Consider the following 288,358-nt stretch of genomic DNA (forward strand, 5'->3'; position numbering starts at 1 on the left):
CAATGGGGACACGATTTGCACCCTCATATGCAAACTTATATATGGGGGCCTTTGAGGAAGCCCTCATACTCAGTGAGCATGCTTTTAGAAATAGAATCTTGTTTTATAGACGTTTTATTGATGACCTGTTTTTTATATGGAAGGGCGACGCTGTTACTGCCAGTGATTTTATAGAGGTTTTAAATAATAACACTTTTGGCCTCTCTTTCACTCATAACTTTTCAGACACAAACATTGATTTTCTAGATCTAACGATTGGAAAGAAAAACGGCCTTTTTACAACTAAGACTCACTTCAAAATGGTCGACGTGAATAGCTATCTCGATTTTAAAAGCGCTCACTATCCCCCATGGCTTAGAAATATTCAGTTCGGACAATACCGAAGAATTAGGAAGAATTGCTCAGATGATTTAGCCTTTGACCATGAATGTGGGATTTTAAACCAGAGATTTCAAGAAAAAGGTTTTCCAAAAAGTCTTATCAAAGGTGCAGAGTCAAAAGCCAGAAGTCTGACACAAAAAGAATGTATCCAAGTGAAACCTATAAACACCAAGATGAAATCAAGCGTTGAGAGGGTTAAAACCAATTTTATAACTTCATTTAATAAAGGGAGTAATACTATAGCCACCATTTTCAAAAAACACTGGCACATTTTGACAAATGACCCTTTCTTAAAACCCTTGATACCAGCCAAACCTAATATCACATACAGACGGGCGAAAACAATAAAGAATTTAATAGCCCCTAGCAAACTGCGCAATATCAAAACAACAAACCATAGCCTACTTTCAGATTTGAAAGGTTCCTTTACATGCGGCCAAAACAGGTGCCTATGCTGTAACAATATTTCAAACAAATGCAGGGAATATCACTCCATAAAAACAGGAGAAAAATTTATGATAAAAGATTTTTTAAACTGCGGGAGCTCCTATGTTATTTATTTACTCCAGTGCACTTGTAACCTCCAATATGTGGGTCGGACCACACAAACTCTAAGGAACCGAATCAATAACCACAGGTTTAATGTCATGAAGGGATTTTTAAAACAAAGTGTGTCCCGCCATTATATGTATAAACATAATTGTAATTTTTCTGACATTAAGGTTACCCCAATCGAACAGATACCAGCGGATTTACCCGATAGATTCATTAGGCTTAAGCAGAGGGAGAATTTTTGGATTTTTAAATTGGAAACCCTACATCCAAATGGTCTGAATGACCTTACGGAGTCATCTTTAGAATAAAAGTAAAAACAGTAAAATAGAAAATAAAATTACAAATATAAGTGCATCCTCAGCTTTTTACCCCCTGACGTTCTTGATGGTAATATTAATCAGGATATCCTCATTCATTAACATTAATGGGCTGTAACCCCCGTTCCCTCTCTCATATATAAGGTTCCCTCTATAACATAAAGTCTTGTATCTATATTCACATTTTCGGTCCTTTTATAAATGTATGTATTATTGATATATATAATCCAACTCTTACTGATATAAATCCAGGCTTTTTATAACTTTTATGATGTCAGTTCCTTTTAAGCGGTTTTAAAAGGCCATCTATCTATTGTGATATGTATTTTTTAGACCTGTTTTTATTTAAATCCTCATTTAGAATGAGGTCTCTATTAATTTGTAATAACCAAATGTTCCTATATCACGTTTTTCTGCCACTCACCCGTTCTGGTGCCGTGGTCCCCTTCCGACTTTTCACCGCTGAGATCCGCGTCCCCATGCGGTTCAACATGCGGTCCATTGCAAGTTTTTTGGTCCCCCACGGCTTCCGTAACTTTTTCTTCTTGACTTTCGGTAACCAAGGACGCTTTGACTCAGCAGTTCGTTGGCCATTATTGATCTTTCGTTAACACTAGTCAAAAACACAAAAAAACCTATACATAACTAATTACATGACTGTTTATTTATCTACAGTCATACACACATATAAAAGTTAACACTTTGTTCATAAAAAATCTCTTGTGAAACCCCGTATTGACCTGTCATTTTAACACAAGCAGTATATATCTCTAATACGTAAAATATCTTTTAAACATTTTGCCAATTCTGTTCTTTTATATTGAATCACCATGCGCGTATGTGTTTTTTAAATTCACAATAATGTTTCTTTATTTTGTTCTTTATGTGACCTTTGACCCGTTTTGTCTGGCGGTCTTTTTCCTTGCTCTGATGTATAAATAAGGCAGGAACCGCACAGTCTGTATCGGCCCGAGGAAGACGTCAGTTCGACGTCGAAGCGCGTAGCCTGTTAAACAATAAAACCCTATACACCTTACCTACCACGATCTCTGATCAAGCAGCGCCGTTGGTCCCGATTTTCCTACTTTTAATCGTACTACAGCACTATATACAAGGGAGGGTGGTTGTGTGGCACTATATACAAGGGAGGGGGCTTTGTGGCACCATCTACAAGCGGGGCTGTGTGGCACCATCTCCAAGAGGGACTGTGTGTGACACTATCTACAAGGGTGCTGTGTGTGACGCTATTTAGAAGAAGGCCGTGTGGCGCTATTTACAAGGGGGCTTTGTGTGTTGTTATCTACAAGAGGAGTGCTGTGTGACACTATATACAAGGGAGGGGTGCTGTGTGGCACTATATACAAGGGAGGGGGCTGCGTGGCACATATACAAGGGGTGGCTGTGTGGCACTATATACAGGGGAGGAGGGCTGTGTTGCACTATATACAAGGGAGGATGGCTGTGGGGCACTATATACAAGGGAGGGGGCTGTGTGGCACCATCTACAAGGGGGGGCTGTGTGGCACCATCTCCAAGAGGGACTGTGTGTGGTGCTATTTACAAGGAGGCTGTGTGTGGCTCTATCTACAATGGGGCTTTGTGTGTCGTTATCTACAAGAGTGGGGCTGTGTGGCGTTATCTTCAAGATGGGGGCTGTCTTCCATTATCTACAAAAGGGGGGCTGTGTGTGGCACTATCTACAAGGGGGTTGTGTGTGGCCTCTTTAATTTATTTTATTTTCAATTATTGTTATGTTAACTACTTTATGTAATTATATTGCCTGTAAAATGTACAAATAGTTTTATGCTCGAGTTACATTAAAAAAAGTGACAAAAAAATGACACCTCATTGATTGGTAGAGAAAGAAAACTGAAGGTAGAGGCTGAAGGAAATGTCGGGAAAGAAGTTGAGGGGGCGCCAAATTGAATCTTTGCCCAGCTGCAGGAGAACCGAGCCACACCTCTGATGGCCCTCTCAACTCCAACCTTTGTTTTTTGGCCTCATTATGAAATCAATCCACTAGTAGCATCAGAAGGGTAGCCTGGTGGTATAGATCAAAGTCGGGCAGACCTGCACTCCTCTCATTCAAGTCTGGTCAAGGTTTCATGATTGAGTAGTGGCTTTAATGTACCTCAAATGAATTTCTGAATTTCACTATTTTTGCTTTTGAAGAATGGAGACTGTTTGGAAGAGGTATAAAAATTTTCAGCAAGAAGTCCATCTTGACTACGTTCATGCGGTCAAGTCAGTACAGTTGGGGGCAGTTATACGATTTTAGGACTAAAAGAGAGTGTTGAAGAAGTGGCAAAATTGGAGAGGATATTGGTTAGATAGGTCTGACGGAATATAAACACTTTTGGTTGCCATTTAAAGGAGAAGTCTTCCTTCAATTGCTCCAGCAAAGGAGGCAAAGTAATATTTAATACCTTGATTTTGAAGTGGTAAACTTTAAAATTGCTGACTTTTCCAAAGCGCTCAAATATAAATATATAACAGCAAGTCAGCTGCATAAAGTGTCAATCTATGCTGTTTCTGGCCTGTATCTTGGAGATATCGGGGGGATTTACGTATGGCGACTGCAAGATGTTCCTTCGCGATGATATATATAAGGGGTGATTTTTCCATTTGCTATTGACATGGATGAAGAGAGCATTCTGTTAACCAAATCTGGGCGGTAGGACCATAATAAAGAGAAAGTATTTTTCCCAGCATGAAGGGTTCGACACCCAGTTATGTCAAGACGGACCTCAGGAAGGGCTTTTGCAGTGTTGACTGAGACCAGACAAGCTGGGATTGCTTTTTTACACATATGAGAGATGAGCAGCATAGTTTCATTGGTGTTATCACATGCCTTCTTATTTAATACAGACCCCCACTTGCTCAGTGTCAGTTGTCTTGGAGAATAGGGGTGTAATGCAAATAACTATCATTTTAATGAACAGGTTACTGGGGACAAAGCAAAACGTATCATACCCGAGTCAGATAAAGTCAAGGCTACATTGTGGGTCATAGCAGACTCCTGTGTGGTACCGAAAAGGACTTATTAGTGAGTGTAAGTAACGAAGGCCTGTCAAGTCCACATGGGCTAGCAGTGTTTAAAGTAGCAGGATGATGGAAATAGAGCCATTTCTTCCTCCTCTGCGGATTGATCTCTGTGGAAGTCAAGGCAGGATAGGCCAATCCATGATGGAGACCAGGGGTAGATCCAGAGGAGCTGTAAACTCTGGGAGGTCAGCTGGGGACCTCAAAATAAATGTGATAGAGCCACGTTGGACCTGTAGTTAAAAGGAAAACCTCTCCTCATGAATATGGCAAGTCTCTTTCCCTCAGAGTCTGAAGAGAGGATCGCAGAGCTCTCCTCTTGACTAAGATGTCTTTGTTGCGGGCGACTGTGTTTGTCCGTCATGTCTGACCATGGGGCTGGAGAGATGCAGATAAGGGAAATCAACAAATGCCACTTCTGGTAAGGCTCAAAGTGGCACTCGATGGTTCTGGGGTCTGTGTCTTAGGTTTTTCCAAATGGGAGAAAGGTATGCAGCAATTAGATGCTATTAACTGGGCAAAAAGCCGACTGGGGTGAAAGAGCTCTTACAAGGATCGGTGCCATAGCCAGGCCACACCCCCTACTTTTTCAGTTGGTTAATCTGTTTTATATGTACTCCTCCCAAATTTGTATCCTAAAACGAAACAGAAATTTTTGTTTTTTTTATTGCGTGAGGCAGTAGACATGTGTGGTATATGTGAAAATCTCACGCCTTTAATTTTAATTTTTGAAAGATCGTGTGGATAAAGGATCTTCTTGGGTCAGCTTTTTAGACACTTGAACTTTTGGGCAATTTTTGTTAAATAAATCCCTGTGAGTCACAAAGTTTTCTTTATTTTTTCATATTCAAAATTTTTATTGATTTTGATACAAACAATTACACACACAATCGGAAAAAATGTGTCCCCCTAGTAAAAAGAACATGACAATAAGCAGAGCCGTAGCTAGGTTCTCCTGCACCCGGGGCAAAGATTCAGATTGGCGCCCCCCCCCCCAACTTATTTCCCGACATCTCCTTCCCCCTCGCCGTGTTTTCTTTCCCTACCAATCAATGAGATGTAATTTTTTGTTCACAATTTTTTTAATGTAACTCGAGTATAAAAGCATTTCTACATTTTACAAGTGATGTAGTTCTATAATGTAATTAACATAAAAATAAATTAAAAGAAAATAAATTAAAGAGGCCACACACAGCCCCCTGTAAATAGTGCCACACACAGCCCCCTGTAAATAGCGCCACACACAGCCCCCTGTAGATAGCGCCACACACAGCCCCCCTTGTAAATAGTGCCACACAGCCCGCTGCCCCTTTGTAAATAGCGCCACACTCCCCCCCTTTTAAATAGCTACACACTCCCACCCCTTGTACTTAGCGCCACACTCCCACCCCTTGTACTTAGCGCCACACTGTGAACAGACCGGTGAGCAGTAGCCTACCGCTACCACTCTCCGCTCTGCCTGGTGTGACTTACCGGAGGAGCCGAGGAGGTCATTCAGCGCAGGCAGCGGTGGAGTTCCTTCTGACTAGGGTCGGTGACAGCCAGGGCCGGCCTTAGCTTAGATGGTGCCCTGTGCGGGACTCTCTATTGCCGCCCCCTACATAAACCAAAAATGAACCACATATATGGACACGCTGGAACATATATTCTTTACATACATAAAGACAGATATTTAGACATACAGGCAAATATACATACACACATTCTGGAATACATACATACAGGTGTATATATATATATATATATATATATATATATATATATATATCCAAAAAAGAGAACGTGAAGCAGCACTCAAATAAAGTGAATTTATTCATCCAACATGGAACCACAACGTTTCACCTCCTCTATGAAGGCATTTTCAAGTCATAGAGGAGGTGAAACGTTGTGGTTCCATGTTGGATGAATAAATTCACTTTATTTGAGTGCTGCTTCACATTCTCTTTTTTGGATATCTAACACATAAGGAGAGGTCACTCCTTTATTTTTGTAGCTTTGCACCAGCCTAGTCAGGCATTTGTTCACAGTGCTGCTCCAATCCTCTGCTTTTTTAGATATATATATATATATATATATATATATACACATATATATATATATATATATATATATATATATATATATAGACGTACAGACACATATACGCACACACACCGGCATATAAATACACAGACAGGAACACATACAAATACATAAAAGACACATATATACAAGCACAAAGATACATTCACACACAGACCCATATATACGCACACAGGCACATATGTACACAGCACAGATAATGTAGATGTTACCTGCAGTCCTATGTAACACCACAGATAACACAGTGATAACTCTCTAAATAGAGATAGTAGTGTTACCTGCAGTCCTATGTAACACCACAGATAACACAGTGATAACTCTCTGAGTACAGATAATGTAGTAGCTGTTGCCTGCAGTCCTATGTAACACCACAGATAACACATTGTAGCAGAGCTGAGATTGTAGTTCAGCACAATGTGTTATCTGTGGTGTTACATAGGACTGCAGGCAACAGCTACTACATTATCTGTAATCAGAGTTATCACTGTGTTATCTGTGGTGTTACATAGGACTGCAGGTAACACTACTATCTGTATTTAGAGAGTTATCACTGTGTTATCTGTGGTGTTACATAGGACTGCAGGTAACATCTACAACATTATCTGCCCGTGACAATAAGGGCACAGCCCAAACAGGAGAGTAAACATCACAAGCCATAACAAGCGCAAAATACAATCACAGCAATTCTGAGGAAGCTGAAAGGAAATGAGCATTGTAACAAAAAGAAAAGAAAATACACCAATCCAGCCCCCCAGATCTCATAAAATGCAATGGTAATAGCATGTATGCGCAATCACAGGAAGCAATGACCACTCACAATAGACACAATGAGGGAAGGAAAAGATAAAATGGGCAACAAACACGGGCAAAGGAAAAGAAAGGGAGGTTGTGGCGAACCTGGACTCCAGCACCTGAACATCCTAGATAAAATGAGAAGAAGCAGCCATGTGCCTGTCAGAGATGTGGTTAGAGCAAACAAACCTTAAAACACCAGCCTGTAGTCCCTATGTCTCATGGGAAAGGATGATTTTCTTAGGTCACTGTAGTGCGATAGGTGCAAGAAGAGAGAAACATAAACCAGTGAGACCAGGTATCCTTGTACCGTATAGAAGTGGCCGGGGAATGAGCCAGAAGGTGTTCCATTCGCTGTATCAAAGCAACCTCCTGGAACCACTCATCCAGCAGAGGAGGGATTGCCGTTTTCCACTTACGATGGATAACCGATTTGGCGGCTTGGAGGAGATGTCTAATTAAAGAACATTTGTAAATAGGTAGCGGCATAGAGAACATGAATAAAAGGACCGCCTCAGGGGAATTAGGGACCGAAACCCTAGTAACTTCCACTATAATTTTAAGAACCCCCTCCCAAAAACTCTGTAAATTAGGGCAACTCCACCAAATGTGAGACATGGAAGCCCCCGACACCCCACACCGCCAACACTTGCAGGTACAGACGGGTACCATTTGTGCAGGGTAGCAGGAACTCAATACCACCTAGAAATAATTTTGTAGCTAGTTTCCTGGGCTCGGATGGCTATTAAGGCCTTCTGGGAAAGGTAGAAACACTGTCTCCATTCAGCGTCAGAGAATGTTGCATCCAATTCTGTCTCCCAGGCCCTGCAAACGGATGGGAGATGAGGGGATAGGAGTAGTTTATAGAGTGTGGAGATGGCGTGCGCAGGGGACTGGGCAGAAACACATAACCTCTCCAAGTCAGTAAGCGGCCGGTGAAGATGAGCCCGACACTTAGTGACACTATAAATATGTATATATATATGTTTTAACTGGGAGTATGCAAATATGTGAAGTGGCGACGGTGTATCAGCAGGACAGATCGTGGCCAGTGGGAGCAGAGATACATCAGAGAGAACCTGAGTGAAATACAAGGGGTTGGTGGAAGACCTACCCAGGAGGGAGAGATGCGCCTCCCCGGCCAGAAAGGTGGGGTTGTCAGTGACGAGGGGCAAAGGATCCAATGGGTCAACTAGTGAGTCAATCCTCCCAGAGGACCGCAGTGCCAAGAGGGTATGGAAAACGACAAAGGAGGCGGAAGTCGGTCTATTCCCAGGCAGGGTCCAAGGCAAAGTAGAAAGGGTACGAGTACACAGCTGTTGGGCTAAACGGACCCAGAGTTTAGAGTCATGATTGTGGAAAAAGTCTAGGACACGAGCATGAGTTGACGCCATATAGTAAAGGCGACAATCCGGCAGACCAACCCCATCTGCACCCCTGGAACGAGTAAGAATGATCCTACTCAAACGGGGACGACCCACTGAAGGAACCAAAGCATTGTTGGATACGTAGCCAATAAGAGGATGGGATGGAGATAGGGATAGTCTGCAGGAGGTAGAGCAGTCTGGGGAGAAGTTACATCTTAATAATATTAATACGGCCAAACCAAGAGAATTACTTTTTATTCCAAGAGGCGAGGTCTGTGCGAAATTTGGCTAATAAGGGGATAAAGTTATTGGGGAACAGTTGGGAGAGATCAGAGCTTATACGTGTACCCAAATATGTTATACCCCTAGTAGGCCAGGAGAAGGGAAAATTATTTTTGAGGAGCGATAGTGTCGAGGATGGAAGGGATAAATTCAACGCCTCAGACTTGGAGAAATTAATCTTAAAATTTGACCACACTCCAAAGCGAGACAGCTCGGACATGAACGAGGGAAGCGATACATGCGGGTCCGTGAGATAAACCAATAGGTCATCAGCAAAGGCAGAACACATATATTCAGTCCCACCTATGACAACGCCCTTAATATCCGAGCTGTTCCAAATGGAGGCCATAAGATGTTCCATAACGAGGACATACAACAATGAGGATAGAGGGAAACCCTGTCTGGTACCATTATGAATAGCAAATGGAGCAGAAAGGGAGCCGTTTACTTTTAGTTGGGCGGATGGAGAATGATAGAGGGCCATTATTTTACTCATAAGGGAAGGTCCCTTATGTCCCAGTCCTATATGTTGAAGAGTTTGGTGAAGGGCAAGCAGGATATCCTGTCAAAGGCCTTTTCGGCATCTAGGGACAGCATCATGAGGGGGATGTGGTGAGTCTGGGCATGGTGGACAATATCAAAAGTTTTAAGAGTATTATGTCACGCCTCCCAACCCAGCACAAACCCCACCTGGGAGGTCCTTTATAACAGCAAGGACCTCCGATGAGCTAAAGTCAGCCTCCAAGTCCTCCGACCCTTCCCTGGACAAAGGCGTGAAAGGAGAGGGGAAAGAGGCCCGACCCGGGGGTGAGGAGTCAGTGGAGGGCCGAAGGTTATAAAGGTCAGAATAAAATGCATGAAAACAGTCCGCAATCTCAGGGGTCGTATGAACCACATGGCCAGAGGAAGATTTAATAAAGGGTATGTGGGATTGGGCCAATCGAGCCTTTAAAGCTCTGGCTAACATGCGTACGCTTTTGTCACCAAATTCATAAAACTTGCTCCGGCACACCTGGAGGGCCCGCTTTTGAGCCGAGTCCAACAGACGACGGGCATCTTGTCGGGCACTTTGTAACTCCCGTAAGAGCGGAAGAGAAAGCGCACGCTTGTCAGCCAGTTCCAGGGAACTAATTTTTTGGAGAGCAAGTTTCAAGGAATGGGTTCTTTCTCTTTTGAGGCGCGCTTCATGTTTTATAAGGACACCTCGGAGTACACATTTAAGGGCCTCCCACTGCATCATCGGAGATGTGGTATCATGAGCGTGATCGGATGTGAAGTGCTCCACCATTTGCAACAGTTCGGCACTGCAAACCCCATCAAGGAGCAGGGACTCATTAAGCTTCCAGGACCAGGGACCTTTAGTAAGGAAAGGAAGGTGTATGGTACAGTACACTGGGGCATGATCAGACCATAATATGTTGCCAACGGACGTGGAATCGGCCCATCGGAGGGAATGGTGTTGAAGTAGGATGTAGTCCAGGCAACTGTAGGGGCCATGCGGATGAGAGTAAAAACTATAATCTCTATCAGAAGGGTGTTGTAGACACTAGGCATCACAGAGTTGAAGCTGCGCAAGAGCGCGTTTCACCCGTTTGAGAGCACTGTACGCAATACTGGAACGACCAGTAGAATTGTCCAGTGTCGGATCTAAAGAGTCTCCGCATAACATCACAGTACCCCGCACAACCGGAAGGGCAATGTCTATGAGATGAAGGAGGAAAGGGACCTGACCGATGTTAGGGGCATAGGCATTAATCACTGTGAACTCACGCCCACCAATATTTAGTACTAATATTATATATCGAGCATCCGGGTCAGTGACAACATTGACAACCTGATGAGTGAGGGATTTATGAAGAGCTATGGCCACTCCACAGGATCTGGAAAGGGAATTATTACTAAAATACCAGTGTGTGTAGTAATTTATGTCTAATAGTAGGGGAGTGACTTTCCTTAAAGTGTGTTTACTGGAAGCATGCAATATGTACCTTGCGCTTATGCAGGTGGTGCAGGATTTCCGCTCTCTTTTCAGGCATATTCAACACCGTATTGAAGGAGGCTACTGTGAGGTCAGCCATAGACGCAGGCAATACCGCTCTCTGAGACGTTCTGGAAGGAACAGGAAAAGCAGGAGTCCAAAATCACCACAAGGAAGAGAAAAGGAATGGACAGTCTAGGGAGAGAAATCACAGCATTAAAGAAAAACAAAAGCATCAACAAAAAAGGCAGCAAAATGGAGACTGCCGCACAGACTAAACAAAAAATTGTGAAGGACCCGAAGGCGTCAATTGCACTCCCCATTGGCACAGTACCTACAGGGGGAAGACGACAGCTACGCAGAAAAGCAACCCGTGCTCCCCAGCGTATAATAACTGAAATATAACAATAAACGGCGATTATTATAAACATGTGTAAAATAGAGGGAAAGGCATGTTAATTTATCAGGAAAAACAAAACCCAAAGCATAGAACAATTTAGACATCTTACAGTAAATCGGAAACAAGAGAAGACTTCCAGAACCTAGCAAATCACTGGCAGGTAGCAAGAGAAGTCCCAGAATATATAAGCAGGACCGCATACAACCCAAACTATCAGGCTGAATAGGCAGGATCTCTAGGTGGTGTAGGCTCTCTGTCGCGGCCACGACCAGACCGTCTTCTGGGGCCCCTCGGAGGGCGACCCCCATCAGGTGGCGGGTGCGAAGAAGGAGGGCATCCTGTGTAAGAACCTCTGCCAGCAGAAGATAACAGCGAGGGCCATTCATAGATAGCAATGTGAGGAAGGCCTAGATCCCTCAGGAAGTCAGGTAAGTCGGAGCTCTCAACGTGTATATATGTCCTTCTTGTCTAACCATGAGGGCAAAGGGGTAGCCCCATCTATAGATGATGCCTCGGTACCGAAGTACCTCCAGAAGAGGTTTGAGAGCCGATCATTGCGCCAAGGTGTGTCTGGACAGATCCGGTAAGATACGTATCTGCGTACCTTGATGGAAGAAGACAGATTGTTGTCTGTTTTTTTGCAGAATCAATTCTTTAATGGCGTAGAAATGAAACCGACAAAAGACATCTCTGGGCCGCTGGTCATCCAGATTCAGTGGGCGCAGGGCTCTATGAGAACGATCAATCTCAATATGTGTATTTGGCGGACTACCCAGTAAGTTATTGAAGATGGTAGAGAGAGTAGAGAACAGGTCCGCTGCAGGGATAGATTCAGGCAGGCCGAACACGAAGATTGTTCCTCCAATTACGATTCTCAATATCATCCAAATGTTGTTGCAGAGTAAACAGATGAGCCGAATGTTGTTGCAGGGTGGATTGCATAGACGCCAACGTGGCAGAGTCAGTAACACGATCATGAGCAAGAGTCTCTACTCTCGTAGATAGTGAGAAAGTTCAGCACGGAACTGTGTGAACTCCGCTTTACATTCATCCACAATCTGCCTGGCAAAGGCAGACATATCAGCCCTGGTGGGTAACGTTTGAACCATCTGACGGATATCCGAGAGAGTGGCCGGGCGATTTTCATATGCAGGTACCAATGAGGTGTCTGGATGACTTAATCTGAAAACCGCCGGAATGTCGTCCAGATTGTGAGCAGAGTCCAGAACAGGAAGACTGGAGGAAAAAAGATCTTGACTTGGCCCATGGGAGGAGGACGGAGGCCGCTGGCGTGGGGGGGACCTCTAGGGCAGCACGGGCGGGGTGGTTGTCTGGATATGCGGGGGGCCACCCCAAGGAGAGCCTGAGGGCCACGAGGGGGAAACTCCTAGGGGCATGGGGCTCTGGTGAGTCTGCGGGAAGACCTGGGCCTGGAACCCTGAGGTCACAACAGTGGGCCCAGTGCTGTGAGGTCTATGACCTCCGTACTCACAGTTCATGTGGAGATGAGACGAGGCCTCTTGGGATGGAGCAGCTGCATTACCAGGCAGGTCCTGATGGACTGGATCCCTGATCCCCCAAAATAGAGGAGTCCAGGCCAGGTGCAGGCAGCAGGCAGGTTGATGCTGCCAGTGAAGAAACCGCAGAGAGGGCCCAGCACACATTTCCGGGCGCTGCGGCCCTGTTGAAGAGGGCTGACGGACATCTTGGAATGCTCACACGAGGCTGGAAGAGGAGGTTCCCGAGTCAGGCCCGGCGACTGCAGGGCTGTTCAGTAGGGTCCCCGCACTCCGGTCTACCCCAGGAGGGAAGGACAGCCGGAGTACTGCAGCAGGCCCGTGGTAGGCCACGACGAGATCTGGGCGGCCATCTTGGGAGTCAGCTGGCCGGGATGCCCGGGGCCCAGCTTCATCTGTGGCCCCAGAATGGAGCGTGCAGCTCGCCGTCCCCTGTATCTGCTCCCGACAGGGGCAGCCTAGGTGGAGATGGCGGTCGGCCATCTTGCCCACGTGCGTCCGACCGGAGCACAGCCCGGGGATGCATCAGAAAAACATCCTGATGTCACCCTGTGGGGATGCGGGACGTGAAGAAGAGGCCGCCTTGGGTTTTTTGGATGCCTTCCCCATTGAAGAATCCGGATGGTAGCCGATTCAGGTGAGCTGGTGGAGTAGCGCAGAGAAACACGTCCTCACTCACCCATTGCTGGCCACGCCCTGTCACAAAGTTTTATGATGGCGATCATATCTAGAAACTTCAAGGTAGGACTTTTACATTGCTTAGGTTGTCTGCTTTCATATAATACTGTACATATGGTTTTGAACAAAAATGACATGACTTCTTGAATTAGCACTTGCCAAGAGGAAATTTGCATTTACACAGCTGCAAAATTACACTAATATTCAAATTGCCACTGCACTGTGCCTGCTTTAAGGAGAAAAAACATCAGAAATGCTGTTCTCACACTGCAGTGAAAATACACTTTTTTTTTTTAATTCACAAACTGCGATGTGCCTGAGTGGAAAAGGTTTATTACCTCATTTTATTATAGTCATGTGGCTAGCTAGACATAGATATGTATATTTTCTAGCCCCCTTACTCGCTCTCATAGGGTTGATGTTTTTCTACATGTAATTATAAGATCTAAAGACCACCTTGCAAATAAACACTACATACATTGGTGTAACTACCGCTGTAGCAGCCGTAGTGGCTGCTACGGGATCTGCAGCATGAGAGGGCCCATGACGCCCGCCGACACGGCCCCCCCAATGCCCGGTGGCGCCACTAGCAGCCGTTATGAATGCTACAGCGGTTGCGACGCCATTATGGAGCCCGCTCCGACCGACCCCTAACATTTATAGGGCAGGCGGCACGGGCCTCCTCGTGCCAGGTGGCATCGCTAGTACCGGAAGGGGCCCTGGTGCTAGCGACACCCATATTCACTTGTATCTGCGTCCTCTGGACGTAGATACAAATTAATATTATAGGCTGCACAGTGCCGCACTGTCCAGCCTGCTGCCTCTCTAAGGGGGCGGCGGCGCCACTGAAACCAGCCGCCGCCACCCCCTCCTGCACTAATTGTACCTGCGTCTATAGCACGCAGATACATTACATGCATTAGCGCTGAATGGCTGGGCACATTCCGTGCCCGATCATTCAGTACCTTATAATGACTCTGATTACTTGCCCCGCCAATCAGCGCCTTTTAATGACGCTAGTGGCATGATGACGTCATTGCGCCGCTTCCGTAGTTGAAAGACGCTGATTGACGGGGCAAGTCATTCAGGTACCCTTGTGCGGGACATTGTATTTCTGGGGTGTCCTGTTGTTTGGCCAGCTGCCTCCCCGCTGCGGCGGTACGGCCTAGTGGGTCCACTAACCCGCTTCGTGACAGTACGCTCAGGCCATGGACCCCGCTGGTCAACCTGAGACGTTGACTACACAAGCCATGCTGGCTGAGATGGAGGATCTCCAGTCACGACAAGATCAGCTCCTCCTGTCGGTGAACGCCATAGCCCATCGGCTGCTTGCTCCGTCCACAGTCATCACCGCACCCGTTCCTGCGGTTCCGCCTGCTACACTTCCTGTCTGTACCGGTACCAACCCCCTATGTTACTTGCCGCTACCTCCACGCTATGACGGAGATCCGAGGTCCTGCAGGGGATTTTTGAATCAGTGCCTGATCCATTTCAGACTACATGCCAGGTCCTTCTGCTCGGATGACGTCCGGATCGCCTTTATCATCTCTCTCCTTACCGGCAAAGCCCTGGCATGGGCCAATCCTCTGTGGGAACATCAGGGACCAGAGACCCAGGACTTGCAGTGCTTCTTACGGACCTTCCGCTCGATCTTTGAGGAACCTGGGAGAGTTTCTTCGGCTGCTGCATCCTTGCTGACCCTACACCAGGGAGACCTCTCAGTGGGGGAGTATGCCATTCAGTTAGTATCCTGGCTGCTGAATTGACCTGGAACAACGAGGCTTTGGTGGCTACATTCTGGCAGGGACTGTCTTCAGGGATCAAGGACGAGCTGGCTGCTCGTGATCTGCCATCTACCCTGGACGATCTTATCCTACTCGCCCCCCGTGTCGACATGAGGATCCGGGAACGTTCCCAAGAGGTTCTCCGGGGGAGAGAACTTCCCAGGCTGGAGTCTGCTGTCCCGCAATCCTCCTCAGTCGTCCCACCAGAGTACCCAATGCAGAGTAATTATGTTAAATTGTCTACCCAGGAGAAACAACGCAGACGCACTTCTGGACTTTGTTTGTATGGAGGCCATATTGTGCGTCTGTGCCCCCAGAGGCCGGAGAGACTCCATTGCCTAGGATTGGTTGGAGAGACAACACTAGGTGGAACAGAATCTAACAGAGGATTCGCTTCCAAACTGACTATTCCTGTGACCCTGGTATCCGGCGACAGGACGCATCAAGTCTCTGCCTATCTTGACTGTGGCTCTGCTGCAAATTTCATCCAGAAAGAGCTTGTGGATCATCTTCAGCTGCCCACAGTTCCCCTGGAGACATCTTTGGCTGTTGCCTCAGTTAATGGACTGCCTCTGCCTGATCCCATTATCTCTAAAACCAAGCCGTTGAAGCTCCAGGTTGGAGTACTTCACTCTGAATTTATTTTGTTCCTTGTTTTGCCCAAGGCCATCAATCCTGTTCTGCTGGGCCTGCCTTGGCTTCGACTTCATGCCCCAGTCCTGGACTGGAATTCTGGAGAGGTTCTCCAATGGGGCTCCAAGTGCCATGGTCGTTGTCTGTTGCAGATCCATCCTGTCAAGCCTTCTCTGCCTCAGTCGCTGTCGGGACTGCCTCCCCATTTTGCTCAGTATGCAGATGTTTTCAGCAAAAAGGAGGCTGAGACGCTGCCTCCACATCGCACCTATGACTGCCCCATTGAACTGGTTCCTAATGCCTCTCTTCCCCGTGGACGGGTATATCCTCTCTCCTTGCCTGAGTCTCTATCCATGTCGGCCTATATAAAGGAGAATCTGGAGAGGGGTTTTATACGAAGATCTTCCTCCCCGGCCGGGGCTGGATTCTTCTTCGTTAAAAAGAAGGATGGATCCCTTCATCACCCTGCATTGACTACAGGGGCCTCAACCTGATCACAGTCAAGAACAAATACCCGTTGCCACTCATCTCTGAGCTATTTGATCGCATACGAGGGGCCAAAATTTTTTCTAAGCTAGACCTGCGTGGGGCTTACAATCTAGTCCGGATTCGCCGGGGTGACGAATGGAAGACGGCATTTAACACCCGGGACGGGCACTATGAATACCTGGTGATGCCCTTCGGACTGTGTAACGCTCCAGCAGTGTTTCAGGAGTTCGTTAACGACATCTTCCGAGATCTACTCTATGTCTGTGTTGTTGTTTATCTCGATGATATTTTGATTTTCTCCCCAGATCAGACGACTCATCGGAGGCATGTCCATCAGGTTCTACTACGATTGAGGGAGAATCATTTATACGCCAAGCTGGAGAAGTGCATCTTTGAGAAGAGTTCTCTGCCCTTCCTGGGCTACATCATCTCGGATCAAGGCCTCAAGATGGATCCTGAGAAAGTGAAGGCTGTCCTGGAGTGGCCACGTCCCCAAGGCTTAAGGGCCATACAGCGGTTCCTTGGACCATTCGAGGTCCTGCAGCAGATCAACCCTGTCGCCTACAAGCTTCGGCTGCCTCCTACCCTCAGGATTCCCAACTCCTTCCACGTCTCCCTCCTGAAGCCTGTGATCCTAAACCGCTATTCCAAGACTCCCAGCCCTGCGGTTGCTCTCAGCGGCTCCTCGGACATCTTTGAGGTAAAGGAGATCTTGGACACCAAGAGAGTGAGAGGAAAGACCTTGTATTTGGTGGATTGGAGGGGGTTTGGTCCCGAAGAGAGGTCCTGGGAGCCAGAGGAGAACCTCAATGCCCCTACTCTTCTAAAGAAGTTTCTCTCTCGCTCCGGTCCCAAGAAGAGGGGGCGTAAGAGGGGGGATACTGTAATGTCCGTGGCTGTGGGCTGTCAGCTCCAGCCTCCCGCTGACAGCCGCAGCCACGAGTCGGCAAGCGCTGGCCCCAGCCTCCTCCTCAGGAGACGCCAGCGCTTGCATCCACTCACCTCCGCCGGAGCCCGCAGGGTGCACGTGCACGCTCGTCCCAGCTCTTAAAGGGGCAGCGCACGCACCGGACATCTTGAACGACCTTTGACCCGTGAGTACCCTGGGCTATAAGAGGGGTCCAGCCCCCTAGTTCGATGCCTGAGCGTTGTTAGTTTTCCCAGTCTGTCTTGCAAATGGTCCCTTAGTGTTTCCCGTTCCTGTTGTTACCCGTACCTTGTTCCCCGTTCCTGTTTCCCGTGCTTTGCCCTAGTATCAAGTGGTGCCACGTCCTGTGTCATCTGCCACGTCCAGAGGAATCTGCCACGTCCTGTGTCATCTGCCACGTCCGGAGGAATCCGCCACTTTCTGTGTCATCTGCCGCGTCCTGTGTCATCTGCCACGTCCGGAGGAATCCGCCACGTCCTGTGTCATCTGCCACGTCCAGAGGAATCCGCCACGTCCGGAGGAATCCACCACGTCCTGTGCTATCTGCCACATCCGGAGGAATCCGCCACGTCTGGCGCAACTTGCGGCTCCTGTGTCATCCGCCACGTTTGGCGCCATCTGCTACACCCATCTCATCTGTGCCAGAGCTGCAGCCACCATCTGGACTATTCAGGTACCCTTGTGCGGGACATTGTATTTCTGGGGTGTCCTGTTGTTTGGCCAGCTGCCTCCCCGCTGCGGCGGTACGGCCTAGTGGGTCCACTAACCCGCTTCGTGACAGTACTGTAGTCACTGTATGATCTGCAGCCAGATGATGGGTGGTTTGATTTTTTTTTTGTGAAACAGCATCTCCCAGCATATCCTTACCATTGTTCGGGCCATGCTGGGAGCTGTTGATATGTACTGAGCTCTGTTCTGGTGTTGTATATATGTACTGAGCTTGGTTCTGGTGCTGTATATATGTACTGAGCTTTGTTCTGGTGCTGTATGTACTGAGCTTGGTTCTAGTACTGTATATATGTACTAAGCTTTGTTCTGGCGCTGTATATATGTAGTGAGCTTGGTGCTGTATTTTTGTACTGAGCCTGGATCTGGTGCTGTATTTATGTACTGAGCCTGGATCTGGTGCTGTATTGGTGTACTGAGCTCGGTTCTGGGGCTGTATTTATGTACTGAGCTTGGTTCTGGTGTTGTATATATGTAATGAGCTTGGTTCTGGAGCCGTATATGCCAGAGCTTGGTTCTGATGCTGTAATTATATAAGATATATTTATAATAACAAAATTGCAGGGCAGGAGTTGTTTTCAATTCATTGTATATTTAATGGGAACCTGTCTGGTAGTTTTAACCCCTTGAACTGCCACTATACATGACCTGACAATATTTCCAAATGTATGTTTTCTTCAGATGTAGCAAAATCTATAAAATCACATTTTAAAAGGGCGCACGCTATATGATAATTACTCATTAAAGTATCATGGGGCGGTGCCGCTATCCTGGAAAGTCACATAGTCCTGCCTCCAAACCGACCTTTACATGTTTGATTGACATTCCCATGGCTGATACAACTTTCTTGGATGCGCCATTGCCTTGTACTACTTGGGCACACACCCTGCAGCAAGGTAAAATCTCTGCCCGGCTTTATTGCTGCACTGCGCATGCCAGGGGTGTACAAGGCAACGGCGCATCCACAAGAGCTTGAGGAGGCTGGTAGTGATGTAGAACAGCCAGGGGGATGTCAATTAAAATCTGGGGAGCGTAATTTCAATTTTTGCCTCAGGCAGCAGAAAAGCTAGAATCGTCCCTGAGGCTGCAGGCCACTTTAGGCCTGCAGCCTATAAGGCGCTGGGAAGACTCCCTGCGTAGGCCGGTGTGATGAAGTCACTGCATCACGCTGGTCTGCGCATGTGTCCCGACCGGAGCCTGTGCAGCGCTCCGTCCGTCGCGGGAACGGGGCAAGGTAAGTACAATATTTTTTTTTTGAGGGGGGCAGTGTGGCACTATATATAAGGGGGCCGCCGGGTAGCACTATACACAAGGGGGCAGGGTGGCACTATATACAAGGGGGGAGCAGGGTAGCACTATATACAAGGGGGGAGCAGGGTGGCACTATATACAAGGGGGGAACAGGGGAGCACTATATACAAGGGGGGAGCAGGGTGGCAATGTATGCAAGGGGGAGAGCAGGGTGGCACATATATGTTGTTTAACCATAAAATGACACAATGTTTTTAATAAGCACCCTGCTCTAAGTTCATATACACAGAATCATTTCTGTGAAAATAGAAAAACACTAATGCTGTTTTTATACAGTAGCTAGATTACACTAGCTTTTTCATTTGCATTCTGTACCATGACTATGTGTAAAACGAAAAACAGGAATGCTTTGTTTACACATTACAAAGTTACACCATTTTTTTTAGTGAGCCCACTGCGCTGTGCTCGCGTTAAAGATGAAAAAACAGAAATGCTTTAGCAATAACGTCTTTGGAAGAGTTAAAGCGAACTTAACTTTTCAGATGACTTTTTAGAATAAGCTGTCATATGTGTGTACAAGGGGAATTTTTCATGGCATTCTCTGGGCCCACTCATCCATGTGGAAGGCACTCTGAGCCGATTTGGGTATGAATCCATCGTTGCAGATCAGGTCCACCCATACATGTGGTTTGTCTTCCCTGGGGCAGATGGAATATTCCAGCAAGACAATGCGACATGTCACACGGCTAGTAATGTCCGACAGTGTTTGGAAGAGCACGACCAAGACTTCCAAGTATTTCCCTGTCCCCCTAATTCGCAAAGACTTGAACCCAATTGAGCATCTGTGGGACCACGGCGATCATCTTATTTGCTCTATGGATCCTCCCCCACGCATCCTCCTACAAATGTGGGATGCCCTGCAGTCAGCATGGCTCCAGATACCTGAGACAACCTACCAGCACCTTATTGAGTCACTCCCAGCCTGTCTAGCTGATGTCCATGCTGCACAGGGCAGTTACTCTGGGTGTTAGCTGGTGGTCATAATAATGTGACTCGACTGTGTATATAGAAACAGAAACATGGAGGAGATTATACAGCAGTAATAAACAGTGTAGCCGAAAATCCAGCACTGGGGTGAAACAGTCACACTTACCAGGAAGTTGCAGAAGGTCTGTGTATTTCTTTCTCACTCTGCTCCCCCTCCCCTCTCCATTGACTTATGTAGGGAGAATGTCTGTGTCTGACACTCTGGACTTGCTTCCTCCTCCTTTTCCCCTACCTTCTCCGTAGACTTCTATAGGCAGGTTGTGAAGAGGCACCCCCCACTTTCTGCAGTCCATCAATTCTGCTTTGTAACTAGGGACGCATTTTGTTTGACAACAGGGGGTGGACACAGATTACAGGAAGGGGGACACCTAGTTGTAGTAACTTCACACAGATTTTGCATGGCTAAAAGAAACAAAATAAATTAACAGTAGGTAAATAACGAAGTTGATATATATTAGGTATACAATTAGCATAGCATAAGTTGTTTGAAAAGTTAGTGTCAATCTAAATAATAATATTGAGACACAACTACCAAAAAAATATGTATTTTCGAGAGGGACTAGTGGGGGAACAGTGAATGGAATAGTGCTGAGTGGGATTGTTGCTGCGATTTGTGCCGCCTATTGCCTTGATCTTCTGCAGACATAGAGAGGGGGGAAAATTCAAACCAAAAAGCAAGGTAAAATGGAGAAAGTCTAAGTAAATATGCCTAACTTTGGTACACTAGCTAAGCTGTTTATAGGTCCCTATCTACAGTGTTAAATGGCACCAGAATGATTCTTATGACTGATGAAGTGGGGTTGTGTGAAATAATTAAAGGAACACTCCTGACTGAGAAGTTCTATATATGTTAAAACTCACACACCTGGGCTTTGTTATGAGCCTGAAACCAGGCACATATTTTCACCCATATGTAGATGGCATTGGAAATTGTGGAGTCGGGAAAAAAAACTGTGGCAAGGTTAGTAGAGATTATTCATGAGCTGCTTACTGATATCTGTTCCACAACTGTTGGCTCATTAGTCTGCTACTTCATAGAAAACCTGCACATTTGTATTATGTTCGGAGATTTTAAGACAAGCAGATGATTGCTAAGCCTCTTAATTTATTACACAGATCAACCCTAACATTAAAGGAACAGTGTTACCACAAATTTTTTTTTAATATGTTAAAGATGTTAGTGCTTTATTAAAAACGTTTGGATTAATTTGTGTGTTTGTGTGTTACTTTTTCTTATTTTTACACTTTTTCTTCCCTATGGGGGCTGCCATTTTTTTTTCCATTTCTGTATGTGTCGATTAACGACACATACAGACATGGAATACGGCAGCTCCAGTCCCATAGGGACTGCGAACGGGGCCCGTTCCATCCACTTCAATGTACGCCGTCTGTGTGGGAACGGCGCATGCGCCGCTCCCACACAGTCCAATTTGAAATGCGCGCCGTCCGGCGCCATTTTCTTGTGGACCGGAAGTCGCGGCCGGACAGTAAGATTACTACTTCCGGTCGCGGCTTCCGGACTTGTGCACTTGGACCAGCGGCAGCAGACGGAGCGGACGGGCCGGAGGGAGCCGCGGCGGCAGGAGCAGATAAGAGATTTCTATGTATGTTCGTGTTTGTGTGTGTTTACTACTGTATGTAAACCTACTACACTGTGTGTTAGCTCAAAAAATGGCGACACACAGTGTAGGAGATTAGACTGTTCAATCCCCTCGTTTATCCCGGCACTAGCCAGGATAACGGAGGGGGGGATGCTGAGAGCTCACTAGAGCGAGGGCTTTTTACCCAATTGTGCAGCATAAAGCAATGTGGTTGCTTTACCACATGCAATGCTGCAATTTTGGGAATGGCTCCATCTAGTGACCAGAAATGGTAAATATTATAAATTAGAATCCATTTGAATCCAATTTAGAATATTTCCTGACTCGTGAAAAAAAATAAAAAAATTTGAACAATGTTTAATCACCCACACACTAATTGTTTAAATAAAAAAAGAAAACATTTTTTTTGCTAACAACACATTCCCTTTAAACCACGGACAGGTGAAGAGAATAACATTTATTATCTCGTTACAATGGCGCCTGTCAAAGTGGGGTATTTATATATTAGGCAGCAAGAGAACAGTCAGTTCTTGATGATGATGTGTTGGAAGCAGGTCAAATGGTCAAGTGTAAGAATCTGAGCAACTTTGACAAGGTCCTAATTGTGATGGCTAGACAACTGGGTCAGATTATCTCCAAAACAGCAGGTCTTGTGGGGGGGTTCCTGGTATGCAGTGGTTAGTACCTGCCAAAAGTGGTCAAACAGGGTCGTTGTAAATCGGCAACAGGGTCATGGGAAGGCTAGCTCATCTGGTCAGCTTGCTGCATTTTGGTCTGCATCAGCCCAACCAGAGTGCCCATGCATATCATGGGGATTGCCGGGTGCGTGTGCATCGCTTACCTTGGGGAGGAGATAGCACCAAAAAACTATAGGATGAAGGAAAGCCACTGGATAAAGGATAAACAGAGTTAAAAGGAGTATTATGATTATTTACAAATTTTTAAAAAGGGAAGAAATGTAATCTATTTAACATATATCTCTAGAGCTTCTTTTGGATATATTGTTAGATTAAGGTTGGAAAAATATTAAGGCTATGTTCACACAGAGTTTTTTTACGAGTTTTTTTTACGTGGAAACCGCGCCACAAAACTTGTCAAAAACGGCCCTAAAATACCTCCCATTTATTTCAATGGGAGGCGAAAGAAGGGACATGCCCTATCTTCGGACGTTTACACCTCTGACCTCCCATTAACATCAATGGGAGGCAGAGAAAGCGTATTTCGCTGTGTTTTATGCCCGCGGCGCTCAATGGCCACGGGCGGAAAACGCAGCGAAAAACGCCACGAAAGTCGGCGTGCAGGGAGAGGAAAATCTGCCTCAAACTTCCAGATGGAATTTTGATGCCGAAATTCCGCCTGCAAAAAAACTCTGTGTGAACATAGCCTTATACTCTCTGTTAACAATAAAGTATTGTATCTGTAACTATATGCAAAGATTTCTGATAGCCTATAACAATTAGTATCCACAGCACAATCTTTTACAAACAAACACACACAAAAAAAGCTAAATTCCTCACACAGATAGTGTGTAACAACAATAAAATCCACCAAAACGAGAAGAATGGACTATGCACATGGGGGTGAACCTAGCCCCTCTGCTGCCTGAGGCGAACTCTAAAGAGGCGCGCCCCCCCCCCCCCCCCCCCCAAATCTATCAGAGTTTTCTCATTACGAGCTTTACACATCAAACACGCAATATGTACATTTTGTAAACAGGAAAACATTTCATGTTTATTTGTTAAAGTGATGTTTGAAGTATAGAAAAGATTTAAAGAATTCTTCTTACTACCAATCAGTGCAGTGCAAATAGTACAGTCTGCACTGCACTGCCCCATATCTCTCCTCGGCCAGTCTAATTTGTGGCGTCACTCTCTGCAATTACATTCAGGCCAGTCCAGGACGGATCGCGCTTAGCGCTGTTTTGAAGCGGCACGTCCTGGGCTGGTTTATTTTCTCTACCTTCTGTATTGTTGTGGTCTGCTTGTGCTGGCTCGATGCCAGTGGTGGATTAATATGATCTTAGGCCCTGGGCTGTACACAAGTTATGGGCCCACATCCCACATGTAAGTATCACCTACATGTCAAAGTACATCACATGCCACTCTGCAGACTGTCTCTTAGCCTGATCTTCTGCTGCCACACTCACTCTTCCCCACAGCCCCCACCACAGTAATTTACATAGATTGTAAGACCAACATTACCAATAATACCCCATACTGTTACTGAATAATACCCCCACACCATAACCACATAGTGGCTTAATAATACTTCCACACCATGACTGCATATTACCACCACATAGTGTCTGAATAATACCACCATAGTGTTACTGAATAATACCTCCACTCCATGAGAACATATTACTACCACATACTGACAGAATAATACTCCCATACTGTTACTGAATAATACTGCCACACCATAACCACATGGTGACAATAATACCCCCATATTGTTACTGAATAATACCACCACACCATAACCACATAGTGACTGAATAATACCCCCATACTGATACCGGAAAAAAACAAGATCACATATTACTACAGCACAGTGTCAGAAAAATCACGATAGTGAATAAAACACACTATATATAGACCAATATTACCACCATACAGTGACCATATAAATGTAGATGCCAGTTATACACAGGAAATCTGCAGACCATATAAGTGATTACAGTATAGTTATATTGAGCGACTCACAGGTGACGTCTTCTCAGACTGAAGTCGCTCACTTTCACCTTTTCTTCTTCATCCAGCCAAGACCGGAATGACAACTTCTCCTGGACACAATTTCCTAAGCCCTGCAGAATATGACACAGATATATTTTGCGCCTTGCTTTTCTAGCGCACTCCCTAACTATTCCCTACCTCTACACAAACTCCATACACATACTATACTAGGTGCCCCACACAGTAATAGTACACACACCCGTTTGTTTCCCCAAAGGCCCCACACAGTAAGTGCTACTTTTGTTCCCCTACACAGTGTTCGTGTACCCTTTATACCTTACTCAGTGATAGAGACACTTTTAGGGCCCTCACCCTGTAATAGAATTCCCACTCAGTACTAATATCCCCTTTATGTCCCCCAGAAATAATGTCTCCACTCAGTCTGCGGCCTTTTATGTCCCCATTCAGTACTAATGCCACTTTTTCTGCCACACTCAAATGCCTGCTTTATGCCCCCGCAATAAGGATGCCCCCTTTTGTATGCCACTTTTTTATGCCCCCTTTTTATTACCTAATAGACTTATGAATTTGAACTGAGTTCAGTGGCACGGCATGGATGGCATGATGCAGTGACGTCATTGTGCCGGGCAGTTGACGTCATCAGCGTGCTCCCGATCTCTTGTAGGCCTCAGGTCTAAACCAGGCTGTGGCCTACAAGAGCAAACGGCGGAGCAGGGAGCCAATTGCCAGGGGTTGGCTGGCAAATTTTAGTCTGCGGGGCAAACACACAGCACTGGCCCAAGAGTAGCGGCAAATTCTGGGGGCACTGGGCAATTGGCGAGTTTGCCCCCCTAACAAGGCTGCGGAAAAACTCTGCTACCTGTCAACGGAAAGATCATCCGCCAGGAGGAAAAATGTTTCTTGATGGCGGAGTGCAAGAAAGCCTGACCTGGGAATTAGACTTTTTTGTACTCCGCCATGGGGAAATATTTTTCCCTCTGGCGGATGACTTTTCAGTTTACAGGAAGCAGAGTTACATGAAGGGGAATTATTTTTCCTTGACCTCTAGTTTCTATTGTGGCAAATTTAAGTTTTTTAAATTTTTATACTGCTAACTTTTTCTTGGTAGGTTCCATTGGACCGTTTGGACTACGTCGTAGATTCATTGGATTACTTCAATGATCTACTTTTTTTTTTTTTATTAAATGGTGAAAGAGGGTTGCATGGGGGAGTTTAGTCTGTTTTTTTTAATACTTTATTATGTCCTTAGTAATGGCTGCTGTCTGATTGAGAGCGTCCATTACTAAGAAGGGGCTTAGTGTTAGCCAGTAAAACGGCTATCACTAACCCCTATTATTACCCCGGTTCTCACTGCCGCAAGGGGAGTACGATCCAGTACCCGACCATCTGAAGTGACGGTAAGGCAGCAGGGCGGCCACAGGCTGGTTTTACTGGGAAGGGACAAAACCCGTGGCCTTTTCCACCCTGGTAATGCTAGGCTGCAGCTGCTTTATTGTATCTGGCTGGTTATGAAAAATAGCGGGAACCCCATGTAATTAAAAAAAAAAAAAATAATAGAAAAAAAATTATGTGAGATCCCCTCCATTTTTCATAACCAGCCAGATACAAGCAGCAGCAGCCTAGCATTACCAGGGTGGGAAGGGCCACGGTTTTTGCCCATTCCGAGCCTGGTTTTACCAGCCTGCGGCCACCCCAGTGCCCGCCCTTCACTACAGACTGTTAGGTGCTGGATCGTACCCAGCTCTTCCCGGTACTCCCGGTGGCGGTTGATACCGGTGTAATAATTGGGGTTAGTGCTAGCCTTATTACTGGCAAGCACTAATCCCTTTCTTAGTAATGGACGCTCTCAATCAGACAGCTGCCATTACTAAGGCGGTAATGAAGTATTAAAAAACAGAGACATAGTCATAGTCCAAATGGTCCAGCGGATACTGCAAAACAAAAATTAGCAGTATGAAAAATAAAAATAATGATGGCTGCCCCCACAAAAGTACAACCATATGAATAAATAGTTACCATAGGGAACATATTAAAATAATTAGAAATTTATTTTAAAGAGAACCTTTCACCTCCCCATACAGGTGCAGCATGTAACGGGGAGGGCTGCACAAACTCTGGGGCACTTTACATTTTTTTCCTAGCCTCCTTCGTTATTTAGATATCGGTGCTGTAATATTTGGTGCCCGATATTTAAATAACCCCATGAACTGTCAATGGGGAGGTAATTGGCAAGGGGACGTGTAACATCGCTGAGACACTGTCCAATCAGCTACGGACAGCGTCACAGCAAGAGCTGGAGAGAGAGCGCGCGAGCACGCAGCTCCGCCACCACTATGGTACAGAGGAGGAGAAGAAGAATGTGAATTCTTCTTCTGTTTCATGGCATCGGAGCTGTGTGCGCATGCACGCTCTCACTCTTTAGCTCTCGGCAGACAAGGACGACAAGACTGATCTCTTGCGAGAGATCACACAGTCTTGTACTTGCCGAGAGCTGAAGAGTGAGAGCGTGCGCGCGCACATGATCTCCTCTCTCCAGCTCTTGCTGTTGACATTGTCCGTAGCGGATTGGACAGTGTCACAGCGATGTTACACGCCCCCTTGCCAATTACCGCCCCATTGGCAGTTCATGGTGTTATTTAAATATCGGGCGCCAAATATTACGACACTGATATCTAAGTAAGGAAAGAGGGTAGGAAAATAATGTAAAGTGCCCCAGGGTTTGTGCAGCCCTGACCATTACATGCTGCACTCATATGCAAATCTATGGGCAGGTGAAAGGTTCTCTCTAAAGTGTAACAACTTTTCTAAACTTTTCTCAAAACTTTTGACATGTCAGACGTTTTGATCAGTCCGAACACTGAGACCCCACTGTTTGCTAAAACGAAGCAGCAGAAATGCTCGGGTGAGCGGTGTGCCGCTTCAATTCTGTTTGGCTTTCCTTGGAGCAGTGTACTGGCTCAATAGAAAGTCTATGAGTCCGCACACTGCTCACTCGGCTCAAAGTCGATCATAAATGAAGCGGCACATCGCTCACCCGAGCACTTCTGCTGCTTCGTTTTAGCGATCGGTGGGGGTCTCAGTGCTCGGTCCCCCATTGATGAAAACTTCGGACATGTCACTATGACATGATAAAAGCTTAGTTACAGTTTAAAGGCTATGTACACCTTTAAAAACGTATTCGATTTATATATATATATACATATATATATATATATATATATATATTAAGATATCTATCAATGTGATTGGTGCAAGTTTTAATTACTTTTTATTGAAAATTATTGTTACTTTTTGAGATACAGCAGCTTTGTATTTTGTATATGAGACCTGAATCCATTAGGTCGCCTATTATTGATCACATCTAAGTTACTGTAAAGGATCTGCCAGACACAGCTTCTGTGTCAACGCCCATAGGTAATCAGTCTGCACCTGCTTCTATGTCTGTGAGACTGACTCCATCTTCCACCACTCAGGATGGCAGGCTTAAGAGTGGGAGAGCCTATCACAGCCTGGCCAGACGGAGCTAGCTCCCGCCCTCTGTCTATTTATACCTGCCTTTCCTGTTCCTCCTTTGCTTGTGATTCTTCTCTGCTGGTTTCCTGGCCCTGCTGCAGCTTCTTGAACTACTGACCCTCTGCTTGTTATTGACCTTGGCTTTACTGACCACCTTTCTGCTCTGCGTTTTGTCATCTCCTGGTTTTACTCGGCTCGTTCACCTCGCTTGTTGCTCACGGTGTTCCCGTGGGCAACTTCCCATTTCCCCAGCTTCTTTGTACCATTGTCTCTTTGTCTGTCGTACACCTATTGAGTGTAGGGACCGTCGCCCAGTTGTACCCCGTCGCCTAGGGGGGGTCGTTGCAAGTAGGCAGGGACTGAGTGGCGGGTAGATTAGGGCTCACCTGTCTGTCTCCCTACCCCATCATTACAGTTACGAACTTAGATGTGATCGGTAACAGCTCGATCCTGCATGACCTGCTGACAATGAATCAGTCAGTCCCACTGACCTGATGGATACAGGATTCAGCGCTATATACATTATATATATACATATATATATATATTTGAATTAGCAGGGGGCAGGTTTATGGGGAAGGATTAGGGCCTGTTCACATCAGCGTTGGCTTTACGTTCCGGGGTTCCGTCGGAGGTTTCAGTCGGATGAAACCCGCAATGGAAAGACAAACTGAAACCACAGCTTCCGTTTCCGTCATCATTGATATCAATGGTGACGGAAATATTGCTAATGGTTTCCGTTCGTCACCATTCTGGCAGGTTTCCATTTTTCCGACGGAATCAATAGCGCAGTCGACTGCGCTAATGGTGACGGAAACGGAAGCTGTGGTTTCAGTTTGACTTTCCGTTGCGAGGTTCACCCGACGGAAACCTCCGACGGAACCCCAGAACGGAAAGCCAACGCTGATGTGAACAGGCCCTTATACTGCACTCAGCTTCCTGCCCCTGCTAACTTAAAAGGGGTCGGCCAATGCTGGGGGGTCGGGAGTATACTGCAAGGGGGGGTCTGGGCGTTTTACTGACTGCAGAGGGCTCTATAGGGGGGAATTAACCCCCTCATAGAGCCCTGACTAATTACTATACTGCAAGGTTAGGGGGGTCTGAGCATCTGACTGACTGCTCTAAAGGGGGGGGCATTTCCCCCCCCCCTATAGAGCCCTCTGCAGTAAGTCAGACGCCCCTATCCTTCCATTATAGTGATGTGAGAGCTCAATGTGGTGGATTATTCCAGCCCCATGGAGCCCTTTGCTGTCGGTAAAATGCCCAGTACCCCTTGCAGTATACTCCTGGGTCCCGGTCCCAGCAGCTTCGGCCGACCGAGTTAAGGCAGGAACGTACCTCGTGCGTCTCGTCACTTCTCGTCGCTCGACCGCTCCTCCTGCAGTCCTGCTACTCGGCTGTCGGCTCACCTCGCCTTATGGCAGGTGCGGCACTGTATGCTCAGATACCCCATGCATCTGGGTAAATACCTAAAATGGCATAAATGGCACAAAACACAAAAATCTAACAATAAGGGTGGGATTATGGGGGAATTTTTCCTTGTGTTGTTCTCCTTGCATGATGACTTTCATTGTAATTTGGAAACAGTCTGTATTTAGGCAATGAAATACCTTACTGGTTTTTCCATTGTTTGAAAATCAATAACTAAAATGAAAGAAAAAACACAAAAATCATACTTTTCTAGTAACTTTCTCGGGTAGGCTCACTTGACTAGAGCCTTATAGATTTGCAAAATTTGCAATCATGTTTAGCCATGAGGTGAGTGTATAGTGTAGGTGTGAGGATAGACAGGTAGAGAGGTTGAATAGGACTAGAGAAGTAAAACGGGCAATAGTGTATTCATGGACAGTAGTGAGGGGGTCTCAGTGAGTTGCTAATAGATTTGATTTTTAGGATACAGATGATCTGTTCCTCACCTGGGGTATGGACTTAACCATGCTCAAGTAGGAATCATGAAAGACCAAAAAAGAAACAGGGCCATGTAACCGAACACACCGTTAAAACTGAGTTAAATAACTTTACCTCTTTATTTGAAATATGCACAAACCGCAAGACAAAAAAATAAAAACAGTTAGTAACACAAAATAATTCCCAAGGCTAACCCTAATAAGAATGCCCTGCCCCACTGTCAACCCAAAAATATAAGGAGATAGATATCTAAAAAGTCACAATACTAAATATTCCCATAACAATACATATAAAGAAGGGAAACACTATGCTGGCACTTTATTTATGTGGGACCCTGTTCGTAGTATTGATGTTTGGAATATTCTGCTGGCACTGTTTATTAGGGGCACTTTGATAGCACTATTGCTTATAAAATAGTCATTTATTGGGGGCAGGCTGCTTGTGAATGCTGGACATGATGCTTGTATTAGTTCTTGTGCAAATGCAAAGTTACCAAACAGTAAATATCTTGCTAATTGCGCACATTTTTTAGGAACCAGCAGTATTTACATGCAATATATACATGATCAAAAATATATATGTAGCCATAAAATAGTGATTTACAAATTGCTAATAAATATCAGATCCCAATGAGCTCCCATGCTTTATACATAACTTCAGCAAAAAGACAAAGGACTGGTCTACTGACCCACAGCGTATGTACACTGGAATGTGTAAGGGATTAAGATTTTGGACTATTTATATAGCTGCTGCCCTGGGGGGAAAGACAAGACTAGTGCACGTGCAGACTCCCATGTATCTTGATGAGGATTGCAGAGTCAGTAACTCTTCCATTCAAAGTTTAGGAATTAATTCATGCTTGAGACCTCTTATTGTTATTTATTAATATAGCACCAGTGGCGTAACTACCGCCGTAGCAGCAGTAGCGGCTGCTACGGGGCCCGCGGCATGAGGGGGCCCGTGTCGCCCGCCGGCACGGGCCCCCACCATGGCCGGAGGCTCCGCTAGCAGCCGCTATGGCTGCTACAGCGGGACGCCACTGAACACTACGGCAGAGCAGGGAGGTATCTCCCCGCTCTGCCATTAACTGGTTCCTGACCGCTGGCTGTATTTTTACGGCCAGCGGTCAGGGTCCTTAAAACCAGAGCCATAGACTTTCTACGGCTCGGGTTTTAACTTGCTGCCCGCGCGATCGGGCAGCTGAATGTCGGGTCTCCGGCTGTCATTGACTGCCGAGGACCCTGAGGAGAGGATAGAAGCAGCTTTCGCTGCTTCTGTCTTCTCTGATGACTTGTACACAGCGCTGAATGCGCGCTGTGTACAGGAATAGAGACAGCAGCAGCGGCGCTGTCTCTATTCCTCCCGGTGATCATGTGATTGGTCACATGATCGCCGGTTGCCGTTAGTGACAGACTGCTGCTGGGTCTTACTAGACCCAGCACAGCCCTATTAGTGACAATCGTCACTATGAGAGGGCTGATTTCCCCTGTAACTGGGGCTGCTGTGCAGCTCCAGTTACAGTGGAAAAACATGGTGTAAAAGAAAGAAAAAAAATATATAAAGTTCCCCAAAGGTCTTCTTTGACCTTTGGGGGACAGACCATAGTAATAAAAAAATAATAAAGTAAAGTGCAAAAAAAATGTAAATAATAAATACACATAAAATACCCACCCCAAAAAAAAAACGTTCCCCCCGCCAATCATTATTGTAACGCTAGCGCTGACCCAATTACCCTAATATAGACATGTAATATATTAAAATTTACGGTAGACAATGATGATCACAAATAAAAGGTCAATTTTAGGGTAAAACTATGTTATTACCAACAAAAAAAATAGCTGAAATGTAAAAAAGCTTATTTTTTTACTATTATTTTCAAACTTTATGAATAAAAATTCTAAAATAGCAAAAAAGGTGTGTATAAAAACGAAAACCTGCATTGTCTACGGAAAAAACGTCGCAAAAATCACGTCGTTAGCTCAACAAATAAAAAAGTTATAGCCATTTAACTAACACGTGCTAAAAATGGCTAAACGGTGTCTGGTCCTAAAGGCGCAAAATAGAGCAAAAGACATGTATCCCCTCTCCACAGGACATGTATCCCCTCTCCACAGGATCTCCACAGGACATGTATCCCCTCTCCACAGGATCTCCACAGGACAGGGGATACATGTGGGATCTCTGGCAGGGATAGGGAGAACGGGGGACTGAAAGTCCCCTGAAGTTCTCCATCACAAACCTCGGACTTCCGGGGTCTGTCGGCAGCTCCGTAGAAATGAATGGAGCGCCGGTCGTGCTTGTGCGCATGCGTGACCAGCGCTCCTTTCATTTTTATTGAGCTGCGCAGACGCCGGAAGTCAGAGGTTTGTCATGGAGAAGTTCAGGGGACTTTCAGTCCCCCGTTCTCCCTATCGCTGCCAGCGATCACTCATGTATTCCCTATCCTGTGGAGATCCTGTGGAGAGGGGATACATGTATTTTGTAGGACACACTGTAGGTCGCATTTTTTTGGGAGGGGGGACGCTGTATGGCGTTCCCTACAGGGGGGGGTGGCTGTATGGCGTTCCCTACAGGGGGGGAGCTGTATGGCGTTCTCTACAGGGGAGGGGCTGTATGGCGTTCCCTACAGGGGGGGCTGTATGGCGTTCTCTACAGGGGGGGCTGTATGGCGTCCTCTGCAGGGGGGCTGTATGGCGTTATTTACAGGGGGGCTGTGTGGCGTTATCTACAGGGGGCTGTATGGCGTTATCTACAGGGGGGCTGTATGGCGTTCTCTACAGAGAGGGGGCTGTATGGCGTTATCTACAGGGGGGCTGTAAAAAAGGCACTATCTACAAGGGGGGGGTTGTGTAACACCCAGGGGAGGGGGGGCCCCAGTCAAAAGTTTGCTATGGGGCCCAGTCTTTCCTAGTTACGCCCCTGTATAGCACCAACATATTCTGCAGCACTTTGCAATAAGGGAATACAAAGTATATACAAGTGAGCGTCAAATGAGTGCCTGAAACCATTCTAGAACAGGGGTGGACAACCTTTCCAGTCTTAGGACCACATTTTCAGATTGTACAACTTCCAAGTTCTGCAATAAAACATATAGGGGTATTCCCATTTAAAACATTTATGGCATATTGACAGTATATGACATAAATCTCTGATAGGTAGGGGTTCCACTTCTGGGAATCCCACCTATCAGGAAAATGGGTGTCCCCTGCTCGCCATGCCAGAGGAGAGGAGACAAGGTGGCCGCACATGGACGCTGCTGTCTCCATTGTATTTATGGGAGTCATGCAAATAGTTTTTCTAAAAGTTTCATAACTCAAATAAACTACAATGGAAAAAACTGCATGCACGCTCGGCTATCTTTCCACCATATACTGAATCTATGGATATGCTCTAAATGTCTTAGATGTGCATATTCCTTTAAAGGAGTAATCTGGATAAAACAGATGGACTGTTTTATGCCTAGTGCAGGGCCTGAGGTGGCGTTAGTACTGCACTGATATCTATGATCAGTGCAGGGAAGCTGCCGTCTATTAATGGCACTCCATGATCTGAATCAGAAGGAGGTCGCTGTCTTTTCACAGTCATGTCTTTCTGAACCATCAGGGCACAGACGTGCTTGCCTGATGGTTGGGGGCCACACAGAATGGCATTGTGGGCCACATGCGGGCAGTGGCAGATCCCCACAGATATGTTATGAGCAGTATCCCGGGCCCAAGGCCACCCAAAGACCACATCACCGTTTTGTCACGTTTTTGACGCAGATACAATTAACATCGCTGGCAAGGCAAGGGAACCATTGGTTCCCCTTCCCCGCCATTCGGCCTTTTTTTGTGATGCAGGCGGTGCAATGACATCATCGCGTCGCTTGCGTCACTCCGCTGGATGCCGCCTGTTCAGAAGAGACCAGGCCGGCATAGTCAGGGAAGAGGACGGCGCTGGAACGGGGACAGGTAACTGTGGCACTTACTACAGGGGGTGGCACATTCTACAGGGGGGCTGTGTGGCGCTTTCTACAGGGGGCTGTGTGGCGCTATCTACAAGGGGGTGTTATCTACAGGGGGGGGTGCTATTTACAGGTGGTGTGTGGCACTATCTACAGGGGGTGGCGCTATGTACAGGGGATGTGTGGCACTATCTACCGGGGTGCTTTGTGGCACTATCTACAGGGGGCTGATTGGCACTATCTACAAGTAGGTGGTGCTATCTACAGGGGGGGCGTGTGGCACTATTTACAGGGGGGCTGTGTGGCACTATTTACAGGGGGGCTGTATGGTGATATCTATAGGGGTTGTGTGGCAATATTTACAAGAGTGGTGAGTGGCGCTATCTCTAGGGGGTGTGGTACTATCTCCAGGGGGTCTGTGTGGCGCTATCTACAGGGGGCTGTGCAGTTCTATCTATAGGGGGCTGTGTGTGATGCTATCTACAAGGCTTTGTGTGATGCTATCTACAAGGGGATCTGTGGGGCACTATTTACAGGAGGGGAATGTGGCACTTTCTACAGGGAACTGTGTGTGGCGCTATCTACAGGGGGTGTGTGATGCTATATACAGGGGCTGTGTGCGGCGCTATCTACAGGGTTGTGTGTGCGGCGCTATCTACAGGGGGCTGTGTGTGGCGCTATCTACAGGGGGCACGGTGAATGTGATTCTTTACAATGTTTGACACAATTACATTCAGGGGCACAATGTTTGGTACTATTTTATTCAGGGGCACAGTGTATGATTGTTATTATTATATTTAGAGGCACAGTGTGTGGCACCATGAGAATTTTATCTTCGTTTATAGGTGTGGAAATGTTGGAAAAGTGAGGGGCCAAAGACATCTGAGTGCCAAATTCTTCAGAACTGGGTCATGGCCGGGAAAATTCATCATGAAGTCTATACCGTATGGAGAAGAAAAGAGGAACGAAAAGTACTAGAATCTGAGAAGATGTCACCTTTGAGTCAATGGATTTATAGAGAATCTGTCACCACTCCTGACATGTTTATTATAGGAAATCATTGTATTTCACAAAAAGTCTTTGTGCAGTCCTGGACTGATAGACAAATGGGTGTTACCATGCCCCTTGTCAGGACGATGTGTCCCTGCACAGTGTTATACTGTCAGCGATGGTTGGAGACTGTCAGTATGTAGAGACACAGCCCTTTGACAAGGGGAATCGTAACACCTATTTGTTAATGCTTGCACAAAAAGGTAGTATTCACAATTGTTACGGCACGGCAGGGTGAAGGTGGAGAAAGGGGGCCCAAATGTGGGTAAAAACCTAGGGCCTATGGTCTACTTAATCCGCATGCGGGCCCCAGGGCCACAGGTGGTGCAACACTGTTATAGAAAACAGCAGGAGTATGCAGTAAAGTAGTAGTTAGGCTTAGTAATGAAATTGAGGTGTGAAAAGAAAAGTTGGCACTCTATATTTTTTAATAACATAAGTACGTTTAACAAGATGTTTTCATGACACATTAAAAAGTATGAATGTTAGTGTTTAGTCTGGCCAAGGAGGAGAATTCCAGAATACATGTGCATCAGTGAAAGGTGATGTATTAGCAGGATAGAAGACTCTCAAAGGATGGATGATAGAAAAGATGTAGAAGACTGCAAAAAGTTTTGGGAGATCCATTTAAAAATCTATGTGCATACACAATATATGGCAGAAATATATCCCTAGTCTGGACATCTGGGGGAAAAATAATGCCGTCTGGATACATGATCACACAGGTGTTGAGGATGTCCCTGAAAAATGTATTTACAAATTCCTGGAAGAAGCAGGAGAATTGCACAGTCCGAGTGGCATGACGAAATACTCAAACTAGCCTCCCCTAATATTAAAGAGGCTCTGTCACCAGATTTTGCAACCCCTATCTGCTATTGCAGCAGATCGGCGCTGCAATGGAGATAAGAGTAACGTTTTTTTTTTTTTTTAAAACGAGCATTTTTGGCCAAGTTATGGCCATTTTTATATTTATGTAAATGAGGCTTTCTAAAGTACAACTGGGCGTGTTTACAGTAAAAGTACAACTGGGCGTGTATTATGTGTGTTACATCTGGGCGTGTTTACTTCTTTTACTAGCTGGGCGTTCTGACGAGAAGTATCATCCACTTCTCTTCAGAACGCCCAGCTTCTGGCAGTGCACAGACACACAGCGTGTTCTCGAGAGATCACGCTGTGACGTCACTCACTTCCTGCCCCAGGTCCTGCATCGTGTCGGCCACATCGGCACCAGAGGCTACAGTTGATTCTGCAGCAGCATCAGCGTTTGCAGGTAAGTAGCTACATCGACTTACCTGCAAACGCCGATGCTGCTGCAGAATCAACTGTAGCCTCTGGTGCCGATGTGTCCTCGCTCATCCGACACGATGCAGGACCTGGGGCAGGAAGTTAGTGACGACACAGCGTGATCTCTCGAGAACACGCTGTGTCTCTGCACTGCCAGAAGCTGGGCGTTAACGAACAGAAGTGGATGATGCTGATTCGTCAGCATCATACACTCCCATTCCCAACGCCCAGCTAGTAAAAGAATTAAAAACGCCCCGATGTACGCAGATAATACACGCCCAGTTGGACTTTTACTTTAAACACGCCCAGTTGGACTTTACTAAGCCTCATTTGCATAAATACAAAAATGATCATAACTTGGCCAAAAATGCTCGTTTTTAAAAAATAAAAACGTTACTCTTATCTACATTGCAGCGCCGATCTGCTGCAATAGCAGATAGGGGTTGCAAAATCTGGTGACAGAGCCTCTTTAAATGCCGTCTTTCATGGTAATCAATACAAGGATGCAGGAAACTGTCTTTTGAACAAAGAAATATCCCACACCAGCAGGAGAGGATGATTTTTGGATAAATACTCTATTAAGGATTTCCTTGATGTACACGGACAAGTCCTCTGTTTTAGGCAAAGACAAGGGATACATGCAACCACGAGGAGGAGGACCCAGGCAGGTGGTCAACAGCACTGTCATATGAACGATGTGGAAATCCCTCCATCTGTAGTTTGTAGAAGACATTCGCCTAGTCTATATAGTTTTCCAGAAGACCAAGCAGAGGCTCAGAGTAGGGCCCTGCAGCAAGAGGTTTGACAGAGCGTAGACATTTCTGGAAGCATGTAGAACCCCAACACAAAATATCTGTGGACATTCAGTCATTAGCAGGTGAATGTAGATTAAAGAGGCTCTGTCACCAGATTATAAATTCCCTATATTGTACATGATGTGATCGGCGCTGTAATGTAGATTACAGCAGCGTTTTTTATTTAGAAAAACGATTATTTTTGACTGAGTTATGACCTATATTAGATTTACGCTAATGAGTTTCTCAATGGACAACTGGGCGTGTTTTACTATTTGACCAAGTGGGCGTTGTACAGAGGAGTGTATGACGCTGACCAATCAGTGACCAATCAGTACCTGTACATAGCGCCACACACAGCCCCCCTGTAGATAGCTCCACACACAGCCGCCTGTACATAGCATCAGATACAGCCCCCCTGTACATAGCGCCACATACAGCCCTCCTGTAGATAGCTCCAGACACAGCCCCCCTGTAGATAGCACCACACACAGCCCCCTTTAGATAGCTCCAGACACAGCCCCCTGTACATAGTGCCAGATACAGCCCCCCTGTACATAGTGCCAGATACAGCCCCCCTGTACATAGCGCCACACACAGCCCCCCTGTAGATAGCTCCACACACAGCCCCCCTGTAGGTAGCGTCACACACAGCCCCCTGTAGATAGCTCTACACACAGCCCCATGTAGATAGGGCTAGACACAGCCCCCCTGTAGATAGCTCCACACACAGCCCACCTGTAGATAGCTCCAGACACAGCCCCACTGTAGATAGGGCCAGACACAGCCCCCCTGTAGATAGCGCCACACACAGCCCCCCTGTAGATAGCGCCACACACAGCCCCCCTGTATATAGCTCCACACACAGCTCCCCTGTACATAGCACCAGATACAGCCCCCCTGTACATAGTGCCACACACAGCCCCCTGTAGATAGCTCCAGACACAGCCCCACTGTAGATAGCTCCACACACAGTCCCCCTGTAGATAGCTCTATATACAGCCCCCCTGTAGATAGCGCCACACACATCCCCCCTTGTAGATAGCTCCAGATACAGCCCCCCTGTAGATAGCTCCAGACACAGCACCACTGTACATAGCGCCAGATACAGCCCCCTGTAGATAGCGCCACACACAGCCCCCCAGTACATAGCGCCAGATACAGCCTCCCTATACATAGTGCCACACACAGCACCCCTGTAGATAGCTCCAGACACAGCCCCCCTGTAGATGGCTCCAGACACAGCCCCCCTGTAGATAGAGCCAGACACAGCCCCCCTGTAGATAGCTCCACACATAGCCCTCCTGTACATAGCACCAGATACAGCCCCCCTGTACATAGCGCCACACACAGCCCCCTGTAGATAGCTCCAGACACAGCCCCACTGTAGATAGCTCCACACACAGCCCCCCTGTACATAGCGCCAGATACAGCCTCCCTATACATAGTGCCACACACAGCCCCCCTGTAGATAGCTCCAGACACAGCCCCCCTGTAGATAGCTCCAGACACAGCCCCCCTGTAGATAGAGCCAGACACAGCCCCCCTGTAGATAGCTCCACACATAGCCCTCCTGTACATAGCACCAGATACAGCCCCCCTGTACATAGCGCCACACACAGCCCCCTGTAGATAGCTCCAGACACAGCCCCACTGTAGATAGCTCCACACACAGCCCCCCCCTGTAGATAGCTCCAGATACAGCCCCCCTGTAGATAGCGCCACACACAGCCCCCTTGTAGATAGCTCCAGATACAGCCCCCCTGTAGATAGCGAAAGATACAGCCCCCTGTAGATAGCGCCACACACAGTCCCCTGTAGATAGCGCCACACACAGCCCCCTGTAAATAGCGCCACACACAGCCCCCCAGTACATAGCGCCAGATACAGCCTCCCTATACATAGTGCCACACACAGCCCCCCTGTAGATAGCTCCAGACACAGCCATCCCTGTAGATAGCTCCAGACACAGACCCCCTGTAGATAGAGCCAGACACAGCCCCCTGTAGATAGTTCCACACACAGCCCCCCTATACATAGCGCCACACACAGCCCCCCTGTAGATAGCACCACACACAGCCCCCTGTAGGTAGCTCCAGACACAGCCTCCCTGCACATAGTGCCAGATACAGCCCCCTGTACATAGCGCCAGATACAGCCATCCTGTACATAGCGCCAGATACAGCCCCCCTGTACATAGCGCCACACACAGCCCCCCTGTAGATAGCTCCACACACAGCTCCCCTGTAGATAGCTCCACACACAGCCCCTAGTAGATAGCGCCAGACAGCCCCCTTGTAGATAGCGCCAGACACAGCCTCCCTGTAGATAGCTCCAGACACAGCCCCCCTGTACATAGCGCTAGATACAGCCCCCCTGTACATAGCGCCACACACAGTCCCCTGTAGATAGCTCCACACACAGTCCCCTGTAGATAGCTCCAGACACAGCCCCCATGTACATAGCACTAGATACAGCCCCCCTGTACATAGCGCCACACACAGTCCCCTGTAGATAGCTCCACACACAGTCCCCTGTAGATAGCTCCACACACAGTCCCCCTGTATGTGCCACATTGCCGCCAGAGTGTAGAGCGGTAGAGGTAGCCTACTGCTACCACTCTCCGCTCTGCTTTGACGTCACTCACCGTCAGAAGAAGGCAGGAGTTGCAGCGGCGTTCTCACTGGTGTCGATGCCGGCCCGGGAGTGGACCAGTCCAGTCACCTGACCGGTGAGGTCAGATGACAGGTCAGGTGACAGGTCAGGTGACTGGACTGGTCCCCTCCCGGGGCGGCATCGATCCCAGTGAGAACACCGCCGCAAGACTCCTGCCATCTTCTGATCGCTACTGCAGTCAGCAGCGATCAGCTGTTTTGATGCAGCGCCCAGCGGGACATTTTGCAGACCACCCGGGACTGTGAGAAACTGGGACTGTCCCGCCGGATCCGGGATGGTTGGGAGGTATGCATGCCAGAGGCATGTCCTAGCAGATGCCTGTCTCTTTTACACAGAAAGGCAGGTAATACATTGCAATACAAAAGTATTGCAGTGTATTATAAAAGCGATTGGACGACCGCAAAGTGAAGTCCCCTAGTGGGAGTAGTAAAAAAGTTAAAAAAAAAAGTTTAAGAAAGTTAATAAAAAAAAGCAAAAAAAAATGTGAAACACTTACACTTACACTTTCCACTTACAAAATGCTTTATTATTAAAAAAAACTTAAAAAAGTTACACATTTTTGGCATCGCCAAGTCCATAACGACCCCGACTATAAAGCTATTACATTATTTAATCCGCACGGTGAACGCCGTAAAAAATAAAATAGAAAACAATGCAAAAATTGATGTTTTCTTTGAATCCTGCCTTAAAAAAACTCATAAAAAGTGATCAAAAAGTCGCATCTACTCCAAAATGATACCAATAAAAACTACAAGTCGTCCTGCAAAGAAAAAGCCCTCATACAGCTGCATCAACAGAAAAATAGTTAGGGTTCGTAATAACCTTCTGATTAAAGTTATTGTCTTATTTATACCACACGGTAAACGGCGTAAATTTAGGACGCAAAAAAGTGTGCTGAAATTGCTGCTTTTTTTCTATTTTCCTCTCAAAAAAGTAAATAAAAGTTAAATGATAAATTATATGTACCCCAAAATGGTGCTATTAAAAAATACAACTTGTGCCGCAAAAAACAAGACCTTATACAGATATGTCGACGCAAAAATAAAAAAGTTACCATAAACATATATCTCCCAGAGCAAGTAACACTTTGGCATGGTGATTCCAAACACTCTACCTCACCTCCAAAAATATTGAGTAGTAACAAATAGAAACTCCAGAGCATTATTTGTAAACATAATGCACTATTTAGTATAAATATGAAAAATGACAAATATTTTATTAATGAACAAAACATAATGGATATAATCACAGAGAGGATCCCATAGAAATACAGCTATATATGGGCTACAGCTAGATGTTGTATACAGTACAAAACAATGGTAAATTCCATGCCAGCAATAAAATGCACAATGTGTATAGAGTGGCATCATTATTAAGCCTGGATATATATCCACATAGGAAAGGGGCAACAAAAAAGTTAATACAATAAAGTATTCTTCCATGACTGCTATTGCTGGATGCCCTATCAAAAAATAAGTAAGAATGTACAGTGAAGGAAATAAGTATTTGATCCCTTGCTGATTTTGTAAGTTTGCCCACTGTCAAAGACATGAACAGTCTAGAATTTTTAGGCTAGGTTAATTTTACCAGTGAGAGATAGATTATATGAAAAAAAAATAAAAAAAAATTACATTGTCAAAATTATATTTATTTATTTGCATTGTGCACAGAGAAATAAGTATTTGATCCCTTTGACAAACAAGACTTAATACTTGGTGGCAAAACCCTTGTTGGCAAGCACAGCAGTCAGACATTTTTAGTAGTTGATGATGAGGTTTGCACACATGTTAGATGGAATTTTGGCCCACTCCTCTTTGCAGATCATCTGTAAATCATTAAGATTTCGAGGCTGTCGCTTGGCAACTCGGATCTTCAGCTCCGTCCATAAGTTTTCGATGGGATTAAGGTCTGGAGACTGGCTAGGCCACTCCATGACCTAAATGTGCTTCTTTTTGAGCCACTCCTTTGTTGCCTTGGCTGTATGTTTCGGGTAATTGTCGTGCTGGAAGACCCAGCCACGAGCCATTATTAATGTCCTGGTGGAGGGAAGGAGGTTGTCACTCAGGATTTGAAGATACATGGCTCCATCCATTCTCCCATTGATGGGGTGAAGTAGTCCTGTGCCCTTAGCAGAGAAACACCCCCAAAACATAATGTTTCCACCTCCATGCTTGACAGTGGGGACGGTGTTCTTTGGGTCATAGGCAGCATTTCTCTTCCTCCAAACACGGCGAGTTGAGTTAATGCCAAAGAGCTCAATTTTAGTCTCATCTGACCACAGCACCTTCTCCCAATCACTCTCAGAATCATCCAGATGTTCATTTGCAAACTTCAGATGGGCCTGTACATGTGCCTTCTTGAGCAGGGGGACCTTGCGGGCACTGCAGGATTTTAATCCATTACGGCATACTGTGTTACCAATGGTTTTCTTGGTGACTGTGGTCCCAGCTGCCTTGAGATCATTAACAAGTTCCCCCCGTGTAGTTTTCGGCTGAGCTCTCACCTTCCTCAGGATCAAGGATACCCCACGAGGTGAGATTTTGCATGGAGCCCCAGATCGATGTCGATTGACAGTCATTTTGTATGTCTTCCATTTTCTTACTATTGCACCAACAGTTGTCTCCTTCTCACCCAGCATCTTACTTATGGTTTTGCAGCCCATTCCAGCCTTGTGCAGGTCTATGATCTTGTCCCTGACATCCTTAGAAAGCTCTTTGGTCTTGCCCATGTTGTAGAGGTTAGAGTCAGACTGATTAATTGAGTCTGTGTGACAGGAGTCTTTTATACAGGTGACCATGTAAGACCGCTGTCTTTAATGCAGGCACCAAGTTGATTTGGAGCGTGTAACTGGTCTGGAGGAGGCTGAACTCTTAATGGTTGGTAGGGGATCAAATACTTATTTCTCTGTGCACAATGCAAATAAATATATATAATTTTGACTATGGATTTTCTTTTTTTTTTTTTTTATATATATAATCTATCTCTCACTGGTAAAATTAACCTAGCCTAAAAATTCTAGACTGTTCATGACTTTGACAGTGGGCAAACTTACAAAATCAGCAAGGGATCAAATATTTATTTCCTCCACTGTAAGTATTTTATAGATAAATAGATAGATGACAGACAGACAGACAGACAGACAGACAGACAGACAGACAGACAGACAGACAGACAGATAGATAGATAGATAGATAGATAGATAGATAGATAGATAGATAGATAGATAGATAGATAGATAGATATGCCTTCAATGTGAATATATGGATATGCCTTTTCCTTCAAAACAGCATCAATTCTTCTAGTTACACTTGCACAAGGTTTTTGAAGGAATGGCAGGGAGGTTGTTCCAAACATCTTTAAGGACTAACCACAGATCTTCTGTGGGTGTAGCCTTCCTGAAATCCCTCTGTCTCTTCATGTAATCCCATAGAGACTCAATGATGTTGAGATCAGGGCTCTGGGGTGGCTATATCATCACTTCAAGGGCTTCTTGTTCTTCTTTATGCTGAAGATAGTTCTTAATGGAATTGGCTGTATGTTTAGGGTCGTTGCTGCTGCCGCTGAATAAATTTGGAACCAATCAGACGCCTCCCTGATGGTATTACAAGATGGATACGTATTTGCCTGTATTTTTCCCCATTGAGGACATTATTAATCCTGACCAAATCCCTAACTCAATTTGCTGAAATGGATCCTCAAATTTGCAATGAACCTCCACCATGCTTCACTGTGGCCTGCACAAACTGACTTCTGTTAAAACCAAATATTTAAAATTTTGACTCATCAGTCCAGAGCATCTGCTGCCATTTTTCTGCACCCCAATTCTTTTTCTTTCGTGCATAGTTGAGTTGCTTGGCCTTGTTTCCACGTCAAATGTATGGCTTTTTGGCCACAATTCTTCCATGAAGACCACTTCTGGCCAGACTTCTCCGAACAGTAGATGGGTGTATCTGGGTCCCACTGGTTTCTGCCAGTTCTGAGCTGACGGCAATGCTGGATGACTTCCAATTTCAAAGGGAAGTAAGCATGATGTGTATTTGATCTGCAGCACTAGGTTTCCTTGGCCGACCACTGTGTCCTCAACATTGCCCGTTTCTTTGTGCTTTTTGAAAAGAGCTTGAACAGCACATCTTGAAACTCCAGTCTGCTTTGAAATATTTGCCTGGGAGAGACCTTGCTGATGGAGGATAACTACCTTGTGTCTTGTTGCTGTGCTCAGTCTTGCCATGGTGGACCTGTGACATGAAACTGTCTTTCACAACCTCAGCTTTGTAACAGAGTTTGGCTGTCCTTCATCCAGTTTTAAGCCTCCTACACAGCTATTTCTGTTACAGTTAATGACTGTGTTTAAACCTACATATGATAATGATTATCATTATCAACTGTCTGGTATGATTGGTTAATCATACACCTAACTATAATCCTGCAAAATCCATGACTTTGTGCAAGTGTGCCTAGAAGAATTGTTGCTGTTTTAAAGGCAGAGGGTGGTCACACCTAATATTGATTTTATTTAACTACTCTTCTATTCATTCACTTTTTATGTTGTTAATTGATAAAATAAAAATATTATCACTTCTATTTTTGAAAGCATTCTTACTTTGCAGCCTTTTTCCACAACTACCTAAAACATTTGCACCGCATTGTATATATTGTAGCAGCGCAGCTACTGGACAGTGCAGAAACTTTCAGGTTTTAAGCAACCAGGGAACATGTACAGCAGAGAGGGTTTTCTCTGCTGTTGCTTGGGTGTAAAGCCCGGAATAGGGCCTGGTTTGCTAGAGTGTGAAGGAGAAGGGCGGCTTCCACTCCATACAGACAGTCCGTGTCTTGGGCTCTCTGATGAGCCTAGTTAGTCTTCACCTGAGACGGCTCTTTAAAGGAAGGGTGTCGCGAAAAAATTTTTTTTAGATCAATTTGCTTTTAGTGTTTTATTAAAAAATGTTTTATTTATTTGTGTGTTTGTGTTTTACTTTTTTTTATTTTCTAACTTTTGCTTGGCTATGGGGGCTGCCATTTTTTTTTTCATCTCTGTATGTGTCGATTAACGACACATACAGACATGGAATACGGCACATAAAGCCCCATAGTGAATGCGAACGGGACCCGTTCCATTCACTATGCTGTACGCCGTCTGTGTGGGAACGGCGCATGCGCCGCTCCCACACAGTCCAAATGGAAGGTCTTCGGCCGAGCAACGTCCGGCGCCATTTTCTTGTGGACCGGAAGCCGCGGCCGGACAGTAAGATTACTACTTCCGGTCACGGCTTCCGGACTTGTGTTCTAATGCAAGCACTTGGAGCGGAGGGAGCAGACGGAGCGGACGGACCGGAGGGAGCAGCGGCGGCAGGAGCAGGTAAGTGATTTCTATGTATGTACGTGTTTTAGTGTGTGATTACTACTGTATGTAAACCTACTACACTGTGTGTTCGCTCAAAAAATGGCGGCACACAGTGTAGGAGGTTTGAACGTTCAATCCCCTCCTTTCTCCTGGCACTAGCCAGGATAAGGGAGGGGGGATTCTGTGAGCTCACTAGAGCGAGTGTCTCTTCTCAAATTTTGCAGCATAAAGCAATGTGGTTGCTTTACCACATGCCAATGCTGCAATTTTGGGAATTGCTCTATCTAGTGACCAGCACTGGGAAATGTTAGAAATTAGAATCTAATTTATAATATTTCCTGACTTGTGAAAATATAAAAAAAAATTAAAACAATGTTTAATCACTTATACACTAACTGTTTAACAAAAAAAAAATAATAATAATTTCTAGCGACACATTCCCTTTAATTCAGGTGTGTGCTGTTCACACAGGGCTCTCAGTCTGGGGAAGACAGGCATGCTAGCCTGTGAGAGTCACCACTGTGTAAGGTAAAGCTGTGAAGGTTTTGAGGTACTGGGCACAAGGCTCAGGGTCTCTTAGTGAAGGATGTTTAGTTAGAGGCTGGATGGCCTAGGGTTTATTTTGTATGTTTTTAACACTGTTTGCTGTGTTGAAGACAATAAAGCTAGCTGCGGCTGAGTTGGAGTGAACTTTCTATGTGAGCCAAACATCTCACCCAGGAGATGACGATCCTGTGAGCTAAGTTGTCCCCCAAGTTGTCACAATATATATATATGTTTCACCAGTAACAAGAAAATGCAGATGCACACCGCAGGCGCTAAGATATATATATATATATACACACTTATTGTTTATTATGCATTTTTATTATTTTTATTGCATTACTGCTATAGTTACGTTAATAAATGTGAGGTTCTAGCGCTCAGTTTGATTAAAATGTGCGAGCCCACCTGCCACGACGAGGCGACCTCTATCAGGGGGTCCCTACACTGAACATTATATCCCCATTTTGGACACTTACCGCTCTCTCTTGGGCAGAGTACACAGTGAGCTCAGTCCAAGAGAGATTAGCACCTGCATATCTATTTCATGTTTTAGGAGGAGCTGACCCACTCTTTTTGTTTGTAATATATATATGTTTGTCACATGTTAAATGCATAGATTTTAGTTTTGGTTTGTTTCTGAAGCTAAGTGTATATGCTATTCATTAAATGATAAACCGCAAATATTTGCATGTATGGCACCTTTTGATATTGACATGGATGGAGAATAGAACTTTTTTTTTAAAATGTAAGTTGTGCCACACAATGCTTAATACCAGTACCACACAGGGATGTATTTTGGACCCTTTATAAGCGCTTTACTGGCACATATTTGCAGGTTTAGGTGACAGATACTCTTGCCTGTAATTTTAGTTTACATTTATCTACATGTAACAATGTACAGAACAGCCCAGGGGCGTAACTAGGAAAGACTGGGCCCCATGGCAAACTTTTGACTGGGGCCCCCCCTCCCCTGGGTGTCACACAACCCACCCCCCCTTGTAGATAGTGCCTTTTTTACAGCCCCCCCCCCTGTAGATACCGCCATACAGCCCCCCCTCTGTAGATAGCGCCATACATCCCCCTGTAGAGAACGCCATACAGCCCCCCTGTAGATAACACCATACAGCCCCCCCTGCAGAGAACGCCATACAGCCCCCCCCTGTAGAGAACGCCATACAGCCCACCCTGTAGGGAACGCCATACAGCCCCCCCTGTAGAGGACGCCATAGAGCCCCCCCCCCCTGTAGGGAACACCATACAGCTCCCCCCCTGTAGGGAACGCCATACAGCTCCCCCCCTATAGGGAACGCCATACAGCCACCCCCCCCTGTAGGGAACGCCATACAGCATTCCCCCCCTGTAGGGAACGCCATACAGCGTCCCCCCTCCCAAAAAAATGCGACCTACAGTGTGTCCTACAAAATACATGTATCCCCTCTCCACAGGATCTCCACAGGATAGGGAATACATGTGTGGTCGCTGGCAGCGATAGGGAGAATGGGGGACTAAAAGTCCCCTGAACTTCTCCATGACTAACCTCTGACTTCCGGCGTCTGCGCAGCTCAATAAAAATGAAAGGAGCGCTGGTCACGCATGCGCACAAGCAAGACCGGCGCTCCATTAATTTCTACGGAGCTCCCGACACAGACCCCGGAAGTCCGAGGTTTGTGATGGAGAACTTCAGGGGACTTTCAGTCCCCCGTTCTCCCTATCAATGCCAGCGATCACACATGTATCCCCTGTCCTGTGGATGTCCTGTGGAGAGGGGATACATGTCCTGTGGATAGGGGATACATGTCCTGTGGAGAGGGGATACATGTCCTGTGGAGAGGGGGGGGGATACATGTCCTGTGGAGATCCTGTGGAGAGGGGATACATGTCCTGTGGATAGGGGATACATGTCCTGTGGAGAGGGGATACATGTCCTGTGGAGAGGGGGGGGGATACATGTCCTGTGGAGATCCTGTGGAGAGGGGATACATGTCCTGTGGAGATCCTGTGGAGAGGGGATACATGTCCTGTGGAGAGGGGATACATGTCTTTTGCTCTATTTTGCGCCTTCAGGACCAGACACCGTTTAGCCATTTTTAGCACGTGTTAGTTAAATGGCTATAACTTTTTTATTTGTTGGGCTAACGACGTGATTTTTGCGACGTTTTTTCCATAGACAATGCAGGTTTCATTTTTTATCGTTTTTATACACACCTTTTTTGCTATTTTAGAATTTTTATTCATAAAGTTTGAAAATAATAGTAAAAAAATAAGCTTTTTTACATTTCAGCTATTTATTTTTTGGTAATAACATAGTTTTACCCTAAAATAGACCTTTTATTTGTGATCGCCATTGTCTACCATAAATTTTTATATATTACATGTCTATATTAGGGTAATTGGGTCAGCGCTAGCGTTACAACAATGATTGGCGGGGGGGGGACGTTTTTTATGGGGTGGTTATTTTATGTGTATTTATGTGTATTTTATGTGTACAGGGGAAATCAGCCCTCTCATAGTGACGATTGTCACTAATAGGGCTGTGCTGGGTCTAGTAAGACCCAGCAGCAGTCTGTCACTAACGGCACCCGGCGATCATGTGACCAGTCACATGATCACCGGGAGGAATAGAGACAGCGCCGCCGCTGCTGCTGTCTCTATTCCTGTACACAGCGCGCATTGAGCGCTGTGTACAAGTGATCGGAGAAGACAGAAGCAGCGAAAGCTGCTTCTATCCTCTCCTCAGGGTCCCCGGCAGTCAATGACAGCCGGAGACCCGACATTCAGCTGCCCGATCGCGCGGGCAGCAAGTTAAAACCCGAGCCGTAGAAAGTCTATGGCTCGGGTTTTAAGGACCCTGACCGCTGGCCGTAAAAATACAGTCAGCGGTCGGGAACCAGTTAATGGCAGAGCGGGGAGATACCTCCCTGCTCTGCCGTAGTGTTCAGTGGCGTCCCGCTGTAGCAGCCATAGCGGCTGCTAGCGGAGCCTCCGGCCATGGTGGGGGCCCGTGCCGGCGGGCGACACGGGCCCCCTCATGCCGCGGGCCCCGTAGCAGCCGCTACTGCTGCTACGGCGGTAGTTACCCCACTGGAACAGCCGGTATAGAAAAGCTACATGTAGGTAATATATCTACCATTATGAAATTAGCATTTAGAAAACCTATATTAGTAAGGCACAGTCCCAGAGATCACCTTTAATGATTTACCTAACAGTATATGTCTGTATGTATCTGGTATAGGCAGTCAAATAGTGAAAACCAAGTTCACTTTACTTGTATAACCCTTACTCAGGTTTGTTGGGAAAGCCTTGAGATCAGAAACTGAAACTGCACCACCTAGTGGTAAAATTTCAAACTGCACGTTGTTATATATTTACAAGCCATAAAAGTTTTGTTTAATTAACCACTTGCCTACGTCTGAACAACTATATACATTGTAGCGGTAGGCAGCCAACTGTGAGACAAAGCTTTTAAATGGTGGCCAAATTAACTGATTGCCGGCGCTGAGTGCCGCTGCAGATCCCTGTGATCACGCTGTTCCTATACAGCAATGGTCACAGGGATAACCCTGGAGCACTGCTACCTTGTTAACCCCCTAGATGCTGCGGTCATCTAGGGGGTTATACAGAGGGAGGGAGCTTTCTCTATCAACCCATCGGCACTTTTCAACGCTATCACAGGGTGACGATGGGTTGAAAAGGCAGCCGGGGGCCCAGCAAAGGCACCCAGGTCTGCCAGAGCTATATGCCTATTAGGCCCTGCCAGAGGCAAGGACTATTAGGTTGCCTGTCATTTTATCACTTATAGGCAATAATGCTTTGCTATACTGAGTATACCAAAGCATTATAAAAGCAATCAGTAGATCGCATTGTGAAATCCTCTAGTGGGACAAAATAAGAAAATTAGACTTTAATAATGTTTATTACAAAAAATAAAGAAAAAAGGTACAAAAAAAATTATATATATATATATATATATATATATATATATACACATTACCGTTCAAAAGTTTGGGGTCACCCAGACAATTTTGTGTCAAATGAGTTGCAAAATGACTAGAAAATATAGTCAAGACATTGACAAGTTTAGAAATAATGATTTTTATTTCAAATAATAATTTTCTCCTTCAAACTTTGCTTTCGTCAAAGAATGCTCCATTTGCAGCAATTACAGCATTGCAGACCTTTGGCATTCTAGCTGTTAATTTGCTGAGGTAATCGGGAGAAATTTCACCCCATGCTTCCAGAAGCCCCTCCCACAAGTTGGATTGGCTTGATGGGCACTTCTTGCGTACCATACGGTCAAGCTGCTCCCACAACAGCTCTATGGGGTTGAGATCTGGTGACTGCGCTGGCCACTCCATTACAGATAGAATACCAGCTGCCTGCTTCTTCCCTAAATAGTTCTTGCATAATTTGGAGGTGTGCTTTGGGTCATTGTCCTGTTGTAGGATGAAATTGGCTCCAATCAAGCGCTGTCCACAGGGTATGGCATGGCGTTGCAAAATGGAGTGATAGCCTTCCTTATTCAAAATCCCTTTTACCTTGTACAAATCTCCCAATTTACCAGCACCAAAGCAACCCCAGACCATCACATTACCTCCACCATGCTTGACAGATGGCGTCAGTCACTTTTCCAGCATCTTTTCAGTTCTTATGCGTCTCATAAATGTTCTTCTGTGTGATCCAAACACCTGAAACTTCGATTCGTCTGTCCATAACACTTTTTTCCAATCTTCCTCTGTCCAATGTCTGTGTGCTTTTGCCCATATTAATCTTTTCCTTTTATTAGCCAGTCTCAGATATGGCTTTTTCTTTGCCACTCTGCCCTGAAGGCCAGCATCCCGGAGTCGCCTCTTCACTGTAGACGTTGACACTGGTGTTTTGCGGGTACTATTTAATGAAGCTGCCAGTTGGGGACCTGTAAGGCGTCTATTTCTCAAACTAGAGAATCTAATGTACTTGTCTTGTTGCTCAGTTGTGCAGCGGGGCCTCCCACTTCTCTTTCTACTCTGGTTAGAGCCTGTGTGTGCTGTCCTCTGAAGGGAGTAGTACACACCGTTGTAGGAAATCTTCAGTTTCTTGGCAATTTCTTGCATGGAATAGCCTTCATTTCTAAGAACAAGAATAGACTGTCGAGTTTCACATGAAAGCTCTCTTTTTCTAGCCATTTTGAGAGTTTAATCGAACCCACAAATGTAATGCTCCAGATTCTCAACTAGCTCAAAGGAAGGTCAGTTTTATAGCTCCTCTAAACAGCAAAACTGTTTACAGCGGTGCTAACATAATTGCACAAGGGTTTTCAAGTGTTTTATAATCATCCATTAGCCTTCTAACACAGTTAGCAAACACAATGTATCATTAGAACACTGGAGTGATGGTTGCTGGAAATGGGCCTCTATACACCTATGTGGATATTGCATTAAAAACCAGACGTTTGCAGCTAGAATAGTCAATTAGCACATTAACAATGTATAGAGTGTATTTCTGATTAATTTAATGTTATCTTCATTGAAAAAAACTGTGCTTTTCTTGCAAAAATAAGGAAATTTCTAAGTGATCCTAAACTTTTGAACGGTAGTATATATATATATATATATATATATATATATATATATATATATATATATATATATATATATATATATATAGCATCACCGCAATCCTAACCACCCGTGTGATCAAGTTAACATGTAATTTAAACCGCCTGGTGAACGATGTGAGAAAACCCGCAAAAGAAAAAGAAAAATATTTTTTTATGGGGAAGAATGGAAAATAAACAGCGATTTCTTTATTATTTTTTGGGTTTTGTTTTTACAAAGTTCATTGTGCAGTAAAAACAACATGTTAACTTTATTCTGTGGGTCGATAAGATTACAGCGCTACAAAATTTATTTTGTACTGCTTTTAAAAAGAAAAAAACATTTGTTAAGAAAAATATTGATTAGTGCTGTGAGCCATGTTTTGAATCTGAGAGCCATAACTTGGATGTACTTTTTACTGGTACCATTTTGGGGAGCATGCAACTTTTTGATCACTGTTCCATTTTTTTGGGGAAGCTAAGGTGACCAAAAAACAGCAATTATGGCGGGTTTTTTTCTGGGGTTTTTCCGACGTTTACTGTGCAGGTTAAATAACTTTATATTAGAATAGTTCAGATTTTTATGGAAAGGGTGACAGACAATAGATGCTAGACTACCCTCTTTCTAATGGCTTAGATACCGTGGTCGCTAGTTAAGTGGTTAAACGGAGATCTTCGATTCTGACCAGTGCAGTGAGGTGACATTGCAGCCGACATACGCTGAGAATGAAGTGAGCTCGGTCCATGAGCCTACTCTATACTCCCCCCCTCGGCGGCTGTTACGTACAACTACGGTACCTGTCGCCAAGGTGTTAAATGTGGTGTGATAAAATCGCTAGCCATAAATAAGAACTGCTAGAGGAGAATAATTCCATACACGTGGCAGGCAATGTAGTACAGAATCTGACAGATAAAACCTTAAAATCTCTGTATGCGTCTGTATGAAATCAGAGGCACACAGAGGTACAGTAAGGCCTCATGCACCACTATGGCAGCTAAAATATGACCGTGTACATGAGGCCTAAGCAGAGGCGTAGCTAAAGACTCATGGGCCCCGGTGCAAAAGTCCTTCTTGGGTTCCCCCAACTTCTTCTCATGGCCGACGGCCCGCAGCTTTTATCTGCATTGTTGGGTCTCCTACGTGACCCAACGATGCAGCACTTGCAGCCAGGGGCGATGCTAAGGCCTTAGAACGTCAGGGTCAATAGATAAGTCGTTGCCCCCCCACCCCGAAAAAATGTTTGTACGTGTGTGTGTGTGTGTGTGTGTATATATATATATATATATATATATATATATAGAACTATGACCCCTATAGCCATGAATAGGATTAGATACAGTGGCTGAGCAGACTTTATCACATATGATAGGCTTAGATATAGAGCCCAGCGCTGGACACAGGAAAGGTAAGTATAATTGCTTTGGGTTTTTTTGTTACAAATTTTTTTTGTGCGTTTGTGTTTTTTTAGACCTTAGGTTGTTGGACTACTTCGGATTCAAGGACCACTGCCACCAGGGGTGCTGGGGAGAGCTGGGTGCGATCCAGTACTCGACAATCTGTAGTGATTGCCGGGTACTGGGGCAGCCACAGGCTGGTATTATTAAACTGAGAAAGGCCAGAAACGATGTTCCAACCCACCCTGGTAATGTTAACCTGCTGCTGCTATGTTGTATATGGCTGGTTATGAACAATGGGGTGGACCCCACATAGTTTTTTCCTATTATTATTTTTAAATGACGTGGGGTACCCCCCAGAATATAAGACAGAATAAATTACATTTCTCCTAACCCAATATTATAAATATTTGTAGTCAACACAATTTTCTAATTGGAAACCTTTAACTTGTCTGAGGACTAAAATCTACTTACTGGAAATGTTCTTCTCCTGTAGTAGTAAGGGAGCACATCAAGGGTTAATATATGTATGACCCTATTGGGCATAAGACAACAAGGTTAAAGGGGTTGTCCAGGCACGGACCCCGCACTAATCAGCTGTTCAGGATGCCTGCGGTCACCGGATGTTATGCACTGTATGCAGGGTTTGGTGCCGGAAGCAGATGATTACTTACACTATACTACATAGTGGCCGTGCTGCAGTACTGCAGCTCTGCTCCTATTCACTTGAATAGGAGCAGAGCTGCATTACTGCAGCACGGCCGCTATGCTGTGACTGGGGCCACCTGCTTCTGGCGCAGACATCCGGTGCTCAGAGGCAGCTGGAGCAGCTGATCAGTGCGAGGTCGAGGTGTCTGACCCCCACCGATCATATACTGATGACCTAATCTATATGTGCTGGATTTTTAACCCCTTAAAGACATGTTACGTATTGGTACGCGGCAGCTGTTAAGGGGAAGTATGGAGCAAGCTCACGAGCTGAGCTCGCTCCATACACAGCGGGTGATGGCTATGTTACACAGCCGACACCTCACTGCAATGGGCAGAATCATAGGTCACTTTGATTTCACCCGTTTAACACCTTAAATGCCGCGGTCAATCACAACCGCAGCATTTAAATTGTTAGAATCAGGGGGCGCCCCCTCAAAGACGCCATCGCGATCAAACGTTTACAGTGGTTGTTATGGCTGCCTGGAGGCCTAATAAAGGCCCCCAGGTCCGCCATCTTTGTACTCATTTGAAACTTTGCCTGTGGCAGGGCTTCAAAGGAGACTGCCAGAATCACAATATACTGCAATACATTAGTATTGCAGTATATAATGCAAGCGATCCAACGATCGCTGCTTCAAGTCTCCTTGGGGGACTCATATAAAAAAAGTAAAAAAAACTGTTCAATAAAGATTTTTATAATGTTCCAAAAAAAATGTAAAAGTTCAAAAAAAACCCCTTTTCCCATTTTTTCACTAAAGCATACGTCCCAACTTTTGAATTCGGAAAAGAGAGACATTTTTTTTTTCTTATTCAAAATTTTTTATTGAGTTTCAGAACACAAAATTACAAAACATAGTGGAGGGAAGGCCTCCACACCTTAAATAAAAAACAAACAAGGTCAGTGGACCAAAGCAAAAACAAACAAGAAAAAAGGAAAATCAATAATGTGCATCACATCTCAACATGAAAAAGAATGGTCGGTATACAACAGTAGCATGAATAATCCTAGAGGCATAACATCAGGAGGTACAGCGAGACCACTTAATTCAAACAGAGAAGGAGAGGCACATTACCCTAGACAGGGGGAGAGAAAGTATAGAAAAAGGCCCCAAGAGAGGGAGGGATAGGAGGGAGGGGAGAGGACAAGAGGGATCCTGGACTCCAGTTTCGGTGTATTATGAGTAAAAATCAGCAGCGAGCAAGAGCCGTAGTACATTTCACAGGGGCATAGGCCGACTCAGGTTACAGCCGTGAGGTAGGAAGGAGAAGAAAGAAACACTATCCAAGGAGACCATGTAGACGTGTATTTTACCACAGCTGCCAGGGAGTGAGCTACCAAGTGTTCCATTCGCTGTATCAAGGCAACTTCCCGAAACCACTCATCTAATGTTGGGGGTATTGCCGTTTTCCACCTGCGCGGGATCACTGACTTTGCCGCCTGAAGGAGATGTCTAGTTAGGGAGCTTTTATAAACGTGTATTGGCATCGGGAACATGAATAAAAGAGCTGCTTCCGGAGAGTTGGGGACAGAGACTCCAGTAACCTCCAATATCAATTTAAGTACCGCATCCCAAAAACTCCTCAACAAGGGGCAACTCCACCAAACATGAGACATGGAACCTCCTACAGCACCACAACGCCAACAATTGTCAGGCACAGACGGATACCATTTATGAAGCGCAGCCGGGACCCGATACCATCTAGAGACAATTTTATAACTAGTTTCCTGGGCCCTAATGGCTATAGAGGCTTTTTGTGAGAGGGAGAAACACTGCTTCCATTGTGTATCAGTAAATGTAGTATGTAATTCTCTCTCCCAGGCCCCGCAGAAGGAGGGGCGTTGTTGGGAACGCTGTGAAAGGAGTAATTTATATATTGTGGATATGGTATGGGTAGGGGGCTGGGAGGAGACACATAGGCGCTCAAAGTCCGTCAACAACCTGTGAAGATGTGCGCGTCGGTTAACTGTTCCATAAAAATGTTTTAACTGGGCATATTCATATATATGGCGAGTGAGGGGCACGGCATCGGGGCAGATGGAGGTTAGAGGGAGAAGAGAGGAAGCGGAGAGGACCTGGGCAAAATACATGGGGCCGGTGGACGGCCTGCCTAGGAAGGAGCGACCAGCCTTACCAGCAGGAAAGGCTGGATTATCTGTGATAGGAGTTAAAGGACCCAGGGGGTCTATAAGCGTACTTCCAGGCCCTAAGGACCTCAACGCCATGAGGGTGTGGTAAACAACAAAGGGGGCTTGAGTCGATCTGTTCCCGGACAGGGTCCACGGCAGGGATGATAGGGTACTGGGACATAGTTGTTGAGCCAAACGGACCCATAGTTTTGATTCACGGTTATGAAAAAAATCTAAAACACGTGCGTGAGTTGATGCCAGATAGTAGAGCCGACAATCCGGCAGACCAACCCCACCCCTACCCCTGGAACGAGTCAGAAGAGCCTGGCTCAGACGTGGACGACCAGTCGGCCAAATGAAGGAGCCGAAGCATCGCTGAAGCCGCAACCAATAAGAGGATGGGATAGAGATGGGGATCGTCTGCAGGAGATAAAGCAAGCGGGGGAGGAGAGACATCTTAATAATATTGATACGGCCAAACCAGGAAAACTCAGTCTTATGCCAGGAATTAAGGTCAGTGCGAAACTTGGCCAGTAGGGGGATAAAATTATTTGTAAACAATTGTGTAAGGTCCCCACTTATACGGGCACCCAAATATGTAATACCTCTGGAGGGCCATGAAAAGGGGAAATTACTTTGGAGAAGCGATACTAACGGGCCCGGGAGAGAAACATTTAGCGCCTCAGACTTAGAGAAATTGATTTTGAAATTAGACCATGTTCCAAAACGAGACAACTCGGACATCAGTGAAGGGAGAGAGACATGAGGGTCTGTGAGATAGACCAATAGGTCATCAGCGAATGCCGAGCACTTGTATTCCTTCCCTCCAATGTTAATACCCTTAATATCCGTGTTGCTCCGAATGGAGGCCATGAGGTGTTCCATAACCAGGACATACAACAGGGGGGATAGGGGACAGCCCTGTCGTGTGCCATTGTAAATAGGGAAAGGTGCCGAGAGGGAGCCATTTATTTTTATTTGGGCCGAGGGCGTACGATACAATGCCATAATTTTTGCCAAGAGAGAGGGTCCTATTCCCACATGCCGAAGGGTTTGGTAAAGGGCAGGCCACGATATGCTGTCAAACGCCTTTTCAGCATCTAGGGACAGGATCATGAGCGGGATTCGGTTAGTCTGGGCGTGGTGAATGATATCGAAAATTTTAAGGGTGTTGTCACGGGCCTCCTGACCAGGCACAAACCCCACCTGGTCCGGGTGAATTAGATCAGGCAGGTATTTATTCAGTCTATTGGCGAGCAATTTAGCGTAAATTTTTAGGTCTACATTGAGCAAGGAGATGGGACGATAACTGGAGCAGAGTTGAGGATCCTTACCCGGCTTAGGGATAACCGCGACATGAGCCAAGGTGGAGCTAGGAGGAAACAGGACCTCCGGGGAAATAGAGTTAAAAGCTGACAACAAAAGCGGTAGCAACCGGTCCGCCAACACCTTGTAAAACTTGACAGTGTAGCCATCCGGGCCAGGACTCTTTCCCCCAGGAAGATCGGTTATAACCATGAGGAGCTCCGAGGGAGTGAAGTCCGTATCAAGTTCCTCAGCTATCTCCCCAGACAACGGTGTGAAGGGAGATGAGAAAGAGTCCCGTTCTGGCGGATGGGAGGGGGCGGGGGTGGGAGGGTCAAGGTTGTAAAGATCAGAGAAAAAGCTATGGAAGCACTCCGCTATCTCTGGGGTCGTGTGAACAACTTGGCCAGAAGGAGCCTTAGTATTTGGGATGTGTGACTGGGCAATTCTAGTTTTTAAAGCTCTGGCCAACATACGTCCGCTCTTATTGCCAAACTCGTAGAATTTACTGCAACAGACTTGAAGAGCGCGCTGCTGGGCAGAGTCCAACAGCCGTCTGGCGTCCTGTTGGGCAACCTGTAACTCACGTAAAATCGGAAGAGACAGCGCACGTTTGTGAGCCAGTTCAAGAGCGCTAATTTTTTGGAGAGCAATTTTAAGGGAGTGGGCCCTTTCTCTTTTAAGGCGCGCCCCGTGTTTTGAGGACCCCCCTGAGAACACATTTAAGGGCTTCCCAACGAACCAAGGGGGACGTGTCATCCTGGGTATGATCAAGTGTGAAATGTTCCACCGTTTGAAGCAAATCAGCGTGGCACACCCCATCCAGGAGCAGGGACTCATTCAGTCTCCAGGTCCAGGGGCCTTTAGTGATGAAGGGGAGATGTAAGGTACAATATACCGGGGCATGGTCAGACCACAGGATACTGCCAATGGACGTAGAGGCTACCCAGGGGAGAGCATGTTGCTGAAGGAAAATGTAATCCAAGCGACTGTAGGTGCCATGCGGATGGGAGTAAAAACTATAATCCTTATCCGTGGGATGTTGAATGCGCCATGCATCACACAGTTGAAGCTGTAGGAGAGCACGCCTCACCCGCCTAATAGCACCGTATGCAACACTAGAGCGACCAGTAGAATTATCCACCGTCGGATTCAGAGTAAGGTTAAAGTCTCCGCACAGCACCACAGTCCCCCGGACCACCGGAAGGGCAGTTTCTATAAGTTGAAGAATGAAGGGCACCTGACCCTGGTTAGGAGCATAAGCGTTAATCACCGTGAATTCCCTCCCACCAATATTAAGCACTAAGATGATGTATCTCGCATCGGGATCCACAACAAGATCGACAACCTGATGGGGGAGAGACTTGTGAAGGGCTATGGCAACTCCACACGATCTGGAAAGGGGATTATTACTGAAATGCCACGTAGTGTAGTGTTTGTGCTTGATAGTAGGGGTATGTCCCTCCTTAAAGTGTGTTTCCTGGAAGCATGCAATGTGTACCTTACGCTTGTGTAGATGGTGTAAGATTTGCGCCCGCTTTTCAGGAACATTCAGCCCCTTCACGTTGAAGGAGGCAATAGTAAGGTCAGCCATGGATGCAGACTAAACGGCTCGCTGAGGTATGCCGGCTAACGCACGAAGGATCGGAGTCCAGGATCGCCAGGAGGGAAGCAGAGGAGGGAAACAAGCTAGGAGTAAAGAACAGAGCATTAGAGAAAAACACAGACATAAAATCAAACAAAAAAGGCAGTACGAAAACAACTGCCGCACAAGCTAAGCGCACAATTGCGGAAGACCAAAAATTCGGTCCAAAACCTACAGGGGGAAGGTGACAACTACGCATAAGAGTTATCTGCACTCCCTAGCGTACAATAATATAAGTATTAACAGCTTAACATCATTTGCACACTTTAAATAACGAGAGAGGAAGACATTGGAAGGCATCTGAAGGTAATGCTCAAAGCAACAAGCAATCTTGAAATCAGACAGCAGTAAGTAAGTAAAAGGAGGAATTCCAGGAGCGGCAGTCCGGGTCATCACGCCGAACGGGCGGTCTCCATGGGTGGAGTAGGGTCACGTTCTTGTCGGCGTCTAGATCGTCTGCGGGGTCCACGTGGAGGGCGACCCTCCACCACAGCTAGGGGCCCCAAGAATGGGCGTCTCCCCCGCGATCCCCGCCAGCAGAGGATAACAACGAGGGCCACTCCGGTAATGCAGCATGAGGAAGGTTCAAGTCCCGCAAGAAACCAGGCAGGTCGGTCGGGGATCGCACAGTGTAGGTACGGCCCTCCTGTCGGACCATCAGGGCAAACGGGAAGCCCCACCTGTAGATGATGTCCCGGTTTCGGAGTACCTCCAGCAGGGGTTTGAGAGCAGCTCTTTGCGCCAGCGTGTGTCGAGATAAATCCGGCAAAATACGTAACTGCGTGCCTTGGTGGAGAATGATGGGCCGCCGTCTGATTTTTTGGAGGATAGAGTCCTTGATTGCGTAAAAATGGATTCTGCAGATGACATCCCTCGGCCGAGGATCATCAACACTTACAGGGCAGAGAGCTCTATGTGCCCAGTCGATCTCTATATGGGTATTCGGCGGACGGCCTAGTAAAGTATTGAAGATGGTGGAGAGAGTCGAAAACAGATCAGACGCAGGAACAGATTCGGGCAATCCTCGAACACGTAGGTTGTTCCTCCTATTACGGTTTTCAATATCATCAATGTGCTGCTGCAAAGTGAACAACTGAGCTGAGTGCTGCTGGATAGTGGATTGGATATCTGCAATAGTGGCATTATCAGCAACCCGATCCTGCGTAAGAGTGTCCACCCTCGTAGAAAGTGAGGAAAGTTCAGCACGAAACTGTGTAAACTCCAGCTTGCATTCTTCCACGATCTGTCTGGCAAAGGAAGTCATATCAGCCCTAGTAGGCAACAATTGAACAAGCTGGTGGATATCTGAGAGAGTCGCCGGCCGATTTTCACACATAGATCCAGATAACGGGTCGGTAAAACTTAATCCACTACTGGCTGGCGTGTCCACTTCAGGCGACGGGAGTGGGTGGAATTGAGGACCTTGGCCACTTGCAGGTAGTGCAGGCATAGTCCCGGGGTGCTGGGGAGATCCCATAAGCAGGGTCGAGGCTATGGTTGTTGGGGCATTGGGGTAGCTGTGCCATGCGGAGCCGGAGGACCAAGAGGGAGAGGCCCCCACCAGCCCCGGGTCCCTGGGTGGAAGGGGGAGAACTGGAGCTATCAGTCCCATAGGGTGTGAGGTGAGCTGGGTGATGGGAGGCTCAGGGCCTCGGTACTCACTGTGCCACCTAGCTAGCTCCTCCAACTGCAGAACTGCAGGCAGGGCAGGTGTGGTGTCTCTCACTCCAGGGGATGGTAGTAGGCCGCAGTCGGGTCTCGGAAGGAGAGGGCCCGCAGGCCATGAGAGCAGTGACGAAGGAGGGTGGCAGCCATCTTGAGAGGCCACATGGTCTTGTGACCGGGGAACGGCGTCCGCCGCTACAGGGGCCTCCGATGCCTCCCAGCAAGACCGGGGATCTGGTGCCTCTGGGTCCGGTACCTCCTGCGCTGGCACTCTCTCTTTCGGAGCAGCTGAAAGGAGGGCCGTGCTCTCCAGAGCAGGCCCGCATCCACACGCCTCATGGTCCCGGCGGCCATCTTGGAAAGCGGCAGGCGTTGTCGGCCGGGCCGCAGGATCCATCGCAGCCCGGGAAGGAGACAGAGGGTCGGGGATCTCCAGGATCTGCACCTCAGAGGGTGAGTGGACGTGTCCTGCTGTCATCTCCGGCAACCCTGGGCACTGATCTGTTGGAGATGGAGATGGAGAGGTCGGGCGGCCATCTTGACCCCCGGCCTCGGCCCGCGTCGCAGCCCGCAGCTGCATCTGGGGCTGTCGCCCAAAATAATCCCCGATATCGCGCTGGGGCGATGAGGGGCATGTAGGGGCAGCTGCTTTTGCTTTTTTAGAATTCTTCCCCATATCTGGGAGCGGATGTCAGCCGATTTCGGAAATGCTAGTAGAGGAGCTGGAGAGAGCACGTCTTCACTCTCCCATAGCTGGCCACGCCCCCAAGAGGGACATTTTTAAGTCATGCCCCAAACCACGACCAATATCCGGCATAAACAAATCAAATCACGGCCAGATCCTTCTTCAAATAACAAGATCATATTCTCACTGCGGATATCTAGACTTACAAAAAAAAAAACTATGGTTATCACCAATATTATGGATCAGGTTATATCGTCTTTATGTTACTTTTCCTAACTTTGGTATAACATTTGCTCATCACGGCAGCAGCGGTAGGACAAACCAAAAGGCGGAGAACAATGAAGGTCAAGAGGGAGGCCCTGTGGTAGATGACTTTTCAATTGACAGGTAGCAGAGTTACATGATGGGAATTTTTTTTTCCAGTTGTGTAACTCTGCTACCGGTCAATGGAAAAATCATCCACCAGAGCCCCCTTGTAGATAGCTCCACACACAGCCCCCTTGTAGATAGCTGCGCACACAGCCCCCCTGTAGATAGCTCCGCACACAGCCCCCCTGTAGATAGCTCCGCACACAGCCCCCCTGTAGATAGCTCCACACACAGCCCCCCTGTAGATAGCTCCGCACACAGCCCCCCTGTAGATAGCTCCGGACACAGCCCCCTGTAGATAGCTCCGCACACAGCCCCCCTGTAGATAGCTCCGCACACAGCCCCCCTGTAGATAGCTCCGCACACAGCCCCCCTGTAGATAGCTCCGCACACTGTCTAATATATCCCACCCCTTGACAGTTTCCATTAAAATAAAAGGAATATGACTCAGACACCCCTGAGGGGTGTTCCCGGTATGCAATCAATAGTACCTTCTAGAAATATGCAAATGTCCCAAAATCCGTTTCAGGTCTTATTTCAGTTGAAGTGGCCGTCAGATAAGATTCGGTCAAAATAAATTCATCGCGAATCAAAAGTGCTCCAGTTACCCTGAAAAGTCATGAATGAACTCGGAGATCTTCTATAACTGAATCCAACCCCTTTCAAGCTCTTTAACCCCTTAACGACCGCCCACCGTCTTGTGACGTCAGGCGGTGCATGTACTCAGTCTACAGCGACGCCTTTTGGCGTCGCTGTAGTAGAGGGGGTTTATCGGCACCCTGGTGACATCTGCACTAAAAACCGGCTGTAAGTAACAGGTCCGGTTCTTAGTGCAGCCATCAGGACCTGCCGATTTTGTCGTAACAGCACGTGACCGCTGTGACAGCCAATCACAGCGGTCACATGCTGTTACTGCGTACAGAGCCGCCGGGAGTGTCTAAATGACAGCTCCTGCTCTAAGAACGAGCTGTTGCTAGCAGCTCTGTTCTTAGAGCAGTGATCAGGAGCCAATAGTATTGGTTCCTGATCTTTTGTGATCACTATGAGATCCAATCATAGTGATCACTACTGTAAAATAAAAGTAAAAACATGTATCTGTTTCTCCTCACTGTTCTAGCTGTGGAGAGAAACAGATACAAGTGTGTCAGTGTCCCCACACAAAATCACTTGTCCCTTACACAGTTTATTTAAAAAAAAACACATTTTTTTCAGTATTTTATAGTATATAGTATATACATATATATATAAATATAAATATATTTACTGTATATACTAAGAATCGTACTATAAACTACTTTCTTTTTAGGGTACGCTGTTAGACGGCGTGTACGCTGTTAGGCCTCATGCACACGACCGTAGCCGTGTGCACGGCCGTGATTTTTGGGTCGGCCGGCTGCGGACTGTCCGCCGCAGGCTGCCCGCAAATCGCGGGACATGCACATGGCCGCCACCATTGTTTTCAATGAGCCCGGACCACAGAACAGGGCCGTAATAAGACATGCCCGTTCTTCCTGCGGTCCGGGCTCCCGGGCCGTGCAAGGACCGCAAAAACTACGGTCGTGTGCATGGCCCTATAGAAAAGAATGGGGCCGCAATTCTCCCGTGGATTTTCGGGGGAATTGCGGCCGCAAAAACACGTTCATGTGCATGGGGCCTTAGACGGCGTAGGGTGCTGTTCTGGGCTTGGGTTTACGGTTTGTGTTAGGCGTAGGGTTTAGGTTTAGGTTTAGGTTTAGGTTTGAAAGAAAAAAAAACAATAAAAAAATAAATAAAAGTTTCATTCTTTTAGTGTTCTTAGTTGATTAGGCTTCATGCACACGACCGCTAGTTCCATTTATTATTTGCGGTTTAGACTGTATTATCATTATGGCTGCCAGAAGATACAGCGTTGAGGAAGCCTATCAGATGCTATGCTCAGATACGGATTCTGCATCTGAAGTTGAGCTTTTAGGGTATGTGCACACGTAGTGACCAAAAACGTCTGAAAATACGGAGCTGTTTTCAAGGGAAAACAGACCCTGATTTTCAGACATTTTTTGAGCAACTCACGGTTTTCGCTGCGTTTTTTACGTCCGTTTTTGGAGCTGTTTTCATTGGAGTCTATGAGAAAACGGCTCCAAAAACGTCCAAAGAAGTGTCCTGCACTTCTTTTGACGAGGCTGTATTTTTACGCTGTCAAACGACGACGCGTAAATGACAGGTTGTCTGCACAGTACGTCGGCAAACCCATTCAAATGAATGGGCAGATGTTTGCCGACGTATTGTAGCCCTATCTTCAGACGTAAAACGAGACATAATAAGCCTCGTTTACGTCTGAAAATAGGTCGTGTGAACCCAGCCTTACTTGAAAGCGACAGCGAAAGTGTCGCTTCAAGGGATTCAAGTTGCGATGCAGAACGCATTTGTCCTGTACAAAAAATCAGCGGGCAGGGCGACATTCCTTGAATTTCAGGAGAAAGTGTTTGAAGATCTCCTATTTCAATCTGCAGACCAGAGCGTAGTCCATGAGTCAGAGGATGTACACTGACTTGTTGAAAAACATTTTTTACACCCCATCCCTTCAACATCTAACCAAAAATACCCCAAAAAACGGTGTCGGGTCTGCAGCAAACGAGGACAGCGAAGTGAGTCACGATATTATTGTTCCGCTTGTCCTTCCAACCCTGGTCTATGCAGAAGTCCCTGTTTTGTCCTTATCAATACACTATGGGCTTTATTACAGTTTTGTTCGGGTTTTTGGTGGACCTCTTACACCCGACAATACTTCTAGAAATAGCGACATAATTTGGGGAGTAGTGGTCCTTTACTGTATCTATACATACGGTGTGGGACACTGCCCCTTTATATATTCTACAGGTGACTGGTTGTTTTGTGCACATGGCGGTTCCTACCTTGCCGGGCAGGGGCTTGTTATGGTGTACCGCGTCACTTGGCACATTCGTCCCTTATATAGGGATTGATGGAGCTAAAGAGACGTTGTATGACCAGTCACTTTGAATAATAAAGTCATTACAGCCCTACAAATTTTCTTTCATCCTGTGAGCATGCTCTAGTTTTCCACATAGCTGGATACATTCTTCCTCCTTTTTTTTTGGATATATTGCCTTTTTCCGCCAACAGTTTAATACATTTTCCCACTCTAACTTACTATATATCAGAGCGGGTTGATATACATAATGTCTATGGACTGACATGATTTCAGGACAGCTGCTTTCTTAGCACGACATAGTCATAGGGTGTAGAAACTGTTAGGGACATCTATTTCTCAATCTAGAAAAGTAGAATCCTCCCATTTTAAAAGCAAAATGTGTGTCCTGAAAGCCTCCGGGTGCTCCCTTCATTTTGGGTCCTGCCGTGTGTCCAGGAAACACATTAGGGCCACAATGGGGATATTTTTGAACACAGGAGAAACAGGGTGATACATTTTCTGGTGCATTTCCTTATTCTCATGTCCTCTGTACAAGAAATCTGACCTTAAAATGACACATTTGTGAAAAAAAGTGAAATAAAATTTTCTTTCCACCTGCTTTGCATTAATTCCTGCGAAAACTGTGGGGTCAAAATACTTAGTACACACCTAGATGAATACCTTAAGCGGTCTAGTTTTCAAAATGGGGTCATTTATGGGGAGTTTCTATCTTTTTGGCAGCTCAGTGCCTCTATAAATGTGTAATGGGACCTGAAACATTTTCAAGCAAAATGTGTGTCCTGAAAGTCTTCGGGCGCTACCTCCCTTTCGGGCCCTGCCGTGTGTCCAGGCAACGCATTAGGGTCACAATGTGGACATTTTTGAAAACAGGAGAAACAGGGTGATAGATTTTGGGGTGTGTTTCTTCATTCTGATGGTCGCTCTACAAAGAAATCGGTCTTCAAAGTGATACTTTTATATAAAAAGTGTTTTGTTTTTTTATTTCACCTGCTATACATTAAAATTAGCAAAAAACTGTGGGGTCAAAATACTCACTACAGCCCTAGATAAATACCTTAAGGTGTCTAGTTTTCTAAATGGGGTCGTTTATGGGGAGTTTCTATCGTTCTGGTATTTCAAAACCTCTCCAAATGTACAGTGGGGCCTAAAACATTTTCAAGCAAAAATGAGACCTGAATGCCTCCGGTTGCTCCCTTCCTTTCGGGCCCTGCCGTGTGTCCAGGCAACGCATTAGGGTCACAATGTGGGAATTTTTGAAAACAGGAGAAACAGGGTGATAGATTTTGGGGTGCATTTCTTCATTCTCATGGTCGCTTTACAAAGAAATGGGTCTTCAAAGTGATAATTTTATGAAAAAAGTGAAATTATATGTTTTTACGCCTGCTTTTCATGAATTCTTACAAAAAAACTGTGGGGTCAAAATACTTACAACACCCCTTAATAAATACCTTAAGGGGTGTAGTTTTGAAAATGGTGTCACTTGTGGGGGTTTCCACCATTCTGACACCTATGAGCCTCTGAAAACCTGGCTTGGTGCAGGAAAACAAAATGTACTTCAAAATGTATAAAATCATTACTAAACTTGTAAGTCTTCTAAATTGCTCAAAAAAAATTTTTTTTTTCAAAAGTGCTGCCAAAATAGAGTAAAGCTATGGAAATATATATTTAATAAAAAAAATTGTACAGTATGTACATATGTGACATATTGCAATTAAAAATAGGGAAAAATGATAATTTTTACAAAATTTCTTCAATTTTTCTATTTTTTCATTAATTTCGGCAAATCGTATCAGTCTACTTTTACCACTAAAATAAAGTACAACATGTGACGAAAAAACAATGTCAGAATTACTTGGATATTCAAAACTTTCGCACAGTTATTCTCTGATAAAGTCAGACATACCAGATTTAACAAATCTGGCTTGGTCATTAAGGTCTTTTCAGGCCCGGTCATTAAGGGGTTAATGCCAAGACAGCATTAGTAAGGTCAAAGTGACAGCAACATATATGGCTGTGGTAAACAGATGGCAGCCGGTGGTAACAAACAGCCTGTTTAAAAACACAATACACAGTCAGATTTTTTATGCTTTTTTAAAATTAACAAACGGTCCACAAATTATATAATTTTTTTGGGGGGGCAGATGTCTGCCAGTATTTATACACACATAGTGGTATCAGAAGAAGCAATGGCTTCGTAACAAGTGGTCCAAAAACAATCCCTTTTTTGGGGGCAGATGCCTGCTGGTTGTCACGGTCACAGGCTATGTGGACTAACTAGGCCGCTCCGCCGTAGCGGAGAGGCAGCTGACCAGGTCACAGTCTATAAAAGTGGTCCAAAAATGATCGCTTTCTAGGGCGTAGCAGCAGGTTTGGTGTTATTTAAAAAATATATATATATACACTACCGTTCACAAGTTTAGGGTCACTCAAATTTCCTTATTTTTGCAAGAAAAGCACAGGTTTTTTCAATGAAGATAACATTAAATTAATCAGAAATACACTCTATACATTGTTAATGTGCTAAATGACTATTCTAGCTGCAAACGTCTGGTTTTTAATGCAATATCTACATAGGTGTATAGAGGCGCATTTCCAGCAACCATCACTCCAGTGTTCTAATGGTACATTGTGTTTGCTAACTGTGTTAGAAGGCTAATGGATGATTAGAAAACACTTGAAAACCCTTGTGCAATTATGTTAGCACCGGTGTAAACAGTTTTGCTGTTTAGAGGAGCTATAAAACTGACCTTCCTTTGAGCTAGTTGAGAATCTGGAGCATTACATTTGTGGGTTCGATTAAACTCTCAAAATGGCTAGAAAAAGAGAGCTTTCATGTGAAACTCGACAGTCTATTCTTGTTCTTAGAAATGAAGGCTATTCCATGCGAGAAATTGCCAAGAAACTGAAGATTTCCTACAACGGTGTGTACTACTCCCTTCAGAGGATAGCACACACAGGCTCTAACCAGAGTAGAAAGAGAAGTGGGAGGCCCCGCTGCACAACTGAGCAACAAGACAAGTACATTAGAGTCTCTAGCTTGAGAAATAGACGCCTCACAGGTCCTCAACTGGCAGCTTCATTAAATAGTACCCGCAAAATGCCAGTGTCAACGTCTACAGTGAAGAGGCGACTCCGGGATGCTGGCCTTCAGGGCAGAGCGCCAAAGAAAAAGCCATATCTGAGACTGGCTAATAAAAGGAAAAGATTAATATGGGCAAAAGCACACAGACATTGGACAGAGGAAGATTGGAAAAAAGTGTTATGGACAGACGAATCGAAGTTTGAGGTGTTTGGATCACACAGAACATTTTGTATGTCTTCCATTTTCTTACTATTGCACCAACAGTTGTCTCCTTCTCACCCAGCGTCTTACTTATGGGTTTGTAGCCCAATCCAGCCTTATGCAGGTCTATGATCTTGTCCCTGACATCCTTAGAAAGCTCTTTGGTCTTGCCCATGTTGTAGAGGTTAGAGTCAGACTGATTAATTGAGTCTGTGGACAGGAGTCTTTTATACAGGTGACCATGTAAGACAGCTGTCTTTAATGCAGGCACCATGTTGATTTGGAGCGTGTAACTGGTCTGGAGGAGGCTGAACTCTTAATGGTTGGTAGGGGATCAAATACTTATTTCTCTGTGCAAAATGCAAATAAATATATATAATTTTGACAATGTGATTTTCTGGTTTTTTTTTATATATATAATCTATCTCTCACTGGTAAAATTAACCTAGCCTAAAAATTCTAGACTGTTCATGTCTTTGACAGTGGGAAAACTTACAAAATCAGCAAGGGATCAAATACTTATTTCCTTCACTGTATATAATAAATGTTTAACTAATGAAAAAAAAAAATGTTCTAGCGACACATTCCCTTTAAGCAGCATATAAAGAGAGTTCATGGACACAGGTATAAAGCTCCACCTATCAAGGCTCTTATTGTGAAAATAAAAAGCAAGTTCAATGCAAAAAATAAATTTTATATATTGAGGGAAGGCAGGTGCTGCCTCAGACTCGAGGAAAAGGAAATTTCAGGTAAGTAAATTTCTCTCTTCGTCCTCGGCAGCACCCAGGGACTTAATAAGCAACTGTAAGGGGGGGGGGGGGAGTTAACCGACATTGCCTTATTAAAGACTCTAGTACTGAAGGCTGAGAAGCCTCCTGTAATGTCCTGCCTGTAATGCCCCATGAATGACCTTGCTGAGGACCAAGAAGCAGCTTCACAGATGCATTCGAGAGGAACTTCTGCAAACTCGGCCCAGGAAGTGGCAGTAGCCTCTTGTAGAATGTGCATGAATGCCCGGGGAGCTGAGCAACCTTCTGCCTTGTAGCATTGCAAAATGGCATCTCTTAACCATCTAGCAAGTGAGGTTTTGCTGGCAGCTTGGCCTTTCCAGGGACCAGCGCACTGAAGAAATGTCAGAGATTCAGAAGTTCTGTGCAAATAAGTGACAATCGACCTCTTGATGTCCAGCAAGAGAAGACACTCCTCATCACTAGATTGAGGATGTGGGAAGTATTTAGGATGTAAAATTTCTTGATTTATATTATGATCAGAATGTACCTTGGGCATGAAGGAGGGAACGGTCTTTAAGTGCACGCCAACTGGAAGGATTTTAAGGTTAGGATCAAGAGATGAATAGGCTTGCAACTCTGAGACTCTCTTGGCTGATGCAATGGCTAACAACAGAATAGTCTTTGCAGGACAACATTTTTAGATTTATCTGATCTAAAGGCTCAAAGGGGTCTTGAGTGAGTCTTCTGGCAAACAAGGCTAGATCCCATATAGCGGTAGGAAATCTGAAATTAGGTCGTAATCATTTTAACCCTTTAGAGAAACGTTTTATCTGGAGTGAACTGGAAAATTTGAAATTTAGAAAAGAATTTACTGCAGAGAAATGGACTCTCAAAGTGTTAACTTTCAAGCCTGAATCAAACCCTAGTTGAAGAAATAGCAAGACATGGGAAATCTCTACTTGAGATATTAAAAGGTCCTTCTGACTACACGAGTTGATGAAGATCTTCCAGAATCTGTGATATACCTTATTGGTTGCAGGTCTACGAGAAGAGAGCAGAGTATTAACTACCACATCAGCAAGACCCTGATCGAGGAGATTCATCCTTTCAATGCTATGCCGTTAAATGAAGTCGTTGCAGATTCGGGTAGAACATGCCTTTCTGAAGAAGGAGATCTTGTTTGAGAGGTTGAGGCAAGTAATCCCCCTTTGAAAGATCTAACCAGTCCGGAAACCAGGCCCTCCGGGATCAAATGGGAATTACTTCGATGACTTCTGCCTTATCTGCCCCGATCTTCCTAAGAACTTTGTAACAGCCTCTATGGATGATGTCAGGAAACCTAAAGTTTTCATAATCATTCTGATGGTTACCTGAGGTTGTTGAATTATGTGAGGTGAGGGACTGCTGAGATGATCGTTAGCTGCTTTTCCGGAAGAAGAAACTGTTTCAAAGCTATTGAATCTATGAGTAGACCAAGGAAATTCAGTTGTTTAAAGGAATTAACTTGGATTTCTTCCGATTTGGAACGAAGCCGTGTTGTTCCAGACATTGAATGGTGCAGAAACCTATAAACAAAAATAGTCAAAAAACAAATACAGACGTAGTAAATAAATAGAAAATCATTTTATTAACAGACAGATACAAACAAGATTTAAAATTTTGAGTCATACAATGTAAAAAAATGGTGTCAACCAAATGCAGGATAAGGAGTAGTATTTGCAGGGTATGAACGGTCATCATAGAGGGAAATGAAATAACAGCATATCTAAAGTATACTGGCTGTTCCTGATATGCAAACAATAGATAGTGCAAGATAAAGTGCTATGTGCAAGTATGAAGTACTGTTCAATCTATGAAGCACTATTAAGTGTATGAGAATGTATTACAGGACATAAAGCAGTAGCCTGGGCCTTACAGCAGAAGGATGCTATCAACCCTGAGCGTTCAAAACAACAGCCTGAAAATGTGAAGGTGTATACCCAAATTCATGATCCCGCATGCAGGAGACGCCAGACCCGACGCGCGTTTCGGCGGATGCCTTCGCTGGCAAGTTTGTCACCCACAAGCCGTATCTTCACAGCAATACAAACCATCCGAAGTTGGACTGGAGCCTCATAACTTGAGTAACCCAGCTACTTGTCCAGGCAGGGACAGAATTTTTTTTCACAATCAGAGCCTTGATGGGCGAAGCTTTATACTTGTGACTATTAACTCTTTATATGCTGCTTAACTATGTTCTGTCCTTAGACTGAGTAAGAATAAATAACTCTGGGTGCTGCCGAGTACGAAGAGGAACATCAATATTGGCTGCTGGCCATCGTAGCACGTTTAGGCCACGCAGACTACTCACAGTAGCATGAGCAACATACGGCCTGGTGTCCTGGTGAAAAACAGCTTCTAGGACCAGTGGCAGATTAAGTAGACCATAGGCCCTGGGATGTTCCACAAACTTGGGCCTCCCTTCCCCACTGCCGCTCTGCTGTGTCTATAGTGAACGCCACCTTTTTGTGCGAGCATTGACAAATGGGTGTTACGATTCCTCTTGTCAAAGGGCTGTGTCCCTACATACTGACAGTCTCCAACCATCGCTGACTGTATCACACTTTGTAGGGACACATCCTCGTGACAATGGGAATGAAACACGCATTTCTCTATTAGTCCTTGTTACACAAAGACTTTATGTGGAATACAAAGATTTCCTACAACAGACGTGTCAGGAGAGGGGACAGAGCCTCTATAGATCCAGTGACTCACAAGTGATGTCTTCTCTGATGGGAGTCATTCTCTTTTCTTCTCCATCTGACACAGACCAGTATGGCGACTTTTCCTGATGAGACATCTTTGGTCTTCGCTTCTGCAGCCATTTCCAGCCTCTATAGAAACCCAAAAATTCAGTCACCAAGGCCCAGGCTCATACATTAAAAGGGTTGTCCAGGCACGGACCAGTTTTTCATACTGAGGACCTATTGATCTGCCCGGGCAACACCTTTTACTCAGACTAAACGAATACAGAACCTGACCCTCTAAATACAGACCCCCATAAACTAATACAGAGCCCAGACCCCCTAAATATACAGACCCCAGACCCCCTAAATATACAGACCCCAGACCCCCTAAATATACAAACCCCAGACCTCCTAAATACAGACCCCAGACCAGACCCCTAAATAGACACCAGACCAGACCCTCTAAATATACAGACCCCAGACCAGACCCCCTAAATACAGACCCCCTAAATACAGACCCCTTAAACTAACAAACCCCAGACCAGACCCTCTAAACACAGACCCTAGACCCCTTAAACTAATACAGACCCCCTAAATAGGGACCCCAGACCAGACCCACTAAACTAATAAAGATGCCCTAAATTCAGACGCCATAAATACAGACCCCAAACATCCTAAATACAGACCCCAGACCTTCTAAATACAGACACCAGACCCCTTAAACTAATACAGACCCCTTAAAAACAGACCACTTAAACTAATACAGACCCCAGACCAGACCCCCTAAATACGGACCCCAAACCCCTTAAACAAATCCATGATCCCCTTATACTTACCTCGCATCTCACATCACCTCACAGTCTTCTCTCTTGCTGCTGTTGTAGGACCTGCGGTCATGTGACCAGCAGGTCTCTAATCAGTAACAAGAACTGCAGACATAAAGTCGTGTGACCCTTATGTCTACTGGTCATTTACAGGACATACACAATGCCATTTTGTGGCGGTTTCGCCGCCATTCGCAGCAAAATCGCGGCAAAATCTCATTGTACTTGGGGCAGCCGCCCAAAACGCCCAATAATGATCCGCCATTGTTTGGGACACTTTGAAGAAATGGCCTTTCCACAGGTTCCACAACCAAGTCAATGTAACGACAAGCTTTTAGTGTACTTAAAACTAGAAGGGTTCGGCTACCGTACATTATGCCACTCCATACCATAATCCCAGGTATGGAACCGGTCTATTCATGGCATTACCCACGTGGTCTCCAGACCAATCTCCGCCTATCATTATGTACGAGACAAGAGCCGGACTCATCGCTGAAGAGGATAGAACCCCATTCCAGCCTCTATTGCCATCTTGCTGTGCACCATGATAGCCTTTGAGAGCGGTGGCGTGTGCCCAATGGGACACCTATAGGTGGACGTCTGGCTTCTAGCCCAATGTCATGCAAATGCCTTCTGGTGGTTTGTATCGACATTGGTTGCCGCCGTAGGCCTTGGTTTTGACGCCCAATTTCACTTGCAGTACAGAATGGATCACTACCATTCTTCCAATCAGACGATCTGTCCGTGCAGAGGTTGGCTTCCACGCACCTCTTGATGTCATTCCCGTTCGTTGTTGTTCTCCCAACCTCCGGGACATGGAAGTTTGAACAGTGCTGACATCTCAGCCTAGGCGCGTAGCGATGTGTCGGAGTGATAAACCAAGGTCTCTCAATTCAAGGATTCTGTCCCCCTCAGTTTACGACAAGTGGCAATAACTGGCACGTAGACGAACAGGAAGCATCGCACAATCATCCCACACCACGATCCGATTGAGGTTTCAGTTTGCATTTCTGCTGAGGGGTTAACCCGACGGAAACCTCCGACAGAACCCCTCAGCGGAACACAGACGGGAATGTGAACATAGCCTTAGTGCTTGAAAATTTGATCATTTGCAGATCTTCGCGACACATGCTACTTCCTCGATTTTCATAACCCTTGCCCTACTTGGTGTTGCAATTTCAATGTTGAGGAGTGTATATATAAAGAAGAAAATGGCAGAACTCCAGCAAATATCAGTGAAAAGGGTGGACTTTATTCAGCATTGTTTCAGCTCACTCAATCAAGCCTTTCTCTTGAGAAAGGCTACATTGTGTGAGCTGAAACGTTGCAAGGTGAATAAAGTCCACCCTTTTCACTGATATTTGTCGAAGTGCTGCCATTTTTTCTTCCTTTAATATATCGTTTGAATACTGGATCGATATTAAAGGGCTTGCGCCCAGATCATCTTTCCCCATCACAGTGCTGCTTTCTTGCTATATGTGGAAAATTTACCTGAAATGTTTATTTCCTGGAGTCCGTAGGCAGCACACTTAGGGTATGTTCACACGGCCTATTTTCAGATGTTTTTCGGGCCGTAAACGCCCGAAAAGTCGGAAGCAGAACGCCTCCAAACATCTGCCCATTGATTTCATTGGGAAAACAGCGTTCTGCACCGAAGGAGCGTTTTTAAAAAAAAAACAGGCATGAAAAAGAAGTGCAGGACACTTCTTGGAGCCGTTTTCCATAGACTCTATTGAAAAAAGCTCCAAAAACGGCCGTACAAAAAACGCAGCGAAAATCGCGAGTGGCACAAAAAACTTCTGAAAATCAGGAGCTGTTTTCTCTTGAAAACAGCTCCGTATTTTGAGACGTTTTTGACTCTGAGTGTGGACATTCCCTTAAAGAGGCTCTGTCACCACATTATAAGTGGCCTATCTTGTACATGATGTGATCGGCGCTGTAATGTAGATTACAGCAGTGTTTTTTTATTTAGAAAAACGATCATTGTAAATGTAAATCACAGAGACACTACACAAGTGGTCCTGGCTGGAGGTAATGTATATTCATTATCATGACACTTGAGTAGCGTTATAGTGTGTTTATGTGACTGCAAATAGCGATATAGCTATATCGCTATCTGCAGTGTAAATGAATGGGGAGAAGTGTATGACGCTGATTGGTCACGGTCATACACTGCTCTGTACAACGCCCACTTGGTCATATAGTAAACCACGCCCAGTTGTCAATTGAGAAACTCATTAGCATAAAGCTAATATAGGTCATAATTCAGTCAAAAATTATCATTTTTCTAAATAAAAAACACTGCTGTAATCTACATTACAGCGCCGATCACATCATGTACAATATAGGCCATTTATAATGTGGTGACAGAGCCTCATAAGATTCTTCATCTGACTGTATAGAAGAGACATATTATTCAGCAGTAATCAATTAAACAATTAGGAGGTCCCAGGTTTCTGTGGTAGTTACAGCAGAGCAAAGCGTAATCTCGTTGTAACCTGTCATCTACAGCGTAATTTCGCGAGATTACGCTAGCTCTGCTGTAACTACCACAGAAACGTTAACGAAGTGACGGGATTGTGAATAGACATCCCGTGGAATGTCTATACACTGTCAGTATCGTTAATGGGTTCGTATAAGACAGCATATACTGATCTAAAAGGATCCCTATGTGCTGAGGAAATGAATGGAGAGAAGTGTATGACGCTGATTGGTCACTGATTGGTCAGCGTCATACACTCCTCTGTACAACGCCCACTTGGTCAATAGTAAAACACGCCCAGTTGTCCATTGAGAAACTCATTAGCATAAAGCTAAAATCGCTAACGTGGTGAAAATAGATAGTTTTTTTTAATAAAAAGCACTGCTGTCACCTACATTATAGCTCCGATCTCCTTATGTAGGAGATAGGGCACTTATAATGTGGTGACAGAGACTTTTTAAATAGAGCCCAAATCCCTTCAGAAATTGTAAAGTATGCAGCAGTATATATATAAATATATAGGGTGGGAAACTTGTGCTGCCTACGGACTCCAGGAAATGAAAATTTCAGGTAAATTTTCCACTTCCTGATCGTCCTACGGCAGCACACTTAAGGGACTTAAAAAGCAATGAGAATATGGGCGGTTTTAAAGGAAGGGTGTTGTGAAAAAAAATAATTGTATATCAATTTGCTTTTAGTGTTTTATTTAAAAAAAAATTTTATTTATTTGTGTGTTTGTTGAGCAGGTAAGTTATGTCTGTGTTTGTTCGTGTTTTACTGTGTGATTATCACTGTATGTAAGCCTACTACACTGTGTATTCGCTCAAAAAATTGCGACACAGTGTAGGAGGTTTGAACATTCAATCCCCTCCTTTCTCCTGGCACTAGCCAGGATAAAGGAGGGGGGATTCTTTGAGGATGCTAGAGCGAGTGAGTCTTCTCAAATTTTGCAGCATAAAGCAATGTGGTTGCTTTACCACATGCCAATGCTGCAATTTTGGGAATTGCTCCCTCTAGTGACCAGCACAGGGAAATGTTATAAATAAGAATCTAATTTATAATATTTCCTGACTTGTGAAAAAATTAGAACAATGTTTAATCATTTATACACTAACTGTTTAACTAAAAAAAAATAAAAAAAAATTCTAGCGACACATTCCCTTTAAGCTTTGGATGCTCCCACTTAAAACCTTCAGAAGAAAATAAGTCTAGCCTATAATGTTTAACCCCTTAACGACCTGGCCTATTTTGGCCTTAATGACCAAGCATTCTTTTTCATTTATCTCATCTTCAAATTACAAGAGTTTTAACTCTTTTATTTTTCCGTCAAAATAGGCGTATGGGGGCATGTTTTTTGCAGGATGTGTTTTTCAATGGCACCATTTTCTGGTGCATATATTATATTGATTAACTTTTATTAACTTATTTGTGGGAGGGGAATTGAAAAAAACCCGCTATTTCTGCATTGTTTTTTGCGTTTTAAATTAACGCCCTTCACTATAAAGGCATAAATACCATGTTACCTTTATTCGGTACCACATATGTTTAGGTTTTTTATGTTTTACTACGTTTCCACAATAAAAAAACTTTTAAACCAAAATAATACATTTTTGCATAACCGCATTCCAAGAGCCATAACTGTATTATTTTTCCGTTGATACCGCCATATGAGGAATTTTTTTTTTGCGGGACAAGGTGTAGTTTTCATCGTTACTATTTTGGGGTGCATGGGACTTATTGATTAACTTTAATTATATTTTTTTGGTGGGGGAATGCAGAAAAAAACAACAGATTTTGATGTTGTTTTTAGCGGGTTTTTTTGTACGGCGTTCACTATACAGTTGAATTAATGTGTTAACTTTATTCTTTGTGTTGTTACAATCGCAGTGAAACCATATATGTGTACTTTTCATGTTTGTTTTTACACTTATTAAAACCACTTTTTATAGAAAAAAATGGTTTTATTTTATTTTTACTGTTCACGTTTTTTTTATATATTTTCAAAAACTTTATTTGACTGTTTTTTTATTATTTTTTTAAGTCCCACTAGGGGACTTCACCATGCGATCTTCTGACCGCAGATATAATGCTTTGGTATACTTAGTATACCAAAGCATTATTGCCTGTCAGTGTAAGGCTGGGTTCACACGAGCACATTACTTCCGTAATGGACGGAACGTATTTCGGCCGCAAGTCCCGGAACGAACACACGGCAGGGAGCCGGACTCCTACCATCATAGTTATGTACGATGCTAGGAGTCCCTGCCTCGCTGCAGGACAACTGTCCCATACTGAAAACATGATTACAGTACGGGACAGTTGTCCTGCAGCGAGGCAGGAACTCCTAGCATCATACATAAGTATGATGCTAGGAGCCCGGCTCCCTGTAGTGTGTTCGGTCCGGGATTAGTGGCCGAAATACGTTCTGTCCATTACGGACATAATGTGCTCGTGTGAATCCAGCCTATATCTGACAGGCAATCTATTAGGCCATGCCTCTGGTACGACCTAATAAGCATACAGCCAGGGCAGGCCTGGGGGTCTTTGTTAGACACCCGACTGCCATGGCAACCCGTTGGCGGCCGGAGATCGCATTGGCGGGCCGCCGATGGGTGACAGAGGGAGCTCCCTCTGTCAATAGATTTAAATGCCGCAGTCGCTATTAGCCTGGCTGTCAGTCATAGCCGGGTTCCTGCGACGATAGCGTGGGCACAGCTTCTGTGCCCGCACGATCTCCATCACGTACATGCACGTGGGAATGCGTGAACATGCTGCATTCCCCAACGTGCATGTACGTGAAAATGGGGAAGGGGTTAATGAAGGTCGAGGAAGAAGACCAAGTGGCTGCTTTGCAGACTTGGTCTAAGGGGACATGGCGTCTTTCTGCCCACGATGTAGATGTGGATCTGGTTGAGTGGGCCCAAATATCTAAGGGGGACTCTAGGCCTTCCAAGGAGAAGCAGTCCCTGATGATTTCTTTGAGCCATCTAGCTAGTGAAGTTTGGCTGGCTTTTTTCCCCTTATTTGGCCCCTGGAATTGGAGAAACAACCGTTCGGATTGTCTAAAAGGGGCCATTATTTCCAGATACGCAAGTAGGGACCTCCTTACGTCTAAGCATTGTGAATCAGTAGGGGTATTAGAGGCTGAGTCTAATGGTAAGACTGGCAAAACTATCTCTTGATTCAAGTTAGAGCTGGATGGTACTTTTGGTAAGAACCCTGGCATTGTTCTAATGATAACACACTCGTGTTAGATCCTAGGATAAGGCTCTGTACAGGACAGAGCTTGCAACTCGCCAACCCGTCTTGCGGAGGTAATTGCTATCAACAATAGGGTTTTATATGAGAGAAGCTTACGGCTTATACTGTGAAGTGGTTCAAATGGGGCACAGCTGACGTGTTTCAAAACAATGAGCAACTCCCAAGAGGGCAGAGGATTGTGATAGTATGGCCTTAATTTTTGAACCGCTTTCAAGAATCTGGTTCTCAGTGGATGGTTGGAGAACCTCCCCTCTGAATTGGTATTAACCCCTTCAGGACCCAGCCTGTTTTGGCCTTCAGGACACAGCCAATTTTTTCAAATATGACGTGTTAATTTATGTTGTAATAACTCCGGAATGCTTTTACCTATCCAAGCGATTCTGAAATTGTTTTCTCGTGGCATATTGTACTTTGTTAGTGAAAAAAATGTGGTTGATAAATTTGGTATTTATTATGAAAAACAGCAGAGTTTAGAGAAAATGTGCAAAAATTTGCATTTTTCTAAATTTAAACGTATCTGCTTGTAAAACAGACTGTAATACCACGCAAAATAGTTACTAATTAAAATTTCCCTCTATGTCTACTTTGTTTGAATCGTTTTTTGAACGTACTTTTATTTTTCTAGGACGTTACAATGCTTAGAACTTTAGCAGCAATTTCTCATATTTTAAGTGTGCTGCCATAGGACGATCAGGAAATTATATATATAAAACCCCCAACAAATACCAGAAGTTGTGTTTTTGTGGCCGGTTCGCAGCGATTCCGGCGCAAAAAAAATAATATTATACTTACCCAGAAGTCTGTGTTCCTCCCTCGAGCGCGGCCTCCTGGGATGACGTTTCATCCCATGTGACGACTTCAGCCAATCACAGGCTGTCGCAGCAGTCACATGGGATAAAAGTCATCCCAGGAGGCCAGCCTGGATGACGTTAGAGGGCTGCCCTCCTGGGATGACGTTTCATCCCATGTGACCGCCGCTGCAGCCAATCACAGGCTGCAGTGGTCTCCTGGGCTGAAATGCCGGCTAAATGCTGCAGTTTTCCACAGCGGACGTTCCTGGCGAAAAACCGCACTACAGTTCGGTTTTTCACACAGAATTCCCTGTGCCTTTTCCCCCCTTGTGAACTCAGCTTAAGAGTAAACTCACATGCGGCAGATTTGTTAAAGAAATTACTGCGACTCAAAATCAGTTCCATACACCTGAATAGGGTTGTTTCTGCATCGTATGAATATACCCTAGTAATAACATTTTTAACATGCTCACAATCCCCATGGAACCAAACTATTGGATTAGTAGGGTATCCGGCAGTAAATAGCTCTTGTTTGTCAGACCAGCTACCATGGACCAACCTTGCCTTTTATATAAGAGGTCCAATGCCTACTAAACTATCCCTCAGCATCCAACTTCCAGAACACCGAAGGAGATGCGTTGCCAGTAACTTCCGTGCAATTGTGTGCACCCTACCTCTACTACACCAAAATGCATGGAGTGATGTTAGTGCACCAGGCTCGGTTTGCTGCATATTCACAGCAAGCACCACCTGCTCCGCTGCACTGAATGCCTCCAACATGCTGCCAAGAACTGCCCAATTCTTCTGCAGACATGCTGCCTAGGGAGGGTTGTAGAATGTCTCACAATGGCTCCAGCATCACCTGGTAGGAGCTCACTGGGATAACGCGCATGTTGGGTCTTAACACCAGGGCAAACCAGCCCATATTTAAAGAGAAAACGTCCCTTTCCACAAACCTAGGATAATACCTGGACACCTACAGGTCTTCTGTCCTCCAAGGACAGGAAACCACTAAAAGATAGTGGGAGGTTCTTTCTTTTTATACCCGAAAAATGTCTGTACTTGGAGGTGGACCTTTTCCCCAGTGCTATCATGGGTGAATGGAAAATGTGCCATAATAGCTCAAATCTTTGGTTAACACTTCTTCTTACTTTGCTCACTGTAAGAATCTGCTGCCCAGTTGATTGTGCCACCAGTCAGGCTTTAGTGGCCTTCCAAATAAAATATAGTAATTTAGCACTCGCATGCCAAAACAGAACTCTCATGCATGCACGCTGTAATGTCAGGATAGGGAGACAGACAGGTGAGCCCTAATCTACCCGCCACTCAGTCCCTGCCTACTTGCACAGCCCATCCTAGGCGACGGCGCACAACTGGGCGACGGTCCCTACGCTCAATATGTGCACGACAAACAAGACAAGGGAACACAAAAGCAAAGGAATGTGGGGCAGTTGCCCATGGCAACACCGTGAGCAACAGACTAGTGGACGAGCCGAGTCAAACCAGGAGTGTACGTGGTAACAAATGCAGAGCAGGAGAATAGTCAGTCAAGCCAGGGTCAATATGAAGCAGAGGTCAATAGGAATAGCAGAGCCAGGAATCGGAAGAATCACAGGCAAAGGACAAGCAGCAAATGAAGGTATAAATGGACTAAGGGCGGGAGCTAGAACCGTCTGGCCAAGCTGCGATAGGCTCTCCCACTCCTCAGCCTACCAGCCTGAGTGGTAGCAGATAAAGTCACTCTAGCAGACCTAGAAACAGATGCAGGCTGATTAACCACGGGCGTCGACACAGAAGCTGTGTCAGGCAAATCCTTCACAGTAACACCCCTTTTATGAGGGGCCACTGGACCCTTACTAGGTGGACCTGGCTTGATGGGGAACCGAAGATGGAACTTCCTGAGTAATAACCCGGCGTGAACATCCCGGGCGGGTACCCAAGTCCTCTCCTCAGGCCCGTATCCTCTCCAATAGACCAGGTACTGGAGGGAGCCTTGGACCATCCTGCTGTCCACAATCTTGACCACCTCGAATACTACCCCTTCAGGGGTAAGAACAGGGACCGGAGGTTTCCTCGAGGTAGCCAAGGACGAGGAGCAGCGTTTCAGGAGGGAGGCATGGAACACGTTGTGTATTTGAAAAGACGGGGGTAACTCCAGCCGGAAGGAGACAGGGTTAATGACCTCAATGACCTTGTATGGCCCTATATACAGGGGAGCAAATTCTTTGGACAGAACTTTAAGGCGCAAATTATTTGAAGACAGCCACACCCGATCCCCGACCACAAACAAGGGGTTAGCAGAATGTCTTTTATCTGCCTGAGTCTTTTGTATGCTCTGGGACGCCTCAAGGTACTTCTGAACCTGGGCCCAGACTGTGCACAGTTCCCGATGAACGACATCTACCTCGGGATTGTTGGAACCACCAGGTGAAACGGAAGAGAACCGTGGATTAAAGCCAAAATTACAGAAAAAGGGGGGAGACCCCTCACTAGTTACTGACCCGGTTATTGAGGGAAAATTCGGTGAGGGGAATGAAAGAGACCCAGTCATCTTGGCAGTCAGAGATAAAACACCTTAAATATTGTTCTAGAGACTGATTAGTCCTCTCGGTTTGGCCATTAGTTTCAGGATGGAAGGCCGAGGAGAAGGACAGATCAATCTCCACCTTCTTACAGAAAGCCCTCCAAAACAATGAAACAAACTGTACCCCTCTGTCAGAGACAATATTGACAGGAACCCCATGGAGACGCAGGATGTGTTTGACAAACAAGGTAGCTAACGTCTTGGCATTGGGTAGTTTCTTGAGGGGCACAAAGTGGCACATCTTACTGAAGCGGTCTACAACAACCCACACCACCGTCTTGCCTTGGGATGGAGGCAGATCGGTGATAAAATCCATGGAGATATGGGTCCAAGGTCTCTGGGGAATGGGCAAAGAACATAGTAAGCACACTGGTCGGGACCTGGGAGTCTTGGACCTAGCACAAATTTCACAAGCGGCGACGTAGGCCCTAACGTCTTTAAGCAAGCCAGGCCACCAATAGGTTCTAGAAATGAGGTGCTTGGTACCCAGGATGCCTGGAGTCATGATTCTCCCCGAGTACCCTTAGCCGGAATTGCAGGGGAACAAACAGCTTGTTCTCAGGAAGGTTCTCGGGAGCTGAACCTTGATCAGCCGCAATTTCGGAGACTAACTCAAGATCAATAGAGGATATGATTATACCTGGGGGCAAAACACAAGCAGGATCCTCCTCCGGAGGAGGGTTGTCCATGAAGCTACGCGACAGCGCATCAGCTTTAATATTTTTAGACCCAGCCCTATAGGTGACCACAAAGTTGAATCTAGTAAAAAAAAAACAACGCCCATCGAGCTTGTCACGGGTTTAACCTCCGGGCAGATTCTAGAAAAACCAGATTCTTGTGGTCTGTAAGAACCGTTACCTGGTGCCTAGCCCCCTCCAGGAAGTGGCGCCACTCTTTAAATGCCCATTTAATGGCTGAGTTCGCGGTTGCCAACGTCGTAGTTACTCTCAGTGGGGGAGAACTTCCTGGAGAAGTAGGCACAGGGACGGAGATGGGTGAGAGACCTAGTACCTTGGGACAAGACAGCACCCACTCCCACCTCGGAGGCGTCAACCTCCACGATCAATGGCTCCATCTGGTTAGGCTGAATCAGCACTGGGACAGAGATAAAAGCAGCTCTTAAGGACCTCAAAAGCCTGGACTGCCTCCAGAGGCCAGTGGAGTAGATCGGCACCTTTGCGAGTAAGGTCCGTAAGAGGCTTAGCGATGACCGAGAAGTTAGCAATAAATCTCCTATAATAATTAGCAAACCCCAGGAAGCACTGTAAAGCCTTCAGGGAGGCAGGTCGGACCCATTCAGCCACAGCCTGAACCTTGGCAGGGTCCATGCGGAATTCGTTAGGAGTGAGGATTTGACCCAAAAATGGTATCTCCTGCAACCCCAAACACACACTTTTCGGTTTTAGCAAAGAGTTCGTTTTCCCGAAGGGCCTGGAGCACCTTCCTGACATGCTCAATGTGGGAGGACCAGTCCTTGGAAAACACAAGTATATCAAGGTACACTACAAGAAATACCCCCAGGTAGTCTCTTAAAATCTCATTTATGAAATTCTGGAAGACCGCGGGAGCATTACACAACCCAAAGGGCATGACGAGGTATTCAAAAATGACCTTCGGGCGTGTTAAACGCAGTCTTCCACTCATCCCCTTCTCTTATTCGGATAAGGTTGTAAGCCCCCCGAAGATCAAACTTAGAAAACCACTGGGCCCCTGAACCTGATTGAAGAGATCAGGAATCAGAGGAAGGGGCTATTGGTTCCTTACAGTGACCTTATTCAAGTTTCGGTAACCGATGCACGGCCTAAGACCACCACCCTTCTTCCCTACGAAGAAGCCAGCACCTACCGGAGAAGTAGAGGGACGAATGTAACCCTTGGCTAGGCTTTCCTGGATATATTCTCTCATGGCTTCACGTTCGGGACAATAGAGATTAAATATCCTACCTTTAGGGAGCTTAGCTCCTGGTACCAAATCGATAGCGCAATTGTACTCTCTATGAGGAGGTAACTCTTCGGAAGCTTTTTTAGAAAAAAGATCAGCGAAATCCTGAATAAACTCAGGTAGAGTGTTCACCTCCTCAGCGAGAGAATCCAAATGAACAGAAAAACAGGACGTCATGCATTCATAACCCCATTTAGTAAGATCCCCGGTATTCCAGTTAAACGTGGGATTATGCATCTGCAACCAAGGAAGGCCTAAAACCAAATCGGACGATAATCCCTGCATAACCAACACCGAACATTGCTCCGAATGAATGGAGCCCACAATGAGTTCAAAAACAGGGGTATGCTGCGTAAAATAACCATTAGCAAGTGGGGTGGAGTCGATATCCACTACCGGGACAGGTTTAGGCAAATCAATCAATGGCATGGCTAGAGACATAGCAAATTCCACAGACATAATATTAGCAGAAGACCCTGAATCCACGAAGGCACTGCCGGTGGCAGACCTACCGTAAAAAAAGACCTGAAAGGGAAGCAAGATCTTATTAGGTTTCATGTATACGGGAAATACCTGTGCGCCCAAGCGACCTCCCCGATGGTCACTTAGGCGCGGAAGTTTTCCGGCTGATTAGTCTTACGTCTAGGACAGTCGTTCACTTGATGCTTGTGATCCCCACAGTAGAAGCAGAGACCATTCTTCCTGCGGAACTCTCTACGTTGTTGGGGAGACACGGAGGCCCCGAGTTGCATTGGTTCATCCGAGTTTTCCGTGGAAGAATGAAGCAACGGAGCCTCGCGGGCCATCATAGGGGAGCCAGAGGAGAATGCACAAAAACGTTCAAGTCGTCGTTCCCTGAGACGTCGGTCAAGACCTACCGCTAAAGCCATAACCTGATCTAGAGAGTCAGAAGAGGGATAACTAACAACTCTTTCAGATCGTTCGACAGACCCAATCTAAACTGGCACCTCAAGGCAGGGTCATTCCACCGAGAAGCTACACACAACTTCCTAAAGTCAGAACAGTACTCCTCAACGGGTCTCTTACCCTGACATAAGGGCACCAGCTGACCCTCGGCAAAGGCAGTCTCGTCATAGAGGAGTCCGAGAGCCGAAAAAACAGAAGAGTTCAGGGGCGTCAGGGGCCAAGGAGAAGGCCCCTTCCTGGGGGCCGTCCTGGAGCAGGGACATAATTATACCCACTCGCTGGCTCTCAGAACCTGAGGAGTGGGGCCTTAAACGGAAATAGAGCCTACAACTTTCTCCTGAAAGGAGAAAAAAGTCTTCCGGTCCCCTGAGAACCGGTCAGACAACTTGAGGTGGGGTTCAAGAGGTGGGGTGGAGGGCACTACCTGGGTAGGATCACGCAGGTTGCACCTCTGAGCCAGGTCTTGGACCTGTAGGGAGAGACCCTGAATTTGCTGAGCCAGGGCCTCAAGGGGGTCCATAGTGTGTTAGGGACCGGGGTAGAAAAGGTATATAGGCCTGTGATTATGCAATGTCAGGATAGGGAGACAGACAGGTGAGCCCTAATCTACCCGCCACTCAGTACCTGCCTACTTGAACAGCCCATCCTAGGCGACGGTCCCTACGCTCAATGCTCAATATGTGCACGACAAACAAGACAAGGGAACACAAAAGAAAAGGAATGTGGGGCAGTTGCCCATGGCAACACCGTGAGCAACAGAGTAGTGGACGAGCCGAGTTAAACCAGGAGTGTACGTGGTAACAAATACAGAGCAGGAGAATAGTCAGTCAAGCCAGGGTCAATATGAAGCAGAGGTCAATAGTAACAGCAGGAACAGCAGAGCCAGGAAACGGAAGAATCACAGGCAAAAGACAAGCAGCAAATGAAGGTATAAATGGACCAAGGGTGGGAGCTAGAACCGTCTGGCCAGGCTGCAATAGGCTCTCCCACTCCTCAGCCTACCAGCCTGAGTGGTAGCAGATCGAGTCACTCTAGCAGACCTAGGAACAGATGCAGGCAGATTAACCACAGAAGCTGTGTCAGGCAAATCCTTCACACACGCTGCGACTCCTGAAGTCTTGCAATAGGACAGAACTTCCAATCAATTGCGGATTACCATAGGGGCGTTTGGGGTCGCCCAGCCAGGGACTAGGGCTCCCAGGGGGCCCATGATTGCCCAAAGAGTTAAAGCACGTTACAGTTTTGTTGCAGTTTTTGTTGTGAATCACGGGGAAAAAAACCACATCGAAACTGCTTTGTGCAGGTCCTGCAAAAGGACCTGGAGACATAAATTCACATGACCATATGTGCATTGCTTATTACTGCTGAAAGACCGGCACACACTAGGTGACAAGACCATGTGTGTAGATCCTGAAGACAGAGAGAAAAGCAGCAAGGCTCAACAGAGAAGAGTCTGAGCTATTTAAGCGTTTGGAGTCTGCATTTATTCTCGGGTTAGGAGTATGTCTGAATTTAGGGGCCTGAGTTAATGTATGGGCCTGAATTTATTAAGGGGTCTGGTCTGCAGTCTAAATTTATTTGTGTTGCTATAGTCTGGGGATAGCTGCAGAAACAAGGGGACAAACCATGATGAACTGGGTCAGATGGAGAAGGGCACATCTACAATCACAGATGTCACCTGTGAGTCACTGCCATTATAGAGGATCTGACACCTCTCCTGACATGTCTGTTGTAGGAAATCCAGGTATTCCACAAAAAGTCTCTGTGTAGCCCAGGACTAATAGACAACTGTGTGTTACCATTCCCCTTGTCAGGACGACGTGACCCTACAAAGTGTGATACGGTCAGCGATGATTGGAGACTGTCAGCATGTAGAGGCACTGTCCTTTTAGAAGGGGAATGTGAACACCCAGTTATCAATGCAAGCACAAATAGGTGGTGTTGACTATATAGACATAAGTTGGCAGTGGAGAAGGGGGTGTCCAAGTGTGGGGAACAGCCCATGACCTACCTAATCCGCAACTGCTCCCAATCACGTGTGCTGCATTACCTAAATGAAGGGTTCTTTTGTCCAGAGCATTAACACAGTGTACGGAATCCCGTAAGAGAAACACGCTCCCGCACCAGCGCACTGTGTCCCCTGATGTCCAAGAAAGATCATAAAAGCATAAATTTGCCAGCTTCCGCTAATAAATGCAGCAAATTCCCCACGCATTTGACCACCACCAATTAACAAATGCAATTATACCAGTTTTCTGACTTAACACCCGTTACACTGGCCGATAATCAGCCGCTGCAGTGAGAACCGATCAACGAGACATAGTTGATTGGCACCCATTTGCTCCTGTGACACGGAGCTTTGGATGGGGACAAGCGGTCGTTACTCCGATCATTTGTCCCCATACATCATCATGTTGGCAGCGCATCTCCGTTTACACAGGGAGATGTGCTGCCAATGATAATAATTCACTTTTTTTAAACTATACGACCAGCAGATGATACAGCATCTGCTGACCGCTGCCCTGTTTACACAGAGCAATTATCAGCAATGAGCGTTCTATGAACACTCGTCTGCCCGATGATCGCCCATTATAAAAAAAAACTTTACTTGGAGTGAAAGCCATGGTATTCAACACAAACACCTTATTCATCAAGCTACGACCACTTACAACATAAGTGAGATTTTATTATCAGTAGAAAAAGGGAGTGACTTTCAAGTAGCACCGTGTGATTTCCATCTAACATACACACTCTAGGGCTAATTGTGCAAAGTGGCCGACATTACTTAAAGGGAATGTATCGCTAGAATTTTTATTTTTTTCAGTTAAACAATTATTATTTAAGTGATTACACATGGTTTTAATTTTTTCACAAGTCAGGAAATATTATAAATTATATTCTGGCACTAGAGGGATCAGTTTAAAAAATTGCAGCATGGTCAATGTGGTAAAGCAACCGCATTGATTTATGCTGAAAATTTGGGTTGGACACACTCTCCTCTAGTGTTCTCACACAATCCCCCCTCCCTTCTTCCATAGATGGAAAAAAAAATGGCAGCCCCCATAGAGAAGTAAAAGTAAGAACACGGTAAAAAGTAGAACATGAGAACACAAATAAATAACATGTTATATTAAAAGCAATATGATAAAAATAATAATAATAATTCATGACACCTACCCTTTAACTTAGCCCAGTGTATGATGAGTGCACCGTGCTATGGTGCAGAACATGATGTGAGAGACCATCTGTTCTTCACCTTTAATTCCAACAAGGAGGCAACGGATTTCCTTCAAATGTATAAGAAGAGTAACAAACCCATAAATGTAAATATAGAGATAACTGCATGCAGGGCTTAGGATAAGGGACATCCATCATTATGAAAGAAGTGCATTTGGACATCACGGTTACATATTGGTAGTGGCTGCTGCAAAGGCTCCCGAGTCTCTGAAATACAGGTGCGGTACAAATCCTGAAAAGTATGCACAATTTACTTTTGTGAAGCATTTAGACTAAAAGGCCTTACCAAAAGCTGCTTCAATAGTATTAACTGCTGGGGGCCTTACTACTAATGTGACCTTAAAGGGCACCTGTAACTAGATCATCAGATCTGCCGAGGTCAAGCCAGCTTCACAGCCTCTGACCTCGGCAGAAACACTGTAGTTTACACCCAGTTGGTTAATTAGAGACTTTGCATATTGGGTGCCAAAACAAAAAGGGTACATATTTTAGGAACCTAAAAAAAAATGGCGCTGAAATCAGGGGGTGGGGGCAGCAGGATTCAGGTCAGATAAGCAGTTTTGATTTAAGGACCTAGTGATTCCTCTTTAAAATACATTGCTAAATAAGCTATAATAGACCAGAAAAGTGAAGTCTGCTTTACTTCCCCCCCTAGAGAAACGAAGCCAATCTTGTCCATGTAATGTGACTCGGCTGCTCCCCCCCCCCCCCCCCACCACAATCCACATGAATGGAATGGAGGTGCAATACGCAGAAACAGCCCTTACCAAAAGGGTTTATTGAGGAGTGGGGGGGGGGGGGGGGGTGCTCTGAGAGAAACCAAAAGTGACAGTAGAATTATTTTAGAAGACTTTTCTCTAACATATCATTATATCATTAGCACAACAGTGAATTTCCCTCAGCATTACAGAATAGTGAAGTGCAAATCTCAGGAGATTCCCCTCTTTAATATTTCAATAATTTGCTGCTCCATAGATTAGAGGAATCGATTCTCCCATTTTTCTCAGAAAATTTGCAGAATAGCAAATGTCAAACACGGCAAGTTAATTTTACTATGGAATACAATAGGCAGCGAAATGGAAATCGGGCGAAGAATTGGCTCACCTACAGCCAGGAGTCTGAACTAGACTTCATACAGACAACGTGTAATGTTCCCTATGTATGATGCCACCAGCTGGGGAAAAACGCTGCTTTTAAAGGGTTAATCTTCTAGAGGACAAAGCTGCTTAATCTGCGACTCACTACAAATTTACCTCTGCCGCTTCCTCATCCATAATACACAGGTATCCATGCTACATCGCTGCTAATAAAACTACATCCAGCACAACGTAAGATGGTGCAGAGATCTTCACTGTGTAGACATGCTGCACTCTCAGGGTATGTTCACACGAGGTCATTACGTCCGTAATTGACGGACGTATTTCGGCCGCAAGTACCGGACCGAACACAGTGCAGGGAGCCGGGCTCCTAGCATCATAGTTATGTACGACGCTAGGAGTCCCTGCCTCGCTGCCGAACAACTGTCTCGTACTGAAAACATGATTACAGTACGGGACAGTTGTCCAGCAGCAAGGCAGGGACTCCTAGCGTCGTACATTACTATGATGCTAGGGGCCCGGCTCCCTGCAGTATGTTTGGTCCGGGACTTGCGGCCGAATTACGTTCCGTCCATTACGGACCGAACATGCTCGTGTGAATCCAGCCTAAGGCTTGTGGGAAGGGGGATCACTTCATATCTCGGGCTGTGGACCATCTTTCATATGACCCCAGGATCGCAGTTCTAGCTGTGAAACAACCAGAGGTATCACCAGTTGAATACGCAGTTGGGAATGGAAGCTGTATACTACATGATCACACTGTGTTGCTGGGCAGGGAAGGGGGAGAAGCTGTATGCTGATTGGACAGCGTCCTACAGAAAACATTACACCGCTCAGAGAAGAGAGTCACCTCCCAATTGGCAAGTATAGCCAAATAAGCATATTTATAAAAAAAAATAAAAAATGAAAAAACCTACCAATAAAAGTTTTTGAAAAAAAAATCACAGTAGTTATCAGCATCATAGCGCCTATTAGATTAGTTAGGAGATAGGGAATTAAAAATGTCGTGACAGATCCTCTTTAAAGGGCCAGAGCTTTTATCAATAAATTTTACATATATATGTGAGAAAGGTTTTAGATTTTGGTCTTGGCTGGTAAGTAGTATAAACTTTGTATGCACTATATATAAAAGACCTTTTTATATTTCATTTTTTTCACTATCACAATATGTAGCTTAATATCAACAATGTGAGCTTCTGATATCACCCAACCCAGATGGCATTATCCAAAAGTACAAATATAAAGAAGATCACCAAGTTCTGTACATTTCTCCTACCAATAAAGTGTATTTTTCCGTATTAACATTTAATGATAACTTTATTGCTTTTGCATAGTCTTAAGTTTTAAAACCATAGAAAAAAAAAGCACTAACATGACACATTCTAAATTGCAATAAGAAAAAAAAAAAAAGGAAATGAGTACAGTGAGTAATATTACATTACTATCAATAAAGGTTTAAAAAATAGCCTATGCAAGAAAAAACAACAAAAAAAAACAACGGCCCCAATGATCAGTATACATCATACAGTAAAGGTTTTACAGTACGGACACTTCATACGCTCCATTCAATCTTCAAGCGCTATTGGAATAATTGCACATCTACTAAAGTGGAAAACTTTTTGTAACCATTAATTCATAAACTAAATTAGGTTTCCTTACTTTTTTTTTTCTTTTTTTTACAAATTAGTCATTTTGTGGTAGGGGAAGAGAGGGTGATCCAAAAAGGTCCAATTACATGGCCCAACGTGTGCCATGAAAACTAGCACTGATCAACGAGAAAGCTCGTTGATTGGCGCTCGTTTTACTTATTTAAAGGCTCATGCAAGAATTGTAGAGAGCTGTACTACAGCATCCATAGGCGTGTATGTGGCCATACTGTACCTCCGTTCATATGGAACCCAACAGGAGAAAAAAACCATCATGGCAATCATGCTCCATGAAATGCTGTAGTACAAAGGGTATCCTACCCCTAGAAGTATTGCATCCATCATAGGGTGTAGTACAATAGCAGAGTACAGCAGCATGGTGGTTGGTCTAGGGACTCCATGTGCCACCGTGCAGTCATCATGCACAGGTATCTGCTGTGAGCTCGACACCTACTGAAGAGATCAAGTCTGGCGTATCAATACTGGACGATCATGTCTCTACAAAAGCTGGAGGAGAGGTGGTGACCTTTATCTGGCAGTCCTGGTACCGGAATCATCAGCAGCTGTTTTTATTGAATGGTTTCTAACCAGAACGTTTTGGACTTCTGGACATGTGTGCAGCACTGCAGTGAAGTGGATACAAAAAGGGGATTCATATTGAGTGTCTAAGGGTTACATGAAATTGTGTTTACTTCCACCATGGCAATGTTTGCATTTTAATGAACCTATTATGATAAAGATCCATTATTGTGGCTGTCAATTTTAGGCTTAAGTTTTCTAACTGCATAGACTTCTGCACTGATAACGGGAATGTAGACCCCCAACCCACCTCCAATATAAACAAAAAATATATATATTAACCAGTTTCCTCTGCACCATCATATTGAATTTGGGCATCAGCTATGAAGAGGAAATTTAGAACTCCACAATAAATGAGACAGACATGCGGTTGCCTCAACAAAACAATCGTAAAACAAATGGACGCTTCAACCAGACATTAGCACCTTCAACTTCTAAAAAGGCACTGAAATAGTAAAGGCCTTTTTACACGAGCCAATGATTGGCTAACGAGCATTCATCGGCTGATCGTATCGTTAATGCAGGAGAAAACATTTTCTTTGTCGGCAGCACATCTGCCTGTGTAAACATTGAGATTTGCTGCTAACATGATGGTAATGCACGGGGACGAGCGATCCTAGCAACAATCACTGACCCCTATACATTACCGATCGTAGCTCCTTGTGAGCGGTCTCATTGGTCAGTGCTTGTTGTTAAGGCCGAAACTAGCCAGTGAAAAAGTACCATAAGACAATGCAGCCTTCTTCATATATGTCAGTCTTAGCCAATACAAAACTTGCACATGTGGCATCAAACCACACATAAAACACTAATGGCTGACACCACAATTTACACCCAAAATCAGTGACAATTAAAACAAAAACCCCTAAACGAAAACAAAATAAATACATTTTTCATTTGTTCCCCAGAGAACATTCCTTTTCAGCAACACGAATGCAGACAGTAATTTTATTTGTTATCTGGCAATATAAGAAACACAAAAAGAAAATCCATTGTAATATTTTAATTGGGAGGGGCTAAAATGAAAAAAAAAAAAAAAGAAAAAAAAGAAAAAAAAAAAAAGAAGAGGGAGAACTTAACCAAATGTTCACGTTACAGTACACAAATATTGACATTTTCAAAATTGTCTAATTTTTGGTACAGACAAGGATTTTTCTTCTACATAAGCCAATAGTACTTACTTCTATTCTTCCCAAACTTAAAATAAAAACAGTTCCTATAACTTTACACTTGAATTTAAAATTTGAGAAGGCATAATCTAAATCTCGTTAATTCTAGCTGATTCGTAACTAGCGAATTTCAGAACCTGGGTAAAGTCTCCCTTTTTACAGGAAGCTTTTCAGCAGAATTGTGCAATATGGAGACAAAGCAAATACACATGGCACATTCTCATTCAGATCTCATGTAAAAAGTTACAAACATCCCTAATTCAAATAAATAATAAAAAAAAAATAATGAGTTGTATGTGTTGTGTTGGTTTCCTAAAATTCACTACAAGGAAAATGGCAAAAATGTCACACAAATATTTACATTGTAATACCCAGGACGGGTACACCGCTACAAAACTCATAAAATACATGTGGAGTAAACGTGAAAGGTTTTTACTCTTCATCCTCTTTTACACACGCCAGCAGTTTGTCTATCTAACGTGACTTCCATTCTTGTCACTGCTTAATAGCCTGCAAGATTTAGTCTGTGTCTTCATCCAGTTCATAACTGTTTTTGTCATAAATGTCCTTTACTAGTAAAACCCGTATTAGCATGTTTTCCAAAGTGTTGCGATCCAAAGGAGTTGACGTGAACCACAGAGAAGGATCAGAAGAGGGGCTTTCAGGAGTCAAATAAAACACGTCCGTTCTCTGGCTTAAATCCTGTGGGCTGCAAAAGGGCAGAAGAAAAACAAAAAGTTTAAAAAAAGCTTCCATACAATTTAAAAATGTAAAAATCAGACAAGATTTTTTTTTTTTTTTAGAAGGAATTCAACGGGTTTTCCCATCAGGGACATCTTAGGAAAAAAAACCTGAAATGTCACCATTGTTCTATACGTTTTAAATTGACGCCGTTCACCGTGCAGGATAAATAACACATTACCTTTATTCTATGGGGCGGCACGATTACGGCGATACCACATATGTAGAGGATTTTTATGTTTTACGACTTTTGCACAATATAAACGCTTTTGAACTAAAATTATTTGTTTTTGCATCGTCTCTTTTCGAGAGCCGCAATTTTTTTTATTTTTCCGTCAATGTAGTGATATGAGGGCTTGTTTTTTGCGGGACGAGACGTAGTCTTGATTGGTACTGTTTTGGAGTACATGGGTCTTATTGATTAACTTTTATCGGGGGCATTGTAAAACAAATAGCAATTTCACCATTGTTTGTTGTGTATTTTTTTTACGGTGGTCACCTTGCAGTTTAAATTCCATATTAACTTTATTGTTTGAGTCATTACGGTCGCGGCGATACAATATATGTGTACTTTTATTTATTTTTTACACTTTTACTAAATAAAACCACTTTTTATGGAAAAGGTTTTGTTTTTGTTTTTTTTACTGTAATCTATCAATAATTTTTATTTCACATTTATGACTTTTTTTTTCAGTCCCACTAGGGGACTTTGTTATGCGATCTTTAGATCGCTGCTATAATGCTTTGGTATACTTCATGTACCGGAGCGTTATTGCCTGTCAGTGTAAATCTGACAGGAAATATATTAGGACTTTCCTCCGGCACGTCCTAATAGGCATATGTCCTGGGCAGACCTGGGGGCCTTCATCAGGCCCCCGGCTGCCATGGCACCCCATTGAAAGCCCGCGATTACATTTGCGGGCCGCCGATGGGTGAGAGAGGGAGCTCCCTTCCTCCGTAAAAGGATTTAACCCTTTAGTGAACAACAATACGCCTTTTTACGTTCGTCACTAAGGGACTTTAGGCTAGGCCGACGCCTTTTCACGTGAGCCTAGTCTAAGTCCTGAACGGGTCTCCCGTGCAGGCTGGAGCCGGGGCTCAGCTGTCTGATGACAGCTGAGCTCGTGTTCCAACGCCCGCGATCGAAGTTTACTTTGATCGCGGCCGTTTAACCCGTTAAATGCCGCCGTAAATCGCGACCGCGGCATTTAACTTTGTTTACAGAGGGAGTGAGCTCCCTCTGTCACCCATCGGCGGCCCGCGAATGCAATCGCGGGTCTCCGATGGGGTGTCATGGCAGCCGGGGGCTTGATGAAAGCCCCCAGGTCTGCCCTGGACATATGCCTGTTAGGACGCGCCGGAGGCACGTCCTAACAGATTTAGCTGTCTGATTTACACTGACAGGCAATAATGCTCTGGTATACGAAGTATACCAAAGCATTATAGCAGCGATCTGAAGATCGCACAGTAAAGTCCCCTAGTGGGACTAGTGAAATAAATAATAAATGTGAAATAAAGATTATTAATAAAAAGTACAGTAAAAAAATAAATAAAACCATTTTTTTCCATAAAAAGTGGTTTTATTTAGTAAAAGTGTAAAAATAAAATAAAAGTACACATATGTGGTATCGCCGCGACCGTAATGACTCCATTAATAAAGTTAATATGTAATTTAAACCGCAAGGTGAACACCGTAAAAAAAAAACCGCAAAAAACAATGGCGAAATTGCAGTTTTTTTCCATTGCCCCCCAAAAAAGTCATAATAAAAATGAATCAATAAGTCCCATGCACCACAAAACCGTACCAATCAAAACTATGTCTCGTCCCGCAGAAAACAAGCCCAAAAAATCACTACATTGATGGAAAAATAAAAAAAAGTTACGGCTCTTGGAATGAGACGATGCAAAAACAAATAATTTTAGTTCAAAAGTGTTTTTATTGTGCAAAAGTCGTAAAACATAAAAAAACCTCTACATATGTGGTATCGCCGTAATCGTACCGACCCATAGAATAAAGGTAACATGTTATTTACGCCGCACAGTGAACGGCGTCAATTTAAAAACGCATAAAACAATGGCGGAATTTCAGGGTTTTTTTTATAATCCCCCCAAAAAAAGTTAATAAAAGTTAATAAAAAAATTATATGTACCCAAAAATGGTGCTATTAAAAAGTACAACTAATCCCGCAAAAAATAAGTCCTCATACAGCTATGTAGACGAAAAAATAAAAAAGTTATAGCTCTTTGAATGAGACTATAGAAAAACGAATAAAATAGCTTGGTCATTAGGGCCTAAAATGGGCTGGTCACTAAGGGGTTAAATGCCGCGGTTGATATTGACCGCGGCATTTAATGGGTTAAACGGCCGCACTCTAAACTTCGATCGCGGCCGTTGGAGCAGGAGCCCGGATGTCAGACAGCCGTGCCCCGGCTCCAGCCTGCATGGGACACCCATGCATGACGTAGACTGGGCCGCAGTGAAAAGGCGTATTGGTGGTCACCGAGGCGTTAAAATATTCCTTTTTGCAACTTATGATGTATTATGAAAGATATGCCAGAAAAACAAACAAACCGCAGAACACATTGGCCCATGCGTTTTTCTGATCAAGCAAAAGAAAACAATGGGAGAAAAACGTGGCATTTTTTAACGAAAATAATAATTAAAAAAATTACCCAGAAATGAACAAGCCCCTGAAGGAGGGCTCTATACGACTTCTGCATTACCTTTTAGATAGATAGTATTCAAAAACTTTCACAGGACAACGTGATGGGTCATCTGTGTTTTCAATCTGTTCCAATATTGTCTCGTCATCCTCATGTTTCCTTTTCCCAGGTGCAACTTTATCTACAAATGCATAAAGTAAAAATCTTATTGTCAACGACATCATTCACCAAGTCTGCAGAGGTTATCTAAGAAAATACATTAAGATCACAGCTGCGTTTTAGGGTGTCCATTATGGCCATAAAACCTCCCCATAGGGTTCTATGATAACCTAAGTTTGTTTCACAGCGGGGAAAACGGGCACGAGCAGGTTGCTGTAATATGGCCGTCTGAAACCAAGTCTATGGCCACTTTTACCAGACGTAACGTGTGTGCATTTTAGACCCCCCGTATCATGCCTGCAATACCTGGACCTCTCAGTTCTAATGAACCGAACTTCGATAACCATAGAAGTCTATCAAAATCCAAGTTTGGTTTAGTTGTACTGCAAGAGGTGTGGGTATTGCGGCTGCAATACAGGAGGCTAAAATATGACCGTATTACTGTTATGTGAAAGCGATGACACTGATCAGTAACACTATATAGCATTGGACAAAGAAAATAAAGAATTACAAAATAGGTCACTAATGGCATGGAATTTTAGTAACATGATTGGTCTAAATGGAAGAGGTTACCTTCGCTGTCACTCTCCTCAAATAATGAAGATTCCTTGTATTGAAGACAAGCCTTTTTCTCTTGCGTAAGGGGGTTCCTTTTCCATTGTTTCAAGAAGCTAGCAAAAGAAAGTCTTAAGTGCTGATCTACTGTCCTCAAATTAAAATACTTCGTATTAAAGTAGAATAGGGTAAAAAGCAGGGACGTGGAAGATTGGGTTCCAAGCTGATTTGCTTGCCACAAATAATGTTCTTTTACGCGTGAAAATATTGAACCTACAAATGAGGTAGAAAAAAAAATAATTAAAGAGAAAAAGAAGCATTAGATGCCATGTTCAGTATTACAGCCTAATCACCAAATTAAAACCATTCCAATGCCTACACGTAGGACTGAGAACCGGATTATAAAGGACATCCCATATTAAATGAAATATCTAGGCAGAAATAATAAAATATTGTTTGGCTTTAATGAAGAATATGTGCACGTTTCCCAAATTATTTAGTGTTACTGGCACCATACATGAAGAACAAGTGTTCGAGGGTCTTATGTTATCACTGCAAATACATCTGAGCTCTTAAGTTTGTCGCTGGTGTCTACTCTATCATGGAGGATCCCCACCCAAATATTTATCCATTCTTCCTGCTTTTGTTGAACCCGATCTGGATTTTAAAGGGATTGTACACAATTAGAATAATATGGTTGCTTTCTTCTAAAATGAGCACCACATTGGTCCACACGTTGTGTGATATTGCAGCTCAACCCCCTTCACTTTAATAGAGCGGAGCTGCAGAACTAGAGACAACCAACGCATGGCTGTGAAGCAGTTTCTGGAAGAAAGTACTTGGATAGAGTAAGGCCTAAGGTGGAGAAGAGTGTAAAGGTATGATGTGCTCACGTGTGGTTTCCTTTTCATTTTTATAAGAAAACAACAAAAAGAAAAAAACAAAAAAAAAAAGACGTGACCATAATGCCATTTGTGAACATACACTTACAATTCATAATACTAAGCACAGCATAATAGTCCATGACTTTACGTTTGAAGGTAAAGCTGAAATAACAATATACAGAACTATTTGTTTCAAATGCCAAGACTATATAGTGATTATCGCTTGCTATTAAAAAATAAAGTCAATGGCCAATGAAATCGCAGTATACGGTTAACTCTAATTCAGCATGGCAAATTTATATTGTACTTGAATAATCGCTTACCATCTGGTAGAATACTGGGTTGCCAACTTCTAAGGACATTATTGAGCTCCTGCCCAAATGTCTCATAATCTCGATCATGAAATATATTTTCCATCTTCCGGCTGACAGACAAGTACTAAAAAAACAAAAGAAATTGTTAAATCCACATTCTACCCACAAAAATTTAACCAACACAACCTTCGCTTAAAAGGGGTTGTCCAGTCCCTAAAAATTGATGACCTAAATATGTAAACGGTCAGGGTCCGATAACCGGGACTCCCGCCGATCAGCAGTTTTGAAGGAGAGCGGCTTCCCCTTTCTTTCCTTATCTGCTTGTATTGTGAATCGCCGAAACACTGGTAGCAGTGGTTCGCAGTAATACAGACTTCTCCCATTGTAGTCAATGGGAGTTGGCTGCAATACTGTAAACCACCACTACAAGTGTGTGTTGGGAGTCAGACCCTGACCAATCAGATATTGATGGCCTATCCTGAGGATAGACCATCACATTTTAGGAACTGGACAATCCCTTTAACCTAGATTTTAAAAAACTAGTGCTATCAAAAAGTGAAGTTACTCAAAGCAATCAATAAAATGAAGGCTGGAATCAGACTGATTGTTATAAGAAACACCTCTAGTTTTTGCGTACGTTTTCCATGCAAGGCCCAGTGATTCCAAAATGTGTTTGTGTACACAGGGCAGTCCCTTCATACCAATGAATGACAACTGCCCGATGCTTCAAACTAGATGATACTGTTTTTTATCAATACTCCTAATACCTGTTCACAAACTAAGGCCCCATGCACACGACCGTAAAAATTCCCGTAATTACGGGCCCATAGACTTCTATTGGCCACGGGTACCTCCCAGTATGCTTACGGGAAGGTGCCCGTGCCGTTGAAAAATATAGAACATGTCCTATTTCAGGCCGTAATTACGGCACGGGCAGGCCCATAGAAGTCTATAGGGCTACCGTAATTACGGGTGACTACGTGTGTGCACCCGTATTTACGGGAGCATTGCTAGGCGACGTCCGTAAATAGTCACTGTCCAGGGTGCTGAAAGAGTTAAACGATCGGCAGTAACTTTTTCAGTACCAGGGACAGTGACTGCCGATCACAATATAGATAAAGCTGTAAAAAAAAAAAAAAAAAAAAAAAAAAAAAAAAAAAAGAAGACGTTCATACTTACCCAGAACTCCCTGCTTCTTCCTCCAGTCCGGCCTCCCGGGATGACGTTTCAGCCCATGTGACCGCTGCAGCGGTCACATGGACTGCCGCGTCATCCAGGGAGGTCGGACTGGATGTCAAGAGAGGGACGCGTCACCAAGACAACGGCCGGGTAAGTATGAATGTTTTACTTTTATTACGGAAAGGGCTGTCCCTTCTCTCTATCCTGCACTGATAGAGAGAAGGGCTGCCAATTACGGCAGTGTAATTTTGCAGAGAAAACATGCCCGTAAATACGGGTGGAATACGGGTGACACCGGAGCCGTATTTACGGGTGGACAAAAATACGGTCGTGTGCATGGGGCCTAATCGCATGAAAGGTCAACCAATGGATTAACACAAGGTTAAACTCCTTCCCGCTCCAGGACCTACTATTAGGTCACGCTAAGTATAACGTTCGCGCTCCATGTCTTGTCATGGGAACAAAATTGTATAAAAGTTGTATAAAAAAAAATTGTATAAAAGTTATAAAAGTAATAATAACCCCCTTTTCACTTAGCAGTCCTTTATTAAAAATATAAATAACGTATAATGGCGGACCTGGACTCTTGGACGTCGGGCACCTTCACCTGGTTTGGTAGGTGTGCGATTTTTAAAATGAACATTTTACCACGGATTCTGTATCTCCTACAGGCCCTACCAATCCATATACCACGCCCGTTCTTTCAATCCCTACTGTCCCTGGTGCACAAATTCATATGGGCAGGGAAAACAGCACGTATCGCCCGATCTTTGCTTTTTGGGGTAAAGGGGGAGGGGGGCATTGGTCTACGGACTTTGTCTCCTATCAACACGCCTCCCACTTGACACGAATCTTAGACTGGTTCCGGCACGGCGGGATGAAAGAATGGGTATCTATGGAACAGGCCTTTATGTCAATCCCCTTGCAGGCACTGCCGTGTTTGGGCAAACATGTTCCCTGGGTCGCGCGGTCACACCCGACATTAGGCCCCACCCTTGCAGTCGCAGCACGGGTGTTTCCTCGGGCAGAGTTTTCGCCGTCCCCCTGCCCGCTATTTCCGATCTTAGGCAATCCTGCCTTTCCACCGGGACTAGACAGTGGCCCGTTTCAAGTATGGTTGCGGGCGGGTAAGGGACAGGCTATACAATTTCAGCAGGAGGGGAGGTGGATGACGAGCGATCAAATACGATCTCTGTCGGATCCGGTCCCTTTCTCGACATGGCAGGTTACCCAGTTGCGACATTTCCTGGCGTCACTAGACCATCCTTGAGCGCAACTACGAGACTGCTCCTCGTTTGAACTCCTATGTACAGGCACGGGCACGATCCGACATGCATTGTCCAGAATTTATGCGCTCTAGATCTCACCCTCCAATTTATCGCCACCTCCGTACCTGCTTAGCTGGGAGAGGGACTTGGGCGAAACATTTACCCCTGAACAACAAGAAAGTCTGTTCACCATGACGCATAAGTCCTCCATGGCCAATAGATTTCAGGAGGCAGGGTTCAAGATCTTGTCCCGTTGGTATAGGGTGCCTTCCAGATTGCATGCAATGATCCCGGCGGCCTCGCCTTTATGCTGGAGATGTGGGGACCATGTGGATACAATCATGCATATTTTCTGGGACTGCCCACTCCTGACTAGGTTCTGGTCCGAGGTGTGGCGCATTTCCTCAAAATTTACGGATTTTCCTCTCCCGCGATCTCCGGGCCTCTTCCTGCTTCATTTGTGCGAGGTCCCCCTGTCCTCGTATAAACGCTCGGTAGTTCGACACCTGGTGAACGCAGCTAGGGCGTGTGTTCCTGCACTGTGGAGACAGTCCTGTCCTCCGACGGTGGGCATGTGATTCGGCAAGATCCAGGAGATCATGAGAATGGAGGACCTCACGGCATCAATGAAGGGGGCCCATGCCTCCTTCCTAAAAACATGGCGTGAATGGATTAGTTTCCAAACAACTGAGGAATATAAGACCATCATGGCTTCGTGAATTCCCACCTAGATGCGGTATGTCAGGTCAGCTCCCCTCCCCTCTTTTCACACCCATTTTTTCTTTTCTTTCCTCACTATTTTTCCTCTCCTTCTTACTGTCTCTGCTTCTCTCCCCTCCTTTTAATGCTCTCATGCTCGCTTATGGAATACCATGCACAGCTGCGGGTTCAGGGTGCATATCGGAGATTCTCTAAACAATTATTTTCAGCGACATGGTACTCTCAGGTGACCCCATGTACTTATGTGAGGACGATAACTAACCTGTGATTCGTTGAATGTTTTGCACTGCCATTTTCGCATTATGTTGTGTATACTTTGAACGCTTGTGATATAAAATAACAAAATGAAAATAAAAGAATTTATAAAAAAAAAAAAATATAAATAAAATAAACTTTACATAATTGGCATCGCCGCTTCCAAAACGGCCTCAACTACAAAAGTATTTCGTTATTTATTCCGTGCGGTGAACTTCGTAAAAGAAAATAATAATAAATCGTACCAGAATCACAATTTTTTGGCCCCTTCACCTCCCAAAAAATGGAATAAAGAGAGATCAAAAAGTCGCATGTGCCCAAAAATGGTACTGATCGAAACTACAGTTCGCCACGCAAAAAAACAATCCGTCACACGGCTTTCTTGATGGAAAAATAAAAAAAAGTTATGGCTCTAAGAATCTGGATACAAAGTAAATAAAAAATAAAATAGTATTTTATTGTGCAAACGCCATAACACAAAGATTCTATAAACATCTGGTATCGCCGTAATCTTATCGCCACGCAGAATAAAGTGAATATGTCATATATAGCGCACGGTGAACAAAATTTTAAAAAAAAGAACAACATTTTTTATTTTAGTCACCACGCCTCTTAAAAAATAGAATAAAAAAATAAAACTACAATGAATTCCTCAAGGGGTCTAGTTTCCAAAATGGGATCACTTTTAAGAGGTTTCCCCTGTACTGGTAGCTCAGAAGTTCTGCAAATGTGACATGGAGCACAGAAACCAATCCAGCAAAATCTACACGCCAAATAGCGCTCCTGCCTTTCAGCTCTGCCGTTCGTCCAACCAGCAGATTATGACCACTTGTGGGGTATTGCTGTAAACTGGTGAAGTTGCTTTTTATCTGAAAAATGTGATTTTCAATTTCACAGCCTAATTCCACAAAATGCAGCAAAAAAAACAAACTGTGGGGTCTAAATGCTCACTATACCTCTTTATAAATTCCTTGAGGGGTGGTTTGCAAAATGGTGTCACTTTTGGGGGGTTTCCACTGTTTTGGTACAACAAGACTTCTTCTAACTTGACATGGTGCCTAAAATATAATCTACTAAAAGGAGACTCCAAAATCCACTAAATGCTTCTGAGGTCTGTGTTTCAGTACATAAGCACACTAGGGCCACATGTCAGATATTTCTAAAAACTGCAGATTCTGGGCAATATATATAGTTAGGTTTCTCTGGTAAAACCTTAGGTTTTACGGTAAAAAAATTAAATAAATAGGATTTTCTGCAAGAAAAATTAAATTTGTAAGTTACCTCTACTTTGTTTTAAATTCCAGTGTAACGCCTAAACTATTAAAGAGGCTCTGTCACCAGATTATAAGAGCCCTATCTCCTACATAATCTGATTGGCGCTGTAATGTAGAGAACAGCAGTGGTTTTTATTTTGAAAAACGATCATTTTTGAGCAAGTCATGAGTTAGTTTAGATTTATGCGAATGAGTTTCTCAATGACCAACTGGGCGTGTTTTTACTTATTACCAACTGGGCGTTTGTACAGAAGAGTGTATGACGCTGACCAATCAGTGACCAATCAGCGTCATACACTTCTCATTTTCCAGCCCAGCTTGTTTCACTGCACAATCACACTGTAACAATGAGAAGTGCAGGACACTGATTAGTCACTGATTGGTCAGCCTCATACACTCCTCTGTACAACACCCAGTTGGTAAAAAGTAAAAACACGCCCAGTTGTCCATTGAGAAGCTCATTAGCATAAATCTAAACTAGCTCATAACTTGCTAAAAAATGATCGTTTTTCAAAACAAAAACCACTGTTCTCTACATTACAGCGCCAATCAGATTATGTAGGAGACAGGGCACTTATAATCTGGTCACAGAGCCTCTTTAAGAAACTTTCTAAATGCTGTTGTGAATACTTTGAGGGGTCTAGTTTTTAAAATGGTGTTTTATTGGGGTATCTAATATATAGGCCCCTCAAAGCCACTTCAGAACTGAACTGGCACCTAAAAAAAGGTGCTTTTTTTCTGCTTATGTTCTAAGCCTTGTAACATCCTAGAAAAATAAAAGGATGTTCAAAAAAAGATGCCAACATATAGACATATGGGAAATGTTAATTAGTAATTATTTTGGGTGGCATAACTGTCTGACTTACAAGCAGAAACTTTTAAATTCAGAAAAATGCTATGTTTTCCAAATTTTCTCTAAATTTTGCTATTTTTCACAAATAAACACTGAATATATCAACCAACTTTTACCCCTAACATAAAGTCCAATGTGTCACGAGAAAACAATCTCAGAAACGCATGGATAGGTGTAAGCATTCCAGAGTTATTACCACATAAAGTGACAGATGTCAGATTTGAAAAATAGGCTCTGAGCCTTAACCCCTTCCCGACATTTGCCGTATGGGTAAGCCATGGAAAGCATTGACTTCCCGCATTTTGCCGTACCCATATGCCAAATGTTTGGCACCGGCTCAGAAGCTGAGCCGGTGCCACCATCGTCGGATCTCAGCTGTATCTTACTGCTGACATCCGACTAACGGCGGGGACCGAAATTAGCTTCGATCCCCGCCATTAACCCCTTAAGTGCAGCGCTCAAAAGCGATCGCTGCACTTAAGGTGTTTGCAGCTCATCAGAACCCCAGCAATGAAATTGCCGGGGTTCCGGTGGCTGCAATGGCAACCGGAGGCCTAATACGGGCCTCCCGGTCTGCCTAGCACAGAAACTGGTCAAGATCCGCCCAGCGGCAGAGCCTGATCGGCTTCTGTAGCCGCCGGCAAGATGGCGCCGGGTCAGGAGCTGATCCGGCGTCATCAGCGGTGGAAGTCAGCTGTATGTTACAGCTGACATCCACCTGTAACGGCAGGAACCGGAGCTAGCTCCGATCCCTGCCATTAACCCCTTTGATGCAGCAATCGAAGAGATTGCTGCATCGTAGCGGTTACTAGCAGATCGCCAGCCCTGACAGGCAATCGGGACTGGCGACTGCTGCTATGGCAACAGGAGACACAATGGTCTCCTGCTCTGCCATCACGGAAGCCGATTAGGCCCCGCCGGGAGGCGAAGCCTAATCGGCTTGCTGTCAGTGAATAACTGACAGATCTAATACATTGCACTACGTAGGTAGTGCAATGTATTAGAAAAAAATAAATCTGACAGCTGGACCTTCAAGTCCCCTAGTGGGACCTGAGAAAAAGTGTAAAAGAAAAAGTGGAAAAATAAAAGTTGCAAGTAATAAAATAAGAGTAAAAGGGGGATTGCTTTTTATCAAGTCCTTTTATTATTGAAAAGAAATAAACCATACGTATTTGGTATCGCCACGACCGTAACGACCTGAGGTATCAAAATATTATATTATTTATTGCACGCGGTGAACAGCATAAAAAAACAAACGTAAAAATCTATACCAGAGTTTCTGTTTTTTGGTCACTTTGACCTATAAATATTGGAATGTGTCCTCGCTCGTCTGACACGATGCAGGACCTGTGAGTGACGTCACAGCGTGATCTGCCAGAAGCTGGGCGTTCTGAAGAGAAGTGGATGATACTTCTCGTCAGAACGCCCAGCTAGTAAAAGTAGTAAACACGCCCCGATGTGCGCACATAATACACGCCCAGTTGTACTTTTACTTTTCAACACGCCCAGTTGTACTTTTGCAAGCCTCATTTGCATAAATACAAAAATGGTCATAACTTGGCCAAAAATGCTCGTTTTTTAAAAATAAAAACGTTACTGTAATCTACATTGCAGCGCCTATCTGCTGCAATAGCAGATAGGGGTTGCAAAATCTGGTGACAGAGCCTCTTTAAAGAAAATTGGATTAAAATTTAATTTCTGCAAAAAAATATGAAATTTGTAAATTTCACCTCTACTTTGCTTTAATTCCTGTGAAAAGTGTAAAGGGTTAAGACATTTTCTAAATGCTGTTTTGAATATTTTGTTGAGGGGTGAAGTTTTTAAAATGGGGTGACTTTGGGGGTTTCTAATATATAAGGACCTCAAAGCCACTTCACAACTGAACTGGCCCCTTTAAAAATAGCCTTTTGAAATTTTCTTGAAAATGTGAGAAATTGCTGCTAAAGTTCAAAGCCTTGTAAAGTCCTAAAAAAATAAAAGGATGTTCAAAAAACGATGCCAATCTAATGTAGACACATGGGGGATGTTAATTAGCAACAATTTTGTGTGTTATAACTGCCTGTCTTACAAGCAGATACATTTAAGTTGAGAAAAATGCTAATTTTTGCAATTTCTCACTACATTTTGGTGTTTTTCATAATTAAATACTGAACATATCGAGCAAATTTTGCCAGTAACATAAAGTCCAATGTGTCACGAGAAAACAATCGCAGAATGGCTTGGATAGGTAAAAGCATTCCGGAGTTATTACCACATAAAGTGAAACACGGCAGATTTGAAAAATGAGGCTCAGTCAGGAAGGTCAAAAGTGGCTAAAGAGGGAAGGGATTAAAGAAAGGGTGTCGCGAAAAAAAAATTTTTTAGATCAATTTGCTTTGTGTTTTATTAAAAAAAAATTCATTTATTTGTGTTTGTGTTTTACTTTTTTTTTTTTTCAAACTTTTTGTTCACTATGGGGGCAGCCATTTTTTTTTCATCTCTGTATGTGTCGATTAACGACACATACAGAGATGGAATACGGCACATACATCCCCATAGAGAATGAGAGCCGTTCGCATTCACTATGCTGTACGCCGTCTGTGTGGGAACGGCGCATGCGCCGCTCCCACACAGTCCAAATGGAAGGTCTTCGGCCGAGCGACATTCGGCACCATTTTCTTGTGGACCAGAAGCCGCGGCCGGACAGTAAGATGACTACTTCCGGTCGCGGCTTCCGGACATGTGTTCTGAAGCAAGCATTAGGCGCAGAGGGAGCAGACGGAGCGTACGGACCGGCGTCGGCGGGAGCAGGTAAGTTATGCCTGTGTATGTTCGTGTTTTAGTGTGTGATTACTACTGTATGTAAACCTACTACACTGTGTATTCGCTCAAAAAATGGCGGCACACAGTGTAGGAGGCTTGAACATTCAATCCCCTCCTTTCTCCTGGCACTAGCCAGGATAAGGGAGGGGGGATTCTGTGAGCACACTAGAGCTTGTGTGTTTACACCAAATTTGCAGCATAAAGCAATGTGGTTGCTTTGCCACATGCCAATGGTGCAATTTTGGGAATTGCTCCCTCTAGTGACCAGCACAGGGAAATGTTATAAATTAGAATCTAATGTATAATATTTCCTGACTTGTGAAAAAATAAAAAAAAATTCTAACAATGTCTAATCATGTATACACTAACTGTTTAACTAAAAAAAAATAATAATAATTTTGGCGACACATTCCCTTTAAGACCCAAACAAGGCTGCGTCATTAAGGGGTTAAATAGAGACTTTCAACTTATGTAATAATCAAGCTGGTGTCTGATGTTCTGGAGCTCCTCTTCCTACCTAATCTGCATAAATGTCTGTACCCGAGGCAAGTGATGGCATCATCACTGCAGTGTACGTCTCCAAGCTCAACATGCACCAACAACAAAACAGACAAAAATGGAAATAAAAATAGTGTCCTATTTTGCAGCCACACATTACTAGAAACGCTCATTTTGACGGAATCAATAGCGTAGTCGACTACGGTATTTATTCAGTCAAAACTACAGAACCCTTGCACAACGGAGAGAAACGGAAACCATTGGCACCGGATCAGTCACCATTGAAATCAATGGTGATGGAAACGGAAACCTATTGTTTCCGTTTGGGTCTGTCAGGGCTCCGTTCCGACGGAAAGCTCAGTCGGAACGTCGCCCTAGCGCAGATGTGAACGAAGCCTTACTTTGTCTTTACTCAACAGTCAAAAACAACCTCAGTTTACAAATACAGTATGTATCTATATAGTTACTCACCCCCTGGATAGCAAGACACAGATAATAAATGCTATCTGATGCATAGCCATCTCCGTTTGGTCTTCGCACCTCCTTAATAAAACATGATAGCCAATAACTGAGCACACTTGGTGGGTGCAACAGAAGATCTTCTTTTAACCTCACTGATTTATCTTTATAAAGAAAAAAAATAAATTAAAAAAAAAAAGCCAGGGAAATGTTAACTACAATCAAGCACTATGCATCGGACCATAATACAGTTATAATTAAAAAAAAATGTAGAAGGGGTGGTGTGGCTTAAAAGACCAGGCGAAGGCCTGTTTCAGATAGCTGTAGCGCGGTTGCATTCCAAAAGTCTGTTTTACAGATGCCCATAAGATCTGGACCCGCTGTGGTTCTACGGAGCCCATTGTAGATCATCATAGGGTTCCAGGCTAATCTATATTCAGTCAATAGAAATGACGAGGTGTAGTAGTCGTAATGTGCATTTGAAAATGCTACCGTGCTATGACTGTCTGAAACGGGCTTAATACGGAAGGATGAGTGGGGGCATACTTACAATCTGTGAGCCCATCTGCAGCTATTCGTGCTTTTACCCAGTGCTTCCAAGCGTTGATACCATAGGAATACTTCAGTGGAAACAAAGACTCCGAGTCTTCATTAGATGACTGGTCAGAAACTGCTTTCCTCTTTGCCCCCTTTAATGATGAATAATTTTGCATTATTACAAATAACAAATCCTATAGTACTGGAAAATAATATTCAGGTAATCAATGTCAACTTGCTGGTTACTAACAAGCAGGGACTTGTTAAATACAGAGGAATCTTAGTCAGTGTGTGTATGTATATATATATATCTATCCATCTACTTATCTCTATGATAATTGGATTTTTGTTAAATTCATTGGGGGACACAGCACCATGGGTATAGGTTCTTACACTGAGCTAATCAGTTTGTACAAAAGCATCTAGAGAGATTACAGCATATTCTCCATGGAGAACATCAACTCAACCAAAGTCCCAGGAAAACAACGGACGACGGGATCTGTGAATTCAACAAGAAAAGGATTTTTCAGTGTACAAAAACCCAATTTACTTAGTAAAATAAGGAATCTACCATACAACCCGCCTAACGCACTGCAGCTTGGAGTACCTTGCGACCGAAACTGGCATCGGATGCGAAGAAATATGAATTTTGTAGAACTTTGTGAAAGTGTGCATTAAGGCTCAGGTAGCAGCTAGAGATCGAAGCTCGGTGTCATACTGCCCAGGATGCACCGACAGCACTCATCGAATGGGCAGTAACCCGAAGGAGGAATCTCACCCTTGGACCGAAAGGATCCCATACATAATCCATTGAGCAATAGTAGCCTTGGAAGCCGCCAAACCTTTACGCTGGCTATCGGAATCACAAAGAGGGATTAAAAGCGTCTGAAGGATTCAGTTGCCGCAAGGTAGATGCGTAACGGTCTCACATCAAGGCAATGAAATACACGCATCTGCGGGTGGGACAGAAGGAAGGGATGACAATGTCCTCATTGATGTGGAAAGTAGAGACCACTTTCGGAAGAAAGGATGGGACAGGACAAAACACCCCCTTATCCCTGTGGATCACGAGGAATGGAAACTTACAGGATAGTGCCAGCAGTTCAAAAACCCATCTGATGGAAGTAACGGCCACAAGAAAGAAGAACAGTCGAGGAGAGAAAACTGAGCAAGAAATCCCGTAATGGCGCAAAGGAAAAGGACCGGAGAGCGTCCAGTACCAGATTGAGACCGCAGGGCTCAGAGTAATGCCAAAAAGGAGGGATGGCATGAGTCACCCCCTGCAAGAACATCTTTACCTAGGAAGTCAGTGTTTGCTGCTCAACAATAGAGACCAGAGACCTAGGTCTTTTTGAAAAGTAAAGCCCAGGCCCTAATCTAGAACAGGCTGCAGAAATGACAAAATCCTAGGGGTGGAACACACCCAGCAACAGAACCGATGTTGCTCACACCAATGGAAATAAGCCTTCCACGTACAGTTGTACACCTTGGTCGACTGAATGTTCCGGGTCTTGACGCCTGAATAACAAGTTCAGAAAGACCTCCGGATCTCAGAACCTCCGCTTCTACAGACAGTCCATTGAACAAAGTTTAGGTAAAGTAGGGTGGACCAGACGACCTTGGAAAAGGTGGTCACGTGGTGGCGGAATGAGTCATGGAGCAGGTAGTTTCAATAGGTTAGCATACCAGGCCCGGTTAGGCCAGTCTGGGGCTATCAGATTGGCTGTAATGCCCTCCACCTTGATCCGCTTAAGAGCTCTGGGCAGTAGCGGAAGGTGAGGCAAGAGATGTCCTGGTAACTCCTTGGAATAGGTTATCGACAGCAAGAGCCCTGGCCACATAGGCTGGAACCTTGTGATTAATGCAAGAGATGAATAACCCCACCTTTAGCGGAGCTGGAAGAAAATCTCAGATTGAAGCGACCATTCCCCTGGATCAAGCTTTTCCCGACATAGGAAGTCTGCAGCCCAGTTGTATACACTGTAGTAATTTGAGAAGTTTTGGGGAACAAAACAGATTTTCCCTGGCGCTGCCAACTGGTAAAACCCTTCTTGAGTAATGAGGATTTGAAACAAGCAAATGTAATATCAGATATTACCGCTTTGTGTTTTTTTTCTCCTCTACTGTTCAGTTGTCTACACTGGGCACATTAACCCCTGACAGGGCTGGAGTGGGATTTTCCGCCCAGTGGTGTATCCGAGAGGACTACCACATTGCGACAATTGTTCAGATAAGCGACCGACGAGGAGTTGTCGGTCTGGACGAACATGAAGAAGAGGTATCTAATGGCAGAGTGCCATTAACCCCTTAATGACCAGCCTATTTTAAACCTCAATGACCAAGGTACTTTTTACGTTTTTCCACTGTCGCATTCCAAGAGCTATAACTTTTTTATTTTTGCGTCGACATAGCTGTATAAGGTCTTGTTTTTTGCGGGACAAGTTGTATTTTTTAATAGCACCATGTTGAGAAAAAAACCTGAAATTTCGCCACTCTTTTTCGCGTCCTAAATCTACGTCGTTTACCGTGTGGTATAAATAACACAATAACTTATTCAGCGGGTGGTTACGATTGCTACGATACCAAATTTGTATAGATTTTGTATGTTTTACTACTTTTACACAGTAAAAACGCTTTTTTTTCAAAATTATATGTTTTTGTGTCTCCATATTTGAAGAGCCATAACTTTTATATAGATCCGCCGATGCGGTTGTATGAGCACCGCATCTGAGGGGTTAAACGGGTGAGATCGATACGGATATCGATCTCGCATGTTTGAGCAGGGACGCCCCCAGCTCTCAGCTACATCTGGCAGCTGAGAGCAGGGAGATTTGACAGTTCCCTGCTCTGTTTATTCTGATGCAGCGCCGTAAAAAGGCTTATGAATCAGAATAAAGCCCATTAGTGGCCCCTGTGAAAAGGCATATTGGCGGTCACTAACTGGTTAAAGATGGCTCTCAATTCCATGAGATTTATTTGTAGCTGCAGTCCTCCGACCATCCGCCCGCCAGGGAGACTTAACCAGCGAGATGACCAGCCACTGAAGGGGCAGGAAGCACCTGCACTGAGAGACGGTTGTGGAGAACCCCCATCAGAGAAACTCCTGACGTACCCGTGGGGGGTAGGGCGGTCAACTTGTCCATGGAATCCTGGGATTTTTTTTCAAGCGTGCGAGGATTGCCCTTGGGAGAGGACTCTGAAATTGAGAATAGGGGAATGGCACCAAAGGGTGACACCATCTAGTCCATTACCCGCATGCAGAAGAAAATGAAAACTGGAGCATCCTGGCCTTCCTTGTCCTCTTCTCCAACATGCATGAGGGGAAGTTACGAAATCCCTGAGGACTTTGGGAAGGCTGTTGGCATCAAGAACGGTTCTGAGGCAGGAGAGAACTCTTGCCGTCAGTGGCCTCAGAGATCATACAGACACTTAACCAGAATTTTCTTAGAAGCAGGATCAGCCACTGAGCATATGAGCGTATTGCAAGCCGAATTAGCCAATGCTATGGCAGCGAAATGGGCCAACTCAAGGGAGGTCTCGAATAAGAACTTGGAAGCATGGATGATTGGGGAAACCAGATCGGTCAGGTCCTCCTGTGGAGCTCCTTCAATTATGCTCTGGTGAAGTTGTTTAGCCAAGATGAAGCAAGCTTTACTGACCTAGGATCAGGCGAATGCTGAGCGCAGGGTAGAACTTGTCAGGACAAAAGCAGACTTTGCTAGAGTCCAATCTCTTTTCAAGACCATCGCTACGAGATGCCACATCTGACATCAGTAGAGTGGTGCTCTTGGACATAAAATCCTGACGAAGCTAGTGGTCTAGCGAAACGCACGTCGAGGTGTTTGTCCTCCTTGCTTTTTTCCACAAACGAATATATCTAAGAGTAAGCCGCTGGTCTTTGTCCTACTTGGTTTGTTTTACTATATAGGCCATTTATATGGGTAGGTAATATATTTTAGCTAGGTACTTTCCTTTGTGAGTCTTATATTTTTCTCCCTTGAGTATGGTTTTTACCTATAAGCATGTGCGGACATCCTGCGACCTCACAGAGGAAATCCTTTAGGCATTCTTAGATGTAATATTGGTACCTACCCTGTTACTCCCTTTTGATACACTGCATAGTCATTATCATATTGTATATTATACTCTGTTCGGTCAAGTTCAGAGTTTGTGTGTGTTTTGAGCTTGGAGGTGAATTCTGTGTATTTGGGGCTTGTCATCTTATGCCCCCTCTTTCTCCATTATTTTAACTCACTGTATTACGGTCATTTATTGTTCCCTAGATTTAGAAATTTGTATATGTTTTATTTCAAATATATTTCTTGACATTTGTATTCCTTGTGGTCTATTGTAGGTGTTCAGTACTTATAATAACCACCCCAGCAAGAGGGCTACTTTAAATGTTATACATGTGCTTTTGAACAGCCTAGACACAGGCGGATCCACCAAAGGAGAAACAGCCCAGACAGCTAAGCGCCGGTCAGGCTGCTTCTATTCCTTAGAGGGGAGATCCTCAAACTCGCTATTTTATTCGAAGACTAAAGGCTGAGCCAGTGAAGGCAGAAAAACCCCTCTCCCTATGAGCGGGAGTAATACTTAACATGTAAGGTGTCCCTGACAGAGCTAATCAAGTCCTGCATAGCAACTGCCATTTTAGTATCTTGCTCTTACTGTGATTCAGACTGAGGACTCCCCAGGTGAGAGACTCTTTTTGCAGAGACGCAGCTTTCCCATCACTGGTCCTAAGGGGATGCTATAAAAGAACAAGACGACGAGCTGGAGAGGCAGGGCGGCACATACTACGAGGGAGTGTTTGGAGGGGAAGGTCGTTTTGACATCACACACACACCTATGGGTCAGTATCCGGTTTTTCCCTTATGCCTCCCCTTTCATTTGTGGCTAGCTATTTATGCAATATAGGTCCTATGTAGATTGTGCAGGATATTTTGTAAATTCCACTTTTATCATATATGTTTTTCCCTTATTTGTGCCAGGTTCTTTACATTGTACTTACTTCCATATGTATATACTGATGTGTGTGAGATATCTAAATCTACCTCTTTGGGTTACCATTTTTACTTGTCTTGTGTATGTGTGCCTTTTATATTGTGGGCGTTTTTCCAGCCTGACATTTGTAATAAAGCATTTTTGAAGTATATATGCCTCATGGCTTTTTTGTTGATACCTTCCCATTGGTCTCATCGTTATCCTGGGAGACCCTGGGTTACAAGTGCTCGGTTCATAATGAAGTAGGCTGACCGCTTGGGAATTTTATGTTACAGCGACCGCAACTATAGTGGGTCATACTCCCCATTCGGCATCTTCGTGTGCTGGCAGGGTCACCTCTTCTATACCCTCTCACATATAGTGGGGGTCCTGGAATACTCCCTACAGGAGCAGAAAAGGGAGCTAGGTGACCGACACTTGAGGAAGTTCAGTGCAGAGGACTGCCTGGTTTCCTGGCACTCTCAGGGGGTTGAGTAGGATGTCGACCCTAGCGGACAATCCATCCTGAATCTAAAAGGGGAAAGAAAAATCTAAGTAGAAAGTGCAGCAGACTTGAGAAGCAGGTAGTGTATGCCTCCTACACACACTAGGTTAAAACGGATTAGCTCCGTGTTTGTGGGAAGGGTATGGCTTGACGGAGCAGAGCGAACACTCTAATCATTATCCTAGTGTCAGCCTCCTAGTGGCAAGAGCCTATACCCATGGTGATGGTACCCCAACTACCAATGAGAGAAGAATATGAGGACTTGTAGCACGTATTCTAAATAACCACGGAAGAACATGTTATCACCTCAGTTTTACGCACTAAAAGTACCTTTTTCAATGCTTTAGGTTTGGGTTGATCCTCATACTCCTCTTCAAATACAGGGGGCAAAAGAAACTCGTTTTCTGTATCAAATTCCTCAGCGGCTGCAAAAAGAAAAACTATTAGAGATCACCAAATACAAACTGTAATATAGTTAGTGCTTTAGATGCTACAGATCTACACGTCCTGAGAGATGGTCTCACTCATCGCAATCTCTGTATGAGCATTTTTTTTCTGCTTAGCCCCCTAATTCAAGAATAAGAGGGCTTTCAACTGCTTCTCACCTTTACATTGCACAGACAATGAAGGGGGAGGCTTTAATGTTTACATGCCTTGGCACTATGGTTAGGCCTCATGCCCACTTCAGTGTTTTTCGCCAGGGTGCTATCCATTGTAACTGATCGCACCCTGACTCATTCATTTCTATGAGGCCATGCACTCTTCCGTTGTTTTAACAGAACAGTGCGGCCGCTCCGTCAAAAATAGGACAAGTCCAACTCCTGTCCCATTTTTGACTAAACAGTCTCGGCCTTTTCATTGATTTGGTCTATGAAACAACGGACTGCACACGGAAGCCATCCATGTGCGGTCCGAGTTTCACAGAACAGTCATTAGTGGCTGACAACAGCCGACGGAGGTGTTCATACAGCCTAAGTGGGCACTGTAGAGGTTTTTATTTTTATCAAACAAGTAGTTGACAAGTCCTATAATTATTTATAAATAAGAGGGATAAATAAAAACATTTGCATTTGGTTAAATTAGTTTCAAGTACAGGAAAAGCACAAAATCAGCTCTACAGACATGGATGCCGGGATTCAGGAGACTGGAATCATTACAACCTACAGGATATACGTTTTTTTCATATATGGCCAAATTTCATCTTACAACAAGCAACTGGTGAAAGTCGGTGTTGGATGACATTAGGAATTGCAAGACAATGCCTAAATAAGTATCACATACGTGAAATTCCACCTTACCCCTTGGGAAGTCAATTTCAAGATCATGTTCTGGCTCACATGGCAATTCTGGCACTGGACTCTCTGTGGTACAGTTTGTAGAAACCTCTTTATGTAAGCGGTCTTCATCTGAAAGAAAATAAATAAAAAGGATTTCAGAATTTATTATATAAAAAACAACTTCACCAAAAATGTAAAAGGTGAGCCATGAGGACATACCTGTGTCACACAAGGCCTGATCTTCAGCAGCCGTTGTGTCCAGCACCCCAGATTCCACACACTGCAAAGGACTATCATTCAACCGAAAATCCTCTTTAATTTCCTCCTCTTCTAGGTCGTCTTCCTTTTCTTCTTTCAAAGAATCTTTCTCCAGTTTTTCGTCTTCATCTTTAATTACTTCATGCCACTCTTCTTCCTTTAACACTTCACAGTCCAGTGGGTTTTCATCCTTTATCTTATGATCCTCCTGAATATCTTCTATTAGTGATATGGAATCATCGGTTTCTTCCCCTTTCACTTGTTCAGTCTTTAAAACATCTTCGACCTTTAATTCCACATCTTCAGGAAAAAGCTCTTCATAGAGTTCATTTATTTTGTCCAAATCAGCTGGCACCAGAAATGGGACTGGGACCTGTGATAAACATCAGGTATCACATGTATCAAGTATCATGTATAACATTGTGGATTATCAATCAGCAACATAGTTAATGTGATTTCTCCTGTAGGCCACACTTTATATTACCTACTAAGAGAACTCTCCTGATGTGTACCAATGCTGTGACAAAGTTGCAATCTCCCAGATTAAACTTTTAAAAAGTTGATAATAGATGAAATCCTGGAAAGACGAGAACAATCCGTTCTTCAAGCACATTACACTTGATATGTATAGGAAACAGATCTCATCTGCATTTATAAATTCCATCATAGAATATACCAGACATTTGTGAAGTGCCACATGACCTAATCTGCATCCCATTACTTACTGGAAAAGGTAACGGAGCTGGAGCCGGTACTATTTGACTGTAGAGATTCATAGGCACCGGGATATATACAGGTACAGGAATAGGCACTGGAACATACTTTGTATTTGAGTCTTCCTCTATGTATAAAAAAAAACAAAAAATAAAATAATGAAAAAGCCTTAAAGAGGCTCTGTCACCACATTTTGCAACCCCTATCTGCTATTGCAGCAGATCGGCGCTGCAATGTAGATTACAGTAACGTTTTTATTTTTAAAAAACGAGCATTTTTGGCCAAGTTATGACCATTTTCGTATTTATGCAAATGAGGCTTGCAAAAGTCCAACTGGGCGTGTTGAAAAGTAAAAGTACAAGTGGGCGTGTATTATGTGCGTACATCGGGGCGTGTTTATTACTTTTACTAGCTGGGCTTTCTGACGAGAAGTATCATCCACTTCTCTTCAGAACGCCCAGCTTCTGGCAGTGCAGCACTGTGATGTCACTCACAGGTCCTGCATCGTGTCGGCACCAGAGGCTACAGTTGATTCTGCAGCAGCATCAGCGTTTGCAGGTAAGTAGCTACATCGACTTACCTGCAAACGCCGATGCTGCTGCAGAATCATCTGTAGCCTCTGGTGCCGATGTGTCCTCGCTCGTCCGACACGATGCAGGACCTGTGAGTGACGACACAGCGTGATCTCTTGAGAACACGGCTGTGTCTGCACTGCCAGAAGCTGGGCGTTCTGAAGAGAAGTGGATGATACTTCTATGCACAACGCCCAGCTAGTAAAAGTAGTAAACACGCCCCGATGTACGCACATAATACACGCCCAGTTGTACTTTTACTTTTAAACACACCCACTTGGACTTTTGCAAGCCTCATTTGCATAAATACGAAAATGGTCATAACTTGGCCAAAAATGCTAGTTTTTAAAAAATAAAAACGTTACTGTTCTCTACATTGCAGCGCCGATCTGCTGCAATAGCAGATAGGGGTTGCAAAATCTGGTGACAGAGCCTCTTTAAGTTTATTACACTACACAGGAAAAAAGCCTACCAGTGCAAGTACTTAATATTGGGCGTAGGGTTGTCACGATACCAGAATTTGTACTTCAATACCGATGCTTTGTGTAGTATTGCGATTCCCAATACCAAAACGATACTTTGCCAACACTAATAAAAAATGAAAAGTTCTTCCATTTTCTGATGTGAGGCGCGTGGTGTGATGAATTTTGAACTTTCATGTGCCTCACATTAATAGTAGTTAACCCCATCATGTTCCTAAGTCTTAATGGACAACATTGGGTTAATGTGTGAGGTACATGACGGGGTTAATTACTATTAATGTGAGGCACATGGAGGTACTAAATTCATAACACCTCGGCCTCACATAAATAAGTGAAAGAAAGCATTTTATTTTATAATTTTTACAGCGTACACATAATAAAGGACGCTATAAATTTGTTGCGCAGGTTATTACTATATGGAATACGTGTATATTTTATGTATTCAGACTTTTATTTTAATGTTTATTGTAACTAATGTGTGTGTATTTATTTACACTTTTTTTTTTTTTTTTAAATGTAACATTACTTTTTTATTTTTAAACTTTAATGTACTGGCACATACCTATCTATATGCCAGTACATTAGCCCGTGTACGGATAGTACACAAGCAGTTGTTAGGACATACCCAAGTATGCCCTAACAACAGGAAATATGGGAGGACAGCCCTGGGGTCCTTCAATGGACCCTGGGCTGTCTGCCCATATATGGTATGTCCCTCGATCGCGTCACAGGCATTCACTGTGACACGATCCAAGGGGCACCCCTTCTCGTTTTCCTTTTGAATGCTGCGGTCAGCATTGATCGCAGCATTCAAGGGAATAGCGGTGGAGATCAGGTTTCTCTGATCGCCGCCATTAGAATGGGGCTGCGGCTGTGTAATGCAGCCATGGCCCCGCTCCTAACAAGTGTGCGCGTGCGGTCAGCATGAGGTGATGTGGCTGGCGATGCACTAATGAGCGCTCATCAGCGCAGCATGGGTCGCATCACCTCATGCTGACCACGCACGCTTTTTGTCAGGAGCTGGGCAATAGCTGTATTACACAGCCACAGCCCTGCTCTGACTATATTCATGTGTTACAACACTAAGCTGTTCGGCCGCACAGCTTAGTATCTAAATACATGAATGGTACTGAACCGTTTGAGGATGCACGGCATCAAAAAATTATCAATATTTCAATGCATCCTGCAACCCTAATTGGGCATTTATAGCCTACACCAAGACGAATATGTGCGTGCGCCTGGATAGGCCTCGCGCACAAATACTTACAGATCCGTTTTTTTTAAAGAACAATAATACGGCACACAGTGTTTTTTGTTTTACCATGGATTCATAGGATATTGGATTTTAGAGGTATTCTTCCCTAGATTTATTGCTTTGGTGCCACATAGAGCCACCAAATGGGAGCACAAAGAGTCTACGTGCATAACTCCAACCCGTTGTGACTGCTAGTGAAGCCATACAGGGTCTGTACACACAGTAATGCCAAGTGCATGGTTCACGCTAATTAAAATCACTAACGGTGGCTAGGGAAATCCTACAACATATGTTAAAATATTAATATACAATGTCAAGTCAGACGTAACGAATCGCCTTGTGTATAATATGACCCTTAGTAAAATTTAGTTACAAAAATTACATATTTCACAATACCTGTCTGGCAAGACTTAGTCTGCATATGAGGTTTACAGAAGGTGGCCTTGGTCACTGACAATGGTTTGCACAGCACAGCCTTATTCTTCATGTCCTTCGGTGCGGCAGGAGAACAGGAAGAATTTGAACCCTGAAATAGAAAAAAAAGTAATTTTTTTTCAAAAAAATACATATATACCAAAACATCTGAAGAGCAGTTGCCACATAAAACTTCAATAAAACGTGCAAAATAAAAAAAAAAGTTTAATCGTAATTACCGTAGTTCTTGGCCGTGAAACTTGAACACCTTGGTCTGTAAAGAAGCTTATATTAGTCAGAAAGAGTCCCAGAAAATCACACCGATGATTTATGGAATATTTAGAAAGAATTTATACTAAATACTACACATCAATAAACCTTAACAATATGCTGATAAATACAACCATGTAGCCAAATTTGGAAACATTGTCAACTTAGATGTGAAATAATCACAAAACTGCCCAATTTTACAGGATATATACCAAGGTAAGAACGAGAACCCTCCAGTGATGGCACATCACCTCACAAGTAAAGGACTGATTTTAGGTGATGTGAACCATCTGGAATACACGGTGTGCACAATTATTAGGCGAGTATTTGGACCAAATCATAATTTTTATGTATATTTTCTAACTCTAAGCTGTATAAACTTGACTGCTTATTGGATGAAGCATATGAGGTGATGTGTATTTGTGTAATGAGGGGGTGGGTGCGGCCTAAGGAGACCCTATATCAAGATGTGCAGAATGATTAGGCAGCTTGTTTTCCTCTGGCAAATTGGGTCAAAAGAGAGATTTAACAGACTCTGAAAAGTCAAATATCGTTAAGTCTTTCAGAGGGATGCAGCACTCTTGAAAACGCTAAGATATTGGGGTGTGATCGTAGAACCATCAAACGTTTTGTTGCAAATAGTCAACAGGGTCGCAAGAAACGGGTTGAGGAAAAAAAATGCTAACTAACTGTCAAAGATTTGAGAAGAATCAAAGGTGAAGCGACCAGGAACACATTATCCTCAATTGCGGTCATATCCCAGAAATGCAGCCTCCCTGGAGTGTCCAGCAGTACAAGGTTTTCAGTGCTCAGAGACAAGACGAAGGTAAGGAAGCCTGAAACCCGACCACCACTGAACAAGACACAAGTTGAAATGTCAAGACTGGGCTAAGAAAAATCTGAAGGCCGGTTTTCAAAGGTTTTATGGACTGATGAGATGAGAGCGACTCTTGACGGACCAGATGGATGGGCCCGCGGCTGGATCAGTAACGGACATAACATAGAGCTCCACCTCGACTCAGACACCAGCAAGGTGGAGGTGGGGTACTGCTATGGGCTGGTTCAGACCCATTTCTGACCAAATGCGAACGTGACAAAAAAAACAAACGAGTTTTGTATCAGAGAAATCATTCTCATCGATAAGACAATTAGCAATGACAAACACGGTAATCGCGATTGTGTAGAAGCGGTGGATTCAGACCAGTGTGGGTCTGTAAATAAGTTGAACATACCAATAAGCATGTTCTCCGGACCCCTCTGAGTTGACATGTTGGGCTCATTTTGCTGGCTGTAAAAACGCAGTAAGCAGTGCTGGTCACAGAAGTTCTTTATAACGCCTCGCCACTGCACTTTCTCCTTAAGTGTTCCTTGAGTTCTACAGCAGTCACATCTTGCTGCCTGAAACATATAAACAGACCATTCAACTGCTGTGAACATATACAACGACCGCAAGAGTTAGAAGCAGGTATTCCAGCTTAATCAGCCAATTATTGCAGGGAGGAATTCGACACGTCATCAACCAGGACTCAAGAAAACGCACATGTAGCTAAAATTCTTTTTTTTTTTTCCAATAAACACTGTGCAGCACCTTGAAATCCACTGTGTTTAAAACAAATAACATATTTATTTGAAGCAGCACCCTACATAGTAGTATGCTAAAAATTGGGGCACTTCCACCACTGTCATAAGTCCGTATAGTATACAAAAAAAATCAAAAGAAGTTCGGTCAGTACATAGTTGTGATGCATCGTCGCTGTGGGAGACATTATGTAAAATGTAATGCGGAGCACAGGCTTTAAAGTATATGGTATTCATAGTGATATTTGCCAGATCAAAGGAATATATATATTTAGAAAAATGAAGAATAAATCACTAAAACAACTAACGCTTGGTCATTTTCTATTATTTTGGGACTCAACCTTTCCCTGCCGGCTGATAAAGAAACCTCCACTTCTCACCTTGTGGGGAAAGAAATAATGATGTAGCAGTGGACATTGTGTTGCATTGCACCTCTGCACTATGTAGCTACTTATTCATGATATTAGCAGAGTAACGGATACAGGATTACTGAACTAGTTCTTTACTAATAGAATTAACATTTTCAGAGTTTAAAACATTCACGTCTGATCGAGATGGATAAACATTGAAGGGGTTGCGAAACTCGCAGGAGCACCGGGACACTTTCATTGTTCTGCGCAATGGTCAGAAACGCACCCATCATTATCCCCCCCAATCACACATTGATGGCCTGTGCAATCTACTGCAGTCTAGGCCGCCATGAGGCTGTGGCAGGGCTAACAAGTCGTCCACAAAAACATCTGCCTCTACTTCTACTTTACCTCCAATACGAAGGGCCCCCAAAAACGTTTGAATAAAAATTTGTAGCTCTGTTTTTAAAAATTGAATAAGATTTGCACATTGGATTTAGGACTCATTTACAGCTAATGTAGATCTTGGTCTCAGGCAGCTGAAGTTACCTTGTAATACCAATCGTGAAACTTTTTACTACAATCCTCGCTGCAGAAATCTCTTATTTTGCCGTCAAATTCTTTAGTTGCTCCTCTCCTGCACATCTGAAAGCAGTAGTTGCAGGTCACACATTTCAATCCCAGCCGCTTTGCAAAGTCCTGTTTGTAGAGCAGCTTACAACCTGCAAAGAAGGCAAGCCTTAAGATATCCATCATTATACCAATCATTGCCTTTCCAATCCAATATCTTACAGGAAAAATCTATGAGCCTACGGGAAGCTTTATTAAACTTTGTAGTGTACACTATTCGGAAGTGGGTAACAAGGAAAGTAAAGGGAAAAATGCACCTGGGAGGGGGGACGGACTGTATAACAAGGAAAGTAAAGGGACAATGCACCTGGGAGGGGGGACGGACTGTATAACAAGGAAAGTAAAGGGACAATGCACCTGGGAGGGGGGACGGACTGTATAACAAGGAAATTAAAGGGACAATGCACCTGGGAGGGGGGACGGACTGTATAACAAGGAAAGTAAAGGGACAATGCACCTGGGAGGGGGGACGGACTGTATAACAAGGAAAGTAAAGGGACAATGCACCTGGGAGGGGGGACGGACTGTATAACAAGGAAAGTAAAGGGACAATGCACCTGGGAGGGGGGACGGACTGTATAACAAGGAAAGTAAAGGGACAATGCACTTGGGAGGGGGGGACTGTATTCTGTTTGTAGGGAGATGCACTACTACTACTACTACTACTACTTTATCTAAACACAAATGTGCAGAATCTAATTCTTCTATTTGATTTCCATAATGTAACAAACCTTCACTGCAGAACGGTTTCTTGACACCAGAGAATTTCATGGTGTCGTGCAGGGTTTTCTCTTCCTGACAGTATTCGCAGAAGGTTACGATGCAGTGCAGTTTTTTATAGTCCTCACAGCAGATCGTGCTGCAGAATTGGTTCACTTTTTTCTGCAAGGAAATTAAAAAAAAAAGACTTTTACACTGCGTAACATTGACGCAGACGAATGTACTCATATACCACAAACACCAGACTCATGCAGACATGATAAAATAATGAATAAATGTGACCATTAACATAACAAAGCTGTGGAAAAAGTAAAGATCGCTATTTCTGACTTTTTACCAATACAAAAAATATTTATTATACATTGATCATGGCAGTCACTTCACGGAAGGGTTATCGTCATAAAGGAACACGGACTTAATGGCGTGGTCTCACCATAGACAACCCCTTTAATCTGAGAGTTGCAGGGGACCCCTACAACAAAAAGCGGCTTTTAGAAGGGGGGTATGCGGCCCTCTACTTCTTTCCACTAATACACAGTTTGTTAGAGGCTCTCCGCTATGGCTCACAGAGGTCTGGCGAGACAACCCCTTTAATCATTTAGCTGTACATAGATTTTGATGGATTAGATCTAGGTTATAAAAGATCTTTTTCTAAACACAACGCTACGCCACTATCCACAACACAAAGTTACTGAATAAGAAATCGGTTCTAACGGAAGACAAACGCCTCTAGAAGTTACAGGTGTCTTACCTCCCACTCCAGTGTTACCGGCTTAGAGGAAAACATGTTTTTACAGTAATTGCATTTCAGCTGGATGTCGCTGATGACATGCTGGCCATTAGTAGAGGACTGCATGCTGAGAGTCTAAAAAACAAAAACAAAAACATTTGCCGGTTTATACAACATGGAGTACAAACAGTTCTGTCTGATATGCGAGAGCTATTTTAACCCCTTAACGACCAAGCCAGATTTAGGAAATCTGGTTTGTGTGACGGTCACAGTACAACTTTGTAATTGTTTGGCACATCCAAGTACATGAAGTCGGCTTTTCCACAATTGTGCTATGGGGTCGAGTAGTAGATGCAGGATTTGTATGGTCACTGTCAGAAAGAACTTCCGCCTCTGAAGAGGTGTTTATTTCACCCCCAGAACGGTCGTAGCCTAGCATGGCATAGGCTGAGAGCACAGACCTAATGCCTCTTGTCGGCGCTACATCAGGCTAAAGCCTCGCCATAATAAGGCTGTGCCATAGCCTCAGGCCCCCCACCATAAAAAAGTGTATTGGTGGTCACTAAGGGGTTTAAAGAATCTTTCATTGCAGCTAGTCTGACAATGATTATATAGCAAAACATTTTATGGCATGAATCACCAAACCGCTATTAACAGATGCTATCAGGATTCCATATGGGTGGGCTCCCAACAGGTCAGCTGTGATCACCTCACAAGCAACCATGAAGAGGATTTCCTGCAGCACGTCTAACCAATTCATAGGATCCTGATCGAACGACTCCCTCTCTATTAACTGAGCAAATCCTAAGACCCCCATGTAGACAACCAGGAGAGGGTCCTAAACATAGAAAATGTACAATGGAAACAATTCTACTTCTCTTTTTTGCATCCATTCTTTATTTTGGCGCAACAAAAAACTAAAAGCAAAATATTGACCAAATCTGCACAATATACATGAGCAAAACTGCAAAAATGGCAGAACTTCATGAACGGCTATAAAGGCCAGTATGTCTACACGTCTAGTCATATCAAATAGAAAGGAAAAGAAGCACCGTAAAAACTTCTGGCTTCTTCCAAATGTTAAGAGTTAATGATGCAGCTTCTCATTTCTGCTTGACAAACCCCTGATATGACGTGTTGAAAGACATTTTCTAAAGACCCCTGTAAAGAAAGGCAGGAACATGTTATATTGGCAGGTAGGTTAAAGGGTAACTAAACGTTCAAACTTCTGACAGGTCATAGTGACGTGTCAATTTTTTTTATTGGTCCGAGCACTGGGACCCCCACCAATCGCTAAAACGAAGTGCTCGTGTGAGACGCTTAGTTTCTGTTCGGCTTTTTTTGGAAATCAATGTGGCGATGTACGGACTCAATAGAGAGTCTGAGCTAGTCTGCTACATCGGCTTTCCGGAAAAAGCCGAACAGAAACTAAGCGGCTCAGCGCTCACATGAGCACTTCTGCTGCTTCGTTTTAGCGATTAGTGGGGGTCTTATTGCTCGGAACCCCACCAATCAAGACTACTGACATGTCACTGACAGTAATAAAAGTAAAAAAAAAAGTAAAAAAAGTTGTGTAAAAATAAGAAAAATAAAGTTTTAAAAGTAATAAAAAGTAAAAATCACCCTTTTTCACTGATCAGTCCCTTATTATTAATAAAAATAAACTAAAACTATACATAATTGGTATCGCTGCGTCCGTAACGGCCTGAACTACAAAAGTATCTTGTTATTTATCCCGCGCAGTGAACGCCATAAAAGAAAATAATAAACCGTACCAGAATCGCAATTGTTTGGTCTCTTCACCTCCCAAAAAATGGAATAAAAAGAGATCAAAAAGTCGCATGTACCGAAATATGGTACTGATCGAAACTACAGTTTGTTACATAAAAAAAAATAAGTCCTCGCACGGCTTTCCTGATGGAAAAATAAAAACGTTCTGGCTCTTAGAATAAGGCAAAACAAAAAGTAAATGATTTATAACAATAAGTATTTTATTGTGCAAACGCCATTAGACATAAAAAAACTATAAACATCTGGTATCGCCGTAATCGTATCGCCCGCAGAATAAAGTGAATATGTCATTTATAGCGCACGGTGAACTCTGTAAAAAAAAAAAAAAAAAAAAGAATAAAAAAACAAATAAAGTCGCTTACACCCCATGAAAACTACAATGAATTCCTCAAGGGGTCTAGTTTCCAAAATGGGGTCACTTTTGGGGGGTTTCCACTGTTTTGGCACCACAAGACTTCTTCAAACCGGACATGGTGCCTAATAAAAAAGGAGGGCTCATAATCCACTAGGTGCTCCTTTGCTTCTGAGGCCGGTGCTTCAGTCCATTACCGCACTAGGGCCACATGTCGGATATTTCTCAAAACTGCAGAATCTGGGCGATACGTATTAAGTTGCGTTTCTCTGGTAAAACCTTTTGTGTTATAGAAAAAAATGTAACAAAAAGAAATATGTAAATTTCACCTCTACTTTGCTCTAAATTCCTGTGAAACACTTAAAGGGTTAATAAACTTTCTATATGCTGTAGTAAATACTTTGGTCTAGTTTCTAAAATGGGGTGTTTGATAGGGGTTTTCTAATATATTGGCCCCTCAAAGCAACTTCAGAACTGAACTGGTAACTAAAAAAAATATAAAAATTAGGCAATACTTTGCTTCTTACATTATACTGATAATGAGCCGTGCCCACCCCGAGATGACCCCAGTTTTGACAGTTTGTATAAACGGAGACCCCTATTAGACCGTTTCAGTGCCCGGTTTGCCCAAGCATACACCCCCGAGAAGTGTATTTCTATTGATGAGTCCTTGGTGGATTTTAAAGGGAGGCTTCAATTCCGCCAGTACCTGCCAGGTAAGAGGGCAAGGTATGGCGTGAAGATGTATAAGCTGTGCGAGAGTGCATCAGGGTATACCTACAAATTTAGGATATATGAAGGGAAGGACAGCAGTATTCAGCCCCCAGAATGCCCCCCTTTAATTTTTATACCGGCGTCCCGCTCTTCAACTGCCTCGCTTCCAGAAGTCCTGCGGCATGTGGCACTGCTAGAAGAAATCCGAGAGGCCTCCCTAAGACTCTGCTTGGGCAAACAAGAAGGGGTGAGAGCAGGGCACAATCTATAAGCAACATATTGTGTGTCAAGTACAAGGACAAGAGAGATGCCACACCAGTACCCATGTACCTGTACGAGGTACCAGTACAGAGACCCCCAAACAAGACTGCATCCTGGACTACAATAGTAGGTACATGGGAGGGGTGGACTTGTCAGATCAAGTCCTGAAGCCCTACAGCGCCATGCGGTGTGGTATAAGAAGCTGGCCGGGCACATCATACAGATAGCATTGTACAATGCGTACGTGCTACGTCGATGTGCAGGCCAGACGGGAACTTTCCTGGAATTTCAAGAGGTGATTATCAAGAACCTAATCTTTAGGGACCAAGAAGGGGGGGCACCCAGTACTTCTAGAGGCGAGGCCACACGCATCGTACCAGGGCAACACTTTCCAGGAGAAGCTCCCCAAACTGGCAAGAAAGGAAAAAGTCAAAAGAGGTACAAAGTCTGCTATAAGAGGGCGATAAGGGAGGACACAATATATCAATGTGACACGTGTCCCGAAAAACTAAGTCTTCGTATGAAAAAGAGTGCTTCAAAATGTATCATACATCCCTTGATTTTTAATCTACCCCAGTTTTACTTACCCTGATGCACTCCGCACAGTTTATCCCCCCTCGTCTTTCCCTTCTGAGCCCTGCTGTGTGCCCAGGCTGCTGATAACAGCCACATGTAGGGTATTGCCATACCCGGGAGAACCCACATTACAGTTTATGGGGTGTATGTCTCTGGTCAAAATGCTCACTACACCTCTAGATGAATGCCTTAAAGGGAAGGTGTCATGAATTTTAAAATTTTTTTTTTTTATCCAATTGATTTTAGTATGATATTAAAATACATTTTATTTGTGTTCTTGTGTACTACTTTTTTCTTACTTTAAGTGGGGGCTGCAATTTTTTTTTTCATCTCTGTATGTGTCAAATGGAAGGTCTTTGGCAGAGCGAAATCCGGCGCCATTTTCATGTGGACCGGAAGCCACGGACGGACAGTAAGATGACGACTTCCGGCCACGGCTTCCAGCCATAAGTTCAAGCAAGCGAAGGTGCAAGGAATAGGAGCAGGCGAAGGAGCGAGGAGCGGAGGCGGCAGGTAAGTTATGTTCGTGTATGTGATGTGTGTATTACGTTCGTGTTATACAGTCTGCTGAGCACTGTATCTAATCCTCCTACATGGTGCAGTCGCTAAGAAAATGGCGGAACACAGTGTAGGAGGTTTGACGATTCAAACCCCCTCCTTCTCCTGGCACTAGCCAGAATCAGGGAGGGGGGATTGTGTGAGGACACTAGAGCGAGTGGCTACCCCAAATTCCCTATGGGACTGTGGCTGCCGTATTCCATGTCTGTATGTGTTGTTAATCGACACATACAGAAATGGAAAAAAAAATGGCAGCCCCCATAGGGAAGAAAAAGTGTAAAAATAAGAAAAAGTAAAACACAAACACACAAATAAATATAAACGTTTTTAATAAAGCACTAACATCTTTAACATATAAAAAAAAAAAAAATTGTGATGACACTGTTCCTTTAAGGCCAAAACAGGCTCAGTGCTTTACCACATGCAATGCTGCAATTTTGGGAAGTGCTCACTCTAGTGACCAGCACATGGAAATATTATAAATTAGAATCTAATTTATAATATTTCCTGACTTGTGAAAAAATTAAAACAATGTGTAATCACTCAAATAATAATTGTTTAACAAAAAAAATGGAAAAAAATTATAGCGACACATTCCCTTTAAGGGGTGTAGTTTTTAAAATGGGGTCACTTCTTGGGGGTTTGAATTGTACTGGTACCTCAGGGGCTTCTGCATACATGACTTCGCACCAGAAAATCCCCAGTAGGCCAAATGGTGGTCCTTTCCTTCTGAGCCCCCCCCCCCCCCATGGGCCGAACAGCAGTTTGTCGCCACAAATGGGGTATTGCCGCACTCAGGACAAATTGGGCAACAAAATGGGGTATTTTATTCCTTGTGAAAATAAGAAATTTTGAGACAAAACTACATCTTATTGGGAAAAAAAAAATATTTTTTTAAATTCCCAGCCCAATTCAAATAAATTCTGTGAAAAACCTGTGGGGTCTAAATGGTCACAACACCCATAAATGAATTCCTTGAGGGTGTGGTTTACAAAATGGGGTCACTTCTTCTGGGTTTCCATTGCTTTGATACCTCTGGGGTTCTGCAAATTCGACATGGCACCCGAAAACCAATCCAGCAAAATCTGGACTCCAAAGAACACACAGCGCTCCTTCCCTTCAGAGGACTCCCATGGGCCCAAACAGCAGTTTATCACCACAAATGGGGTATTGCTGCACTCATAAGAAATTGGGCAACAAAATTGGGTATAAAATAAGAAATATTGATGAAAAATGACATTTTATTGGAAAAAATTTCATTTTTTAAATTTCACAGCCCAATTCAAATACGTTCTGTGTAAAAACTGTGGGGTCAAAATGGCCACTACAACCATAAATGAATTCCTTGAGGGGTGTAGTTTCCAAAATGGGGGATTCCACTTTTGGGGGATTCCTACTGTTTTGGCACCTCAACACCTCTTCAAACCTGGCATGCTGCCTAAAACATATTCATTTAAATAAAAAAAAAGAGGCCCCAAAATCCACTAGGTGCTTCTTTGCTTCTGGGGCTTGTGTTTTGGTCCACGAGCGCACTAGAGCCACATATTTAGTAGTGTTTCTCTGGTAAAACCTTCTGTGTTACAGAAAAAAATTGAATAAAATTCAAATTCAGCAAGAAAAATTAAATTTGCAAATTTCACCTCCACTTTGCTTTTATTCCTGTGAAATGCCTGAAGGGTTAAGAAAAACTTTCTAAATGCTGTTTTGAATACTTTGAGGGGTCTAGTTTTTAAATGGGGTGTTTTATGGGGGTTTCTAATACATAGGCCCCACAAAGCCACTTCAGAACTGAACAGGTACCTTAAAAAAAAGGCTTTTGACATTTTCTTAAAAATAGAAATTGCTGTTTTTTGTTCTAAGCCTTGTAACGTCCAAGAAAAATAAAAGACTGTTCAAAAAACGATGCCAATCTAAAGTAGACATATGGGAAATGTGAACTAGTAACTATTTTGGGTGGTATAACCGTGTGTTTTACAAGCAGATGCATTTAAATTCTGAAAAATGCTATTTTTTCTACATTTTGCAATTTTTCACCAATAAACACTGAATAGATCGACCACATTTTACCACCAACATAAAGCCCAATGTCTCACAAGAAAATCTCAGAATCGCTTGGATAAGTTTAAGCATTCCGACGTTATTACCACATAAAGTGAAATATGTCAGATTTGAAAAATGGGCTCTGAGCCTTAAAGGAACAGTGTCATCACAAATAATTTTTTTATATGTTAAAGATGTTAGTGCTTTAATAAAAACGTTTATACTCATTTGTGTGTTTGTGTTTTACTGTTTCTTATTTTTACACTTTTTCCTCCCTATGGGGGCTGCCATTTTTTGTTCCATTTCTGTGTGTGCCGATTAACGACACACACAGACATGGAATACGGCAGCCACAGTCCCATAGGGACTGCGAACGGCTCCCGTCCCATTGACTGCCGTGTACGGCGTCTGTGTGGGAACTGCGCATGCGCCGCTCCCACACAGTCCTATTCGAAATTGGCGCCGTCCGGCGCCATTTTCCTGTGGACCGGAAGTCGCGGCCGGACAGTAATATTACTACTTCCGGTCGCGGCTTCCGGACTTGTGCACATAGAACAGCGGCAGCAAACGGAGCGGACGGGCCGGAGGGAGCCGCGGCGGCAGGAGCAGGTAAGAGATTTCAATGTATGTTAGTGTTTGTGTGTGTTTACTACTGTATGTAAACCTACTACACTGTGGGTTACCTCAAAAAATGGCGACACACAGTGTAGGAGGTTAAACCTTTCAAACCCCTCGTTTATCCCGGCACTAGCCAGGATAAAGGAGGGGGGGATGCTGAGAGCTCACTAGAGCGAGGGCTTTTAACCCAATGTTGCAACGCTGCAATTTTGGGAACTAGCTCCATCTAGTGACCAAAAATGGGTAGTATTATAAATTAGAAAAAATTTATAATATTTCCTGACTCGCGAAAAAAATAAAAAAAATTTGAACAATGTTTAATCACCCACACACTAAATGTTTAATTTTTAAAAAAAAAACATGTTTTTCTGGCAACACATTCCCTTTAAGGCCCAAACTAGGCTGCGTCCTTAAGGGGTTAAGTGAAGCTATTTCCCCTATAATAGCACCCTCTGCTGGAGAATGCGCAAACTGCATTACAACATGGCGATACATAAAGTAAAACTACACAGCATAAGAGCAAGAAATAATGTATATTCAATGAATCAACTACTTCAGTGTCTACTATATTAGAATACACCGACAGAATATTCCTAAGGTAATTTAGAGGGAAACTAATAAAATACCTTGGATTCAATGCAACTTTGTAGTACTATTGAAGACGTATACATCAAACATTAACTTATCATACTATACAATCTAATCCCTTAGCCATATCCCTTCTCACAAAGCAGCATAGACCAACCTAAGTAAGGAGAAATGTGAATTTTGCACCTTAACACAAATCATTGGTCCAAATTTTAAAGTATGAACAACAAAAATCCCACACCGTGCACTCCTCTGGGCTCCTACGGTCACCCGTGGATATGCCATAAATGTCTAAAGTGGGAATAACCATTTAACATCCATGCAGCAAACACACACAGGTTACAAACATCACGGCTCGAGAACCATACCAGAACCCTTTGCACTCATTTGTAGAAGCAAAAACTAGAAGTACAAAAACTAGATTTATAAGAAAAGAATAAAAATAGACAAACCTGGAACTTCGCTACACATCCAGAGCTACAGAAGTTATACAGTTTTCCATCAGGCATTGTGGCTTGATACTGAGGTAAGGAGTTTCTTTTACAAAAATGACAAATTATTCCCGGAACTAAGAGGGGAAAAAAAATACAAAAAAAACACACAAGTTATTTTCTAATCAACTTAAAGGGATATTCCAGCTTACAGTATTTTTAACCTGTCCACTGGTTAAGTGACAATTTCTAGATCGGTGGGTGTCCAAAAACTCGAATCCCTATCAATCGATGGCTAGAACTCCGGTCCCCTGTTCTGAGATTTTCATAGAGCTGGTGGGGAACCGGAAGTTTAGTTGCACAGCCTTCTTTGAGGACGATACAACTTCGTCGTGTGACCGACCCCGCTGTACTCTACGTACAAGCAGAAGTGCATCAATTACATATACAGCAGGGCAGGTCACATGATGAAGAGTTGTATCATCATCAAAGAAGGCCGTGCAACTAGACCTCTGGTCCCCGGCCGATGAAAATCTCAGCACGACGATGGACTGGAGTGTATATTAGCGAGTGTACTCACATACTACAGTGAGGACACTGAATTTTTGGTCCACATAACCACTTTAAAAACACAAACTTCTCATCGGTGAACAGACAGCCTACATTGTTTAGATATTGATCTATTTGGCTAAATCACTCCCTCAAGAGTCAACTAAACTGCCTTTTATATTATTTTACAGAACAAACATGGACTATAAAATTATCTAAAAAGACATATTGTTGGTAACAATGATGAATATTCACATACACCATAGCAACGGAAGGCTCTGGTGTGAAGCCAAGTGTGTAACAATGACAATAGGAAGCCATCGCTATGAACTATTTTTTTCCCGTTGTCCACGTCCAATGATCGATCAGAACAACGGAAAGTCCTGATGCAAATGTGAAAAGAGCTTTACGTGTGAGAACATGGCCTAACGGTGTCACAAACTTACTCTGATGGGGAATGATATTCTGAACAGGTGGAAGCGGAGGAGGCGGCGGCGGTGGCTTTACAAATTTTGCTTTGTGAGAATTCATACACGTTGTTGAACAGTATGGTTCCATGTGTCCGTTTGATCCGATGCACTGAGTCATGTCGAAGATTCTACATTGCGCTTTGCATCCGGTGCAGCTGGTTAATTTTCCATGTTTCTAAATAAAAAATTTAAAAAAAACAAAAAAAAAACAGACAAATGTCATCATTTAGTAATGAAAAAAAATAAAAAAACAAAGCTTTTTATTTGGAGGGCACTTCCTCGACAGCCTCTGCTGTTCATAAATAAGGGAATTGAAATGAAAGTAGGGGGGTCTTAAAGGCTATGTACAGTTTGGAAGCTTTTTTTTTTTTTTTTTTGCATATAAATGTTTTAGGCGATACTAAAAATTTTCTAAAAAAAAAAGACTATTAAAAAATGTTGTTTAGCTTTTCCAATACAGCTTCAATGTATCCTCTATACACACACACATATATATATATATATCTCTATATCTATATAGATATACATCTATAGAAGCCGTTTCGTTCACTATGAGCCGATTCTGTTTGTTCAGGTGAACTAACGGCTCGGTTGAGAGTGGGTTGTGTGTGTGTCTCACATACAGGATCCAGCTAATATTGATCAAATCTAAGTTGATGAACTTAGATGTGAACGATATCATGGTGGTCTGACACCCAAAGGACCCACTCTCGGCAGAGCGGTCAATTAGGCTGAACCAATGGAAATCGGCTTATGACACAGCTTCTACAAATAAAGGATACATAGAAGCTATATCAGAACACCAAACAAAAGAGACTTTATATTAATAAAGTCAATTTTAACTTTTTGGGAAATCACCTAAAACATTGATTTAATATTATAAAAAAAAAATTAAAATACAAAAACCAAAAAACTTTAACAGAAGTTGAACCCACATCATATCTTGTGTTGAGATGATTCCCACTGGAAGGGGGCATATTTTTCTCTTTCATTACACTGATAATAAATAGTAACTCAGTAATATAATAAACTGCAAAAGCAGACCCAGAGAGACACAAATCGTGAACAATTCAGAGGGGAAAATAGAATTTTAAAAAACCCACACAAATTGGAGCCGTGTGATGTAATTGTAAACAATGATCAGACTGAAAGAACCTGGACGCTGGGAAACCAGGAACAAATGTGGGCCGAGCAGATTACAACACAATTCGGGGGGTGGGGGCTTGTGTATAAAGGTGGAGAGAGAAGCAAAGTAGGAAAATGCAACACATGCCTGATCTAGTTATCCACAGATAATTTATTCGAGTTAAGTATGCCATATCTGAATGTTGGAACACTTAAATTGTTTGTTTTTTTTTCTTTTTTACTAAACACATACCTTTCACAATCTTCGAGTCAAAGCGAGCAAATACAAAATAATTACTTGAAATACCGAATGATGGAAATCTGCTCAATTAATTAAAACTTAAGAAAAAAAATTACATTTTTTTTCTTGGTAGTTCTGAAGACAAGGAACAAGGGAAGGGAATGACATTTTCCCCAATCTGTCGATGGCCAACTTTATGTACAAGAATGATCCAGTTCTACTACCCACATGGTTAACTTTCCATGCAGAACAGTGAGCTGCTACACTGACGGCTGCTGCTATTTCGTTTGATTTATCCATTTACTTGGGCTAAAAGGAACCTCTGCATATTGAACATCTATATAAGTAAATTAAAGTCTTAATGGCTCATATAACTTCTCAAAAAAGGTGTTCAACCTGGACAATCCTATATCTGTTTTCTGTCCTCGACACCACTTGATTGCTGGGGTGGAGGAGATTCGCTGAGGAGGGGACTTTAGTGATCAGCTCGGTTAAGCAGTTAAACTACATTAGCGCTCATTTCAGGTAGCGCTGGGATTACAGGGCACCTCCAGGAAAGAGGGGTATCTATTTTAAATCCCTTGCAACTATCCAGAGCCATGGACAGCCCTTAGATTTACTTAAGAGGGAGTTGTCCCAAAAAGGTGGACGCCCCCTCTATTAGAAAACAAGTGGAGGAAATGCCAGTGATGCGGAGGTTTATCATGAGGTAATAGTGAAGAGATGAGTGATTGTCGCATGTCTAGGGGGCACTTATGACATTGAATGACATTTCAACCACCAATAATAATAATTAAAAAAAAAAAAGTTATTGTGCCTCCACTGAACATTATGTATTAGTTATAGCCAGACGACTAGAGGTCCACGGTGATACATTTAGTCATTTATCCAGGCACTAAGCTTGGCCCTGAACCATGTGCTGGAGAAATAAAGCAGCAGATATTTGGCTAAGGAGAGGTGATAATCTAGAAGCTATAGAGGAAGGTATATAGTCCATGCATTGCACAGGCATAATATTTCTGCAGTTATAGAATAAGCCTGATAAATGCTGCTACTACGTGTTTAGAAATAAACATACTTCATCTAGTTTCGTGCTTAAGGTGATGACGGCACCAGCGATTTGCTATAATTCATGGCATTGCTACGACTGGCTGGGACGGCACGGTCTCTTCTAAGAAAGTTGCATGTTAGGTTATAAAATTTGCAAACCAATGCAACAAGGTTCCTTGCAACTTTTTTTCCCTATAGGGGAACATTAAAGTCACCCGCAAGTCGTGGTAATGCCATAATTTTACTGCAAATCACGGTCGCCAATGTATACCACACTTAAGAACGAGTCAGAAGTGGTAACTCAGCCCCCAGAGTCAATGTGTGCAACTCAACGCGTCTGCAAGGCTGTGGTGGTCGTACTGGAAACAGACTGCAGCTATTGTGCAAGCCAATACTAATGCACAGGGATCTCACAGCACATGACAACTTACCTGATAGAGCTGCAGTATTTCCACAACAGGTCTAAAACGTCAGCTTTTTCAGTTTTATAAATTAAAGGCGTATCGACCAGTGGCTTCAAATTATCTTTTTACAGGACAACTTTGAATATGTCTTTGTTTTAAGTTACATGCAAGATCTCCTGGTATACTATACATTCACTGGAAACCGGCATTTCCAGGCTTCTGTTCTGGGGGCACAAGACTTTACCTCAAATTATCTCCCTTCAATGTGTGATTATTATTTGCCCATTTTAAGATGTTAAACCACAACTTTATGGGAGGTAATTTTAGGTGCGTACTGATTAATTTATATATCTTTATAGTGGTTAAAAGCGGTTTTGCTGATGCTTCAAATCCCTGCATAAACATAAGTGTACAAGATAACATTCAGGCTACCTGCAGCCACCACTAGAGGGAGCTTACAGCAAACTGGTTTTAATTAGTTCAATGTATAACCGTATACTGCAAGCTCCCTCTAGTGGTGACTTCAGGCAAACAGCATGTTTTCTTTTAAATCCATCTGTCAATGCAGGAGCTTTGTAGCTCTGGCCACTGGAAATATACGTTAGGAAATTAATCTGCACAGTACTTGAAACCTATTAAGATATAGCTGTATATATATATATATATATATATATATATATATATATAGCAAAATCCAATATACAGGTCAGCACTCCAGGTTAAGTGAAAAAAGGATATTTTTAATCACCACATGCAACGTTTCAATTTGCTTGAGAAAGGCCCCATTGAGCAGGGCTGAAACGTTGCATGTGGTGATTAAAAATATCCTTTTTTCACTTAACCTGGAGTGCTGACCTGTATATTGGATTTTGCTGTGGATTTGGGACACTGGTCGCGTGTCTGAACAGGGACTTGTGCACCCTACACTGGAAGAACGGTGCTGCTTTTGCTTTGCTTTTTTCTCTCTCATATATATATATATATATATATATATATATATATATATAATCATCTCATATATCTCTATCTATATATATACACTTCGTTTTCCTTCAAGGGGGTTTCATTCAAGCAGTCTTTGTACTTTGCCAAACTATTGCGAAAAACCTGTACCAAGAACTGGATGTGTGAATTCAGTCTTAAAGTGTAACGGACTGTTGTACAATCTCATACCTTTTCGTAATGGTTTACGGTGAATATACGTAACTTCATTTAAAAGATACTTTAAATAGGTAGACAGTCCACTTTTCAGCCCAATGATACTAGCCGGCCACATGTGCCTGTGTAGGGGGGGGAAGATATTGCTGGTATTCGATAAAGGTAGAAGGTCTATCTCAGTGACAACTCTTCATTGCTTTAGGGACAAGTTGCAATTTATAGGACTAAAACAAAGCGTAATAAAGAGTCATGATGTAACTAAATATGAACCAAAATAAAACTACATCAACACTTTTTAAATAAACAGATTTTTAATAAAACAGAACAGAATAACAGACATTTACAATGCTATATTTGCTTGCCAACAGTATAAAGGAATCCCTGAACACGCAACATAATATAGTATTAGAACTGCTATGGAGGTTTTACACAATTTTTAACATTTAGTAAAATAGTAATAGTTTGAATATATCTATGAAATCAGCAATGTGGTTTAACCATAGGAAGGAGGCAAGTTTAGTAGGGACGATAAAATAGATGTAGTAACAGGTAATAATAGTAAGCTACAAAAAGAAGGAAACGCCAGGTGAACACAGATACATAAAGCCGATCTGTCACCTTAATATGCTGCCCTATGTAAACATATTACAGCGGCAGGCCGGTGCTAACAGTAGCAAAATCAAACCAAAAATTGGGTATGTCCGTTTGCGAACAGTATCGCTGATACTGGTGTATTTATGAAAGGAGCACCCCCCCCCCCCACTCCCATCTGTCTCAGAGGTAACTGACAGGCAGATGTATACACACATATACACAGCAGCCTTTCAATCACCGGCCATAGGGGCAGAGGAAGCACAACCCTCATGAATACAGCAGACTTAACTAGGAATCCGCTGTATTCTTTCAGCGCTCCTATTAGCCAAAACGGCACAACATCTTTTTTCTGCCATTTTGGCTACTAGGAGTATGAACTTGTAGCTGTAACATGCTGCCCTTACATAGCGAAACTCCGGGCAAAAGATTGGGACCCAAAGAGTGATATTTCCGCTTCTGTCCAGAGCTTCACTTTATTTCTAGAAGACGAAATAACGGTTTCCGATGTCCTGAAGATTTCAGAAGTGCTTACTTTGTTCAATGCTATCGATTCACTTAGACTTTAAAAAGCTTTTAAACAATTTACATAATTCCTATTAAAAAAATCGACATAAAATTATAGTAAATATTTGGCCATTGTTTTCTACTTTTATATCGAAAGCTAAATTCTGTGTTTCCGGTTACCAACGAGCGTTGCGGGAGCTCAGCGGGTAGTTACTCAGTGAGGCCACTTTTACATGTGGCAAATATTTCCATTATACTGGACCATGGTTTACATTCCACTGCTTGTTTTGGCTAACAAAGATGGATGCAAAAGCCACACAGATTTTTTTTCTTCTTCAGATAGATTTGTTGAATGCATTCGATGATGCATGAAAGTTTTATAAAAGTTGCCTGCAGAAGTGATGCTATGTATCCTATGGACTGTAAGGCCTGATTTACACGAGCGTATGCGTTTTGCGCGCGTAAAAAACGCAGCGTTTTGCGTGCGCAAAAGGCACTTGACAGCTCCGTGTGTCATCCGTGTATGATGCGCGGCTGCGTGATTTTCGCGCAGCCGCCATCATAGAGATGAGGCTAGCCGACGTCAGTCACTGTCCATGGTGCTGAAAGAGTTAACTGATCGGCAGTAACTCTTTCAGCACCCTCGACAGTGCATTCCGATCACCATATCGAGTAACCTGTTTAAAAAAAAAAAAAAAAAGGAGGTTCGTACTTACCGAGAACTTCCCGGCCGTTGCCTTGGTGACGCGTCCTTGGTGACGCGCCTCTCTTGACATCTGGCCCCACCTCCCCTGATGACACGGCAGTCCATGTGACCGCTGCAGCCTGTGCTTGGCTTGTGATTGGCTGCAGCTGTCACTTGGACTGAATTGTCATCCCGGGAGGTCAGACTGGAGGAAGAAGCCGGGAGTTATCGGTAAGTCAGAACTTTTTTTTTTTTTACACGTTCACGTATATTGGAATCGGAAGTCACTGTCCAGGGTGCTGAACCAGTTTAACTCTTTCAGCACCCTGCACAGTGACTGTCTCCTGCCGGGTTCGGTCAAAACAAGTTCGGCCGAACCCGGTAAACTTCGGTTCGGTCATCTGTAAGACACTCCGTTCGGATGTTTGTAAACAGAAAAGCACGTGGTGCTTTTCTGTTTACATTCAGTTTGACAGCTCTTGCACGAATCACGCAGTTCGCACGGAAGTGCTTCCGTGCGACCTTCGTGGTTTTCACGCACCCATTGACTTCAATGGGTGCGTGAGGCGCGAAAAACGCAGATTTATAGAACATGTCGTGAGTTTTTTTCAGCGCACTCACGCTGAGCAAAACTCACGGACTGTCTGCATTCCCCCATAGAGTAATATAGGTGCGTACGACACGCGTGAAAAGCACGCGCGTCGCACGCGCGTATATTACGCTCGTGTAAATGAGGCCTCAAGGCCTTTTTATACAAGACACTGACCGGGCAAACAAATACTCGTGCGATCGCTAGTTCACGATGACTGCCCTGTGTAAACAGGGCAGCAATCAGCCAAAAATAGGGAAAATGTTCATTCATCAGCTGATCATATCTTTTATGTGGGCGAAAAAAAAAATATCACTTGTCGGCAGCACATCTCCCCATGTAAACAGGGGACTGGCTGCCGACAAAATGTAAATGTATCGGGACGAACAATCGTATAAACAATGGTTTATCCTCATAGTTGCGATAGACTCCAAATTTAAAAACCTTAAAGAGACTCTGTCACCACATTATAAGTGCCCTGACTCCTATATAAGGAGATCGGCGCTGTAATGTAGGTGACAGTAATGCTTTTTATTTAAAAAATGGATCTATTTTCACAACGTTAGGAGCGATTTTGGTTTATGCTAATGAGCTTTCTTAATGCCCAAGTGGGCGTACTTTTACTTTCGACCAAGTGGGCGTTGTACTGAGGAGTGAATGACGCTGACCAATCGGCATCATGCACTCCTCTCCATTCATTTACACTGCACTAGCGATATAGATATATCACTATGTGCAGCCTCATACACAAGCCCTAACATTACTAGTGTCCTGATAATGAATATACATGAAATCCAGCCTGGACGTCACGTGTACTCAGAATCCTGACACTTCTGACTCTTTTCTGTGAGATTTACAGCAACGGATACGAAATCTCGTTTACCTCGTAATCTCGCGAGATTTCGTATCCGTTGCTGGAATCTCACAGAAAAGTTTCAGAAGTGTCAGGATTCTGAGTACACATGACGTCCAGGCTGGATTTCATGTGTATTCATTATCAGGACACTGTAGTAATGTTAGGGCTTGTGTATGAGGCTGCACATAGTGATATATCTATATCGCTAGTGCAGTGTAAATGAATGGAGAGGAGTGCATGATGCCGATTGGTCAGCGTCATTCACTCCTCAGTACAACGCCCACTTGGTCGAAAGTAAAAGTACCCCCACTTGGGCATTAAGAAAGCTCATTAGCATAAACTAAAGTCGCTCCTAACGTTGTAAATAAAGATGTTTTTTTTAAACTAAAAATCATTACTGTCACCTACATTACAGCGGCGATCTCCTTATATAGGAGACAGGGCAGTTATAATGTGGTGACAGAGCCTCTTTAACACAGCAATGTAAATAATATGCAACTACTCAACTTTTTAGTAGATTTAAACTGGCACAGGCACACTTAACTACCCCAATTGCTGCAATTGTAGGACCAACTCCGGGGTTCACAGTGGACAGCGGCATTAAATACCGTCTATACCTCTCAAGATGGCAACGGTCATGTGATTTATCCACGGCTGCCCCCTCTATTGCACTGAACGCGCAAATACAAGGCAGCAGAATATTCTGTATCTACAAATGTGTTGCACTATGGCTGAACAAGCGCTGTGTATACAGATACAGACTGCAGAATCTCCTGTATCTGCACATGCGCAGAAGAGCAGGCCAACATGTGGGTAAGTCACATGATCGCCCCCATCTTCAGAGTTATGGACAGGATCACCACCGGTAATGACTGTTTACACCTGATTCATAAGCAGCATTGGGGTAAGAGATGGGAGATGCTAAAGGGGGTTTCCTACAAACACATGTATCCCTACACGTGTGATCGTTAGGGTCCAAGCGCATGCTCGGCCAGTACTCCATTCCTATGGAACTTCCGGGACCGCTATTTCCAGTGGCTCCATAGAAATTAACCCTTCTCTCCTCATCCCAAAGGTCAGACCTTCAGCGATGACACATGTATCCCCTAATCTCTGTACAGGGGATACAGATTTGTGGGAAAATCCTTTTAAAGTGTCAGTCCAGTTATGCTCTCACCAACCCAATTAACTTTGGGCATAGAGAGACACTCCTGCACGCTGTGCGCTACTTGTGCCATAGCAACCGTACAATGCCCGGGGAGTACGGAGCACAGCTCCAATTCTAATTAATTGGACCCGTGCATGATACTCTCCGGGCACCATAAGTTGCCACCTTAACAATACAGCCCAGCGAGCAGGATTCTCTCTCTACGCCCAATTCTGTCTCCCATTCATTTCCACAGGAGGCAGATGTTTCTTTTTCCAGTTGGCCGCTTTTTTTTCAGCTAACGGACAAAAGAACCGTCCTGCCCGATGTTCAAGTGGATTCCGCCCGAACCTCCCATTGAAATGAATGGGAGGAGGAATCTTCCTGCTGACAGCAGGAATAATTTTGTGGCCGATTTTGCAGCGGGACCCGCCATGCAAAATCCGCCGTGTGAACGTAGCCTAAGAGTGCCTGCGTCTCAACACAACAGTTAAAAGCATTCTAGAAATTTTGCAGAAAACGACCAACCCCTTTAAGCTAAGTAAAGAAACACTTTAGTATTAAAATTATCTTATTACAAGAGAATACATAGTATAGCGCTTTATTGTCCTTCAAGTAAAATTGGGGTCTAATGTAAAGGCAAATATTTACAGGTGGTATCAATATAAACTTAAAAAAGGACCCGATACATGAAAACGCTGGTGCTTTATTAAAATCCACAACCTTACGGCCAGACAAAGATTTATCACTCTTCACACTAATCGGGAACGAGAAATACATGAACACAGTCCCCCATGGAAAATATTGAAGATTTGCATTTCCCAACATGCATTTTTATCAGAGGATAGTAAATGCTACTACTGGTATTTACCATTAATGGGCGAGTAAAATTATCGATTGTTCAAAACCGTAAGATTTTAGTAGACAAACTAATCATTAACGAGTTATACCCATCTCATAAGGCGGCTGCATATTGCCACACATGCCATCACTTTCTGATTGGTGGGTGTCTGATCCGTAAATGTTTTATTCCCTACACAGTGAAAATTCCAGACATGCGTCTCAGATGAAAATGCAGCACCGACCCATTCAAGTAAAGAGGTCTGAGTGCCAACGATCAGTAAATTATGGCATATCCTAACCATATAACATCACTTTATGAGATCGGAATAACCCTTGGCTCATTAATGATAATCGTTACACCAGCAGAGGACACCGGGAGCTACACGGTGATGAACCACTGAATGCAGGAGCACTGTATGCAGACATCAGTTTCTCCATAGTGACCTATAGATCAAAGTTTGTTTATTGCACAATGCAAAGTGTCCATAAATGAGGCGATGGCTCCAGCGCTCAGATACAATAACCCATGATGCGGTTCCTTAACTGCAGGGTAGATCACTAAAAGGCGAAAATATCCCAGAGAAGTGCAGGTTACCAATACAAGTATATTACCAGAAGAAATATGTGTTGGACAGGCACTTGGCTACAAATAGGTTACAGGTAATAATTACTAAATACCTTGAAGATCTCCTCTTCCATCTCATTAGTATTTGTGCTAGGTTTCCTTGCCTCCATACAATTAAAACACTGAATTTGAAAGGAAAAACTAACAAAGGAAAACGACCAGGATCCATTGGGCAACATTTTAGTGTACATAAGAAAAGTACATCGCTTGCTGATCAACAAGTACATGAAGATAAAGCCCCGAAGTCTACAGCTCTACTTCTATGCCCCCCTGTCAAAAGCTCCTCTTCTATGTTCTTGCCCAGCTTCGTCATAAATTTGCTGTATGGATCCAATTCACCATAGACACCGATGTTAACACATCCAAGCCCCTATACAAATCAGTCATGTACAGTGCCCTGCGAAAGTATTCACACCCTTGAAGTTTCTTCCTGTATTGTTGCATTACAGCCTGGAATTAAAATACCTTTTAAATGTGACTTTATGTAATGGACCTGAAAAAAAGTCCAATCACAGTGGGACAGAAAAAAAAAAAGTTGTATTCACTTCCTTTGCTATGAAACCGCTACGGCTGGGTTCACACGTTGCACTGTTGGGGAGAAATCCGCATCTAAAATAAGGGTGTGCATTTTTAATTCCCCATGTGTTCTACAAAGTGTTACAGCTGTAAACTGCGACTAACTTAAAACCAGATTACAGCTGAAACGCTATGTAGAACGCATGGGTATTTAAAAAACTTATTTTAAAGATGCGTTTTTTTTGCTTCCCAACAGTTTAAAAACTGCAGCAAAAAACGCAACAGGTGAACCCAGCCTAAACAAGCGCTTCAGAAAAAGTGATAGAATTAGTCGAATAAGGTTCCCTGTGCAAGTAACATGGAGACCAAGGAGCTCTCAGAGACAAAGTTGTGGTGAAGTATAGATAAGGGTTGGGTTATAAATATTTTTTCAAACACTTTGAACATCCGAAAGGAGAACCATTAAATGGAAATAAGGCACAACTACTGGGCAAGGAGGGCATTAAATCAGAAATTCCAGGGGTCAATATTTATAACCCCCCCCCCCCCCCAAAAAAATCCATTTTAATTCAAGGTTGTAATGCAACAAAACAGAAAAACACCAAATGGCGGGTGAATACTTTCAACACACTGGAGATACTATATTGAATCCACAAAATATATGTGACAATGTATGGGGCGTATTCGACTGGAACGTCAGAACGGGACCCCAACACAGATGTGAACGAGGCCTTATGAAAAAGCAAACATGAGAACCATTAAACAAAACACCACTATTTCTGGTCTATTCACAGCAAAGCTCTATCCCAATATACATACAAACCTAGCGCACGCTTAACCTAAATGATCTCCAAGGGTTGAATATAGACAAGAAATAAAGCCATCATAACCTGAAAACACACAACATAGTAACTTGATGGAGCTTCAACTAAAGCTAAACACAGCGCTTCTTGTTCACTATGTACGTTAAATGATTTGACATTTTGATGCAGTCTGAATTCCCCTACCATAGTAAAGATAACCCTGGACATTAGCGATCTGCTGGAAGCCTGGTTTTCAGCCAGTGGTTGGCACACTTGATTCCCTCCATTGATTCTCCCACAACAACCTCTTTTCCATATGCTCTATTAAGGGAATACGGACATCCATAGTAGAAAACTGGCTCTGCTAGACCCAGCCCGTGCATGTATTGGATGGACCGCTATTCATATGAAAGGCCACCACGTCACATTACGATTCGACCGCTGAAGGGCTAATGAAAAGGCTGGCTGCAACTTTACCTGGGGATTCTAGAAGCTCGATCAGTTGACTGCCAGGTTGGCTTTGTTTCACGCATGGGTTGTCTTTGGAGATAACCCTTTTATCAAGCTCATTCAGCTTAGCCCAAGCTGAACAGGAACAGTTTGTCACCATGAAAAATCCAAGGTGACTAATGCACTTTGATGTGTACTGCCACCTAGAAACCATTTACTGCAATACAACCAACTACTGTTTAATGTGTGAGAAGTTTTCAATAAGCAGAGTTTGCGAATATATATATAAAATGAGGCCTAACGCTAAAAAAACACATGAATATTAAGTATATGTCATTCTTTATCAAGACACAAAAGCAATTCGCTCGTAGCTAACTTTAAAGCTAATAATAAATGTATTATAATGGTTAGAAGATAACCGATACAGATGCATTGAAAAGACCGGGAAACGCTCCCTACTGAAAAGAAAGCCATCATTAGCCGGCCTAACTGTAACATGCAACAAAGGGTAGCACTGCAAAAACCAAAATGAGAAAATATTTTCAAACAAGATGTATATTTCAAAATGAATACTTATGATCTTATTACAAATGTGTGTTATCGAGAGCATGAAAATATAAAAGGCATTGGTAAAGACAAAGATGGTAATTGCCTCTACGTCCCATAAATATTGATGTTAATGTCAAATTTACAAGCCGGGATAACAAAGGAAGAGTAGGCATTGTCTCATATATATATATGGTTTGTTTTAGTAGTAACTTCTTGCAAGAATCTTAATTTTTTTTTTTTTACAGACCTGAGAGTCAATAATGCATTAGGGCTGGTGAACAGGCAATACCAGGCCCCGCATTGTTTGGAAAAGTTAATGCAGGTTCCCACTCATTGTTTCACATGTTCAGTATCAAAGGCGCCTGGTACAAATTGCATAGCAGTGTGTGCAGACTATCACAATGAAGAACTTTCTTTCCTTTCTAGTAGTATATGTTGGGAACACTTGAAAAGTAGTTTACCAGCTTAAATTCATTGAGGCAGGCTGGACTGCAGAACCTCTTCCATTGGCCATCGACCATGAGTACATTGTCTCCAGCTCCTTTGCTTGGCAGGTATTCACCGCAATGCTCACAGCAATTCATGATCAAGCCATTGGCCATCCTGTAGCGATTGAAGCAATGGTCGCTGCACAGCTTGTGTGTCATGTTTTTAAAGCTAACTTCGTGACGAATCTGGAAGTACAAAAACCACAGAAGCATAGTCAGAGATCCAGGATACCACAACCCACATCACCAAAAAACCCACGTTCCCTTCATTCTCTGTACCATACATATAGCAAAATCTGGAGAACATCAATTAATAAAAATGAGAAACCGCACAACGCTGAGCTTTAGTGCTTCGGCATTGTTATTTCATTGGGAATACAAGTATTTACTGAAACCAACATGTCAGGAGAACTGTCAGGTTATCAGAGAACTAATACTAGCGGGTACAACAATACCCACTAAACTGCCCCAAAATGCCAGAGAGAGGGGGCTGAAAAGAAAGCACTTCCTGGCTCTCTGTAGTCACAGCAGGGATTGAAGATCTGTCAGTGCTGTTGATTGGCTGAAGAGAGCAGGCAATATAATAAATGCCTACACGTTGCAGCAAAAGCCATTTGGTGCAGATTTTACACCTTCTACAATAAAAAGTGTGAAATCGGCAGTGAACATACAGAATAAAATGAGCATCATGCAAATTTAAAATTACACAGAATGCTCTGATTTTTGTGCTGAAAATGTTCGGCATCATGTGGATGAGATTTTTTAAATCTTATCTACTTGCCTGCCAGAGCCTTCGGCCCACAAGTCTGGACAGAAAATTTGCTGTGTGCAGGGAGCCCAAGCAATGGACTTGAGAACTATTCAGTAGTTCTAATTGTACCCACTAGAATGACTATTAGGCCAGGATCACACACAGGTTTGGTGCAGTTCATGGCTCAGTTTATTGAAGTGGGCACAAAAGAAGAGAGATGGATCAGTGTTTTCTTCATCTTTTTCCTTCCTTTTGGATCCACTGGCTTTGGCTCACAAAAATGCATCAAAAACTGCAAAATGGCAGGTGTGATCCTGGCCTTAGGAGGTCATAAGTGCTTCCTTATTTAGACCCCTTAAAAGGATGGTCCGGTTTCAGCAATTTAATGTTATTTTTTGCAAAAATTAAAAAGTTGTACAATTATACTTTCTGTAGTAACTCTTCAAGATCTTCACTTGTTATTCAGTAAAAACATTCAACAATGTGTTCTGTCATTATATTCGGGGACCCAGAACGTATTTTTCTCTGGATGGAGCTGTAGAAGGTATTATGGAGTTGTATAAGCTGCAGCTTTTATTGGTACCAGTTTGGGGTATATATGACTTCTTATTCTATTTTTCTTGAGGGAGGGGAGGTGACCAGAAAACAGCAAGTCTGTTTTTCTTCTATTTTTAATTGGCTCACCGCGTGGGATAAATTATATTCTGGACGCAGTGATAAAACATATGTTTATTTTTATTTAAAAAATGGGAAAAGGGGGATTTTTGAACGTAACATTTTTTTGTATAGTGTTAAATTAATTTTACCTCTTTTTTTTGTCCACCTTGGGGACTTGAACAGGGCACAGTAATAGGAGAAACATGGCAGACCCAGGGGCCTTTATTAGGCCCAAAGGCTGCCATGACAACCATTGGCACCCCATGATCGAGTCATGAAGGAACCGATGGGGAGACACAGGGCCTCCCCCGCTTTCTAGAGGCTAAAAATCCCCAGTCACTATTGACGGTGGAATCTAAGTGGTTAAACGTCCAGGATCAGAGTGCTCTTTGATATCGACCGTTATACAAGTGTGTCAGTAATAAAAAGCTGACTCCCGCAGCGTACAGAGCGGGATAAGCCCGCTCCATACTTCTCTTCACTCATCATGACATACAGTTATGTCATGATGGGTTAGGGGGGTTACTAGGTGGCAGGTTCTCTTTAAATGCTCCAATTATGCAAGTTCCAGTTTTCTATACAGGTTTTATATGTACACAGATGATTTGTAGGAGTGACCAAGACTTACACTACTGCTTAACTGTGAACGTTCTCACAGCAACAGAAGAGTGCTATAGTCAACCACAATCATAGTTAAAATGGGTTTTCCCACTAAACACAAGTATCCCCTATATAAATGATCCCATTTACAAGTGTGATCGCTGGGGTTCTGGACGCTGGGACACCCAGTGATTAGGAGAAAGGGAGACCGAAAGTCCCTCGAAGTGCTCCTTGAGAACAGAGCGTTGATGCGCATGCTCGACCAGTGCTCCATTCATTTCTATGGAACTGCCGGAGTCAGCAGTCCCGGAAGACCCATAGAAATTAAGAAAAATCTGCCTTAAAATTCCTTCAGGAATTTTAAGGCAGATTTCGACCTGCCTGCACTTTCTTTGCTGCATTTTTTCAGCCGCGACCATTGAGCGCCTTGGGCAAAAAAGGCAGCTTAAACAGCTTTCTCTGCCTCTCATTGATGTCAATGCGAAGTCAGACTGAAACTTGGGGAGAAAGAGCAGGACTATTTTCCCCGCTGGCGGGAAAAAAACTCCATGTGAACTAGCCCTAATGGAGCGCTGGCTCATTGAGCACTTCGGGAGACATTCAGTACCTAATTCTCATCCCAGCGGTTCCCAGTGGTCCTCCCCCCCCCCCCCCGATCACACATGTATCCCCAATTCTGTGGATAAGGGATAAATATGTTCTGTGGGAAACCCAGTTAAAGGCAAGCACTGAAATGGCAACTGTTAGAAGCGTTCCTTCACTACTCTTAGATTTGTATATTAATGAAAAAAAAAAAGAAGCTTGTTTTCAAGAATTTGCAGCGTCTTCAGATTTTTAAGCAAATTAAATAACGATATACCTCAGTTAATTTGCCGCAAATAGTGCACCTTGACTTGTTTTGATTTTTGGCGGAGTTCTGCTTGTCCTCATACAATGATAAACAGTAGGTACTGCAGAATTCCTGGAAGGATTCACTTGAATCTACTTGGGCAACAATTGTACCTTTCATTGTTGTTATATCTCTGAAAAACAAACAGAAAATCATCATCAAGCAGACTTCACTCACAAGCAGGTACACATTGGTGCGGTGCCAAATCAGGCTTCATATCAGAAAATATTTTATGCTGAATAATTAGGCACTCTACTCCGTATTCTTGGAAAACATGCAGTGCTTTATGGCATTTACACCTGGACTTTGTTTTTATGAGAATATGCAGGGGCTCTGGAATGTGCTGACGGCCATCCTACAGATGTCTATGACACGTCCTGTATTAGGCTTTTGGCAATGAAAGGGCAGCTGGTGGGAATTTGAATTCCATACTGAAGTCCTGCTCGATTATCCAAACTGCTCCTTCTATTAAAGACCGCAAATTCAGGTACTAAATGCAGATTAGGGAGTTGTGGATAATGCGATATCCTAACATAAATGGTTTACAGTTGCTCAAAGAGATTTAATTTTAATATCTCCATACCGTCTGAAGAGTTTGAGCGGAAGTGTAAATAAACGTTTAAAAAATGTTTGACATGTTATAGTGAGGTGTTTGAAGATTTGATCAGTGGGGGTCCGAGCATAGAGGGCCCCCGATTTCTAAAACGGAGCGGCAGAAACGCTCGGAGTGAACGCTTTGCCGCTTCATTGTGGTGAGCGCTTTGCCGCTTCATTTCTTGACTGCTTTCCTCAGAGCGGTGTACAGGCTCAATAGAAGTTGGAGCCCGTACACCGCTCGCTCGGCTTTCCAAGGAAAGCCGAACAGGAACAAAGCAGCACAGCGCTCACCTGAGTGCTCCTGCCGCTTCGTTTTAGCGATCGGTGCAGTTCTCCATGCGCGGACCCCCATTGATCAAAACTTCTGACATATCAAAAGTTTTTTAAAAGTTTAGTTACCATTTAAGATGTTGGGCATATTATATACTCTGTCCACCTTGTCCATTTGGACAACCCCATTCGATTTGCCCTATTAGGGCATATGGACATCATAGAGGGCAGTCTCCAGCTGGGGTCCCTACATCATGCAAAAAAACAGCTCTTAGAAAGAAAGCTCTGGCAAATTTGCCATGGAATAACACAATCCCCTATTCATTTGACAGGGCACCATGCAATACTACATTTCCCTTGCTGCTTTCCAAGAGGTTACCACCAGGGCTGCTTCATCCGGGGAACGCATTGTCCAGTTGGGACAATACGGTTAAAGAGGACTTCTTGCCAGTCAGAGGCACTGAAGTGTGTAATAAAAGCTACCGTGTGTATTTAAGAATAACGCTTACATTCCTCTAACATTAGTTTAGGCAATAGCAGCTTACTTTTTGCACATAGTGCAGAGCTTCTTTGGAGCTGGTTTTTGTGAAAAGGATGATAAGCAAGTAGTGGAACAAAACAAATGAGTAGATCCTTTTCGCTGATATGCAGTCTGCCCTTTCTGAAGTGGCTTCTTGCAGTTTGCACAAGTGACTTTAACAGCTTTTGAAAGCTGCTGTGATGGAGGAGGCTGCAAGACTTGTTTTGGAAGGGAAGCCACTGGTGACATGGTATCCACACCAGGTTGCTGATTCCGAGGAAATGATGCAGATTGGGAGATCCAGGCATCTAAGAAAAAAGGATTGAGATTAGTAAAAAGGCATGGGAGTCTGTTCTGGTAGCATTTAGATTCCACCTAATCGACTGCTTACGCTAAAAGGTGCTTACTAACAACCAAAACAACCAAACTTGCACCAAAATAAAAAAATGTTCTCTAGCGCCAGGTTATCACTGAACAGATGTAAACTCTTAGCGAGGATAATCAGTTGTAACAGCGATAACAATATATTAAAAAGATTTTCCCAGAACTGACAATTATCACCTATACAAATGACAGATATTTGTCTGAACGCTGGGGCCCTCACCAATTGCGTAACAGGGGCCCCCAATCCCCTGTTCTTCCTCACTACTTGATCGGAAGAGGGGAAGACATTGCGCTGCCGCTCCATTCAAAGTCTGTGAGAATTACGGAAACCGCGGAGTACAGCTTTCCGTTGGTCCTATAGACATCAAATGGAGTCGTGGGCGCATGCTCGACCGCTACTACAGTCAAACTTTTCATGTCAGCAGGTGCAGTGAGGATCTGGGGGTTTGTACCCCTGTTCTCGCGATTGGTAAGAGTCCCAGAGATTAGACAAAAACTCTATCCCTATAGATCAGCAGAAAGAAAGGACTGAGTGCTGCTCTCTGCCACACAGCGGCGTCTGCTATTACCGCTCAGAGGTTTTCACTAAAATGGCACCTAGCTGCAGAACCAGACAGACAAAACATGGAGATCCTTTTATCAGGTATTCCACAGCACCTTAACAGGCTCTGTCACCATATTATAAGTGCCCTGTCTCCTACATGAGGAGATCGGCGGTGTAATGTAGGTGACAGCAGTGCTTTTTATTTAAAAAACCGATCTATTTTCACCACTTTATTAGCGATTTTTAGATTTATGCTAATGAGTTGCATAATGCCCAAGTGGGCGTGTTTTTACTTTAGACCAAGTTGGCGTTGTACAGAGGAGTGTATGACGCTGACCATGTAGGAGATAGGCCACTTATAATGTGGTGACAGAGCCTCTTTAAAATCTTGCATCACACCTGGTTGGTTTTTTCTTAACTGCATCTAAATGAAGCCATCATAGCGTTTGCAGACAGCATACTGCCACTACAGCCCTTTCAGAACCTCTAAACGCAGCGATGTCCCATTTTGGCACTTTATTAGTTCTTGGGTGTGACAAATCATAAGCAACTCACACTGATCGGTAGAGAGGGGGAACTCGTCCCTCTGGGAGTAGATGGTCATGGAAGCATGCTGGGCTATCCCATAAACCCTTGCTGTGTAAAAGTAAAATCTTTCTGCAGAGTGCGCTGCTGGGAACTCAACCGCAACAGACATGATGCCAAAGGGGAGGTCCAAATTACTGTTTTTTACACATTAGGCTAGGTCCCTCCGTACTTGGAAAGCTACCGAACTGCAGGAACCAGATGGGTTAGTAATGCTCTTTGCTGTGCCCTATACTCTTGACTTGTCTATCTCCTGTGGCTATATTTGTTGGGAAGATTTGTTTGCCTCATTTAGGCTTAGTTAAGCATCATTGCGGTTGCTACTAAATGTTTATCTTACATTTTGTTACTTATAATGTCATTACGAGCCGGGCTGTATTCATGATGCAATCTATTTAGACCTTGTATCCTGGCTTTTTGACCTTCATTCTTACCTATCCTTGCCTTAGTCTCAGCTCCCACCTCATTGTCTGCTGGAAAGGCTTTCTCTTCCCTTAGCTGTGCTATAAAGGAGTGGTTCCTCTATGTTCTCCTACGCTACTTAGGAGGTGTACAGTTCTCTGATTTGTAGTCCTTTTTAAATTATATGTATATACTGTCCAATAAAATTAATTTTTTCTATGCCATTGGCAAACTTTATTCTAATAGTGTATGACTCCTTTGTTCTCAGTGTTTTCCATAATCGGCGCTGTAATGTAGAGAACAGTGGTTTTTATTTTGTAAAAACAGTCATTTTAGTTTCTTAATAGACAACTTTTCCAAAATCTTGCGAGATCACGCTGTGCTGTGAGTACAGCTAATCATGAATGAAGAGAAGTGTATGACGCCGTGGTCATCGTCATACACTTCTCTTTACAACACCCAGTTGGTAAAAAGTTAAAACAACGCCCAGTTGTCCATTAAGAAACTAAATTAACATAAATCTAAAATTGCTCAAAAATGATCATTTTTCAAAATAAAAACCACTGTTGTCTACATTACAGCGCCGATCACATTATGTAGGAGACAGGGCACTTATAATCTGGTGACAGAGCCTCTTTAATGTTCGTAATAAGTGCAATTGCTACTATAGGAGTTATATCTACTTTCCAAGATCCACATTTTTATGCTTACTATTTTTACCTAATAATCACTCTTTATATAACACTAACCAGATGTATGATGTGTTGTAGATTCTCCATTTTGAAAGACATCACCACCAACACTAATTCTTCCCGGATTGTAAGGTCCTGTTGTAGACTTGGTCTGTGAGGTAAGTGGAGATGGAAAAGTCGGAACATGGCCGCCAAAATTAGCTGACTGCAACCCATTAGGTACATCTCCCATACCAGGATTCTGCAGCGATGTGACATGTGTGATCATCAGATTCATATCTCTACTTTCAGATGTCTGATGGTGTCCATCACTTACAGAGTTCATTCCAGAATCTAAAGTGGTGACATTTGCAATCTGTATTTCAGAGTCAGGCTCAGTAGTAATACCAGAACTCATTAAGCCAGCATTTGGTTTGTTTCTTGAGAAGCTGGAGGAAGATGGATAATCCACATTAATAGGTCTGTTGGAGTCCATAAGTCTGCGACTGGTAAAAGTGGAAGCATTTTTGTCATGGACACGACTGGGCTCAGGTTCTTCCTCATCATCAATGATGATTGTCTCACATATTGCTCCCTTGCTAGTATCTAAATCCTTGCTGGAAGAGTGTGATTTCAAGTCTGCCCTGTGGTTTTCTTTTGACGTTGAAGAAAACCCGCCACTTCTTTGAGCTGCAGGTGGTGCATTCTGAGGAACCTGCACAGGTTCAATGAAGACTACATCATCATCGTCATCAACTATAACAGATGTGGTCTGGAAGGTTTTAGAGGAAGCCGGGCCACCAAAAGCATTGCCCACATTTTTTAGTCCTGTAGCCATTGCATGAGATGGAGAAACAAAATTGATGTCAATTTTCAGCCCTTTTTAAAGGACACGTACATTCCAGGTAACCTACAACAACAAAACATAACAAATGAGTGAGCGTTATATAATATTTTCACTAAAAGTAGCAATGAAGAATGTTTAAATGCCTAAAAATGGCTTTTTGCTTTGTTTCTCGTGGCTTTTTGTTGTGCGGCCAGATTTTCCATTAAAGTCTATAGTGAAATATGAAATGTACTACATACAACTTTGTTTCGGTTTGTGGGTTTTTGTTCCTTTTTTATGGTCAGTGGCTTATTAATTTTTTTAAACGTGGCTTGCGCTGGGGTGTGATTTTGTTCCCAAAGACTTCTGTATTAAGACTAAAAACCGGCAGAAAATAAACATGTATAAAGTGACAAAAAAAAACAAAACGCTCTTACATTTAACAAAAACTGGTGTTTTACCGTGCATTTTTTATGCAGTTTGTAATGGCCGATGAAAAATCTGTGTGAAATAAAACCTAAAGCCTTATTTAGAGGAGCGTATTATACATCCGCATGCTGTCCATAAAAAAAAAAAACAGCCAGCACACCGACCCATGCAATTCAATGGGGCCGTTCACACGGCCGTTGTGAAGGGCCCATGAAAAATTGTCCTACTTTCGTCCGTTTTCACAGATCCCTCAATAGACTCAAATCTACGAGGGATCTGTGAAAACTGGTTCCTGATGGGTGCAACTCGGACTTGAAAAATTGCAGTTTTTCAGGTCCGAGTTTACACTTGTTCATGTGACTAAGACCTAATGGCATACGTGGCGGATTTTTCTCACGACAGGTGCTCGGCTCGTTACAGCATGTGTATCAAAGTTGTGTCTTCTAACTATCCCAGCACCCGTGGGTCCATCACATGACCATGGACAGAATTGTATCTACTGTAAGTAAACAATGAATGTTCCTACTAAACAACAAGCAGAGATCTTGAAAACCGTGAGGAATTTATACATAAATTATATTGGAGAATTAATTATACAAAAATAATAATAATATTAATTTGCCGAAACCGGATAACCCCTTTAAATGGAAACTAACTTTCACACAACTGTGATATGAAAGATTAGAATCTCATCTTTCATATACCACCAGAACCACTGTTCTAGGTGGCCCACAGCCGGAGATAAGGCTCTTTGAAGTGATCCCCCTGCCCTCCAGCCTTAGGCGGGCTCCTAGAATCATAGTTATCTATGACGCTTGGTGCCACTGCCTCGCTGCGGGACAACCGCCCCGCACTGTAATCATGTTTTCAGTACGGGACAGTAGTTCCACGGAGAGGCCGCGACACTTAGCGTTCTAGAGAACCATGATGCTAGGAACCCGGCTCCCTGCAGTGTGTTCGGTCCGGGAAATGCGGCCGACACACGGACCGTATATCACAGACCGAACACGCTCGTGTGAATGAGGCCTAAGGGTCAGCTCACACAGTTTTTTTAACACTTTTTTTTGTATGCGGAAACCGCGTCGGAAAACGCACCGAAAAACGTCCGAAAATGCCTACCATTGATTTCAATGGGAGGCGTTTTTTTCCCGCGAGCGGGAAAACCTTCTCGTGGGAAAAAGCAGCGACATGCCCTATCTTCGGGTGTTTATGTCTCTAACCTCCCATTAACATCAATGGGAGGCTGAGAAAGCGTATTTCGTGGTGTTTTTTCCAGCGGCGCTCAACTGCCGCAAACAAAAAACGCCACGAAAAACGTGTGAAGTAGATCAAAATCTGCTGCAAAAAAACTCAGTGTGAACATACCCCAAGTCTCTCACACTGTGTGAAGCAGCTATACGCTGATAGGACGGCATCAGAGGTGGAGAGGTAGCTCCACCTCAGGAGAATTACTGGTGTTGACACTTGCCTGGTATAGCCTCATTTGCATATTTAGAAAAAAAGCTCACAACTTTTAAAATAAAAAATTGTGTCCCAATAATTTTTCAATAGCACTATCCGTGTGCCAGCGCCTATTAGGTTAGCTAGGAGATTAGGTATTACTAAACTAGTGACAGATCCTCTTTGAAGGGGTTGCCCACCGAATAGATTATAAGTGTTTAAGCGCTGGAGGCCAGACCGATGGAAAAATCCCACCAATCACGAGAAAAGGGGTAGCCAGGTCCACCGTTTGAAAGGCGCGGCGGTCACACTGTGCTATCTCCGTGAGATTCATAGAGATTGAATGGAGCAGCAACGAAAATGTGTGACCCAAGTTTCAAACTAGGGATGTCACGATACCAGAATTTGGACTTCGATACCGATACCGATAGTATTGCGATTTTGATACCAAAACTATACTTTTCCAACAGTAATAATAAATAAATAAAAAGTTCTTCCATTTTCTGATGTGCGGCGTGAAGTGTGATGAATTTAACCTCCATGTGCCTCACATTAATAGTAATTAACCCCATCATGTTTCTCAGTCATAATGTGTTAATGTGTAAGGTACATGATTAATACGGTTAGGCCGTATTAACACGAACGTGTGCGTTTTGCGCGCGCAAACAATGCTGCATTTTTGCGCGTTGCAGTTGCGTGTCATCAGTACGTGCTGCGGGATTTTCACACATATGCCATGCTTATGACACTCTGTTTTTAGGTTTACAAACATAAAAACAGGAGGTGCTTTTAGGTTTTCATTCATTTTACAACTGTAGCGCGATTTTCACGCACCCATTGACTTCAAAGATGCACGAAAACCAGCCACGTGTAGGACATGTCGTGAGTTTTACGCAGTGTGAAAATCACTGACTGTCTGAACGGCCCCATTGACTAACATAGGTCCGTGAGACGCGTGTGATTTTTCACGCGCGTATCACAGACGTAATACACGTTCGTGTGAATAAGGCCTTAATGTGAGGCACACCTCGTGCCTCACAATAAGTGAAAGAAAGCAGTTTTTATTTTATTTTCTTACAGTAAAAATAGTGCGGCTAGGATATATTCTCACAGTGCAGTCAAATCACGTTTTTGCCGTGATTTTGCGTGAAAAAAAAAAAAGGGACTTGACCGCACTGTGTAACTAGACTAAGGCCTTATTCAGACAGCCGTGTTTTGTCCGTGATATATGGAGCCTGTATCAGCCGTATTTCCCAGGCCGACCACAATTCTTGGAGCCGGACTCCTAGCATCACAGTTGTCAATGCTGCTGGGAGTCCCTGGGGCCTCTCCGCAGGAATACTGTCCTGTACTATAATCATGCTTTCAGTACGGGACCGGGGACAGTGTTGCCACAGGAAGGGAGGGACTCCTATGATTATAGATAACCATGATGCTCGAAACCCAGCTCCCTAAACTGTTGTCGCTCCGGGAAATATGGCCGATACACTGTCCGTACATCACAGACTGAACATGGACATCGGAAAATATGGCCACTTGTCTCTTATTTTTAGTGTGTATTGCGCACTGAAAATTCACTATAAATTACAATATAAGGCGATATTCAGACTAACGTGTGTGAAACCAGACATGAATAACGGGCGTTTTTCATGGCTGATTTGAACCCGTGCGGGACCCGTTTTCACAGATCCCTCATAGACTTGAGTCTATTGAGGGATCTGTGAAAAGGCACAAAAATAGGACATGTCCTACTTTTTTACAGGCCCTTCACACGGTCCGTTAAAGCAACGACCATGTGAATAGCCCCATAGAAATACACGCAGCCGTGTGACGGCCGTTAAAAAAAAAACACATCCTTCACACGGACGATTAACACGTTAGTCTGAATAAGCCCTAACTCATGTGAAAGTGGTTCGTAAAAACCCCCCATGCACGTGCAGCAGAAAAAAAAATCTGCATGGAATTTAGGACGTGCTGCTGATTTATAACCCCTTAACGCAATATCAAGTAACTGTACGTGATAAGGGTTAGGTATGTATGGGAAGTATGGCGCTAATATCACAGGCTGTGCTCGCTCCATACACAGCGGGTGACTGCCATGTTACGCAGCCGACACCTCACTGCAACGGGCGGAATCAAAGATCACTTTTATTCCACCCGTTTAACACCTTAAATGCTGCGGTCAATCGCGACCGCCGAATTTAAAGTGTTAGAATCAGGGGGCGCCCCCTGAAACAAGCTACCGCGCCCCCCCTGCGGCACGATCGGCTGTTAACAACGGTTGTTATGGCAGCCTGGGGGACTAACAAAGGCCCCCAGGTCTGCCATCTTTGTACTCCTTTGAAGCTCTGCCTCCGGCAGGAGACTGTCAGAATCACGATATATTGCAATACATTAGTATTGCAGTATTTCATGTAAGCGATCCAACGATCACTGCTTCAAGTCTCCTAGGGGACTAATAATAAAAAAAAAAAACATTAAAAAGTTTTTTTTATGTTTCAAACAAAAATATAAAGTATTAAATGTTTTAAAAAAATGTTTTCACATTTTCCCTAAATCAATGCTTAAAAAAATTAAAAATAGTTAACATACCTGGTATTGCCGTGTCATTAACCGCTTCCCGATCGCCCACTGTATATTCACGTCGGCATTTGCTGGGCTCTGTGCAGCGCCGACGTGAATTCACGGTGGGTGTTAAAAGCACGATCCGGGTGTCCCAGAGTAGCGCTGACACCCGGATCACGCTGTTAACCCCTGCCTCTGGTCCTGGAGACATGACCGGGACCTAATTGGTTCAGGTCCCGGTCATGTGATCGCAGGGAAAGTTTGTTGTAGCAACGAACTGGAAAGTTTGTTACTACAAAAAACTGGAAAGTTTGTTGCTACAACAAACTTTCCCGGGGACCGTTTGCGTGTGCTGCAGTCGGTTATAAGGCAGAACCGGAGGCCATACAACGGCCCCCGGGTCTGCCATGCACAGCAGCCTATGAGAACCAGCCGGAGGCCGGTCCTCATAAGCTTCCAGTCAGTGTGACTCAGCGTCACACTGACAGTTTATAATACGTTATACTACCTAGGTAGTGTAATGTATTATAGCAGCGATCAGTGCTGCCAGTCTTCAAGTAAAAAGTAAAAAATAAAATAAAAAAGTTTTATAAAAGTGTAAAAACAAGTTATAAAAGTTACAAAAAATGCTTTTTTTTCCTATAAGAAGTCTTTTATTATAGGAAAAATATTAAAAGGTTATAAAATGTACACATATTTGGTATCACCACGTTCGTAACGACTCAAAACTATAATATAATTTTTCCCGCAAAGTGAACAGCGCAAAAAAAATTATTAAAAAACAAATGTCAGAATCACTATTTTTTTTGGTCATCAACCCTCCAAAAATATAGAATAAAAACTGATCAAAAAGTCGAATGTACCCTAAAATAGTACCAATAAAAACTACAACCCGTCCCGCAAAAAACAAGCCCTTGCACAGCTTTTTTGACTGAAAAATACAAAAAAGTTATGGCTCTCAGAATACGGTGACAAAAAATGAATAATTTTATCGAAAAGTGATTTTATTGCGCAAATGCCACAAAACATAAAAAAAACTATATACATCTGGTATCGCCGTAATCGTATCGACCCGCAGAATAAAGTAAAATGTCATTTATAGCGCACGGTGAAAAGTGTAAAGAAATGTAAAAAAAGACAAAAAGCATTGTCAGAATTAGTTTTATTGTCACTTTGCTTGCCGAAAAAAAACTAATAAAAAGTGATAAAAAATAAATAAATAAATTAAAAAAAAAAATCACATGTACGCTAAAATAGTACCAATGAAAACTACAGATTGTCCCGCAACAAATACGTCCTCGCACGGCTCCGGTGAAGAAAAAATAAAAAAAGTGCCGTGTCCAAAAGCGGATAAGATCGGGCACCATTTATCAGTGCGACATTGGCCACATATCTGCGAATTATTATTTATTTACCGAATTATTATACCCTCTTATGTCCTGATGTACTCTGCCCAATTTACACATACCCCCACATCAAACTGAAATACCAGCAAAACCCCAAACAGAACAGTTACCAAGCAAACTCTGCGCTCCAAAAGCCAAATGGCGCTCCCTCCCTTCTGAGCCCCACAGCGTGCCCAAACACCAGCTTACGTCCACATATATGATATTTTATATCCGGGAGAACCCGCTCAACATTGTATGAGGTATTTGTCTTCAGTGGCACAAACTGGGCACAACATATTGTACGTTAAAATGGCATATCAGTGGAAAATTTTAATTTACACTTTGCACCATCCACTGCGCATTAACGCCTTTGCGCACCACGACTTAATAGCATGTCGTGGTGCGGGGGGGTTATATATGGAGTGGGCTCATTCGCCGCGCCCGCGCCATATTCTGCAGGTGTCCACTGTGTATTACAGCTGACACCCGGGACTAATGGACAGGAACAGCGATCGCGCTGTTACAGGAGCCTGTAAAAATGATATTATACTGCAATACATTAGTACTATTATTAGACAAAACAGTCTCACAGGACATATGAATGTAAGGGTGGGGAACAAAAGTAACAACCACCCACGTTATTGAAGATAAAGACTCCAAATCATTACTATATAAACAAGAGAAGCAAAAAGTCCATGAATATCAAAACAAGTTGAAAGTAGAAAATCTTTATTACAAGTCAAAAATATGAGACTAAAACATGTCTTTATAACTGGATCACAGTATGACACAGTATATCACAGATATAGGTAAACAATGTATAGTATACCAAGGAACACTTTAAACACGCCCACTTGGACTTTTGCAAGCCTCATTTGCATAAATACAAAAATGGTCATAACTTGGCCAAAAATGCTCGTTTTTTAAAAATAAAAACGTTACTCTTATCTACATTGCAGCGCCGATCTGCTGCAATAGGAGATAGGGGTTGCAAAATCTGGTGACAGAGCCTCTTTAACCCCTTAATGACCGGGCCATTTTGCACGTTAATGACCAAGGATTATTTTTTGTTTTTTCACGGTCGCATTCCAAGAGTCGTAACTCTTTTTTTATTCCGTCGACATAGCCGTATAAGGGCTTGTTTTTTCCGGGACGAGTTGTATTTTGTAATTGTACCATTTTTAGATGCTTATAACATATTGATTAACTTTTATTAACTTTATTTTAGGAGAGAATTGAAAATAAGCAGCTATTCCAGCATTAATTTTCACGTTATAAATTTACGCCGTTTACTATGCAGCGTAAATAACATGTTCACTTTATTCTATGGGTCGGCACGATTACAGGGATACCAAATGTGTAAAGGTTTTATATGTTTTTTCTATGTTTGCACAATAAAAACCCTTTTAGAAAAAAATTACTTGTTTTTGCATCGCCGCGTTCCAAGAGGCGTAATTTTTTTATTTTTCCGTCGATGTGGCCGTACGTGGGCTTGATTTTTGCGGGACAATGTGTAGTTTTCATTAGTACTATTTTGGGGTACATAGGACTTATAGATGAACTTTTATTTTATTTTTTATGGGGGGAATGGGAGAAAAGAGAGAATTTTGCCGTTGTTTTTTGCGTTTTCTTTGGACGCCGTTCATCCGGCGGTTTAATTAATGTGTTCATTTTATTGGTCAAGTTGTTACGATCGCGGGGATACCATATATGTGTATGTGTGATTTGTTTTGACCGTTTTATTAAATAAAACCACTTTTTGGGGCAAAAAAGTAGTTTTATTTGACTTTGACTGTAATTTTTTTTATTTTTTTTTTCACAAACTTTATTTAACGGTTTTACTTTTTTTTTTTTAGTCCCACCAGGGGACTTCACTATGCGATATGCCGATCGCATATATAATGCTTTGGTATACTTCGTATACCAAAGCATTATTGCCTGTCAGTGTAAAACTGACAGGCAACCTATTAGGTCATGCCTCTGGCATCGCCTAACAGGCAGATGCTGAAGACAGACCTGGGGGTCTTTGTTAGACCCCCGGCTGTCATGGAAACCCGACGGCGACCCGCGATTTGTTTGCGGGGGCGCCGATCGGGAGACAGAGGGAGTTCCCCCCTCTGTCAAACACATTAAATGCCGCTGTCACTATTGACAGCGGCATTTAATGGGTTAAACTGCCGGAATCGGCGCGTGCTTCGATTCCGGCAGTTGCAGCAGGAGCCAGGCTGTGTATAACAGCCGTGCTCCTGCCGCTGATCGCGTGGGTAAACTGTCAGTACCCGCGCGATCACAGGACGGATATATCCGTCCTCCTGCGCGAACTAGCAGCTGCTGAGGACGGATATATCCGTCCTTCGGCGTTAAGGGGTTAAATTAAAAAAAAATACACATTCACCTTTTTTTACAATAAACATTAACCCCTTAGCGCACCAGGACGCACCAGTACGTCCTGCATTGAAGTGCTTTAAAGCACATGGACGTACCGGTGCGTCATGGCTAATTTCTGTCACCCTGTCAAAAGCCAAGGGGACAGAAATGTGCCGACAACTGTTTATGACAGTTGATCGACACAGTAACACGGCATGTCAGCGTCTGATCTCTTCAGTCCGAGAGTGAGAAGTGAAGAGATCAGACGTGCCCAGCGACAGTGTGAATTCACCTGTCGATCCAGCAAATTTAACCCCACATTAACCCCTCCACTGCTTACCTGCTCCCTTCTTGTGGGAGCTTCTTTTTTTTGAGAGAGAGAGCGAGAGAGCGAGAGAGCGCGAGAGAGAGAGAGAGAGAGAGAGAGAGAGAGAGAAATTTTACTGATAGTGAATTTAGTGATCACATACAAGTTTAGATTATTAGGGGTTAGTCTGATATAATTGTATAGGTAGATAGGGATAGTTGGCTAGGAATAGTTAGGGAGGTTTCTAAAAAAAAAAAATACAAAAAAAACACTTTGCTGTATCAGTTTTGCACGTGGAAAAATATATATAAAGGGCAGTATGGCAAAGCGATCATATACAGCGGAAGAGGCATACGAAATGCTGTGCTCTGATACTGAATCCGCTAGTGACGGATCTGAATTTATTCTTTCATCTTCCAGCGATGAGTCACGAAGTGGGCCGCCATCAAGTCTACCCTGATAATAGCGAACATTTCTGGGTTCCCCCCGTTAATTATACCCAAGTTCTAGAATTTAACGCTACTTCAGGGATTCATGTAGACACAGCGGGTCTTGATGATCTAAGTTTTTTCAAACTCTTTTTTTCAAATGAGTTTGTAAATCTTATTGTTATGCAAACTAATTTATATGCGGAGCAATTTATTGCCGCTAATCCGCAGTCATTTTTTGCCAAGCCAAACAGGTGGCATCCTGTTAATGCAGTGGAAATGCATAAATTCTGGGGGTTGCTGTTAAATATGGGCATCACAAAAAAACCCTCTGTGAGATCATATTGGTCAAAAGACGTGTTGCACCATACACCCATGTACCGCAATACTATGTCCAGGGGAAGGTTTGATGCAATAATAAAATTTCTGCACTATAACGATAACCTGCAGTGCCCACCCCCAAGTGACCCCAATTTTGACCGCCTTTATAAAATCCGGCCTGTGATCACACATTTTACTAACAAATTCAGTGAAATATACACCCCTGGAAAAGAGATCGCAATTGATGAATCCCTCGTTCATTTTAAGGGCCGGCTAAAATTCAAGCAGTACCTCCCCAATAAAAGAGCCAGATACGGCATCAAAATGTACAAATTATGTGAGTCTGCAACTGGCTACACATACACATTCAGGATTTATGAGGGCAAAGACACAAAGATTCAGCCCCCAGACTGCCCTCCTGTCCTAGGTACAAGTGGTAAAATTGTTTGGGATCTCTTGCACCCCCTGCTAGACCACGGCTACCACTTGTACCTTGACAATTTTTACACCAGCGTTTCACTACTTAAATGCCTGATTGTAAAAAAAAACGTAGCCTGTGGAACAGTACGGAAAAATCAGAGAGGCCTCTCAAAGACCCTCCTAGGCCAAAGACTACAAATTGGCGAAAGCAGGGCAATGTGCAGTGATGGGGTGCTCTTCTTAAAATATAGGGACAAGAAATATGTCCATATGCTCACAAGTATACATAATGACTCAAGCACTCTCGTCCCTGTGCGAGGCAGATCTGATGAGACCCCAAAGCCTATTTGTATACAGACGTATAATAAATATATGGGGGGGGGGGTCGATCTCGCCGACCAAATGATTAAGCCCTATGATGCGATGAGGAAATCCAGGACCTGGTACAAAAAAATTGTCATGCATCTTGTCCAGGTAGCGATGTACAACTCGTACATTTTGTACAGATCTGCCGGCCATGGCGAAAAATACCTGGAATACCAGGAAAACATTATCCGAAAATTTATTTTTGAAGGCAGTGAGGAGGAAGGAGAACCTTCAACATCAGCCAGTGAAGCCTCAAGAATAGTTTGAGGGCAACATTTTCCTTCAGAGGTGCCTCCCACAGAAAAAAAAGTTACAGCCACAAAAAAAATGTCGTGTGTGCTACAAGCGAGGAATCCGAAAAGATTCTCGCTATCAATGCGAAACATGCCCCTCCAAACCTGGCCTTTGTATAATAGATTAAACCTTCCACTCCTCTTTAGATTATTAATTTTGTTAATTTTATTTCCATCTTTCACATTTATTCACTGCCACTTTTGCCCCTTTTAATTTGATAAATGTATCCTTATGCCACTTGCTTTATTGCCCATTACAAACTTGAACACAAACTAACCAAACAAAACTAAAAATTCTCATTACACCCCTAGATGAATAAAACATACAGAATATTTCTGTACTACAGAAAAAAGCAGAACAGACATTTGTTTCTCTATTGTTACCAACTGCAAAAAAATGTAACTAACTGACATCTGAAAATAATAACAATTGTTAGGCGGGATTCACACGACCGGGTCGTTCCCGAGCCAGAGTGTCGGCCGGTAAAATCGGCCATTTTGCCCGGCCGGTTTGCATAAAGTTATGCATCCGTGCCGGGCCGGGCAGATCCGGACAGTGACATCAGCGGCAGCTCCTGAAGGGGAATCCCCATGTGTTCGGGGATTCCGCTTCAGGAGTTTCCCCTGATGTCACTGCCCAGATATGGACAGAGACATCAAGCGCTCTGTCCAGGAGCGGAATCCCCGAAAACACGGGGATTCCGCTCCTTCAAGGAGCTAAAGTGCGGCTAGCACATAGCAGAGCGGGGAGATACCTCCCCGCTCTGCTATAGTCGCGTCGCTACAGTAGTAGCAGCCGCAGCAGCAGCAGCTGCTGCTACTACTACTAGCGGCGCCATCGAAGGTGTCGCCGAGCCAGGGTGCTTTTAACAAGCAGGGGAAGGGAGCCAGCGCAGCGCTCCCTTCCACCTGCTGTACACCCCGGCCCTGCAACACAGTGTACAGCGATGCCATTCGTCAGAATGGCATCAACTCCTCCTCCTCACATGCACTCTGCGCTGTGAGGAGGAGGAGATAGAGCGCAAGCGCCGGGAAACCCGGCCATCACTCGGAACACATTCCGGTGATGGCCGTGTAATACCCGGCCCCATAGACTTGTATGGGAGCCGGGCGGCCGGGTGCCCGGGCAAAGATAGAGCATGTCCTATTTTTTGACGGCCGGATTTTCCGGCCGTCAAAAAATCGGTCGTGTGAATAGCCCCATTAGGGGTCTATCATTCCTAATGCAGCCGGGTGCCGGCCGATTTATGAACGGCCGGCACCCGGCCGGGAAACCCTGCCGTGTGAATGAGGCCTTACTCTCTACAACCTCATACATTTCTGACAACCCCTTGTGCTTTAAAAATTCTTATTACACCCCTAGATGAATACCTTGAGAAGTGAATAATTATAATATCTTTTGAAAAACCTGAGGTTTTTATATTTTTGCTTGTCTTTGCCTGTTATTATGACCATATTCTGCCAAATTCAGCGGTTATATTTATTCTCATAACTGGTGATATGGGCATCTTGGATTTATTTTTTTTTGGAGGATATCAAGCTGTTCATGATCAATACAGTATGGACTCTAGATAGTTCTATTCTGTTTCTTCACTGACCTCTTAAAACCGACAAAACTTTTAGTAAAGCTGACAATACTTTGGGGACTGGTGGTCCTTTACTATCCATATATACGGAGTTGGACATTGCCCCTTAAATATTCTGCAGGTGACAGGATGTTTTGCGCATATTTCAGTTCCTACCTTGCCAGGCAGGGACCTGTTATGGTGTGCCAACGTCACTTGGCACGTCCGTCTCTCATATAGTGATTGATTGTGCTAAAGAGGCGTTGTACAACCAGTCCCTTTGAAAAAAAGATGAATATATTTCCCTGCAACTGTTCTTTCATCCTGTGAACACGCCTTAGTTTCAACACGGTTGTATCTATTTTTTTCCTCCAATTTTTAGATAGATTGCCCCCTTCACTACAGGACAATTTTTCCTTGCTTGCTAACTTACTATATATCAAACCAGGACTATGTTTGATGGTCAACAGCTTTGTTGGCATTATATGGTCATGCAGTAACTACAGGCAAAAATTCACTGTTAGGGACAAGCCCTTTTTACCAGTAAAAATTGGCGCTCCTCTATTGTTTGATCCCCCAGAAACGCAGCATATTTCTAAACATAGGAGTAACAGAGTAAAGGAATAAATTGTGAGAATACATGCCATTTATATATGCTGTACCAGAATGGCACATTTCCATCTTTTTTTTACACCTAACCCAAATTATTTTCCGCTTTAAAAACTTTTATCACTACATCCTTAGATAAATAGTTTAGGGGGTGTAGTTTCCAAAACCTTTGGGGGCTACCCCTATTCTGGTACCTCAGGACCTCTGCAAATGCGACATGGCTCTCAAAAACCATTCCAGCAAAATCTGCGCTCCAAATGGCGCTCGTTCCCTTCTGAGCGCTGCCGTGGGTCCAAACAGCAGTTTATTACCACATATGCGGTATTGCCGTAATCGGGAGAAGTTGCTTTACAAATGTTGGGGTGCCTTTTCTCCTTTAGTCCTTGTAAAAACTAAAACATTGTATGTTATTTCAGAAAGAAAGTAGATTTTCATATTCACAGACCAGTTCCAATAAATTTAGCAAAAAACCTGTGGGCTCAAAATGCTAACTATACCCCTAGAAAAATTCCTTGAGGGGTGTAGTTTCCAAAATGGGTCACTTTTTGGGAGTTTCCACTGTTATGGTCCCTCCAGGACTTTGCAAACATGACATGGCACTGAAAACCATTCCAGCAAAATTTGCATTCCAAAATCCAAATGGCGCTCGTTCCCTTCTGAGCCCTGCCCTGGGTCCAAACAGCAGTTTATTGCCACATATGGGGTATTGCCGTAATCTGGAGACATTGCTTTACAAATGTTGGGGTGCTTTTTCTCCTTTAGTCCTTGTAAAAACTAAAACATTGTATGTCATTTCAGAAAAAAAAGTAGATTTTCATATTCACGGACCAGTTCCAATAAATTTAGCAAAAAACCTGTGGGCTCAAAATGCTAACTATACCCCTAGAAAAATTCCTTGAGGGGTGTAGTTTCCAAAATGGGGTCACTTTTGGGAAGTTTCCACTGTTTTGGCATCACAAGACCGCTTCAAACCGGACATGGTGCCTAAAATATAATCTCAAAAAAAGCAGGCCCCAAAATCCACTAGGTGCTTCTTTGCTTCTGAGGCCAGTGCTTCAGTCCAGTAGGACACTAGGGCCACATGTGGGATATTTCTAAAAACTGCAGAATCTGGGCAATAAGTATTGAGTTGCGTTTCTCTGGTAAAACCTTTGTTGTTACAGAAAAAAATGTATTACAAATGAATTTCGTAAAAAAAAAAATAATTTGTAAATTTCATCTCTATTTTGCTTTATTTCCTATGAAACGCCTAAAGGGTTAAAATAATTTCTGAATGCTGTTTTGAATACTTTGAGGGGTGCATTTTTTAAAATGGGGTGATTTATGGGGACTTTCTAATATATAAGGCCCTCAAAGCCACTTCAGACTGAGCTGGTCCTTGTAAAAATAGCCTTTTGAAATTTTCTTGAAAATGTGAGAAATTGCTGCTAAAGTTCTAAGCCTTGTGATGTCATAGAAAAATAAAAGGACGTTCAAAAAACGATGCAAACATAAAGTACACATATGGGGAATGTTAACTAGTAACTATTTTGTGTGGTATTACTATCTGTCTTACAAGCAGATACATTAAAATTTAGAAAAATGCTAATTTTCACAAATTTTCTCTAAATTATGGTGTTTTTCACAAATAAATACTGAATTTATCGTCCAAATTTTTTCACTAACATCAAGTACAACATGTCACGAGAAAACATTCTCGGAATCGCTTGGCTAGGTGAAAGCATTCCGGAGTTATTACAACATAAAGTGACACATGTCAGATTTGAAAAAATAGGCTGTGTCCTGAAGGCCAAAACAGGCTGTGTCCTTAAGGGGTTAAAATAAGTCTCAATACATAAAATATACACATTCAGTAATGGCGCGCACAATTTTTTTGCATCATTTATGATGTGTACGCTGTAAAAAAATAAAATAAACACTGCTTTCTTTCACTTACTAATATGAGGCGCGAGGTGCGATGAATTTAACCTCCATGTGCCTCACATTAATAGTAATTAACCCCATCATGTACCTCACACATTAACCCATTATGACTGAGAAACATGATGGGATTAATTACTATTAATGTGAGGCACATTCAAAATTCGTCACACCTCGCGCCTCACATCAGAAAACGGAAGAACTTTTTTTTTTTATTAGTGTGGGCAAAGTATCGAAATTGGTATCGAAATCGCAATACTAAACGAAGTATCGGTATCGAAGTTCAAATTCTGGTATCGTGACATCCCTAGGCGCTGGTCACTGATTGGTCAGCGTCATACACTGCTCTCCAGAACGCCCACTTGGTCAAAAACTAAAACACGCCCAGTTGTTCATTAAGAAACTAATTAGCATAAAGTTAATATAGGTCATAACTCCGTCAAAAATGATCGTTTTTCTAATTAAAAAACACTGTTGTAATCTACATTACAGCGCCAATCACATTATGTACAAGATAGGGCACTTATGTGGTGACAGTCTCTAACTCCTTCCCGCTTTTTGGCGTGACTACGTCCAGATACAAAGTGCGTTCCCGCACTCGGGCATACAGTCACGCCCTGTAGATAAAGCGAGCACAGGATCTGTGCGCGCTTTATCTTCAGCGGCTGTCAGCTTTCATACACAGCTGACATCCCGCTGCAATGGCTGTAACCGCCGATCGCAGCCATTTAACCCCTTCAATGCGGCTCTCAATGGCGTCCGCCACATTGAAGTGGTTGACAGAATGCTTTTGCCTATCCAAGCGATTCTGAGATTGTTTTCTCGTGACATGTACTTTATGATACTGAAAAAATGTGGTCGTTAAATTCAATATTTATTTGTAAAAAACACCAAAATTGAGAAAATTTTCAAAAATCAGCATTTTTCTAAATTGTAATGTATCTGCTTGTAAAACAGATCGTAATACCACACAAAATATTTACTAGTTAACATTTCCCATATGTCTACTTTATGTTTGCATCGTTTTTTGAACGTCCTTTTATTTTACTAGGACGTTAGAAGGCTTAGAATTTTAGGACCAATTTCTCATATTTTAAAGAAAGTTTCAAAAGGCTATTTTTTCAGGGACCAGTTCAGATCTGTGGTTCAGTAGCCTTATATATTAGAAAGTCCCCATAAATCACCCTATTGTAAAAAGTGCACACCTCAAAGTATTCAAAACAGCATTCAGAAATTATTTTAACCCTTTAGGCATTTCACAGGAAATAAAGCAAAGTAGAGGTGAAATTTACAAATTTCAATTTTTTTTTTACGAAGTACAGTAAAAAATAGTGTAGTACCGTGTTAGCCAGAGACAATATGAAATGTTAAATACTTTTGTGTCAAAAAAGACAAAAGTATAATAGTATGATACCTTTTTTTACAAAATTAATTTGGAATACATTTTTGTCTGTAACACAGAAGGTTTTACGAGAGAAATGCAACTCAATATTTATTGCCCAGATTCTGCAGTTTTTAGAAATATCCCACATGTGGCCCTAGTGTGGTAATGGACTGAAACACAGGCCTCAAAAGCAAAGAAGCACCTGGTGGATTTTGGGGCCTCTATTTTATTAGAATATATTTTAGGCACCATGTCAGGTTTGAAGAGGTCTTGTGGTGCCAAAACAGTGGAAACCCCCCAAAGTGACCCCATTTTAGAAATTACACCCCTCAAGGAATTTTTCAAGAGGGATAGTTAGCATTTTTAGCCTACAGGTTTTTTGCTAAATTTATTGGAACTGGTCTGTGAAAATGAAAAAACATACGATGTTTTAGTTTTTACAAGGAATAAAGGAGAAAAAGCGCCCCAACATTTGTAAAGCAATGTCTCCCGATTACGGCAATACTCCATATGTGGTAATAAACTGCTGTTTGGACCCACAGCAGGGCTCAGGAGGGAACGAGGGCCATTTGGATTTTGGATTTTGCTGGAATGGTTTTCGGTGCCATGTCGTGTTTCCAAAGCCCTGGAGGGACCATAACAGTGGAAACCCCCCAAAAGTGACCCCATTTTGGAAACTACACCCCTCAAGGAATTTTTGTAGGGGTATAGTTAGCATTTTGACCCTACACGGTTTTTGCTGAATTTATGGGAATTATGCCGTGAAATTGAAAATCTACATTTTTTCTAATAAAATGTCGTTTTAGCTCAGATGTTTTCATTTTTACAATAGATAAAGGAGAAAAAACACCCCAATATTTGTAAAGCAAACTTTTCCGAGCACAGCAATACCCCATATGTGGTAATAAACTGCTGTTTGGACACACGGCGGAAGTTAGAAAGGACGGAGCGCCATTTGACTTTTGGAGCTCAAGTTTTGCTGGAATGGTTTGCGGCCCCATGTCACATTTGCAAAGTGACCCCATTTGGGAAACTATACCCTTCGTGGAATTTATCTAGCGGTATAGTGAGCATTTTGACCCCAGTTTTTTTGCTGAATTATTGGAATTATGCAGTGAAAATGAAAATCTACATTCTTTCCACTAAAATGTTGCATTTTTTTAATTTTCACAAGGAATAGAGGAGAAAAAGCGCCCCAACAATTGTAAAGCAATTTCTCCCGAGTCCGGCAATAACCCATATGTGGTCATAAACTGCTGCTTGGATACACCGCAGGGCTCAGAAAGGCAGGAGTGCTACTTGGCATGTAGATTTTGGTTGATTGTTTTTTGGGCGCCATGACGCATTTGCAGAGCCCCTGAGGTACCCGTACAGTATAAACCCCTGAGCAGTGACACCATTTTGGAAACTATACCCCTCCGGGTAATCATCTAGGGGTGTACTGAGCATTTTGATCCCATAGGTGTTTCATAGATTGTATTAGAATGAGGCAGTGAAAAAAATAAAAAATAAATAAATATGTAGTTTTGTACCCAATTTTTTTTCCCCACAAAGGGTAATAGGAGAAAAAACAACACATAATTTGTTACCCAATTTCTCCCGAGTACGGCAATACCCCATGTGTGGCCCTAAACTGCTGTTTGGGCACATGGCAGAGCTCAAAATGGAAGGAGTGGCATGTGGCTTTTAGAGAACAGATTTTGCTGGACTGGTGTATGGACGCCATGTCGCATTTGCAGAGCTGCCTTAGGTACCAGAGTAGAGTGTAAAACCATGAGAAGTGACCCCATTTTGTAAACTACACCCCTCAAGGGATTTATCATTTGCCTGGACATATGACAGGGCTTAGGAGTGAAAGGCGCATGTGAGGCCTATTTTGGTGATTTTCGCAGAATTAGCCCACAATGGCAGGGCTCTGGGGTCAAATAGTAAAACAAACCCCCAAGTAGTGACCCCCATTTTGGAAACTGCACCCCTGAAGGCGTTTTATTACGGTGTAGTGAGCATTTTGACCACACAGGTTTTTTTTCTATTAGAAATGAATGCTCAGTGGATGGTGCAAAGTGAAAATATTTTGTGCTCAGTTCGTGCCACTGAAGACAAATACCTCAAACTGTTGAGCGGGTTCTCCCGGGTACGACGATGTCATAAATGTGGACGTAAACTGCTGCATGGGCACGCTGCAGGGCTCAGAAGGGAGGGAGTACCATTAGGCTTTTGGAGCGCAGATTTTGATTAGTGGTAGTTCTGTTTGGGGTTTTGCGGGTATTTCAGTTTATGATGTGGGGGCATATGTTATCTGTGCGGAGTACATCAGGGCATAATAAGAGGGTATAATAATGGGGTAAATAAATAATATTTCATAGATATGTGGCCGGTGTCGCACTGATAAATGGCGCCAGATCTTACCCGCTTTTGGACACTCTGCACATTTTGCATCGCCATATTCTGAGAGCCAGAACTTCTTTATTTTTTCTCCACCGGAGCCGTGTGAGGGCTTATTTGTTGCAGGACAATCTGTTGATTTCATTGGTACCATTTTGTGGTACATGCGATTTTTTGATCACTTTGTATTTCATTTTTGTGGCAAGCAAGGTGACCAAAAACCTTAAATTGTGCTGATTTTTATTATTTATTATTTTTACGGCGTTCGCCATGCGCTATGAATGACAATTTTACTTTATTCTGCGGGTCGGTACGATTACGGCGATACCATATGTATATAGTATCTCTTATGCTTTGCAGCGTCTGCACGATAAAATCACTTTTCTTTCAAATTTATTTTTTCTGTTACCGTATTCTGAGAGCCATAACTATTTTCCTATCAAAAAAGCGGTGGGAGGGCTTGTTTTTTGTGAGACGGGCTGCAGTTTTTAATGGTATAATTTTGGGGTACATGCAACTTTTAGATCCCTTTTTTTATTCTGTTTTGCGAGGGGTAGTGACTAACAAACAGCGATTCTGGAATCGTTTTGTAATTTTTTTTACGGTGTTCACCGTACGGGTAAAATAGCGTGATATTTTTATCGTTTGGGTCTTTACGGACGCGGGGATACCACATATGTGTACTTTTTTTTATGTTTTTTTGTTTTTCCTATAATAAAAGACTTATTATAGGAAAAAAGGCTGTTATAGTGTTTTTTAACATGAAACATATTTTTTTTTTTACTTTTGTACAACATTTTTATTAACTTGTTTTAACTTTTTTTTGAGTCCCACTAGGGAACTTGAAGGCATGAAGCCCTGATCGCTATTCTAATACACTGCACTACCTACATAGTGGAGTGTATTAGAGCTGTCAGCTATTCACTGACAGCAAGCCTATTAGGCTTCGCCTCCCAGCGGGGCCTAATAGGCTTCCGTACTAGGAAGCGATTGTTAGGCTACGGTTGCCATAGCAACCATCGGAACACACGCGGGTGCCGATGGTTGTCATTAGCAACCATATGGTGCGATCTAATCACTTAGATGCAGCGATAGCTGCATCTAAGGGGTTAATCGGCCGGATCGGAGCCTAGCTCCGGTCCTGGCCTTTAGAGCACAATGTCAGCTGTGACAAACAGCTGACACCCGCGCCCATGGCAACCATCGTGGTTGCCGACAGGCTACAAGACACTTTGATGCATCGATCGCGTTGATCGATGCATCGAAGGAGTTAATCAGCCGGATCGGAGGCTAGCTCCGGTCCTGGCCGTTGCAGATGGGTGTCGGAAAGCTGATTAGCGGCGGTGATGGCGCTGGCTCGGCTTCTGAGCCAGCGCCATCACATACACCACGTCATGGAGCTGTGATTGGTCAGTCTGCTTTGACTGACCAATCACAGCGATCGCCGACAGGAGACCGCTGTGAATGGTCCCCTGCCGTCTTACTGTGCCGGTCAACTGTCAAACAGTTGACGGCACAGTTCTGTCACCTTGTCCTTTGACAGGGTGACAGTCTTCAGCCAGGACGCACCAGTACGCCCCGATGCCTTAAAGCACTGCAATACAGGACGTACCGATGCGTCCTGGTGCGGTAAGGGGTTAAGCGCTCACATTGCTAAATTGATGGAAAAATTAAAACGTTTTGGCTCTCAGAATATGGTGACAATTTATTATTTTTTTTAACTTGGCAAATAAATTCATTTAAAAAAAAAAAAAGTGCTAAAACATAAATTTGATATCACCGTAATCGTATCAACCGGTAGAATAAGGTGAATAAGTCGTTTTTACCGCCTGATGGATGCCGTAAAAACAAAATCCCCCAAATAATGGCCTAATCGCTGTTTTTTGCCCATTTAACCCCACAAATAAAAAAATTTCAGCTTCCCATTACATTATGCAGTACAATAAATGCTGCGATGAAAAACTACAACTTGTCCCGCAAAAAACAAGCCCTCATATGGCTATATAGACTGAAAAATAAAAAAATTATAGCTTTTGGAAGGTGGGGAGGAAAAAACAAAAAAGTGAAAATCCGAAAAATGGAGGGAAGGGGTTAAATCAGCTGAATGCCTATTATGTTGCAGAATTGTAATGTATTTCATCATTTACAATGTAAAGGGTTAATTTGCTGTAAATCCCCAGCAAATTCTGTAACGCACACATTGAAGAATTTGGTGCACAAAACCCACATCAAAACCGCAGGTAAAATCTGCACCTAATAGTGCGTTTTTTGATACGTTTTTAGGTGCGGTTTTTACATTTTGATGCGGAAATAGCTGCAGGTTTTATGGGGCAAATTTTTTTTTTTGATTTTTTTTTAAACTAGTCAGAAACAATTCGCAAGCAGAAACGCAGGATTAATTGACATGTATCATATTTTCAAACCGCAGGTCAATTTTTGTGCAGAAAAGGCGAACTTGTAGATGAGATTTCTTGATTTCATTTACTTTGCTGGTCCTGTATTACACTCCGGATTTGCTGCACGGAAATACCCGCAACAAATTTGTACGTAATAATTATCGTGTGTATTTGGCCTAACAGAGTATTTTTTAAGTCACCCTAAGGCCCTATGCACACGAACGTGCTTTCGAGGCCGCAATTCCCCCGAAAATCCACGGGAGAATTGCGGCCCCATTATTTTTTATGGGGCCATGCCCACGACCAAAGTTTTTACGGTCTGAGAATGGCCCGGGAGCCCGCACCGCAGAAAGAACGGACATGTCTTATTACGGCCATCTTCTGCGGTCCGGGCTCATTGAAAATAATGGGCGCGGCCATGTGCATTGCCCGCGATTTGCGGCTGACAGTCCGCTACCGGCCGACCCGAAAATCAGGGGCGTGCACATGGCTACGGTCGTGTGCATGAGGCCAAAGGCCCCGTTCACACATGTTGAATTTGATACGGATTCCGATGACATGCTGATGATTCTGAATCCCACACATATGTGGTTTTACGCAACCCAGTTCACATGCTGCGAAAAAATTTCCACGTGTATTTCTGTCCGCACCATGAAAAGAAGTCCACCACAGCAATAAGTAGCATGCTAATTATTTTGCATGGAAAAGCCGAGGATAACCAACTTTGAATGACAATGGGGCTTAGACCTTGTTCAGTTTTTTGCAGGCAGAAAAATGCGCTTCGAGATTCCTTCAAGCTTTCTCTGCCTCCCATTGATGTCAACGCCCGATGGAAACGCCCGAAGAAAGGGAATGTCGCTTTTTCCCACAAGTGTTTTTTCTTGCTCGCAGGAAAAAAAAAACGCCTTCGCCTCCCGTTGAAATCAATAGGTGATTTCGGCAGTTTTTTGCCGCAGTTTCCAACGCGATTTCCACTGCAAAAAACTGTGTAAAGCGGGCCTTATTCTCGTGCAGATCTGCTACACGTTTGTGGCACATCTGCGTAAGAACGGAGCATTAGTTCTCCTTACATCCTCACAAGCGCTTCCCCCTCCCTTAAAGGAACAGTGTCATCACAAATTATTTTTTTATATGTTAAAGATGTTAGTGCTTTATTAAAAACGTTTATATTTATTTGTGTGTTTGTGTTTTACTTTTTCTTATTTTTACACTTTTTCTTCCCTATGGGGGCTGCCATTTTTTGTTCCATTTCTGTATGTGTCGATTAACGACACATACAGACATGGAATACGGCAGCCACAGTCCCATAGGGACTGCGAACGGCTCCCGTCCCATTCACTTGTGTGTACGGCGTCTGTGTGGGAACTGCGCATGCGCCGCTCCCACACAGTCCAATTTGAAATTGGCGCCGTCCGGCGCCATTTTCCTGTGGACCGGAAGTCGCGGCCGGACAGTAATATTACTACTTCCGGTCGCGGCTTCCGGACTTGTGCACTTGGACCAGCGGCAGCAGACGGAGCGGACGGGCCGGAGGGAGCCGCGGCGGCAGGAGCAGGTAAGAGATTTCAATGTATGTTCGTGTGTGTTTACTACTGTATGTAAACCTACTACACTGTGTGTTAGCTCAAAAAATGGTGACACACAGTGTAGGAGGTTACACCGTTCAAACCCCTCGTTTATCCCGGCACTAGCCAGGATAAAGGAGGGGGGGGGATGCTGAGAGCTCACTAGAGCGAGGGCTTTTTACCCAATTTTGCAATGCTGCAATTTTGGGAATAGCTCCATCTAGTGACCAGAAATGGGAAATTTTATAAATTAGAATTAATTTATAATATTTCCTGACTCGTGAAAAAAATAAAAAAAATTTGAACAATGTTTAATCACCCACACACTAAATGTTTAATTTAAAAAAAACAAACATGTTTTTCTGGCAACACATTGCCTTTAAGGCTCCCTTCACGTCATGTTGTTGCCCTAAGTTTATCGTGTACATCAGGAAATCTCCTAACGTACACTATAAACAACGTAAACTATAATTCATAAGTCTCCATTATATCCTTTTAGCCTACGTCGGGCTGGTAGACGTCGGTATACCTTATTTTTGAAGGATGGAATAGCGTAGTAGTCTTTGCTATTCCATCCTGAGTGATTTTACAAAAAAACTTATACCGCTCCGGACATTAGTATGTGGACAGTGATGTCAGGAGCTTCCCAATGCCGGAGTCCCCAGACAGAGCATCACAAGTGCTCTACCCGTGAACTTTGTCCCTGGGAAAGCTCCTGACATCACTGTCCATATATGTAAAGTGACGTCAGGGGATTCTCCAGTGCCGGAATACCTGGCCAGATTGTTGCTGACACTCTGGCCGTGGACCCCTGCCTTTGCAAAGCGTCGGACGTCACTTTACGTATATGGACATCAGGAACAGCGCCATAGTCCCTCGGCAGAGCGCTAGTATAAGGCTCCAGCCCTGTTCGTGGACAGTGATTTAAGTAGTTTCGAGGGCCATTCCCCCAGGCGACGTATCCCACCGTATACCATACAGTCGGATACGTTTGGCTAAATAGATCAAAATCCAGAGCATTAACAGGTCACTGCCTGCTCCATGGTTTTGTTCACTGTAATGGACATCAGCACCAAAATCCGTTAATGCGTATAACGTACAAATGTGAGTGCCACACTTTCCGTTGCCCACCCCCCGGTAATGGAGGGGGCCCAAACATCTTGGCTGTATGGGGCCCAGAAATTCCTGATGGCGGCCCTGTATGCCAGTACATTAAAGTTTAAAAATAAAAAAGTAAAATCAAAACGAATGTTAAAAAAAATTACACACATTTTTTTTTTACAACAAACATTAAAATAAGTCTCAATACATAAAATATACACACTATATTGGCGCGGCCATAATAACTTGCACAACTATTTTTTTGCGTCATTTATGATGTGTACACTATATAAAAAAAAAACGTTTCAATTATTAATGTAAGCCACGAGGTGCGATGAATTTAACCTCCATGTGCTTCACATTTATAGTAATTAACCCCATCATGTACCTTACACATTAACCCAATGTTGTCCATTATGACTGAGAAACATGATGGGGTTAATTACTATTATTGTGAGGCACATTCAAAAGTTATAAACCTCGTGCCTCACATCAGAAAATGGAAGAATTATTATTTATTTTTTTTATTACTGTTGGCAAAGTATCGTTTTGGTATCAAAAATCGCAATACTACACAAAGTATCGGTATCGAAGTCCAAATTCTGGAATCGTGAAAACCCTATAAATCAGCACTTCGTACTGTTCTTGCCACATTAAAGAGGGTCTGCTTTTTACTCCCACATAAACAGCACCACTCGTACATTAGCAGCATCTGGTATTGCAGTTCACCCTATTTACTTGAATGAGCGGAGTTGCAATATCAAACACAGCCAATAGACAAAAGAAACCTGTACCGCCGATCATCTGTTTTGAACAGACCGCTGCGCTTGTACATTCCGGTCACTACTCATACTGTGAACCGCCAACACACATAGCAGCTGTTCACAGTACTACACAATTGAAGAGAATGGGAGAAGGCTGGAATACTGTGAACCGCCGCTACAAGCGTACCAGTGATTCACAGTACAATCAGCTAAGGAATGAATGGTGAAGCAGCGCTCGTAGAAGCGCTGCAGCCCCTTCAAAACAGCCGATCAGCAGGGGTCCAGGGAGTCGGACCCTGACCGATCAGATATTGATGGCCTATCTGGAGGATAGGCCATAAATTTTTAGGGACGGGACAACCCCTTTAATGGCTAAAAACATTCTTGGATTCACTATACAGATGCTGCATTTCGGCGCTTTAATCTCATTAAGGCCTTAATCACACGGGCGTTGCACATCTCGGACCTGAAAAACTGCCATTTTTCACGTCCGAGGTGCATCCGTGCTCTGCGTTGCGAGATGCGATATTACGCATCCCCCATAGACTAGAATTTATGGTGGGATGCGTGAAAAAATAGGACATGTCCTAATTTCTCACAGACCCTTCATTGAGTTACATAGGTCCGTCTGACAGCCGTTGTTTTGACGGCCGTCACACACGGACGTATAACACATTAGTGTGAATAAGGCCTTAGTCTGTGAGCTACAATGACAGTTTATCAAACTCTAGCACTGATCACATCTAAGTTGATGAACTTCAATTTTTTTCATTTCTCCACTAATGGAGCTGTGAAGGAGGGCTTGTTCTTTTGTGGAACGAATTGTAGTGTTCATTGATACCATTTTGAGGTACATAGGACTTAAGGGGCTATATCAGAATCTACAATGATCACCAAAGCATAAGTGATAATAGTCTGATGACTGGGGATTACCCTGCTGGGTCGTCCACCGATTGAGAGATTGGATGCCCTGAACTCTACATTCCTTATTGCCCATGGCATCTGAGGGGTTAAACTGCCGTGATCAGAGATATCCTCGACTGCAGCAGCAGTGTCAGCTGTAATACATAGCTGACATCGGCTACAGCTGGTGTGGAAACATCTCCTGTGCCCGCACCATCCCAATGTGCCAACTGCATAGCGCCAGTGCCATAAATGTATGGCAAATGTCGCCAAGACGTACCTGCATCACCTCATGAAGAGGTTATTGAACAAGAAGCTCACTGCCAGGCAAGAACCCAATTGTTTTGACAGGACTGACAGACAAAACGTGATTCAGTCTACATCCCTGGTATCTGCTGTGAGAAAAAGAGGCCTCTTATCAAAGAAACAAATGTAGGTAAAGAAGGGGGTACAGACATATAAAGCCAACTTCACACACTCAGTCTTATACAAACTATTCCATTCAAAATAGCACTCCAGCATTTTTTCTTTTTTTGCCTATATAGCGCAGCATAGGGAAGGAATGTTGTAGAGGCTTGTGTATACTTGTATTTAATTGATGTGCCATATATGGGTTATCTACCATCTTGGCTCCTTCACTCCTGATGTGGTTCTCCCAATGCAGCCTACATTTCCTATTATGATTCTGGCTCGCCAGGAGGGGTGAAGCTTCATCACATTACACTTGCTCTGCTCTAAGTACTATGTAAGGGAAGCACATGATAGAGCTCAGTGACAAAGAACTACTGTCCTTCAGTTCTGAAACTCCCCTGACTCACTGCAGTCACAGTGGATTCCTATGAGATGCTGCTTTACACTGCTCAACCTGCCACCTGCTTGTGATTTGGTTTCTCCCTGTCAGCTCTTACAAGCAGTAGGCAGGGGAGAGAAGCGAGAAGCTGCATTTAATAAAATTACTAGAAAAAGTACCTGGCGCTGCCCGGGTATAATGTGTCGGTCTGTCTGTGTGTTGATTGGATTTGTTCTAAGGTTGCCCAGGGGTCTAATCCATGCCCTCATTTTCTTGGTTTCTGGGGAAATCGCCAGTAGCCCTATATACCCCAGCAGTTTCACACTATTTAAATTTTAACTTCCTAAATACCTAACAGCTAAACTGGTAGGAAATGGAGTCATAAGGCCTCATGCACACGACCGTATTTTTTCCCACCCGTAAATACTGGCGTAAATACGGGTCCGGTGTCACACGTATTCCACCCGTTTTGCACCAGTATTTACGAACCCGTGCTCGTAAATATGGGTCCGGTGTCACACGTATTCCACCCGTATTTACGAGCACGTTTTTGGCGGCAAAATAGCACTGCACTAATCGGCAGCCCCTTCTCTCTATCAGTGCAGGATAGAGAGAAGGGACAGCCTTTTCTGTACTAAAAGTTAAAGAAATTCATACTTACCCGGCCGTTGTCTTGGTGACGCGTCCCTCTCTTCACATCCAGCCCGACATCCCTGGATGACGCGGCAGTCCATGTGACCGCTGCAGCCTGTGATTGACCTGTGATTGGCTGCAGCGATCACATGGCCTGAAACGTCATCCAGGACGTCGGGCCGGATGTCGAGAGGGACGCGTCACCAAGGCAACGGGCGGGAGACCGGACTGGAGGAAGCAGGAAGTTGCCGGTAAGTATGAACGTCTTTTATTTTTATTTTTTACAGGTTTATACTGATCGGTAGTCACTGTCCAGGGTGCTGAAAGAGTTACTGCCGATCAGTTAACTCTTTCAGCTCCCTGGACAGTGACTATTTACTGACGTCGCTTAGCAACGCTGCCGTAATGACGGGTGCACACATGTAGCCACCCGTTATTACGAGAGCTCCATAGACTTCTATGGACTGTCCGTGCCGTTATTACGGCCAGAAATAGGACATGTTCTATCTTTTTTAATGGAACGGGCACCTTCCCGTGAGAAAACGGGAAGGCACTCGTCGCCAATAGAAGTCTATGAGCCCGTTATTACGGGTCGTGATTACGACCCGTAATAACGGGAGTTTTTACGGTCGTGTGCATGAGGCCTTAGACTGTGACAGAGCCTGCTGATTAACAACATTGGCAGTTTTATTACCAGTTGGCCATGAACAATGGTTGGATCATAATTGAAAACAGCATCATGCATGAAAGCCCACTCACTAGCACGCTGAACGTGATGAGCTCTATCTTGCAGACTGGTCTGGGTTCGGGCAGGAGTCTCTGCGCTTCTGAGAGCCACCTGTCTCATCTCTTGCTGAGAAAGCCTGAGTTTGCTGAGGAGTTTCAGCAGCTCGAGCAGAGGTATGACGCATTTAATCAGCTTGCAGTTGGGCAAGAGGAGTCTCTGCAGCTAGTAATGCAGCTTTCCTCCTGGCCATCAGTAATTTGATTGGTTGCTATAGGAAACCACTCTCGTACCTTCCCATCTAGAATCATCTTGTTAAGTGCACTGCCTTCTACTGCCAGATAAAAACATCTTTACTATCAAATCAAATGTCTGTATTCGCTTTTATAGTATTGGATTGTGATCATGTGATAATGGCTGATAACAGAACAGCATGGTCGGGACACTTACGAAAACCTTCCTCAACACCCAATGTACCGATGTTCCAAATCTGGGGTCAAATAGTTCAGGCGTTTGGATGCCTATAGAGGACAGACAGACATCCACTATTATAATATAGAATAGCAAAGTTACCCGGCTTCACACTGGTCCATTTGTTTGTGGCTTGTGTTGGTGGTTAAAAAAGTCTTCATTTCCTACGGATATGAAGCCGACATATCCAATAAAGTCCAAGTGCGAGGTTCTTTTTTTGAGGCATGACTGGAATGAAAGGGGTTCAATTTATGAGAATGCTGAAATCCACGGGCTTGGTTCTGTTGAGAGATTTCAGCAGCTCGGGGAGCAGCCATACTCTTTGCCACAGGAGTCTTTCGTATAAGTGCAGGTTTCTTTTTGGAAGTATGACTAGTATGAAGGGTTTCAATTTATAAGAATGCTCAAATCCACTATAGGTGCAGTTAATTTACGGCGAGTAAAGAAAAATGAAATGGCTTGGTTGTTATGGAAACCTGGTCTAAAACTGTTTGTATGTGAGTGAGGCTAAAAACGAAGGACCTGCGAGCTTCAATTGGCTAATACAGGTCAACGGACGTGATATGAAGGTCCTTGACGTGGAAACCAGTGGTGTCATTTGTTTTTGTGAATATGTAGAGAACGGTAGGTCCTAGAGAGCTGAAACCCAGTCTAAACCTTCGGAAGCGCGTGATTTACTTATGTGCCAAATTTGTTGCAGATTGGTCCAGTCGTTTGGCCGTGCATAAAAAACATACATCAGAAATCTGCAGCTAACATTGTATGGATTCACCTATTATATCACAGCACTCATGCTCCCTTAAAGGGAACCTGTCACCAGCATTTTAGCTAGAAAGCCAGCAATACCTGGTGAAAGTGGGTGAAAAATCATTGTCATCTAAGCTATAAATATGTTCTAAGTAAGTTCTGTACCTTTAGTATTCCGTTTTTCAGTGGTCCCACGCCGTATGCAAATGAGCAGAAAGAGTCAAATCTTCATCTGAAAAGTCAGATTTTCATTCCTCCAGAGTCTGAGTGGACTCCACCTCCTACTTTTTGATTGACAGCTCCTTAGCCAGTCAGGGCCGGACAGGTGCCGGCGGAGGGCGGGGTTAAGAAGCTGCGTCCCACAGGGAAAACTAATTACCATAAAAGGCGGGAAGAGTTTAAACGACTACATTTACCGACAGAGGAAGACTTCAGGAAAGAAGAGAACAGGAATGAACTCTGGACAGCTGAGGCCATTGAGGGGTCAGGCGAGTTTGACAGGTAAGATGTTGATGACAGGATCCCTTTAAGGGGGTATTACACAGGACGATTATCGGGCAGACAAGCCTTAAAGGCATGGTGTTGCCCTAAAAACATGTTTTTTTTAAAAAAATTAAACATTTAGTGTGTAGGTGATTAAACATTGTACAAATTTTTTTTATTTTTTTCGAGAGTCAGGAAATATTATAAATTTTTTCAAATTTATAATACTACCCATTTTTGGTCACTAGATGGAGCTAGTTCCCAAAATTGCAGCATTGCAACATTGGGTTAAAAGCCCTCGCTCTAGTGAGCTCTCAGCATCCCCCCCTCCTTTATCCTGGCTAGTGCCGGGATAAACGAGGGGTTTGAAAGGTTTAACCTCCTACACTGTGTGTCGCCATTTTTTGAGGTAACCCACAGTGTAGTAGGTTTACATACAGTAGTAAACACACACAAACACTAACATACATTGAAATCTCTTACCTGCTCCTGCCGCCGCGGCTCCCTCCGGCACGTCCGCTCCCTTTGCTGCCGCTGTTCCATGTGCACAAGTCCGGAAGCCGCGACCGGAAGTAGTAATATTACAGTCCGGCCGCGACTTCCGGTCCACAGGAAAATGGCGCCGGACGGCGCCAATTTCGAATAGGACTGTGTGGGAGCGGCGCATGCGCAGTTCCCACACAGACGCCGTACACGGACGTGAATGGGACGGGAGCCGTTCACAGTCCCTATGGGACTGTGGCTGCCGTACTCCATGTCTGTGTGTGTCGTTAAATCGACACACACAGAAATGGAACAAAAAGTGGCAGCCCCCATAGGGAAGAAAAAGTGTAAAAATAAGAAACAGTAAAACACAAACACACAAATGAATATAAACGTTTTTATTACAGCACTAACATCTTTAACATATAAAAAAAATTATTTGCCATGACACTGTTCCTTTAATACAACGCTCATTGCCGATAATTGCCCTGTGTAAACAGGGGAAGGATCAGCAAATGAACGAGCAAACACTCGATCACCTGCTAGTCGTATAGCTTTAAAAAAGTGAAACATTATCGTTGTCGGCAGCACATCTCTGTGTAAACAGGGAGACACGCTGCCGACATGATAATGTACGAGGACGAGCGATTGGAGTAACGACTGCTCGTCCCCATCCATAGCTCCATGTGACAGGAGCAAGCAAGCGCCAATCAACGATGTCTCGCTGTTCGGCGCTCACTGCACCTGCCGAGTGTCGGCGGCCGGTGTAAGAGGGCCTTTAGATAAGGCAGAATAAAGTGAACATGTCGTTTTAATTGCACAGTAAATGCCGTAAAAACTAAACGCAAAAACCAGGAATCACTGTTTTTTTTTTCATTTTCTACCCAACAAAATGAATTTTTCAGTTTCCTAGTACATTATATGGTACAATAAAAGGTCCCATGAAAAACTACAACTCGTCCCGCAGAAATCAAGCTCTCATAGGACCAAAATCGACAGAAAAAAATAGAGTTATGGCTTTTGGAAGGTGGGGAAGAAAAAATAAAAATAAAAATCTGAAAAATGGCTGCGGTGGGAAGGGGGTCAATGCTTGCACTATTTTGCAGGTAAACAGTATTTTTACCCACAACAATGTGCAGACATTAACCCCTTTAGGACACAGCCTGTTTTGGCCTTGTGGACACAGCCTATTTTTTCAAATCAGACATGTGTCACTTTATGTGGTAATAACTCCGGAATGCTTTTACCTATCCAAGCGATTCTGAGATTGTTTTCTCGTGACATATTGTACTTTATGTTAGTGAAAAAATTTGGTCGATAAATTCAATATTTATTTGTGAAAAACAACAAATTTTAGCAAAAATTTGCAAAAATTTGCATTTTTCTAAATTTAAATGTATTTGCTTGTGAAACAGATAGTAATACCACACAAAATAGTTACTAGTTAACATCCCCCATATGTCTACTTTATGTTTGCATCATTTTTTTTCACGTACTTTTATTTTTCTAGGACGTTACGAGGCTTAGAACTTTAGCAGCAATTTCTCATATTTTCAATAAAATTTCAATAGGCCATTTTTTCAGGGACCAGTTCAGTTCTGAAGTGGCTTTGAGGGCCTTATATATTAGAAAGTCCCCATAAATCACCCCATTTTGAAAACTGTACCCCTCAAGGTATTCAAAACCACATTCAGAAAATATTTTAACCCTTTAGGCGTTTCACAGGAATTAAGGCAAAGTAGAGGTGAAATTTACAAATTTCATTTTTTTTGCCGAAATTCATTTGTAATAAAAAAAAATCTGTAACACAGAAGGTTTTACCAGGGAAACGCAACTCAATATTTATTGCCCAGATTCTGCAGATTTTAGAAATATCCAACATGTGGCCTTTTTTTAGGAATATATTTTAGGAACCATGTCAGGTTTGAGGAGGTCTTGTGGTACCTAAACAGCCGAAACCCCCCCCCCCCAAAGTGACCCCATTTTGGAAACTACACCCCTCAAGGCATTTTTCTAGGGGTATAGTTAGCATATTGACCGCACAGTTTTTTTGCAGAATTCAGTGGAATTAGTCTGTGAAGATGAAAATCACCTATTTTTCTGTGGAAACATAGAATTTTTTCATTTTTACAAGGAATAAAGGAGAAAAAGCACCCCAAAATTTGTAAAGCAATTTCTCCCGATTACGGCAATACCCCATATGTGGTCGTAAACTGATGTTTGGGCCCACAGCAGGGCTCAGAAGGGAGGGAGCGCCTTTTGGATTTTGGAGCGCAGATTTTGCTAAATTGGTTTTCAGTGCCATGTCTGGTTTGCAACGCCCCGGAGGGACCAAAACAGTGGAAACCCGCCAAAAGTGACCCCATTTTGGAATCTACACCCCTCAAGGAATTTTTCTAGTGGTATAGTGAGCATTTTGGCCCCTCAGGATCTTTTTTTAGAGCTAGGGTGACCAAAAAACAGCGATTTTGGCGCTTTAAATTCTTTATTTATTACAGCGTTTACCGTGCGCAATAAATTAAGTTTTAATTTATTCTGCCGGTCGGTACGATTACGCCGATACCATATGTGTATAGTTTTTTTTACGTTTTGCAGCGTTTGCACAATAAAATTAAGTTTCTATAAAATTATTTATTTTCTAAGACACCCTATTCTGAGCCGTAACTTTTTTATTTTTTCGTCAAAAAAGCTGTGGGAGGTCTTGTTTTTTGCGGGACGGGTTGTAGTTTTTATTGGTACCATTTTGGGGTAAATGCGACTTTTTGATCACTTTTTATTCTATATCTTGGGAGGGGTGGTGACCAAAAAATAGCGATGCTGACAGTTTTCCGTTTATTTTGTTTGCGCGTTAACCGTGCGGAAAAATTAACATTATAGTTTCATAGATTGGGTCGTTACGAACACGGTGATACCAAATATGTGTACTTTTTTTTAACGTTTTCATTTTTTCCCTATAATAAATGACTTATTATAGGAAAACAAAAACTTATTTTTACAGTTTTATAAAACATTTTTATTAACATTTTTTTACTTTTTACACTTTATATTTTTGTTTATTAACTTTTCTTTTACTTTTTACACTTTCTTTTTTTGACCTGCAGCTCTGATCGCTGCTAGAATACATTACACTACCTTGGTAGTGTAACGTATTTCAACTGTCAGTGTGACGTCACAGTCACTCTGACAGTTGGTCTACGAGGATCAGCAGAGGCTGATCCTCATAGGCTGATCCTCATAGGCTGACATATATGGCAGACCCAGGGGCCGTTGTCTGGCCCCCGGGTGCCATCACAAGCATCAGAAGCCCCCACGATTGCATGGGGGCTGCTGATGCGCTACATGCGGAGATCGCAATCGAGCCCCGCATGTAACGGGTTAATTGCCGAAATCAGCAGCAATGAGCCGCTGATCGGCAACACTGGAGAGTGTCAGCTGTCGGGGACAGCTGATCTCCAAGTTCCCGATGCACACTGTCGCCGACAGTGTGCATCGGGAACGGCACAGTGACTTTCTGTCACTCTGACAGGAAGCCTATCAGGACCAGCCGAAGGTTGGTCCTGATGGGCTTCCGTCCATGGCAGACCCGGAAGCCATTGTTTGGCTTCCGTTTGCCATACTAACTATCGGCAGACCCCGCGATTTCGGACGGGGGTCTGCCGATATGTTAGAAACCCCTAAAATTCGGCGATTGCACCCGATCGCCAAATTTAAGGGGTTAATGCGCCGAAATCAGCGGCAAAGGACCGCTGGCCGGCAAGAGGGGAGTGTCAGCTGTCGGCGACAGCTGACCTCCTGGTTCCCGGTGCACACTGTCGCCGACAGTGTGCACCGGGATTAACTCAGTAACTATACGTCCTCGTGCGGGAAGTAACTTCCCGCAACGACGGACAGTTACGTCCTGGTGCGGATAGGGGTTAACAAGCAATTTAACTGGTTGCCGACACAGGACGAGAACACTCGTCCTGAGCGGCGGGTACTTCGCGCATTATTAGGACGAGCATTCTCGTCCTGTGTGACAGCCGTCTGTGTGCGTGATTGAGTGCGGGGCAACGGATGTAATACACAGCCACGGCCCCGCTCTGACAGCGGAGAGGAGAAAGATCTTCTCACCACCGTTAACCCTTTGAATGCCGCGATGACAGTTGATCGCGGCGATAAGGAAGGGGGACTGTACTTTGATCGCGTCACAGAAGATAACTGACGTGATCAAAGCCCACAACTTGTATGGCCAGACAGCCCAGGGTCCATTGAAGGACCCAAGGGCTGTCTGAACTTATTTCCCGTTAGGGCATACTGAGGTATGCCCCAACAACTGCCTGCAATTTTATTGTGTAACTATAATGTACTGGCATATAGATCTATGCCAGTACATTACAGTTACAAAATCAAAATGATAAATCCTTTTATGGGATTAAAAAAAGTTAATGATAAATAAATAAAAAGTAAAAAAAAACACAGAATTTTTTTTATATAATAAAGAAACTTTTTAAAAATATAAGTCCCAAAACATGAAATAGACATATTTGGTATCGCCACGACTGTAACAACGTGTACAAGAAATGTATAACATTATTTATGATGATCGGTGTATGGTGTAAAAAAAATCCCCTGAGGAAGTACAACACATTATCCCCTGAGGAAGCAAGTTTGGCAAAACACGCGTTGGGGCGCTATTACTGCAGGCCGCAGTGTGGGAACACATACTCCTATCCTAATGGGTAAGCCTACCATATAAACTAGTTATAATTCTAGTGGATCCCCTGTGGATCTACGTGCATCTTTAACCTCTACTCAATTTCTTTCCCTCTGGCTGGTTGTATCTTTTTATGACGGTCTCTCTTACACTTATTTTATCTGGGCAGTACAGGGTCTATAACCCTATGACCCTGGGCACTTCTCTTATATTTACATATGATGTACCAAATGTGCCTGTATTTAACTATATATAGTGTAATTTTGACTGACTGTTTCATATATGCTCTTTACATCAAGAGATTCTTTTGACATAACTATGTTTATTTTTCATGTACTACTATTCCATGGTAGACTATCATTGTAGGACACCCCAATTCACTGGGGTTATATCCCACACTGTTCCTTTTAGATCTCCTTGTATTTTAACATTTGCAATTTTTGTATTGTATGTCCTAATAAACTATTTTGTATCTTTTCATTACTTTTGTGGCATTTTGGCTTTTTGGGTTCTAATAAAGTTTGATAAAGTACAACACGTCCTGCAAAAAACAAAGTCTCATACAACTAGGTCGTACAAAAATTACAAGAGTTATGAGCGTCGGAATGCAAAGAGGGAAATATAAAAAAATTGTTCTGTCAAGGCCAATATTGGCCGTGTCCTTAACCCCTTAAGGACGCAGCCTAGTTTGGGCCTTAAAGAGGCTCTGACACCAGATTTTGCAACCCCTATCTGCTATTGCAGCAGATAGGCGCTGCAATGTAGATTACAGTAACGTTTTTATTTTTTAAAAACGAGCATTTTTGGCCAAGTTATGATCATTTTTGTATTTATGCAAATGAGGCTTGCAAAAGTCCAAGTGGGTGTGTTTAAAAGTAAAAGTACAAGTGGGCGTGTATTATGTGCGTACATCGGGGCGTTTTTACTACTTTTACTAGCTGGGCGTTCTGACGAGAAGTATCATCCACTTCTCTTCAGAACGCCCAGCTTCTGGCAGTGCAGACACACAGCGTGTTCTCGAGAGATCACGCTGTGACGTCACTCACAGGTCCTGCATCGTGTCGGACGAGCAAGGACACATCGGCACCAGAGGCTACAGTTGATTCTGCAGCAGCATCAGCGTTTGCAGGTAAGTCGATGTAGCTACTTACCTGCAAACGCTGATGCTGCTGCAGAATCAACTGTAGCCTCTGGTGCCGATGTGGCAGACACGATGCAGGACCTGGGGCAGGAAGTGAGTAACGTCACAGATCTGCACTGCCAGAAGCTGGGCGTTCTGAAGAGAAGTGGATGATACTTCTCGTCAGAACGCCCAGCTAGTAAAAGTAGTAAAAACGCCCCGATGTACGCACATAATACACGCCCAGTTGGACTTTTGCAAGCCTCATTTGCATAAATACAAAAATGGTCATAACTTGGCCAAAAATGCTCGTTCTTAAAAAATAAAAACGTTACTGTAATCTACATTGCAGCGCCTATCTGCTGCAATAGCAGATAGGGGTTGCAAAATCTGGTGACAGACCCTCTTTAAAGGAACAGTGTCATCACCCAAAAAAAATTTCATATGTTCAAGATGTTAGTGCTTTATTAAAAACGTTTATATTTATTTGTGTGTTTGTGTTTTACTTTTTCTTATTTTTACACTTTTTCTTCCCTATGGGGGCTGCCATTTTTTGTTCCATTTCTGTCTGTGTCGATTAACGACACATACAGACATGGAATACGGCAGCCACAGTCCCATAGGGACTGCGAACGGCTCCCGTCCCATTGACTGCCGTGTACGGCGTCTGTGTGGGAACTGCGCATGCGCCGCTCCCACACAGTCCAATTCGAAATTGGCGCCGTCCGGCGCCATTTTCCTGTGGACCGGAAGTCGCGGCCGGACAGTAATATTACTACTTCCGGTCGCGGCTTCCGGATTTGTGCACTTGGACCAGCGGCAGCAAACGGAGCGGACGGGCCGGAGGGAGCCGCGGCGGCAGGAGCAGGTAAGAGATTTCAATGTATGTTCGTGTTTGTGTGTGTTTACTACTGTATGTAAACCTACTACACTGTGTGTTAGCTCAAAAAATGGCGACACACAGTGTAGGAGGTTACACCGTTCAAACCCCTCGTTTATCCCGGCACTAGCCAGGATAAAGGAGGGGGGGATGCTGAGAGCTCACTAGAGCGAGGGCTTTTAACCCAATGTTGCAATGCTGCAATTTTGGGAATAGCTCCATCTAGTGACCAAAAATTGGTAGTATTATAAATTAGAATTAATTTATAATATTTCCTGACTATTTCCTGACTCGTGAAAAAAATAAAAAAAATTTGAACAATGCTTAATCACCCACACACTAAATGTTTAATTTTTTTTAAAAAAACATGTTTTTCTGGCAACACATTCCCTTTAAGGCTCAGAGCCCATTTTTCAAATCTGACATATTTCACTTTATGTGGTAATAACGTCGGAATGCTTAAACCTATCCAAGCGATTCTGAGATTGTTTTCTCGTGACACATTGGGCTTCATGTTCGTGGAAAAATTTGGTCGATATATTCAGTGCTTATTGGTGAAAAAATGCAAAATTGAGAGAAAATTGTGAAAAAATAGCATTTTTCAGAATTTAATTGCATCGGCTTATAAAACAGACGGTTATACCACCCAAAATAGTTACTAGTTCACATTTCCCATATGTCTACTTTAGATTGGCATCGTTTTTTGAACATTCTTTTATTTTTCTTGGACGTTACAAGGCTTAGAACATAAACAGCAATTTCTCATATTTTTAAGAAAATTTCAAACGCCGTTTTTTTAAGGTACCTGTTCAGTTCTGAAGTGGCTTTGTGGGGCCTATGTATTAGAAACCCTGATATAACACCCCATTTTTAAAAACTAGACCCCTCAAAGTATTCAAAACAGCATTTAGAAAGTTTAACCCTTCAGGCATTTCACAGGAATAAAAGCATTCTTGCTGAATTTCAATTTCATTCAATTTTTTTTGTGTAACACACAAGGTTTTACCAGAGAAACACTACTAAATATGTATTGTCCAGATTCTGCAGTTTTTAGAAATGTCCCACATGTGGCCCTACTGCGCTCATGGACTAGACACAAGCCCTAGAAGCAAAGAAGCACCTAGTGCATTTTGAGGCCTCTTTTTTATTAGAATATATTTTAGGCAGCATGCCAGGTTTGGAGAGGTGTTGAGGTGCCAAAACAGTAGGAATCCCCCATTTTGGAAACTACACCCCTCAAGGAATTCATTTATGGGTAATGTGACCATTTAGACCCGATAGTTTCTTCACAGAACTTATTTGAATTGGGAAGGGAATTAAAAAAATACATATTTTTTCCAATAATATGTCATTTTAGCTCAAAAATTCTTATTTTGACAAGAAATAAAATACTCCATTTTGTTGCCCAATTTGTCCTGAGTGCGGCAATACCCCATTTGTGGTGATAAACTGCCGTTTGAGCCCATGGGAGGGCTCAGAAGGAAAGGAGCGCCATTTGTTCTTTGGAGTCCAGATTTTGCTGGATTGGTTTTCGGGTGCCATGTCACATTTGCAGAGCCCCAGAGGTATCAAAGCAATGGAAACCCACCAGAAGTGACCCCATTTTGGAAACTACACCCCTCAAGGAATTTATTTATGGGTGTTGTGACCATTTTGACCCCATAGTTTTTTCACAGAACTTATTTGAATTGGGCTTGGAATTAAAACAAAATTAATTTTTTCCAATAATATGTCGTTTTGGCTGAAAATTTCTTATTTTCACAAGAAATAAAATACCCCATTCTGTTAAGCAATTTGTTCTGAGTGCCGCAATACCCCATTTGTGGTGATAAACTGCCGTTTGGGCCCATGGGAGGGCTCAGAAGGAAAGGACCACCATCTGGCCTACTGGGGATATTCTGATGCGAAGTCATGTATGCAGAAGCCCCTGAGGTACCAGTACAGTTGAAACCCGCAAGAAGTGACCCCGTTTTAAAAACTTCACCCTTAAGGCATTCATCTAGAAGTGTAGTGAGCATTTTGACCGGAGACATACACCCCATAAACTGTAATGTGGGTTCTCCTGGGTACGACAATACCCTACATGTGGCTGTTATCAGCTGCCTGGACACACAGCAGGGCCCAGAGGGGAAAGATGAGGGTGATACCCTGATGTACTCCGCACAGCTTAAGTAAAATTGGGGTAAATTATAAACCAAGGGATGTATGATAAATTTTAAAACACTTTCATACAGAGCTCTGGTTTTTCGGGACACGTGTTACATTGATATATTGTGTCATCCCTTATCGCCCTCTTATAGCAGACTTTGCACCTCTTGACTTTTTCCCTTCTTGCCAGTTTGGGGAACTTCTCCTGGAAAGTGTTGCCCTGGTACGATGCGTGTGGCCTCTCTTCCAGAAGTACTGGGTGCCCCCCCCCCCCCTTCTTGGTCCCTAAAGAATAGGTACTTGATAATCACCTCTTGAAATTCCAGGAAAGTTCCCGTCTGGCCTGCATATCGACATAGCACGTACACATTGTACAATGCCATCTGTATGATATGCACGGCCAACTTCTTATACCACACCGCATGGCGCTGTAGGGCTTCAGGACTTGATCTGACAAGTCCACCCCTCCCATGTACCTATTGTAGTCCAGGATGCAGTCTGGTTTGGGGGTCTCTGTACTGGTACATGGGTACTGGTGTGGCAACTACCTTGTCTTGTACTTGACACACAATATGTTGCTGCCGGATTGTGCCCTGCTCTCACCCCTTCTTGGTGTTTGCCCAAACAGAGTCTTAGGGAGGCCTCTCAGATTTCTTCTAGCAGTGCCGCATGCCGCAGGACTTCAGGAAGCGAGGCAGTTGAAGAGTGGGACGTTGGTATAAAAATAATCCAGGTAGAGGTGGTAACCCTAGTCCAGCAGTGGGTGCACCAAATCACACACAATTTTTTAATTAACTCCCAGTAAGGGGGGGGGGGGGCAAACTTGTAGGTATACCCGGATGCACTCTCGCACAGCTTATACATCTTCACGCCATACCTTCCCCTCTTAGCCGGCAGGTACTCGCGGAATTGAACCCTCCCTTTAAAATCTACCAAGGACTCATCAATAGAAATACACGTCTCGGGGGTGTATGCTTGGGAAAACCGGGCACTGAAATGGTCTAATAGGGGTCTCCATTTATACAAAAGGTCAAAACTGGGGTCATCTCGGGGTGGGCACGGCTCATTATCAGTATAATGTAAGAAGCGAAGTATTGCCTCATTTATTTATTTTTTTAGGTTACAGTTCAGTTCTGAAGTTGCTTTGAGGGGCCTATATATTAGAAACCCCTATGAAACACCCCATTTTAGAAACTAGACCCCTCAAAGTATTCACAAAGTTTATGAACCCTTTAGGTGTTTCACAGAAATTTAGAGCAAAGTAGAGGTGAAATGTACATATTTTTTTTTGTCAGAAAATCCTCTTTATACCATTTTTCTTTTAGAACACAAAAGGTTATACCAGAGAAACGCAACTTAATACTTATTGCCCAGATTCTGCAGTTTTGAGAAATATCCCACATGTGGCCCTAGTGCGGTAATGGACTGAAGCCCCGGCCTCCGAAGCAAAGGAGCACCCAGTGGATTTTGAGGCCTCTTTTTTATTAGGCACCATGTCCGGTTTGAAGAGGTCTTGTGGTGCCAAAACATTGGAAACCCCCCAAAAGTGACCCCATTTTGGAAACTAGAGACCTTGAGGAATTCATTGCAGTTTTCTTGGGGTGCATGCGTCTTTTTGATCAGTTTTTATTATATTTTTAGGTGGCGTGGTGACTAAAAAACAGCAATTCTACTATTGTTTTTTTTTCGATTTTTTTTTTTTTTTTTTTACAGAGTTCACAATGCGCTATAAATGACATTCACTTTATTCTGCGGGGCGATACGATTACGGCGATACCAGATGTTTATAGTTTTTTTTTATGTCTTATGGCGTTTTGTAAAATACGTTTTGTAAAAAATCATTTACTTTTTGTGTTACCTTATTCTAAGCGCCAGAACTTTTTTATTTTTCCATTAATAAAGCCGTGCGAGGACTTATTTTTTGTGTAACGAACTGTAGTTTCGATCAGTACCATTTTTAGGTACATGCGACTTTTCGATCTCCTTTTATTCCATTTTATGGGAGGTGAAGAGACCAAACAATTGTGATTCTGGTACGGTTTATTATTTTCTTTTACGGCGTTCACCGTGCGGGATAAATAACGAAATAATTTTGTAGTTCAGGCCGTTACGGACGCGGCGATACCAATTATGTATAGTTTATTTGATTGTTCATATATTTTTATTAATAATAAAAGACTGATAAGGGAAAAGGGGGGATTTTTACTTTTAAATCTTTTATTTTCTTATTTTTACACATCTTTTTTTTAACTTTATTACTTTGTCCCACTAGGGAACTGTAGTGCAGTGTATTAAAGCTGTCAGCTACTCACTGACAGCAAGCATAGTGGGTCCTGACTTCGTCAGGACCCACTAGGCTCCCGTCGATGGCATAGCCGGACGCCATTGTTTGGTGTCCGGTTGCCATAGTCACCATCGCCGGCCGCTATCGTGTAGCAGCTTAACCCCTAAAAAGCCGTGATCGCTATTGAACACGGCTTTTCAGGGGTTAATCAGCGGGGACACAGTGATCGGTCCCCGCTGTAGGAGCTGAGACAGCAGCTGTCACAGCTCCTGTATGCGTCGGGAGGACGGCCGAAATGGCCGTTACTCTCGAGACGTACTATTAGGTCATGGAGCGCGAACGCTATGGTTACCATGACCTAATAGTACGTCCAGGAGCGGGAAGGGGTTAAGGCCTCATTCACACGACAGGGTCCGAGTGTCGGTCGGCAAAATCGGCCGTTTTTGGCCGATTTTCCCGGCCGGTTTGCATCCGTTCCGATTCTGTTCCGGGCCGTGTTGCCGTTTTTACCGGCCGATTTGGACCCGATTTGCATTCGTTTTTTTCCCTGACCATTTTTTAATCGGATGAATTTCATTTGTCAATTGTTTTTTTTGTCACATGATTGCCAGTCAACCTTATTATTACTAATAATGTTCATTCTTTTACTTCATTAGCTTTCAACATTCTTTTGTATGTCCCCCTGGACAGAGTGCTTGATGTCTCTGTCCATATCTGGATAGGGACATCAGGGGCAACTCCTGAAGTGGAATCTCCATGTGGCCGGTGATTCCACTTCAGGAGTTGCCCCTGATGTCACTGTCCATATATGATCATTTTTTACGTTATGACCTATTTTAGCTTTATGCTAAGGAGTTTCTTAATGACCAACTGGGCGTGATTTACTTTTTGACCAAGTGGGCGTTGTGGAGAGAAGTGTATGACGCTGACCAATCAGTGACCAGTCAGCGTCATACACGTCTCCCCATTCATTTACACAGCAGCATCGCGTTCTTACTAGAACACGATGTGCAGCCACATACACACACACATTAATGTTAAAGGGAAGGTGTCACGAAAAAAAAAAAATAATAATTATGTTATTGCTTTTAGTATGTCATTAAAATAAATTGTATTTATTTGTGTTTTACTTTTTTTTCTTTCTTTTACTTCTCTATGGGGGCTGCCATTTTTTTTTCATCTCTGTACGTGTCGATTAACGACACATACAGAGATGGAATACGGCACATATATCCCCATAGAGAATGCGAACGGGAGCCGTTCCATTCACTATAGCGTACGCCGTTCCCACACAGACGGCGTACGTTATAGTGAATGGAACGGCTCCCGTTCGCATTCTCTATGGGGATGTATGTGCCGTATTCCATCTGTGTATGTGTCGTTAATCGACACATACAGAGATTTAAAAAAAATGGCAGCCCCCATAGAGAAGTAAAAGTAAGAAGTAAAAAGTACTAGACAACACAAATAACTAAAATTTATTTTAATATCAAAACTAAAAGCAATATTATATATATATATATATATAAAAAAATATTTCCGTGACACCTTCCCTTTAATCAAGTGTCCTGACAATGAATAGAAATTACCTCCAGCCGGGACGGGATGTGTATTCAGAATCCTGACACTTCTGAGTTACAGCATAGCAGGCGTAGTCTCGCGAGATTACGCTGTAAACTGTCATTTCAAACGAGATTACGCTTGCTGTGCTTTAGTGTCGGGATTCTGTTAGCGAAGTGTCAGGATTGTGAATACACATCACGTCCTGGCCTGAGGTAATGTATATTCATTGTCAGGACACTGCAGTAACGTTATAGTGTGTTATGTGGCTGCACATAGCGATATAGCTATATTGCTATGTGCTGTGTAAATGAATGGTGAGAAGTGTATGACGCTGATTGGTCAGCGTCATACACTTCTCTCCACAACGCCCACTTGGTCAAAAAGTAAAACACGCCCAGTTGTCCATTAAGAAACTCATTAGAATAAAGCTAATATTGGTCATAACTCCATCAAAAAAGATTGTTTTTCTAAATAAAAAAAAACACTGCTGTAATCTACATTACAGCGCCGATCACATCATGTACAAGATAGGGCACTTATAATCTGGTGACAGAGCCTCTTTAAGAACCGCCTTAACCACTTCCCGATATTTGACGTATCCATACGCCAAAGTCGGTTAGGGGGAAGTATGGAACGGGCTCACTGAGTGAACCCACTCCATACGATGCGGGTGTCGGCTGTATGTTACAGCCGACACTTCAGCGTAACGAGTGGGATCGTGCTCGGGCGCGATCCCGCTCAATTAACTCGTTAATTGCCACGGTCAATAGCAAATGCAGCATTTAAATCGTAAGAAAGAGGGGGGCGACCCCCTCTGACAGCTCACCGCGCCCCCCGCAATGCAATCACGGGGCGGCGATGGTTGCTATGGCTGCCTGGGGGCCTAATGAAGGGAATGGTACTACTATTCATCCCGTCAAAACGATGGAACCCTTGGACAACGGAGACTAACTGAAACCATTGGCACCAAATCAGTCACCATTGAAATCAGTGGTGATGGAAATAGAAACCTTTGGTTTCAGTTTGCGTCAGTCAGGGCTCCGTTCCGACGGAAAGCTCCGAAGGAACGTCGGAACGGAGCCCTGACGCAGATGTGAACAAAGCCTTATATGCAAGGTTGCATGAAGTTCATCAAAATAAACTACTGGATATTTTTATTAATTTTGATTGAATAGCTTTGTTTTCAATAAAAACAATTGTACAAAAATCACTGAAAATTAGTTTGTAATGTTAGTATAGGGACTCGCAAGACTATGCGGACCCTTGACTCGTAAATACTTTGTGTGGTATGCTTAGGTGTTGAGCAGCCCATCTGATCGAATAGTATGGGCATAACGAATAGGCAGTAAGTCAGCATGGTGCACTACACGTAAACATGTGACTGGAAAACTTAGGGCATGTGCACACGAGAAGTGCCTTTTACGTCTGAAAAGACACTGTTTTCAGGAGAAAACAGCTGCGTCGTTTCAGGCGTAAAAGCTCCTCCTCGCATTTTGCGAGGCGTCTTTGACGCTCGTAAATCTTGAGCTGCTCTTCATTGACTTCAATCAAGAACGGCTCAAATTACGTTGCAAAGAAGTGCCCTGCACTTCTTTGCCGAGGCAGTAAATTTACGCGTCGTCGTTTGACAGCTGTCAAACGACGACGCGTAAATGACAGGTCGTCGGCACAGTACGTCGACAAACCCATTCTAATGAATGGGCAGATGTTTGCCGACGTATTGTAGCCCTATTTTCAGACATAAAATGAGGCATAATACGCCTCGTTTACGTCTGAAAATAGGTCGTGTGAACCCAGCCTTATAGTAGCCTTCTCTGCGCGCAATGATAATACTAAGCAGTCACCTCCTTATAAATGATACCGTGTTTCCCCGAAAGTAAGACAGTGTCTTACTTTCTTTTTATCCCCAAAAGCCCCACTATGTCTTACTTTCGGGGTATGTCTTATATTGGAAAAAAATTGTCGAATTATTATTATTTTTTTTTTCACAAACTTTATTTAACTGTTTTACATTTTTTTTTTTAGTCCCACCAGGGGACTTCACTATGCGATGTGCCGATCGCATATATAATGCTTTGGTATACTTAGTATACCGAAGCATTATTGCCTGTCAGTGTAAAACTGACAGGCAACCTATTAGGTCATGCCTCCGGCATCGCCTAACAGGCAGATGCTGAAGGCAGACCTGGGGGTGTTTGTTAGACCCCCGGCTGTCATGGAAACCCGACGGCGACCCGCGATTTGTTTGCGGGGGCGCCGATCGGGTGACAGAGGGAGCTCCCCCCTCTGTCAAACACATTAAATGCCGCTGTCACTATTGACAGCGGCATTTAATGGGTTAAACTGCCGGAATCGGCGCGCGCTTCGATTCCGGCAGTTGCAGCAGGAGCCAGGCTGTGTATAACAGCCGTGCTCCTGCCGCTGATCGCCTACCGTATTTTAAGCAGGAGGCGGCATTGACAAGTGCAGGGGACGGCGCGGTGACGTATGGAGAGGGGGGCGGCGCGGAAGTGGGCAGGAGGCGGCAATACCCCCGTGTTTCCCCGAAAGTAAGACATATGTCTTACTTTCGGGGTACGGCTTATATTAGCCGACCCCCCTGAAACCCCCGATACGTCTTACAATCGGGGGTGTCTTACTATCGGGGAAACACGGTAGGTGTGAGGGTGGCTGCTCATTGCACCTGTGCAATCTCCCTCTAAGTAGCATTGTGGCTTGTCTGCATCCCGCTGGGAACTGGCGTTTTAACCTGTCCTTGTATTAGTAAGAATGGCCTTTTTCTGTGGTTTTAAGTACATTTTATTCCATTTTCAGTGATTCATTTAACTGTATTGCCACCGTTATACAGATCCTATATATGGAGGTGTAAATGAGAGCTTAGAGACTGTCTATATACGTAAGAAAATTTGATTTTGAAGACCGATGTGAGCCTTTACAATGTTGTACACTGCTGCTGAATGTATGTTGGCCATCAGGTACCATTCCACGATAACATCTGGTAAGTAGTCTAAGATAGGGCTGAACAAGCCCCAGTCTCCATGGTGACTAGAGAAATCGGCCCTTGCAACTGCATCTCCCTCTTAGTCCTATATACATTCAGCAGCTGAGTGTTTCCATCCAGTCAAATGAGAACATCAGGCTCCATCTGCCCTGCAGACATGGTCATAGAGTACTCCTGATAGAAAGAAGGATGGCAGTGGATGCCAGCATTGTGTTCTTCCTGTAGTGAACCATTAGCAGAGACCGATACTGGAACAGGAAGATACCTGAAGCAGCAAGAAAGAAGAGCTCGCATAGTTTCTAGCCAACAGAGGACGCACTACTAGAGTGTGAAAGGGGGCAAACAACTGCAGTAACAATTAACGGGGGGGGGGGGGGCATACGGATTGTACAAAAATTGAATTAGCATTCAGCACCCCACAATAATAAAAATTCTGTTTATTTGTAAATGACCAAACATCTTATTGGGTCCAAAAGTATACAACAGGCTTAGCCACTCCGTCAGAGGAGCAGAACAAGGGAATAACCGGAAGCGCCGGTTCCATTGCACCACGGACATTACATGCTGCTGGAACCCATTGATTTAATGGGCTCCGTTGGGGTGTCTGTAGCTTTACTGTGCTATTGTTTTCGGTATTTTTGGCCAGATCCGAGACGGAGGCCCCGCACGTAACCAACGCAGGTGTGAACAGAGGCTTACATGTTTCGAGCAAATCTCAGCTCTTACTTATAGCATATGGTATCTCACATGCAAGCTGCAGGGCATTTGCTCCTAAAGGGAAATTGCCCCAAGGTGCTTGCAGAGGTGGACCTTATGGATCGGACTTGCTTTTACAGCACATACGCATAGATGCTCGATCAGAATCATATCTGGGGAACACTGAGGCAAAGTCAACACCATTTCTACAGTGTGGAAAGGCGCATTATCCAGCTGAAAGACGGCACAGCCATTACAGAATACCGCTGCCATGAAGGGAGTACTTTGTTTGGAAATGTTTAGGTAGGAGGCACGTGTCAAAGACTCCCAGCAGAACATTGCCCACAGCATTACACTGCCTCTGCCGGCTTATCTTCTTCCATAATGCATCATGTTGCCATCTCTATATCCCCATGTTACACACTCGACCATACACATAATGTAAAAGGAAACGTCATCAGAAACGTCATTAGACCAGGTCACCTTCTTCCATTACTCCATGGCCCAGTTCTAATTCTCACGTGCCCATTGTAGGCGCTATTAGCAGTGGAAAGTGATTAGCATTGGCACTCTGACCACTCTGCAGCAGATTGCAATGCTCTGTATGGCCTGACACATTTCTATCATAGGCAGCATTAACTTTTTGAGCAATTTGTGCTGTTTTCTGCCCGAAAAATTGCTGTTAAGTGCCGGCCACTAGGTGTCTCACTTAAAGAGGCTCTGTCACCAGATTTTGCAACCCCTATCTGCTATTGCAGCAGATAGGCGCTGCAATGTAGATTACAGTAACGTTTTTATTTTTAAAAAACGAGCATTTTTGGCCAAGTTATGACCATTTTTGTAGTTATGCAAATGAGGCTTGCAAAAGTCCAAGTGGGTGTGTTTAAAAGTAAAAGTCCAAGTGGGTGTGTATTATGTGCGTACATCGGGGCGTTTTTAATACTTTCACTAGCTGGGCATTCTGATGAGAAGTAACATCCACTTCTCTTCAGAACGCCCAGCTTCTGACGGTGCAGATCTGTGACGTCACTCACAGGTCCTGCATCGTGACGGCCACATCGGCACCAGAGGCTACAGTTGATTCTGCAGCAGCATCAGCGTTTGCAGGTAAGATCGACTTACCTGCAAACGCTGATGCTGCTGCAGAATCAACTGTAGCCTCTGGTGCCGATGTGGCCGTCACGATGCAGGACCTGTGAGTGACGTCACAGATCTGCACTGTCAGAAGCTGGGCGTTCTGAAGAGAAAAGAGGATGATACTTCTCATCAGAATGCCCAGCTAGTGAAAGTATTAAAAACGCCCCGATGTACGCACATAATACACACCCACTTGGACTTTTACTTTTAAACACACCCACTTGGACTTTTGCAAGCCTCATTTGCATAACTACAAAAATGGTCATAACTTGGCCAAAAATGCTCGTTTTTTAAAAATAAAAACGTTCCTGTAATCTACATTGCAGCGCCTATCTGCTGGAATAGCAGATAGGGGTTGCAAAATCTGGTGACAGAGCCTCTTTAATTCTATCTTGCTGTTCATTGCCTATTGTCAAGACTAATCCATCTCCAGCAAAAGATCCACCAAGATCGATGACAGGAAGTAGGGCGGGCCCACTGTACGGCAGTGAATCTGATGGGACAGCAGATCATTTTTCTGCCCCTCTGTCAACCAAGCAATCCCTGCTCCAGAATAAGCCTACTCTGTCAGCTGCTATTTCTTCTGTTTGACCACTTTTCATGTTTAGATGTCCTGATTGTGCTGCCACATTAACAGAGAGGAGGGGTTTTGGACCAGCCGGCTTTCCATTGGTCAATGCCAGATGAGAAGTTAAAGGGAAGGTGTCGCAAAAAAAAATTTTTTTATATATTATTGCATTTAGTATGTCATTCAAATAAATTTTATTTATTTGTGTTTTTGTGTTGTACTTTTTTATTTCTTTTACTTCTCTATGGGGGCTGCCATTTTTTTTTCATCTCTGTATGTGTCGATTAACGACACATACAGAGATGGAATACGGCACATACATCCCCATAGAGAATGCGAACGGGAGCAGCCGGACAGTAAGAGGACGACTTCCAGTCGCGGCTTCCGGCTATATGTTCAGACGCAAGTACTAGGAGCGGAAGGAGCGAAGGCAGTTAAGTTATGTTTGTGTATGTTCGTGTTATACTGTGTGATTACCACTGTATCTAATCCTCCTACACTGTGCATTCGCTCAAAAAATGGCAGCACACAGTGTAGGAGGTTTGAACATTCAACCCCCTCCTTTCTCCTGGCACTAGCCAGGATAAAGGAGGGGGATTAATTGAGCACACTAGAGCGAGTGTGTCTTCTCCAATTTTGAAGCATAAAGCAATGAGGTTGTTTGAAGACATGCCAATGCTGCAATTTTGGGAATTGCTCCCTCTAGTGACCAGAACATGGAAATGTTATAAATTAGAATCTAATTTAATATTTTCTGACTTGTGAAAAAATTAAAAAAATTAAAACAGTATTTAAATGATTACACATTAACGGTTTCACAAAAAAATAAATTAAAAAAAAATAAATTTCTAGCGACACATTCCCTTTAAGGGTGAAGAAGTGCAGCCCTGTATAGGACTGGCAAGATTCACAGACACCATACACGCCCCATGTAAAAGAGTGTAAAGTACCACTGCCAGATCAGGCCACTGCGAGGGGGTAGAAAACAGCCAGGAGCAAATAAGAATACTAGGATCATATTTACTGCACGTAAGCAAGCAGAATATGTATCTATTTCACATTTGAAATGACAGGTACGCTTTAGGCTTCGTTCACAACTGCGTCAGGGCTCCGTGCTGGCGTTCCGTTGGAGCTTCCCGCCAGAACGGAACCCTGACTGAAACATAAGGGAAACCATAGGTTTCTATTTGCATCACCATTGATTTCAATGGTGACGGACCCGGTGAAAATGGTTTCCGTTTCTCTCAGTTGTGCAAGAGTTCCGTCATTTATAGCGCAGTAGACTACGGTATTTATTCCGTCAAAATGACGGATCCCTTACACAACGGAGCCAAACGGAACCCATTTCCACCGGATCCGTCACAATTGAATTCAATGGTGATGCAAAACTATGGTTTCCGTACATTTCAATCAGGGTTCCGTTCTGACGGAAAGCTCAGACGGAATGCCAGAACAGAGCCCTGAAGCAGATGTGAACGAAGCCTAAAATGGGCATTGTCATTTCAACAAACTTTGATTTAAATAATTAGTACAGGCGATTATAAATACCTTTATAATATATCTAAGGAAGGATTTACACGAGCGTGTGCGTTTTGAGCGCGCAAAAGGCACTTCGCTCCGTGTGCCATCATTAGGATACTCTGTTTGCATGTTTGTAAACAGAAAAGCACGTGGTGCTATTCTGTTTTCAATCATAATTCTCACTGCTGTTGCGCGAATCACGCGCGTCCCACAGAAGTGCTTTCGTGTGGTGCACGTGATTTTCACACACCCATTGATGCGTGAACAACGCACAAATATAGGACGTCGTGCGTAAAAATCACGGACTGTCTGCACGGCCCCATAGAATAATATAGGTCCGTGCGAGGCACGTGAACATCACGCGCGTTGCACGGACGTATATCACGTTCGTGTAAATCCGCCCTTATAGTTACAAGCCTCTTTCTGCTTTTATCTGGCTGTTTTCCTGATCCCCCTCCCTCTCTTAAACTAAGGCTGGGTTCACACAACCTATTTTGAGGCGTAATGGAGGCGTTTTACGCCTTGAATTACGCCTGAAAACACGGCTCCATTACGTCGGCAAACATCTGCCCATTCATTTCAATGGGTTTGCCGATGTTCTGTGCTGACAACCTGTAATTATACGCGTCGCTGTCAAAAGGCGGCGCGTAAAATAACTGCCTCGACAAAGTGCAGGACACTTCTTGGGACGTAAATGGAGAAGTTTTTCATTGACATCAATGAAGAACAGCTCCAAATTACGTCCGTAATGGACACCCCGCAAAACGAGAGTACGAGCAATTACGTCTGAAATTCAAGAGCGGTTTTCTCCTGAAAACAGCTCCGTCATTTCAGATGTAAATGCAGTTATTGTGTGCACATACCCTAACTCTCACTCTGAAAATTCAGCTCTATCTATCGGAGTCGGACTGCAGCTCACATGTATCAGATTACACATGTCTATGGAAGTCTATGGAGAGGGGGGCACGAGCAGGAAGTGCAGGAGATAAGAGAAGAAGGACAGGAATAGGAACTTTCCATTATTAACAAAGCACTTTATTCACATCAGTACTTCTCTATACATGTCCTGCATGATCCTGGGGCTGATTCTCTGTGATAAAGAAGGTTATGAAGCAGATACTCCTCTTTTTACGATGTGTAATGTATGGCAGCTAGTCTCCCAGCTCAGAGAGAAATGCAAACTACAAATATAGCATGCAAAGGGGAAAACTGCTAAAAATTGCAAAATCAAAGTCATAATGGCCAGAAATAGTGCTACTCCACGCGCACGCACGCGCCCTTATCCTGAAAAGTCAAATGAAACTAACGGTTCCCTTGAAGGGTCAGTTCACACAAAAGGTTTTTGTCAGGTAGGAAAAAATAAAATCTGCCAGCATTTTTTTTTGCCACAGTTTTGTTTTTTTAATTTTTTCCTTACTACTGGTTTCAAATCTAAGGTCAGAGGCAGAAGCCGCTCCAAGGTAGAACGTGCCACATTTTTCTTCCGCGAGCGGTCAAAAGCCACCCAGGGCAAAAAGAAAAAAGCCTCTGCCTCCCATTGAAATAGGGGGGAGATTTGGAACTTTTTACCCCAGCGAATTATGACGCGATTTACGCATTAAAAACCGCCATGTGAACTGTCCAAAAGAGAAATTCACTACCGGATCTAAAATCAGAGCAAGTTTTACAAACATTAAAAAATAAAAAAAGTCGGCACTGGCACAGCCTAAGGCACAGTTCAGACAGAGCGGATTTCCAGTGAAGATTTCTCATCGAAAATATGCAGCAAAGTACAAAACATGTGGATGGGGTTTTCAAAGCCCATCCACACAATATAATAATTTTTATATAGCGCCAACATATTACGCAGCACTTGTACAGACAATATCAGACATTACAGAGTGACAAAACTAATTAAAAATTCAAACGAGAAGAGTGAGGACCCTGATCACAAGCGCTTACAGTATATGAGGAAAAAGGGGAGACAAAATGTAAAAAGTGCTTGTCGTAGTACAATGGTGCAGCCATCGTTTATACACATGGGGCAGTACTGGATGAGCCGGTCACCAGCCAGTATCTGTGTATGAAGCGCATCTAAATGCAGCGGAAAAAAATCAGAATGGAATTTAGGTCAATTATGTTGCGGATTTTCACACCCAATGTATGGAGTGAAATCGGTGTTGAATCTGCAGCAAATCTCTATGTGTGGATGTACCCTATATCGATGTTCACATTTTGTTCGCTGTCCCTCAAGCAATAAATACCAGAAAATCTGATGAAATTATTAATCTATTGGATCAGTCAGAATTTGTTGGGATTGGTTTCGAAACACTGATTCGTCATAACAAACATGGTGGGTTTGTTGTGAACAGAAGTCAAGATGGTATAGTGTGAACAGAGCTTTAGTCGGTTATTGCTGGCTCATAGATTTTAGCAAGATTTTGCCAGGCTTGGTGTAAAAAACTTAAGACCCAAAATAATTAAGGTGCCTTGATGTCAGCCTCTTGTGGTTCTGCTGAACCATGCAGAATACTGTAAGTATCGAGGGGAGGACTTTTAGCAAGTGATATAGCACTTGACAAGTCCCACTAGGAACTATTGAGCTTCTGTGACTGCAGAACCAGGTATTAGGTTTAACGATTAGCTGATCCCTAACTCACGAGCAGGTGCAGGACGCTACACAGTGTGTAGTGCAACATCAAAACTCAACCACAGCCCATCATGGGCTATTTAAAAAAGAAAAAAAAAAACGACCACTACACCGTGTGCCAAATTATTATGCACATTGGATTTAAGTGTCATAAACATTTAATTATTCGTTTTTCAATTAAACTCATGGATGGTATTGTGTCTTAGGGCTCTTTGGATTATTGTAATCAATCTCAGACACCTGTGATAGTTTGCCAGGTGTGCCCAATCAAAGGAAAACTACTTAAAGGCATGGTGTCGCCCCAAAAACATGTTTTTTTTTTAAAATTTAAACATTTAGTGTGTGGGTGATAAAACATTGTTCAAATTTTTTTTATTTTTTTCGCGAGTCAGGAAATATTATAAATTTTTTCAAATTTATAATACTACCCATTTTTGGTCACTAGATGGAGCTGTTTGGAGCTAGTTCCCAAAATTGCAGCATTGCAACATTGGGTTAAAAGCTATCGCTCTAGTGAGCGCTCAGCATCCCCCCCCTCCTTTATCCTGGCTAGTGCCGGGATAAACGAGGGGTTTGAAAGGTTTAACCTCCTACACTGTGTGTCGCCATTTTTTGAGGTAACCCACAGTGTAGTAGGTTTACATGCAGTAGTAAACACACACAAACACTAACATACATTGAAATCGCTTACCTGCTCCTGCCGCCGCGGCCCGTCCGCTCCCTTTGCTGCCGCTGTTCCATGTGCACTTGGAAGCCGCGACCGGAAGTAGTAATATTACTGTCCGGCCGCGACTTCCGGTCCACAGGAAAATGGCGCCGGACGGCGCCAATTTCGAATAGGACTGTGTGGGAGCGGCGCATGCGCAGTTCCCACACAGACGCCGTACACGGCAGTCAATGGGACGGGAGCCGTTCGCAGTCCCTATGGGACTGTGGCTGCCGTATTCCATGTCTGTGTGTGTCGTTAATCGACACACACAGAAATGGAACAAAAAATGGCAGCCCCCATAGGGAAGAAAAAGTGTGAAAAAAAGAAACAGTAAAACACAAACACACAAATGAAAATAAACGTTTATATTAAGGCACTAACATCTTTAACATATAAATAAAATATTTGTGATGACACTGTTCCTTTAAAGAGGCTCTGTCACCAGATTTTCAAACCCCTATCTCGTATTGCAGCAGATAGGCGCTGCAATGTAGATAACCGTAACAGTGTTTTGTTTTGTTTTTAAAAACGAGCATTTTTGGCCAAGTTATGAGCATTTTTATATTTATGCAAATGAGCCTTTCTTAAGTACAACTGGGCGTGTTTAAAGTTAAAATACAACTGGGCGTGTATTGTGTTGGTTACATCTGGGTGTTTTTACTTGTTTTACTAGCTGGGCGTTGTGAATAGAAGTGTATGATGCTGACAAATCAGCATCATCCACTTCTCTTCGTCAACACCCAGCTTCTGGCAGTGCACAGACACACAGCGTGTTCTCGAGAGATCACGCTCGGACGTCACTTCCTGCCCCAGGTCCTGCATCGTGTCCGACGAGCGAGGACACATCGGCACCAGGCGACAGAGGCTACAGTTGATTCTGCAGCAGCATCGGCGTTTGCAGGTAAGTCGATGTAGCCTCTGTCGCCTGGTGCCGATGTGTCCTCGCTCGTCCGACACGATGCAGGACCTGGGGCAGGAAGTGACGTCCGAGCGTGATCTCTCGAGAACACGCTGTGTGTCTGTGCACTGCCAGAAGCTGGGTGTTGACGAAGAGAAGTGGATGATGCTGATTTGTCAGCATCATACACTTCTATTCACAACGCCCAGCTAGTAAAACAAGTAAAAACACCCAGATGTAACCAACACAATACACGCCCAGTTGTCACAGCATGATCTCTCGAGAACACGCTGTGTGTCTGCACTGCCAGAAGCTGGGCGTTCTGAAGAGAAGTGGATGATACTTCTCGTCAGAACGCCCAGCTAGTAAAAGTAGTAAAAACGCCCCGATGTACGCACATAATACACGCCCACTTGGACTTTTGCAAGCCTCATTTGCATAAATACAAAAATGGTCATAACTTGGCCAAAAATGCTCGTTTTTAAAAATAAAAACGTTACTGTAATCTACATTGCAGCGCCGATCTGCTGCAATAGCAGATAGGGGTTGCAAAATCTGGTGACAGAGCCTCTTTAACTTTAAACACGCCCAGTTGTACTCAAGAAAGTAAGTTACTTTAACATTGACAATCATCCCCTAGATGTTGTGCGCATGCCTGCTGCTGCTGCCGGCGGCGATGCATGGCCCCCTTCGGCCTCTCTTCACGCATTGCGCATGACCGGAACTCCCGTTACGCGTCGGGATTCCGGATGTCTGCTACAGCGTGAGGCCGGAGGTGGGGCATGCCTCGCTTCCTGTCGCGCCAGCGGACATGCGCCGAGACTCATCTCAGTGATTGAGGACACTTGGATACACATGCAAACATCATATAAAGACCGGAATAGTCCAGATGTGAATATGTACCCCCTGAGGAAGCATCTAACGGCGAAACGCGCGTTGGGGTCCCTGCGGTTGAGCCAACGCGGATCTGCAAACTCTTTCCTTACATACAATGGGTAAGACTACATGCCTGACAGCTTATGATTGATACTGATCGCTCCCTCTGCCTCCCCCCCCCCCCCACCTTCATTAGACGTTCACTTATAGGGGTCATTGGAGGACATTAGGGTGTTTCAGTTTTGAACCCAGTGTGGCTGAGATATCTCACACAATCGTGATAGGTAGTCTGGGTGGTTTGTAGTCGATCCATTATTTCTGTTTAGTCAGTACTTTCCTTGTTGTACTCTTAAATACCGCAGTGGTTTTACTAGAGTCCTAAAACCTATTTGGTTTTTAAATGTATGTTAATGTATGTTATATTTGTATAATAAAATTATTATATTCTCATATATATATTCTGACTATGAGCTCTAATTTTTCGGTATGGTTCTAATTGTTATGGAGCAGTCTATATGCTAATTATGGGGGGAAGTTGGGGTCTCACACTTCACCCAGCCTACAATTATAATACGCTTGAAGCCTATTTATTTACAGTTACTGTAATCTACATTGCAGCGCCGATCTGCTGCAATACGAGATAGGGGTTTGAAAATCTGGTGACAGAGCCTCTTTAAGGACGTTCCACATTATTAAGCAGGCCACAGGTTTCAAGCAATATGGGAAAGAAAAAGGATCTCTCTGCTGCCGAAAAGCGTGAAATAGTGCAATACCTTGGACAAGGTATGAAAACATTGGATATTTCAAGAAAACTTAAGCGTGATCATCGTACTGTGAAAAGATTTGTGGCTGATTCAGAGCACAGACGATAAAGGCATAATGAGGAAGGTTTCTGCCAGACAAATTAATAGGATTAGGAGAGCAGCTGCTAAAATGCCATTGCAAAGCAGCAAACAGGTATTTGAAGCCGCTGGTGCCTCTGGAGTCCCGCGAACCTCAAGGTGTAGGATCCTCCAGAGGTTTGCAAGTGTGCATAAAGCTATTATTCGGCCACCCCTAAACAATGCTCACAAGCAGAAACGGTTGCAGTGGGCTCAGAAATACATGAAGACTCATTTTCAAACCGTGTTTTTTACTGATGAGTGCCGTGCAACCCTGGATGGTCCAGATGGATGGAGTAGTGGATGGTTGGTGAATGGCCACCATGTCCCAACAAGGCTGCGACGTCAGCAAGGAGGTGGCGGAGTCATGTTTTGGGCTGGAATCATGGGGAGAGAGCTGGTAGGCCCCTTTAGGGTCCCTGACAGTGTGAAAATTACCTCTGCAAAGTACGTAGAGTTTATGACTGACCACTTTCTTCCGTGGTACAAAAAGAAGAACCATGCCTTCTGTAGCAAAATTATCTTCATGCATGACAATGCACCATCTCATGCTGCAAAGAATACCTCTGTGTCATTGGCTGCTATGGGCATAAAAGGAGAGAATCTCATGGTGTGGCCCCCATGTTCCCCTGACCTCAACCCTATTGAGAACCTTTGGAGCATCCTCAAGCAAAATATCTATGAGGGTGGGAGGCAGTTCACATCAAAACAGAAGCTCTGGGAGGCTATTCTGACATCCTGCAAAGATATTCAAGCAGAAACGGTCCATATACTCACAAATTCAATGGATGCAAGAATTGTGAAGGCGATATCAAAGAAGGGGTCCTATGTTAACATGTAACTTGGCCGGTTACGTTTTTTTTTTATTGTAAGAGCTTTTGATTTCTGTAAATATGACCTCCTGATGCTGCAAATTCAACAAATTACCATTTTAGTTTTCTTTACAACCTTTAAAATGTTTTGATCTCTGTTGTGCATAATAATGTGAAACAGTGCATTTTGAGTTTTTTACTTCTAAAAAAAAACTGTTATTAGGAGATTTGTTCAATAAAATTCGCATTATACTCCAACGGTTGATGGCTTGAAGATTATACTGACTGTCATTTGCATAGACTATTTAGGAAAATCAGCGAAAAATAACATTTGCATAATAATTTGGAACGCGGTGTACTTGATTTTTTTCTTCCAAAGTGGATATTTTGTTCAAGGGGTTCTCCCACCATCGGTCAAAGTTACCAAACTTTACCCATTTGTTAGTTATCGTGATCTAACATAGTCAAATTTAACTGGGGGTGAGGACAGACGACGCGGCAGCCGCATACGGCCAAAACCATTCCCACATGAAGGGGCGAATGGCCGCACGATTTTGCCATATAATCGTGCAGCCCATTGTCACTGCACGTGGACGTAGTTCTGGCCTTGTCCATGTGTTCTGACCCTTTGTTCATTTTTCTTTTCAAAAGCAGCTGCATCTGTAATCAGGACCAAGTGCATTGATGTGGGAAGATATTATAAACTATGTTACCTTTCTTCTCTTGTAGGCGATCGGATCCCTACGATTTTACACCATTAGGGTCCGTTCACACGTTGCAGAAAACACACAGTATTTACACAACAGAATTTGTTGCGGAAAATCTGCAGCAAATACAGTAGCAGCAAAGTGGATGAGATAAAACGAATCTCATCCACACGCTGTGTAAACACTGAGCGAAAAACACGCTCAGAAATTAACTCACGTGCGGAAAATTATTTTGCAGCTAGTCAATTATATTTGCGTAAATGCTTACTTGTTGCGGGTTCTCCCCATTGAATTCAATGGGTAGGTAACGGAATCACTGCGAACGCGCCGCAAAAAACGCAACTTAGGAAAAAAAATTCTTATACTTACCCAATAGTCTGTGTTTCTTCCTCCAGGTCGGCCTCCTGGGATGAGGTTTCATCCCATGTGACAGATGCAGCCAATCACAGGCTGTAGCGAAAGCCACATGGGATGAACAGTCATACCAAGAGGCCGGCCTGGATGACGTCAGAGGGCCGGCCTCCTGGGATGACTATTTCAGGTGACAGTGGCTGCAGCCAATCACAGGCTGCAGCGGTTGCCTGGGATGAAAACGTCAGTTTTCGTCAGTTGACATTCCGGGCGAAAAACTGTACCAGTTTGTTGTGGTTTTCAGCCTAAGACAGCAGCACTGTGCATGTTCAGCTATGTCAATCTCTGGCAAAGATGCAGCAATCCATGCACCCAGCGCATGAAATGAGTGCTCTGGTTGTGATTGACCGGAATATGCAGCGGCGTCTGGCCATGCCTTCAGAAACATACACTAAACAACGAGGTTTGCACTCCGATTAAATAATTTATCAAATATAATACATATTGGGAGATTCACTTAAAGAGGCTCTGTCACCAGATTTTGCAACCCCTATCTGCTATTGCAGCAGATCGGCGCTGCAATGTAGATTACAGTAACGTTTTTATTTTTAAAAAACGAGCATTTTTAGCCAAGTTATGACCATTTTTGTAGTTATGCAAATGAGGCTTGCAAAAGTCCAAGTGGGTGTGTTTAAACGTAAAAGTCCAAGTGGGCGTGTATTATGTGCGTACATCGGGGCGTTTTTAATACTTTTACTAGCTGGGCGCTCTGACGAGAAGTATCATCCACTTCTCTTCAGAACGCCCAGCTTCTGCCAGATCACGCTGTGACGTCACTCACAGGTCCTGCATCGTGTCGGACGAGCGAGGACACATCGGCACCAGAGGCTTCAGTTGATTCTGCAGCAGCATCGGCGTTAGCAGGTAAGTCGATGTAGCTACTTACCTGCAAACGCTGATGCTGCTGCAGAATCAACTGTAGCCTCTGGTGCCGATGTGTCCTCGCTCGTCCGACACGATGCAGGACCTGTGAGTGACGTCACAGCGTGATCTGGCAGAAGCTGGGCGTTCTGAAGAGAAGTGGATGATACTTCTCATCAGAACGCCCAGCTAGTAAAAGTATTAAAAACGCCCCGATGTACGCACATAATACACGCCCACTTGGACTTTTACTTTTAAAAACACACCCACTTGGACTTTTGCATAACTACAAAAATGGTCATAACTTGGCCAAAAATGCTCGTTTTTTTTAAAATAAAAACGTTACTGTAATCTACATTGCAGCGCCGATCTGCTGCAATAGCAGATAGGGGTTGCAAAATCTGGTGACAGAGCCTCTTTAACCCCTTAAGGACACGGCCAATTTTGGCCTTGAGGACTGAGCAATTTTTTTAGATTTCCCTCTTTGCATCCTGACGCTCATAACTCTTATTTTTTGTACGACGTAGTTGTATGAGACTTTGTTTTTTGCGGGACGAGTTGTACTTTATGTAGGTACCATTTTTTGGTACAAATACATTATAGTTTAATTTCTATAAATTTTTACTTTGGCGAAAATGCAGAAAAAAAAAAAGCAGTTCGACAGCAGTTTTAATATTTATTTTTTTACACCATACACAGATCATAAATAATGTTATACATTTGTTGTACAGGTTGTTACAGTCGTGGTGATACCAAATATGTCTATTATTTCATGTTTTGGGACTTATATTTTAAAAAGTTTATTAGAAAAAATGTGTGTTTGTGTATTTTTTTTACATTCATTTAACTTTTTTTTTTTAATCCCATAAAAGGATTTATCATTTTTATTTTGTAACTAATGTATTGGCATAGATCTATATGCCAGTACATTAGCCTGTTACTGATTGTACACAGGCAGTTGTTAGGGTATACCTCAGTATGCCCTAACAGGAAGCATGTTCAGACAGCCCTGGGGTCCTTCAATGTACCCTGGGCTGTCTGGTCATACGAGTTATGGGCTTTGATCGCGTCAGTTATCTTCTGTGACTCGATCAACGTGCAGTCCCCTCTCCTTGAACGCCGCGATCAGCTTTCATCGCGGCGTTCAAAGGGTTAACGGCGGAGAGAAGATGTTTTCCTCCTCTCCGCTGTCAGAGCGGGCCGTGGTTGTGCATTACAGCCGTTGCCCCGCTCTCGATCGCGCGCAGGAGGGGAATGCTCGTCCTAATGCGCCAAGTACTTGCCGCTCAGGACGAGCATTCTCATCCTGTCGGCAACCAGTTAAGTAAATGCACAAAAACAACGGTCATACATGCTATGCATCAAATGTATGTGTTTGACACATTTTGCACCTTCCGAAATGGTTTTGATTTAAATTTTTAAATTTATTTTTTTCCGTCGGAGGAACCAATCAATGGAAAGGCAAACGGAAACCATAGCTTTCCGTTTTCATTACCATTGATCTCAATGATAATGCTTCCGTTGCCAATTTTTACCATTTGTCTCCGTTCCGTAAGGTTTCCTTTTTTTTTGGGCAATAGTGCAGTCAACTGCACTTTTGCTTCCATCAAAAATTAAAAAAGGGAATCCTTACGGAACGAAAAAAAAAATAGCTGTGATTCAGCCGCAAATGTCCCAACACACTTTGTTGCGGGTTTAAACCCCCCATTGAATTCAATGGGAAAACATGCAACAGAAGAGCTGCGATTCTGCAGCATTAATAGACATGCTGCGTTTTAAGAAACCGCACCGCAGGTCAATTTATGTGCGCTTTTTCCGCATTGTGGGGACGAGATTTGTTGAAATCCCACCCACACTGCTGCTACTGTAATACGCTGCAGGATTTCCACAATTAATCCGTTGCGGAAAATCCGCAGTCTTTACACTGTGTGTGTTTGTACCCTAAGGCTATGTTCACACGGAGTATTTTGGGGGAGGAATATCTGCCTCAAAGTTCCAAACGGAATTTTGAGGCAGATATTCCTCCCCCAAAATACTCCGTGTGAACAGCAATTATCGCGCCGTTTTTCGCCCGCGGCCATTGAGCGCCGCGGGCATAAAACAGCGAGATATACGCTTTCTCCTGCCTCCCATTGAAGTCAATGGGAGGTCGGAGGCGGAAGCGCCCGAAGATAGGGCATGTCGCTTCTTTTTCCCGCGAGGCAGTTTTACTGCTCGCGGGATAAAGACGCCGACGCCTCCCATTGAAATCAATGGGAGGCGTTCTCGGGCCGTTTCTGCCGAGTTTTGCGACGCGGTTTCCGCGTCAAAAAACTCGGCAAAAGACCCCGTGTGAACATAGCCTTAGGCTGGGTTCACACAAGTTTTTTGCAGGCAGAAAATCTGCCTCAAAATTCCGCTTGGATATTTTGAGGCAGATTTTGCTCTGCCTGCAGACTGATTTTCGCGTCATTTTTCACTCGCTGCCATTGAGCGCCGCAGGCGAAAACGCTGCAAAATACGCTTTCTCTGCCTCCCATTGAGGTCAATGGGAGGTCAGAGATGTAAATGCCCGAAGATAGGGCATGTCGCTTCTTTTGCCCGCGAGACTGTTTTTCCGCTCGCGAGGAAAAACCGCCTCCGCCTCCCATTGAAACCAATGGGAGGCATTTTCGGAAGTTTTTTGATGCATTTTCCAACGCAGTTCTCGCATCAAAAAACTGTGTGTGAACTAACCCTAAAGGGGTTGTACCAGAATCAATTATTAACTATCCACAGTATAGCTGATAATGGTCTTATCGTAGGGCCCCACACTGGTCCCGAGACCCTCCCTGTTCCTCCTCACTGCACCCTCCAAAGTGAGAAGCAGCTTAACTTGAGCGGCGGTTGAGCATGCACCCGCCACTCTATTTAATGTTTATGGGACTGACAAACAGCCGAGCGCTGTACTCCGCTGTTTGTCAGTCACATAAACTTTGAATTGAACAGCAGAATGCATCCTGGACTGCCGCTACATTCAATGTCCTCCTCATTGCGGCCGAGACGGAAGGACCACCGTTCCTGTGATCAGTGAAGGGTCCCAGCCATAAGACAAATTTCACCTCCGAATACCCCTTTAATTTAATGGGGTTGCCTTTATGAGTTTATTTGGGGGTTTGTTTGTTTTTAGTGGTCAGGCAATAAGAAAAGTCTGCTTCACTGGCTTAGGCTTTATTCACACTGCTTGCAGTGCATGTTCTGCATATATGCAGGGAAAATCTGACATATGGCCAGGATATGCAACTGCATGCCCAACAATTGCATGTCACATCCATTGACTCATTCTAAAAAAATAAAAAATATGCCGAGCGGTTTACGTTTTTTGCCGGATGCCTTTGAATTAAAAAGCTTCGTAAACTACGGATTTTTTTATTTTTTTTTTAATATAACTTTTCTCATACACCTGGAGTGTGTAGTGTGACCATGACCCAACTGGGATGTCAAGGCTAAAGCAATTTCTGCAGTACTATATTAAAGGGGTTTTCCCAGTTCAAAAAAAATTGATAGCCTAAGGAAAGGCCATCAATATCTCATCGGTGGGGGTCCAACTCCTATCACTCCGCCGATCAGCTGTTTTAACGGGGCCGCGGCGCTCATGCAAGAGCTGTTTCCCCTTCATTACGGTCACTGCTCGTACTGTGAATCGCCAAAACACTTGTAGAGGCTCATTTACTTGAATGGGAGTAGGCGGTGATATTGTGAACCACCGCTACAAGTGCGTCGGAGGTAAGAAATGAGCGCCACGGACCCTTCAAGTTTCTAAACAATTACGGTACGTTCACACAGGGCGAATACGCTGCTTAAAAGCAGCGCAGTTTTTGGTGCAGTTTTCTACCGGAATGCCTGGGCTGGATCAGAACTGTGCTGTAGCCCAGCCACCTCGGATGACGTTTCATCTCATGTGACCGCTGCAGCCTTTGATTGACTGCAGCGGTCACATGGGATAAAACGTCCTGCCAGGAGGCCGGCCTGGACGAAGAAACACAGGGTAGCATAGGATTTTTTAGAGTTGCGTTTTACGCGGCGGAATAGCTGCATTTCCGGCACAAAAAGCACAACTTCTACTATTTGTTGTGACGTTTACTTCCTCATTGAATTCAGTGGGGAAAACTCGCAACACATATGCAGCGTTAACGCAAATACAATTGACATGCTGGGGAATAAAAACTGCACCGCAGGTCAATGTCTGAGCTTTTTTTCCGCTCAGCATTTACGCAGCCAGCTACTGTATTATGCTGCAGACTTTCTGTAACGAAATGCGTTGCGTAAAATCCGCAGTATTTACGCTAGGTGTGAACGGATACAAGGATATCAGCAGCTTGTGAAAGGAGACCAACTCCAAAGTAAGCATATGTTCACTTCAGGTTTGGAGCCTGTTTGGCGTATATGCCAAACAAATCCATAGGGCTCAATCCACCCAACAGAGGCCAAAAATGTGTCCTTTTTGCCTCCGTCGGGCCGGTACACCTTTTTTTGCAGTATGAACTACACTATTCCATACAAAGGTACACAGTGAAAAAAATATATATATACTGTGCAGCGAAAAAAAAATTTTTTATAATGGGAGCCTATTAGAGGAATAATAATAGTCTCAAACTTCCAAATGATAAACAAAAGTGTCCCAAGAGTGAGCAGAGCATAAAGCCAACCATCTCCACTGCGCTGCAGCACAAAGTAGTTGAGTTGCTCTTTACTAAACAGTCCAGAAATCTGTAGATATTAGGCTTGCAGACAGATCCCTCAAATTTTGATAAACTGTAGGGCCCCCTCCCCTGCAAATGTAGCTTAACACAGATTTTGCGCACGGAAAATCTGCAGCGTATTACAGTAGCAACAAAGTGGATGAGACATCGAAGCCTCAGCAGTTCAATTTGTGCTGTGGAATCGTTACATCTTTGATGTGGACTTTACTCCCCGAGTTCAATGGGGAACTGAAATTCCACAACAAATAGGTTATCCGCAGAAAAGAAAAAAAAACGCAAGTAAAACGGTCCAATTTAAAATAAAAAAAACATTCGATACTCACTGCCCCTGGCGTTCCCATAGTGATGCCTTACTCCAATCTCAGCTCTGCAGCCACCTGGGATGAGGTTTCATCCCATGTGACCACTGCAGCCAATCATAAGCTGCAACAGTCACATGGGAGAAGACATCATCCCAGAAGCACTGACATCAGCCCTGGAATAAGTGACGCGTCGCTATGGGAGACCAGGGCTAATTACTTTTTCCCCTCCCCTTATCTGGTGTCGGCAGCGGCAACTCCACATGCAAGTCTGCACCAAATCTGACCCATCTGCAGGAAGGGTAAAACTGTATTCACACAGCATGGAAAAAAACGCAGCCTAAGGCCTCATGCACACGACCGTAAAAACTCCCGTTATTACGGGTCGTAATTATGGGTCGTAATTACGACCCGTAATAACGGGCTCATAGACTTCTATTGGCGACGGGTGCCTTCCCGTTTTCTCACGGGAAGGTGCCCGTGCCGTTGAAAAAGATAGAACATGTCCTATTTCAGGCCGTAATAACGGCACGGACAGTCCATAGAAGTCTATGGAGCTCTCGTAATGACGGGTGGCTACATGTGTGCACCCGTCATTACGGCAGCGTTGCTAAGCGACGTCAGTAAATAGTCACTGTCCAGGGAGCTGAAAGAGTTAACTGATCGGCAGTAACTCTTTCAGCACCCTGGACAGTGACTACCGATCAGTATAAACCTGTAAAAAATAAAAGACTTTCATACTTACCGACAACTTCCTGCTTCCTCCAGTCCGGTCTCCCGCCCGTTGCCTTGGTGACGCGTCCCTCTCGACATCCGGCCCGACGTCCTGGATGACGTTTCAGCCCATGTGACCGCTGCAGCCAATCACAGGTCAATCACAGGCTGCAGCGGTCACATGGACTGCCGCGTCATCCAGGGATGTCGGGCTGGATGTGAAGAGAGGGACACGTCACCAAGACAACGGCCGGGTAAGTATGAATTTCTTTAACTTTTAGTACAGAAAAGGCTGTCCCTTCTCTCTATCCTGCACTGATAGAGAGAAGGGGCTGCCGATTAGTGCAGTGCTATTTTGCCGCCAAAAACGTGCCCGTAAATACGGGTGGAATACGTGTGACACCGGACCCGTATTTACGGGCACGGGTTCGTAAATACTGGTGCAAAACGGGTGGAATACGTGTGACATCGGACCCGTATTTACGCCAGTATTTACGGGTGGGAAAAAATACGGTCGTGTGTATGAGGCCTAAAGGATAGTCTACTCACCACTATTGTTACAAGCCTACGATGGACAATTACATTAGGGGGGCACAACCTTTTTTTTTTGCCACATTGTACCACTCAAGGGCCACAGAACTCAAAGGAGTATTGACAATGTATGCCTTAAGTGTCTGATAGGTGGGGGTTCTCCCACTTATCAGTAGACGAAGTGGAGGGGTACCCCCGGATTACATCATTACTATTATAAGACAGAAGGACCATACTCCGATTCCTCTAGTAACGCACATCTGACAGAAAATAACCATTTGCATGAAACAAAGTAACAAACGATATTCTTTTTTTACGGATGACCAATTACTTATTCACACTGGGCAGTTAGTGTGATGATTGCTCGGAAACAGACGATCCATAGTGGTAATAGGGCCTCACCCCACTGTACGTGGCCTCTATGAATATAATGTACCACGCAGCAGAATGTCAAGCATCACACACCATATACATAAGACTGTAAACACTACACTAAACTGAATTGGCAGAGTACAATATGGAGCTGAATGGGTTAAAGTAAAAGCATTGTAACAAGGGAGTGGTAACCTATGGATAAATTACATTGACATGCTTATAACGTGGCATGTCAATCTCATGTCCAGTGACATCGTCCACAATACAGTCTATAAAGAAAAGAGCCATTATAATGTGGCAGATGGAGCTGTAATAAACATTTGCGTTTTACCCCTTGCGCTGCATTGTCACAACATTCGGCAGAGACTAGTGGCTGGAGCTGGTACTACATACAGCTCTAGTGCCCCCTCCCACAATCAGTCTCACTGCCATCATGTTCCAATCGCCGCACTCACTAAGCAGACGAGGATTTCTCTACCTCACACAATACAAGGCAGCAAATGTGATCCGGGCCTAGCGAATAGAGGGACTGCACTACTGCGGTGTAAGCACAGGCCTCCTATGTACTGCTCGTATACACCCACAGCAACTGTATATACATACCCCCCCTTCATTATCATACAACCCGGGGGGGATAGGGGTGCACACAAATATATATATACGGGCTACAATCTGACTTTCTCCTATATTCCCTGGAGAGTGCGGGAGAACACAGAAAACACTAGCGCAGCGGAGCTTCCCACATCCCGTCCCTTTGTATAAGGAGACTGGCGGGACACGTTATGGGAGGGAGGGAGGTATTGCCCTGTGGGAATTTTTCTACCCCAGCGCTGTTACTCCCACTCTGCTGGTGGCATTGCTTCCCGTCCGCCATTAGGGAGCAGGCGAACAATACAGAGAGCAGGCAGCACCGGCACACCCCGAGGTGACCCGACCACGACTGAAACACCCCCCCCCCCCTCAGGGCAACGCAATAACGCCCGGCAGGCAGATTATGCATCTTCTCCAGTCATAACATTGTCGTTACATGGCGAGAAGGGAACAGGACAGCGCCATTCCTAAGCAACCCCCCTGTAATAAACATACAAAAACCGCCATGTACAAGGAGGAGGGTAAATATATACCCCCGCCAGGTGGCGTAAGAGAGCGCCTCAACACGTGAGGGTAAATGAGAGACAGGTCAAATAATTTGGATGCTTTCTTCCGTTATATTCCTCAGTCCTTCCCATCGTTTGTTCACTTACCAGTAGCGGGAAACGATAGAGAGAACAGGGCCCAGCTGCAGTTCCCCTCACAGCGATCCTTCCCCCCGTAACCCAACTCTCCCGTCCAGTCCCGGAGCATAAGGGGGCGGAGTCAAAAGCAGCAAAGTGGAGAAGGCGCGGCCTGAGCTACCAAATGTCCCGCCTCCTTAACTACTCCGATTGGATGATCCCGTTCAGCTCCGATAAAAGAGGGTGAAACTGATTGGTAAGGAAAGACGTCAATCACCCGCATTGTTTCCCGCCTCCCTGTCTAGTATGAGGGTGAAGCACCGCCCATGCGTTGCAGTTAGTCTATGATGGTGGGGGGGAGGGTCGAATGTGGAATCGGACCAGTTATTAGCCTGGCGCTGTACTGGCGAAGTGGCTGTTTCCATCCCATATTGACGGCAGTATACGGGGGAGGAGCTTACCCTGGGGATGGGCGTGTGAGAGCTATGCTGCAAGCTGCGCTATGTTTATGGAGAGAGGCTGCTCTGTCTCGCCATATAGCCTTGCACACCCTTTCAGTGCCGTAAGAGAGAGCGGCGTGCTGCATTTCTCCGCTGAGCCGCACGATAACGCTCTCACCTGATGCTATTTACGTATCCGAGAGGATATTCTAGCAGCAAAATTATCATTATTGAATGATAACGCTACGGATGCAAAGCGCCCCTGTGGTGCGCCGCTTTATGTAAACATGGCTGCCACGTTATGGTGGCATTCTGGTGTACTTATGTAATTGTGGTATAATCAACACGTCCCTACTCTGTTACATAAGAGTCGTGCGGTAGGGACGATGAATGTGCACTGCATGGCGGCTGCAGTGGCGCACACAAGTCTCTCAGGCAGAGGACTGTTTGTCCCACCCCTCCCCCAGCGGCCACGCTTCACCTCACACCTCGGTGCGGCACAAGTGTCTTCCTTGCCTCGTTAATCTCACACGCAGTCCACTTATCACCAGTCTGGTGTAAATACAAGTTCAGTGTATCCCCCTTCCCCCACACTCTTTCACTAGTAGTTTCCACCACGTCCCGTCCTTGGCTGTCAGTGCGGTGCTGTCCACCATTTTGTCACTGGGGAGGCACACTACGTGACGTACGTGTTACATGCGATATAACAGCATTGTGCGAGGTTTATTAGTTAAGTTTGGGCGTACTTTATGTCAGAAGACAAGTAGCAGTTTTTAAGGCGCTGTCAAATAACGTGGCACTTCTTGACAGGCAGGAAGGTGAGAAGACAACTATCGTCTCTCACTAAACAGAAACAAAATGGCGGACGCGCGGGCTCCACGTCTAGTCTTTCTGCCAAGTTATAGAAGGCTTCATTTGACGATCTCTTGAAAACCGTGTGGAGAATATGTATTCTGCTGGTACTGGAAGACTATATAGATAATATACTTTGCTGACAATATGTTTTCGTTATGGATTTGTATTTATAGATATATTTGTAGATCATATGTGGTGATGGTTGTCCAGTTTTTGTATTTGTAAGACAACTGATGAAAATAGAAAAAAAAACTTTTTTTTAAAAATGTAACTGATTGGATGGATTAATGTCAACAATTTCTTCAAATTTATCTGCCTATGTAAGGCTTGGTTTACATAATGCGTTTTTGTTGCGTTTTTATCATACGTTTTTTGTTTTGGTTGATGAACTCCATTGAGAGACATGGTACAAAACAAAAAAAAACGCATGCTGAAAACGGTCCAAAAATGCTCCATGTGAAAACATCCTAAGAGATAAAGGGAATTATTAGACAGACATTGGGTACAGGGGCGAACTAAGAAAGACTGGGCCCCATAACAAACTCTTGACTGCCCCCCCCCAGGTGCCATGCAGCCCCCCTTATAGATATTGCCCCCTATAGATTGTGCTATTTAGCCCCCCTGTAGACAGTGCTATACAGCCCCGCCTGTAGATCGTGTCACACCCCACTTGTAGATAGCGCCCCCCACCTCTCCCTTGTAGATAGTGCCATACAGCCCCCCAGTAGCTATCGCCATAAAGCCCCCCCTGTATATAGTGCCACATCACCCCCCTCTCAGTTAGAGCCACAGCCCTCCCCCTTGTAAATAGTGCCACACATCCTCCCTAGTAGATAGTGGCACACAGCTCCCCATGTGTATAGTGCCACACAGCTCCCCCTTGTATATAATGCCACACAGCTCCCCATGTGTATAGTGCCACACAGCTCCCCCTTGTATATAGTGCCACACAGCTCCCCATGTGTATAGTGCCACACAGCTCCCCCTTGTATATAGTGCCACACAGCTCCCCATGTGTATAGTGCCACACAGCTCCCCCTTGTATATAATGCCACACAGCTCCCCATGTGTATAGTGCCACACAGCTCCCCCTTGTATATAGTGCCACACAGCTCCCCATGTGTATAGTGCCACACAGCTCCCCCTTGTATATAGTGCCACACAGCTCCCCATGTGTATAGTGCCACACAGCTCCCCCTTGCATATAGTGCCACACAGCTCCCCATGTGTATAGTGCCACACAGCTCCCCCTTGTATATAATGCCACACAGCTCCCCATGTGTATAGTGCCACACAGCTCCCCCTTGTATATAGTGCCACACAGCTCCCCATGTGTATAGTGCCACACAGCTCCCCCTTGTACATAGTGCCACACAGCTCCCCATGTGTATAGTGCCACACAGCTCCCCCTTGTATATAGTGCCACACAGCTCCCCATGTGTATAGTGCCACACAGCTCCCCATGTGTATAGTGCCACACAGCTCCCCATGTGTATAGTGCCACGCAGCTCCCCATGTGTATAGTGCCACACAGCTCCCCATGTGTATAGTGCCACACAGCTCCCCATGTGTATAGTGCCACACAGCTCCCCTTGTGTATACTGCCATACAGCTCCCCATGTGTATAGTGCCACACAGCTCCCCCTTGTATATAGTGCCACACAGCTCCCCTTGTGTATACTGCCATACAGCTCCCCATGTGTATAGTGCCACATAGCTCCCCCTTGTATATAGTGCCACACAGCTCCCCATGTGTATAGTGCCACACAGCTCCCCATGTGTATAGTGCCACACAGCTCCCCCTTGTATATAGTGCCACCCAGCCCACCAAGTAGTACAAGGCAATGGCACATCTGAGAAAGTTCTATCAGCCAGGGGGATGTCAATCAAACATGGAAAGGTGGGTTTGGAGGTAGGACTACGTGACTCTTCAGGATAGCGGCACCGCCCCATGACCCTCTAATGAGTAATTAGCATATAGTGTGCGCCGGTTTAAAAGTTGATTTTATAGATTTTGCTGCATCTCAAAAAAACATTCATTTGGAAATATTGACAGGTCATGTATTACCACATGGTAGCGGTTCAAGGGGTTAAAAATACCAGACAGGAAAAACAATTGCATCTGCCCTGCAATTTTGTTGTTATAAATATATCCTATATAATTACAGCTCTAGAACCAAGCTCAGTACATATATACAGTACCACAACCAAGCTCAGAACATCAATACAGCACGAGAGCCAAGCTCAATACATATATACAGCACCAGAACCAACCTCAGTACATAAATACAGCCCCAGAACCAAGCTCAGTACATATATACAGCTCCAGAACCAACCTCATACATATATACAGCTCCAGAACAAACCTCTTACATATATACAGCACCACAACCAAGCTCAGTACATTAATACAGCACGAGAGCCAAGCTCAATACATATATACAGCACCAGAACCAACCTTAGTACATAAATACAGCGCCAGAACAAAGCCCAGTACATATATATAGCACCAGAAAAAATACAGCTCAATTTAGTGCAACCCCTGCCGTATAGGTTTGTACGGCGTAAAACTACAGCTCCCAGCATGGACCAAAAAATGGTAAGGATATGCTGGGAGATGCTATTTCACAAAAAAAAAATCATACCAGACATCATCTCGCTGCAGATCATACAGTGGCTACAGTACTGATTAGAGGCATTTACACCCCTTCCCGCAATTTCACGTACAGTTACGTGATGGGAGATGGTCTTTTCCCGCAACTCCACGTAACTGTACGTGAAACAGATGGAGCTGGCTCAGCAGCTGAGCCAGCGACATCACCGCCAGTTGACAGGTGTATGTTACAGCTGGCACCCTGAGGTATCGGCCAGGACCGGAGCTAGCCTCCAATCCGACCGATTAACCCCTCACATGGTGCGTTCAATAGAGATCGCAGCATGTGAGGAGTTTATAGCCACCGGCACCCAGCAACGTGATCGCTGGGTTGCCGGTGGCTGCAAAGCCGATCGGAGGGCTAATACTTACCTCCCGATCAGCCTGTAACGGAATCCTCCTATGTCCCTTCGTCGGCGGGGCCCAGGAGGCTTCCGATACCATCGGCAAGATGGCGCCGGCTCAGTTTCCGGCTCAGAAGATGAGCCGGCGTCATCAGCAGTCGGCAGGAACCGGAAGCTACCTCTGAATCCTGCCATTAACCCCTTCAATGCAGCAATTCAATGCAATCGCTGCATCAAAGTGGTTTGTATGAAATCGGCAGCCCTGCCATGCGATGGCAAGGCTGGCGACTGTTACTATGGCAGCAGGATGCCTAACAATGGCTTCCTATCTGCCATTATGGAAGCCGATTAGGCCCCGCCCGGAGGCGGAGCCTGATCGGCTTGCTGTCAGTGAACAACTGACAGTTCTAATACATTGCACTACATAGGTAGTGCAATGTATTAGAATATCAAACAAACAGTTGGACCTTCAAGTCCCCTAGTGGGACTAAAGAAAAGTGTAAAAATAAAAGTTGTAAAAAATACAATAAAAGTTTCAAATGATAACACAAAACACAATCGCCCTTTTTCCCTTATCAAGTAATTTATTATTGAAAAAAATAATAAAGCCATACATATTTGGTATCGCTGCGACCGTAACGACCTTAAGAATATTATGTTATTTATTCCGCACAGTGAATAAATAAATAAATAAAAAATACTGACATAATTGCTATTTTTTGGTCACTTTGTCTTCCAAAAATTGGAATAAAAAGTGATCAAAAAGTCGCATGTATCCAAAAATGGTACCTATAAAAACTATAACTTGTATCGCTAAAAACAAGCCCGCATACAGCTCCGTCGACGAAAAAATTAAAACCGTTATGGCTCTCACAACTTGGCGACAGAAAAAATCCATTCTCTTTACAAAAGTTATTTTATTGTGCAAAAAGTTGTAAAACATAAAAAGTTCTATAAATTAGGTATCACCGGAATCGGACTGACCCGCAGAATAAAGGTAACGTAATTTATAACGCGTGGTGAACGCTGTATAAAAAGAATTAAAAAAATGTCAGAATTGCTGTTTTTTGGTCACCTTGTCTCCCAAAAAAAAAGGATAACAAGTGATCAAAAAGTCGCATGTACCCCAAAATGGTACCAATAAAAACTACAGCATGTCCCGCAAAAAAAACAGCCGTCATACCACTAAGTCTATGAAAAAATGAAATGAGTTAAGGCTCCAATAAGCCAGGAAATAAAAATATCCAGTTGTGCCAGCCCGAGGGGAACGTTTCTTCTGTTTCAAGTGGCGAATTATCAAGGCCCCTAAAATTAGGAAACCAGGAAGGGGAGGGCCCAAACATATCTGCTGGAAGTGAGCGTGCCCGTATTATACCAGGACAACACTTCCCAGCAAAATTCCTCAAACTGCAAAGATTCCGAGTGTGGACCAAAAGGGGAATAAGTAAGGACCATTTATTAGTGCGACACCGGCCTGTGCAGAAAGGATTGTGTCACAGCGTAACACACATCTATGGATTATTTTATTGGTTTTTTTACCCCATTATTATACCACCTGACTATGCCCCTGATATACTCTGCCCAGTTTACATGTACCCCCACATTATAAACGGAAACACCAGTAAGACTCCAAACAAAACTACTACAAGCAAAATCCACGCTCCAAAAGCCAAATGGCGCTACCTCCCTTCTGAACCCTACAGTGTGCCCAAACAGCAGTTTACTTCCACATATATGGCATCGCCATACCCGGGAGAACCCTTTTAACAATTTTTGGGGTGTGTGTCTCCAGTGGCACAAGCTGGGCGCCATATATTGGCATATCTATGGAAAAAATCCCATTTTCACTCTGCAAAATCGAGTGCACACCAATTTCTGCCAATCACCTGTGGTGTTAATATGCACACTACAACCCTAGGTGAATACCTTGAGGGGTGTAGTTTCCAAAATGGCATCACTTCTGGGGGGGATCCACTGTTTTGGTCCCACAGGGACTTTGCAAATGCGACATAGCGCCCCGAGAAACCAATCCAGCATAATCTGTACTCCAAAAGCCAAATGGCGCTCCTTCCCTTCTGAGCCCTACTCTGTGCCCAAACAGCAGTTTATGACAACATATGTGGTATTGCCGTACTCCAGAGAAGTTGCTTTACAAATGTTGAGGTTCTTTTATTCCTTTATTTGTTGAGAAAATGAAAAATTTTGAGCTAAAGCTACGTCTTATTGGAAAAAAATGATTTTTTTTTAATCTTCTCTGCCAAACTCTAATACAATCTATGAAACCCCTGTGGGTTCAAAATGCTCACTACACCCCTAGATGGATTCTTCAAGGGGTGTAGTTTCCTAAATGGAGTCACTTTTTTGGTGTTTTCACTGTTTTGGTCCCTCAGGGGATTTGCAAATGCGACGTGGTCTCCGCAAACCATTCCTGCTAAATTTGAGCTCCAAATGCCAAATGGCGCTCTTTCCCTTCTAAGCCCTGCCGTGTGTCCAAACAGCCGTTTATTACCACATGTGGGGTATTGTTTTACTCGGGAGAAATTGCTTTACAAAAGTAGTGGTGCATTTTCTCCTTTTAGTCCTTGTGGAAATTAGAAAAAATTAGCTAAACCTACATTTTCTTTGAAAGAATTTAGATTTTCATTTTCACGGCCTACTTCCAATAATTTCTGCAAAAGACCTGCAGGGTCAAAATGCTCACTATAACCCTAGATAATTTCCTCAAGGGGTATAGTTTCCAAAACGGGGTCACTTTTGCGGGATTTCCACTGTTTTGGCGCCACAAGAGCCTTTCAGACCCGACATGGTGCCTAAAATATTTTCTAATAAAAAGGAGGCCCCAAAATCCTCTAGGTGTTTGTAAAGGATCTGCCAGGCACAGCTTCTTTATCAACGCCCATAGGTAATCAGTCTGCACCTGCTTCTAGGTCTGTGAGACTGACTCCATCTTCCACCACTCAGGATGGCAGGCTTAGGAGTGGGAGAGCCTATCGCAGCCTGGCCAGACGGAGCTAGCTCCCGCCCTCTGTCTATTTATACCTGCCTTTCCTGTTCCTCCTTGCTTGTGAATCTTCTCTGTTGGTTTCCTGGCCCTGCTGCAGCTTCTGATCTATTTGTCCCTGCTTCGTATTGACCCTGGCTTGTTGACTACTCTCCTGCTCTGCGTTTGGTACCTCGTGCTCTCCTGGTTTTACTCGGCTTGTTCAAAAACTCTACTGCTCTGCGTTTGGCACCTCGTACTCTCCTGGTTTGACTCGGCTAGTTTACTACTCTTGTTGCTCACGGTGTTGCCGTGGGCAACTGCCCCGTTTCCCTTAGTTTCTGTGTTCCCTTGTCTGTTTGTCTGTCGTTCACTTATTGAGTGTAGGGACCATCGCCCAGTTGTACCCCGTCGCCTAGGGCGGGTCGTTGCAAGTAGGTAGGGACTGAGTGGCGGGTAGATTAGGGCTCACTTGTCTGTTTCCCTACCCCCATCACTACAGTGTTCCTTTGTTTCTGAGGCCTGTGCTTCAGTCAATAAGTGCACTAGGGCCACATATGGGGAATTTCTAAAAACTGCAGAATCTGGGAAATAAATATTGAGTTGCATTTCTCTGGTAAAACTTTCTGTGTTACAAAAAAAATAGATGAAAAATGAATTTCTGCAAAAAAAAAAAGAAATGTTAAAATTTCCCATCTACTTTGCCTTAATTCCTGTGAAACATCTAAAGGGTTAAGAAACTTTCTAAATGCTGTTTTGAATACTTTGAGGGGTGAAGTTTTTAAAATGGGGTGACTTATCGAGGGTTTCTAATATATAAGGCCCTAAAATCCACTTCACAACTGAACTGGTCCCTGCAAAAATAGCCTTTTGAAATTTTCTTGAAAATGTGAGAAATTGCTGCTAAAGTTCTAAGCCTTGTGATGTCATAGAAAAATAAATGGATGTTCTAAAAACAATGCCAATCTAAAGTAGACGTATGGGTGATGTTAATTACCAACAATTTTGTGTGGTATTACTATTTGTCTTACAAGCAGATACATATAAATTTAGAAAAATGCTAATTTTTGAAATTTTTCGCTAAATTTTGTTGTTTTTCACAATTAAATACTTAATGTATCGAGCAAATTTTGCCAGTAACATAAAGTACAATATGTCACGTGAAAACAATCTCAGAATTGCTTGGATAGGTAAAAAGCATTCCGAAGTTATTACCACATAAAGTGAAACATGTCCGATTTGAAAAAATTGGCTGTGTCCTGAAGGTCAAAACAGGCTGTGTCCTTAAGGGGTTAAAGGACGGGTGTCGCAAAATTATTTTTTTTTATATAATATTGCTTTTGGTATGTTATTGATATGGTATGTTAATTTTATTTATTTGTGTGTTTGTGTTTTACTTTTTTCTTTTTTCTAACTTTTACTTCACTATGGGGGCTGCCGTTTTTTTTTCATCTCTGTATGTGTCGATTAACGACACATACAGAGATGGAATACGGCAGCTACAATGCATAGGGCACAATGAACGGGAGCCGCTCCATTGATTCTGCTCTCTGGCTCTGTACTGCGCAGACGCAGGTCAGAGTCACACAGCAGAGCAGCTGTTTGCAGGGAGATAGCAGGCTGATAGAAAAGTTTTAAATTTATGATTACATTATCTAATGAAGACTAAAACTGTATCTGTAAAACCTTGACTAACAAAATATCTACAGGCGCCATCATGAAGACCAGCTGCACTGCAGGTAAGGTGTGTGTCTCTGTCCCTCTCTCGCTCTCATGACCCCAGACGGCCCCCACCCCGATGGGCGCCCCCCCCCCCATGGGCTCCTCCCCCAACGGGCCCCCCCTGTAGTCGTGCAGTAGATTCTCTATAAAGGACACACAATGTACAGTGAAGGAAATAAGTATTTGATCCCTTGCTGATCTTGTAAGTTTGCCCACTGTCAAAGTCATGAACAGTCTAGAATTTTTAGGCTAGGTTAATTTTACCAGTGAGAGATAGGTTTGATTTTAAAAAAAACAGTAAATCACATAGTCAAAATTATATATATTTATTTGCATTCTGCACAGAGAAATAAGTATTTGATCCGCTACCAACCATTAAGAGTTCAGCCTCCTCCAGACCAGTTACACGCTGCAAATCAACTTGGTGCCTGCATTAAAGACAGCTGTCTTAAATGGTCACCTGTATAAAAGACTCCTGTCCACAGACTCAATTAATCAGTCTGACTCTAACCTCTACAACATGGGCAAGACCAAAGAGCTTTCTAAGGATGTCAGGGACAAGATATAGAGCTGCACAAGGCTGGAATGGGCTACAAAACCATAAGTAATACGCTGGGTGAGAAGGAGACAACTGGTGGTGCAATAGTAAGAAAATGGAAGACATACAAAATGACTGTCAATCGACATCGATCTGGGGCTCCATGCAAAATCTCACCTCGTGGGGTATCCTTGATCCTGAGGAAGGTGAGAGCTCAGCCGAAAACTACACGGGGGGAACTTGTTAATGATCTCAAGGCAGCTGGTACCACAGTCACCAAGAAAACCATTGGTAACACATTACGCCGTAATGGATTAAAATCCTGCAGTACCCGCAAGGTCCCCCTGCTCAAGAAGGGACATGTACAGGCCCGTCTGAAGTTTGCAAATGAACATCTGGATGATTCTGAGAGTGATTGGGAGACGGTGCTGTGGTCAGATGAGACTAAAATTGAGCTCTTTGGCATTAACTCAACTCGCCGTGTTTGGAGGAAGAGAAATGCTGCCTATGACCCAAAGAACACCGTCCCCACTGTCAAGCATGGAGGTGTTTTGGGGGTGTTTCTCTGCTAAGGGCACAGGACTACTTCACCGCATCAATGGGAGAATGGATGGAGCCATGTACCGTCAAATCCTGAGTGACAACCTCCTTCCCTCCACCAGGACATTAAAAATGGCTCGTGGCTGGGTCTTCCAGCACGACAATGACCCGAAACATACAGCCAAGGCAACAAAGGAGTGGCTCAAAAAGAAGCACATTAAGGTCATGGAGTGGCCTAGCCAGTCTCCAGACCTTAATCCCATCGAAAACTTATGGAGGGAGCTGAAGATCCGAGTTGCCAAGCGACAGCCTCGAAATCTTAATGATTTACGGATGATCTGCAAAGAGGAGTGGGCCAAAATTCCATCTAACTGTAATGATGGGGGTAGGAAAACGGACAAGTGAGCCCTAATCTACCCGCCACTCTGTCCCTGCCTACTTGCAACGACCCGCCCTAGGCGACGGGGTACAACTGGGCGGCGGTCCCTACGCTCAGTAAGTGCACGAGACAAACAGACAAGGGTACACAAAGCTAAGGGAAAAGGTGAAGTTGCCCACGGCAACACCGTGAGCAACAAGAGTGGTGAACGAGCCGAGTCAAACCAGGAGTGTACGAGGTACCAAACGCAGAGCAGGAGAGTAGTCAGTAAGCCAGGGTCAGGCCCCATGCAGACGACCGTGCCCGCAATCACGGCCCGCGATTGCGGGCACGGCCGGCCGCTGACTGACAGCCGCATTTTCGGGCCGTGCTCCCATACAAAGTATGGGAGCACGGCCCGCAAAATGCGAAAGAACGGACATGTTCCATAATTCCCGGAACATTTCCACGGCACTGACACCCTTCAGTAGTGCTACGGAAAGGTGTCAGTGTTCAATGAAAGTGAATGGCTCTGTTTTTGCGGACCGCAACTGCGGTCCGCAAAAACGGAGGTTTTTTGCTGTCGTGTGCATGGGGCCTCAGTATGGAGCAGGATCAAATAGATAGAAGCTGTAGCTAGGCCAGGAAACCACACGAGAAGAATCACAAGCAAAGGAGGAACAGGAAATGCAGGTATAAATAGACAGAGGGCGGGAGCTAGCTCCGTCTGGCCAGGGTGCGATAGGCTCTCCCACTCCTAAGCCTGCCAGCCTGAGTGGTGGAAGCTGGAGTCAGTCTCAGAGACATAGAATCAGGTGCAGACTGATTATCTATGGGCGTATACACAGAAGTTGTGCCTGGCAGATCCTTTACACTAACATGTGTGCAAACCTCATCATCAACTACAAAAAACTTCTGACTGCTGTGCTTGCCAACAAGGCTTTTGCCACCAAGTATTAAGTCTTGTTTGCCAAAGGGATCAAATACTTATTTCTCTGTGCACAATGCAAATAAATATATATAATTTTGACTATGTGATTTTCTTTTTTTTTTTTAATATAATCTATCTCTCACTGGTAAAATTAACCTAGCCTAAAAATTCTAGACTGTTCATGTCTTTGACAGTGGGCAAACTTACAAAATCAGCAAGGGATCAAATACTTATTTCCTTCACTATAACTGTCCTGGGAAAGCTGGGTGATAAACAATATGCCCGCTGTTAGTGTGGTATCCAGCTTTCCCAGACCCCTGAACGATAAATCTCTCTAGTTGTGCTGAGACTGAGAGGTTAATTAGCCACATTCCCAAACCGTCTCAGTACAACTAGAGAGATTTACCGTTCAGGGGTCTGGGAAAGCTGGGTGACCACCATTACCCCTCCTACTGGAGTGTGAGAGGTTCATTAGTCACATCCCCAAACACTCCAGTAGGAGGGGTAATGGTGGCCAACCAGCTTTCCCAGAAGCAGATATAACCAGGAAAGGGTTGGATGGACGGGTTGAGGGTGCACATGGTTTTTGGCGATCCCCCTCTGTCATGTGAGTGGACATAGGTTAGCGGTTCATGTGACTATAAATCTGTCCATAACAAGGAACAGTGCACTCAGGGCAAGCCCTACCCTCATGCCGTAGTTGTATGGTTCTGTCTGCAGTGATGGCGGTGGGTGGCTCTGTCACCCACCTCCCCCGTCGGGTCATCTCAGGACAGAAGGGGTGTCCGGATTGGAGACTCAGCGCCGCACCTGTCCTCAGGTTGTGTCTGGTATTGCAGTTCACCTCCATTGAAGTGAATAGGACAGAGCTGTAATACCACACACGACCTGAGGACTGGTGCGGCGCCATGTTTTCCTGGACGACCCCTTTAAGACATTTCCCGTGTGTGTGTGGCAGAGCAGAGTGTGCACGGGCGCCGCTGATACTTCATAGCCTCTTATCAGCTGTTTTGAAGAAACAGCGACGAGTACCCCACACACACACACACACACACACACAAATCCCCCCAAACACGCAAAATCAAGTGTAATCAAGCGGTATTTTTTATGTGTTTTTTTGCACGTAAAAAATGCAAAAAAAAAAGGTGTCAAATACACGGCCTGTGAACCGGTCAACTGAAAAGTCATTCACTTCACTTTCATCATTCCAAGGGTATGTTCACACACAATGTTTTCAGCTGAAAAATCGGAAGCAGAACGCCTTCAAGCATCTGCCCATTGGTTTCAATTGGAAATACGGCGTTCTGTTCCGACAGGGCGTTTTTTACGTGGTCGTTTTCCAAAACCGGCACGTAAAAAGACGCCCACCAGAATGAAGTGCACATCACTTCTTGGGACGTTTTTGGAGACGTTTTTCATTGACTTTATAGAAAAACAGCTCCAAAAACGTCCGTTAAAAAACGCGAGTTTGATTAAAAAATGGCTGAAAATCAGGAGCTGTTTTCCCTTTGTTTAGTAAGCGTGTGAACATACCCTTAGCCTTTTGGTGTGTCCTATAACTTCTGCCAGCTGCAGAATCACACCCAAAATGGCTGCCGGACACTGCTTAGCAATTTGAAGACACCTTTTCCTGGCTTGTGGGAGGGGGGGTGAGATTCCCTACCACATTTACAGCAGCTGTGAGTCAGGTTGCTTTGCCTTATTCACCTTGCTGTAATTCTGGGAAGTGCCAACATAGGAAAACATGTCAAATTATTATTTAATTTTTAATACTTTCCACCATATGGAAGAAATAAAAAAAATACAGCAAAAAACATAAAAAATGTAATAGAAATAAGTAACGACACTTAAAAAAAAAGGTTTAATTCGCGACACATTCCCTTTAAGGCCCTATACACACGACAGGGTTTCCCGGCCGTGTGACGGCCGTTCAAAGAATGGCCGTCGCACGGCCGCAGTAGGAACAATAGACCCCAAATGGGGCTATTCACACGACCGATTTTTTGATGGCTCGGGAAACCTGACCGTCAAAAAATGGAACATGCCCTATTTTCGTCCGTTGTCCCGGCCGCCTGGCTCCCATAGAAGTCTATGGGGCCGGGTAATACATGGCCATTACTGGAATGTGTTCCGAGTGATGGCCGTGTCTTCCGTCACTCACTCTGTCCTCCTCCTCCCCACAGTGTGAAGCGCATGTGAGGAGGAGGGTATTTTTTTGCTCCCTGTAGGAGCGGAATCCCCAATCCCTGGCCACAGCTTCGGCAAAGCTGTGGCTGGGGATTGGGGATTCCGCTCCAGGAGAAGTACCTGACTTCACTGTGTCCATATATTGACACAGTGACGTCAGCAACTTCTGAAGCGGAATCCCCAGTGCTGTGGCCGGTGTTTCCGCTCCAGGGGAAGTCCCTGACTTCACTGTCCATATATGGACACAGTGACGTCAGGGACTGCTGAAGCGGAATCCCCGACACTGTGGCCGGTGTTTCCGCTCCAGGAGAAGTCCCTGACGTCACTGTGTCCATATATGGACACTGTGACATCAGGGACTTCAGAAGCTGTGGCCGGTGTTTCCGCTCCAGGAGAAGTTCCTGACTTCACTGTTGTGTGGCACTACCTACAGGGGGCTGTGTGGCATTACATACAGGGGGCTGTGTGGCATTATCTACAGTGGCTGTGTGGCATTACCTACAGGGGGGCTGTGTCGCATTACCTACAGCGGGGCTGTGTTGCATTACTTAAAGGGGGGCTGTGTGGCATTACCTACAGGGGGCAGTGTGGCATTACCTACAGGGGGGCTGTGTGGCATTACCTACAGCAGGGCTGTGTGGCATTACCTACAGGGGGGCTGTGTGGCATTACCTATGGGGGGCTGTGTGGCATTACCCACGGGGGCTTTGTGGCATAACCTATGGGGGGCTGTATGGCATAACCTACGGGGGGGTGTGTGGCACTACCTACGGGGGTCTGTGTGGCATTACCTACGGGGGTCTGTGTGGCATTACCTACAGGGGTCTGTGTGGCATTACCTACAGGGGGCTGTGTGGCATTACCTACGGGGGGCTGTGTGGCATAACCTACGGGGGGCTGTGTGGCATAACCTACGGGGGGCTGTGTGGCATTCCCTACATGGTTCTGTGTGGCATTACCTACAGGGGGGCTGTGTGACATTACCTACAGGGGGCTGTGTGGCACTACCTACAAGGGGGCTGTGTGGCACTAACTACAGGTGGACTGTGTCAGTATCTACAGAGGGCAGTGTGTGGCATTATCTACAGAGGGAAGTGTGTGGCAAAAAATGTACAAATGAAATTCATCCGTTTTTAAAGCGGACAGGGAAAAAAACGAATGCAAAGCGGGTCAAAATCGGCCATTAAAAACGGAAACACGGAACGGATGCAAAACGTCCGTTTTTATCGGCCGACACTCGGACCCTGTCGTGTGAATAGAGCCTTAGTAACTCACCGGTGACGTCTTAGATTCTAGTTCTTTTCCTCTATTCTTCTCCCTCCGGTCCAGACCTCTATGATAGATTTCTCCTGGCCACGACCCATTTCTGCAGTTTTCCGCTCAGATGTCTTCAGCTTCTCACTTTTAAAACATTTCTGCACCTATAAACGAAGATAAAATTCTCAACACATCTAAATATAATAGCACCATACACTGTACCTCTAACTATAATAGCGCCATACACTGTGTCCCTGATTATAATAGTACCATACACTGTCCCACACACACGCCGTGCCCCCTGAAGATAGTGCCCCCATGTAGATAGTGACCCCCATAGAGCCTCTGAAAATAGTGCCCTACATAGAAGCCCCTGTAGATAGTGCCCCACATACAGCCCTCTGTAGATAGTGGCCACATATGGACTCCAGAGCTGCAAGGCAATAGTGCTAACCACTGAGCCACCGTGCTGCCCTACATATAGCTTCCGCTATAGATTGTGCTCCACATATAGCCCACTTCTGTAGATAGTGCCTCACATATAGCCAACCTCTGTAGACTGTGCCCTACATATAGCTTCCCTGTAGATAGTGCCCCATAGGTAACCCACACCTGTATATAGTTTCCCACATATAGCCCACCCCTGTAGATAGTTCACTACAAATAGCTCCCCCTATAGATAGTGCCCCATAGATAGTGCTATAGACGCAGGTACAATTACTGCAAGAGAGGATGGCCGTCACTAGCACCGGGGCCCTCTCCGGTGCTAGCGACGCCACTGGGCATGAGAGGGCCTGTGCCGCCCAGCCCATAAATGTTAGAGGCTCGGCGGCGCGGGCCCTGTAGTAGCGTCATAAGGGCTGCTAGCGGTGCCACCGGTCATATGGGGGGGGGGTGTCGGCTGCTACAGCGGTAGTTACGCCACTGATTGGGTATATATTTTATTCAATGTGTCATACTTGGAAAATCGTATCAATGAATTAAGCAATTTCCATGTTATGTAAATACATTTCTGCAACTTTCTTAGACTCTGTTCACATTTGCGTTGGTCGCTCGATTAGAATCCTCTGTCGCAGATTCTGTAAAAAATGATGGACCCCATTAAAGTACCGTAATTGGGGTGCTTCGATGTCCATCATGTGACAGATCCGTCCCACAACGTTAAATTCAGTTTTTAGCTCATATTACGGAAAAGAACAACGGAATTACTACCGCAATACACATTGTGTTGTACTTCCCCACATTTGTTAAGATCTGTGATTGCTGTCAGTGAATGGAAACATTAAAGGGTAATTAAAATGTTAAAAACTCTTGTGATGTGAGAAGTTTTGATCGGTGGATCGCTAAAACGAAGAAGCCGAAGTGCTCGGAGTTAGCACTGTGCCGCTTTGTTTCTGATCAGCTGTCCTCGGAAAGTCGAGTGGGTGGTGTACGGACTCATACTTTTTGTTGAGCATGTACACTGCTGTGAAAAAATCCGATCAGAATCAGCATAGCACTCATCTGATCGCAACTTCCACTTCATTTTAGTGGTCGTTGGGGGTCTCGGTGCTCGGACCCCCACCGATCAAAACTTCTGACATGTCACCATGACATGTCAAAAGTTTTTTAAAAATTTAGTTACACTTTAATGTTTACATCAAGTAGCTGAAAAACTGTCCTTAACCATGTCATAACATGCTCCTATGGGTACGTCCACACACTGCGTAAACACTGTCAATTTTCTGACGGGATTTTCTGTGCCGATTTTTTTTAAAAAATTCATTGGGAAAATCCGCAGCTAATCCACTCTGTGCACAAACCTTAAAAGAGGAAACTCTAATACACTTAGGCCGAATTCACACGAGCGCGTGCGTTTTGCGCACGTAAAAAATGCTGTGTTTTTTTTGGGTTGCAGTTCTGTGTGTCATAAGTGTTTGCTGCGTGGCTGCGTGATTTTCACGTATATGCCATCCTGATGACACGCGGTTTTGATGTTTAGAAAAATAAATGAAGGAAGTGCTTTTTGAAAATCACGGACTGTCTGAACGGCCCAATTGACTAACATAGGTCCGTGCGACGGATGTTAAATACGCTCGTGTAAATAAGGCCTTAAAGGTTTTATACTTTGGACAAGTCCTTGTTAGTAGGGCTCCCCCGAATATAATCTGATCACAGGATATCCTGCTTCTGGGACTCACAGCGATCAGCTATAATCCAAGGGGGAACCCAGCATTAAGGCCCCAGGCACATGTCCGTGCAGCATTTATGGGCAGTAAATACTGCACGGACAGGCCGCGGAGTGTCATCCACATTGACCGTGCTCACAGTAATAAGTATAGGAGCAAGGTCAGAAAAATAGGACATGTCCTATATTTTGTGGCTCATCTCTACGGCCTGGACACACACCCGTAAATGTACAGGAAAGTGTCTACGGCCAATAGAAATAAATGTGTCAGTATTTTATAAGTAATTACAGATCCATAACAAATGAATAAAAACTACGGACATGTGTATTGGGCCTAAGGGTATGTTCACACGCAGTGACCAGAAACGTCTGAAAATACGGAGCTTTTTTCAGGCGAAAACAGCTCCTGATTTTCAGACATTTTTCTAACTACTCGCGTTTTTCGCGGTGTATTTTACTGACATTATTGGAGCTGTTTTTCAATGGAGTCAATGAAAAACGGCTCCAAAAACGTCCAAAGTAGTGACATGCACTTCTTTTTACGCGCCGTATTTTGACAGCGACGTGTAAAATTAAACCTCGTGGGAACAGAACATTGTAAAACCCATTGAAAGCAATGGTCAGATGTTTGTAGGTGTAATGGAGCAGTTTTTTCAGGCGTAATTCGAGGCGTAAAACGCCAGAATTACGTCTGAAAACACTGCGTGTGAACATACCCTTAAGTGTTCAGTTTTTATGTAGTGCTACTGCAGAGAAAATGAAGCATTTCACAGTTCTCATTTAAATTAATGCGCTTTTTGCGTAATGCACAGACACGCAGGGTCCTCCAAAGCTGAGGCTGGGTTTATATTGTACATTTTTGTTGCATTTTTAACATGCATTTTTTTTTTGGGTAGATAAACTCCCATATTTCTTTATGGGAGTTCATCAACCAAAAAAAAAAGCAATGCATGTTAAAAAAAAAACGCAACAAAAACACAGTGTGAACCCAGCCAGAGATGTTTGTCCTGGATAGGGAACCCCTTTTGTTAACGTAATATTCTGTAATATGGCATTTAATTAACCCCTTCGCGCCATTTCACGTACAGTTACGTCATGGGAGATGGCCTTTTCGTGCATCTCCACGTAACTGTACGTGAAGGAGATGAAGCTGGCTCAGGAGCTGAGCCAGCGACATCACCGCCGGGTGACAGCTGTATGTTACAGCTGGCACCCTGAGGTATCGGGCAGGACCGGAGCTAGCCTCCGATTCGACCGATTAACCCCTCACATGCTGCGTTCAATAGAGATCGCAGCATGTGAGGAGTTTATAGCCACAGGCACCCCAGCAACGTGATCGCTGGGTTGCCGGTGGCTGCAAAGGCGATCGGAGGGCTAATACTTACCTCCAAATCAGCCTGTAACGGAATCCTCCTATGTCCCGTCGTCGGCGGGGCCCAGGAGGCTTCCGGTACCATCGGCAAGATGGCGCCGGCTCAGCTTCCGTTTCAGAAGCTGAGCCGGCGTCATCAGCAGTGGGTGTCCGCTGTATGTTACAGCGGACACCCCGATCTATCGGCAGGAACCGGAGCTAGCTCCGATTCCTGCCATTAACCCCTTCAATGCAGCGATTCAATGCAATCGCTGCATCAAAGTGGTTTGTATGCAATCGGCAGCCTTGCCATGCGATGGCAAGGCTGGCGACTGCTACTATGGCAACAGGATGCCTAACAATGGCTTCCTATCTGCCATTACGTTAGCCGATTAGGACCTGCCCAGAGGCGGAGCCTGATCGGCTTGCTGTCAGTGAACAACTGACAGTTCTAATACATTGCACTACATAGGTAGTGCAATGTATTAGAACATCAAACAAACAGTTGGACCTTCAAGTCCCCTAGTGGGACTAAAGAAAAGTGTAAAAAAAGTAACAATAAAAGTTTTAAAAAATACAATAAAAGTTTCAAATAATAACACAAAACACAATCGCCCTTTTTCCCTTATCAAGTCATTTATTATTGAAAAAAATAATAAAGCCATACATATTTGGTATCGCTGCAACCGTAACGACCTGAACTATAACCATATTATGTTATTTATTCCGCACAGTGAACGCCGTAAAAAAAAAACCTACAAAATACTGACATAATTGCTATTTTTTGGTCACTTTGTCTTCCAAAAATTGAAATAAAAAGTGATCAAAAAGTCGCATGTACCTAAAAATGGTGTCTATAAAAACTATAACTCGTCTCGCTAAAAACAAGCCCTCATACAGCTCCGTCGACTAAAAATTTAAAACCGTTATGGCTCTCACAACTTGGCGACAGAAAAAATCCATTCTCTTTACAAAAGTTATTTTATTGTGCAAAAAGTTGTAAAACATAAAAAGTGCTATAAATTAGGTATCGCCGGAATCGTACTGACCCGCAGAATAAGGTGAACATGTAATTTATAATGCGTGGTGAACGCTGTATAAAAAAATATGCCAGAATTTCTGTTTTTTGGTCACCTTGCCTCTCCAAAAAAAAAAGGATAACAAGTGATCAAAAAGTCGCATGTACAAAATGGTACCAATAAAAACTACAGCTCGTCCCGCAACAAACCAGCTACCACTACGTCTATGAAAAAATAAAATTAGCCAAGGCACCAATAAGCCAGGAAATAAAAATATGCAGTTGTGCCGGCCCGAGGGGAACGTTTCTTCTGTTTCAAGTGGCGAATTATCAAGGCTCCTAAAATTAGGGAACCAGGAAGGGGAGGGCCCAAACATATCTGCTGGAAGTGAGAGTGCCCGTATTATACCAGGACAACACTTCCCAGCAAAATTCCCCAAACTTCAAAGGTGCCTAGTGTGGACCAAAAGGGGAATAAGTAAAGACCATTTATTAGTGCGACACCGGCCTGTGCAGAAAGGATTGTGTCACAGCATAACACACATCTCTGGATTATTTTATTGGTTTTTTTTACCCCACTATACCCCCTGACTATGCCCCTTATATACTCCGCCCACCTTACATGTACCCCCACATTATAAACGGAAACACCAGTAAGACTCAAAACAAAACTACTACAAGCAAAATCCACGCTCCAAAAGCCAAATGGCGCTACCTCCCTTCTGAACCCTACAGCGTGCCCAAACAGCTGTTTACTTCCACATATATGGCATCGCCATACCCGGGAGAACCCTTTTAACAATTTTTAGGGTGTGTGTCTCCAGTGGCACAAGCTGGGCGCCACATATTGGCATATCTATTGAAAAAACATTTTCACTCTGCAACTTCGAGTGCACACCAATTTCTGCCAATCACCTGTGGGGTTAATATGCTCACTACACCCCCAGGTGAATACCTTGTGGGGTGTAGTTTCCAAAATGGGGTCACTGCTGGGGGGTTTCCACTGTTTTGGTCCCACAGGGACTTTGCAAATGCGACATAGCGACCAGAAACCAATCGAGCAAAATCTGTACTCCAAAAGCCAAATGGCGCTCCTTCCCTTCTGAGCCCTACTCTGTGCCCAAACAGCAGTTTATGACCACATATGTGGTATTGCCGTACACAGGAGAAGATGCTTTACAAGTGTTGTGGTGCTTTTTTTTCATTTATTTGTTGAGAATATGAAACATTTTCAGCTAAAACTACGTCTTATTGAAGAAAAAGGATTTTTTTTATTTTCACTGCCCAATTCTAATAAAATCTATGAAACACCTGTGGGGTCAAAATGCTCACTACACCCCTAGATGAATTCCTCAAGGGGTGTAGTTCCGTGAATGGAGTCACTTTTGGGGAGTTTTCACTGTACTGGTACATTAGGAGCTTTGCAAAAGTGACATGGTGTCAAGAAACCAATCCAGCAAAATATGTGCTCCAAAAGCCAAATGGCGCTCCTTCTCTTCTGATCCTTGCCGTATGCCCAAACAGCAGTTTATGACCACAAATGGGGTATTGCCGTACTCCAGAGAAGTTGCTTTGCAAATGTTGGGCTGCTTTTATTCCTTTATTTGTTGAGAAAATGAAAAATTTTGAGCTAAAGCTACGTCTTATTGTAAAAAAAGTATTTTTTTTATCTTCACTGCCCAATTCTAATAAAATCTATGAAACCCCTGTGGGTTCAAAATGCTCACTACACCCCTAGATGGATTCTTCAAGGGGTGTAGTTTCCTAAATGGAGTCACTTTTTTGGTGTTTTCACTGTTTTGGTTCCTCAGGGGCTTTGCAAATGCGACGTGGTCTCCGCAAACCATTTCTGCTAAATTTGAGCTCCTAAAGCCAAATGGCGCTCTTTCCCTTCTAAGCTCCGCCGTGTGTCCAAACAGCCGTTTATGACCACATGCGGGGTATTGTTTTACTCGGGAGAAATTGCTTTACAAAAGTAGTGGTGCATTTTCTCCTTTTAGTCCTTGTGGAAATTAGAAAAAATTAGCTAAACCTACATTTTCTTTGAAAGAATGTAGATTTTTATTTTCACGGCCTACTTCCAATAATTTCTGCAAAAAACCTGCGGGGTCAAAATGCTCACTATACCCCTAGATAATTTCCTCAAGGAGTATAGTTTCCAAAGTGGGGTCACTTTTGGGGGATTTCCACTGTTTTGGCGCCGCAAGAGCCTTCCTGACCCGACATGGAGCCTAAAATATTTTCTAATAAAAAGGAGGCCCCAAAATCCTCTAGGTGTTCCTTTGTTTCTGAGGCCTGTGCTTCAGTCAATAAGTGCACTAGGGCCACATGTGGGGTATTTCTAAAAACTGCAGAATCTGGGCAATAGATATTGAGTTGCGTTTCTCTGGTAAATCTTTCTGTGTTACAAAAAAAATAGATGAAAAATGAATTTCTGCAAAAAAAAAAAGAAATGTGAACATTTCACATCTACTTTGCCTTAATTCCTGTGAAACATCTAAACGGTTAAGAAACTTTCTAAATGCTGTTTGAATACTTTGAGGGGTGAAGTTTTTAAAATGGGGTGACTTATCGAGGGTTTCTAATATATAAGGCCCTAAAATCCACTTCACAACTGAACTGGCCCCTGTAAAAATCGTCTTTTGAAATTTTCTTGAAAATGTGAGAAATTGCTGCTAAAGTTCTAAGCCTTGTGATGTCACAGAAAAATAAAAGGATGTACAAAAAACTATGCCAATCTAAAGTAGACATATGGGAGATGTTAATTAGCAACAATTTTGTGTGGTATTACTATCTGTCTTACAAGCAGATACATATAAATTTAGAAAAATGCTAATTTTTGCAATTTTTCGCTAAATTTTGGTGTTTTTCACAATTAAATAATGAATGTATCGAGCAAATTTTGCCAGCAACATAAAGTCCAATGTGTCACGAGAAAACAGTCTCAGAATCGCTTGGATAGGTAAAAGCATTCCGAAGTTATTACCACATAAAGTGACACATGTCAGATTTGAAAAAACAGGCTGTGTCCTTAAAGGGAATGTGTTGCCAGAAAAACATGTTGTTTTTTTTTTAAAATTAAACATTTAGTGTGTAGGTGATTAAACATTGTTCAAATTTTTTTTATTTTTTTCACGAGTCAGGAAATATTATAAATTAATTCTAATTTATAATATTTCCCATTGCTGGTCACTAGATGGAGCTATTCCCAAAATTGCAGCATTGCAAAATTGGGTAAAAAGCCCTCGCTCTAGTGAGCTCTCAGCATCCCCCCCTCCTTTATCCTGGCTAGTGCCGGGATAAACGAGGGGTTTGAACGGTCTAACCTCCTACACTGTGTGTCGCCATTTTTTGAGCTAACACACAGTGTAGTAGGTTTACATACAGTAGTAAACGTAAACAAACACGAACATACATAGAAATCTCTTACCTGCTCCTGCCGCCGCGGCTCCCTCCGGCCCGTCCGCTCCGTCTGCTGCCGCTGGTCCAAGTGCACAAGTCCGGAAGCTGCGACCGGAAGTAGTAATCTTACTGTCCGGCCGCGACTTCCGGTCCACAGGAAAATGGCGCCGGACGGCGCGCATTTCAAATTGGACTGTGTGGGAGCGGCGCATGCGCAGTTCCCACACAGACGGCGTACATGTTAGTGGATGGAACGGGCCCCGTTCGCAGTCCCTATGGGACTGTGGCTGCCGTATTCCATGTCTGTATGAGTCGTTAATCAACACATACAGAAATGGAAAAAAAATGGCAGCCCCCATAGGGAAGAAAAAGTGTAAAAATAAGAAAAAGTAAAACACAAACACACAAATAAATATAAACGTTTTTAATAAAGCACTAACATCTTTAACATATTTAAAAAAAAATTGTGATGACACTGTTCCTTTAAGGCCAAAACAGGCTCAGTGCTTTACCACATGCAATGCTGCAATTTTGGGAATAGCTCCATCTAGTGACCAGCAATGGGAAATATTATAAATTAGAATCTAATTTATAATATTTCCTGACTCGTGAAAAAAAAATAAAAAAATTTGAACAATGTTTAAACACCTACACACTAAATGTTTAATTTAAAAAAAAACATGTTTTGCTGGCAACACATTCCCTTTAAGGGGTTAACCGGCCATGCATTTGTTTGAGGTGCAGTTAAAAACGCAACCGGATCGAAAGATGCACGAAATTGCGGTAAATACGCATGCGGTTTTCGGGCGCGTTTTTCTATGCAGTTTTAATTGTACCTTAACCGCGAAGTCCGAAATGACCCTAAGGGTATGTTTGCACAATACAATGCTTAAAGTATACAGTGTATCCGTTCTTGAACCTGCAGGGAATTCTGTCCCCAAAAAATTGTGCAGTTTTTCAAGTGGAATCTCTGCTGCGAAAACACAGCTAGAGAAACGGGCAATACTTACCCCCAGGGCGTTATAATAGCAATGTGTTCCTCTGTTCTCTGTGAAGCTTGGCCTCCTGGGATGGCGCTGCATCCCATGTGATCGCTGCAGTAATCACATGGAATGAAACGTCAATAATTATTAACTTTTTTTTTATTAAAGTGGTTGTCCGGGCACGGTTTTTCATACTTGTGACCTATCCACAGGATAGGTCATCAGTATATGTTTGGTGTGGGTCTGACACCCGAGCCACCCGGGTGTCCGTGCCAGAAGCAGATGGCTCCATACACTGCATCGTGGCCGATCTGCAGAACTGCAACTCTGATCCTATTCACTTGAATAGGAGCAGTGCTGCAGCACGGCCTCTATAATGTGACCGAAGCCATCTGCTTTTGGCACGGACATCCGGGGCCCGGAGGCAGCCGGTGCAGCTGATCGGTGTAGGGTCCGGGTGTCAGATCCCCACCGATCATATCCTGATGACCTATCCTATGGAAAAACTATCCCGTGCCCGGACAACCCCCTAATTTATAGGGTATGTGCACACGATATCGACCATTACGCCTGAAATTACGGCTCCGTAATTGCAGACGTATTTGCTCGTCCTTGCATTTTGAGAGGCGTCATTGACGCCCGTAATCTTGAGCTGTTCTTCATTGAATTCAATGAAAAACGGCTCAAATTACGTCCAAAGAAGTGTCCTGCACTTCTTTGACGAGGCAGTCATTTTACGCGTCGTCGTTTGACAGCTGTCAAACGACGACGCGTAAATTACAGGTCGTCGGCAAACCCATTCAAATGAATGGGCAGATGTTTGCCGACGTATTGGAGCCGTATTTTCAGGCGTAAATCGAGGCATAATACACCTCGTTTAGGCCTGAAAATAGGTCCTGTGACCCCAGCCTAAAGGTTATGTACACCTTTTGAAAACGTCGGGATCGAGCTGGTATCGATCACATTTAAGTTCATAACTTAGATGTGATTGATATCAGGTGGATCCTGCGTGACCCGCTGTCACTGAACCCATCAGTCCCGCTGACCAATCAGCGTCATACACTTATCTTCATTTATGCCCAGCTTGTTTCACAGCACAGCTTGATCTCGCGAAATCACTCTGTGACGGGACTTCCTCCCACAGGTCCTTCACCGGAGCCATGGAAGACTGAACAGACATGGCCTCCAGCCGCTGCAGATTCAGATAAACGTCCCGGCACGGCTTGAGGCAATGTCTGTTGACTCTTCCGTCTCTCCGGTGAAGAAGCTGTGAGAGGAAGTCCCGTCACAGCATGTTCTCGCGACATCACGCTGAAACAAGCTGGGCATGAACGAAGATAAGTGTATGACGCTGATTGGTCAGCATCATACACTTTTCTTTACAACGCCCACTTGGTGAAAAATTCAAAAACGCCCAGTTGGGCATTAAGGACAAATTAGCATAAAACTAAAAATTATCATGACTTGGTCAAAAATAAAAGTTAAAAAACAAAACAAAAAAAACTGTTGTTCGCTACATTATAGCACCTATTAGATTAGGTAGAGCCTCTTTAAACTCCTGTGTATCCAGGATACAAAGCTGTATCTCAAAATACTCAAAAGTAATTACAATGTTTCAGCTGATAGACTATTTTGTTAAAAAAACAACGGTATACATAGCCTTGAGGGTATGTTCACACGGCCTAATTTCAGACGTATACGAGGCGTATTTTGCCTCGTTTTACGTCTGGAAATACGTCTCAAATACGTCGGCAAACATCTGCCCATTCATTTGAATGGGTTTGCCGACGTACTGTGCAGACGACCTGTTATTTACGCGTCGTCGTTTGACAGCTGTCAAACGACGACGCGTAAAAATACAGCCTCGTCAAAAGAAGTGCAGGACACTTCTTTGGACGTTTTTGGAGCTGTTTTCTCATAGACTCCAATGAAAACAGCTCCAAAAACGGACGTAAAAAATGCCGCGAAAACGGCGTGAAAACGCCGCGAAAAATTCGAGTTGGTAAAAAAACGTCTGAAAAGCAGGGTCTGTTTTCCCTTGAAAACAGCTCTGGATTTTCAGACGTTTTTGTTGACTACGTGTGAACATACCCTCAGAGAGAACTTTTCACCCGCCCATACATGTGCAGCTGAGAGCAGCATGTAATGGGGAGGGCTGCACAAACCCTGGGGCACTTTACATTTTGCTCCTATCCTCCTCCGTTATTTAGATATTGGTGCCGTTATATTTGGCGCCCGATTTTTAAATAACCCTGTGAACTGTCAATTTGGCGTATTTAGGCAAGAGGGCGTGTAACATCGGTGTGACACAGTCCAATTAGCTACGGACAGTGCCACAGCAAGAGCTTGCGCAACTCAGAGCTATGCGCGTGCACGCTCCCACATACTTTTCAGCTCTCGGGAGATAAGGACAAAACTGTGTGATCTCTCGCACACGCTCTCCTCTCTCCAGCTCTTGCTGTGGCACTGTCCGTAGCTAATTTGTCAGTGTCACAGCGATGTTACATTCTCCCTTGCCTAAACACGCCCTATTGACCGATATCTAAATAACGGAGGAGGGTAGGGAAAAAATGTAAAGTGCCCCACATACAGCAACATACAGTGTTTGTGCAGTACTCATCTGTACTCATCTGTACATGTATGGGCGGGTGAAAGGTTCTCTTTAAGCAAAAAAGTATTGCTTAAAATATTTCTAAGGCCAGGATCACACACACTGTTTTGATGCAGTTTTTGGAGCCAAAGCCAGAAGTGGATCCAAAAGAAAATAAAGGTATAAAGAAAAGACTGCTGCATCTCCTCTCATTTGTTTCCACTCCTGTGCTTGGCTCAAAAAACTGAGGCAAAAATTGCATCAAAACTGTGCGAGCCTGGCCTGAAGTTGCGTTTTTGGTGCTGTTTTTCATTTAGTGTAATTTTGTACATGCTAAGGGTATGTGCACACGATAACGACAATTACGGCTGAAATTACGGAGCTGTTTTCAGGAGAAAACCGCTCCTGCATTTCAGACGTAATTGCTTGTACTCGCGTTTTGCGAGGCGTCAATTACGGCCGTAATTTGGAGCTGTTCTTCATTGAAGTCAATGAAAAACGTCTCAAATTACGTCCCAAGAAGTGTCCTGCGCTTCTTTGACGACACTGTTATTTTACGCGCCGTCTTTTGACAGCGACGTGTAAAATTACAGGTCGTCGGCACAGTACGTCGGCAAACCCATTGAAATGAATGGGCAGATGTTTGCCGATGTATTTGAGCCGTGTTTTCAGGCGTAATTCGAGGCGTAAAACTCCTCGTTTACGCCTGAAAATAGGTTGTGTGAACCCAGCCTAAGGCTTCGTTCACAACTGCCACGGTCCCGTTCTGTCAGAGCTTTCCGTCGCAACAGGGCCCTGACCGACACAAACGGAAACCAAAGGTTTCCATCACCATTAATTTCATTGGTGACGGATCCGGTGCTAATGGTTTCCGTTTGTCTCAGTTGTGCAAGGGTTCCGTCGTTTTGAAGGAATCAATAGCGTAGTCGACTACGCTATTGATTCCGGCTAAACGACGTAACCCTTGCACAACTGAGACAAACCTGAAACCATTAGCACCTGATCCGGTTTAGGGTATGTTCACACGGTCTATTTTCGGGCCGAAAAACGGCCAAAAATCGGAAGCAGAACGCCTCCAAACATCTGCCCATTGTTTTTAATGGGAAAACGGCGTTCTGTTCCGATGGGCCGTTTTTTTACGCGGAGGTTTTGAAAAAACGGCCGCAAAAAAGAAGTGCCTGTCACTTCTTCAGCCATTTTTGGAGCAGTTTTTCATAAACTATAGAAAAGAGCTCCAAAAACGGCCGTAAAAAACGCCGCGAAAATCGCCAGTGGCTTAAAAAAACGTCTGAAAATCAGGAGCTGTTTTCCCTTGAAAACAGCTCTGTATTTTCAGACGTTTTTGGCTGGGTTCACACTGAGTTTTTTGCAGGAGGAAAATCTGCCTCAAAATTCCTTGGCGTTGAGCGCCGCCAGGCATAAATGCCGCAAAATATGCTTTCTTTGCCTCCCATTCATGTCAATAGGAAGTTAGGGACGTAAACGCCTGAAGATAGGGCATGTCCCTTCTTTTTCCCACGAGTCGGTTTTTCCGCTTGCGGGAAAAAACGCCTCCGCCGCCCATTGAAATCAACGGGAAGCATTTTCGGCTGTTTTTTGGCGCGTTTTCCGACTCGGTTTCCGCGTCAAAAAACGTGTAAAAAAACTCTTTTAGGGTATGTTCACACGGCCTATTTTTGGGCCGTAAACGGCCGAAAAATCGGAAGCAGAACGCCTCCAAACATCTGCCCATTGATTTCAATGGGAAAAACGGCATTCTATTCCGACAGGCCGTTTGAAAAACGGCCGCGTAAAAATCGGCCGCAAAAAAGAAGTGCAGGCCACTTCTTGTGACGTTTTTGGAGCCGTTTTTCATAGCCTCTATTGAAAACAGCTCCAAAAACGGCCGTAAAAAAACGCTGCGAAAAATGTAGCGAAAATTGCGTAGTTTAAAAAAGTCTGAAACGTCTTCTTTTTACAGAGCGTCTTTTTACGCTCCGTTTTTTAAAACAGAGGCGTAAAAAGACGCCTCATATAAACTAAATGCTGTTTCTCCCATTGATTTCAATGGGCAGATGTTAGTAGGTGTTCAGCTTCTGGTTTTTCGGGGCGTAAACGCCCCAAAATACGCCTTAGAACACTGCGTGTGAACATGCTCTTACATGTACAAAATTATGTTTTTGAGGCAAGTTTGTGGTTAGTGGCGTTTTTTTCCAAATGCAGCATGCTCTGGGTTTGGTGTTTTTTTAGTTGTTTTTTCCATAGACTTCCCTACATGACTAAAAAAAAACATACACAATCTGCAGCAAATCTGCACTGTGTAAACAAGGCTTAATAATGTATCCATTCACTGATAACAATTAGGCTGGATTCACACGAGCATGTTACGGCCGTAATGAACGGAACGTATTTCGGCCGCAAGTCCCGGACAGAACACAGTGCAGGGAGCCGGGCTCCTAGCATCATAGTTATGTACGACGCTAGGAGTAAAAAATGTGGAAAAAAAAATGAAAAACCCGCTTTTTCCCCTTACAACAAGCTTTACTATTAAAAAAACACAATAAAGAAAAAAGTTACACATATTTGGTATTGCCGCGTCCGTAACAACCCCGACTATAAAGCTGTTACATTATTTAACCCGCACGGTGAACGCCGTAAAAAATAAAATAAAAAACTATGGAAAAATTGCTGTTTTCTGTTAATTCTGACTTTAAAAAAAATGTGATAAAAAGTTATCAAAAAGTTGCATCCTACTCTAAAATGGTACCAATAAAAACTACAAGTCGTCCCGCAAAACAAAAGCCCTCATACAACTGCATCGGCGGAACAATAAAAAAGTTATGGCTCTTCAAATATGGAGACACAAAAACAAATAATTTTGAAAAAAAAGTGTTTTTACTGTGTAAGTAGTAAAACATACAAGACCTATACAAATTTGGTATCTTTGCAATCATAACAACCCGCTGAATAAAGTTATTGTGTTATTTATACCACACGGTAAACGACGTAGATTTAGGACGCAAAAAAAGAGTGGCGAAATTTCAGGTTTTCTTCTATCGCCCCCCCAAAAAAGTTAATAAAAGTTAATGAATAAATTATATGTACCCCAAAATGGTGCTATTAAAAAGTAAAACTTGTCCCACTAAAAACAAGGCCTTATACAGCTATGTCGACGCAAAAATAAAAAAGTTATAGCTCTTCGAATGTGACGATGGAAAAACGTAAAAAATGGCTTCGTCATTAGGGCCCAGAATGCAAGCAGTGGGAAGGGGTTAAGGCCCAGAATACTTGCAGGGGAAAGGGGTTAAAGAGGATCTGTCAGCTCTCATGACATGTCTACTTTAATAAATACTTGTATTCCCCATGGAGCATCTTTTCTTAGAACTCTGCATTGTGCCTTTCCTCTATAATTCTTATTGGAAATGTATGAATAAATTGACAACTGGGCATTACCATTCCTCTATCAGGCCCTGTGCATACGGCCCGGCCGTGATTACGGATTCATGATTACTGGCGTGGCCGGCCACGGACAGTCACCCGCGTTTGCAGGCCATGCTTCCATTATCAAGTATGGGAGCACAGTCCGTAAAATCAAAAAATAGGACATGTCCTATTTTTGCGGGTCATTTCTACAGCCCGGACACCTTCCCGTAAATATACAGGAAGGTGTCCGTGGGCAATAGAAATGAATGGGTCCATATTTTGATCCCCAGTTACGGTCCATAATTGCGGATCAAAATTACGGCGTGTTCATGGTGCCTCAAAGGATTGTGTCTCTACACAGTCTAACAGTGTCCAATCATCGCTGCCTCTATCAGACCATGTAGAGATACAGCCTATTGACAAAGAGAATGGTAACATTCAGTTGTCAGTTGGACCTGGGCTGCACAGAGACTTTCTGAAGCGCTACTGATTCATTTTAACTATGATTTTAACTATTTTAACTTGCAATTCAAAGTATGGTTTTTACTGCAGCTGTAGCTCCATAGTTAAAATCAGTTAGTTGCGTCGCAAAGTCTCCACGTAGGCTAGGCCTTACTCATATATTTTCATAACAGTTTAATAACAGAGAAATGTCACAAGACAGAGTTCTAAGTAAAGATGCTCCAGAATTATTATCTCATGGGGCATACAAGGATTTACTATAACAGACATGTAGCTCCTGTAATGAATCGGGGTAGGGAGACGGACAGGTGAGCCCTAATCTACCTTCAACTCAGTCCCTGCCCACTTGCACGGCCCGTCCTAAGTGATGGCGTACAACTGGGCGACGGTCCCTACGCTCAGTAAGTGCAAGACAGACAACACAAGACAAGGGCACACAGAAGCAAGGGGGGGGTTGGGGCAGTTGCCCACGGAGACACAGTGAGCTACAGGCAGTGGTGAACGAACCGAATCAAACAAGAATAGTCAGGTAAGTCAGGGTAAATAAGTAACAGCGGTCAATCGGGTGAAATAGCAGGAATCGCAGAGCCAGGAAACCAGACAATCACAGGCAAGGAGCATGCTGCAAGTGAGGGTATAAATAGACCAAGAGCGGAAGCTAGAACTGTCAGGCCAGGCTGTGATAGGTTCTCCCTCTCCTCAGCCTGCAAGCCTGAGTGGTAACAGATCGCGCCACTCTAGCAGACCTTGGAGCTGATGAGGGCTGATTAACCCCGGGCGTCGACACAGAACCTATGTCTGGCAAACCCTTTACAGTGCCTCTATAAATTCACTGACTCACAGGTGATATCTTCTTTGGTCGTAACTTTCCTTTTCTTCTACATCCGGCCCAGACCACCATGAAGGCTTCCTCCAGCCACGACACATCTCTGCAGAGTTTGCTGTCTAGACAGACACCAGACCCCTAAACAAGTTATATAAAATAAATAATAGCGCACAGTAAGGCCCCATGCACAGGAACGTAAAAACGCTCGTAATTACGACACATTTTACGGGCCCATGGACTTCTATTGGCCACGGGTACCTCCACGTATGCTTACAGGAAGGTGGCCGTGCCGTTGAAAAATATAGAACATGTCCTATTTTAGGCCGTAATTACGGCACGGGCAGGCCCATAGAAATCTATGGGGCTCCCGTAATTACGGGTGACTACGTGTGTGCACCCGTAATTACGGGAGTGTTGCTAAGCGACGTCAGTAAATAGTCACTGTCCAGGGTGCTGAAAGAGTTAAACGATCGGCAGTAACTGTTTCAGCACCCTGGACAGTGACTACCGATCACAATATAGATCAACCTGTAAAAAAAAAAGACGTTCACACTTACCCAGAACTCCCTTCCTCCAGTCCGGCCTCTTGGGATGACGTTTCAATCACAGGCTGCAGCGGTCACATGGACTGCCGCGTCATCCACGGAGGTCGAGCTGGATGTCAAGAGAGGGACGCGTCACCAAGGCAAGGGCCGGGTAAGTATGAATTTCTTTAACTTTTACCACGGAAAGGGCTGCCCCTTCTCTCTATCCAGCACTGATAGAGAGAAGGGCTGCCGATTAGTGAAGTGCAATTTTGCAGAGAAAACGTGCCCGTAACTACGGGTGGAATACTGGTGACACCGGACCCGTATTTACGGACACGGGTCCGTAAATACTGGTGCAATAAGGGGCGAATACGTGTGATCAAGGAGCCGTATTTACGCCAGTATTTACGGGAGGGAAAAAATACGTTTGTGTGCATGAGGCCTAAGGCCGAGATCACACGGGGCGGATACGCTGCGTAAAAGCATGCAGCGTATCCGTGCCCGTGCTCTGAAAAGGAATTCGGGGCGAAAAAGTGCACCAAATTGTGATGCAGTTTTTCACCCAGAATGACCGCCGCTAAAGCCTGTGATTGGCTGCAGCGGTCACAGGATGAAACATCCCAGGAGGCCGCGCTGGAGGGAGGAGCACAGACTTCAGGGTAAGTATGAAGTTTTTGTTTTTTTCTGAGTTGCGTTTTTTTGCATTGGGAATCGCTGCGAACACGACGTAAAAAACGCTATTTGTTGCGGGATTTACCTCCCCATTGAATGCCCGCAACAAATAAACAGCGTTTCCGCTAATACAATTGACATGTAGCGGAAAAAAATGTTGTGGTCCCACATAGTAATAATGCCCACTGTTGTGACCACAAAGAAATAATGCCCCCTTTGTGCCCTCTAGACAGTAATAATGCCCCCTGTTCTGGCTTAACAAAGTAATAATGCCCCCCTTTGTGCCACTAGACATTAATAATGTACGCTTGTACAGCCTAAATGCATTAATAACGCCCCTTTGTGCCCACCACAGTAAAAAAGCCCTCTTCGTGCCCCCTAGAAATTAATAATGCCCCCTAATGCCTCCTGTCTGCCTCAAAACTGTAATATGTGCCCCCCCCACACAATAAAAATTCCACTTATCTGCCCACTTACAGATAATAGTGCCCCCTCTGATCCACAGAAAAAAATATAGCTCATACTCGCCCAAACCCATTCGATGTCAGTACGAGCAGAGCTAGAGAGACCTCTTCTGACATAGAGGTTACCAGCCCGGTGCAGGCATTGTGAGGCAGTGATAACATCACGCCATCTGCACTGGACATCAACATCTTGTGCGTGGTTCTGTGGCCTACTAGACAAGGGAATGGCAGGGCAGGCAGCCCATGGCTCTATGTTCTGCCATAGGCTTCAACTGTATCCGCGTCCTCAGGACGCAAATACATACACTACCGTTCAAAAGTTTGGGGTCACCAAGACAATTTTGTGTTTTCCATGAAAACTCACACTTATATTTATCAAATGAGTTACAAAATGACTAGAAAATATAGTCAAGACATTGACAAGGTTAGTAATAATGATTTTTATTTAAAATAATAATTTTCTCCTTCAAACTTAGCTTTCGTCAAAGAATTCTCCATTTGCAGCAATTACAGACCTTTGGCATTCTAGCTGTTAATTTGCTGAGGTAGAAATTTCACCCCAAGCTTCCAGAAGCCCCTCCCACAAGTTGGATTGGCTTGATGGGCACTTCTTGCGTACCATACGGTCAAGCTGCTCCCACAACAGCTCTATGGGGTTGAGATCTGGTGACTGCGCTGGCCACTCCATTACAGATAGAATACCAGCTGCCTGCTTCTTCCCTAAATAGTTCTTGCATAATTTGGAGGTGTGCTTTGCGTCATTGTCCTGTTGTAGGATGAAATTGGCGTTGCAAAATGTAGTGATAGCCTTCCTTATTCAAAATCCCTTTTACCTTGTACAAATCTCCCACTTTACCAGCACCAAAGCAACCCCAGACCATCACATTACCTCCACCATGCTTGACAGATGGCGTCAGGTACTCTTCCAGCATCTTTTCAGTTGTTCTGCGTCTCACAAATGTTCTTCTGTGTGATCCAAACACCTCAAACTTCAATTCGTCTGTCCATAACACTTTTTTCCAATCTTCCTCTGTCCAATGTCTGTGTGCTTTTGCCCATATTAATATTTTCCTTTTATTAGCCAGTCTCAGATATGGCTTTTTCTTTGCCACTCTGCCCTGAAGGCCAGCATCCCGGAATCGCCTCTTCACTGTAGACGTTGACACTGGCGTTTTGCGGGTACTATTTAAAGGAACAGTGTCATCACAAATAATTTTTTTATATGTTAAAGATGTTAGTGCTTTAATAAAAACGTTTATTTTCATTTGTGTGTTTGTGTTTTACTGTTTCTTATTTTTACACTTTTTTCTTCCCTATGGGGGCTGCCATTTTTTGTTCCATTTCTGTGTGTGTCGATTAACGACACACACAGACATGGAGTACGGCAGCCACAGTCCCATAGGGACTGCGAACGGCTCCCGTCCCATTGACTGCCGTGTACGGCGTCTGTGTGGGAACTGCGCATGCGCCGCTCCCACACAGTCCTATTCGAAATTGGCGCCGTCCGGCGCCATTTTCCTGTGGACCGGAAGTCGCGGCCGGACAGTAATATTACTACTTCCGGTCGCGGCTTCCGGACTTGTGCACATGGAACAGCGGCAGCAAAGGGAGCGGACGGGCCGGAGGGAGCCGCGGCGGCAGGAGCAGGTAAGAGATTTCAATGTATGTTAGTGTTTGTGTGTGTTTACTACTGTATGTAAACCTACTACACTGTGGGTTACCTCAAAAAATGGCGACACACAGTGTAGGAGGTTAAACCTTTCAAACCCCTCGTTTATCCCGGCACTAGCCAGGATAAAGGAGGGGGGGATGCTGAGAGCTCACTAGAGCGAGGGCTTTTTACCCAATGTTGCAATGCTGCAATTTTGGGAACTAGCTCCATCTAGTGACCAAAAATGGGTAGTATTATAAATTAGAATTAATTTATAATATTTCCTGACTATTTCCTGACTCGTGAAAAAAATAAAAAAAATTTGAACCATGTTTAATCACCCACACACTAAATGTTTAATTTTTTAAAAAAAAACATGTTTTTCTGGCAACACATTCCCTTTAATGAAGCTGCCAGTTGAGGACCTGTGAGGCGTCTATTTCTCAAACTAGACGCATAATAAATCAACTCATGATTACTCATCTGCCTTTTCTTCATATCAAGTAGCGCTCTCCAAAAAATATCCAGTTTTATTTATATATTTCACTGAAATATACTACCCCTATTTCTCAAACTAGAGACTCTAATGTACTTGTCTTGTTGCTCAGTTGTGCAGCGGGGCCTCCCACTTCTCTTTCTACTCTGGTTAGAGCCTGTTTGTGCTGTCCTCTGAAGGGAGTAGCACACACCATTGTAGGAATTCTTCAGTTTCTTGGCAATTTCTCGCATGGAATAGCCTTCATTTCTAAGAACAAGAATAGACTGTCGAGTTTCACATGAAAGCTCTCTTTTTCTAGCCATTTTGAGAGTTTAATCAAACCCACAAATGTAATGCTCCAGATTCTCAACTAGCTCAAAGGAAGGTCCGTTTTATAGCTCCTCTAAACAGCAAAACTGTTTACAGCGGTGCTAACATAATTGCACAAGGGTTTTCAAGTGTTTTCTAATCATCCATTAGCCTTCTAACACAGTTAGCAAACACAATCTACCATTAGAACACTGGAGTGATGGTTGCTGGAAATGGGCCTCTATACACCTATGTAGATATTGCATTAAAAACCAGACGTTTGCAGCTAGAATAGTCATTTAGCACATTAACAATGTATAGAGTGTATTTCTGATTAATTTAATGTTATCTTCATTGAAAAAAAACGGTGCTTTTCTTGCAAAAATAAGGAAATTTCTAAGTGACCCTATACTTTTGAACGGTAGAGTATATACACACACAATAAATAATTCCGGGTCGCAGGACTGCATCATTATGTCCTTAAAGGGAATGTGTCGCTAGAAATTATTATTATTTTTTTTTCCAGTTAAACAGTTAGTATTTAAAAGATTAAACTTTGTTTTAATTTTTTTAATTTTTTCACAAGTCAGGAAATATTATAAATGAGATTCTAATTTATAACATTTCCTTGTGCTGGTCACTAGAGGGAGCAATTCCCAAAATTGCAGCATTGCAATGTGGTAAAGCAACCTCATTGCTTTATGCTGCAAATTTGGTGTAGACACACACGATCTAGTGAGCTCACACAATTCCCCCTCCCTTATCCTGGCTAGTGCCAGGAGAAGGAGGTGGTTGAATCTTCTAATCCTCCTACACTGTGCATTCGCTCAGAAAATGGCGGCACACAGTGTTGGAGGATTAGATACAGTGGTAATCATACAGTATAACATGAACATAATACACACATCACATACACAAACATAACTTACCTGCTCCTGCCGCCTTTGCTGCCTCCGATTCTAGTCCTCGCGTCTTCGCTGCCTGGAACATATGTCCGGAAGCCGCGACCGGAAGTCATCTTACTGTCCAGATGTCGCTCTGCCAAAGACCTTCCTTTTGGACTGTGTGGGAGCGGCGCATGCGCCGTTCCCACACAGACGGCGTACACTATAGTGAATGGAACGGTTCCCGTTCGCATTCTCTATGGGGATGAATGTGCCGTATTCCATCTCTGTATGTGTCGTTAATCGACACATACAGAGATGAAAAAAAAATGGCAGCCCCCATAGTGAAGTAAAAGTAAGAAAAAAGTAAAACACAAAAACACAAATAAATAAAATTTATTTTAAATAACACACTAAAAGCAAATTTATATAAAAAAAATTTTTTCGCGACACCTGTCCTTTAAACCCCATCTACGAATATATTCATGGCTTTCTGCTTGACCTCGTTGTACTTGGTCGACCAGTCGTTTCATTCGTCTCTACGCAAACAGCAGTCCAAAGTACATAATTACTACAAGAATGAGAAGGATTATCACTGGGTGGACGAGCAAGTTAAAGAAGGAACTGGCCTTGGGACTATATCCGAACAAGCTCTCCCACCAAGTCCATTTTAAAGAGAATGTGTCGCTAGAAATTTATATATTTTTTTTTTTTCAGTTAAACAATTATTATTTAAGTGATTACACATTGTTTTAATTTTTTCACAAGTCAGGAAATATAAATTAGATTCTAATTTATAACATTTCCATGTGCTGGGCACTAGAGGGAGCAGTTCCCAAAATTGCAGCATGGTCAATGTGGTAATGCAACCTCATTGATTTATGCTGCAAATTTGGGGTGGACACACTCTCTCTAGTGCCAGGAGAAGGAAGGGTTTGAATCTTCAAACCTTCTACACTGTGTGCCGCCATTTTCTGAGCAACTGCACAGTTTAGGAGGATTAGATACAGGGCTTAGCAGACAGTATCACACGAACATAATACACACCTCACATACACGAACATAAATTACCTGCTGCCTCCGCTGGTCTACGCTCCTATTCCTTGCGCCTGAACATATGGCCGGAAGCCGCCCACATGAAAATGGCGCCGGATTTCGCTGTGCGAACGAGCTTCAATTTGGTCTGTGTGGGAGCGGCGCATGCGCCGTTCCCACACATACGGCGTACGCTTCTGAAAATGGAACGGCTCCCGTTCGCATTCTCTATGGGGTTTTATGTGCTGTATTCCATATCTGTATGTGTCGTTAATCGACACATACAGAGATGAAAAAAATGGCAGCCCCCATAGAGAAGTCAAAGTAAGAACAATGTAAAAAGTAGAACATGAGAACACAAATAAATACAATTTATGTTAATATATTAAAAGCAATATGATAAAAAAAAAAATAATAATTTCATGACACCTTCCCTTTAAGGTTGTTCACAATTCCTGTGATCTTCATTGTGTCATGTTCCAATTGAATGGCAGCTCGATGCTGAAAATCCTTCATTTTCTCCATGACATCCTCTTCTTCACTCAAGTCTAGCAGGAGCTTTCTCAGTTTGATGCCAACCCCACGAGGGATCTTCTGGAGTCTCACAGGGGTATCCAGAAGGATGTCAAGCCTTTTTTGGGGAGTCCCTTCTGATCCGCCACATCAACGCCTAATACGGAATTAAGGGTTCAATATGCACCTGGGAGGAGTCTGCCTCTTTCGGTGCAGTTAGTCGCATGGATGGTATATATAACATTCTGCATTTGGTACCAGCACCAATATCCTTGACAAATGTATTTCATGTTCGAAGAGGGTATTGGATTGGCTTTCATTTCACAGGACCCCTCTGTATCCCAACACTGGTGTCTAAGCACCTGGTCGTAATTTACCTTGGCAGAGGATAGCATCCTCCTTCTTTCAACATCCATCTGTACAGACAGATATGGATGGCTGGCCTTATAGGTTAGGATATTCGAGGGGAGCCGTGGATGAAGCACTGTTTTGTGGTTCTTCACAATTCTCAGGCTCGTGGAACTATATCCCTGTCTTACCAAACCAATTATCTTAAAATCAAGATATGGGTGTAATGCCAGGGTTACCTCCCCCTGTCCAAACTTTCCTAAAGGAACACTCCAGTTAAACACAAAAGAATCAGCCATACTTTTATAGTTGTAAATGCGTTAAAAGCAAATACACCACCAACCAATGTCTGATTCTGTAGTTATTTTCCTGGAGTGGCTTACTTATTACGTATTATAAATATAGGCAACACCCATATAGTATAAATACATATTACTGATAACCAGGGATACACCACAAAAGAATCTGTGAAGGAACCACAAGATGAAAACACAAATGAAAACTAAAGGACAACTGGGGACAAACACAATAGACCATAAACAAATATTACAGACATAACACCTGACTGAACATGCAATTTATGGCCAACTTCCTAAACTCATCCCCAGTTGTGGTTGGTCATTTAAAGCATTGAGCACGTGGCGGAGCACATAAGGCTGTAAGGAGACTCTTATGTAGCCATTTTGGCTAAATCCACCGTTTGTTGTAACGTGGCCATTTTCTATTGCTATTTCACTAGGCTTTCCATGGTTCCTAACAATATGTCCCATCTGAGCACATTTAAAACATTTAACAGGACCACATTTCTTAGTACCCAAAGACTTGCAGTGCTTCACAATATGACCTGAGACAACACATGCAAAACATTTAACAGTACATGTTCTGTTGGACTTAGGGCAGTCACCAGTGCATGATCTCTTAAAGTGCTGCATGGCTAGAGACGCACTTCTAAATATCGTACCCTTACATTTGCGTAACACTTTTGTAACAGTGTTACCTTCAGATTTCTGGATGGGATCATGATTTGGGACATCTGATCCATCACTCTTTCTACTCCCCCCCCCCCTTTTTTCCCTGTAGAGGGCAAACTTACATTGGAATCAAGCCTTGACTTTTGTAAAGAAGACAAGGCCGGTAACATTTTTGAAAAATCCTTTATGATATTTTGCATACTGGTTACCAATTGTGACCTAGCATCAAGCTCATCATTTAACTTGGCAATGATCGCATCTGTAGATGCCACCTTATCCTTAAATACATTGATCACAGCATAACACTCAGTCAGCTGTGCATCAATATGATCACCATTATTTCTCAAAACTATCACCTGCGATTACAGTATGCAAATTTGCTTATCTTTAACAATTTTACATTGGCCATTATCTGCCAGTTGTGTCTGCAAAGCACAAACCTGCTTCACATTGTTGACACAACACTGGCAGTGAAAATTTGGGGAAACACTCTTCATTTCTGTGCTTTCAGGCTTCCACATCTCTTCATAAACACATAAGTTTAGCGATCATGTGGAGCCGTTTAGAGGTTTTATTAAAAACGCTCTTCTTGCTAATGCACATCTTGTCATGTGCATAAGCCTCGTCCAGCAGAGTGGACCACAGCATTCCTGCTGACCTGCATGTCTTAGGTGTTACTGGGTTGAATGTACTGTTTTTGGCAAGGTGTTTAAGTGTGGAGAAGTTCATACTCACTTCCCAGGCGGCGGGAAGACGTCAGGTGAGGCATAGCAAAACAAGCGTAGACTGTAGCACAGCACGGCAACAGCGCGGCACTAGAACTGGGTAACACGGAAACATGATACGGGATACAGGAACAAGGTACACTGGGAAACTGGAAGACACTGGGAGACCATTAGCAGGACAAACTATGGGTAACAAACAACGCTCTAGCAAAGAGCAAGAGGGCAGAGCCCTTTTTATAGCCCAGGGCATCCTGGGCTAGATTGCAGACTTCCTGCAAAATGCGTGCACTGGCCCTTTAAGACCGTGCACGCGCGCCCGCCGGAGATAGAACGACAGGCCGTGGCCATAGACGTTACAGCCTCAAGGGAAAAGGGGATGCAAACAAAATCCCACACACAGACCAAAGGACCGACCATCAGTTCACCCAGAGTATCTAATGGAAAAGCCACCAAGTAAATAGAACAGTTACCAATCTAAATAAAAAGATAAATATGACTATTTCAAGATTAATATTACCACAGGAGAAGTTAAGAATGTCATATTTTGTCCAGATTATAAGGAGACCAAGGGTATAGGATAATTTACCTTTTGTGGTTTTCCTAAAAGTTTTTTAAAACAGTTAACCAGATTAAGTAAATCTAGTCAGCTGTTTAGTCTAGCCTTTTATCTGGAGATGAATATCTGTACTAATATCAATAATAAAGATAACATTGAAGACTTAATACATGAGAAAAGACCCACCGTCGGTACTAATTATGTAAGGTGGGAGACCAGAAACAAAGTAAATTAAGGAGAAAAAGCACAGGGGAAGGTTTAGACATTGGTACACAGTCATCAAACCTATGATAACCCTGAAAAATGAAAGAAATAATAAGAGGAATAGCAAAGGAACATATTAAATTTGAATTCATTATTAAGACCACCTGGGGCCAATGTGCCCAATGTATATATCCACATGGTCTCCTTTTGTAAAAGTACTTTATTCCTGTCTCCCCCTCTCCTATCATTAGACAGTAAGTAGATACCCATACACCGTGTTCCAAATTATTATGCACATTGGATTTAAGTGTCATAAACATTTAATTATTAGTTTTTCAATTAAACTCATGGATGGTATTGTGTCTTAGGGTATGTGCACACGGTAGCAGGCTTTTACGTCTGAAAAGACAGACTGTTTTCAGGAGAAAACAGCTGCCTCGTTTCAGACGTAAATGCTCCTCGCATTTTGCGAGGCTTCTCTGACAGCCGTAAATTTTGAGCTGTGCTTCATTGAGTTCAATGAAGAACGGCTCAAATTAAGTCTGAAAGAAGTGTCCTGCACTTCTTTTGACGAGGCTGTATTTTTACGCGTCGTCGTTTGACAGCTGTCAAACGACGACGCGTAAATGACAGGTTGTCTGCACAGTACGTCGACAAACCCATTCAAATGAATGGGCAGATGTTTGCCGACGTATTGTAGCCTTATTTTCAGACGTAAAATGAGGCATAATACGCCTCGTTTACGTCTGAAAATAGGTCGTGTGAACCCAGCCTTAGGGCTCTTTGGATCATTGTAATCAATCTCAGACACCTGTGATAATTAGTTTGCCAGGTGTGCCCAATCAAAGGAAAACTACTTAAGAAGGACGTTCCACATTATTAAGCAGGCCACAGGTTTCAAGCAATATGGGAAAGAAAAAGGATCTCTCTGCTGCCGAAAAGCGTGAAATAGTGCAATACCTTGGACAAGGTATGAACACATTGGATATTTCAAGAAAACTTAAGCGTGATCATCGTACTGTGAAAAGATTTGTGGCTGATTCAGAGCACAGACGGGTTCCTTCAGATAAAGGCATAACGAGGAAGGTTTCTGCCAGACAAATTAATAGGATTAGGAGAGCAGCTGCTAAAATGCCATTGCAAAGCAGCAAACAGGTATTTGAAGCCGCTGGTGCCTCTGGAGTCCCGCGAACCTCAAGGTGTAGGATCCTCCAGAGGTTTGCATGTGTGCATAAAGCTATTATTCGGCCACCCCTAAACAATACTCACAAGCAGAAACGGTTGCAGTGGGCTCAGAAATACATGAAGACTAATTTTCAAACCGTGTTGTTTACTGATGAGTGCCGTGCAACCCTAGATGGTCCAGATGGATGGATTAGTGGATGGTTGGTGAATGGCCACCATGTCCCAACAAGGCTGCGACGTCAGCAAGGAGGTGGCGGAGTCATGTTTTGGGCTGGAATCATGGGGAGAGAGCTGGTAGGCCCCTTTAGGGTCCCTGACAGTGTGAAAATTACCTCTGCAAAGTATGTAGAGTTTATGACTGACCACTTTCTTCCGTGGTACAAAAAGAAGAACCGTGCCTTCCGTAGCAAAATTATATTCATGCATGACAATGCACTATCTCATGCTGTAAAGAATACCTCTGTGTCATTGGCTGCTATGGGCATAAAAGGAGAGAAACTCATGGTGTGGCCCCCATGTTCCCCTGACCACAACCCTATTGAGAACTTCTGGAGCATCCTCAAGCAAAATATCTATGAGGGTGGGAGGCAGTTCACATCAAAACAGAAGCTCTGGGAGGCTATTCTGGCATCCTGCAAAGATATTCAAGCAGAAACTGTCCAAATACTCACAAATTCAATGGATTTAACCGCTTCCCGACATTTGACGTATCCATACGCCAAAGTCGGGTAGGGGAAGTATGGAGCGGGCTCACGCAGTGAGCTCGCTCCATACGATGACGGTGTCGGCTGTTTGTTACAGCCGACACTTCAGAGTAACTAGTGGCATCGCGCTCGAGCGCGATCCCGCTAGTTTAACTAGTTAAATGCCGCGGTCAATACCGACCGCATCATTTAAATCCTCAGAAAGAGGGGGGCGACCCCCTCTAACAGCTCATCGCGCCCCCCGCAACGCAATCGCGGGGGGCGATGGTTGCTATGGCTGCCTGGGGGCTTAATGAACGCCCCCAGGTCCGCCATCTTTGTACACCTATTAAGCCCTGCCTCTGGCAGGGCTTAATAGATGACTGTCAGAATCACGATATACTGCAATACATTAGTATTGCAGTATATCGTGCAAGCGATCTAACGATCGCTGGTTGAAGTCCCCTAGGGGGACTAATAAAAAAAGTAAAAATTAGTTAAATAAAGTTTTTTTTGTGTAAAAAAAAATTAAAAAAAAAAAACCTTTTGCCATTTTCCCCCTAGAGCATATTAAAAAAAAATAAAATAAACATAATTGGTATTGCCGCGTCCGTAAAAGTATGAACTATTACAATATATCATTATTTAACCCGCATGGTGAACGCCGTAAAAAAAATAAAATTGTAAACTCCAGAATGTCTATTTTTTGGTCACCTAATCTCCCGCAAAAAAATAAAATGAAAAGCGATCAAACCATCGCATTTACACAAAAATGGTATTATTAAAAACTACAGCTTGTCCCGCAAAAAATAAGCCCTCATACCACTTAATCGACAGAAAAATAAAAAAGTTATGGCTCTTGGCGACACAAAATAAATTTTGTTTTTTACACTTAGGTTTTTACTTGTAAAAGTAGTAAAATATAGAAAAAACTATACATATTTGGTATCGCCGTAATCGTATTGACCCGCAGAATAAAGTTAACATGTTGTTTTAATTGAACAGTGAATTCCGTAAAAACGGCGGGTGAAAAACCATGGAGAAATTCGCTGTTTTTTTCATTTTCTACCCCACAAATAATTTTTTTCCCGTTTCCTAATACATTGTACGGCAAAATAAATGGTGCTACGAAAAACTACAACTCGTCCCGCAAAAATCAAGCCCTCATAGTACTATATCGACGGAAAAATAAAGACGCTATGGCTTCTGGAATGCGGGGAGGAGAAAATGAAAATCTGAAAAAGGACTGCGGCGGGAAGGGGTTAAGAATTGTGAAGGTGATATCAAAGAAGGGGTCCTATGTTACAGCCGACACTTCAGAGTAACTAGTGGCATCGCGCTCGAGCGCGATCCCGCTAGTTTAACTAGTTAAATGCCGCGGTCAATACCGACCGCATCATTTAAATCCTCAGAAAGAGGGGGGCGACCCCCTCTAACAGCTCATCGCGCCCCCCGCAACGCAATCGCGGGGGGGCGATGGTTGCTATGGCTGCCTGGGGGCTTAATGAACGCCCCCAGGTCCGCCATCTTTGTACACCTATTAAGCCCTGCCTCTGGCAGGGCTTAATAGATGACTGTCAGAATGACGATATACTGCAATACATTAGTATTGCAGTATATCGTGCAAGCGATCTAACGATCGCTGGTTGAAGTCCCCTAGGGGGACTAATAAAAAAAGTAAAAATTTGTTAAATAAAGTTTTTTTTGTGTAAAAAAAAATTAAAAAAAAAAAACCTTTTGCCATTTTCCCCCTAGAGCATATTAAAAAAAATAAAAATAAACATAATTGGTATTGCCGCGTCCGTAAAAGTATGAACTATTACAATATATCATTATTTAACCCGCATGGTGAACGCCGTAAAAAAAAAAAAATTGTAAACTCCAGAATGTCTATTTTTTGGTCACCTAATCTCCCGCAAAAAAATAAAATGAAAAGCGATCAAACCATCGCATTTACACAAAAATGGTATTATTAAAAACTACAGCTTGTCCCGCAAAAAATAAGCCCTCATACCACTTAATCGACAGAAAAATAAAAAAGTTATGGCTCTTGGCGACACAAAATAAATTTTGTTTTTTACACTTAGGTTTTTACTTGTAAAAGTAGTAAAATATAGAAAAAACTATACATATTTGGTATCGCCGTAATCGTATTGACCCGCAGAATAAAGTTAACATGTTATTTTAATTGAACAGTGAATTCCGTAAAAACGGCGGGTGAAAAACCATGGAGAAATTCGCTGTTTTTTTCATTTTCTACCCCACAAATAATTTTTTTCCCGTTTCCTAATACATTGTACGGCAAAATAAATGGTGCTACGAAAAACTACAACTCGTCCCGCAAAAATCAAGCCCTCATAGTACTATATCGACGGAAAAATAAAGACGCTATGGCTTCTGGAATGCGGGGAGGAGAAAATGAAAATCTGAAAAAGGACTGCGGCGGGAAGGGGTTAAGAATTGTGAAGGTGATATCAAAGAAGGGGTCCTATGTTAACATGTAACTTGGCCTATTAAGTTTTTTTTTATTTAAAGAGCTTTTGATTTCTTTAAATATGACCTCCTGATGCAGCAAATTCAACAAATTACCATTTTAGTTCTCTTTACAACCTTTAAAATGTTTTGATCTCTGTTGTGCATATTAATGTGAAACAGTGCATTTTGAGTTTTTTACTTCTAAAAAAAATCTGTTATCATTAGGAGATTTGTTCAATAAAATTCGCATTATACTCCAACGGTTGATGGCTTGAAGATTATACTGACTGTCATTTGCATCAACTATTTAGGAAAATCAGCGAAAAATAACATTTGCATAATAATTTGGAACGCGGTGTATATTTCAAACCAGAAGGGGATTGACAATGATAGATTTTGAAGTGAACTGCCAAGGGATTCTTCATTTCACCTTTTTTTTATATCTGATACGTGTTCACTTATACGTATCTGGAATTCACATATGGTTTTTCCCTATTTGCTGGAATACCAGGACAACACTTTCCAGCAAAATTCCCCACACTGCTGTAGCGTCCACCCGATGCCCGCAGCCATGGATCAGTGAGCGCTGGTCCCCATCTCCTTCCTAGGAGACGCCAGCGCTCACTTCTGCTGCGTTGCGCTGTGTCCCGTAGGGTGCGCGGGCACGCTCATGCCCGGTATTATCATGCCCGGTATTAAAGGGCCAGCGCACGCACATGAAAACAATCATCATCATCGACTCACATGTTTTACTGGACTATAAGAAGGTCCCCGCCCTTCTGATCCTGAGCGTCAGTCTTGCAAATGGTCCCTCAGTATTTTCCCGTTCCAGTTGTTACCCATGCCCTGTTACCTGTTCCTGTATCCCGTGCTGTGTTCTTGTTCCTGTGCATACTAGGGTTGGAGTCGTGTCTACTGCACCTGCTGTCGTTTGCCACGTCATGTGTCATCCGCCACGTCCTGTGTCATCTGCTATGTCCAGTGTCATCTTCCACGTCTAGTGTGATTCGCCACGTCTGGCGCAACCTGCGGCACCTGCTGTCATCTGCCACGTCTGCTAACATGCGTCACCCACCTCCATCCTTGCCAGAGCGGCGGCCGCTGTCTGGACTATGTATTACTGTGGTGCTCTGTTGTTTGGCCAGCGGCCTCCCCGCTACAGCGGTGCGGCCTAGTGGGTCCACATACCCACAAACCGTGACAGTACGCTCAGGCCATGGACCCCGCTGGTCAACCTGAGACTTTGACGACACAAGCCATGCTGGCCGAGATGCAAGACCTCCAGTCACGGCAAGACCAACTCCTCCTGTCGGTGAACGCCATAGCCCATCGGCTGGTTGCTCCAACCACAGTCGTCACCGCACCAATTCCTGCTGTTCCTCCTGCTACACTTCCTGTCTGTACCAGTGCCGATCCCCTGTGCTTCTTGCCGCTACCTCCACGCTATGACAGAGACTCGATGACCTGCATGGGATTTCTGAATCAGTGCCAGATCCACTTCAGACTACATGCCAGGGCCTTCTCTTCTGATGACATCAGGATCGCCTTCATCATCTCTCTCCTTACTGACAAAGCCCTGGCATGGGCAAATCCTCTGTGGGAACATCAGAGACTCGAGACTTGCAGTGCTTCTTATGGACTTTCCGCTCGATCTTTGAGGAACATGGGAAAGTTTCTTCGGCTGCTGCATCCCTGCTGACCCTACACCAGGGAGACCTCTCCGTGGGCGAGTATGCCATTCAGTTCCATACACTGGGTGCTGAATTAACTTGGAACAATGAGGCATTGGTGGCCACATTCTGGCAGGGACTGTCTTCTGGGATTAAGGACGAGCTGGCCGCTCGCGATCTGCCATCTACCCTGGACGATCTCATCCTACTTGCCACCCGGGTTGACATGAGGATCAGGGAGCAATATCAAGAGGTTCTCCGGGAGAGAGGATTTCCTAGACTAGATTCTACTTTCCAGCAATTCTTACAATCCTCCTCAGTCGTCCCACAAGAGGTTCCTATGCAGATGAACCGTGTCAAATTATCTACCTAGGAGAGACAACGCAGTTGCACTTCTGGACTTTGTCTATATTTCGGCCCGGAGGCCATATTTTGCTTCTGTGTCCCCAGAGGCCAGAGACACCCCAGTGCCTAGGATTGGTTGGAGAGACAAGCCTAGGTGGAACGTTACCAAATAAAGCATTCTGTTCCAAATTGACTATTTCTGTGACCCTAGTATCCGGCAAGAGGATATCTAGACTCCGGGTCTGTGGCAAACCACATCCAAAAGGAGCTAGTGGATCATCTCCAGTTGCCCACAGTTCCCCTGCAGATATCTTTGGCTGTTGCCTCAGTGAATGGACTGCCTCTGCCTGATCCGATCGTTTCTAAAACCAAGCCGTTGAAGCTCCAGGTTGGAGTCCTTCATTCTGAACTAATTTCTTTCCTATTTTTGCCCAAGGCCATCAATCCTGTTCTGCTGGGCCTGCCTTGGCTTCGACTGCATTCCCCAGTCCTGGACTGGAGTTCTGGAGAGGTTCTCCAATGGGGCTCCAAGTGCCTCGGTCATTGTCTGTTGCAGATTCATCCTGTCCAGCCCCCTCTGCCTCAGTCATTGGCAGGACTGCCCCCCCCCCCCATTACGCTCAGTTTGCAGATATCTTCAGCAAAAGGGAGGCTGAGATGCTGCCTCCACATCGGACTTATGACTGCCCCATTGAACTGGTTCCTAATGCCTCTCTCCCCTGTGGACGGGTATATCCTCTCTCCTTGCCAGAGTCTCTATCCATGTCGGCCTATATCAAGGAGAATTTGGAGAGGGGTTTCATATGAAAGTCATCCTCCCCAGCCGGGACTGGGTTCTTCTTCGTTAAAAAGAAAGACGGATCCCTTCCACTCTGCATTGACTACCGTGGTAGCAACCGGATCACGGTCAAAGAACAAATACCCATTGCCACTTATATCTTAACTGTTTGACCGTATACGAGCCAGAATTTTTTCTAAACTAGACTTGCGTGGGACTTATAATTTGATCCGAATCCGTCAAGGGGACGAGTGGAAGACTGCGTTCAACACCCGAGACGGGGCACTACAAATACCTGGTGATGCCATTCGGACTGTGTAACGCTCCCTCGGTCTTCCAGGAATTCGTTTGATATCTTCCGAGATCTCCTCTATATCGGTGTTGTAGTTTATCACGATGATATTTGGATTTTCTCCCCAGATCCGACGACTCATCGGAGGCATGTCCGTCAAGTTCTACTACGATTAAGGGAGAATCATTTATATGCCAAGCTGGAGAAATTCGTCTTTGAGAAGAGTTCTCTGCCCTTCCTGGGCTACATCATCTCGGATCAAGGTCTCAAGATGAATCCTGAGAAAGTGAGAGCTGTCCCGGAGTGGCCACGTCCTCAAGGCCTGAGGTCCATACAGCGTTTCCTGGGATTCGCCAATTTCTACCGGCAGTTTATCCCAAACTTCTCATCACTGACAGCTCCCATCTCTACCCTTACCAAGGAAGGTGTGAACGCCAAGGTGTGGACTCCAGAGGCAAAATCCGCATTTATTAGTCTAAAAAAAGCCTTCACTTCAGCCTCGATCCTCCATCATCCTGACATATCTCAGCAGTTTTCATTGGAGGTGGATGCTTCTACTGTTGGTGCAGGTGCACTTCTGTGCCAGAGGAGCTCCAAAAGAAAGGCAGTAGTATGTGGCTACTACTCGAGACTTTTTTCTTCTGCAGAGCACAATTACTCTATTGGGGATCGGGAGCTACTGGCCATCAAATTGGCCCCGGAGGAGTGGAGACATCATCCAGAGGGCGCAGCTCACCCCATCATGATCTACACCGACCACAAGAACCTCACCTACCTTCAGTCCGCTCAACGACTAAATCCCCATGAAGCCAGGTGGTCGCTGTTTTTCACCTGTTTCCAATTTGTGCTCAACTACCATCCCGCTGACAAGAATGTGAGTGCCGATGTCCTGTCCAGGTCATTTGAGATGGATGACATGGTGGAGTCCCTTCAAAGTATCATAGACCCGTCCTGCATTGTCACTGCCAATCCTTTGCAGGTTAGAGACATCCCTCCGGGGTGGACTTTTGTTCGGTTGGCAGACAGGAGAAGAATTCTCCGCTGGGGACACAGTTCTAAACTGGCTGGGCACTCTGGTGTTCGTAAAACCCGAGACCTCATTGCTCGTCACTTCTAGTGGCCCACGCTACCCTTAAGATGTTGTGGACTCTTCTTGCACGGTTTGTGCTTCTAACAAGGTTACTCATTCCAAGCCTGCCGGCCTGCTTCAACCTCTGCCTGTACCCAATGCCCCCTGGCAGCACATTGCAATGGACTTTGTCACAGACCTTCCTCCCTCAGCAGGATGCAACACTGTCTGGGTGGTGGTGGACCGGTTCTCGAAGATGGCACATTTTATCCCGCTGACCGGCCTACCTTCTGCTCCCCAACTGGCGAGTCTCTTCATTCAGCATATCTTCCGCTTGCATGGCTTGCCCCTTCACATTGTGTCCGATCGGGGGGTTAAGTTTACCTCAAAGTTCTGGAGAGACCTCTGTAAACGCCTGGATGTGAGATTGGACTTTTCCTGAGCCTATCACCCCCAGTCCAATGGGCAAGTCGAGAGGATCAACCAGATCATAGAGAATTATCTCTGCCACTTCATCTCCTTACATCATGATAACTGGGTACAGCTTCTTCCATGGGCCGAGATCTCGTACAACAACCACATAAGTGAGTCCACCATTTCAAATCCATTTTACATTGTGTACAGTCTACATCCTAGAGTCCCTCTTCCAGTATCGACTACATCTGAGGTACCCACTGCTGACTCATACATTTGGGGACTTTCTGCAAATCTGGCAACAGACCCGGTACTCTATTTTGCTGGCAGTCGATCGCATGAAGCGAAAAGCGGATACTAAATGAAGAGAGCTGCCTCAGTATCTTCCAGGTACCAAAGTCTGGTTGTCCTCATGGAACATTCATTTGAAGGTGCCTTCATACAAGTTTACTCCCAGGTTCCTCTGTCCTTTTGAGAATCTGCAACAGATAAACCCTGTCTCCTATAAGCTGTGGTTGCCTCCTACCCTCAGAATCCCCAAGTCCTTTCATGTGTCCCTCCTGAAACCAGTGGTCCTGAACCACTACAGCAGGACTTCTAGTTCCACAGTTGCTCCCAGCGGTTCTTCTGATGTGTTCGAGGTGAGGGAGATCCTGGACTGCAAAAGGGTAGGAGGAAGGTTTGGTTCTGAGGAGAGGTCCTGGGAGCCGGAAGAGAACCTCGATACCCCTGCTCTAGTTAAGAAGTTCCTCTCTCGCTCTGGCCCCAAGAAGAGGGGGCGTAAGAGGGGGGATACTGTAGCGTCCATGGCCGTGGGCCGTCGGGTTTACTCACCTCCTGACGCCCGCAGCCATTGATCAGTGAGCGCTGGTCCCCATCTCCTTCCTACGAGACGCTAGAGCTCACTTCTGCTCCGGTCTGCTGTGTCCCGTAGCTGTGTTCTTGGTCCTGTGCCTACTAGTGTTGGAGTCACGTCTACTGCACCTGCTGTCGTTTGCCACGTCCTGTGTCATCCGCCACATCCAGTATGATTCGCCACGTCTGGAGCAACCTGCGGCACCTGCTGTCATCCGCCACGTCTGGCGTAACCTGCTGCACCCATCACCATCCATGCCAGAGCTGCAGCCGCTGTCTGGACTATCCAGGTACCCTAGTGCGGGACTTTGTATTACTGGGGTGCTCTGTTGTTTGGCCAGCTGCCTCCCCTGCTGCGGTGGTGCGGCCTAGTGGGTCCACATACCCACAAACCGTGACAACTGCAAAGGTGCGGAGTGTGGACCAAAATGGGGAAAAGGACGGACATTTATCAGTGCGACACCGTCCTGTGCAGAAAGGATTGAGCACAGCGTAACACAGATCTATGGATTATTTTATTGGTTTTTTTTTCCCAATTATTATACTAGCTGACTGTGCCCCTGATGTACACTGCCCGGCTTACACGTGCCCCCACATAATAAACGGAAACACCAGCAATACTCAAACAAAACTACTACCAAGCAAATCCACGCTCCAAAAGCCAAATGGTGCTCCTTCCCTTCTGAACCCTACAGCGTGCCCAAACAGCAATTTACTTCCATATATATGGCATCACCATACCTGGGAGAACCCTTTTAACAATTTTTGGGGTGGGTGTCTCCAGTGGCACAAACTGGGCACGACATATTTGCCACTAAAATAGCATATATAGGGAAAAAATATATTTTTACTTTGCAACATCCGCAGCGCAATCATTTATGGAAAAGACCTGTGGGGTGAAGATAGTCATTACACCTCTTAATAAAAGCCTAGAGGGAAGTTTCCAAAATGGTGTCACTTCTCAGGGGTTTCTTTTAATATTTCACATCAGGGCTCTGCAATTGTGAACCAATACTTTGTAAATCGACAAATTAGGCCTCAATTTTACATGGTACTCTTTCACTCCTGAGCCCCCTTAAATGCCCAGGCAAAAGATTAGGGCCACATGGAGGGTGTTTCTAAAACCGGGAAACACAGCATAATAATTAGAGAGCTGTCTTGTTATGGTGGCACAAGCTGGGTGTAAAGAATCTGCCAGGCACAGCTTCGGGGTTAACGCCCATAGATAATCAGTCTGCACCTGCTTCTATGTCTGTGAGACTGACTCCATCTTCCACCACTCAGGGTGGGAGGCTTAGGAGTGGGAGAACCTATCACAGCCAGGCCAGACGGAGCTAGCTCCCGCCCTCTGTCTATTTATACCTGCCTTTCCTGTTCCTCCTTTGCTTGTGATTCTTCTCGTGTGGTTTCCTGGCCCTGCTGCAGCTTCTAACTATTTGACCCTTCTTCATACTGACCCCGGCTTACTGACTACTCTCCTGCTCTGCGTTTGGTACCTCGTACACTCCTGGTTTGACTCGACTCGTTCACCACTCTTGTTGCTCACGGTGTTGCCGTGGGCAACTGCCCCATTTCCCTTAGCTTTGTGTACCCTTGTCTGTTTGTCTGTCGTGCACTTACTGAGCGTAGGGACCGTCGCCCAGTTGTACCCCGTCGCCTAGGGCGGGTCGTTGCAAGTAGGCAGGGACTGAGTGGCGGGTAGATTAGGGCTCACTTGTCTGTTTCCCTACCCCCATCATTACTCTGGGCACCACATATTGGCATATCTATGGAAAAAATCCAATTTCTACTCTGCAACATCGAGTGCACACTAATTTCTGCAAAACACTTGCGGGGTTAACATGCTCACTACACCCCTAGGTGAATACCTTGAGGGGTGTAGTTTGCAAAATGTGGTCACTGCTGGGCGGTTTCCACTGCTATGATCCTAGACGGGCTTTGCAAATGCGACATAGCGCCCAGAAACCAATCCAGCAAAATCTGTACTCCAAAAGCTAAATGGCACTCCTTCCCTTCTGAGCCCTACTGTGTGCCCAAAAAGCAGTTTATGACCACATATGGGGTATTTCCGTACTATGGAGAAATTGCTTTACAAATTTGACAGTGCTTTTTCTCCTTTAGTCGTTCTGGAAATTAAAAAAAATTTGCTAAACCTACATTTTAATTTTTACGTCCTAATTACTGTATTTTCTGCAAAAAACCAGTGCGTTTCAGAAGGGTCCAAACAGCCGTTTATGACCACATGTGGGCTATTGTTTTACTCGGGAGAAATTGCTTTTTCAAATTTTGCAGTGCTTTTTTTCCTTTAGTCCTTGTGGAAATGAAAAAAAATTCATAAACCTACATTTTCTTTGAAAAAATTTAGATTTTAATTTTAATTTCGGCAATGAACCTGTGGAGTCAAAATGCTCACTATACCCCTAGATAATTTCCTTGAGGTGTGTAGTTACCCAAATGGGGTCACTTTTGGGGGATTTCCACTGCTTTGGCACCGCAAGAGCCTTTCAAACCTGACATGGTGCCTAAAATATTTTCTAATAAAAAGGAGGCCCAAAAATCCTCTAGGTGCTCCTTTGCTTCTGTGGCCTGTGCTTCAGTCAATAAGTGCACTAGGGCCTCATGTGGGGTATTTCTAAAAACTGCAGAATCTGGGCAATAGATATTGAGTTGCATTTCTCTGGTAAAACTTTCTGTGTTACAAAAAAAATAGATGAAAAATGAATTTGAAAATTTCACATCTACTTTGCCTTAATTCCTGTGAAACGTCTAAAGGGTTATGAAACTTTCTAAATGCTGTTTTGAATACCTTGAGGGGTAACGTTTTTAAAATGGGGTGACTTATCAGGGGTTTCTAATATATAAGGCCCTAAAATCTGCTTCACAATTGAACTGGTCCCTTTAAAAATAGCCTTTTGAAATTTTCTTGAAAATGTAAGAAATTGCTGCTAAAGTTCTAAGGCTGGATTCACACGACCTATTTTCAGACGTAATGGAGGCGTTTTACGCCTCGAATTACGTCTGAAAAAACGGCTCCAATACGTCGGCAAACATCTGCCCATTACTTTCAATGGGCTTTACGATGTACTGTGCCGACGACCTGTCATTTTACGCGTCACTGTCAAAAGACGGCTCGTAAAATTACAGCCTTGTCAAAAGAAGTGCAGGACACTTCTTGGGACTTTTTGGAGCCATTTTCTCATAGACTCCAATAAAAACAACTCCAAAAACGGCTGTAAAAAACGCTGCGAAAACGCAGCGAAAAACGCGAGTTGCTCAAAAAACGTCTGAAAATCAGGGACTGTTTTCCCTTGAAAACAGTTCCGTATTTTGAGAAGTTTTTGACCCTACGTGTGAACATAACCTAAGCCTTGTAACGTCCTAGAAAAATAAAAGGATGTTCAAAAAACTATGCCAATCTAAAGTAGACATATGGGTGATGTTAATTAGCAACAATTTTGTGTGGTATTACTATCTGTCTTACAAGCAGATACATATAAATTTAGAAAAATGGAAATTTTGGAAATTTTTCGTTAAATTTTGGTGTTTTTCACAATTAAATAATTAATGTATCGAGCAAATTTTGCCAGTAACATAAAGTACAATGTGTCGCGAGAAAACAATCTCAGAATCGCTTGGATAGGTAAATGCATTCCGAAGTTATTACCACATAAAGTGAAACATGTCAGATTTGAAAAAATTGGCTGTGTCCTGAAGGCCAAAACAGGCTGCGTGTAAGTGTAAGATGGGGCCTGTAATTTGTTCCAGCCTAAATTGTGCTGTGAAAGCCAAAAAGGCCCTCCCATTTTAGGCCTAGCCGTGTGTCCAGTAAGCAGATTAGGGCGATATTGGGGGCATTTTTGAGCACAGACGAACAAGTGCAATAAATTGTGGGGTGCATTTCCTCAGTTTACTTTGCTTTGTACAAATTAATTTCATAAAAGTAACACATTTTTAGAAGAAAAAATAAAGCAAATTAAGTTTTTGAAAAAATGGTAGGGTCTAAATGTTCACTACAGCCCTAAATACCTTAAGGGGTCTAGTTTTTAAAATTTGATAATTTATGGAGGCTTTTAATGTTCTATTACTTATTAGACTATGTAAACTTAGCTTGGAGCTGAAAACAAATATTACTGCTAAATTTCAATATGTACTGTTAATTGTAAGCGCTAAAATATACTCAAATGTTTAAAATAATTTATGTTGCATTTAAGAAAACATATGGAAATATATATTAACAGATTTATACAATATATTCATATATTTTTTTACATGTAGCAATTAAAATGGGGGAGGAAAGATCTATTTTGTAACTTTGGCAGCTCTAGTAACCGCACCTATATCGAGAACAGGGCTCACCGCCTGGTGTGGCAACCGCAAGCTGTAGATTCCGGGTAGGGACTAGTGGAGAAGGGGCCTGCTCGGCTGTTCTCGTAACTCCTGTTGAACAGAATGGAGAGAGCCATGTGCATGCCTCCCCTCTTCTAGTCCCTGCCTGGAATCGACAGCTGGCGTGCACCGCACCAGGCAAAACGGGTTAGATGACCCCCGTTCTTTATATAGGTGCAGGTGCCAGAACTGGGACTCACATCTTTCAGACCAGTGACGTAACTACCGCGGTAGCGGGCGCTACGGGGCCCGCGGCTTTAGGGGGCCCGTGCTGCCAGCCGACACGACCCCCCCATATGCCCGGGGGCGCCGCTAGCAGCCGTTATGCCTGCTACAGAGGTAGCGCTGCTACTATGGGGCCCACGCCGCTGAGCCTCCAACAAGTATGGGCTGGACGACACAGGCCCTCTCATACCTGTAGGCGTCGCTAGCACCGGAGGGGGCCCGGATGCTAGCGACAGCCAGATACATGCATTAGCGCTGAATGGCCGACCATTCAGCGCCTTACAATGACGCTGATTGGCTAGCGGCGTGATGACGTCATCGCGCCGCTTCCGTGCTTGAAAGGCGCTGATTGGCGGGGCAAGTCATTCTGCCCCGCCAATCAGCGTTATTGGACAACCCTTGTTCAGTTCCAGCAGACCTGCTCAGAAGAGAGCTTGTCCACATTGCCAGCGGAAAGCATGGGAATGGGATCATGTGAGTATGTAAAGTTTTTAGTTTTTTTCTCATAAAACTGTGAGTGGCATTATCTATAGTGCGGGCTCTATCTACAGGGGGCTCGTCTCTATGTGGCCACTATATACAGGGGGGGGTCTATATGTGGGGATGTGGGACACTAGCTACAGGGGTGGTCTGTATGTGGGGATGTGGGGCACAATCTATAGGGGGGTCTATATGTGGGGATGTGGGCCACTATATACAGGGTTGTCTATACAGTGAAGGAAATAAGTATTTGATCCCTTGCTGATTTTAGAAGTTTGACCACTGTCAAAGACATGAACAGTCTAGAATTTTTAGGCTAGGTTAATTTTACCAGTGAGAGATAGATTATATTAAAAAAAAAAAACAGAAAATGACATTGTCAAAATTATATATATTTATTTGCATTGTGCACAGAGAAATAAGTATTTGATCCCCTACCAACCATTAAGAGTTCAGCCTCCTCCAGACCAGTTACACGCTCCAAATCAACTTGGTGCCTGCATTAAAGGGAATGTGTTGCCAGAAAAACATGTTTTTTTTTTAAAAATTAAACATTTAGTGTGTGGGTGATTAAACATTGTTCAAATTTTTTTTATTTTTTTCGCGAGTCAGGAAATATTATAAATTTTTTCTAATTTATAATACTACCCATTTTTGGTCACTAGATGGAGCTAGTTCCCAAAATTGCAGCATTGCAACATTGGGTTAAAAGCCCTCGCTCTAGTGAGCTCTCAGCATCCCCCCCTCCTTTATCCTGGCTAGTGCCGGGATAAACGAGGGGTTTGAAAGGTTTAACCTCCTACACTGTGTGTCGCCATTTTTTGAGGTAACCCACAGTGTAGTAGGTTTACATACAGTAGTAAACACACACAAACACTAACATACATTGAAATCTCTTACCTGCTCCTGCCGCCGCGGCTCCCTCCGGCCCGTCCGCTCCCTTTGCTGCCGCTGTTCCATGTGCACAAGTCCGGAAGCCGCGACCGGAAGTAGTAATATTACTGTCCGGCCGCGACTTCCGGTCCACAGGAAAATGGCGCCGGACGGCGCCAATTTCGAATAGGACTGTGTGGGAGCGGCGCATGCGCAGTTCCCACACAGACGCCGTACACGGCAGTCAATGGGACGGGAGCCGTTCGCAGTCCCTATGGGACTGTGGCTGCCGTATTCCATGTCTGTGTGTGTCGTTAATCGACACACACAGAAATGGAACAAAAAATGGCAGCCCCCATAGGGAAGAAAAAGTGTAAAAATAAGAAACAGTAAAACACAAACACACAAATGAAAATAAACGTTTTTATTAAAGCACTAACATCTTTAACATATAAAAAAATTATTTGTGATGACACTGTTCCTTTAAAGACAGCTGTCTTAAATGGTCACCTGGATAAAAGACTCCTGTCCACAGACTCTTAAATCAGTCTGACTCTAACCTCTACAACATGGGCAAGACCAAAGAGCTTTCTAAGGATGTCAGGGACAAGATATAGACCTGCACAAGGCTGGAATGGGCTACAAAACCATAAGTAAGACGCTGGGTGAGAAGGAGACAACTGTTGGTGCAATAGTAAGAAAATGGAAGACATACAAAATGACTGTCAACCGACATCGATCTGGGGCTCCATGCAAAATCTCACCTTGTGGGGTATCCTTGATCCTGAGGAAGGTGAGAGCTCAGCCGAAAATTACACAGGGGGAACTTGTTAATGATCTCAAGGCAGCTGGGACCACAGTCACTAAGAAAACCATTGGTAACATATTACGCCGTAATGGATTAAAATCCTGCAGTGCCCGCAAGGTCCCCCTGCTCAAGAAGGCACATGTACAGGCCCGTCTGAAGTTTGTAAATGAACATCTGGATGATTCTGAGAGTGATTGGGAGAAGGTGCTGTGGTCAGATGAGACTAAAATTGAGCTCTTTGGCATTAACTCAACTCGCCATGTTTGGAGGAAGAGAAATGCTGCCTATGACCCAAAGAACACCGTCCCGACTGTCAAGCATGGAGGTGGAAACATTATGTTTTGGGGGTGTTTCTCTGCTAAGGGCACAGGACTACTTCACCGCATCAATGGGAGAATGGATGGAGCCATGCACCGTCAAATCCTGAGTGACAACCTCCTTCCCTCCACCAGGACATTAAAAATGGCTTGTGGCTGGGTCTTCCAGCACGACAATGACCAGAAACATACAGCCAAGGCAACAAAGGAGTGGCTCAAAAAGAAGCAAATTAAGGTCATGGAGTGGCCTAGCCAGTCTCCAGACCTTAATCCCATCGAAAACGTATGGAGGGATCTGAAGATCCGAGTTGCCAAGCGACAGCCTTGAAATCTTAATGATTTACAGATGATCTGCAAAGAGGAGTGGGCCAAAATTCCATCTAACATGTGTGCAAACCTCATCATCAACTACAAAAAACGTCTGACTGATGTGCTTGCCAACAAGGGTTTTGCCACCAAGTATTAAATCTTGTTTGGCAAAGGAATCTGTCATGGACACTGGGTTTGTGAACCCACTAGGCCGCTCTGCCGTAGCAGGAGGCAGCTGACCAGGTCACAGTCTATGCGAACGTAAAAAGGCAGACAGTAATGCTTGGGTACGTGAATTAGTCCGGACGGTGGCTGTGGCTTCAGCACGGGTGGAGGCAGGTGCGGCAAGTGGCGCCAGACATGGCGGGCAGTATCCGATGAGCGGTAGACACTTGACGTGGTAGATGGCACTTGGCGTGGCAGAAGACACTTGACGTGGCAGATGGCACTTGACGTGGCAGATGGCACTTGACGTGGCAGAAGACACTTGAACGCGGGTAGGCACAGGAACAATACGGAATACAAGAACGGTAACAGGGCACGGGTAACAGCTGGAACGGGAGACACTAAGGGACCATTTGCGAGACAGACTGGGAAAGACTAACAACGCTCAGGCAAGGATTAGAAGGCCAGGGGCCTTCTTATAGACCAGGAAATCGTGGCAGTTGATGATGTCGATTTCCTAATTGCGCGCGCTGGCCCTTTAAGGCCGGGCGCGAGCGTGCGCGCGCACCCTACGGGACCCAGCCGGACGGAGCGGAAGTGAGCGCTGGCATCTCCTAGGAGGGAGACGGAGGCCAGCGCTCACAGGTCCATGGCTGTGGGCGTCGGGAGGTGAGTAAACCCGACGGCCCGCGGCCATGGGCGCTACAGTATCCCCCCTCTTACGCCCCCTCTTCTTGGGGCCAAAGTGAGAGAGGAACTTTTTAATAAGAGTAGGAGCGTTGAGGTTCTCTTCTGGCTCCCCGGACCTCTCCTCAGGACCAAACCTTCTCCAGTCCACCAAATAGAAAGTCCTTCCTCCTACCCTCTTGCGGTCCAGGATCTCCTTTACCTCGAATAGATCAGAAGGGCCGCTGGGAGCAACTGTGGAACTAGAGGTCTTGCTGTAGCGGTTCAGGACCACTGGTTTCAGGAGGGACACATGGAAGGAGTTAGGGATTCTGAGGGTAGGAGGCAGCCGCAGCTTATAGAAAACAGGGTTAATTTGTTGCAGGATCTCGAAAGGAACCTGGGAGCAAACTTGTATGAAGGCACCCTGAAGCGAATGTTCCGAGAGGACAGCCAGACTTTAGGCCCAGGAAGATACTGAGGCGGCTCTCTTCTCTTGGTATCTGCCTTACGCTTCATGCGATCTACCGCCAGCAAAATAGAGGACCGGGTCTGTTGCCAGATTTGCAGGAAGTCCCCATATGCAGAGTCAGCAGCGGGTACCTGAGATGAAGTCGACACTGGAAGAGGGACTCTGGGATGCTGACTGTGCACGATGTGAAACGGAGTGGAGGTGGTGGACTCACTTGTGTGGTTATTATATGAAAACTCCGCCCATGGAAGAAGCTGTACCCAGTTATCGTGCTGTGAAGAGATGAAGTGGCGGAGATAATTTTCCATGATCTGGTTGATCCTCTCAACTTGCCCATTGGACTGGGGGTGATAGGCAGAGGAGAAGTCCAAACTCACATCCAGGAGTTTACAGAGGGCTCTCCAGAACTTGGAGGTAAACTGAACCCCCCGGTCGGACACAATGTGAAGAGGCAAGCCATGCAAGCGCAAGATGTGCTGAATCAAGAGACTCGCCAGTCGAGGAGCAGAGGGTAGGCCGGTCAGCGGGATAAAATGTGCCATCTTAGAGAACCGGTCCACCACCACCCAGATGGTGTTGCATCCTGAGGAGAGAGGAAGGTCCGTGACGAAGTCCATAGCGATGTGCTGCCAGGGGGCACTGGGTACAGGCAGAGGTTGAAGCAGGCCGGCAGGCTTGCTGTGAGTCACTTTGTTAGAGGCACACACCGTGCAAGCAGAGACAAAGTCCAGTACATCCTTAGGTAGCGTGGGCCACCAGAAGTGACGAGCGATCAGGTCTTGGGTTTTACGGACACCGGCTTGCCTAGCTAGTTTAGAACTGTGTCCCCAGCGGAGAATTCTTTTTCTGTCTGCCAACCGAACAAAAGTTCTCCCCGGAGGGATATTCCTAAGCTGCAGAGGATTGGCGGTGACAACGCAGGATGGGTCTATGATCATCTGAAGGGACTCCACCGTGTCTTCCGTTTCAAATTATCTGGACAGGGCATCGGCCCTCACGTTCTTGTCAGCGGGACGGTAGTGGAGCAGAAATTGGAAATGGGTGAAGAACAGTGACCACCTGGCTTGACGAGGATTCAGTTTTTGAGCGGACTGAAGGTAAGTGACATTCTTGTGGTCGGTGAAGATCAGGATGGGGTGAGCAGCACCCTCCAGAAGATGTCTCCACTCCTCCAGAGCCAATTTGATAGCCAGTAGCTCCCGATCTCCAATGGAATAATTGCGCTCAGCAGAGGAAAACAGTCTTGAGTAGTAGCCACATACTACTGCCTTTCCTTTGGAGCTCCTCTGGAACAGAAGTGCGCCTGCACCAACAGAGGAAGCATCCACTTCCAGTGAGAACTGCCGAGATACGTCAGGGTGATGGAGGATTGAAGCTGAAGTGAAGGCTTTCTTGAGGCTAATGAATGCGGACTCTGCCTCTGGAGTCCATACCTTGGCGTTCACACCCTTCTTGGTAAGGGTAGAAATGGGGGCCGTCAGAGAAGAAAAGTTTGGAATAAACTACCGGTAGAAATTGGCGAAACCCAGGAACCGCTGTATGGCCCTTAGGCTTTGAGGACGTGGCCATTCCAGGACAGACTTTAACTTCTCTGGGTCCATCTTAAGGCCTTGATCCGAGATGACATAGCCCAGGAAGGGCAAAGACCTGTTTTCAAAGGTGCATTTCTCTAACTTGGCATACAAGCGATTCTCTCTTAGTCGCAGAAGAACTTGACGAACATGCCTCCGATGGGTCATCAGATCTGGGGAGAAAATTAGAATATCATCGAGATAAACTACAACACACGTATAGAGGAGATCTCGGAAGATGTCATTAACGAACTCCTGAAATACTGCGGGAGCGTTACACAGGCCGAAGGGCATCACTCGGTATTCGTAGTGCCCATCGCGGGTGTTAAATGGCGTCTTCCATTCGTCACCCCGGCGAATCCGGATTAGATTATAGGCCCCCCGCAGATCTAGCTTTGAAAAAATTTTGGCTCCTCGTATGCGATCAAACAGCTAGGAAATAAGTGGCAACGTGTATTTGTTCTTGACCGTGATCTGATGGAGACCACGGTAGTCAATGCAGGGTCGGAGAGATCCATCTCTCTTTTTGACGAAGAAGAATACTGCCCCCGCCGGGGAGGAAGATTTTTGAATAAAACCCCTCTCCAAGTTCTCCTTGATATAGGCTGACATCGATAAAGTCTCTGGCAAGGAGAGAGGATATACTCGTCCACGGGGAAGAGAAGCATTGGGAACCAGTTCAATGGGACAGTCATAATTCCGATGTGGAGGCAACGTCTCAGCCTCTCGTTTGCAGAAGACATCCGCAAAACTGGCATACTGAGAAGGTAGATCGGAGAGTGACTGAGGCAGAGGGGGCACAACAGGACGGACTTGTGACAGGCAATGGCTATGGCATCTGGAACCCCATTGAAGAACTTCTCCAGAACTCCAGTCGAGTGTCGGGGTGTGTAGACGGAGCCATGGCAGACCCAGCAGGATAGGATTGATAGTCTTGGGTAGTACCAGGAAGGAGATCTGTTCTGAGTGAAGAGCTCCGACCCGTAATGTCAACGGCTCAGTGGCAACTGCCAGGGGTCTCTCCAGACGGACTGTGGGTAGTTGAAACCGATCCACTAGATCTTGGTGGATAAAATTAGCAGCCGCTCCAGAGTCAAGATAGGCGGAGGAAGGATGTGATGCCTGTCCGATGACGATGGCCACAGGTATCGATAATTTGGAAGAGGTTTTAACGTTTGGAGACGTTCCACCTAGAGTTGCCTCTCCAACCAACCCTAGGTACTGTAGTTTCCCCGGTTTCTGTGGGCATTGGCGCACAAAATTACCCTTGAGGCCACAATACATACAAAGACCAGAGGAGCGTCTGTGCTGCTTCTCCTGTTCAGATAACCGGACTCTGTCTACCTGCATGGGTTCCTCAGGTAGCGCACTAGGAGTGGGCAATAGTGGTCTCTGGGCAGAGGGTGCTGGTCTGTGGGCCCGGTTCTCCTGACGAACCTCTTGAGAGCGCTCCCGGATTCTCATATCAACCCGGGTGGCTAACAGGATGAGGGCATCCAAGGTAGAAGGAAGGTCGCGGGCTGCCAGTTCGTCCTTGATGTGAGAGGACAGTCCCTGCCAGAAGGTCGCCACCAGTGCCTCATTGTTCCATGCCAGCTCGGCTGCTAGGGTACGGAAGGAGATAGCATACTCCCCTACTGTGGAGCCGTCTTGCTTGAGGGTCAACAGAGTGGCTGCGGCAGAGGATGTTCGACCCGGCTCCTCGAACACGGCACGAAAGGACTGCAGGAACAAGGCTAGGTCCGAGGATACAGGTCATTGTTGCTCCAAGATTGGGTTCGCCCATGCGAGGGCCTTGCCAGCGAGGAGGGAGATAATGAACGCTACTTTGGCCTCCTCGGAGGGGAAGAGATGAGGCCGTAGCCTAAAATGCACCGTGCATTGATTGAGAAATCCTCTGCATGCTCTGGGGTCACCGTCGTAGCGAGGAGGAAGAGGCAGAGGAACTGAGGATCCGGAACAAACAGGGGGAGCAACAGGCAGTGGCACGGCAACAACTTCAGGAGGAAGAACCGGGGGTGGAACCGCGAGTAGATCCAGGCGGACCAGAATAGAATTCACCGCCTCAAGGAGTTGATCCTGACGTGTGCGTAGGTCATGCATCTCTGTCTGAATCTTCTGTACTGGGGTCTTGGGCTGGCCAGCGGGTTCCATGGCCTGAGCGTACTGTCACGGACACTGGGTTTGTGGACCCACTAGGCCGCTCCGCCGTAGCGGGGTGGCAGCTGACCAGGTCACAGTCTATGCGAACGTAAAAAGGCAGACAGTAATGCTTGGGTACCTTAATTAGTCCGGACGGTGGCTGTGGCTTCAGCACGGGTGGAGGCAGGTGCGGCAAGTGGCGCCAGACGTGGTGGGCAGTATCCGATGAGCGGTAGACACTTGACGTGGTAGATGGCACTTGACGTGGCAGATGGCACTTGATGTGGCAGATGGCACTTGGCGTGGCAGAAGACACTTGACGTGGCAGATGGCACTTGACGTGGCAGATGGCACTTGACATGGCAGATGGCACTTGGCGTGGCAGAAGACACTTGACGTGGCAGATGGCACTTGACGTGGCAGATGGCACTTGACGTGGCAGATGGCACTTGAACGCGGGTAGGCACATGAACAATACGGAATACAGGAACGGTAACAGGGCACGGGTAACAGCTGGAACGGGAGACACTAAGGGACCATTTGCGAGACAGACTGGGAAAGACTAACAACGCTCAGGCAAGGATTAGAAGGCCAGAGGCCTTCTTATAGACCAGGAAATCGTGGCAGTTGATGATGATGATTTCCTAATTGCGCGCGCTGGCCCTTTAAGGCCGGGCGCGAGCGTGCGCGTGCACCCTACGGGACCCAGCCGGACGGAGCGGAAGTGAGCGCTGGCATCTCCTAGGAGGGAGAAGGAGGCCAGCGCTCACAGGTCCATGGCTGTGGGCGTCGGGAGGTGAGTAAACCCGACGGCCCGCGGCGCTACAGAATCAAATACTTATTTCTCTGTGCACAATGCAAATAAATATATATAATTTTAACAATGTGATTTTCGTTTTTTTTTTTATATAATCTATCTCTCACTGGTAAAATTAACCTAGCCTAAAAATTCTAGAATGTTCATGTTTTTGACAGTGGGCAAACTTACAAAATCAGCAAGGGATCAAATACTTATTTCCTTCACTGTATGTGGGGATGTGGGCCACTATATATAGGGGGGTCTATATTTGGGCCACTATATACAGGGGTGGTCTATATGTGGGACACTATATACAGGGGGGTCTATATGTGGGGATGTGGGCCACTATCTACAGGTGGGATCTATATGTGGGGATGTGGGCCACTATATACAAGAGGGTCTATATGTGGGCCACTATCTACAGGGGGCGGTCTATATGTGGGTATGTGGGGCACTATCTACAGGGAAGTCTATATGTGGGGCACTATATACAGGAGGAGCTATATGTGAGAAACTATACAGGGGTGGGCTATATGTAGAGCACTATCGATAGGGGAGCTATTTTTTAGGGCACTTTCTATAGGGTGGGCTATATGTGGGACACTATATAAAGGGGTGGGTTACCTGTGGGGCACTAGCTACAGGGTGGCTATATGTAGAGCACTGTCTACAGGGCTGGGTTATATGTGGGACACTATATACAGGGGGAGCTATATGTGACACTATCTACAGTAGTGGGCTATACGTGGAGCACTGTCTATAGGGGAAGCTATATGTAGGGCAGCACGGTGGCTCAGTGGTTAGCACTATTGCCTTGCAGCTCTAGAGTCCATATGTGGCCACTATCTAAAGGAGCTTCTATGGCCACTATCTACAGAGGCTCTATGGGGGTCACTATCTACAGGGGGTATGGGGGCACTATCTACAGGGGGCACGGTGTGTGTGTGTGTGTCTGTGTGTGTGTGTGTGTGTGTGTGTGTGTAACAGTGTATGGTACTATTATAATCAGGGACACAGTGTAAGGCGCTATTATAGTTAGAGGTGTAGTGTATGGTGCTTTATTATATTTAGAGGTGTTGAGAATTTTAACTTCGTTTGTAGGTGCAGAAATGTTTTAAAAGTGAGAAGCTGAAGACATCTGAGCGTAAAACTGCAGAAATGGGTCATGGCCGGGAGAAATCCCTCATAGATGTCTGGACCGGAGGGAGAAGAAAATAACTAGAATCTGAGACGTCACCGGTGAGTCACTTAATGTAAATGTTTAGTCTGCCTCTAATCAGTAATGTAGTCACTGTATGATCTGCAGCGAGATGATGGGTGGTATGATATTTTTTTTGTGAAACAGCATCTCCCAGCATATCCTCACCATTGTTCGGGCCATGCTGGGAGCTGTAGTTTTACGCCGTACAAACCTATAAGTCAGGGGTTGAACTAAATTGAGCTTGTATATATATATGTAATGAGTTTTATTCTGGTGCTGTATATATGTACTGAGCTTGGTTCTGGGGATGTATTTATGTACTGAGCTTGGTTCTAGTGCTGTATTTATGTACTGAAGTTGGTTCTGGTGCTGTATTTATGTACTGAGGTTAGTTATGGTGCTGTATATATGTATGGGCTTGGTTCTAGTGCTGTATTTATGTACTGAGCTTTGTTCTAGTGCTGTATATATGTACTGAGCTTGGTTCTGGTGCTGTATATATGTCAGAGCTTGGTTCTAGTGCTGTATTTATGTACTAATTGTAGCGTCCATGGCCGCGGGCCGTCGAGTTTACTCATTTCCCGACGCCGGCAGCCATGGATCCGTGAGCACTGGTCCCCATCTCCTTCCTAGGAGACGCCAGCTCTCACTTCCGCTCCATTCTGCTGTGTCCTGTGGGGTGCCGCGCACGCTCGTGCCCGGCCTTAAAGGACCAGCGTGTGCACAAAGGAAATCGTTATCATCATCAACTGCCATGATTTCCTGGTCTATAAGAAGGCCCCGTACTGTTCTTGTTCCTGTGCATACCTGTGTTGGAGTCGTGCCTACTGCACCTGCTGTCGTTTGCCATGTCCAGAGTCTTCTGCCACGTCCAGTGTCTTCTGCCACGTCCAGTGTCTTCTGCCACGTCCAGTGTCTTCTGCCATGTACAGTGTCTTCTGCCACATCGGATACTGCCCGCCACGTCTGGCGCTACCTGCTGCACCGGCCTCCATCCGTGCTGAAGCCACAGCCACCGTCTGGACTAGTTCAGGTACCCAAGCGTTACTTTTGACTATCATATAGACTGTGACCTGGTCAGCTGCTTTCTCCACTATGGCGGAGCAGCCTAGTGGGTCCACATACCCTGTGACAGTACGCTCAGGCCATGGAACCTGCTGGCCAGCCCAAGACTGCAGTCCAGAAGATACAGATGGAGATGCATGACCTACGCACACGTCAGGATCAACTACTTGAGGCTGTGAATTCTATCCTGGTCCGTCTGGATCTACTCACTGTTCCACCTCCGGTTCTTCCTCCTGAAGCTGTTGCTGTGCCACTGCCCATTGCTCCTCCTGTTTGTTCCGGATCCACAGTTCCTCTGCCTCTTCTTCCTTGCTACGACGGTGATCCCAGAGCATGTAGAGGATTTATTAACCAATGCACAGTTCATTTTAGGCTACGGGCTCATCTCTTCCCCTCCGAGGAGGCCAAAGTGGCGTTTATCTCCCTCCTCGCTGGCAAGGCCCTCGCATGGGCGAACCCAATCTTGGAGCAACAAGGACCTGTATCCTCGGACCTAGCCTTGTTCCTGCAGTCCTTTCATGCCGTGTTTGAGGAGCCTGGTCGAACATTCTCTGCCGCAGCCACTCTGTTGACCCTCAAGCAAGACGGCTCCACAGTAGGGGAGTATGCTATCTCCTTCCGTACCCTAGCAGCCGAGCTGGCATGGAACAATGAGGCACTGGTGGCGACCTTCTGGCAGGGTCAGTCCTCTCACATCAAGGACGAACTGGCAGCCCGCGACCTTCCTTCTACCTTGGATGCCCTCATCCTGTTAGCCACCCGGGTTGATATGAGAATCCGAGAGCGCACTCAAGAGGTTCGACAGGAGAGCCGGGTCCACAGACCAGCACCCTCGGTCCAGAGACCACTATTGCCTTCCCCTAGGGTGCTACCTGAACAACCAATGCAGGTAGACAGAGTCCGGTTATCTGAACAGGAGAAGCAGGGCAGACGCTCCTCTGGACTATGTATGTATTGTGGCGTTCACCCATCCATCCATTTTGGTACTTTTGCACCGCTCTCCATCATGTCCCAGGGTATGTGCTGGCCTCTAGTCCTTATATAATCTATGCATTACTATTAGCTAGTGTTAGTTTGAGTCTCTTGGCCATTTGTGCCTTCATGTTTTGTTAGGGCTCTTCCAGTCTAGTTAGATATTACTTCTAGTTAGGCAGTATTTTGATTACATGTGGGTTTTGGCTATTTAGTGCCCACGTTTATTCTCTCTCCTGTGGGTTATTTTCGTGTGTGTTTTTAGTCATCTTTGGATGGTTGACTCTGTTTGTCCATGGTCTGTTCCATCTGACCCTGCTGTACTTTTTTCCGTGTATGGTTCCTCTTTTATCCTGTATTATGTCATTGTGTAATATATTTAATAAAGATTTTTGTACTCTTGTATATCATCAGTATACTATTTCTTTGAGGGTCACGTCCCTTTTTTTGGTTCGCTTTTAGGTTGTCTTTTATGTATGTATTGTGGCCTTAAGGGTCATCTTGTGCGCCAATGCCCACAGAAACCAGGAAACTCCAGTACCTAGGGTTGGTTGGATAGGCAACGCTAGGTGGGACGTCTCCAAACGTTAAAACCTCTTCCAGATTATCGATTCCTGTGGCTATCGTGACCGGAGAGATGTCACACCCTTCCTCCGCCTATCTTGACTCTGGAGCGGCTGCTAATTTCATCCAGCAGGATCTAGTGAATCGTTTACGTCTACCCACAGTCCGTCTGGAGAGACCCCTGGCTGTTGCCTCTGTGAATGGTCTACCATTGCCTGATACGATTATGCTCATCACGGAGCCATTGACACTACAGGTCGCAGCTCTTAACTCAGAACAGATCACCTTCCTGGTACTACCTAAGGCTATCAATCCTATCCTGCTGGGTCTGCCATGGCTCTGCTTACACGCCCCGGTTCTTGACTGGAGTTCCGGAGAAGTTCTTTAATGGGGTTCCAGATGCCATAGCCATTGCCTGTCACAAGTCCGTACTGTTATGCCCCCTCTGCCTCAGTCACTCTCCGCTCTACCATCTCCGTATCCAGTTTTGCGGATGTCTTCTGCAAATGAGAGGCTGAGACGTTGCCTCCACATCGGAACTATGAATGTCCCATTGAACTGGTTCCTAATTCTTCTCTTCCCCGTGGACGAGTATATCCTCTCTCCTTGCCAGAGACTTTATCGATGTCAGGCTATATCAAGGGGTATTTGGAGAGGGGTTTTATTGGAAAATCTTCCTCCCCGGCTGTGGTCGGCTTCTTCTTTGTTAAGAAGAGAGATGGATCTCTTCAACCCTGCATTGATTACCGTGGTCTCAACCATATCACGATCAAGAACAAATACCCATTGCCACTTATATCCGAGCTGTTTGATCGCATACGAGGAGGCAAAACATTTTCTAAGCTAGATCTGCGGGGGGCTTATAACCTAATCCGGATTCGTCGGGGTGACAAATGGAAGACGGCATTTAACACCCGCGATGGGCACTACGAATACCTAGTGATGCCCTTCGGACTATGTAACGCTCCCGCAGTATTTCAGGAATTCGTCAATTATATTTTCTCTTCTATATGTGTGTTGTAGTTTATCTCGATTTACATTTTGATTTTCCCCCCAGATCCGATGACCCATCGGAGGTATGTCCGTCAAGTTCTTCTGTGACTAAGAGAGAATCGCTTATATGCCAAGTTGGAGAAGTGCGTCTTTGAAAATAAGTCTTTGCTCTTCCTGGGCTACGTCATCTCGGATCAAGGTCTTAAGATGGACCCTGAGAAACAAAAGTCCGTCCTGGAGTGGCCACGTCCTCAGGGCCTAAGGGCCATACAACGGGTCCTGGGAGCCAGAAGAGAACCTCAGTGCTCCAGCCCTTATTAAAAAGTTCCTCTCTCGCTCTGGCCCCAAGAAGAGGGGGCTTAAGAGGGGGGATACTGTAGCATCCATGGCCGCTGGCCATTGGGTTTACTCACTTCTTGACGCCCGCAGCCATGGATCCGCTGGTCCCCATCACCTTCCTAGGAGACGCCAGCGCTCACTTCCGCTTCGTTCTGCTGTGTCCCGTGAGTGGGCGCGCACAAAGGAAATCGTCATCGTCATCAACTGCCATGATTTCCTGGTCTATGAGAAGGCCCCAGGCCTTCTGATCCTTGCCTGAGCGTTGTTAGTTTATCCAAGTCTGTCTTGCAAATGGTCCCTTAGTGTTTCCCGTTCCAGTTGTTACCCGTGCCCTGTTTCCTGTTCCTGTGTCCCGTACTGTTCTTGTTCCTGTGCATACCAGTGCTGGAGTCGTGCATACTGCACCTGCTGTCGTTTGCCACGTCCAGTGTCTTCTGCCACGTCCAGTTTCTTCTGCCACATCCAGTGTCTTCTGCCACATCGGCTACTGCCCGCAACGTCTGGCGCTACCTGCTGCACCGGCCTCCATCCGTGCTGAAGCCACAGCCACCGTCTGGACTAGTTCAGGTACCCAAGCGTTACTATTGACTTTCATATAGACTGTAACCTGGTCAGCTGCCTCTCCGTTACGGCGGAGCAGCCTAGTGGGTCCACATACCCTGTGACCGTGACACTAATTTTGGTTGTGGTACTGTATATATGTCAGAGCTTGGTTCTGGATTTGTAATTATATAGGATATATTTATAATAAAAAAATTGCAGGGCAGATGGAATTGTTCTCAATTCATTGTATATTTAATGGGAATCTGTCAGGTAGTTTTAATCCCTTGAACCGCCACCATGCGTTAATACATGACCTGACAATATTTCCAAACATTCCCTTGTATGTTTTTTTCATATGCAGCAAAATCCTTAAAATCCAATTTTAATACGGCGCACACTATATGCTAATTACTCATTAGAGGGTCATGGGGCAGTGCCGCTATCCTGAAGAGTCACGTAGTCCTGCCTCCAAACCCACCATTCCATGTTTGAGTGACATCTCCCTGGCTGATACAACTTTCTCGGATGCGCCATTGCCTTGTGCTTCTATACACAAGTGGGGGCTGCGTGGCACTATACACAAAGGGGAGCCGTGTGGCACTATACACAAGGGGAAGCTGTGTGGCACTATACACAAGGGGGAGCTGTGTGGCACTATACACATAGGGGAACTGTATGGAACTATTTACAAGGGGGAGGGCTGTGGCTCTATCTACAGGGGGCTGAGTGTGGCACAATCTACAGGGGTTTGTGTGTGGCACTTTCTACTAAGGGGGGCTGGCTGCACTTTCTACTAAGGGGGGGCTGTGTGGCACTATATACAAGGGAGGGGGGCTGTGTGGCACTATATACAGTGGGAGCTGTATAGCGCTATATACAGTGGGGGCTTTATGGCGATATCTACAGGGGGCTGTATGGCACTATCTACAACGGGGAGGTGGGGGTGCTATCTACAATTGGGGTGTGACTGTCTATAAGCGGGGCTATATAGCACTGTCTACAGGGGGACTGTATGGCACATTCTACAGGGGGCAATATTTATAAGGGGGGCTGCTTGTGGCACACTGGGGGAGGGGGCCCGGTCAAAAGTTTGCTATGGGGCCCAGTCTTTCCTAGTTACGCCCCTGTTTCAGACATTTATGGCATATCTTGTGGAAAGAGACTGGCAACCTCTTTGAGCACATTTCTTTGCCTCTGTGAGTTGCTTCCTGCATGGGACTGCATGGATTTTGTAAAAAAACAAACTGTTTAATACATAAAAAAATTTTAAACAAAGTTGTATAAGAGTGCATATAGTTTCAATACAATTCTATGGTGAGATCGCATGCAACTTGCAATAATCACAAAAAAAACACAACGTTATAGACATGAAATACAGTAGAAATACATTGTATGTAATGTCACACCGTGATCTAATGTGTTTGCTGTAGTGCAAGAATTAAAATGTTTTTTATCACCATGGAGCCCAAGCCTAAAAGGCTTTTTCAGATGTTGTCCTGTGAGGTGCTGTTGTCATAAAACAAACACACACAGAACTAAAAATGTTCAGTCTGCCGCCACCAATAAAAAGCTAAAAGATCTTTTAAATTGTGGATCCAACTGATTTTTTTCCACAACATAAATATCTCCAAGTAAAATTTTAATGCAACGTGTAAAATCCGCTTAATTTCCACAAGGAACTACAGCTAGGGCAGGTTGTGCACGTGGCATTCTCTAAAATCTGTGTGGAATTTTTTCACAGTTTATAAACGAGGCTTTCTAAAACATCATTCACTTGTATTGTACTGTACTTCTGTGCAGTTTCTTTCACAAATATTGCATTGTTTATGACTGACGTACACTTATTGTTTTGGTCACTTTTGGTGCATAATAGTTTCCAATTTAATATAATGGGATCTATTTAGAGGTTAGATTACCTAAGACTTTTCCATGAAAAAGGCAGAGGGAACTGACACATCGAATTTGTGTGTTCGGTATATATGTTGGCAAATGCTCCCAATGCACGGGAGATTGGACAACATATGCAACTGTATTGCATGCAGTTGCATATGTTGTGGACATAGGTTTTGCATATAATTACGTCGGGAGCATATGTACAGAGCCTAAAGGCACTTTTACACGGACCAATTATCGGGCAAACAAGTGTTCACAGAACGTTAGTTCCCGATCATTGCCCTGTGTAAACAGGGCAACGATCAGCCGATAAACGGGCAAACACTCGTTAATCGGCTGATTATATAGTTTATGCTGCTAGAAATATCATCGTTGTCGGCAGCACAACTCCCGGTGTAAACTGAGACGTTTAAAAGGAGCAAACAAACGCGGATCAATGAGCTGTCCAAGTGATCGGCGCTCGTTTACACGGTCCACGTCAGGCCATGTAACAGGACCCTTAGTCTGACCAAGGAAGACCATTCTGGAGTACAGGTAAAGCATTGGAGAAATGGCAGTGTGGACTTGTCATCTGCTATTCATGCTAACAGCTTATTGTGGGTGATCCTAGGAGCATGTTACTCAATGAACAGCTCATTGTCAAACGACCCAACTCAAACTAAGAAAAAAAAAAAATTCTATGCTGTATTTGGTTGTCCCTTTTCTTCAACCACATAGTAATAAATCAGGAGGTGGAGATCCCAAAGAAAAGATTTTCTTTACACCTAATGTTCTCATGCAATTCCCTTATTTGGCAAAAAATAATATCCTTAATATTGTGGCTATGAACTTCAACGCAATCTTCTATGAATGTGACTATATGTAACCTCAACCAACACTGAACATGCCAAATAAACGTGACTTTCTCCGGCCACCACCGTGAACAAGTATTGTTAATGTAGCTGAAAGTGACTATGAACATTGATGTGGCCGAGTCTGACAGACCAACTGTGAATCAAACATCCGTGATCACATCTGATTGTATCTGTGTGTAGTTTCAATTGTAGTTAATTTGGCCCAGATATGTTGCTTTTCTTTCTGCTATCAGTCACTTTTAACAGCAAAGCTGAAAAGCAGTGTTCAGCTATTGTGTAACCATGGTTTGTACTGACATCTAGTGGCCCATATGAATACTGCAATCATTAACATAATTATGCAGTAGTAAAAATAATAATCTTTATTTATATAGAGCCAACATATTCGGCAGAGCTTTACCATTGGGGAAGTAACTAACAAGTAAAATGACAAATAATCAAAATGAATGAACAAACAATAAGACAAAAGGAGAGAGGTCTTTGCCCTAAATGTACTGTTAGGAGTGACACATAGTTACATAGGCGATACGGTTTAAAAAAGACAGCGGTTCATCAAGTCCAACCTACAATCCTACCATGTTAATCTAGGAAGGTAAAAAAAAACTACTCAAACGAGATGGATGCCAATTGCCGCATTAGGGAAACAATTTTAAATTCCT

General features: G+C 44.1%; 1 protein-coding gene across 1 annotated transcript; it reads right to left on the reverse strand.

The window, feature by feature from the left end:
* Nucleotides 1-91,046: 91,046 nt before the first annotated feature.
* ZMYM2 (zinc finger MYM-type containing 2) lies at nucleotides 91,047-216,110 on the reverse strand. The gene is made up of 23 exons (XM_075851611.1): nucleotides 215,984-216,110; nucleotides 149,710-150,541; nucleotides 147,071-147,353; nucleotides 145,629-145,791; nucleotides 142,735-142,947; nucleotides 130,111-130,309; nucleotides 129,137-129,252; nucleotides 121,208-121,321; nucleotides 120,468-120,618; nucleotides 119,656-119,828; nucleotides 118,411-118,576; nucleotides 117,148-117,182; nucleotides 116,891-117,020; nucleotides 114,197-114,312; nucleotides 113,433-113,844; nucleotides 113,235-113,342; nucleotides 112,267-112,361; nucleotides 106,459-106,597; nucleotides 105,921-106,072; nucleotides 96,610-96,724; nucleotides 95,421-95,675; nucleotides 94,749-94,869; nucleotides 91,047-91,992 (listed from the first exon to the last, which is right to left on the reverse strand). Exons 2-23 carry the CDS (start codon nucleotides 150,467-150,469, stop codon nucleotides 91,803-91,805), a joined length of 4,206 nt encoding a protein of 1,401 aa, XP_075707726.1. The 5' UTR covers nucleotides 150,470-150,541; nucleotides 215,984-216,110; the 3' UTR covers nucleotides 91,047-91,802.
* Between the last annotated feature and the right edge of the window lie 72,248 nt (nucleotides 216,111-288,358).

This window comes from Rhinoderma darwinii, chromosome 2 (assembly GCF_050947455.1).
Source record: "Rhinoderma darwinii isolate aRhiDar2 chromosome 2, aRhiDar2.hap1, whole genome shotgun sequence".
Taxonomy (NCBI): Eukaryota; Metazoa; Chordata; class Amphibia; order Anura; family Rhinodermatidae; genus Rhinoderma; species Rhinoderma darwinii.

Bases quoted from the DNA above. Each gene is read 5' to 3' on its own strand.
- ZMYM2 (XM_075851611.1), bottom strand. From the start codon at position 150,469: ATGGCTACAGGACTAAAAAATGTGGGCAATGCTTTTGGTGGCCCGGCT. The intron at 129,253-130,110 runs GTAAGTTTGTGA...TTCCCCTCTTAG, and splicing joins GAATATCATTCCCCATCAGA to TTCCGGGAATAATTTGTCAT. The intron at 95,676-96,609 runs GTAAGCGATTAT...CCTCATTTGTAG, and splicing joins ACCCAGTATTCTACCAGATG to GTTCAATATTTTCACGCGTA.